This window comes from Carassius auratus, chromosome 21 (genome assembly GCF_003368295.1).
Source record: "Carassius auratus strain Wakin chromosome 21, ASM336829v1, whole genome shotgun sequence".
NCBI classification, from domain to species: domain Eukaryota; kingdom Metazoa; phylum Chordata; class Actinopteri; order Cypriniformes; family Cyprinidae; genus Carassius; species Carassius auratus.
In genome coordinates, this window is record NC_039263.1 from 25,472,268 (window position 1) to 25,721,387 (window position 249,120).

General features: G+C 35.0%; 14 protein-coding genes, 2 long non-coding RNA genes and 1 pseudogene across 35 annotated transcripts in view; 3 read left to right on the forward strand and 14 right to left on the reverse strand.

Annotated features, from left to right (window-relative positions):
- wdr7 (WD repeat domain 7) overlaps positions 1–46,042 on the reverse strand; it is a 100,787-nt gene extending 54,745 nt beyond the window's left edge. The window contains exons 1-20 of one of the 2 annotated variants that reach the window (XM_026196937.1): positions 45,895–46,042; positions 40,276–40,447; positions 40,045–40,151; positions 39,856–39,934; positions 39,217–39,391; positions 37,938–38,014; positions 37,708–37,827; positions 37,471–37,616; positions 37,089–37,191; positions 32,704–32,851; positions 30,931–31,179; positions 29,450–29,670; positions 26,146–26,341; positions 23,557–23,771; positions 16,861–17,094; positions 15,439–15,935; positions 12,000–12,085; positions 5,460–5,519; positions 4,234–4,352; positions 2,854–2,977 (exon numbers count right to left, since the gene is read on the reverse strand). In XM_026196937.1, coding sequence (XP_026052722.1) covers positions 2,854–2,977; positions 4,234–4,352; positions 5,460–5,519; positions 12,000–12,085; positions 15,439–15,935; positions 16,861–17,094; positions 23,557–23,771; positions 26,146–26,341; positions 29,450–29,670; positions 30,931–31,179; positions 32,704–32,851; positions 37,089–37,191; positions 37,471–37,616; positions 37,708–37,827; positions 37,938–38,014; positions 39,217–39,391; positions 39,856–39,934; positions 40,045–40,151; positions 40,276–40,434 — 3,115 coding nt within the window. In that variant the 5' untranslated portion in view covers positions 40,435–40,447; positions 45,895–46,042. The remainder of the gene's footprint in view (positions 1–2,853; positions 2,978–4,233; positions 4,353–5,459; positions 5,520–11,999; positions 12,086–15,438; positions 15,936–16,860; positions 17,095–23,556; positions 23,772–26,145; positions 26,342–29,449; positions 29,671–30,930; positions 31,180–32,703; positions 32,852–37,088; positions 37,192–37,470; positions 37,617–37,707; positions 37,828–37,937; positions 38,015–39,216; positions 39,392–39,855; positions 39,935–40,044; positions 40,152–40,275; positions 40,448–45,894) is intronic. The other variant, XM_026196938.1, reaches the window with a different exon arrangement.
- Positions 46,043–48,213: 2,171 nt separating this feature from the next.
- Positions 48,214–50,946, reverse strand: LOC113039145 (collagen alpha-2(VI) chain-like). The gene is made up of 5 exons (XM_026197045.1): positions 50,842–50,946; positions 49,866–49,961; positions 49,552–49,783; positions 49,437–49,459; positions 48,214–49,351 (listed from the first exon to the last, which is right to left on the reverse strand). Exons 1-5 carry the CDS (start codon positions 50,862–50,864, stop codon positions 48,214–48,216), a joined length of 1,512 nt encoding a protein of 503 aa, XP_026052830.1. The 5' UTR covers positions 50,865–50,946.
- A 1,949-nt stretch (positions 50,947–52,895) lies between these two features.
- LOC113039146 (E3 ubiquitin-protein ligase TRIM39) lies at positions 52,896–61,537 on the reverse strand. Its single transcript, XM_026197046.1, has 13 exons — positions 59,960–61,537; positions 59,728–59,823; positions 59,418–59,648; positions 59,311–59,333; positions 59,108–59,226; positions 58,070–58,580; positions 57,590–57,592; positions 57,043–57,064; positions 56,735–56,881; positions 55,851–56,081; positions 55,699–55,721; positions 55,511–55,629; positions 52,896–53,650 (listed from the first exon to the last, which is right to left on the reverse strand). The coding sequence occupies exons 1-13, from the start codon at positions 60,356–60,358 to the stop codon at positions 53,151–53,153; spliced, it is 2,424 nt and encodes an 807-aa protein (XP_026052831.1). The 5' UTR covers positions 60,359–61,537; the 3' UTR covers positions 52,896–53,150.
- Positions 61,538–61,962: 425 nt separating this feature from the next.
- add1 (adducin 1 (alpha)) lies at positions 61,963–96,585 on the reverse strand. 12 transcript variants are annotated; one of them, XM_026196947.1, is made up of 19 exons: positions 96,412–96,585; positions 87,154–87,355; positions 85,527–85,689; positions 84,624–84,775; positions 84,467–84,547; positions 84,202–84,351; positions 83,085–83,228; positions 82,554–82,652; positions 81,648–81,821; positions 81,227–81,574; positions 76,978–77,073; positions 76,422–76,511; positions 76,305–76,322; positions 71,918–72,001; positions 71,283–71,439; positions 70,430–70,672; positions 68,756–68,836; positions 67,659–67,692; positions 63,131–63,271 (listed from the first exon to the last, which is right to left on the reverse strand). In XM_026196947.1, coding segments are annotated over exons 2-19 (2,310 nt in total). In that variant the 5' UTR covers positions 87,349–87,355; positions 96,412–96,585; the 3' UTR covers positions 63,131–63,270. The 12 variants fall into 12 exon arrangements, with proteins under 12 accessions (XP_026052726.1, XP_026052728.1, XP_026052727.1 ...); XM_026196941.1 differs by lacking the exon at positions 67,659–67,692 and having other exon boundaries at positions 61,963–63,271; XM_026196943.1 differs by lacking the exon at positions 67,659–67,692 and having other exon boundaries at positions 61,963–63,271; positions 81,320–81,574; positions 96,412–96,584.
- Positions 96,586–106,895: 10,310 nt separating this feature from the next.
- Positions 106,896–119,984, forward strand: LOC113039095 (uncharacterized). 2 transcript variants are annotated; one of them, XR_003274852.1, is made up of 4 exons: positions 106,896–107,040; positions 118,643–118,778; positions 119,048–119,105; positions 119,223–119,984. It is a non-coding gene; the product is annotated as an uncharacterized LOC113039095 (long non-coding RNA). The 2 variants fall into 2 exon arrangements; XR_003274853.1 differs by having other exon boundaries at positions 119,226–119,984.
- A 6,664-nt stretch (positions 119,985–126,648) lies between these two features.
- On the forward strand, positions 126,649–136,546 carry LOC113039070 (gastrula zinc finger protein XlCGF57.1-like). Its single transcript, XM_026196962.1, has 4 exons — positions 126,649–127,115; positions 127,652–127,870; positions 133,829–134,299; positions 134,814–136,546. Exons 1-4 carry the CDS (start codon positions 127,007–127,009, stop codon positions 135,989–135,991), a joined length of 1,977 nt encoding a protein of 658 aa, XP_026052747.1. The 5' UTR covers positions 126,649–127,006; the 3' UTR covers positions 135,992–136,546.
- A 2,460-nt stretch (positions 136,547–139,006) lies between these two features.
- LOC113039147 (zinc finger protein 175-like) lies at positions 139,007–139,508 on the reverse strand (annotated as a pseudogene).
- A 967-nt stretch (positions 139,509–140,475) lies between these two features.
- On the reverse strand, positions 140,476–158,496 carry LOC113039100 (gastrula zinc finger protein XlCGF7.1-like). Of its 3 annotated transcripts, none has more exons than XM_026196998.1 (3): positions 158,398–158,496; positions 146,332–146,499; positions 140,476–141,851 (listed from the first exon to the last, which is right to left on the reverse strand). In XM_026196998.1, exons 2-3 carry the CDS (start codon positions 146,387–146,389, stop codon positions 140,938–140,940), a joined length of 972 nt encoding a protein of 323 aa, XP_026052783.1. In that variant the 5' UTR covers positions 146,390–146,499; positions 158,398–158,496; the 3' UTR covers positions 140,476–140,937. The 3 variants fall into 3 exon arrangements, with proteins under 3 accessions (XP_026052783.1, XP_026052782.1, XP_026052784.1); XM_026196997.1 differs by lacking the exons at positions 146,332–146,499; positions 158,398–158,496 and adding exons at positions 142,274–142,393; positions 143,629–143,709 and having other exon boundaries at positions 140,477–141,851; XM_026196999.1 differs by lacking the exons at positions 140,476–141,851; positions 158,398–158,496 and adding exons at positions 145,336–146,135; positions 148,224–148,549 and having other exon boundaries at positions 146,332–146,451.
- On the reverse strand, positions 150,855–152,470 carry LOC113039102 (gastrula zinc finger protein XlCGF7.1-like). Of its 2 annotated transcripts, XM_026197003.1 has the most exons (3): positions 152,309–152,470; positions 151,987–152,185; positions 150,855–151,864 (listed from the first exon to the last, which is right to left on the reverse strand). In XM_026197003.1, exons 2-3 carry the CDS (start codon positions 152,042–152,044, stop codon positions 151,050–151,052), a joined length of 873 nt encoding a protein of 290 aa, XP_026052788.1. In that variant the 5' UTR covers positions 152,045–152,185; positions 152,309–152,470; the 3' UTR covers positions 150,855–151,049. The 2 variants fall into 2 exon arrangements, with proteins under 2 accessions (XP_026052788.1, XP_026052787.1); XM_026197002.1 differs by lacking the exon at positions 152,309–152,470 and having other exon boundaries at positions 151,987–152,273.
- LOC113039101 (gastrula zinc finger protein XlCGF7.1) lies at positions 153,746–158,511 on the reverse strand. 2 transcript variants are annotated; one of them, XM_026197001.1, is made up of 3 exons: positions 158,398–158,511; positions 154,999–155,167; positions 153,746–154,833 (listed from the first exon to the last, which is right to left on the reverse strand). In XM_026197001.1, exons 2-3 carry the CDS (start codon positions 155,054–155,056, stop codon positions 153,926–153,928), a joined length of 966 nt encoding a protein of 321 aa, XP_026052786.1. In that variant the 5' UTR covers positions 155,057–155,167; positions 158,398–158,511; the 3' UTR covers positions 153,746–153,925. The 2 variants fall into 2 exon arrangements, with proteins under 2 accessions (XP_026052786.1, XP_026052785.1); XM_026197000.1 differs by having other exon boundaries at positions 154,999–155,118; positions 158,398–158,500.
- Positions 158,512–163,295: 4,784 nt separating this feature from the next.
- On the reverse strand, positions 163,296–165,215 carry LOC113039103 (gastrula zinc finger protein XlCGF7.1-like). Its single transcript, XM_026197005.1, has 2 exons — positions 164,999–165,215; positions 163,296–164,171 (listed from the first exon to the last, which is right to left on the reverse strand). The coding sequence occupies exons 1-2, from the start codon at positions 165,081–165,083 to the stop codon at positions 163,417–163,419; spliced, it is 840 nt and encodes a 279-aa protein (XP_026052790.1). The 5' UTR covers positions 165,084–165,215; the 3' UTR covers positions 163,296–163,416.
- A 593-nt stretch (positions 165,216–165,808) lies between these two features.
- On the reverse strand, positions 165,809–167,723 carry LOC113039104 (gastrula zinc finger protein XlCGF7.1-like). The gene is made up of 2 exons (XM_026197006.1): positions 167,585–167,723; positions 165,809–167,086 (listed from the first exon to the last, which is right to left on the reverse strand). The coding sequence occupies exons 1-2, from the start codon at positions 167,649–167,651 to the stop codon at positions 166,374–166,376; spliced, it is 780 nt and encodes a 259-aa protein (XP_026052791.1). The 5' UTR covers positions 167,652–167,723; the 3' UTR covers positions 165,809–166,373.
- A 5,642-nt stretch (positions 167,724–173,365) lies between these two features.
- On the reverse strand, positions 173,366–187,204 carry LOC113039105 (programmed cell death 1 ligand 1-like). 2 transcript variants are annotated; one of them, XM_026197007.1, is made up of 9 exons: positions 187,066–187,204; positions 185,336–185,402; positions 184,069–184,422; positions 182,892–183,170; positions 181,687–181,794; positions 179,047–179,121; positions 177,576–177,629; positions 177,131–177,236; positions 173,366–175,325 (listed from the first exon to the last, which is right to left on the reverse strand). In XM_026197007.1, the coding sequence occupies exons 2-9, from the start codon at positions 185,394–185,396 to the stop codon at positions 174,848–174,850; spliced, it is 1,515 nt and encodes a 504-aa protein (XP_026052792.1). In that variant the 5' UTR covers positions 185,397–185,402; positions 187,066–187,204; the 3' UTR covers positions 173,366–174,847. The 2 variants fall into 2 exon arrangements, with proteins under 2 accessions (XP_026052792.1, XP_026052793.1); XM_026197008.1 differs by having other exon boundaries at positions 184,069–184,339; positions 187,066–187,162.
- A 14,798-nt stretch (positions 187,205–202,002) lies between these two features.
- LOC113039235 (uncharacterized) lies at positions 202,003–205,803 on the reverse strand. Its single transcript, XR_003274910.1, has 4 exons — positions 205,703–205,803; positions 204,486–204,554; positions 204,160–204,265; positions 202,003–203,442 (listed from the first exon to the last, which is right to left on the reverse strand). It is a non-coding gene; the product is annotated as an uncharacterized LOC113039235 (long non-coding RNA).
- Positions 205,804–209,313: 3,510 nt separating this feature from the next.
- LOC113039236 (golgin subfamily A member 6-like protein 2) lies at positions 209,314–212,414 on the reverse strand. Its single transcript, XM_026197113.1, has 6 exons — positions 212,205–212,414; positions 210,819–212,021; positions 210,450–210,557; positions 209,919–210,059; positions 209,622–209,729; positions 209,314–209,399 (listed from the first exon to the last, which is right to left on the reverse strand). Exons 1-6 carry the CDS (start codon positions 212,224–212,226, stop codon positions 209,356–209,358), a joined length of 1,626 nt encoding a protein of 541 aa, XP_026052898.1. The 5' UTR covers positions 212,227–212,414; the 3' UTR covers positions 209,314–209,355.
- A 4,223-nt stretch (positions 212,415–216,637) lies between these two features.
- On the forward strand, positions 216,638–226,789 carry LOC113039106 (3-hydroxy-3-methylglutaryl-coenzyme A reductase-like). Its single transcript, XM_026197009.1, has 19 exons — positions 216,638–216,719; positions 217,445–217,631; positions 217,834–217,945; positions 218,274–218,361; positions 218,440–218,524; positions 219,450–219,555; positions 219,828–219,934; positions 220,024–220,143; positions 220,578–220,702; positions 220,784–221,117; positions 221,693–221,887; positions 221,969–222,127; positions 222,801–222,958; positions 223,069–223,174; positions 223,746–223,916; positions 224,058–224,198; positions 224,393–224,551; positions 224,635–224,789; positions 225,952–226,789. Exons 2-19 carry the CDS (start codon positions 217,461–217,463, stop codon positions 226,001–226,003), a joined length of 2,544 nt encoding a protein of 847 aa, XP_026052794.1. The 5' UTR covers positions 216,638–216,719; positions 217,445–217,460; the 3' UTR covers positions 226,004–226,789.
- A 1,545-nt stretch (positions 226,790–228,334) lies between these two features.
- On the reverse strand, positions 228,335–242,544 carry LOC113039107 (collagen type IV alpha-3-binding protein-like). 2 transcript variants are annotated; one of them, XM_026197010.1, is made up of 16 exons: positions 242,328–242,544; positions 237,653–237,760; positions 237,414–237,552; positions 237,044–237,127; positions 236,244–236,401; positions 234,950–235,042; positions 234,779–234,865; positions 233,746–233,838; positions 233,527–233,607; positions 232,274–232,369; positions 232,054–232,186; positions 231,156–231,226; positions 230,937–231,065; positions 230,713–230,842; positions 230,456–230,590; positions 228,335–229,511 (listed from the first exon to the last, which is right to left on the reverse strand). In XM_026197010.1, the coding sequence occupies exons 2-15, from the start codon at positions 237,710–237,712 to the stop codon at positions 230,463–230,465; spliced, it is 1,482 nt and encodes a 493-aa protein (XP_026052795.1). In that variant the 5' UTR covers positions 237,713–237,760; positions 242,328–242,544; the 3' UTR covers positions 228,335–229,511; positions 230,456–230,462. The 2 variants fall into 2 exon arrangements, with proteins under 2 accessions (XP_026052795.1, XP_026052796.1); XM_026197011.1 differs by lacking the exon at positions 233,527–233,607 and having other exon boundaries at positions 242,328–242,538.
- Positions 242,545–249,120: the final 6,576 nt, after the last annotated feature.

A 249,120-nucleotide genomic window follows, 5' to 3' on the forward strand; every position in this document is an offset into this window, starting at 1 on the left:
ACATAAAATGCAAAAATAAAACAAAAGAAATTTTTTTTTAATTTTTTTAATTTTTTAAATATCCAATAAAATAAAATACATCAAAAAAAAAAGTAAAAAAAAAAAGATAAAACCACAAATGAACAAAAACTAAAATAAATCAATAAATCAATGAATTTTATTAAATCAAATATTATTGATTGATATCAAAGTTGTTGGAATAGTTTCAGCAACAAGAATTCTTAAAAGTTACAAGTGTTGGAGGAAGGGTGAGAGAACGAAAGATGAGGAAAAATAGACCGCAGTCATTCATTCATTCAGATGATCAAGGAGACAACAGCTGCCTGAGCGAGTGTGTGTGTGTGTGTGTGTGTGTGTGTGTGTGCAAGTGAAGTTCATGGAGGTCTCCTTAATGAAGTGACGGGTGAATAGAGCCCAGAACAGAGGATCACACACTCTCTCTCTCACACACACACACACACACACACACACACACACACACACACACACACACAAGCATGAAGTCTAGTCCCCTCTGCAGCCTAAAAACTAAAATTAAAACCATAAAATAAAATGTAAAATACAGTAAAATGTGAAATATTATTATCATTTCAAACAGCTGTTTTCTGTGTGAATCTGTGTTAAAGTGTAATTTATTTCTGTGATGCACAGCTGTATTTTCAGCATCATTGCTCCAGTCTTCAGTGTCACATGATCTTCAGAAATCATGAAAATAACTGATTTACTGCTCAAGAAACATTTATAACAATACTATATTTGTGCTAAATATAATACTGAACCCATGACCAAACCCCCAGAATGCACCTGTCTGGCTTTCATTGCGTGTGTGTGGTTTATTCCGCATGTTTTTGTGACCAGGAAAAGGTCATTTATTCATTTCCAGAGCAGCTAATGCCCAGCATGCATCGGTGTTGTTTCTGTGAGAGCGAGAGCTGACCTTTAACTGGAATAGAGGCACAGATTCGCTTAAAAACCTTTCAGTCTGACTGCAAATCAAAAGCGAAATCAGTCTGTGTTTATGATTCAGAAATGTGCCACTGAACACCTGACTCACAGACACACACACATTTATAAACCAGGGAGTGAATCTAAATTCATTTCTGAGGCAACTGACAGCAGGAGAATATTATATATAAAAATACTCAGCTTTTTTAAGACAGATATTGTGATTTAATTTGTTCAAGATGTGATTCTTTTTGCACCAGATTATTATTTCATGCAAAAAATATACAATTATTGACTAGATTTGCCTTTAATGTAACACTTTCTCCTCTATTAAATTATGCAATAATTTGCAAACTGAAAACCATTAGTTCATTACTAAATTTGTAATTAATTTCACATTCACTGTTAATATACATCAAATTATAGCACTTTCCAAAAAAATAAATAAATAAAAATATTACCTGCAAAGGCATTTAACAATTACACAAAAATAAAAAAATATATAAAAAAAAATCCCCAGAAAATGAAAAAAGTGGCAAACAAATATTTGCAAATATTGCTGAATAATACCCAGTGATGTACGAGAAAACCCCAGACGCTGTGATTTAATTTGTTCTCATTACGATGTCAAATCAAGTGCACATTTTTATCTGAATCATTGAATCCGTTTCCTTTCTCTGTTTTGCATGCTGTAACTAAAAACAAAATGCAACTATCGACTAGATTTTCATTTAATGTAATACTCTTTCCTCATTTTCACATCTGCAAAGTGGAAACCTTATAAATTATTACTACATTAAATATGATATTAGTTGTACTTTTCTCCAATAAAATGTTGTCTCTTCAATAAACACATGACCTGAGGAATCGAGGATATGTCTCATATGCTTTTTTTTTAATAACACTAATCTTAATTGTTTTAAAATTGAACCAAACAGATTTCTGTCCAATCAGACGCTCTGTAGACTGAGAATGTCCCGCCCCTAAAACCAACAGCCAATCACTAGCAAGCAACGGAACTAGATCGAAACGTCCCGTTTCAATGAGAAAAACATGAAGACAGGGGTAAAACTGTGCTCAACTCTTTCTTAAAAAGCATAAAGTAGGAAAACAAAGAGCAGAGCGCACACCTGAGACTGATGAGAACAAACCCGAAGCAGAATGTTTGAGGGACATCAATACAACACAAAGACTCAAACGAGACCAGCGGGACGATCGAACTCGGGTCTGGAGCAAACAATCGAAGCCAGTGTGAACACAGCCGCAGACACATGTTGTGTTTTCACCAAACCCAACACGCAAAGATTCATGATTCACGAGCAGCAGATCTGTGAGCCTCTGCATCCACATCCTTTAAAGATGCATCTGACTTCCTGTGTGTGCCAGGAAGTACAAAACACACGTCCACTCGAAGAACTAAGGGATGCACTGGGATGCTGTTCCAGAAATAAATAAAAGTTTAAAAAACAAAATACAAAGAAGCTACATTTAATTATTGAATTGATTTTATTTTATTTATATTTATATTTTTTAGATTCAAAATTCTATATTAATTTATTTTATAAATATTTATAAAATAAATAAAAATATTATATAAAATAAATTATATAAATAAAAAAATGAACACTGTATGAGTGTGTATTTATATATGCATATTAACGTGTGTTTTAAATGATAAATAAATAAATAAATAAATAGTATAGAAAGAGAGAGAGAGAGAGAGAGAGAGAGAGAGAGAGAGAGAGAGAGAGAGAGAGAGAGAGAAGAGATAAAATATTGCTATAGTTAATGATTACAAGTTATATTTACTGATTTAATCCCTGCCTTGGTTTATGTTCATTAGTATTGATGCTTTATAATACGTCTTGTGTGTGAAATGTGTCGACTATCATTATTGAAGACACTTACGAGAGCTGACCACGTCCACATACTGCGGCAGATACGGAGCCCACATGTCAATGGTGTCCTTCCGGCCCGACTGACCGATCCGCCGCAGTTCAGCCAACAGCAGCGCCTGGGCCGCCTCTCGGACCTGCAGCACACACACACACACACACACACGTCAGGTTTACACACCGACACCGCAGAGCGCTGAGATGAAGCTGACGCCTGAAAGCAGCCGGAGGAGCCATTGAGAGACGGAGCGTGGCTTTGTCCCGTGGGTTAGCAGGTGCTCGAGCTGCCGGACACACAGAGACAGAGCCACCCTCAGAGGAAGAGGATTAAAGATGCTTAACAGAGCGTCTCTTTCTTTTCTTTCTCTGTCCGTCTTTCTTCATTTCTCTCTCAGTGTGGCGTATGACACCTCTGCAGTCACGCACGTCACACACACACACACACACAGACACACGGAGACGGAGACACACACACACACACACACACACACACATATACATTCCCGGACAATCACACACACACACACACACACACACACACACGCACACACAAATATGAACACACATACACACACACACACAAACAGACAGACACACACACACAAACAGACAGACAGACAGACACACACACACACACACACACACACACACACACACACACACATACATACACACACAAGCACGAACACACACGGAGACACACGAAGAGAAACACACAAACACACACACACGCAGACAGACATGCACTCACACACACACACACACACACACACACACAGACAGACAGACAGACACATATGAGCACACACACATATACATTCACGGACACACACACACACATACACACACACACACACACACACGGAGACACAGGGAGAGAAGCACACACACACACGGACAGACATACACTCACACACACACACAGACACACACGGACAGACATGCACACACACACACACACACACAGACAGACACACACACACGGACATACACTCACACACACACAGACACACACACACACGGACAGACATGCACTCACACACACACACACACACACACACACACACACGGACATACACACGCACTCTCACACACACACACACACACACACACACGGACAGACATACACTCACACACACATGGGGAAGACACACACACATATACACACACACACACACACACAAGGACAACCACACAGACACACACGGACACAAGCACACACACACACACACACACACACACACGCCACACCTTTACAGATACATTAAGACCTACTAGCTAAAGTCTCTACTTTTCAAACTCTATTTCAGTTCAAAGTCATTAAGTCTCAAAACAGGATGTATATAAATTAAATGAAAGCATATAATTATTGAAATATCAATAAAACGAATACCTCCAGGCAGCGGTCCTGCCATCTGCGAGCCAACATCTCCAGCAGAGGAGGCCTGAACTTATCCAAACCCAGAAGATCAGGAAGCATGACACAGTGCATAGCGGCCAGCTGACTCCAGCCTACAGAAACACACACACACACACACACACAGGGTCAGAGAGACAGACCATCACCAGCGTTCACAACACCACTGCTGAATCACATCCTCACAGGAACCTGGAAAACCAAACGCCTCACAAACATCAGGAACATCAGCAACGCTGGCGATTCATGAGGGAGAACGAGCCACATCCAACAGAGAATCACATATATCAGGAATATATGGAAGAGCTTCGGGGAAATAATGAGCTTGCAGAAGTCAGTAATGCACATGAAAACTGATTCAGCTTCAAAGAAACTGGGTACATTTCTTCACCAAACAACAAACTTACCTTTAAGAAAAATACATCCGCTCATCAGTTTATACAAACTCATGTGATTCACAGAAACAGACAATTCAGAATATTATAGACTGACTTTCTAATACTGGAAAGTATTAGAAAAATAAAAAATGTAATAATATAATATAAACAGCTTGTGGAAATATTATAAGTTAAATCATTTACAGTGAACATGTTTGAAAATTACAATGGCTAATATTCCCATTAATGCATTTTCATAAATGTAACCATTTTCATCTGTAATTAATTTGATATATTTTCATTTTTCATGTAAAAATATGTTTTTGTTTTTTAAAATTGTTTTAAATTTTTTTAAGAAGCATTAATAATATCAACTAATTTCCAGGTAAACAAAATTTTAAAAAAGTAACGTGAAAATCTAAAATAAAAATGTATCATTTTATATGCATACTACGCCTATATAAAAACTGCATTAATGATTTTTGATGTTCATTAAAACCTGAGGAGAAATGTGTGTGTGGATATAGATATATATGTAAAATAAGCATGCAGTCCAAGACATTCACACACACACACACACACACACACACACACACACAGACAGACAACGACTACAAGCACAGAGTACAGCAGAAGAGTAGGTCAACTGAACCTAGAGACAGAAGCAAATCACACAAACACAATAAACACACACACACACACACAGGCACTGAGCGCCAGGCCGATGAGAGAGAGAGAGAGAGAGAGAGAGAGAGAGAGAGAGAGAGAGCGCAGGTAAAGAGAAGAAAAGAGAGAGAGAGAGGCCTTTATTCAGAGAGAGAATACCTTCATTGACCGAGGGAGAGTGAGACACTCCTGAACCAGAAGACGGAGCAGCGATCGCAGCTTGAAAAGAGAGGAAAAGAGACGTGAAACAGAGAGAGAGAGAGAGAGAGAGAGAGAGAGAGAGACAGAGACAGAGGGAGAGAGAGAAAGAAAGAGAGAAAGAAAGAAAGAAAGAAAGAAAGAAAGAAAGAAAGAAAGAAAGAAAGAAAGAAAGAAAGAAAGAAAGGCCTCCAGCAGTGTTATTAAAGGAAAATGAACTGAATACATTGGTACAGAAGTCACATGAACACAAGAAATCCACAAAAATTAAAATGTAAGCCCCATCGGAAACACACAGTTATTGTGTTTATTAGTGTGAGTATAATAACAACACAACAAAAATATCTAATTTTTAAATCCTTATGGTATTTCCCATGGTAAACCAGCAAAATATGAATGGGTACTTGACACATAAAATTCCATTCAAATATATATATATTAGGGGTGTAACGGTACATGTATTCGTACCGGACCATTTCGGTACAGGGCTTTCGGTACGGTACACGTGTGTACCGAATGACCGACTGCAATATTTTGTTTGCGGAACATAGGTACAATTTCGTGTTTCCAAACGAATATATTAAGTGGCGCAAGTCTCCGCGTCCGTTTTCATTATATTTTATTATATGATATTGGTTTGAGACTGAGAGTATTTTATTTAGTGGAGAACTTTGCAGCAGTATTTTATTTCTTATTCTTTTTTTATTATATATATATTTTATTAAAAAGTATCTTTTTTAAAGTGTAAACAAATTGTAAAAAAAAAAAGTTTATAGTAATAAACAACTTGCAGTTTAATGTTTGCATTTCTTTCCCTTACTGTACCGAAAATGAACCGAGACTTTAAAACCGAAGTACGTACCGAACCGTGATTTTTGCGTACCGTTACACCCCTACATATCCATATATGCATATAAATTATATAAATGTATGAAAATAAATAATATATATTATATACAGTATACACATATAAAGAGAGAAATAATAAATAATACAGAATAAATATTATGATTGATATCAATACCAAATAATATTAACATGAATGTTTTAGGTTTTTTTAATATATAACCTTTTGTCTTCACTAGCTCAAAATAATTATTCCTGCATACATGAATTTCTAGAAAGTCAAAAATATCAAAGCATTCAAAATAATTATTAAAAAGCTGTTTAAATAAATTTTAGGTGTCAATTTCCCAAAAGGTATTTAATGCAATAAATCAGTTATTATACTGTAGAATCATCGGACATTAAAATAAACTGTTATTATAGTTGTTTACCATGGTATTATTTATGACTACCGTAGTAAATATTTTATAAAATAAGTGCTGAAACTCGGAAACAGATGGAAAATATATATGATTAATACAACAAAATCTGAATGAGATGAAGGTTTAAAAGAATTGTTTCGATGTAACCTTTTAAACTAGTGATGCTATTGCATGTGTTTGTGAGAAATCTAAACAAAAATTAAACATTATCTGATGGTATTTCCATACAAGCCATTTCACTGCACCTGAAAAAATAATAAAATAATAAAATAATTATTCAAAAATAAGATTGCAATATTATCCCTGACTGTATCCAGCAGAAATGAGAAGAAACTGAAAATAAATTGACAAGACAGCTCTCGAAAGATGCTCATTCTCCAGTCTTGAAACACACGTTTATTAATATTTCTGGTCTCTTGACTGCTGAAGAGCTACAGCTGTGACTGAGTGAGCAAGAACTACAACTCCCATGAGCATTTGAGAGAGAGAGAGAGAGAGAGAGAGAGAGAGAGAGAGAAATGGCAGAGCGAAGCCATGCATGCAGACAGAGACACAGTGAGCCGCGTCACACTCCTGCATGGAGAGAAAATCACAAACAAACACGTTTCTATAACTCCACACGTTTTGCAGCAATCAATCAGTGTACATACAGTATTTGACCGTCGTTATATTGCTGACATTGTTCAATATAGTCACATACTATAGAACTAGTTAATTATAGACCAATCTCGAATCTCCTTTTACTGTCCAAGATACTAGAAAAGGTAGTATCCTCACAATTATATTCCTTCTTAGAGAAAAATGGTATATGTAAGATTTCTAGTCAGGATTGCGTTTGACACAATTGACCACAACATTCTTTTGCATAGACTAGAACACTTTGTTGGCATTAATGAAAGTGCATTAGCATGGTTTAAACATACTTATTTGACCGCCATCAGTTCGTAGCAGTGAATGAAGATGTATCATATCAAATCACAAGTGCAGTATGGAGTACCTCAAGGCTCAGTACTAGGGCCGCTACTCTTCACGCTTTACATGTTTCCCTTGGGAGATATCATCAGGAAACATGGTGTTAGCTTTCACTGTTATGCTGATGATACTCAGCTCTATATTTCTTTGCGGCCCGGTGAAACATACCAATTTGAAAAACTAATGGAATGCATAGGACATCTAGACATCACTGAATTCAATGATGAACTGCCTTTAACTGTTATTTTGCATAACTGACACACTGTTTTCCTAATGAATGTTGTTCACTTACTTTTAACCTATTAACTGTCACTCACCTTTTTGAAGATAGACTTGAATGTGCATGATACAAACATACATTTTTATAATTCATGACTGAAAACATTTTGTTACATGATTTTGATGTGCCATTTACATGGTAATGCAATGTCTGATTTTAAAATGGGTTTTGAAGGATGAATTTTGAGATTTTATGTTTTCAAGTGATATATAACTTCTGATGATTTCTAAAATGTGATAGAGAAAAAGGCAACGAGGAAGTCTTTTTTTTAAACAAAGGTCAAAGCTCCTTTTGTAATGTAGATTTCTGAGGGTGCACTCTTGTCATAAATTCATCTATTACTTTTCCTACATAATTTTTAACAAAAAATATTGGTAAAATATATATTTGGGAGTCTTAGACCTTTCCAACGATATATAGTTTGTCAAGATTAGATTAGATTTGATTGTAATATAGTATAGTCTATGTAGGTGTCCCGTATACGGGACGGGGTGACATTTAACAGGTTAAGCAATGTATTTTGTTTAAAGTGCTATGTAAATAAAGGTGACTTGACATACATCACACACAGAAAAGTATAAGTTTTAAACCTGAACAACTTGTTTAGATTATTACTTTTTTTTATATATATGATAGCAATATGATACACTTTTAACATTTCGTATTGCTGATGTCTATATACCAGTAATTAAAACACAACAACAATATAAAAAAAAGGTCCAGCAGCTCATGTTCAAAAAGGTAAATGTTTTTTGATATATTTGTAGCATCCAAAAATGCATTGTATGGCTCAAAATGATTGATTTTTCTTTTATGCCAAAAATCATTAGGATATTAGGTTAAGAACATGTTCAATGAAGATATTTTGTAAATTTCCTACTGTAAATATATAAAAACTTAATTTTTGAATATTAATATGCATTGCTAAGAATTAATTTGAACAATTTTAAAGGTGATTTTCTCAAAATTTAGATTTTTTTTGCAAATATCTGTCAGTGAGGTCAGAAAAATCTACTTAATTCAAATGTGATAAATGATAAAGCATAAATACTTAGAAAACAAGACTTCATATGTTTATTTTGCATTTCAAATAGATGTATTTTTATTTATGGATGTTTAGATATTCAATCTAGAAAACAACTTCAAATACCAAGGAAGATTTTCATTTAATGCCACGATTTTCGGCTCTGATTTAAAATCTTTTAAAAGGCATTAATTTGTGACTGAAGACTTTTTAGGATCTTTGAAGATCCACAGAGACCCTCTAATTGTGCATCGTCAAAGCATGCCTGTGGATCATATGGTTAAAATTAAAATGCATAAAAAAGCATCTTCTGTAAATAGCAAAAAACACTGTAAAACAAACATTTTTATTTATTTTATTTTTTTTGTATAATTAATGCTACCATTAATTGGTTTATGTCACAGTTAACAGCTATTTAGATATCAGTATTAGCAAAAGAAAGCTGGTTGACCGTAAAGGTTTGCTACATGCTATTTCTGTTTTTTGATTTTTAATCTGCTAAAAACTTTATTTAGTTTGGAGTAAAATAGTACATACACATGTACTAACAGCCATTCAACTCAAATTTTTCTTTTTTTAATTTTTTTTTTTTTGGCCATAAAAAAAGTTTAAAATAAAATAAATAAATAAAAAATATTAAATTTTTTATTTAATTTAATTTTCATTTATTTTATTTTATTTAAAAAAGTGCATTTTTAAACATTTCGGAAATTTTTCACCTTGGCAATTTTTCTCTCAAATCTTTAACAATTCTTTCATGTAACAGCTGAATCTACTTGGCAATGACTGTTCAGCCAAATAATAGTTCCTCTGATTCATAAAATAATATAAAAGAAAAGAAAAGAAAAGAAAATAAAAGAAAATATTTTTTTAAATCATATAAATAAAATAATTATTTGACTTAAAAAAAAAGTAATTTAAAAACAAGACAATTAAAATAAAATGATATCAGTTTCTCTGTTGATCAAAATAATCGACAGGCCTCTTCAAGACTCTCATTCAGAAACTTGTTCCTTCGTTCCTCCCCACAGCTCTGTAACACACGGCCAAATCTCCTAAAAACGCCAGCGTTTGTTTCTCTAAATCCCTGCTTCCTCCGGCACACGCTCGGCTTTTATCTCGGCACACGATTTAAAGAACGACTCCATTAAAAAACACTTAATAACACAAGCTAAGCACAGTTTCACAAACCCGTCCGGATCAATAAGAGGAAACGAGAGGAGGGAGAAAACGCTACACACGGTGAATAACTTTCATTATGTGTACAAACCTAAAGAGAAGTGTTAGATCAATAATCTCAGCACATCTCAGAGGACTCGCTCTCTCAGAACGGCGTGAGAATTCATCGGACAGGCGCGTGTCAGGACGCCGGACACAGCTCGCTGCGGTTTTAGCATGAGAAAGGAACGCTGCAGGCCCCTCTGGTCAAAGAGAAGCACGACAGAAGCCACTTCCCCTCTGAATGAGCCGGACAGGCGTGTGGCGTGTGCAGCTCTACACAAACCATTCTTCACAGTCCTCCTCTATTGTGCATGAACAATAGCTGCTCCGCACGGGGGACAAATTAGGGCACGTGTTGAGGAAGAGCGAGTGTGTGTAACAGGCTTTAGACAGACACCGTGCACTAAACGGGACAATTTCTGTGCTGCGTTTCATCTAGAACTTCTCTAACAAGGCTGAATGCACACACACACAAAAAAAAAAAAAAACGAAGATTTTGCTAAGACAAGCATTTTCACCTGCTGGACGATGAAACAAATCCCACACACTTGCATTGAAGAAAGGAACGGAGTCATTATATAGAGAGACCAGGTCATCTTTCAATGCAAGATGGGAAGAAATCATTAAAAAAAAAAAAAAAAAAAAAAAAAAGCCATTAATGTTTTTAAGAGAAATTACTACACAAATTAATTTGTGCAGAATGAAAAAAATATATTTTTATTTTATCAAAATAAAAATTGTTTAATGTTCAATAATGTTTTGTTTGTATCTTTAGTTAACATGACCTAACAATGAACAATATTTCTACAGCATTTATTAATATTAGTTAATGATTAACTTTTTTTTTTTTTTTTTTTTACTAAATGTAACTTTTTTTTTTGTAATTCTTGCATTCAACATTCTAAGTCAACATGGAAATGGCTGTTTGGCCGAATAAGAGTTCCTCTGATTTGATGAGATAAAAAAAAAAAAAAAAAAAAAAAAAAAAAAAAAATAATAATAATAATAATAATAATAATAATAATATATATATATATATATATATATATATATATATATATATATATATATATATATATATATATATATATATATATATATATATATATATATATATATATATATATATATATATATATAAAATCAAATAAAACAAAACCCTCAATTGAAAATTATCCACCTTGGTTAAATATGTTTTTATTCATTATAAAAACTAGTTAATCTAAAAAAATATATATATATATATATAAAATAATAATAATAATAATTTAAAAATTCTAAATCAACTTGGCAATGTGTTCAGCTGAATAAATGTTCATCTGATAAAATAAAATGATATAAAACACCATTGTATGCCAAGAGCACATTTTTATTTCAATAATTACTAATTAATTTTTAATATTAGCCACCTTGGTTAAATCTGGCACATTTTACACGGATTCTATGTATTGTTAATGTGCACTGTTCCTGATTGAAGCAAAAGAAAGAAAGAAAAAAGAAAGAAAGAAAGAAATGTATCAAGTATTATGCCTTCATTCACTATAGACATGAAAAGTGAACTCCAAAAGTAATAAATTCTGTAAATGCATATATTGCTCATAGTTAGTTCATGTTAGTTAATGCATTAACCAATAAGACCTTGTTGTAAAGATTTTAAAAGGAACTGAAAAGAAAGCGATGTGCATGAAGCGTCTGCTCCAGGTCTGTGAGGTCTCTCTGTGGCTCTTTGTACTGACCTTGTTTGATCTGAGCTTGCAGGGCCGGGCTGGACGCCTGTGGGGCGCTTCTTCTCGGGGTCTCAGGGGTTCCTGGTCTTGGGGGCCTGAAACACAAAAGGCCAAATGAAATATTTAACACACATCCACAGCACAGAATTTAACATCAGACCGGTGCGAGAGTGTGTGTGTGTATTTATACAGGTCTGTGAGTGTGTGTATAAAACCCTGGATACATTCATGTCAACATGTGAGAGACACAGAGAATTATGATTTTGGTAAATAGTTTTGTTAGTCTTACAAGGAAAATTCAGGTTGGCAACAATTAAATATTTCTGTATTGTTTTACTTGAGTGCTGCAGTTTCAAGTGAATCAAGAAGTCATTTTCTTCTTAAATATATTGGTTCCAAAATAATAATAAAAAAAAAAAAAAAAATATTTGACATCCATGCAACTTTTTAATCTCAACATTTACTAATATTTTTTTTTAAATTAGCCACCTTGGCTGTATCTGGTGAATATTACATAAATTGTATGTATTAGTCAGAAATAATTAACATCCTATTAACACAAACAAGCTAGAATAATGTGAAGGTTACACAAACACATTTTTTGAAGGATGCTAAATATTGTCTAAATACTGTATAAGTCAACACCAAACAAAAAAAAATAAATATAAAAATATAAAACTTAAAACTTTATTTCAGCAAGCTGGCAGGGAAACATTTCTAAATGTTTTTAGTATATCTTGATGTACTAAAATAACTAAAACTGAAATTTTATATCATTTTTATTAATGAAAACTATATAGACATTTAAAAAAAATTAAGAAATGGAGAAAAAAAACCCCCACAGAAACAGAAAATAGAAATTTTACTTAACCCTTACGCCAAAATACCCAAAAATATTTAGATTTTTTTTATTATTATTAATATTGCACACACCTAAGGCAAATGCTTTGGATTTTTTTTACTCCATATTAACTACTTGAATCAAAAAAATTTTTTAATAAAATAAATAAAAAAATAAAATAAAATTACATTAAATTACATGAAAAAATAAATAATAAAATAAAAAAAGTAATTTTTAACAAAAAGTCCGAAATACATTTCAAATTAAGGTGATAGAGCTTGCATTGATATATTAATATCATACGTACCAAATAAAAATTGTAATCAATTGTAAAGAAATGTATTTTTAAGCATCAATGTATATGTAAGCTTGTCATCTCTCAGTGTGTGTCTTGATTCAGTGTTTGTGTCTAATGCTCTCTCAGGTTTCCTGTGTCTCGTGCTCAGTCACATTCACTCTAACGAGAGCCAGAGCTTGTTAAAGCTTCCAGTTTTTAAAAGCACATTTTGAGAGAAAAGATATGAAATAAATGACTTCTGAGCGAGTTCAAGAAGCTGTCGGTGAGACGTTTGAACGTTTCACAGACTATTGGAGTCAAAAGGCGTCTGATAGAAAGTCTGTGTGTGTCGGTCAGAGAAGTTTTAGCTGCTTTGAAAGTTTTATTGGATGTTAAATCTTCTGAACACGTTGTAAAAGACAGTAAAACTGCAGTTTGGTGGATACCGTCCACTACATCCACAGGCAGATTTTATTTCAACTCCAACATTTCTGCCAGTTTTATCCTGCGTTTTCACTTTCCACTGTGAAACTGTGCCCCTCTAACTACATGAATCTACCTCAACTTGTATGCGCTCTCATTATATTGACTCCTGAAAGTTACTTCAAGGTAAAAGTGTCTCTGAAATAAATCGGCGGCGCTGCCCTTCAATCCAAACAGGATCCACAAACACATTGACGGGCCGTATTGACGGGTTTCACGTCAGTTCACCTGCAGAGCACATCTCTCACCTGCGGACAACGAGCGATCAGCAAACACGAGCCGGAGCTCGATACCCTCCAGTCGCCTCCACCCCGTATAATGACCAGAACAACAGCACCCGTCCCCTGGGTACGAGCCGCCGGCTCCAGATGAGACGCTTCAAGCTCGGAGACTTTCTATCTCACTGTCCGCTCGCACCTGAACCTCCATCCCACCCCGGGGAGCCCAGGAACATTAAAGCCCCCAGATACCCAAACCAAAACACAGGTAAACAATAGAAACAGCGGGTTGAGCTTCTCTCGCTGATTCTCTGTCCGCTGCTTCAAGGTTGTTTACTTTCTCTGTACAGTTTTTATTTGCTGTGATGTGTCTGTGTGCTCCGTTCTTTTGTCAAATTTGCCGTGTCCGGCAGCTTAGCAAAATTACCGGCCCGAGTCGGCCTTTTTTCCCCCCTTCTCCCAAAACATCTTATAGCCTGTTTCAGCTACCAAAAAATATTCAGTTTTGTATGTAAATACAGTTTTTGTATATACTAAAAGAGTTCAAGCTTAAAACGTTGTGCTTTTATAAAATAAAGAAAACAAACATGATGCGCCTTTTGTCGTCTGGACTTCAATGAGCTGCTGTTCATTACAGAACATCTATAGTTAATAAAAGTCTACACTAGTGTCATACCTTTAGTCATTCTGAATTTGAATTACCTTGACTTTGAATTTTTTTTTTAAAGCATTTTTCATGCATTATTTCGGTAAGACAAGTTCGTACAATTTGTTGTAGTTCATGCATCTTTTCTGCGAAAATATTTAACAAGGGATTTGTTTAACATTTGTTGATAACTTCATGTGGTGAACTGGGAATAGAGTTTTCTTTAACTAGGTTAATAAAAAAAAGTTACTTTAATCATGTAGCGGTTACATTTTCAGGTTGATTAGTTAAAAATCGTATATATATTTTTTTCTTTTGCCATATCACCCAGCCCTAATGTGACCCAGGACCGCAAATCCAGTCATAAGGGTCAATGTTTTTTTAAATTGAGATTCATACAGCATTTGAAATTAGCTGAATTTATGTATTTTGAGGGTATGTTAGGATCGGACAATATTTGGCCGAGACACAACTATTTGAAAATCTGGAATCTGAGGATGCAAAAGAAATCTAAATATTGAGATTGAAGTTGTCCAAATGACGTTTTTGGCAATGCATTCGTGACCCTGGAGCACACAAGCAGTCATAAGTAGCACAGGTATATTTGTAGCAATAGCCAACAATACACTGTCTGGGTCAGAATTATAGATTTTTCTTTCCAAAAATCATTAAAATATTAAGTAGAGATGGTCCGTTTGTTCTATTTTGTAAATTTCCTACCGTTAATATAACAATACCTTTGATTAGTAATATGCATTCCTAAGAACTTCATTTGGACAACTTTAAAGGTGATTTTCTTGCACCAACTATTTTCAAATAGTTGTATCTCGGCCAACTACAAACCATGCATTAATGAAAAAACATCTTTATTCGGCTTTCAAGTGATGCATAAATCTCAATTCCAGAAAATGTACCCTTATGATTGCTTTTGTGCTCCAGGGTCACATATATGTGATTATGCTCGTATGCTCGTGTGTATTCACCTGGCCGGCGCTTTCTTCATGTGCTCCCCGATGAAGGTGGCGTTGGTCATGCCCATCAGGGTGTTGGCCAGCGAGATGACGGAGAGCAGGTGCTGTGTGGTCACGGCTCTGGAGACACCATACGTGCCTTTGCCCACGATCTCGGAGACGGAGAGCTTGCGGCCCTCGGCGCATCCTTCGGCCAGCTGCCGGAGCAGCGAGTCTTTGAAGGTGGGCAGCATGAGCGACATGTGTCCCCCGCGGGAGATCAGGCCGAAGGAGACGGGCGTGTGTGGGCGGAGCATGCCCAGCCGGGTCAGACACACCTCGTCCAGCTCTCCGTTCAGACCCCAGGCGTGCAGGCAGGACATGAAGAGTTTGGCCGTGTCCATGGTCAGATTGTACTCCAGCAGACTCAGAGACTTGGACTTCTCCTCGCGCCGCCGCTGCTCCTCCTCCTCATCCTCGTCTTCATCCAGCAGGTGCTCCTTGATGTTTTCTTTAATGGTCTCCTTCACCTGAGATGACATGAGATAAACAACAGCATCTTAAACGATTGCTTTCTTCCTGTAATTTTTTTTTTAAATAAAATATAAGTTTTAGAAGTAAATACAATCAAATTATTTATTAATTAAATTGCATTCAAAATAAGTTTTTTTTTTTACATTATATGTGTGTGTTTGTGTTCTGTGTATATTTATTATAGATATATAATACACACACACATACATTTTGAAAATATGAACATGTATATATATATATAAAAATATTCATAAAATGTATACAATATATAAATGATATTTATATAAACATAATAAATATACAAAGTACACACACATATATTATGTAAACAAAAACGTTTTTGTTTTGGATTGGGATTAAGCACTAAATAAAAGTAAATAGAAATGAACATACAAATAATATAATATTTAATAATATCATTTTAAAATGTATTATTTTTAATCTTTTTTTTTTTACAAAAAAGAAACCTGTTCAAGTTTATATACATAAGTACATAAATAGTTTGTCTTCGTTATGACATCATATACAATTTTGAGTTTTTAATTCATTTATTTTTCATGAAAGCTGTGTAAGTGCAGTTAATTGTGACACTATACGTGCAAACAGTATTTCTGTTGTAAAGATGTGAAAAATGTAACTGTAAAGTGACTAATGAAGTAATCACAATAGCCTTTTTACTCAATTACTAAATATTGAATTTTTTGTTGAGTAAATTTAACTTGTGTTTTTAGATTGCAATGTTATAATGTAATGCCACTTTGACCATTTTTGCAGATAATAAATGCATGCATGGTTATAATCACTTTATTTGTTTAATCCAAATACAAAATCCAGAGACACATACTGAATGCCCCAAATCAGGCCTGGAACCATCAAAACACAGGTGTGTCACGGCTGTCCGTACAAACCCTCGAGTCTGACCTGTTTGAAGATCTTGTTGGCGAGGAAGGACCCGCTCTTGTCGGCTCCGCCCGGTGCTTTCTGCAGCGTCTCCGGCGAGACGAGGGTGGGATTGGGCCGCTGCGCCTCCTCCGTCAGTAACTGGATGATCACGGCCTCCACGTCGAAGAACAGCACGTGCATGTCCGGATCAGTCACGTTGGTCTTCATGGCCTGCACCACCAGAGAGTTGTGCGAGTATTTGGGAAGGTTTCCCTGCAGCGAGACACAAAGAAAGACACGTTTGTTACAGGAGAACTAGAACGGACACCTCGCTTTTGTGAAACTGTCTTTACTAGAGACGACAAGAAAAATGTGTGTGAAACTGTTCTGTGAACAACAGAGAGGTTTGGGTCAATGATTTTGCTCCGGATGATGAAAAGAAAGCTGCAGTGAGAGCGGATGAGAGGGATTTCTCAACCAAACAGCCTTTTCCTTAAAAGCTAAACTTGCTCCTTAAAAGTTTAAAGGCTATGAAACCACCGTAAGACTGATGAAACATTTTCTTCTTCTTTATGAGAGGAGAACTGATGCATCATTCAAAATGAGTATAAGATAAAGAAGGTTTTGCATTAATAATGACTCAAACGGAAGAAGCAATACATTTTGGGGAATATTTGAAATAAATAGAAATTTAATGAAAATAAATAAATGTAAAAATAAATTAAATTAAACTATAAAATGTTAAAACAAATAATTTTAAAAAGTAAATTAATAAAAAAAAATTGCTAAATAATCATGCTAATTAATTTATATTATTCTAAAAACATTTACACTTTAATATTATTATTATTATTATTATTATTATTCTTTAATATTAAGCGATGACATGAAAGAAACACAAAAATAACTAAATTAAAATTAATTAAAATAAATAACATTTTTAATAAATTGTGAAAAAAATACATGAATTAAAATAACTAATAAATCATTTTAAAAAGTCAAATAAGCAAATAAACAAATTATTTATGATTATTTTATTTTATTCTTAAAAACACAAAAGCTTATTTTCAGATCAATAACTGAGATTAAAATAAAAAAATAAATAATTAATTAAAATAAATAAATAAACAGGAATGATTGAAAGAAATTAACACATCAAAATATATGATAAAACATTAAGAAATTAATTAAAAGAAATGAAAGCACTGAAATACATATAAAAAAGATAAACAAAAACAAAATAAATTAATTTTTTAAATGCATTAAAATAAATATATAAGCAGCAAACAATAAACCAACGAATAAATCAAGCAGCAACACAATCCTGATCGTCTTTATTCGCTCTAATAACAGACTCTGTGTGATTTGTGCGGTGAAACACGAGCCGGACGCGTTCTTGAGCTTCTTCTTCTTCTTCTCATCAGAGCTAATAACACGGCTCATTATAACGGCAGTAATCAGCGAGTCGTCTTCAAACACATCCGTCAAAAGTTGCTCAGTGCACGGGATAATCAGTTTATTCCCTGATCTGTGTAATAATCTCTAATGCTCATTAAGCCCTGCAGCATTCATTTCATCTCATCTGCTTCCAGTCGGCCCGTATTAAATAGCGAGCTTGCTAATTGTTATTCAATGTTAATTCGATGAACAAAGCACCTGCGATCCATTAGAAACATCAGGGAGGATGTTTACGAGCGGCCGCTGTCAGACAAACTTCTGCTGAAACGTGATGCTGTACAGCTTGAATCAGAAATGTGCATTATAAAGCATAAGAGGCTGTGCATTGAAAGAAGTGGACTGTGGTTACAAACTGCAGTCTGCAGAAGTGAAGTGCTTCTGCGTTTGTCTCGCTGTGATGCTGACTGTAACGTCGACTCCTTCGGTCTTTGTCTTTCTGTTCAATGGCTCTGACGGGGGTCCGAGGGCATTGATCAGACACAAACACAGACTCAATCCTCTTTTATTTCCCCTCACGCTTCTGGGAAACCAACATGAAACGCAACTATTGCATTCTGGCTTTAATGCAGATTGTATAAAAAATAAAAAGAAACTTTGATGCAGACGAAATGAAATAAAATCATTAGAGTATTCCTGAACTAAATGAATAAAATGCATTTTTTAAATATGTGGATCTTAGTAGCAATTTCACATATACTTTATCAAAATAAAAATAATAATACTAATAATAATATTTATTTTCCTTCACGTTTCTAGGAATGGCTTCAATGCAGACTGTGAAAGCAGAAAAATACATGTGAGAGACAGATGAAATAAAAAAAGAACAATTCAGAAATAAATTAATAAATATCTAAATTAAAATTAAAATAAATAAGAAAAAAATTCTGAGTCTAAGTAGCACTTGTATTTTATATAAAATTTAACAAAAATAAAAAAATAAAAATAAAAATAAAATTCTGGGTCTCAGTAGCAATTTTTCTTGTATTTTACATTTTATATGAAATTTAATGAAGTTAAATATAAAATAAAATAAATCATATAAAAATATTTATAACAGAATATTTATATATTAAATAAAAAATAAACAATAAAATAAGAAAATCTAGTAAAGGCAATAAAATGAAATACATAATATAATAAACACAATAAATTAAAACAATTTATAAAATCTAAAATATATTTCACATGTATTTTATATTATATAAATTTTTTATTAAATTAATAAAATACAATAAAATAATAAATAATAAAAAACAAAAAATATATAATAAATATAATAAAATATGTGTCCATTCGTCTGACACTGCTGTGCTGAAGCATACACTTTATCTGAATGAAGACCCATCTCTCTCTCTCTCTCTGTCTGTCTCTCTCCCTCTCTCTCTCTCTCCCCCTCTCTCCCTCTCTCTCCGCGTTGCGCTCTCTCTCTCTCTCTCTCTCTCTCATTCTCTCTCCCCCCGTGTGTCTCTCTCTCTCTGTCTCTCTCCCTCGCTCTCTCTCTCTCCCTCTCTCTCTCTCTCTCCCCCCGTGTGTCTCTCTCTCTCTCTCTGTCTCTCTCCCTCTCTCTCTCTCTCTCTCTCTCTCTCTCTCCCGTGTGTCTCTCTCGCTCTCTCTCCGTCGCTCTCTCTCTCTCTCTCTTTCTCTCTCTCGCTCTCGCTCTCGCTCGCTCTCTCTCTCTCTCTCTCTCTCTCTCTCTCTCTCTCCCTCTCTCTCTCTCTCCGACAGCGTGTCCAAGGCCAGAAGCACACGAGCGCATCATTAAGAGGAACAGAACCGCTGGGCTATTTTAAACACATAAGTCTAGCATCATTACTGGACACCTGACACCAGAACCCTTCCACACGGCTCCAGACTCAGAACATTAATAACATCATAGAGATAGATGCACACCAAATAGAGCCGTTTGCCTCTTAAACATAAATCTGGAGCACTACTGTGCATTTATCATCAGTATATGTTACTGTTCACAACATCTTCATATTTTCATGCATTATAGTTGCATGTCGTCAGATTAGAGCTGGTCGATGATATACATTTGGCATCAATATAATCATTCATGCAATATAGTAAATATTGCTTTACGTGAATCTACAGTATGTATGCGGATAAAGTAGATTGTAATATATATCCAACTCAACACCGCGAATATCAAATGGCAAATCCAAAAGTGAAATGCAATAATATCACAATGAATATGAAAACACAAAGGAACACTAATGTTGTTATTATTATTATTTATCACTCCTACACCTCAAACATTAAAAGTCCTGTGCTGGATTCAGGATTGCATGAAGTGATAACACACAATGCATGTCACTTTGGATGAAAGCATGGACGTAATTGTAGTTTTAGCCAAATGATCAAAGATGAATCTGACAGCATGCATGGTTTTATAATCTGCATACAGCAGCACAGTTGTGGAGCCTGTGAGAGCAGAGCTGGATGGAGACACACTGCCCTCTAGAGGACACCAGAGCTGCTACACAGAGACACAAGCCTTTCATTCAATCACAGTATTAAACACAGACCCATTTTGTACTGAAGGGAAGATTTTCATTCATATTCTTAACAGTTTTGAATTACAGTAAGGAAACTTGGGTGGAAAATAGAACTTATGTTCATTAAAATAATACCAAAACTCCTTGCACCTAAATATAACGAATGATATTAAAAAAATTTTTTTATCTTCTTTACACTCACACATACACACATTAAAAACAAAAAGTAAGTAATAACAGAAAATAAAATATTAAAAAAAATAAACTTATTTTTAGTTAGTTGATGCAAAACTTGCAGTCAATGCAAAACTTTTAATTTTGTGTAGTTTAAAAAAACTAAAGACATAAAAATTACTAAAACCCTAAAAATAAAATAATGTAAATAAATAATGAATTATATAATAAAAATATATTTAATATTAAAAATATAAAAGTACTTTAAATATAAATAATATAAAAACTACTACAATATAACATACATAATTTTATACATTTGATCTATATCTATATCTATATATATATATATATTTCAAAAATAATTACAATTATATAAATACTACTTTAATATTACAAAGAAATGTTGTTTTCAGTGTCCTCACTCACAAACAAAAATTACAATGCAATGATGTCACCATAATATACAATAATATTGTAATAACAAATAATAATATGAATAATTGAATATTATAAACATTTATATTTATTCATTCATTCACTATTATATAGAGAAAGATACAAAGAGAGGAAGAGATACATTTCTCTCAAAATATCCCACAATTTCATGTTGATATCTACCAAGATTTTGAAGACCGGTTTGGAGGCACATTTAACCGTCAAGAACAACTGAGAATCCATTTACAGACACAATGTGTGTGTAAAAATAAAGAAAACACATTCATAATGGTCTGAAATATAAAGGAGTCGAACTCAAACACACGGAGCAGAGGACGATTCAGATCACACAAAAACACCAGCAGAATGATCCAAACTCCGTCCATATTCAACCAAACCAGAACAAAACCACAATCCACACAATCCACACAATCTGACACAATCACTGGGCGGCTCTGAATCCAGACACAGAGACTGTGTTAGTGTGCAGAGCAAGAGAAGCATTCTTACAAGAGTGCAACACCAGAAGCTCATTACTACACACACACACACACACGTGCATTAACACACAGACCCATGTAGAGACGACGCAGCTCAAGGACAGTCAGGAGAGCACACTATTAATTATGTGCATGAACACAGAGACTGAATGAATACAAGCAGTCATACAGATGAAGACAGACACACACTCTGAGACTGACTGATGCTGCTAATATATCATTAGTTCAGCTGACACGCACACACACACACACATATAACACACACACACACACACACACACACACACACACACACACACACAACTCTGTTTACACTCGGATAGTCTATCCAAAGCATAAATGGATGGCACTAAACACCAGACCAGTGCTGTTACTGTTAACTAAAACTATTAGAAATCTTTCATTTTAAATTAAATAATGCTGAAATAAAACTTAAATCAAAAACTTAAACCTTAAAAAACTAAATAAATAAATAAATTAAATATTTGGAAATTATATTTTTTTAAACAGTGCCGTCAAATGATAAATCGTGTAACATTAATTACATTAAAAATAAAAAGATTTGTTTGCAATATGTGTGTTTGTGCATTTATTATGTATATATAAATACACACACACATGCATGTATATATTTCAGTAAAAATATATATTAAATATATTTAAAATATGAATTATATAAATATAGACATGTAAAATACATATTTTTAAAATATATACATGTATGCATTTGTATTTACAAAATAAATATACAAAGTACACAAACATAAATTATGTAAACCAAAACTTTTATTTTGGATGCGATTAAACATGATATAAATATAAAATATAATATATTTAAATGTATAATTAAATAGATATAAAATAGAAATATCATAAAAAAAATATAAAAACAAATATTAAGAAATATTATTATTAATAAATAGTATATAAACAATACTCCAATAACATTATTTTAATAATATGAGTATCAAAATAAACAAAAAATAAATGTGAAACAAACTAAACGTACTCAAACTTAAATAATATAAATGGAAGTATAAAATGCCAATTCGAAATATTACTAAAGAATAACAAGAATATTTCAATAATATATAAACAATACCAAAATAAACAAAAAATGTATTTAAAAATAAAACTAAATGAGTTTAAGTACCAAAATTAGTCAAACTAAATCTGAGATGCATATATAATTAAAAGTTTCATCAGTAAAATCCTGCCTTTGTGAATAAAATGTACACTAATATTTTTTCAGATGTGCTGAATATTACATTTACAGGTTTATTACATTATCCATGTTTTTTTATATTAACGTAAAACATTAATTTAGATTTGCAATTCTCTCATATGTGACTCTGGAGCACAAAAGCAGTCTGAAGTCTCTGGGGTATATTTGTATCAATAGCCAACAATAGTATGAGTCAAAATTATCAATTTTTAATTTAATGCCAAAAATCATTAGGATATTAAGTAAAGATCATGTTCATTGAAGATATTTTGTAAATGTCCTAGCATAAATATATGAAAACTGTATTTTTGATTAGTAATATGCATGGACACTTTAAAGATGATTTTCTCAATATTTAGATTTTTTTGCACCCTCAGATTCCAGATTTTCAGCTAAATATTGTCGGATCCTAACAACTCTGTTGGTTCTGGAGGCGTCTCACCTTGTCGGCGTTGTCGGCTGCGAGCAGGTTGGTGGCGAGCGTCTGCAGCTTGTGTTGGGCCATGTTCTTGAGCGCTGCCAGACTGCGGCGGGTCATGGCCTGCTTCAGGTTCACCGCGGGGTGATTGAGGGAGTCCATAGCTGCGGGAACAACCTCATCACACGCGTTCAGAATCTCCACCGCCGTTATTCCCATCACACAGCGGTCCAGCGCTCCTGAGACACACACACACACACACACACACACACACCGTACAAGAGTTATCCGCTTCTGTGGAAGGGCTACTGTCAGCAACTAGAACTAAAACCACAGAAAACATGTGTTAATTTAAATAAAATATATATTTTTTAAATTGTCATTTTCATTTAGTTTATTTGAAAGGACTAAAACAACTAAAAAGTGAATTGAAAATGAATTTAAAAAATATACATTTAAAAAAAAAAAAACAGCCAAACGAATGAAAGGTTAACGAATATTACATACAAAATACAATTAAATAAGTTTAAGCACTAAAGTTACTAAAACTTAAATTGAAAAAAATAATACACATATATATATATATATAAATTAAGAGCTAAATAGAAACAAAAAACATAAAAATTCCATGCAAAAATACTGAAATTAACGTATAAATAAAGTATATATACTAATATATAAGTATTCAAATGATCAAATTGAAATCTGAAATATAATTAAAGCTATAAATAAATAAAAAATTAAATTAAGAACAAATTACTAAAATGGTAACTGAAAAAATTATAAAAACCTTAATATTTAATCAATTTAACTGACAATTTAAAACTGATTTTTTTAATATAAATTATATAAATAAAGGGATTACAGGTGCTGTTCATTTAATTAGAATATCATTAAAAATGTTGATTTATTTCATTAATTCCATTCAAAAAGTGAAACTTGTATATTATATTCATTCATTACACACAGACTGATATATTTCAAATGTTTATTTCTGTTAATTTTGATGATTATAACTGACAACGAAGGAAAATCCCAAATTCAGTATCTCAGAAAATTAGAATATAACTTAAGACCAATACAAAGAAAGGATTTTTAGAAATCTTGGCCAACTGAAAAGTATGAGCATGTACAGCACTCAATACTTAGTTGTGTCTCCTTGTGTCTGAATTACTGCAGCAATGCGGCGTGGCGTGGAGTGGATCAGTCTGTGGCACTGCTCAGGTGTTATGAGAGACCAGGATGCTCTGATAGTGGCCTTCAGCTCTTCTGAATTCTTGGGTCTGGGATATCACATCTTCCTCTTCACAATACCCCACAGATTTTCTATGGGGTTAAGGTCAGGTGAGTTTGCTGGCCAATTAAGAACAGGGATACCATGGTCCTTCAACCAGGTACAGGTAGCTTTGGCACTGTGTGCAGGTGTCAAGTCCTGTTGGAAAATGAATTCTGCATCTCCATAAAGTTGGTCAGCAGCAGGAAGCGTGAAGTGCTCTAAAACTTCCTGGTATACGGCTGTGTTGACCTTTGACCTCAGAAAACACAGTGGACCAACACCAGCAGATGACATGGCACCCCAAACCATCACTGACTGTGGAAACTTTACACTGGACCTCAAGCAACGTGGATTGTGTGCCTCTCCTCTCTTCCTCCAGACTCTGGGACCCTGATATCCAAAGGAAATGGTAAATGTACTTTCATCAGAGAACATAACTTTGCATCACTCAGCAGCAGTCCAGTCCTTTCTGAAGCGAGACTGACGCTGTCTGTTGTTCAGAGTGTCTTGACACAAGGAATGTGAAGCTAAAACCCATGTCTTGCAGACGTCTGTGTGTAGTGGTTCTTGAAGCACTGACTCCAGCTGCAGTCCACTCTTTGTGCATCTCCCCCACATTTTTTGAAAGGGTTTTGTTTCACAATCCTCTCCAGGGTGCAGTTATCTCTATTGCTGCTCCACTTGTTTCTATCGCATCTTTTCCTTCCCTTCTCCTCTCTATTAATGTGCTTGGTCACAGAGCTCTGTGAACAGCCAGCCTCTTTTGTAATGACCTTTGGTGTCTTGCCCTCCGTGTGCAAGTTGTCAATGGTCGTCTTTTGGACAACTGTCTTGTCAGCAGTCTTCCCCATGATTGTGTAGCCTACAGAACTAGACTGAGAGACCATTTAAAGGACTTTGCAGGTGTTTTGAGTTAATTAACTGATTAGAGTCTGGCACCAATATTGAACCTTTTCACAATATTCTAATTTTCAGAGATTTAGATTTTTGGATTTTCCTTAGTTCTGTGTGTAATGATTGAATATAACATACAAGTTTCAATTTTTGGATGGAATTAGTGAAATCAACTTTTTGATGATATTCTCATTATATGATTAGCACCTGTATATAAAAATAAAACCGAATTCTAAATATTAATCTAAACTACATTAGTGCTCTATAATATCCAATAGCAACCAATGTAAAATAAACTGAAGGGATAAATGAATAACTCAGTGCTGAACCACTTCACATTACAAAACAATTGATTTCAAATCAAGAAGACGTTATAAATCTGATCTGAAACATAGCCATAGGCAACCGTTAACATGACCACTGACCCCCGGGCCCAGGCTCACCTGTGTCCATCTGCCAGACGTAAACGGAGCCGTCAGAGCAGCCCACCACCAGGTAATCATCACACGGCCTCCACTTGATGACCTGGATGGGGAAGAGATGTCTGGACGCCAGCATGATGCACTTCCTCTCCCTCAGACTGAGCAGACCGACGGAGTGATCGCTGGCCACCGAACACACACAGTGCTGCACGCGCGTCTGAAACACACACAAACCCACCGGCATAACTACACACTCACACACGGCCCTAAACACACGGACAAGCAGAGCAGGGGAGGCGGGGCTTAGCAATGCAGGTGCTGCTTCTGATTGGTCAAGAATTTTCATTGAAGTATATTCATTTAGCTGATGTTTTTATCCAAAGAAAGTCACAAATGAAGAAGGGTAACAAAATAAAATTAAATTATAAAAATAAAATATTTAAAAATATATATTTTATTTTAGCTAATTACCAAGGCTGCATTTTTATTTTATATATATATATATATATATATATATATATATATATATATATATATATATAAAGACAAAAAAATACAACGTTACTAAAACTTTAAATAAATTTAAAATGGAAATAGTAAATTATATTTTAAATATAATAATACTATAATAGTATTATTTAGATAATACTAAAATAACACTAAGAAAGAAACATAAGATATTTTTCAAAGAGAAAAATATATTAACAATACACAATGGCAGGTTATATATAAATAAATACATAACTAGATTAGTAAATATGCAAGTAGAAGTAAAAATAATAATAATGGGAGTAATTCATATTTAAAGCATTTTAAACCTTTTACTCTGTACTATTTATTCTATGCCTATTAATGTTTTTTTCAAAGTTAGTAATGTCACATATCAGTTAATTTATAATGACTTTATTAGTCTATTTTTTTATATAATTAGTGTGAAACTTGACGACATCTACCCAAGAAAAGGCGGAGCTTAACAATGCAGACGTTGTCTCTGATTGGTCAATCATTTTTCATGGATTATTTATTCATTTAGCAGACATTTCTTTCCAAAGTGATTTTCAAAATGAAGAAAATTACAAGCAATTTTAATTTTATTTTACAAATATTCAGAATACTCAGGTTTAAATAAAATTAAATACAAATAAAACAAACAAGATTATTAAACATGCTAGAGATAAAATACACAAAACAAGAGAAAACACACCAGCTGATTTATGGGTCAAAGGACCTGATTTTCATTTGTAGGAAAACATTTGATAGAATTAGCATAAAATATAATGACAACTGATATGAAACTGTGGGATGTGAGAATGGGCGGGGCCTATCAGCTCAAACGCTGCTGTAATTGGTCAAGAATGAAGATTCTAATTAATATTAAGTTTTTAACTCTTTACTCTGCACTCAAAAAAGCAGGATTTAGAATTTTCACTCAAATTGTTAGTTAATTCTACTGATAATGAAATTACAAGCAAGATATTTAATAATTATTATTTTTTATTATTACTTTTACACAAAAAATAAAAAAGTTTTCTATTCAAAGTCTAATAAAGTTTATTTCAGGTTACATCAGCCGTTTATTAAAGGGTCAAAATGCACGACTTTCATTCGTGGTAAAAACAGTCTCTCCAATCGATCCTGTCTCGCTTTATTCACACCAAAAAAAAAAAAACACCCGGCGAATCATTAAATGCCAACAACATCAAAAAAACACCTCAGAGAAGTCCGAAGCTGCCAACAATGAAAGTAGAAATGATATCAGTGCGAATCAAATTAAACTGGACGTAAGGTCACTCAGGGTCTGCCTTACAATACAAATCCTGCAGCAAAGGTCAAGCAGGACTTAAGCTTTTCCATGACAACAGCGCGGCCGGCTCTTCTGACATTTAGTGCAGAAAGTCTGTCTAATTGGTCACCGAGGTGAGACTCAGAGATCAGAAATTCTGCGGCCGTCGAGAGCCGGATGAACTTTTCAATGTCTGGAGAGGAACCTTTAGGAGCAGTGAAGAAAGCCTGAACGCCGTCTGTGGTTTATGTTTGTGAGTAATAATGACTGAAGACTCGTAGAGAAACCTCAGCACAGTGACTAATCTGGCTAACACTGTGAATTAATAAACAGATAAATACATAATGTTTCAAATAAACATTATCTGAAATTATCTTTTTAACTTATTTTCTTTCAGATAGTTGCAAAGGTAACATTTATCATTCTTCGTTTAGTTCTAAAGTTCTAAAATAACTACAACTGAATTAAAAATGGATAAAAACTATACACATTTTTTAAAAAAAAGATAAAAGATAAAGAAATAAAAATTAGATAAAGATATTTAATTTCTTTGCTACATATTAGAAATTAATTAAAAAAAATGTACACAAAAAAATAACAAAACAAATAAAATCTATTATAATATAATATAAAAATAAAAATGATGAAAATTATTTAAAACTATATAAAGAGACAACAAAATTACTAAAACTGAAATTAAAATGAAAATGGAAAATTATATAGATAATTATAATAAATAGATATATTATATATAAATACAAGATTCATTATACAAATTTAAAATGATAATACAAATTAACTAGATCTAAAATTAAAATCTTTATCACATTTTGCATAATTTTTTTTAAAGCAAACAAAAGGTGCTTTACTGCATTTGCTCATGTAGGATTTATGATTATTAATAGCAAAACATAAAATTATGCCCGATACCAAAAAGCTGCTAATTATAATTATTTTTTTATGGATACTTATAATACGTCTGATAATTAATATTACGACTGATACAATGTATTTATTTGCTTGGTTAATGAAAAAATAAAACACTAAAATAACACATAATTATATAAAACTGTTCTTATGAATTACGGGTATAAATAATAATAATGATACAAATAATAACATTAATAATAATAACTATCATAATCATCATCATCTTAATAAATTAAACCCTACCACCGATCTTAAATATTTATTTATTGAAATAGTTATTTTTATTGCTTCTTTTCTTTTTATTGTTTATACATATATAAACCTTGCTATGTGTACTGCATTAAGCTAACTGAGACTTGTCATAGCACTTACATATTATTACTACCATCATCATCATTTTTTGGATAAAAGCGTCTTCTAAATGATTAATGTAAATGTAAATACTGAATATATCAGTTCTTAAACGAATCACGCCAGCATCAACTAAAAGAGCTGTGATAAGAGTCCACATACACACTTGACCAATCAGAGGGAGTATCTGGAGCACAAGCCCCGCCCACTGAGTGCTGACAGCTGTCATACAGTCTTGTGGTGTGTGTTGAGGAAGCTTACGCTGCAGTTCTCCGGAGGCACGATCAGCTGTGTGATTTCTCCTCCGTGAATGCAGAAGATGTGCTTCATCTCTCCGGTGAAGATGTCCCAGATGATGACGGAGAAGTCAACGCCGCCGGACACCAGCGAGCGCTGATCGTAGCGCGGAGAGACCTGGTGAGGGTACAGCAGACACGTCACCTTGTGCCTGTGACCTCGGAGAGTACGGTGGGGAGGCCAGCCTGCAAACACACACACACACACGCACACGCACACACACACACACACAGATCAGGGCTTCATTCGACATTGTCATGGGAAATCAAAAAACATCATCCAGTCGAAAACACTGTTGCAGAATACTGTTATAATAATAATAATAATAATAAAAATAATAATAATTTTAAAAAATAAATGTATTTAAAAATATGTATTTATACAGGCTTAAATATTATTAAAATCATATATAATAATTCAACAATAATAATTATGTATTTTTTATTATTATTTCATATATGCATAAACTATAATAATATAAAATTAGCAATATTAAAATAAATAATAGTGTGCTTAATACTGAGAGAGCACTGTAAAACAAAAAAACAAAAATACTGGTTATTGGTATTGTGTTGCTATATATATATATATATATATAAATATATATCTTCTAAAAACTCTGTTGCAGATAATACTGTTATTATTATTAATAATAATAATAATAATAATAATAAATATACATATATAAAAAATGTAAACATTAATACACACACACACATATTTATATATATATATATATATATATATATATATATATATATATATATATATATATATATATATATATATTAATACAAATATAATAATAATTATTATTATTATATTAATAGCAAAAATAGTGTGCTTAATCCTGAGAGCAATACAAAACAAAATAAAAAATTGTTTTGTAATATAATCCTCTGGAAAACAGTGTTGCAGGTAATACTGTTGTTATTTTTATTAGTAATTATAATAGTAATAAATAAAAATATATTCATAAACATAATATGTATATAATATTTATATTTAACTATTCTAATAATAATAATATAATGCATATAAAAGCAATAATAGTGTGCTAATACTTAAGAAAAAAAAAGTAAAATATAAATGCATAATATGTATTGCAGATTGTTGCATGATAATATGATAATATAATAATATAATGAATGCAACATTAATATAATACAATATAAAAAAAATAATAATAATAAAATACTATAATTACTGATGTTGTAGATAAATATGATCAAAAATATGCATGATATTATAATGACATTTAATATTAATATAAAATGTAACTTTAATAAAAATAATTCTTATTATTGTAAATAAATCTAATAAGGCATGTTTATACATAATAAATAATAAAATAAATATATTTATATTAAAACCTAATAGTTGTTACAGATGATATATATATGAGATTATGATGAAACAGTAATATCTGGGTAAGAGTGAGTCACCCCTGCGCAGCATGTGTTCTCCCTGCAGCAGCTGAACGATGGCCGTCTGTGTCGCAGGAACCAGAACGATGCTGCCGTCCTCTCGTCCACACACCAGTCGGCCCTGGGACGGGATGTACACGCTCGCCGTCACCTTAATGGGCTCGTTAGAGCCGTGCAGGACGCTCAGCTGGTCAATGATGCCGGCCGGAGACGGCAGTAACTTATCAAAGGCCTCCTGCAGACTGATGCTGGCCGACACCTGCAGCTCTGGACGACACAGAGGAAAGCATGTCATCAGCATCAGCAGGACATGCATGTGTTCCTGTGCTGTTAGAGACCTCTCGGATGCAGGAGGCAGAATCCACGAGTGGACACTAGAGGGCAGTGTGTGTGATGCAGTACTGAACACACACAGCAGAGTCACACTCAACAGATCTATACTAGCTTATTACATCATGCACAGTTTATCATGAATACTGCATACAGTACTTTGGATGCCGCTATGATTAACTGAATTTCAAAGATTATTATGCTTCAGTGTTATTACTTGTTCTTCCGTTTTTCATGCGACCTCACGTTTAACGGTTAAAATAATGATGCAAGAGAATCGGTGTTGTAAACTTCAGGAAACCACATAGCTGCTTTTCCACACTACCTCTGTTGAAATGTATTTATTTATTTTTTACAAATGTTAAAAAAAGTGAGAAAATGTTACAAGCAAATAGTTTCAGCACTGTTTATATTCAGAGTTTGCAAAGACAAAAATAGTTACAATACTATTTATAATATTAAGTTTGTGGAAACGGCTTAATAATAGCTGCAATGCTGCTATTAAAGAATAGATACAATACTTTTTATAACATTTAGTTTATTAAAAAAGTTACAAAATAATTACAATTGTGTATAAAATATCTAATATACATAATTTGTGGTAAAAAAATAAATATAATATTTATAATATTAATAATATAATTGTCAGGTTGTGAAAAATATGTATAATAATCATATTAAAAATTAATAGTTACATTTATGGTTATTATATATAATATTTATTAGTTTATGAAAAGGCAAAACACAATGTCATTTATAATATAACATTTTTTATTTTGTTTACAATATTCACAATTTGTGCAGAAAAGCTTTAAGTAACAATACTGTTTTAAAATGGTTACATTGATATTTACAATATTCCATTTGTTATATTCCATTAAAATATTGATTAAAATAATCAGTTCATGCAAAAGAACACTGAAAATATAATAATCCGTTTTTTAAAGAAGCTGAAAAAATTGCTACATTGTTTTTAATATTTAGAACTTTTTAAAATAGTTACAATACTGTATTATAATATTCAATTAGTGGACAAATTAAAAATATTTACAATTATATTAAATATACATTATATGTATTATTTATATTTTAAATTATAATAAAGGTTATTATATTTTATAAAATATCATATACATTTTCTCATGCTTATTTTTTGTAATGTGTGAGAAGTATAATTTTCAGTTTATTAATTTTGTTTTGTTTTCTTTGTTTTAGTAATGTGTTTGAAGAATACTATTTGGTTTATGAAATAATAAGATTTTTTATGTTTGTTAAAAAGTAAAAAATGTGCTCTTTGGTTTATTTTTTTGCAACGAGTAAGCATAAAAGCATAAGATTAAGTTAATGAAAAACTTTTTTTTTCTTTCTTTTGTTTTGTAGAAATATAATATTCAGTTTTTATAAAATATTTTTTTTTTTTTTTTGTTGAACACAGTTGTACCCGAGTGAACGCGAGTGTACCTGCGGCGGAGGACAGCGGCTGTAAGGGGGACGTCTCGGGGATGCTCCACACCGTCAGTCGCCCCGCAGAGTCGCCCTGGATCAGCAGTTTGTGGAACGGCTCTCTCCGTCCGAAGAAGAAGCGCGTCACAGGAGGACAAATCAGGAGCTGCAGGAGACAGAAACATTAACGTCTCCAGACAGAGCCTGCTGAAGCGTCTATGAGCCGCCGCTGAACTCTGAGCGATGTGTGCATGGAAGCTGTTAAACATGAGCATCATCAGGGAAATCATCAGCTCATGCAGGATCATGGCTGAGGAACAGATGATGCGCACATACTGACGCAGAATGAGCACAATATGGAGTTGGTTTTTTCACCACAATGAGTTACAGTTGATTTAAAGGCCCACAACGGAGTGATAGGGGTCTCCGAAAAAGTTTAGAGAGAAAGTGAATAAAAAATAAATAAAATAAAAATTTGAATTTAATAAATAAATAAAACTGGTACAATAAACTAAAAGACGATAAAAAAATAAAAGGTGCATTGAAATAAATAAATGATAAATAAAAAAGTCAAAAGCAAAAACTGCACAAATAATAAAAAAGTAGATTAAAATAAATAATAAAAAACTGTAGATTAGACTAAATAAATAATAGATTAAAATAAACGAATTGCTTAAAATAAATGAAAAATAGATTAAAATATGTAAATAATAAAAGTGCATAATAAAAATGTATTAAAACGAGTATATAAAAATATTTAAATTAAAATTTGAATGAAATTAACATCTTAACATATTAGAATAAAATAAAAAACTTTTTATATATATATATAATATACATTTTTTACAATAAAAAATAGATTTTTATACATGAAAATATATATTTGTCATAAATTTTAGGTCCCTTGCATGAGCATGATAATAATTGGAGGTTTGTGCCATGTAAAAGATTTGTTTTAATAATCCCTTTTATAAATCACTTTAAAATGTGAAAGGAATCCATCGAATGAAATCCCTGCTGATAAAAACATTCCCAACCGATATATGCATGGTCACAAAAAATATACTGTAAATTATTACTGCTAAAAGTAATAATAAAAAAAAAACAATTAGGTTCTGTGCAAATTATTCTGGTGTGAAAAACTGATTTTACATTTGTTCATACATGATGTTTTAAATGTAAAATTCCTCTTGGTGTTTTATCATGTCATGTGTCTGAAGTGGCATGAAAGATGACCATTTTTAACTGTTCGATGCATCATATAAATCTGATGTATGTCCTCTGAATTCTCAAAGCTAAATCCTGTATTGAGAACAGTGCAAAGTTCCACCGCTGAGCTTTCACTGATAAACACACGCTCACGACACACACACACACGTCCAAACCTTCACGCTAAAACATGCTGAATACACACCCAAAAACACACAGAGATCAGCTGAAGACAACCAGAGAGCAGCACACTTCACACAGCTCTAATAATATCACGTTTAAGAATATAAAAAGACCTACGGAAGCCCTTTTCTGCCACTGAACAGAAAATAAAAAGGTGATTGTGACTTTTCTTCTCACAGTTGGGAGTTTCCATCAGTTTTATCTCATAAATGTGAGTTATAAAGTTTTAATTGAGTGATATAAAGTAACAGTTCTGAGAAATAGAGTCAAAATTGAAAGATAAGAACTGCTTTATATATATTGTTTTTCAACATGGCACTAAAACGCCTTTGAAATATATATATATATATATATACTTCCACTTTATTCTCGCAACATTTCCACTTTATTCTCGCAACTTTTCGACTTTATTCTCGCAACATTTCGCAACAATTCCACTTTATTCTCGCAACATTTCCATTTTATTCTCGCAACATTTCCACTTTACTCTCGCTACATTTCCACTTTACTCTCGCTACATTTCCACTTTACTCTCGCTACATTTCCACTTTACTCTCGCTACATTTCCCCTTTACTCTCGCAACATTTCCCCTTTACTCTCGCAACATTTCCCCTTTACTCTCGCAACATTTCCCCTTTACTCTCGCAACATTTCCCCTTTACTCTCGCAACATTTCCCCTTTACTCTCGCAACATTTCCCCTTTACTCTCGCAACATTTCCCCTTTACTCTCGCAACATTTCCCCTTTACTCTCGCAACATTTCCCCTTTACTCTCGCAACATTTCCCCTTTACTCTCGCAACATTTCCCCTTTACTCTCGCAACATTTCCCCTTTACTCTCGCAACATTTCCCCTTTATTCTCGTAGCGTAACTTTCCCACTTTATTCTCGTAGCGTAACTTTCCCGACTTTATTCTCGTAACATTCCGACTTTATTCTCGTAACATTTCCGACTTTATTCTCGTAACATTCCGACTTTATTCTCGTAATATTTCGACTTTATTCTCGTAACATTCCGACTTCATTCTCGTAACATTCCAACTAAAATCTCGTAATCTTAGATTTTTTTTTTTTTTTTTTTTACGTGCCACTAAAACGCCGTCGTAATATATATACAGTCTGAGAAAGTCATAATTAGCTTTTTTATTTTTTATTTCGTGGTGGAAACAGGCTTCCATCAAGACCAAATCAACACTTTTTTTATTAACTGAATGCATCAGACTAAAACAAGCGACTGTAGAAGAAGCTCTGGGACTTTGCATGCATCTTCACTAAGTGAATACTAATGAGAAAGGCCAATGATTGGTCGTTTTTAGTGGGAGGAGCATGAGACTTAGAGACTTAGCGAATCAGAGTGAGTGACTATTAGACAGACAGCAAAAGAGAGGCAGGAACGCCACAGGAAGCTCTCAGTACATCCAATCATATTCACACATGAGAAATATGTTATTTTTTAACAGAACAGATAATGTCAAACTGAAATCTTGCATATTGTGTGATATTATTATGCATGGAGGGCTTCCTCGCCCCTGCGTCTCGCTGTCAGCTGGGCTTACTGGTGCCTCTAGAGGCCGCTGGATGTATTGCAATTCAGGAGTGTAGAGTTCCGGATCACAAGCGCTGTCAGGAAGACGCACCACAACACATTGCCCTTCCCACCCCTCCTCCAGCTGGGCCGGGGCAACAACAGACAGAGAGCAAATCATACAGAAATCAAACATGGCACAGATTACACACAAACATATACACGAGGACAGAACACAAACTAAACACATAAACCACTGTTCAAAAGCTTGTGGGTTTCATTTAACATTTAATTTAGAATACAAAACTATTTTAACTATCGCAACATATAATCATTCTACTGTAGTTAATGGTGTTCACCATCTGTTTGGTTATGTCATTAACTAGCTGCATGATTTTACTGTACATTTCTGCCATATGGACATCAACTTGACAGTCAGCACTAAATATAATGTAGAAACTTTAAAATAGAAAGAATTTTCTGTAGAAGAAAAGAATTAAGCGCTATAAACAAACTTGAATTTAATTTAAAAATCAAGTCTCATCTGGATGCATTTATTTGAAGAAAAATACAGTAAAATTTGTGAAATATTTTTACAATTTAAGAGAACTGTTATATATGTGAATTTATGTTAAACTGTCATTTATTTCTGTGATGCTCCGCTGTATTTTCAGCATCATTCCTCCAGTCTTCAGTGTCACATGATCTTCAGAAATCATTATAATATGATGATTTGCACCACAAGAAATGTTTCTGATCATATTTTTGTGGGTTTGGGTTAAGAAATTTAATTATTTAATTCAGCAAAAACACATTAAATTGACCAAAAGTGACAGTATAGACATTGATAATGTTACTAAAGATTTCTTTAAAATACAAAGTTTCTACAACAAAATATTGTGCAGAACAACTGTTTTCATCATTGATAATAATCAGAAATGTTTCTTGAGCAGTAAATCATCATATTAGCATGATTTCTGAAGATCATGTGACACTGAAGACTGGAGGAATGATGCTGAAAATACAGCTGTGCATCACAGAAATAAATTACATTTTAACAGATATTCACACAGAAAGAAATTATTTCAAATTGTAATAATATTTAACAATTTTACTGTTTTAACTATTTTTTAATCATTCAAAATCACACCAACATCAAACTTTTGAACAGCAGTGCTTTTATAAAGAAACTGAACTTAAACACGAAGGACATTTAATGCTCTATGATTGGTTGAGATCAACTAATCTTTAAATCAAAACTGACTCTATTTACTTTCTAAATTCACGTTCCTGATTCATCAGTGAAAAGGTCTGTCTTCTAAACTTTCCTTACAAACGTGAAAACTTGTACTTTTGATCCTCTCAAGACACCTATGACGTCCACTTTCATAATCTGCCTGAATCTGAAGGCCAAGAATAAACAGACATGTCTGTAAAGCACAGGTGAGTGTACAGTTGTTTCCTCATGTGTGCATGTATCTGACCTGTTTGTCGGCACGGTCCGCTATGCTGTACACCAGAGGAGGGATCGAACCCTCAGACTTCTTCCCCACATTGCTGCGAAAATGTTCGCTCGCTGGGAGACAGCTGAAACACACTCAGACTGATTAGCAGGAGTAGATCAACACTTTTTAGCTGTACTTTGTAGCAAATATCGGACGATATTTGAAGAAAAAAAAGGCAAATATCATCCGATAAAAAAAAAAGCCAAATATCGGCCGATATATATATAAAAAAAAAAAAAAGCCAAATATCGGTCGATATTAAAAAAAAAAAAAAAAAAAAAAAAAAAAAATATCGGTCGATATTTGAAAAACAAGGGGCAAATATCGGTCCATATTTGAAAAAAAATATTTTTTGCATTACCTGGCCGGTAGTTTGTAAATGTAGCTGCAACCATCTTCAGTCCAGATTATGACTTTATCAGCAGCGATGAATTCTCCTCCGACCCACGACTGATTGCTCTCGCTCGGGACCGAACACAGCAAGGAGAAATCACCCGCATCAAACACCTGCAGCACAGACCAGTGTATAACTCAACCCATAACGTGAAGCAACATCGCAAACTCAAACTCACACACACACACACACACACACACTCACCCTCCAGTACTTGGAGCACACCACCAGCAGCGAGAGCTGTGTGAACGTGCAGAACGAGATGCTCTGACAGCCCTGACAGTAGATAGGCTTCGACTCTTCCTCAAAAACAGGGTCCAGATCCTGCGGGAAACACACACACTTTCATTCTCCAGCAGGACACACTCTGTGACACACACATTCTGTCCAGATCGCGTGTCTAATGACATGTACGGTTGAGTTGAACTGTTCACCTGCATCCTGCTGACGTCAGCGGTGATGATCCACACCTTAAGAATCCCAGTGACAGACACGGCCACCACGGTGTCCTCTAAAACACACACACACACACACACACTTTAACTGTTGAGAAAACTGATTGAGAGTCATTATGGCCTGTGGTTAAAGTATTACTTTGGTTTATTCTCAACTTAATCTCTATGGACACCAAATTTAATAGTTATATGGATTTTAAATGTGTAATTTAATTCATTTTGTGGGTAGATTTTAATTTTGTGGACATTGAATAGTAGTTTTTCAGTGCTGTGCTAAGAATTTTTTAATGAATGAATATAAAATAAATAAAACCAATCTATATTTACATATAAATACATTTTGAAGAAGTCATTTGTAAATTATTATTTTTTTTTAAATGTGTAATTTTGTTCAGAAGTAATTTTGTTTAATATTTAAAGTTTTGGTCTATTAGATAGTAGCTTTGCAAGTTTGCAATTATTTTTTTAATAAATGAAAGAACTATTGAAATAGTAATAATAATAAAAATCACATTCTCTTTATTCATTTACATATAAATAAATTCTAAATAAGTCATTTTTAAAATGTAAAAAGTAGAATTTAATTTTGAAATATGTAATTTAATTAATTTAGTTGGTAGATTAATTTTAAAAAAAATGTAATTTTTGCTAGCAGTTTACAAGTATGAAATCATTTTTTGGTAGTTGTGAAAACATTACTTTCAGTATAGATATTTAATGTTTATTGGCACTGAATTTGCACTATTATTTACAAAAAATATGAAATATACAATATTTAATTAAAAAAAATATTTATTAATTCATTCATTCACTTTTTAACGGCATGCAAGCATTAAGGCTATTTTCATGGCAATCTCTGAATAAATTATACAAGGTATTTTTGTATGTATTTCTTAAAAACTAAATAAATTGTAAGTAGCACTTTTTTAATTTTAAAAATTAATTAAAATTTTTAAATGCGTTTAGTTTAGTTGGTAGATTTCAATTTTATGGCCATTTGCTAGTAGCTTAAAAGTGTGCAGTGACTTTTTCTGGCAGTTTGACATTTAATGACATTTAAGACCAAAACTGTACTTGTATTATTATTTTAAACATTGAGAACTTCACTGAGTACATTATCTGTGCACATTCCCTTTTCTTGTTATAAAATGAGATGCAATTATTGCTACTGGTTATCAACAGCACATCACAGATGTCATAAACAGGCATTAGCTCCTATAATCCTGAAATGCATCACAAGTCAAAACCGCAGCGGTACCTTGTGTGCGATGCGAGCGAATGATGCTCATGGAACTGATCCAGTCAGGCGAAATCTTGGACACAAGCGAGTAAAGGACCTCGAGACTGGTAGCGTCCACTACAAGGATTTCTGGGTAATGTCCATGACACAGAAGACGGCCCTCCCTCTGTGTGCCGATGGTGAACTGGTAAAACTGTGCAAGAGAGACAGAGTTTTATGAAAAATGATTCATACATAAATTAAATTTATTTATTTTTTCTTGAATATAAAAATGTAAGAACATTTATTTTTAAAATACATGTTTTGCTTTAGTCTTTAGCATTTTTAATTATAATATTTTGAATAAATATACATATTTATGACTCTTTGAGTTCTTTATAGCAGAATCTATTACTCTATTACTCTAATGCAGTGTTGACTCATAAAAAAATTGTTTTATTTTTTCTTAATTCTAAAAATGTGGTTTGCATATAAATAATATATTATTTTTTTAAATACATAGGCATTTTGTTAGCTGGTCTTATGATGTTGGAATGTTTTCTTTTTTTTGTGAATCTGCATAAAGTATGTTGTTATTTAAATAAGTGTGTGTGTGTGTGTGTGTGTGTGTGTGTGTGTGTGTGTGTGTGTGTGTGTGTGTGTGTGTGTGTGTGTGACCTGTATTCCAGTGTGTGCACAGGCCAGTTTGGTGAACTCAATGCAGCGTCCATCATTGACGTCCCATAAACACATTTCCCTGATGACAAACATAAAAGACGTCTCAGCTGACACACATCTCTCTGTCTGAACACACTGTTATCTCACAGCTTCCTGCACTTAAAGAGCCCATGATAAACTCTCTCTCACCCGCTCTCAGAGGCGCTGACGAGGTATTGTTTGTCACTTCCTGTGCTGGCCTTGGACAGACAGGTGACAGAAGCCGTGTGTCCAAACAACAGAGCGCGAGGATTGATCTAAACACACAGACACACACAGAAACTCATCAAACAATACAGAGAGATTAATAACCTTCATGACATTCCAGCCCATGGAAGATGACAAAACCAAGCCATGCGTGACCTCGCCGTGACCTCTCACCTCCAGCTCTGGGGTCATGTCCCAGATGCAGATCTGTCCATCATGGCAGCCGGTGATGATGGTGGTCAGATCGTCCATCACCAGCAGGCTGGAGATGCAGTGAGTGGGCGCATTGCGGCCCCACAGAACTATGGGTAATACCAGACTGTTTCCTGACATGTTCTCTGCAATACTGAGAAGAGAGAGACGAGAAAAGAAAACAGCACTCAGACACAAATTAATGCATTGTTGGAAATTCCAGAAACACACAAATGAGGAAGTGGAATAACTGGCCTAGATGAACAAGCAAAGGGCTGGAAAAAAATATATATTTGTTTTTATATACTGTATATAATTATAGAATTTACAGTTATATATAATAAACATTTTCTAAATAATCACAGTTTATTAAATTCGGGATGCACCGAAATGAAAATTCTTGGCCGAAACCGAAAACCGAAAAAGAGAAAACCAAGGCCGAAAACCGAAACCGAAACACCGAAAGAAATTATGCCAATTATTAGTACCATTGCATTTATTGTTATGACCGTGTACTAACTTTACTAAAATTAAGACATTGCAATTGCATAAATTAATATTAAAGTTTCAAAGATAATTACAATTACATAACTTATAAAAAAAAAAAAACATAAAAATACACAATTAAAAATGATGCAAATATTTATTAAGCACATTGCAACAATGCACAGTATAAAATAAAATTCAAACTAAAAATGTATCCCACTCATGTGTATATTTAATAATAATGTACAGGCCTACTGGCCTGCAGAAAGGTTTTAAAATGAACAGTTCTCTCATAAAAACAAAGTGCATTTAGGTGAAGTGCATTTGAAATTTTTCTATGTAGGACTAGAAAGTGCATTACTTCTCCATTTGGCAAGACTGTTATCACTTCTGGGGATGGGGACTTCAGACAGATAACCATCTAGCTGTTGAGCAGTTGAGCTTGTCATCTGCCTGACTTTTGAGAAATATTTGAGAGAGTGTATTTAAATAGGGCCAGGGCATAAATAAACATTTTTATCAAATTAAAGCAGAAATCTAGCATAAATACGGCTACAATCTGATATTATGTATGTATGTTTGTGTGTGTGTGTGTGTGTGTGTGTGTGTATATATATAGTAGCCTAAGAAGAACAAAATAGCCAACGTATTATTATTACTTGAGGCACTTTCTTGCAGAATTCCACTGAACATATCAAACAGCGATGGTGCATGGCACTCATCTGGTGCAGAGATCAGTCTTTTTTTTTGCGCTCTGATCAGTCTCCTGCGCTTGGCGCTTCTCCGTCTCCACGCGGGTTCTCCGCATCCAGCGCGGCCTGGATCATTTCTCGTGCGCGCTGCCTTATTTCCGCATACAAGTAACGTTAATGGTCTTTATAACGCGGATCAAGCACATTCGCGATGAAGTGCAGAGGATCCGAAAAGATCTCAATGAGACGTGTGCTAACAGACTCTATAAGACTGTACTTTTCTTTGTTTTTACTTCGTGATCCGTCTTAATTTCTTTGTTAGGAGACGTTTTAGTGCTGCGAATAAAAGAATACGAAGAGAGAGAATGTTCTCACTGGTGTTAAGTGAATATCGCGTGGAGCTCGTTGTCTGCCTTATGCAGGTGCACGTGCAGGTCGCGGTTTCTGTTTGCGTCATCAAAACATTTCGGCCGTGTTGTTTCGGTGATAAAAGTCTATCGGCCGAAAACCGAAAAGGCCATTTTCGGCCGAAAATTTTCGGTGGCCGAAATTTCGGTGCATCCCTATATTAAATACATACTGTTTAATTCATTTATTTATTTAGTTATTTATGTCGAGTGTTTAATGCATTTTTAATAATGACACTTTTTTTAGGTATTCAGGCTCTCAAAAATGATGTAAAAATGTGGATTTAGATAAATCGGCAAACATATATGTAATCGGTTTTCATATTTAAAGAATTATCGGTTATCAGTATCGGCCAAAATTTCCATATCAGTGCATCCCTAAAATAAAATGATTTTTATGATTATTGACTCCAGATGCTTGGAGTAACACACTAGTAGCATAATCCTCATACTATACTATTCCTGCAGTATAAATGATGCATACTATAACTTGTACACTACAGTATACTACAGTAAAGAATACATGCACAGAATACATGAAAGAACAGAGAGTGCGTTTCCAACTGAAGCAAATGAGTGCATCATGATTGTCAAACATCACAGACTTAACTTCAAACTGAAAAACAAAATCAATCAAAATCAATATCCATCCCTTAAAACAACATGCAGAAGTGGGTAAGTACAAACTCTTTAATCTGATTAAGGGTTCAACATCGGATATTATAAGTGAAATATTGTTGAATTTATGTTATATATGTTGAAGGATTTAATGCCTTTTAATAAGGAGACTTTTGTTGTAATCAGGCTCTCAAAAATGATGTAAAAATGTGGATTTACATAAATCGGCCAACATATTTGTAATCGGCTTTCATATTTAAAGAATTATCGGTTATCGGTTATCGGTTATCAGTTATCGGTATCTGCCCAAAATTTCCATATCAGTGCATCCCTAAAATAAAATTATTTTTATGATTATTGACTCCAGATACTTGGAGTAACACACTAGTAGCATAATACTCATACTATACTATTCCTGCAGTACAAATTATGCATACTATAACTTCTACACTACAGTATACATGCAAAAAATACATGAAAGAACAGAGAGCATGTTTCCAACTGAAGCAAATGAGTGCATCACAGATTTAACCTCAAACTGACAAAAAAAAAAATCTATCAAAATCAATATCCATCCCTTAAAACAACATGCAGAAGTGGTTAACTGCAAACTTTTTAAATCTGATTAAGGGTTCAACATCTGATATTATAAGTGAAATATTGTTTAATTTGTTATATATTTAAGTAGAAGTGTCTAATGCCTTTTAATGATGAGACTTTTTGGGGTAATCATGCTTTCAAAAATTATGTAAACGTGTATTTAGATAAAATCGGCCAACATATTGGTTATCGGCTTTCACGTTTAAAGAATTATCGGTATCTGCAAAAAATTCAATATCGGTGCATCCCAAAAATAAAATATGCTTTTTTAGTCAAGAAAAACCTTACAAAATTATATACTTGTAATTCTTCACCCTAAAAAATATATAATAACATACAATTAAAACAAACATTGACCAATTCTGCATATTTAAAACCTTTCATTCATAACAGATTCAGATGTTTATGATTATTGACTCCAGATGTTTGGAGTAACACACTAGTAGCATAATCCTCATACTATACTATTCCTGCAGTATAAATGATGCATACTATAACTTGTACACTACAGTATACATGCACAGAATACATGAAAGAACAGAGAGCACGTTTCCAACTGAAGCAAATGAGTGCATCACAGATTTAACCTCAAACTGACAAAAAATCAATCAAAATCAATATCCATCCCTTAAAACGACATGCAAAAGTGGTTAAGTACAAACTCTTTAATCTGATTAAAGGTTCAACATCTGATATTATAAGTGCAGCACAACTATAAACTGAATTGATAATTAAAATCACTCTAGAACAGAACTGAAGTAGAATTGAGATCGACATGATGCTTGTTACGTAACGCACAGATAAACGGACATCAAGCATTGAACACTTCTGTAAGTGCAATAAAACACCACAAATCATGCTTTTAACATTAACCATTGCTGCCAGCTTGTGTTATGAAAAGAGAAATCCAAGATAATTTGTATAAACAACATAAAACAAATGATAAGACACAACATTACTGGATTTTCCAAAGATTGTCAGAATTCAACAATCGGTCGTACAACTGTATAGCTATAAATAACGCAGATTATTAAGAACACATGACTTTAAATCCATCAAAGCTCACACATATAGAGGAAAGCAATGCAGAAAGTGGACTGATTTTACCTGACATGCTTGTGTCTCCTCAGATTCAACCTGAGCCTGTGAAACACTCGTTTAATGTTCACTAAATGAACCAGCTTCATCCTGAAAGCATTCCTCTGCTGATTTAGAAACAGTAAGACTGGTGTTTCCGCTCTGCCAGACTCACAACACAACAGCAGACGAATCGAATCAAACCAAACCCTTTCAGAGCAATCAATGAGCGTCCATCCGTACAGACAAACACAGATCCACCGACCTCTCGGAAAGTCAGCAGACATTACCAGAAAACTATCATGTGGAAACATCAGCCGCTTTAAAGATATAGAGAATTTAACAGAAGTGAAATCTGTACATAAAGCATCCATTTTGGTACAATTTCCATGCCATGTTTTTTTTAACAAATCACCAGTAAAATAACACCTTTAATAAAAGGCAATATCCTAAGTAAAATAAAGAAAACTGCTGCCAAGTTTGCAATGCAGTGCTAAATCGATGATAAAACCTATAAACGATGACAATGAGCAAGAGAAACAAAGCCAAATGGATCTTAGAATCAACTTCCTCAATGCAATCTGACACATAAGTGGCATTAATATCAAGGCCTACAAATAAAACATTTACCGTAAATAAATGAGATATACAGAGTATCTAACATGCAAAACACTGCATATATCAATGTGTGTTCAAAAAAAGGAAATAAAAAAGAAAAGAAAAAAGCTAAACATCAGCTGATCCTATATGCATACCAGTATACACAATATAATGCATACGCCTTTATATATAGATTATGAAAATGTAAAAAAAAAAAAAAAAAAAAAAAAAGATATACACATTAATTAACATGCAAAACACTGCATGGATCAATGTGCATATATAAAAAAATATATATAAAGAAAAAGCAAAGCAACAGCTGATCCTATATGCATACCAGTATACACAATATAATGCATAGGCCTTCATATATAGATTATATAAAAGCAAAATAAGCATTGTTTTAGCATAATTAAATGTATCATATATATAAATTGCTATAATTGCTCTATATTATGTATATAATGCATATACAGCAATAACAGCTATTTAAACCCATCATTTTGACCAGATCTATTCTAAACATTCGTAAATATAAACTGAAATTGAATGCACAAAATTCTTCACAGTCACAGTCTGTTTGAGGCTTGTTTATTTCATATTTTGGTTCATTAGATTTATGCTTAAAAGCCAACCATATCAGCCCTGTTGAACACATATGGAGATTGTGTCTGGGCCTGTCAATCAAAGATGAAGGACTGAAGTGAACTGAGAAAATAGCGGAGGAGGAAACATGTTTCCAAACAATATTCATGTCTGGGCATCAGCAGTTGATATCATTCAGCAGAAATACTCTTATTTAGATTGAAAATCACCTGTCTGAATGAACATTTTGAGCTGCAAAAATGCCATATGTGTGTGTGTGTGTGTCTGTGTGTAGTCTTCCTGTATCTGCGGTGTATAGTGCGTGTGTAGGTGTAGAAGAACATAATAAACATGTAACGTATATTATGAGTGTGTGTGTTTGTGTAAGTGTATGTTTGTTGGCTGTGTGTGTGTTTGTGTATGTATATTGACCTCTGTCCCGTTCATCTGTGTGTTTATCGTCATTATAATGTGACAGCGGGACTATATCGTTGTCCAGTCGCGTGACAGATTAGATGTCGATGTGTTTTACTCACCGGAGCCGCTCTTTACCGTCTCATATTCGTTTTGATTGTTGATTTTATGAAAATATCGCAGCAACGCGCGTTAATTCCGCAGCGGCTCACTGATCAGCTGACGGGGACACGCTCGTGCGTCATGGCGTCACGCGGTGACGTCACCGCCACGGCCTCTGCTGCCCCCCACTGTCTGCCTTTAATGAAATTAAACATTGTCTCCATCTTCGCTATCATAGCTGAGGTTTATTATCATAATAATAATGTAATTATTCGAATGTTTTTAAATCAGAATACACATCTAGTATATATCAGTTTGCTATAGATGTAATTATTCTTAACTGCATGATTATTTTAATTATATATATATATATATATATATATATATATATATATATATATATATATATATATATATATATATATATATATATATATATATATATATATATATATATATATTATGAAAAACAACATGAACGCTTTATAACATATAACATAGATAGTTGCCAGAGACAGATTAAAATGTGAAATTCGGTGAAAAGTTCTGCAATTAAAAATAATAATAAACAGAAATGTAGCTGATCATTGTTTCTTTATTGTGCATTTATTAAAAGAAGACCCTAATTTATAGCATTTTATTACAGAATTTAATAACATCGTTTTAATATTGTTGACTATTGTTTTCATTAGAGAACATTGTTATAAATGGCGCAAAACACCCAAATTACATTTAAACTTGATTATTGTCAAATTATCATACTAATATTTATTGAAGAAGGACAGTCAAATTAAAAGAACAATTTATGACAGAACCACATCCTAAATTAATATAGCTATAGTATCAGTATCAAAGAACAATGATACTGTTTCAAAATTAAAATACATTGTATGAAACACCCAAAATACATCAAAGCTTGATTACTGTCACAGATTATCATGAGAACATAATAACTAAGATGAAGATGAAGAATAAAGGCCAAACCGGAAAACATGGCCTAGTTTTTAAAGTGAAGACATGAAAAAAGGTAACTTTTTAGTAATAAAGTCGTGTTAATAGCAAAAATTTCAATATGAGTATAAATGACAAGTTTTCCAAAGCTCCTGATCTTTTTCAAGTAGTGGTATAAATGAAAGCTTATTTTAAATAAATGTACTACAGACAGATGTTTTTGACCGTTTTTATACGTTTTGTGTTTTTATTATGATTTTTCAGCATCTTGCTGCTTTTTAGCATCTCACTCATCAAGTACAAAAACAAACGGTCATAAACATATTCATGTAAAAAGTTATTTTCCATTCCAGTGCACTGTGTCTTGCATTTTTTTTTTATTAAAAAATGTTTTTAAAATGATATAAATATAAAGTACTAAAATTATTACATTAATAATAAAACAAAATAATTATTTTAATAAATGTGACCCTGGAGCACAAAACCAGTCATAAAGGTCAATTTTTTTAAACCTTTTGCTTGTCAACAATAAAATTCATTTTTGAATTTTAATTTGATTACATTTTTAAAAAGATTGAATACATTTCATATGCCTCTATTATTGCAAAATTAAATCTTAAAAATTAAATCTTATCATTAAATTCTTAATTATAAAACAAATGTTTTATGAACTAATTTGATTAGACATGCTTTTTAAATTCAAGTTTAAGTAAACTAAAGTAAAGAAAAAAATATGTAAAAAAAATGTAACAAAAATTTTTTTTTGACATCGATTGAATTTATTAATAATTTGTTGTTAAAGTAACTACGGTACTAACTACATGTATGTTTTATTAACTTATGATATAAGTTTCAAAGTCATTAGCATGTTACACTGCTTCTAATAAGACCAATTCCTTCCGATTCTTTCCTACCTTATATTTCAATTTATATTTATGTTTTTTATTGCTAATATGTCATTTAACCATTAAATAGAAGCCATTCAAATGGAAAAAAATATATGGCTGTATACACTGTTAAAAAGGCTATTGAAAAACCTTGTGCAAAACAATAAACAGATAAAAGTTATGAAAATCGGATGATAATATAGTAAAATATTAAACAGATTTGTTCAAATTAATTTGATAATAGAAGTATCTTTCTATACTTCTACTCTGTGTTCTGTGTGAATGTTAATTCCATTCACCGTCATTAAACCATTGTCTGTTATCAACAAACTGTCCATCAAAAAACTCATGAGGAAATAATAAACCTCTATGCTTAACAAAGTTGTAAACAAAATAAAAACTTAAAAAAAATTTACTTCAAAATTTCATGTTTAATTCACTCTTATTTTCCCTTTCTTTGTAGTTTCTGAATAGAAATATTTAATTTGAATATTAAATTTTTTACTCATTTGTATAGTTGTATTGCTGGTTGAGGGTACAGCTGGCTAAGCTTAACGTGACCTCCTCAAGGGGCCCCCTAGAACTCCTCTGCACCCTCTGGAGCTTTGGCCCCCTGAAGCTGGGGTCCCCTCTGTTACTCGGGTCCTCCCTAAAATTGTGTCCCCCCCTGAAGCTGGGGTCCCCTCTGTTACTCGGGTCCTCCCTAAAATTGTGTCCCCCCCTGAAGCTGGGGTCCCCTCTGTTACTCGGGTCCTCCCTAAAATTGTGTCCCCCCCTGAAGCTGGGGTCCCCTCTGTTACTCGGGTCCTCCCTAAAATTGTGTCCCCCCCTGAAGCTGGGGTCCCCTCTGTTACTGTGGTCCTCCTTAAAATTTTGCCCACCCCTGAAACTGGGGTCCCCTCTGTTACTCTGGTCCTCCCTAAAATTGTGTCCCCCCCTGAAGCTGGGGTCCCCTCTGTTACTCGGGTCCTCCCTAAAATTTTGCCCACCCCTGAAACTGGGGTCCCCTCTGTTACTCTGGTCCTCCCTAAAATTGTGTCCCCCCCTGAAGCTGGGGTCCCCTCTGTTACTCGGGTCCTCCCTAAAATTGTGTCCCCCCCTGAAGCTGGGGTCCCCTCTGTTACTCGGGTCCTCCCTAAAATTGTGTCCCCCCCTGAAGCTGGGGTCCCCTCTGTTACTCGGGTCCTCCCTAAAATTGTGTCCCCCCCTGAAGCTGGGGTCGCCTCTGTTACTGTGGTCCTCCTTAAAATTTTGCCCACCCCTGAAACTCGGGTCCCCTCTGTTACTGTGGTCCTCCTTAAAATTTTGCCTACCCCTGAAACTGGGGTCCCCTCTAGGGTTGTGCCCCCTTTTAAAATGTTGTCCCCCTCTGGAAGTAGGGTCCTCCTTAAAACTGGCATCCCCCCTGATGCTGGGGTTCCCTCTGAAATTCTGGCCTCCTCTGAAAGTGGGGTCCCCCCTGACACTGGGCCCCGCTCTGGAATTGCCCCGTCTGTTAGTCTGGGCCCCCCTCACACTGGGCTCCCCCCTGGAGCTGTCAATCTTCTGGAGCACAGTGAGCCTCAGGTCACTCAGGTATTCTTGGGTATTGATCAGCAAATCGGCAACATTCCCCGGATCTGGCAGGCTGAACTGGGATCTGGAACACACATAAAAACTTTCAGGAATTCTTGTTTTGGCTGAGAGCCAATGAATGCACAAGAGAAACAGGAAACACAACAAACCTTTGCAATGTGCTCTTAAAGTTCTGTAAAGACAAAGAGAAAGAGATGACATTCATGCGTTAGCACCTGTCTTAATAATAACACTGGGATTCTGTTGATGAGCGTTCGTTGGCACCTGCAGGAATGAATCATCTTCAGTCTTCATCTGCTGCTCTACATCTCTGATCGCACATTTGAGAGATACGATCTGTTTGCTGGTCTTCCCAGTCTTCTCCTTTATCATCTGACTCTTCTGCTTCTCTTCCTCTCGCAGCACTGTTATTCCTAACCACTTCTTCGTTGCGTAGAATCTCTCGAAGCTCCTCGAACTCCATCTTGATCTTCTCTTCTGCTTCTTCGGTGTGAACCTGAAAATGAACAGCGGGTTATAATGGCCAAACTATATCTATAGCATCCAGAAGTACTTAAATCACACTGTTCATTCCCAACCTTATTAATATCAGCAGTCTGATCCAACGTCTGTTTAAAATTATCAAATAATCCCATCTTCTCCCGTAAGTTTTCCAGTACAGCTTTGAGTTTCTCCTGAAAGAAAGCAACAGTAACACTTTAGCTTCCATTAATGTATTAATGTATAATGTACTTATTCATCTTCGTTGATGTAAGTTCATTAAAATACAGTCGTGCTAATTCGCATTGCATTATGATGTTAACTAACACAACTTTTAATTTTAACAATGCATTAGTAAAGGAAAATAACACTAAGATTAATAAATGCTGTAGAAGTATTGTTCATTTCAACTGAAGTGGTTAACAACCGTTTAGTGCAGTGATACCAAAGTAACATAGAAATAGTGTCTGGCTCTTCTGTTTTATTGATTTATTGCATTGTTTCTCTGTTATTTGATATCACAATAGAGGGAATGTGTTTGGAGGGAGGGCAGAAAACTGAAACCAGTGACACCTGTTCAATGCTTAATCAATCAAACTAACTCCAACCACTCCCTGTAAATTATAACAAACACAATGGATCTGATGCATGCAAGTCTGTTTCTACCATTGAATAAAAAATAAAACAAGGTTATTGTGGCTTTTTATCTCACAAGTATTTTTTTTTTCCCTCACAAATGTGAGTTTATATCTCCAAATTCTGACTTTTCTCACAGAAATGCAAGTTTCACTCAACTCAGATATTTTTCTTTCACAGAATTGTTGCTTTTTCAGTCAGAATTATGAATTTCACTCAGTTCACAAGTCACAATTACTTTGTTTTACTTACTTTGAAATCAGTAGCTAAAATGGACTTCCGTAGATTTAAGTTTGAAAACAAATGAGATGATAAAAGACATTAGCAAATGCATTAGTGTGCTTCCAAATCAGCAGCTTGGTTTCAGCTCATTCATTCTTCTGTGTGTGTATACTGTACATAAACCTCAGATTACATCAGTAAAATCAGATTTCTGACCTTGTTATTGTGCACGGCTTCATCTATTGGACAGAAGCTGTGGTCGGTGTGTAGTTTGGAGTCTCGACACACCAAACACACGGCCTGCTGATCATCCAGACAGAAGAGCTTCAGCTTCTCTCTGTGAGCGCTGCAGACGGCCTCGGCTCCCGAGGAAGGTCCTTGACTTCGCTCCTGCTGGAAGGTCTCGCACAGGTTCTTCAAAGCCAGATTTAACGGAGGATCATTCACTGTCGATATCTCTCTGCACATGGGACATTCCCTAATTCCCTTACTTTCCCAAAACGCCTGGATGCAGTTTGAACAGATGCTGTGACTGCAGTTCAGAACAACAGGGTTTATGAAAAAGTCAAAGCACACAGGACAAGTGAAGTCCACCTCAGTAAAACCTTCAGATGCCATTTTGCACGTCCAAATCTGTCTTAGAGACTAGTTTTTAAGCTTCACATCCACGGCAGAAATAATGCACATACAGAATTGAAGCAAGATATGAGCTAAAACATCAGACGTCTGTCTTTAAATCCAGTGGGAGGAGCTCAACACTGAGAAATCTGCTTCATTCTGTACAATGCAGATAAACCGGATCCTCTCAGACTCGAGATCTGTTCATTATTGCAACATTTTAGAGATCACCAGAATTTTTAATGGAAATAAATCATACTGAATCTAACAGTAGTCTAAATCTTTAGGACATAATAATTGCCGTTTATTATTAGTCTTTAGATGTTAATTCACAATAAGTCAATAAGCCAAATCCTAAGAGATCTTTTTGATTAAGGAATGATAAAAACACCATTAAAGTGCTCTGTATGACTCATGTCTCGAAGACTTCAGAAGTCATGCACTCTTGAAAATACAGGTTCTTTAGTGGCACTGATGGTTCAACATGCATGGAAACTTTCCATTGCACAAAATGGTCTTCATAGTGGAAAAAAAATGTTGAAAAAGTTTTAAGGCACTTTGCATGAGGAACAGACCTGCATGTGTGTTATCCAATGATCTTTTATAATTCAAACCTTGTGCAAAAGCCCATTCACATCAAGGAATGAAAACAATAATGATGAAGTTTTAATAACTTTCTAATTATAAGCATCGCAGAGTCACACAACGACTAGAATGATAATGATACAGAGAAACAACTTTGTTTTCAGTTTGCAAACAATGACAACATTGACAGCCAATCAGAATCCACCTCGTGCACTCATCTTTCAGAGCAATGATTCTTGGCTGTTTGCAGCTTGTTTCTTGATTCCCCTCATTCCTGAAGAGACAGGTTCTGGAAGTGATGTAGGTGTGGGAAGAATGTAAATATTTACACGGATCAGCTGCTATGAATCATATTTCAACTTTACATTTGTCAGTCCTCACTTACCTGTGACAAATAGTGGCTAAATGTGTCCATGTTCTGGATTGATTTACTGCACTGTAAATTATATGAAAAAAACCATGAAAATAAAATAAATGGTGTAAGTCACGCTTATTACTGTCATCGTTCATTATCAGCTCTCTGGTCACTAATACTGTGAATGAGTTAATACATACAATAATCAGACCTCATTGCTGTCTACATTCATGGGACTCACACATAGACACGTGTAAATATAGCTGTAAACCAGTTTCTGTATTTCTGAAAATGAAAGCTAAGCTTTCCTTGAAAACAAAACTGATGAAACAAAGGCCTAATTTCCTGTAAAACGTCTCCATCACCATCTGTGCATTTTGTTCGCTGAAGTGTACAGCGAGAAATAAACGACTGAATTCAGGAAAAGGGAAGTGCACCAGGACTAAATCTGACTAATCGCTTTACATTATAAATAATATCTTATCATAGTGATCTACATGGCTACTAAATTGCAAGAAAAGCTTGATGTGTACCATCCATGCATTTAAGAGCATTCGATTCATTAACAGCAACTGAGAGCTACACCATTAACCCTTATTTGGTCATTTTTGACTGGAAAGTTTTAGTGTAAAATGTGTTTTGGAAAATATATAGTAAAGATATTGTTCATCAAAGCATGGTAACATTAAATCAACTCGTGTTTATTTGTGCATTGCTTTTCATGATGCACATGCAGCAAAGCAGCTTCACAGAAAAAGAATGTTATATATATTATTAAACTGTATAATAATGATAATTTAAGAAATGTGTTAGATGCCTTTTAAAATAGTTCAGATTAAGACACAGAATCAAACATTAAAACATGTCAGAGTGAACTGATTTACAAATGCTTTCTATTTTAAAGTTAAAATGGGAGTCATCTTTACTCGTTTCGTCTCTAAATGATTTCTTCAGTTGACTGGTAAGATCACAGAGGACAGACATCACAGCGAAGACCAAACCATGGGTAGACTTTCTCAGTGAACTTCTGTGTAAAAGTGTGAATGGATGTGTTACTGAGAGGATCGATGAAGGACAGCTTTCCTTTTTCGTAGTTCAGCTGAACTCTGATTTTCTGGAGTTTATTCTTGACCGTCAGCGGAGGCGACTGCTCTGGTGTAATGAATGCATAATATTCCCCAGAAGCGTACCCAAGAACCCAAAGTCCCTTCTCTGTCAGAATGTCACCCTTCCTCCGAGCAGATTCGGTCATCACACCGAAGGTCCAGTTTGTGAGGTCTCCGACCTCAACGTCCCAGCAGTGAAGTCCTGAGTCGAAGCCCTCTGAAGCCAGAACACACTCCCAACTGTCAAATCTCTCGGGATTATCAGGAAGCAGCTTTTCCTCATCTCTGAACCGCACACTGGTCAGATCATCAGACACCATGAGATTACTGTGAGCAGTGCTGGGGTCCAAGGTCACCGGAGCTGAAGAGAGAGAGGGGACACGTGCACAAACATTAGGATGTTTTAATGAAGTCTATTCTGCTCAGCAAGGCTGCATTTATTTAAATAAATAATATAAATTATATTAAAAAATCAAAACAGATGAGTACATTTTGTGAATAAACTTTGAAGTTGGCTTGAGAAAGTGTAGCCTGAAAGTTTGAAGCAGTTATAAAAGCTTGAAGTTTGAAAGTTTAGATAGATGTTAATAACGTGTTGATAGCATGATTAGCATGTTGTTACCAATTTGCTAGCATTTGCCGTTTACATGTTTCTAGCATGATTAACATGTTGTTAGCAGATTGCTAACATTTGTTGTGAACGTGTTTCTAGCATGATTAGCATGTTGTTAGCATATTGTTAGCATTTGTTGTTTACATGTTTCTAGCATGATTAGCATGTTATTACCATATTGCTAGCATTTGTTGTTTACATGTTTCTAGCATGATTAACATGATGTTGTTAGATTAGCACATTATTTGTATGTGGCTAATTATGTTTGTAGCATGAGTTATCATGTTTAGCATGTTGTTAGCACATTGCTAGTATTTGTTGTGAAAATGTTTTTAGCATGATTTTCATGTTGTTAACATGTTGCTAGCACGATTAGCAAGTTGTTAACACATTGCTAACCTTTGTTGTTTATATGCTTCTAGCATGATTAGCATGTTGTTAGCACATTGCTAGCATTTGTTGTTTACGTGTTTCTAGCATGATTAACATTTTGTTAGCACATTGTTAGCATTTGTTGTTTACGTGTTTCTAGCATGATTAACATTTAGTTAGCACATTGCTAGCATTTGTTGTTTACATGTTTCTAGCATGATTAGCATGTTGTTAGCACATTGCTAGCATTTGTTGTTTATGTGTTTCTAGCACAATTAGCATGTTGTTAACATGTTGCTAGCATGATTATCATGTTATTACCATATTGCTAGCATTTGTTGTTTACATGTTTCTAGCATGATTAACATGATGTTGTTAGATTAGCACATTATTTGTATGTGGCTAATTATGTTTGTAGCATGAGTTATCATGTTTAGCATAGCATGTTGTTAGCACATTGCTAGTATTTGTTGTGAAAGTGTTTCTAACATGATTTTCATGTTGTTAACATGTTGCTAGCACGATTAGCAAGTTGTTAACACATTGTTAACCTTTGTTGTTTATATGTTTCTAGCATGATTAGCATGTTGTTAGCACATTGCTAGCATTTGTTGTTTACGTGTTTCTAGCATGATTATCATTTTGTTAGCACATTGTTAGCATTTGTTGTTTACGTGTTTCTAGCATGATTAACATTTAGTTAGCACATTGCTAGCATTTGTTGTTTACGTGTTTCTAGCACAATTAGCATGTTGTTAACATGTTGCTAGCATGATTTAACATGATTAGCATTCTGTTAGCACATTGCTAGCATTTGTTGCTAATCATGTTTCTAGCATGATTTACATATTGTTAGCATGTTGCTAAGATTTGTTTTTAACGTGTTTCTAGCATAATTATAATAATGTTAAAATAACGAATGATTAGCATGTTGCTAGTCATTAAACTTTGCTAGTGACAGACAGCTTAAACACTCGAATCTCATTGTAAAAACTCTTCGCCCTCTTGAAACGTTGAGACCCCCTCAGTGGAAGTCTGTTGGGCATTTGATAATCCGTTTCACAAAAACCATAAGTCTGATCAGTTAGAAATAGTAGAGCAACCCAAATCAGACCAGTCTCGAGATCGGACTCAAGTTTGTTGGTTGTAGCTTGAAAACTCTGGTAAGAGATGTAGTTTAAACTTTATCCAAACTTTCGACAAGTGTGAAAAGAGAAGCTTTAATAATATACTTACTGTATTTAATATCTTCCTGCATCTTCTGTAACACGGTGAACTTGAGGTTTTTCAGGTGTTTTGGAACATCGATGAGCGTTTCTGAAACGTTCTCTGGATCCGACAGACCATGCCGAACTCTGGGAAAACATTCGGGAGTCAGTTTAGTTCAGATCACAGAACTCAGATAACAAAAACAGCCTACAAACCTTTTCAATGAGTCCTTTAAGTCCTGCAACAAAAAAAGGCAAGAAATACAATTTATTAAGCAACACTGAATTCAGTTTTTATCTCTGAAAATGAATTTGATATATTTGCAGTTGTCTCCAAATGTATAAACATAATGAAAACTGGTTTTCACCCGCAGGAATGAATCCTCTCCAGCTTTCACCTGCTCCTGTGTATCCCTGATGGAGCGTGTGAGATATACGATCTGTTTGCTGGTCTCCTCGATCCTGTCGATCATCTTCTGACTCTTCCGATTCTCTTCTTCTCTCAGCGCTGTAATTCTGATCGCTTCCTGGTCACGCAGAAGCTGGTGAAGTTTCTCAAACTCTTCTTTAATCAGCTTCTCTGTGCATTGAGCCTGAGCCTGAGAAAGATATGATTAAACTCGGTCCATATCAAAGGGAATATAGAAACATTATAAACATATAAGCTTCAGTATATCAAACCTGAATATGTTTAGCAGATTTATCCAAATTCTGTTTAAAATCCTCTCCTGTAAAATTTCTCCTGTAAGTGGTTCAGTAAATCCTGGAGTTTCTCCTGGAAGAAATCGACAGAAAAATAGTCTGGTTTTCCGTTTTTTGTGTATTTTCTTATTTCAGATTTTGCCTCTTTTATTTCACATATGGATAGAGGAGTAAAAAGTTAAAATAATATATTTATTCAATGATTTTTCATCACAAAATGTTAGTGTGCGAGAATAAATATACCAACTATTTATTAAGTTATTTTATACACAGGCAGCTTTTCATTTCTCAATCAAGCATGTCAGAAGAGATTTCTTATGGCCATAATCCAGGAGGACCAGATTTATTAGGCTCAAAGTCTTGAGTGATTCGACTGTCCCATTGTTAACACAGGATCTGAGCCAAAAAACAATGCATTTTGGTGGAAATAAATGCTGTGATGTTGCATAACTTTGTCAAAACAACACCACAACTAATGCACAATGTTATCAAAGCTAAAGAAGACTCATCATTAATTATTGAGATGATTTCATCAAATAATATCTCTTACCTTGTTATCGGTCAGAGCTTCATCTATGGGACAGAATCTGTGGTTGGTGTGTTTTCTGGAGTGGACAAGCTTTATGTCCTTGTTTTTCCCAAAACCTCTGAAGGCAATGTTTACAGATGCTGTGAGTACAGGACAGAAGTACAGGATCTATAAAAATGTCAAGGCACACTGGACAATTCAAATCCTCCTCAGAAAAAGATCTAGATGTCATTTTCAAAGTCTTGTGTCGATCCGTCTCCAAACTTTCTGTTTTAAGTGCAGTAATAATCTGGTTTTAACTCTCAGAAGTCTGTTTCCAATTAAAAAACTTCATATCTGCCGTCGATATTCCTAAAAAAACATGTAATATAACATTAACCATCATCAGAAATAGTAATAAAGTATTCAGTGTCGACTGAACAAGATCATCAGATGTCTGTCTAAAGTTCATTGTTTTATTTCATGTTTACTCTTTGAAAAGGCTTATATTCATTAGATTTTACTGGATCATTAGAAATCTCCAGTTCAGAGTGAAAATCAGTTGAAAACGTATCATAATCACGGTATCATTTCTTTAACAACGCGTTTCAAACCTATCTCCAAAGATTGCATGCAATTTCTGGTTACGGTTCTCACATCTTGTTTTGTATTAGTGGAGATAAACGGTTTGGTTTTGCTACTTTGTTTTTTTTTAATGCCCATTAAAAAAATTTAATAAAACAAAAACTCCAGTACACTTCTGTGTTTGGGCCATGTGATATGAGCACAAATTCAGATCTCTGTATTTTTTGGCCGATTCATGGTACACCATAGCATATATCTCTGAATTTTGTATTAAACAAATAAAGTGAATGCACTCATGTAGGCAATTATTACGTGCTAAAAAGGTTATTTTAAAAAAATAAAATAAAAAATTACATTGTAAAAACACACAGGTTGGCAGGTCTGGAAAACATCCCAATACAGACGCTGCAAGTATTTTCATTAGTATTTTTTGCTGTTAATAATTTGATTGAAAAAATAAAAGCTAAAGTTCAACGTCTAGTAGCTAATGTATAAAATATCAAAAATACACAAACTGTTCCCATGCATGTTTTTAGTTGAAGTAACTTTGACCGTGCAGTACAGTACACATCCAGCAGGAGGCGCAACTTCATCTCACATTCACCTGTCATTGTCTGTGGTGGTATAGTGCTCTTGTGCTTTTTGGTCCCTTTTTTTTTTTTAATTATTAAATAAGACACAAATTGTTGATCCGTTTATTTTTAAATCTAAAATAAAAAGAAATAAATGACTTGTGACAGAACCACAAAATAATTAGCAATGACTAAATATCTTCGTGTGAAGTATCTAAACTAAATCTGAACTTCATGGTCACAGATCACCATATCTTGAAGACTGAAGTCTCCTCCCCTGAACGTCAAAAACTTCAAGTCCCCTTGAGGATTCCCCCCGAGTGAAGCACTGGTCGAAGCTCCAAATGCCAAATCCAGTGGAGAGGGAACGCTCGTGCGCCTAAACCTCGATCTCAACCGAGGGCGGCCTACGACTAGTTTTTCTCCGTAGTTCATCCTCGTCATAATCTGGCTGCGGAGGATCTGTGACACAGGAGGACCTCTGTGGATCAGGGGTAGGTTGAAGGTCGGTTCTGTGGTGCTGACCGGAGCAGGGAATAAATCAGTGGCACGGGCTAGAGGATCTGGAAACTGCTGTCGGTCTCCATTAGACCGTCGACCTCCAAATATCTTCGTACAGTTCCCTCCATCCCTCTGGAAGCACTCGTATTCACTATATTCCTCTTGATTGTCAGAAATCTCTATTGCAGCCAGATCAGATTGAATAGGAGACGGCTTGTAGTAGTATGAGGCTAAAAGGGAGAACACAGAGACATAATTATACACAATTAAAATAACTACGCAAATGCCCTTAACATGCATTAAATCCACACTCTTGAATATCGCTCTGGAGCATTATTCCAGGCTTAGAACAGGATTTGGTATAAATCATGAGGTTTTTACTGAGATCAAGAAAACCTTTCCAATGCAAGTTAAGTATAAAAAGCCTAAAATAATTAGATATTACATGTTGTGGTGTTGTTTTGTCTTAATGGTGCAAAATACGCATTTACAACATTTGCAACTGCTTTTCGTCGCTTAATTAGAAGCGCCACAAATTAAACCATTACATTTTATAGAGACTACCGAATACACATTTAGAAGCGGCCTTTAAAATGTCAAGTATTTAAATAATAATAATGCCACGTAAAGTTGCATTTTTACAACACTATAAGTGTGTCCCATCAGGTAATGAAAAGATTCTTCCTGATTTCTTGGAGCAATTATAAGAAATGAAAGTAGTGCTCAAGTGAAGGGGATGATATTCGGTCATGCACACATTCACCGAGAGTGTCCTGCATCTTCTGTAAGACCGTGAGCTTCAGGTTGGTCAGGTGACTTGAGAACCTGATCGTCACTTCAGGAAAGGCTTCTGGAAGCGGCGGGTTACACAGAGCTCTGGAGAATAAAACACTCAGACGTCAGAGAGACTGCAGGATTGAGTTCAGAACCAGGGAGAAGAGGAACCGGAAGGACACAAACCTTTGCAATGTTGAGTTAAAGTTCTGCGAAGAAAAGGGAGGAAGCAAACGAATCAGAATTTGGTTTTGTTCACTGAAAATGTCGCTTATTTAGAATTCAATCGAGACCTGCAAGAATGAAACGTCATCGCGTTTCATCTGCTCCTCGGTGTCTCTGATGGTCTGAGAGAGAGATGAGATCTGTCTGCTGGTCTCCTCGATCTTGTCCCTCATCATCCGACTCCTCCGTTCCTCTTCCTCTCTCAGTGCTGTTATTCTGATCGCTTCTTCATCACGAAGAAACCGGTGAAGCTCCTCAAACTCTGCTTTAATCCGCCTCTCAGCATGTTGGGCATTAAACTGAAATTTAAGACAACAACCAAACTAGATCAAGCTTACATTTAAATTCCTTAAATAGAGTTAATGGTTAACTTCAAACCTTGACGAGTTCATCACGTTCATTAAAACACTCTTTAAAACTCGCAAATATTCCCCGCTTCTTCTCCAAGTGTCCAAGAGCATCTTTGAGAATCTCCTGAGTTGAACAAACCGTTGCCTTTATTAAATATAATTACAGAGACAGGACAAAGTGCATTTCTGCTGATGCATTTTCATAAAATCAAGAGTGTCAGAATAAAAGATCACTGAACAGTTAATCATTTTTGTCTGACCTTATTGTCCATCACGGCTTCATCCACAGGACTGAATCTGTGGTTGGTGTGTTTTCTGGAGTCTCGACACACCAGACACACGGGCTCTTGATCGTCCAGACAGAAGAGCTTCAGCTTCTCTTTGTGAAGACCGCAGACACCTTCATCTCCAGACGAAGGTCCGCGGCTCAGATGTTGTTGGTAGGTCTCACACAGGTTCTTCAAAGCCAAGTTAACTGGAGGACGTTCCTTTGAAGATCTTCTACAAACTGGACACTCTTTACGTCTCTTATCTTCCCAAAACCGATGCACACAATCTTCACAGACGCTATGACTACAGGACAGAACGACGGGATTTATAAAAAAGTCGCAGCATACAGGACAAGACAAATCCTCCTCAAAAGAAGATCTAGACGCCATTTCAAGTCACAAAAATCGCAGTTTCAGTGGAATAACGACCACTTTTTAAAGCAAAAACTCGTGCATTAGAAACATTTAATCATCAGGACCTAAAATGATAACCAATCTTTTGTCTAAGCTAAATGCTAGCCACATTTCCAAACATCACCGGGGTCAGTCCACTTGTTCATATATAGACTAATTACTGCATTGCTAATTGCTTTCTAAACCGCACACAGGTGGTGAAGCAACTAACACAGGATTAGTTTTTGTTATGTGCATGTAAATTAATTTTACTTCAGATGTTATCTGCAATAACAGCCATTTCAGGATAGCTTCAGATTTGGTTTTATTGAGTTAAAATAGGATAGACACACCCATTATTTTTAAGATGTCCTTTTTATTTTTTGTATTATATTGTTCTTTAATATGTTTTGTGAGTACAGGCCCTGTTTTATGAATGAAACAATCAAATCAAGGCTGATTTTTAAAGATGGAGTTTTATTCATGGTTGCCAAATATACAGTACCATGATAAAGCGAATTGTGTTTTTACATACAATTATTCTGGAAGAAAAAAAAAAAGAACAGCATTCAACAGAAACTAAAAATGAAGAACAGCTGTGCAAAGGACTAACAACACAAGCTAGAAGCCCATAATGCCATGCAGTCCTTCAGCAAACGACTCTCTAGTGTCTAAACCAGACTCAAACTGCACTGTCAGCTTCACATTGGTCCAGAATTCCTATATGTACAAGCCAAAAGCTATTTGCAGCAACAAAAATGAAAGATTCGGTTAGTATTTCACTCCTTTCTGTTTTTCTGTGTGTGTTACACTCAAGAGCAATTTGTTACAATCATATTAAAGAGATAATATACTGCACAGGTTAGTCATTCAACAACAGATAAATCTCACAAAATCTGTAAGGAAACGTACAAGTCATAATTCAACGGCAAATCAAAAGAATGAAAATCAATCCTAAATTTGAAAACCTATTTAATTTGCATATTTTCCCTCCAAAATATGTTTACCATAATGAAAAATATATTTTTATTAGTTTGTATGAAACTTAAGGGTCCTAAAAATAGACAATTTTAAATAGAAAATTGGGAATATTTAAATCTGGAATAAAACGTCAATCAAAATAATAATAAAAAAGATAATAATAAATATTCCCATTACTGAAATGCAGAAAAAGTATGTATTTTTGCAAGTATATATATATATATATATATATATATATATATATATATATATATATATGTATACACAATATTTATTGCACTAAAATGTATGCTTTAATAAACAATTTCCGTTACTATATTACAGTAATAAGAAAATTACATATATGCAAAAATAAAGGGTCCTTGTTTTATTTTTATGCAAGCCTCATGTTTTTCCTCTAGATTTGTGTTGAATTTTGAATTGTACGTTTCTTTGTGGGATTCATCCAGACATTAATTTTTAAGCACATTTCTTTGTGGTTATTCAGGATAGTTGAGTGAATATTCTCAGTGTTTCTAAATGAACACACACGGAGGAGTGTGTGTTTGTGAGCATCTGAGCCAGAACACACATATAATCAATAACAGCGGCGGTCTGCAACTTCAATAACAGAGTCTGTGAGGAACTACACAGGATGTTTAATAGTGTCATTTACAACAGTGTCATCAAGTTACTGATGTGTTTGAATGAAACTAAACAACCTAGAGCTAAAAAAATAACTACATATATATAAAAGCAAAAGCAAACATTAGTGATTCATATTACTGCAGGGTAAAACTCACAGCTAGTTTTAAAACAACATTTACATGAAGGGAAAGCGGTTTGTGTTTAGTACATTACAACAGAAGACGTTTAGATACAGATACAGGCGAATCTCACAAAAAAATAATTTCATTGAATTTTTTTCGTTAAGAAAATGACGTGTGAAATCAGAGAGATTTTGCATTGCTTCTCCTAGAATTCGTGCTAAAAAACATGTATTTAGCAGAGAATTGGGAGGAAAGTGTGCTTGTTTTTTATGAAAATATGACAATAAAGGCTTCATTTCATTAAAAAAAAAAAAAAAAAGACTTCTTTGCTTTGAATTCGGGGTGAAATGTGTAATAAACAGGTTTTGTGAGATTCACCCATTTTAAAAATTTCCATCCGAAAACAAATCTTGCGCTGGTCAGAATATTATCGTGAGCTTATATTACACTCTGGCCAGATGAGATGTTACGATTATTTCACTCCAGGTTATTTCTATTTTTTAAGATGTTTATAGATATGATTTGAAAAATCATAAACATGCAGCAGAGCAAAGATTTCCATCGAACACCAGAAGGAACTCTTTTCATTAATTAATTTCCTCTAACAATTACATCAGATACATTTCCGATACATTATAATGGTTATTGGTTTTCAGATTGCAATTTTCTTTATAAAAACAGATGTGTGTGGAACATGCTTAACAAGCTGCACTATAGAGTGCACTTCAGCCAGCATTTATTAAAAAGAATAAAACAATATGAGGCTTTAATAAAAAGATCGGCACACTAAATGTGAACACAGTACAAAAGCAAATCGATTTAAAGAAAATGTACTGCAGAAACGCCGGAGCAAAGCTTCCTCACTGGGTTTCAGACTTCTTTTTGTTTTTCTTTAGGAACGACGGGGTGCGAAACTTCTTCTTTTTCTTCGATGGGGATTTGTTGGGCGATTCGTCGCTGCAGTGATCACCAGCCGCGTCGTCCCCTGCGACAGGCTCCTCCCCCTCAGGCTGAGGGGCGGGGTCAGTCTGTCCAGGGGCGGGGTCTTCTGCGGGGAGGGCGGGGTCTTCTGCAGGGAGGGCGGCGACTTCTGAGGGTTCATCGGGGGTCAGATCAGGGAGGGTCTGTCTTAAAGTGGCGGCGTCACTCTCGTCTTTGAACGTTTGTTCCTGTTGTGCCTCTGTGGAGGAGGATGGGAAAAGATCATAGTGAGTTTGTAGATCAGCTCAAATCAACCAGGGGAAAATCCAGCGCTCAACGATTGGCTCTTTATGCATGAAGCGTGAAAACCTCTGACAAACAGACTATCCTGCAAATCTACACTGATGTCCAAATACAGATGCTAATCTTTAGCTTTAATTATCAAATTGCCACACTTGCAACCCAATGCATGGATCTACTTCACAAAAAACAAACTACTTACTAGTACTAAGCAAACACAACAAACAGTTTCAGAGTGGATCATGAAAAACTTTGCCTAGTTTGCAAAATTAAGATCTTGATTCAAGCAATTGTAAATATTAATGCTTTAAAAAGAAAATACAGGACTCTCAAAAATAATATTTTCTTACATATTAAATAACACTATTTATATTATTACATTAATATATATTTAACAACAATTTAAATATCCAAGTGCTACAATTTAAATCATTATTGCAGTATATTTATGCTGTACAAATAAATTTTTGACAATTTAAATATTAGATAATAAAGTACTTAAAATATTCAGAAAAGTGAAAAATGTAATATAATACTCACTTACAAATGTGTTAATTGATTAAACTATTAATCATATTAATTATTACTATTCAATTATATATATATATATATATATATATATATATATATATATATATATATATATATATATATATATATATCAAACTTTAAAATAAATATACCCAATAATCAAGAGTACTACAAATAATTTATAATTTCTATTTTATGTTTTATAGATGAATTTAAAACAGATAAAATAAATAAAATATTAGTTAATATGTAGAACAATTTAATGTAATATTGATATAATGTTAAAATAACCACGTTTTTTTATTACTCAGTACTTGATTACTCATCAGTTAATCAGTTATATTAAAATCAAATGATCTTACAACAAATTACCTTTTCATTAAACAAAAATCAACATCTTATCTGCAAACTATTAAAGGTCATTAAAAGCAGATTAAATCTTTTAATACAGTAACCTGGATATTTTTCTGCCAATAAAATCCTAAAATAGCATCAAAACGGATTTAATCTGTGCTCTTCAAACGCAAAACACACACATTAATAAATGAGACATTTATATTTCAGGAGACAATTCAGCTCTCACTGTGAGCAATCAACAAAGACATACATAAACAACGCTCACTACTATCTGACATCTACAGAGACGAACCATCCACACGCTTTAAACCAGGCGTCAACAATCATAAACAGAGAAAGAGATTTTTAAACACTGTGCATCTGAATAGAGATCCAGACCAGAAGCGTAATAATCATACATTACCTGCTCTGCTGAAGCAATACTGGACTGCATTTAAAATGCATATTAAAGATCCTTGATTGCTATTGTTATGAAAGTTAAAAAGAGGGAAAATGCAGAAGTTTCTAGGGAGAGATTTGTTGCTAGCATGATCTCACCGAACTCCAGGTCGTTTGAACAACATCTTAATTATCATATCAATGGAGTGTTTTACCAATAAAATGACATAATATTAAATCTATAATAAGGAAACGAGTCTTTGGTCTTACAATGCACAATTCAACATGTTATTTCACAAATAAAAAACCTTACATAACACTTTATGATTATGACAGAATAGCATTATAATATGCATCTAATCACTGTTAGTATACTGCGTTTAAACTCATGACAACCAATCAATTTCTGATATAAGGAATATGCACATTTTAAAATGCATTTTAACTTACAATTATTTCGGAAAAGATATATTGCATTAAATCAATACAATATTAATACATTTATAATGCATTAGATGTAAGGTTTAAAGTGTTGCCAAATTTGTTTGTTAATAACTTCCTCGTATAAACTAAAAAAGATGGAAAAGTAAAACAATAATGACTAACAGGTCTAATTAATCCGAACAAATCCTTATAAAACTGGTCACATTATAGAAAATAAATTTAGTTTTATGGAAAAATGTATTGGTTTTTATTTTTAGTTTTATGGAAAAATGTATTGGTTTTTATTCTTATATATATATATATATATATATATATATATATATATATATATATATATATATATATATATTATATATTAGTGCTGTCAAAATTAGCGCGTTAACGCATTCGATTAATTTGAAATATTTAACGCGTTAAAAAAAATAACGCAATTAACGCGGTTGCAGTTTTTTTTTATTTCCAGTTGTGGCCTATGTGTGTTCAACGTGCAAAGAAATATGGATAAGACCAAGGAAGGACTTTTAGACGGAAAGTTTCAGTATTCCGGATTACTCTTCAGTCTGCCACAAGAAACATTACTCTTCATTCAGTCTGCCACAAGAAACAGCAACATTAAAATCATGAACTCAAATGTCATTGTTTAAAAAACAAAAAAAAACAATGACTGTAACAGTGCGTAAATCAGACCTTTCTGTAACGCTAACGTTAATAAGCTTAAACGAAAATAAAGAAATAATTGTGTAGCGGAGCATTTTTTGTACACAGTGCCGCGAACTGTCAATCACTCCTGTGCGCGTGCATCACTGTCCTCCCCGCAGCTGCAGCAACTTGCGCTCTCTCTCTTCATCAAGCTTTAAAACAAAAAGGGGACAAAAAGATCATATTGTCTTTGTGCATAGGCTATAGATTAATTAGATAAATGAATATCTAAATTTGTGCCTTGCCGTCTACGGTATTTTTTTAGAACTTAGAAAAAAGATGCTGCAGCCAATGAACAGCCAGCGGGGGCTGCAGGACGACTCAACCTCCGCAGACAGTTTTTAATGTTTATCAGACAATAAATACTCAAGATTTTGCTTTAGTATAACTCACAACGAGTTTCACACACCTTCTCCGGCCACGTTGAGTTGTTGACACTTAACAGTGGGAAAAGCGACACATGCACTATTCACTTGTATAACTTAAGGGTGAATGGGTAATGTAGTTTTTGCTCTGGGTGGGATGAATTAGGAAGCTTGCATTGTGAAGGGCGCTCTGAAAATCGGCAGTGCAGGTAAAAGATTATAACCTCTATTAAAACAGATGTCCAAATGAGCGTACCGGTACACTACAAGCACGTTCTGGGCGCACGGAGAGGTGGCGGTACGCTCAAGGGCTATATTTGGAAGTGGCGGTACTGAGTACCAGTGCATACCGGCCCACTTAAAGCACTGGCAATGACTATACTTTGGAATTTTTTTGCAGTCCACTTAGAATTCAACATGGAAATCATTTTAGTTTTTTATTGGCATTGATTGTTTTGAAATTCAAATGCTACTTACATGCCTGTGTTTTTATTTCTGTAATAAATATGGCTTTCAAGCCAACAGTTAATTTGGAGGATATTGATGGTTTATTGCAGGTATGTTGTTTACATGAGAAAATCTGTGTTACAAGTTAAACAAAAATTCCAATAAACAATCATATTTTGAATTTAAATAGTTTCTTTGTCTTGAGTTTACATTAATTATTTACATTTTACATTTACATATCCAAAAAGTTTCAGTCTTTTATTTGCGATTAATCGCGATTAATCGCGATTAATTTTAAAAAATTGTGCGATTAATTAGTTAATTTTTTTTAATCGATTGACAGCACTAATATATATATATCCTCCTATGAATCTGTTTTGGTCAGAAAAGTATAGAAAAGTCAAATTAACAAATAATGTCATAGTATTAAAGGTTCACATCCAATTGAATCTTGATGGATAAATGTAGTTAAATTTTAGAAGTGTAATGTTATTTTAAGGAAAACAATTGCTTGCTTTTTATTAAAAATTGTAATTAACGTCCTCTTATGAAATATATAAAAAAAAAAAAAAAGGAAAAGTTGACAGTTTTGACAGCATGGAAAAATTAATATAGCAATAATGTTATAGTTTATCAGGTTAACATCCAATCAAATCCTGATAGATAAAAATCAGTCACATTAAAGAAGTTAAAATGTTATTTTACTGTGGAAAAAATAGGTGCTTTAATAAAATGTTTACACTAAATTAAACAACTTCCAGCTCAAACTGAAAATTGAACTTTGAAAACAAAGAACTGTTGTGACAGTACAGAAAAGAAAAAATAATCAATAATGTAAACAAGGTTTACATCCAATCAAATCCTGATAAAATCAGTCACATTACAGAAGTTAAAATGAGTTTCAAATGCAGTTTTACGTTATGAGAAACGCGGTTTGCAACCCATTTTACAGCGGTAATGGACTGCATGAGTCTACTGGAGCGGACCGGTGCAGATCATCCCTCACAACAAATGAATCTCAGAGGAAAGCGAGGACAGAAGATGAGTTAGACAGCAGAGGAGTGAGCGGAGTGAAGCTTAGCAGCAGGAAAACAAACGCAGGCGTTGGGGGGGTGAGGTACTTACTATGGTAACAGGTACTCTTTTGCATTTCCATCTCCTGATTGTGACGCAGCCACGAAGAAGAAAAAGCACAAGTAGAGAGAGAATGTCTATGCAGATCAAATCACAGCCACCGGGTTAAATTAAAAAGAAATGAACAGAAACCGTAAAGAGATACACAGACCACCGGAAGTAAAGAATGGTTGCCAAGCCATTCTTAAAGACCCCAGAGAAATGAGCATGAAGGGTGAATGAGAACATTTAAGACGGGCGATTCAGAAGACATTTCTTAGATCGGATTACACCTGAATTTATTTTGTTTTGAGGCCTTAAAATACTACAGGTGCATGGTTTACTAGTGACTATATCAATATTGGATAAACAAGCAGAATTAATGCGATTTGTCAGAAAAAAAAGTTTTATTTTAACATTTTATTTAAGTTTTTTGTTCTATTTGTTATAAAACGGCATATAGTCAAGATTAATAATAATGGCTTATTGGTCATGAATTATTATATTACTACTGCTAATAATAATTTCACTAACTAATCTCACTCTTCTTATTTTAAAATCATTAAAATAGAGTTATTGGTATCAATGTCAAAAAAGTGAAAATGTTGGTGCATCCCTACATATAAATCATTGTTTATTTTATAATATCAATATAACAGCTCATGTTTTAATAAGAAGGGTGTAATCCATAGTAATAACGACCAAGAGGGTAAAAAAAAATTGTAAATATTATGATAAAAAAAGCTTCCTAAAAACAAAACTAAAGGGTAAAATAAAAGGCAAAATATTATTATTTTTATATTTTTGTTTATAGATTTTTCCCTAATCCTCCAATAAAAAGGATTTAAATCAGTTTGTCTGAAGTTCTGCACTGCTCTAACTGTACAAAAACCTTGTAAAAGTGTCAGGCCAGACTATTTTATAATTATGGGGAAGGGGAACTAAAACAAAACATCAATGATGCCCTTTGGTCTGTTATTACGAACAGCAATAAATGTCTAAAAATGTTATTAACAAACAAAGACACACATTAGGCATTATGTTGCAGACATCAAACAACAAGAACCGGCTCATGCTCAGAGAGACGTTGTGTGATCGGATAGACGTACCTTCCTCCACACGCACAGGAGAGCTGGGAGGAGTGCAGGTGGTGCTGGGAACTTTCCCTTCTTCAATCTCCAGTGTCTGACCTAAAGAGAAAACACCATCATCATCACAGCACAGTCTGTAAACCTTTTCAAATAGACAGATCTGACACCAAAACATTACGGATAATACCCACGACCACATAGAATCAGTGCAGTTTTTACATTGTTTGGTGAAAAAAATTTTTTTTAAGGATGCATAATATTGAATTTTGCCGATATCTGATATACCGATATTTAAAAAGCCTTTAGATGATAACTAATGCCGATACGATAATGTAAATATTTGCTTTTCTTTGGAAACAACACCAAGTCTCTCCTATGCAGAGATCGTATCACTAGCAGACTCTGAGCACACGAGTTATACGTCTTATCGGAAAGGCATTATGTTTAATGTTGGGCCATGGCCGATATTTAAATTTCAAGCCTTTATCGGTCAATTCCGATAACGTTGTGATAATATTGTGCATCCCTAATCTGTTAAATGCATATAAAGGATGCACAATATTGAATTTTTGCCAATATCGGATTCACAGATATTTTTTTACACTGATTTTAGACGATAACTGATGCCGATACCGATAATGGATATATTTCCTTTTATATGGAAACACCACCAAGTCTCTCCTGTGCAGAGATCTTATCGCTAGCAGACTCTGAGCACATGAGTTATATGTCTTAGCGGCAAGGCATTATGTTTAATGTTGGGCCATTGCCGATATTTACATTTCAAGCCTTTATCGGTCAATTCCGATAACGTTGTGATAATATTGTGCATCCCTAATGTAAATATGGTAAAATGTGTCAAATTGAGCAGAGTAAAATAAAAGCAACAAAGAAAACATTATATTATTAATAAAAATAGTATGTTAAGTGATACTTAAAACACACACACACAAAAAGACAACAAAAATGTTAAATAAAATGAAAAAAAAAATGAATATAAAAATAAACAGATTCAAATTATTAATAAAAAACATAACTGTACATTAATAATCCTTAAAACAATTATTTACAATTTAACTACAATTTAAAATACTATAAAAATGAACTTGATTTAAAAAAAACTACAGGAGTATATAATTAATGATACTAAGAACTCCAGTATCAGCAGTATAGTATTGTATCAGTTTGATTCTATTCAATTTTACAAATCACTATATATTATAACAGCACATTATATAATTATAATCACACAATAAATCACATTCATCTGCATTATAAAGTAAAAAAGGAAAACCTCAGAAATAATCCTGAAGAACCAGAAAACAACGTTTGCGAGATCTCACACGTCAGAATCAGAGACGTCCATTAGAGACACCACAGTGAGGTTCATTACCACAAGAACATAGAAATAAACCCCAACAGGAAGAGCAGCGAATCCCACTTCAGAGGACAGCGAAGAGCCCGCAGTCCAGGATTAAGATTACAAGAGCGGACGAGGGTTACACAGTCTTTATTAACAAGTCCAGAGCAGGGTGTTTTAGGACGGGACGGGATGGGTGCAGACAGGCGTGTTGGATCACCAAGATTTGAAACCAGGGACAGCGAGAGACAGGAAGAAACAAACAGAGCCCAGCAAAGTCAGAATAAACCCAAAAAGAGCGGTGTTTTCCGCAGGCAGATGGCAGGCGATACCTGCAGACGGCCCGCCACGATCAGACTCGGCGTCACAGCCCAGAGCTTTTAGCACAGCGGAGTGAAACTCTTTATGAGGGGATTCCCGAGCATCGTCCGGGCTGTCCTGACCCGACGCGAGGCCCGATTCGATTGTGGAGGGTGGAGGGGCGACGGCGGCCTGCGGATCCTCATGTTCCTGCGTGGATGTGACGTCTGGAGTCTGGGCTTCTTCAGGGGCCGAGGACGACTCCTCAACCTGTGCTAGATGCAATACAACAGTTTCTCTCCTGACCTGTGGTGGGCACTGTTGGGCTGCACAGGCTTCACGTGCAATAAATCGAAAACATTTCGACGAGTTTGTTTGGCTGAAATTACTTGTGCTCATACAATTGCTCAAATAATTCCCCCCAAAAAATGTATACACACAATGCTGTGCTTAAGTTTGAGGTTATTATGTTTTTTGTTTTCTCAGCAAGGATGCATTAGAATGATCAAAAGTGATTGCTAAGACCTTTAAGATTACTATTTCAAAAGCTGTTCTTTTGAAGTTTATTAAAGAATCTTGAAAAATAAAATGCACCACCATTTCAAAAAAAATATTACGCAGCAAAACTGTTTTCAACACTGATAATGGTCAGAAATCACCATCAAGGATCATGTAACACTGAAGACTGGAGTAATGATGCTGAAAAACACAGCAATGGATTACATTTTAACATAGAAAACAAACATAAACTAAGAATAAATTAACATGTAAATATGTAGAACCCTGTCAAGATTACTTGAAAGCAGTATCACATGATGTTTTTAATCACCTGTGTCAGTTTCTGCGAGGAGAAACGTGTTGATTCTACATTATTTGTGTTCTTACCTTCCGGCCCCTTCTGCTTGAGCTCCACTTCCCTGCGATACTCGTCCAGCTCCTGGTCTGTGAGCTTGTTGAAGGGGTTTGGTCCAGTTTTACTGACGATGACACGTGGTTGGTACTCCTTCTCAATGATAGCTTTAGATGCAGTCACTAGCTCCCCCTGCAGGACAAAAAAGGAAAGAAAAAAAACTGTTTATACACTTATCATGCTGAAAATGCAGGACAAAAGGTGGTATCAAAATGTACTTGATTCTTCATTTATATACAAGTATCCCATTTACATTTTTATACAACTTATTAGAAAAGCCTTGTTATTTATTGTTATTTTAGTAAAAACTCAAAACCCCAGCATAGCCTTTAGTCAGAATAACCTTATTAAAGCACAAATGAAAACAGACTGTGAGGGACTTGTTTGTCATGCAGCTGATAAAATCTACTTTGTTTCTCACTGCCTTGTCTTTTTTGGAAGATTAATCTGCCATGATTAAGATCAATAGAAAACTAATAAGAGTTTTGGATTCAGCACTGACAACTCATCTTTTTAACAAAAGGCCCTGAATGTTATTGCCTGATACAGTAGTATTGAAACTGTATGTGGTTTGATGTTTCAGACATCACAGTATTATGGCAGGATGTACCTTTCGGATAGACCTAGAGGGACTAAAGCTCTCTGAAGAGTCAATGCCATCAATAGAGTCCGTACAGTCAGAGAGAGGAGCGTCCTGTAACAGTAGAGCCGGTGAGCAGTGCACAACCCCACCACAATTACTGACCACACACAACACATAATCCTACACGCTCACTAATGATGCAAGCCAGAACCAATGCATGAAAGCAGAAGACCTTCCTCTCACTCTTACACACACACACGGGCTTCAAGTTAACATGAAATTAAAAATCGCCTATTCATTTATTTTCTGAACACATATCATTGAGCTTATCCTGAACCATCTGTGCATGCTTTTTTTTATTTAAAAACAAAACATTAAAAAACACATACATTTTGAAAAATATCTCTTTGAATAAAAGCAACCACAAAATAAAACAAAATGCAATTAATTAACATAACAGCTGCTTCAACAGTAATTTTGATAACCGTGTCATATTTATTACTCAATTTAGTTTCGCCTATTAATTTCTATAGCACATTTAAAAACAGCAATTGTTAATGACAGTAACAACAACTGCTCCTAATAAACTTAAAACATACAGTCTATAAAATATCAATACTTCTCACTTTTATTTAGTTCAACTTGAAGTACTACAACGGCTAAAATGAAAATAAGAATAAAAAAAAATTATATACTTATTAAAGATGGCGAAAACAAATTACTGAAACTTTAAAAACTTAAAATGAAATTGGAATGACATGAAGAGCCATTTCGTTATGTGCGTCATATGTGAGTTCGTGCTACATTGTCCAATCAAAATAAAAGAAAAAATACCAAAAATAAATCTTAAAAGAATAGAAAATGTAACATTAAAATTAAAACAAACTCACAATATAAATAAATCTGTTAACAGTACCTCAGCCCTAAGGCACACACACACACACACACACACACACGCTCCAAACATGCAGAAAGCATTTCCTAAAGAAGCGTATGGGCAGGCTGGAGTGAGACGGTGAATTCATGGCTCAGAGTCATGCACTGCAACACCAGAAACCAAACATATGTGTAGTCAAACCACACACAGATTCATACTGCTGCTCCCAAACAATAACAAAAGGACCATGGGACTGCACATAAATAATGTTCAGATGAAACTCTATTCCAAGGCCTGGAGATTTGGTTTGCTTTGTGTTGCTGCACTTGAGTGGATTAGATGAATGATCTGATAGTTATTAGCAAACACACTTCTGAGCAATCATGTTTTAAAGCATTTTGATTATTTTGAAATGACTCTTATAGAAAGGAGATATGTAGATATAGTAGGGGTGGGCGATATGGAAAAAATAACATCACGATTGTAATTCTTTGTCATGTTAGTTTTACTATTTTGCAAGTTGTCTGAGCATTACAGCCAAGTTATTTGCCCTAGAATAAAGAAAAAGCCTTTCAAGGTACCAAAAAAAAAAAAAGTATGGCACGTATTTAGGCCAAAGTGGGTGAAGGTAAAAATCCTTGCCATTATCTTGTTTTTATTTAAAAAAATAAAAAATAAAATAAAAGAACAGAGTGACATTACAACTACACATAATATACAAATAAATTGATGTATTTAGATTTATTTAGCAGGAGCATTCAAGAAATTGAATGAACATATATAAAAATAAAAGACTATATAGATTGATTCCTAAAGCAGCTGTATTAAAGTTCTTCAGTCAAGAATAGTGAGTGATTTCCTTCTTTGTGTTTTGTTGTTTTATTTAAGTTAAAGTTCTCCCAAAAATAAAAAATTCTGTCACCTATCTGTCAGTTCTGTCATAGTGTTTTATTTTTATATTACTATAATTTACCGAATCAAAAGTTGTTTTAAAACTAAATACGTTTTTTCTTCTGCTGAACATAAATGCCATTTTGAGGAACGTGGAAAAACAAATAGGGATTCTTTTCTTATTATCAAATTCAATGTGGACCAGCAACTGTAATATATGAAAATACGAAAATATATGGGAGGGACGAATGGAGAAGAGATCCAATCAGAGCGAATCTTTGAGGGTAGGTTGATCTATGCAGAAGCAGCCGAGCCATTTGAAAAAGCCGCGGCAAATGCAAGCGCAACAGCTAAATAAACACAGCAGCAGTTACACAGAAAAGAGAACAAAGATGAGTTTGCAAAAATTCGCACAGTTTCGAGGACGTTTTCATAACAGTTTAGTTGTTTACACAGGGAACTACACTGCGACCTTTTGAAATGCCTTTGCGACCCAAATTTTTATGGGGTCGTAAATGTATCACTGATTATTTTTGTACCTACTTATGTGTAATGCTATGTTTTAATATGAGCATTTATTAAAACAGAAATGTGTATTTTAAGAATACGTTTTATAACATGCTCCGAGCATTCAACACACACTGAATCGAGCTCTCCTTCAGGACGTTTGCGTCCTCCTGCACCTGAATGAACAAATACAAATCGCATTTTAAATAAACATAAGAAAAAGAGCGAAAAGTGAAAGAGCTCAATTCAGCAGCGCGGTGTTCTGGTGTTCAGGGAGCAAGCAGAGACGCGTCTCAAAGTCTTCTTGCTTTTGTACCGACAACAAATACATACTAAATATTTCGAAATACCCGTCTTGGAAAGTGTGTTCGAAAAAGTCTGTAGTTATGTCTTCAGTGAAAGTAAAGCGTTGGAAAGAAATCGGATGCTTATCTTTATAATGGATGCATTTGTCTCTTAAAGTGACCGCGCCTAATTTACTAGCTCTGCTGTCTGTGTCTTTAATGTATGAAAATGAAAGTAAATCACTCACTGCTCTTGATTGAATTACTTTGTTTTAACAAGAATTTATCCAAAGTCAATCCAAAAATCAGATAGAATAGATTATATTGTTTTACTAGTGACTAAAAAAAATATATATATATTAGGGACCTGAGCATGTTTTGCTTAAGTGTTTCTTTCTTTAATTGCTAATGCAACCTTTTCACACCACAGACTGAACCAAATTAAGCATTGCATCCGACATTATCAAGATAAATTTGTTGTTCTGACACAGTTTAACCCTGAGTTATTGTCATATTTTATTACCAATTTCTAAACTACAGCAAATAAACTGTGATATTGTAAGAAACGTTGAAGGTGTCTGAATACATTTTGGTTTGATTGTGTATTTTATTTTACAGTGAAGACTATGCAGTGCTATTTTAAATGAACAAAAACAAACTTAAAAAAAAATGTAAACTTTGTGTAAATAGCACAAATAAAGAAATAGAATGAACATACAATACAAATATAATATAGGTGGTTGTCTATTTCAATAATACTGTGCTTCATCTTGAAAGAATGTCATATGCATTGCATATCATTCAGGACGAATGCATATCTTTTTCAGAGAGCATGTATATTTTTCATTGAGAGCAGGCCTTATGTTTATTTTATAAATACCATTCCATAACAGACTGATGGAAACTTTTAGTCAGGTCAACTAAGTTGACTTTGTTCTACTAAAAAAAAAAACTAGACTAAGACTAAAAGACTAGACTAAGACTAAAACTCTTATGATATTTAGTCGACTAAAACTAGACTAAGACTAAAACATTTCAGATGACTAAAATGTGACTAAAACTAAATGGTGTGTTATTCAAAAGACTAAGACTAAGACTAAATCCGAATTTGCTGTCAAAATTAACACTGTGTGAGAGTAACTGTACCTCCGATGTGAATGTATGTGGGATTGTACAGTATAATGAGACGGATGTGCATGAACGGCAGCTGATAATGTGCTCCGTGGCACGATACTACAAAATGTCTTCAAAAGGAGATCGAAGAGACATTTTTATCATCCACGATCAAAAATAGTCATATCGCACACCCCTAGATAGAAGTAAAACTGCCACTTCCATACCAAAATTATTTTTGAGTCTGATCTAACATAAACTCTGGATTTAAAGCAATGTTTTATGCTTCTGTTAAAACCATGTGTGGGAGTAAGGTGTTTAATAGCCGAATTACAATAGCGAACTATTTAAGAACTAATGGTATGTTCAAGCATATCAGTGTATCTGACATGTGTTTAATGGAAGCTGGTTTCTGCCACAGGATATATAATTTCCCCCTATGACAGAAACAGGCTTTTTTTTCTTAAATAATAAAATAGAAAAGAGTAAAACATAAGTTATACAGACACATCTGGTCAGACTAGCAGCTCAGAGCGGCAAATGTCATGTGAGACATGCAGAGTTATTATTGCATGTGTTATGAAAAATTACATTTACAACAGTATCATCCTGTTTAGTTTCTATTACAGTCAATGAATCCAACAAAATAATGAAAGAAAAAGGGCAAACATGGCACTGCAAACCAATCAAAACAAAAGAAAATGGACACAGCTCTGCTTTGCTGGTCGTGTGGTTTACTTACGTGCCATATAGTCACTCTCTGGGGTCAAAAGACACAATTCAACGGTTACACACACTGGAAGAACGCCAGGGACAGAATATGTTGGATCTACGGGGAGGAACAGAAGTGCAGACTCACCTGGACATATGAACGGTCCACCATGGCACCTGTGAGCACCTGAGACTGTGGACCTGCCGTCTTTTTGTCCTGCAGATTCTGCTCACGGATCTGAGGGAGGTAAAAATCACTGTTAATATGAAACTATAACTACTGAAATATGATTAAAAACAGCAATGTTTAATATACAGTTTAAAAAACATCACCCAGAAATGATAACGTGCTGAAAATCCTCAGGCTATCCAAGAGTTTGTTCATCAGATTTGGAGAAATGTAGCATTGCATCACTTGCTCAGCAATGGAAGCTCTGCAGTGAATGGGTGCCGTCAGAATGAGAGTCCAAACAGCTGATAAAAACATCACAATAATCCACTCTTCTCCAGGATCCATTGGTGAGCAAGTGATGCAACATTTCTCTAAATCTGATGAAAAACCAAAAGCATCTACATCCTGGATCCCCTGAGGGTGAGGAAGTTGTCAGCAAGTTTTCACTTTTGTCTGAAGTATTCCTTCAATACAGTTTTTTTCCTTTTCATCATCGAAATGGGTTTAATCTAAATGATAAAAAGGTTCAGACCTTGTTGCGCATCTCTTGGACTTCTTTGGGGTTGGTGTTCATCGGGACAAACTGATTGGCCACCGCTGCCTGTCGGAGACTGTCCTCCTTAGTCCACTGAAATTATCAAAGCAAAGCCATTCAAATAAACCAAAACTAAAGAAAATGTTTAATAAATCAAATAAAATATATTTAACAAAAGATTAAATCATGCCTCTCAAACAATACCAAATAAACACAAATCAGAACTATAAAATAACTGGTCAATTATAACGGTCCACTGAGCGACGAACCAATGATGATGTTCATTTGAAAATTTGAAACTCCTTGTGCATCAATGTAACGCACAAACATTCCAAATACTGAAAATTCTATATTTCAAATTCAAAATTTCAAAAGTAATTCATTAGCTAACTTAAACTCGTACCAAATAAAATATCATTTTCTACCAGATGGAGTCTGCATTTATTGAGATTCACCAGAATAAGTCTGATTACCACGACCCTCATCATCATTGATACTGCTGTTGGGCGTATATTAAGGACAGAAAAGGCTAAAAAGAAAAGAAAGAAAAGAAAGAAAAAGAGCACAGACAGAGAAAAACTGAAGATTTAAGAGGATGATAGACCACGAGGGAGGCAGGTGTGAGGTGGGGTGGAGAGGCAGAAGCTGTTCTTGTGTTTAGGCAGTGGACAGAGGCGTGAGCGGACAGCCAGAAAATCACACACACACACACACACACACACACACACACACACACACAGTTAATGTTGCCCAGGACAAGCACAAAAACAAAAAATTAGAACAATACACTAAATACTGCCCTGTATTACACATTACCGCAATATTTTTGTCTGGCACTGCTTTGAGACAAAATACATTTAACTTCACTTTGGGATTACACAACTAACTGTGATATCTGCAACTACACAACAAACCAGGATAAGTGAAAATGACAAATTATTACAGAAAAATATATCAAGGCATCCTTTAAATGAATTGATAAATGTTGTCTTTAAGAAATTATTTTCTGTAAAATTGCCTTGAGACAGTGTGCACTGTGAAATGCAGTACATTAATACATTTCACTTCTCTTATTATATTACACAACTAAGTGGGATGCAGTTTGCAAATCAAACGGACTGTCGATTGTGAAGTTACCAACAAATAAATTAAAGCATCCTTTTTTCTGAATGATGACCTATTTAAAACACTATTAAACATTGTTCTTAAAAGAGTATTCAAAAGTATAAGCAATATATGGGAAGCATAAATGTCAAACCCTGCACAAACACACTGTAAGAGAGAGAAAAGCACACACACACACACACACACACATTGACTGTGTAAGGAAGGACAGAATTACGCCCAACTTTTCTTAAAATATACATGTAAATGTTAAACTTCAGTTTGTGAAGTTTAAGCTAAAGGTTTAGGAGGTTAACTCCAAAAGAGCTGATACATGGCATTAATGGACTACATTTCAAATAAAGATGAACAGCAAAGTACTAAATATTTTTGAAGCAAATGTAGTTAGCATTTGACCTGGGTAAGAATGGCATGAGTAGCCAATGAGTTACTTGCTTTTACCAAAATGAAAATAATGATTTCAGCATGGAACCAAAGTCATGAGGAAGGGTTTTCATATGGGCGCTGGAGAAACGGGGCACATGGGATGAACACGTAAACATGAAATACTCACTGATCACGATTAGAGCCCCACAACACAACACGCTCTCCCCCAACTAGAGACAATCGTTCGGAGAGTTAACGAACACTCAGGAACCAATGTTTTATTCCTTTTTTTTTTTTGGATGGTTTTGAAATTTGTAAGTTAAAATACACTTCATGCTCAGGAAGAGTTCAGGAAAGGTAAGTCCAATTCAGGAGGAGGAAAAGGAAACTCATAAAAATAGAAAAGAGAAATTTAAAAGCAAACACAAAGGTTTTTAAGCAGTTTAAGGAAAGAGCATGGAGTCATCAAACGGCAAGCCATGACTCCATGAATATAAGCAGCCGAGCGATTTCTCTCACCGAGATAGAGCTGCTATATCTCTGATATTCCTAGGTGGCATTTTTATCTGTAGCCCTACATTTAGGCAAAAACATGTCATATTTCACCCCAAAATTGAAAGATTCTTATCTAATTAATTTAAGATCTAAAAATCCCAGCTATTTTCATGGCAGAAAAGATGTTCAAATATAGCAAAACATAAAAGTCTTAATTAAATACAAGCAGTTTATAGCAATTATCTTTAAAGAAAAAATTGTATTTAACTAAATCAGGTCATTAAAACTCATGAGCTGATCAAATAAAAAAAAATAGTCCTATAGGAGTTAAACCATAATCTACCAAAATATAAAGTTAAAAACTACATCGATCAAAATGTTTTTCAAAATAGAAAGAACACGTTGCATAAAGAAAATTACGCTTGTTTTCAGAAAACTTTTTTTTCATTATGACATTAATTTCATGGCAATTAAGCAAGCATTTGCTACCAAAATGCAATAAAATGGGGCTTAACTGTCATTAAAATAATGTCACAAGGCAAATAATTGATGCATCTTAATGGCCCTAAAATTAGATTTTATTTTCTCTATGCAAAATACAATCTCATATTTTCTGTAATATGATTTTGGGATGAAATACGACCATTTTTGGGGGGATTATTTATAATGTTTTCTGATGTTTCTGAAATAAGACATGGACACAGGGCTTTTGGCTAAAAAGTTTTTTTTTTTTTTCTCTGTTTCTGTTTTGTCCACAGGAAGTACATTAGCTACACAAATGCCTCTTTTTAAGGCTTCCTGTGATAGTTACTCTAAAGAAACTGTTTAAATGGAGAAAAGTCTCCAAAAAAGAAACATTTGCGAAAAAAGCAATAACTGAAATAAACAAGACAAACGGGGAAAATCCACAGCAGCAGTAAGAATTAGCCACACCCACTTTGCGCACATGCCACACCCTCCTGGTCTCCAGGAGAAGATCCACAATGCATCTGATCAATCATGCAACACAGCATGCTCTGAGCAGCCGGAAAGAACCCTGACACCCCTTCGACCAATCACAAGATAGGAGGAGGAGCTTGTCACTGTGATTGACATACCAACCCGTTTAGAGAGGAATGACAGCAAGCAATGAAGAAACTTTGTTCCCCGCCGATCAGAAAAGACAGTTATGAGTAATAGGTTGGTTAAATCAGCTACCAAGCAATCAAAACCAGTGTGAATCTTAAGACAAGACACGAAGGAAAAACTGGCACTGGTTATTATTGAGATTTTGGGGGTTTTGTTTCTCATATCGTGCCGTTTCAAACTAGTGGAAAGAAATCCAAAACACTCTTTTAGTGTATATTTATTTGCACTTTATCAATTTGTGTCTGTAGATTTAAATTTCAGTACATGTTCCAGTATGTTTTCTGATTTCTAACATTTTATTCCTTAAACTTGTATAAAATGTTTTTTTTTCTGGCTGTTAACAGTATTTTCTGAGTTATGTATGGAGTGATAAAAAGAGAAATCCAAAATCTGTCAAAAAATGAAATGAACCTGGAAATGTATGCAAATTAGTGCATTTTTCATTAGATGATGTGTATTACATATTGCTATTTAAACATAACATTTCAGAAAACTTATTTTTTGTTGTTGCAATTTTTAAATGTATTCAATCAACTGTAATAGATTGGTGTCAGTGCTATTTTAGAATCATATATATACAATTAAATTGTATTAATATATTAAATAAATTGTAATTATTATATTTTAAGTTTCCCTTTTAATTTGTTTAAATTTGAGCAATTTTGTTGTGTTTTCATTTCTATTGTTTTTATATATATATATATATATATATATATATATATATATATATATATATATATATATATATGCCTATTTTTTTATATATATATATTTTCATGCAGTTTTATTTTTAGTTATGAAAATGCAACTAACAAGGCTTTTTATATTTTGTTATTACAATGCAATTTTTTTATGTTTTTAGTTTTAGCCAACTATAATAATTCTGTATGCTAGTATCATTTAGTTGTTTAAACCCTATTAACCTGAGGTGTTTTGCCTTAAGAAATCAGAGGAAGGAAAAAAAGAGCAATATATGCAAGAGGAAATGACTCTACAGTTATAAAACCGCAGACACACCCAAAGCCGCTTGGGTGAGGGTGTTTCTGCCCTGGTGTCGGGGTGCTATCCAGCTGCTCTCTCCAGCTCTGTAGCAGTACGTTTCTAAACTATGAACAATAAGGTTGGCACAGACCAAGCAGTTGGTAATACAGCTTGGCACGCAGACACCGGACGAGAGAGACTGCAGCAAGGGTTTGACGTGATCGTGTGTTATGTTCGTCCACACCTTAGTCTTCGCCTTGGGGCTACCGCTGCCGTCCTGCCCCTCTTCTGCCGATTCGTCAGGCCGCCCGGCAGCTAGCCAGCGGGTCTTGTCCCGCTGCTGCCGCTGAAAGCTGTGCTTTAACGGGGAGCGTGCACCCGAGTCACTGTCCTCAGCGTATGAGTAGCCCGTGGCTGACGGGGGAATCTCAACATCACTGTACTTTTTAGCTTTATCGCGCAGCGCCGGGCAACGGTACGGATAACCAGTCCTGTAGCCCTGCCAAAAGAGACGTCCAGTCATATGCAGGGTCAAAAAAGATGCAGTTAAGAAGAGTTTGGTCCATGCCTACCAGATTATCCAGCATCCTCATCAGAGCCTCAAACTCCTGCTCCCCGATCTGCCACTTCGGGTGCGAGCTCGACCCGTCTCCAGCCGGCTCGAGGTGGCGTGGGCGGGATTTATACTTGCTTGGGTCCAGCATAACCAGGTTGTCAGGACCCCCTGCACTGGCCAGGGTGCGCACCTGCAATTTCAGACCGGAGAGCATATGTTACACATTCAATCTAATCCATGCCTTCTGGTGCATAAATGATCGTTTTGACTTTTTTAGCAAGTCGATATGATTGTACAGACATTCCCCTTCTGCTTGTGATTAATGTGCCTTCTTTCCTGTCAAGTCTAGACTGATTTTCTTTAAGAATAACTTTGATCACCCTTGATTATTATAAAGAGATTTGTGGAAACTGGTTTAAGTGGTTGTGATAACCCAATGTTGTTTGGTTTTATGTAAAGACCAATTGTATTATTATTTAGTTATTTATTTTTGTAGTATTCCTACAACGATAATGTCTGTTTGTAAATGTGTACAATATTGTAAAGCTCACCTTGCATTTGATTTGTGTTTGATCTCTTTTTAAACTGTCCATCCTTATTAATGTCGTTGTTTTATTTTAGTTTGTTTGTATGTTTAATTATTTTGGCAGTAAGGGTCATATTGGGGGAAAAGTTATTACCTTAATTGTATAAAATGCTCTGTTAAAGCTTTATAATAAATAAATACAATAATAAACAAATATTGTTGGTAATATCTCCAGATGAACTCTTTCTGGACTGAAGCAGCTCAGCTTCACTTGATTCTCCATCAATCATGTTTTAGAGTCTCAAATCTGAATATTTTAGGCCTTACAGGAGGTTTAAACCCATTCATTTCACATATAGAAAGCAAATGAAAAGTTTTATAGGTGTAGATGGTCACCTGAATCTCACAGGCTGTGACCAGGTTGTGAATGTAATAAAACGCCTCTTCGACTGTTTCTCCAACAGACACCAGACCGTGATTCCTCAAAATCAACACCTGCACACACACAAACAATTATTCATTTAATTATTTAAAACCATATCAGGAACAAAAGTTACATTTACGGCAAACTCAGAGTTATACAATTTAAAATAATCATAACAATGAATTACATTCAAAAATATTTGGAAAAAGGTATTTTTTTTATATATATATATATATATGATATGAAATGCATAAATTTTCAAGAAGCATTTAAAAGATGTTCAACTATTATTTATACACAAGTCTTGTGCAACCAATTCAAGATTGTGTATATACAGTATTTCTACTTTCACTATGGTTAGACTTTTATTTATAACTAGACTTCACTCATCACTTTCTAGAAATGCATAAGGTGTGTGTGATTATTACATCAGATGACATTTTTTTTCTTCTTCAGTGCACAGATTTACACAACACAAGCTATAATGTGTGTGTGTATGGTACCTTGCTCTTGGGACCCAGGTTCTTCTGTATGAGGACGCTCTCCTCCTCGTCCACAAGGATACCGTGGTAATCGTGGTACGCCACCTCGCCCAGCGACAGAGCCTCGGGTGAAATGGGCAGCAGACCACACTTCATGGCAGACACCTGCAGACAAATCATTCAAATGCTTAACATTTATAAAACAGACTTAATTCAGATATACATACATTTATCATGAAATCTTATAATGAAATAAATGCATTTTGCACCATTTATTTCTGCTCCCATTTCATAGTGATCGTTTTTATTTCATTTTGTAATATAGTTCTTATTTTAATTTTGTCCATTGTTATATTCTGAGGTGCATTGGGTCTCATTTCATTTTAACAAACTTTTACTAATAAATATATATGTCTAAAAATACAATGAAATAGCAGCACAAATAGTGCAAAATAAATAATGAAATTAATATTATACTATACTTATTTAATTTCATTGTATTTCACATAATATTTAATAATTTAATTGTGTCCACTATTACATTTTCAGTTGCATGTCATGTTTCATTTTACTGAACATAAATTAAGACTATTAACTATATATTATGCTCTTATTTCATTGCATTTTTATTCATGGATTTATTAAAGTGTATTAAACTGAAAAGACACAGAAACAATACAACAGTAGACAAACATAAATTATGAAATATTACATAAAATGTTGCAATCTGTATATGACAATGGATGAAATGTGAACACAAATAAACATTTTGCACAATATCTATTTTTAATCAGTTAATATCTTGCATTATTTATTCATGCTCTCATTTCATTCTATTTCTTTCTTGCAACATTCCATATAATAATTTATAATAAAATTTGCTCCACTTTTAAATATTGAGGTGCACTTCATGTCTAATTTTAATAAACTTAAATGAAAAAATGTTGCACTATTTATGCACTGATTTCACTGCGGTTTTATTCATGAATTGTTTAATATAACTAAACTGAAATGAGACACACATCTGTGAACATTAATTTTAATTGCTCACAAATAAATTAAATTTGCACCATATTAGTTTTAATTAGATGTTAATGAATTGTAAAGGTTTGAAGTGAGATGAGTGTCCAGCTCGTACCGCGGCACCGGCGGGAGTGTGAATGTGCACTATGCACTTGACGTCCGGTCGGGCAGCGTAGATGGCAGAGTGAAGGGTGAATCCAGCCTGATTTACACCCAGATTAGTGCTGCCTCTGTCTACGATCTCCCCCTGCAGGTTAATCTTGACCTGAAGACACAGACAGCTGCTAAATACTAATATTTACCTCCAAGAAGTAGTACACTATATTATATTACACCAAATCATAATATCAGATGGCTGGGAAAAACAAAGGCAGGGTTACCAAACTGGAGGCAGTGACTTCACTGTACAGAAGCCCGAAAGGGACAATCAGAAAACGCTCCTGTTCAGAGTTCAGCCGGATCTGAGGAGAGAGAGGAAGACAGGTTTGACTGAAAATCCCACATTTAACATGTCCTGCTGAATTGTGGCTAACTCACCGTCAGGTGGTTGTAGATGAGCTGAGACCAGCCAAAGAGGTCGGCCAGGCGGTAAAACGCAGCAAGTTTACAGCGTAAGAGCTTCTCTCCTTTCTCATAAGCGATGGAGTCTGAACCTCTCAGATCATTCACTGGAGTCACCATCCCCAAACCTGAACACACACACACACGTACATTAGGGATGTTTTGCCATTTCTACATAATTTTTTTATACCGGTATATATATATATATTTATACACACACACACTTTACAACAGGTTTATTATCATCCATTAAAACCCTAAATATTTTAGACACCTAAACGTTAAAGGAAATAAAATTGAAAAGGTTAAGTACTGAAATATCTGGAAATAAATAAATTACAAAAATTTTAAGACTAAAATAAAAGATTAATTAAAAATATTACATCTATCCATTAATTAAAGATTAAAAAGTATATTAAAAAAATTAAACTTTTTATTTTAGTTGCCAATTCAACATTTCTTATTTTTATTTAGTTTACCTCTTAAGTACTAAAATAAACAAAACTAAGTAAGTAAATAAAAACCATATACTTAACATGTATATTTTTTCTGCTGTATATTTAAAAAACATTTTTGGGGATAGAACACCCCCACCACCAACAACAAAACTAATAAAAATGATTACAACTAAATAAAATGCAAATGGAAAATATTAAAAATCTACAAAAAATTACTAAAACATTTGACTAAAACTACAATATAACACACACACACACACACACACACACACATATATATATATATATATATATATAAATATAAAAAATAAAAAAAACATTAAAAAATCTTTATCTTAGTATAATGTTTAGTATATTAGTGATCCTAAAGTAAGTCTGCTCGAGAGACAGACACAGTAATGGAGGACAGTCCCACACTCACTCATGTTGAGGGCGGCCATTCCTCCCTGTGGGGCGGCGGGGTACACGGTGGGGACGCTGGTGGTCATGAAGTCCGCGATCTGCTGCAGTGCTAGTAAACTGGTGGGGGTTTTCCCCTTCTTCATCTGATCCTGGATCAGTGACTCCAGCTCATCGCAGAACGCCTGAAACACAGATCACACAATAACAACCAGAACTGCACAGTTTCTAGGGCGTTGTTAACAAATCAATAGAGACGCATTCTAGATGTGAGTAAACATGACTCATAATTGGAGGAAACATTTGTGTCTGTAGCATACACTTAGTAAAGTGTAATAAGACTGCTTGGTATTACTTATATCCTTATTACTGCGTTAGCATGACTAATTACTTTAGATAGGACTATTAAGACCACTAGCTGGACAAATACAGCTCTCTATTGTGTAAGGGCTCTTAAGTCAATACTAAAGTGCAACTAATGTTACAGCAACCTGCTGAACACACAACAAACCCCTCACTGCAGAAAGAGAGAGAGATAATGACACAGGCTGGCACCGTCAAGCGCCGGTAATAATTTAGTGTATGTTAACACGAACATGAATCTGGAGTCTGAACGCAACCCACATACAAGTAAATTTCTCATCATGTGGCTTATACAGTATTTAAAACTCCACTTTAAATACTGTATTAATTCTTGAGTCTCAAACTGTGGTATCAGGAATCTAAAAACTCTCAAAAAAATTATATATGTATATATCTAGAAATAAAATACTGAAAATTATTAAAATTAATATATATATATAAAATCATCCTGCATGATAAACCTGAATAAATAATAAATATAAATATTAAAATATGTACTTTTTACTACTCAAAATTTACTATTTTTATATGAATATTTTATTTGAGCAATAAAAAACTAAATATTCTTGTTTAATTTATTTCAATATTTTTTATCAGGAGATTTTCTAAAATGTACTTTAACCTGCACAAAAGGATTTTCTCAATTCTGAAAATTATTAGAGGGAACTCTGAAGATGGTAGTTGGCCTGAAAAGTATGATAATAGCTGGTTTCTCTCATTCCTGCAAGCATGGAGTCCATGAAGTGGTAAATATCAGCTGCCTTTCTGTGTCTCCCTCGATTCCTGCCCAGATAAAGACGTCTTTATTCTGTCTGTGACTGTCCGCTTGTATAAACAGGATCCCTTCTGTACTTACACACACATGCAGACAGACATATGATCACTAAGCGTATTGAGACGACAGTCACGAGGGGGATTACTGACCGAATGAATGCTCATCAACACAATCAGATTTACAATCCAGAGACGGTTTCAGTCAGAAGACGTGCATTATTATTACAAGAAATAAAGTCTTTTAATGACTGTTCATAAACTAAATAAATGGATTTTAGACAATTTGACATAAAAAATTACTTTTTGCTTTCTTAATATTGCTTTTATTATTGTAAATAATCGGTGCATGTTATTTTCTTGTATTTATAACATTTTATCAAACAATAATAACTGTCTATCTTTCATTTTTGCTCAAATAAATGCAGAATGCTGTGGATAGGAGACGTCATTCAAAACTCTAGAGTTAGTGTGAAATCAGAAGATTTATCTGGATGTGTGTGTTGTGCTCTCACTGGACTCTGCAGGATCATGGAGACTCTCTTGCGCTGCTCCATCATGTTGAAGTCCTGCCTCAGATCCGGCGCCATGTTCCTCTCTCTCTGGTACTCCGGGCTGCTCTCGTCCACGCGGTCGAAATAACGCTCCTTATGAGGGGGATTGGTGGGCGGGGGGGCCGTCACCACCCCTGCACCTGAGTCTCCGTTCATCACACACCTACAACACAGGTCAAAGGTCAGGGGGAATTCGCCTACTTCAATAGCAAACTGAAATACATTAGAGATGCACGATATTATCAGCCACCATATCGGTATCGGCCGATAAATGTGAATTTTTCTGTTATGATTATTGCACCGATAATAGGATATGGTCAATATATTAGACATTAGATTTATCAGCCAACATATTGGCTTTCAGCTTTCATATACCAAGAATTATCGGTTATCGGCCAAAATTATCGGTTATCGGTGCATCCCTAAAATACAACAGAATATGCTTTAGTTTGACTTTGAGCAAAATGTTTATTTTTTCCAATTAGATTTTGGATTGAAATATGATCCAGACATAAGACTCACCCACTAAAAGCCATTTTAAAACTGTTTAAAAGGGCATGAGAGACAGAATGCTGCACAGCAGGAGTGTGTCAGTGGTTATAGCGAACCGTTTATTGTTGAGTGCTCTGGACATAATGCGCTTTTCTCTGTCCATTAAGCAGAGTCAAGACAAACATGACGTTCAGGAGAGAACAGATGTATATATTGCAACTGCACCATCATTACCAGCCACACAGATGCAGCGATTAGAGTAATGGGATTAGTTGAGCTCGATGTAATGCATCTGTGATGCTGTTAAATATCACAAAAAAATAAATAGTAGGTAACTACGACTCGCAATTCTGACTTTCTCTGAATTTAGTTTAGTTTTAGTAATCTTGCAATTTTGTTTTTCTTTTTTGTTTCCACCATGTAATAAAAAGAAAAAGGTAACTGACTTTTCACAATTCTAAATACTTTTAAATACTTTTTTTCCTTGCAACAGTTAGCTCATATTTTACCATTCTGACTTTTTTGTTGAGATCTTTGTTGCAATTTTCTGAAATCTTGCCTTTTTTTAGTTAATAATAATCTAATCTTAATTTTGAGATAAAAACTTAAATAAACACCAGATTTGATTTTGAACTGTTAATTTGTATAACAGCACAGTTTGGCCATAGATTTGGTAAATTTAGATCAAAATGACTATAAAATAATACTTTTATTAATAAATAAATTAGTAACCATTTTAAAATAATCTGAATTCATATTATTTATTCAAATAATATTTTTTCTAAATATTAAACAGTGAAAATTAGCAATTGGAATATTCCACTATAAAATAATAATAAAGAGTATTTTACACAAATTATAATAATGCTAACATTTTATGACCTTAAGCACTTAAAATGGTAAATGACAAAACTGCAGCTCATGATTAGAATAAACTAAATATTACCATTATTTTAAAATGCATAATATAATAAAAATGCACCTCATAGAATTGTATTTTTCATAAATATTATTTATTGACATTTTTATTTTGCCTGTGAGCACACACAGAGACTCTCAAGGTGAGCTTATAAATTTTCAAGCACTTGTAGACCATTGGGAAAAGGTTTATGCAGTTATTTATTATATAAAAATAATAATCGATGAGACACAATGATATTACATATTTAGCTGTAAAACATAAAAATAATAATAATTGTTTTAAAGAGCTCAGGCATTCAAAAAAGCGAACGTGCCTTTAGTGTTTGTATTTATGCTCTAGAGTATTTGCAGAATGAATGACACTGTCGGGCAAAGAGAGAGCTGGAAGGGAGTCAGTCTGTCTGACTCAGCATTATCGATCGTCTAATGTCATTTGTGCATCCAAGTGGTTTGTTGCTGATTGTAAGCAGATGTTTCAAAGCCATATGAACACGGACCCACTGCTACAGAACATTTACATCTATCTCAAAGCAAAGCAGAACCTACAAAACAATCAACCCAGAGCAACCCAGAGTATTAGAGCATGAAGTTGACACACACAGACTGCTCACTTCAGCCCCGAACAGACCCAGAGCAGGAAATAACTGCAGCATTGAGTAATGAAACCCTGGAGCTCCGGACAGCTGCTCTGCTCTCAATCCACACACACACACACACACACACACACACCACGAGCTCTCAACACCAGAACGAGGAGATTCATTCTTCCTCTAAAAACAAATCACTTCAGCTCAGAGCCTCTAAATGAGTGAGACTAATAATCAGAACAGAATCAATATCAGCAGTTGATTAGAAACTACTGAAAACATGCTTTCTGACAAAGACAACTGAATGCACTGATTATAGACTTTAATAAGAGTTAAACACATTGGGCTTCTATCCTTTATTACAAATAGAGCTAGTTTAAAATCAGGAAGAAAGGGTGTGGCTAGGCCTGATAGATTTGGGGGGAAAATAACTTTCTGATAAGTCAAAATGTTCTTGTTTCTTTCATTAAAACTGCAGGTTTTAGCACAATCTGGAAACAACAAAAAATACTGAAAATGCAGCACTAAGACTGCTCAACTTGGGAAAGGGGGCAAAATTAAAAACTGAAAAACTATGACTTATGATTTTAACTAAAAAAAAAAAGAAAAAAAGAAAGAAAAACAAGAAACCAGGTTTGAAGGGGTAAAAAAAAAAGAAGAAAAAAAGAAAAGAAAAATTGTTTGGCCAAAAAAAAAAAAAAAAAGTGATTTTGGCTATTATGGCAATATAACTTTAACAACAACAACAACAACATTATTATTTATATTATTTTCATTAAATGCACAATTTTTTAAGATAAATATTACAAAAGAAAACATTTATTTTTTATATGTATGATCACTATTATTATTTATAATAATAATAATAATAACTATTATTTTTTATGTATTATTATTAAACAAATAGTAAGTCTAGAAATGGATATTTAAGTATATAATAATAATAATAATAATAATAATAATAATAATAATAATAATACAGTACAACTTAAATGCCTTTTTAGTTTATTTTTTATAAAATAATAGTAACAGTAACAATGTTATCAAAAATAATTATACATTTTATTTTACAGTAGAGTTACAGTAAAATGACAGCAGTAATATTTTTATAACTACTAACTATTAAACTACTATCTCTCCGTCTCCGTCTCTCTCTCTCTCTCTCTCTCTCTCTCTCTCTCTCTCTCTCTCTCTCTCTCTCCGTCTCTCTCTCTCTCTCTCGTGAGCTCCAGAGTTTCCTCCCACTCTCTTTCAGGACGTGAATTACAGCGCGGCCCTTCTGTCTTCATCTCCTTGGTAACTGAGACACTGAAAGATACTTCGGTTTCCACTGCGATCTTATAAAGGCCTCGGACGAGTTCAGGCACAGAAGCCTCGTCATGCATCATTCTGAAGATACAAATAAAAGTCCTCAGAGAATAAATTCTGTTTGCATTCTGCCTGTCACTTCCTGTTGAGACAGGAAATACGATGATACCCCTCCCAGAGAACAGACAATGATTGGAAACCCCTCCTGTCTCAGCTCGAACCAAAATAATCTTCTGATAACCTGCTGTGACTATCAACACCAAACGTCCCATGAAAATCTAATCACTTTGGTCCAGTTTTTTCCTGCCAGCTGGAACATTTAGTGCAGCTATTGGGTTTTCCATTGTGTTTTTAATTGATTTTAGCATTAGATTTAGACAAACACAGTGACCCTTTAGGACCGAACAAAGCTTTTATCCCTAAATGACCAAGAGTACAATCAGAATCAGTCACAATAACGGTCTTCATCCATAAAATCAGACCATCAGCGAGGAAACTCAAAACAGTGAAGCACAAGTTAAATTGCAATCACATTTAGCCGGATTCTGAACTCCATTTAGATCAGATTTTTGGCTGCTCGAACACGACCTCACCCTGGACAAATATTACTGTACTTCATCATCTGGTCAAATGTAACTTTCTATAGTAGAAACACACACACATATGACACTTCCATAAGGAAACATCATATTTAATTAATTTCTATTGACTTTTTAGAGGAAATAATGATCTTTATTAATGTTAGAATGTGATTTAAATGAACAATTCTTAAACATTTTTTTAACAATTGGTTTAAAAAGATAAGCATTGCAAATGCTATTATAATAAATACAGGATTAAATGGACATTTGTTTTTCTGCAAGAATTAAAAAAAGCTATGGACTTGCAATTATGCATTATATTTTTGAGAATATTTAAAATATTTTGCATGCACCGTAACAAATGTGCATTTTTTTTTTTTACTAACAATTACAGGAATTATATGAATAAATATCATCTTCATTAGTAGTAATTCATAATAGTAATATTAATAAATAATATTAAATAAAAAACACTAATTGTAATATTTTTCTGCAAAATTTGTATTTAAATAAAATGGTATTTAAATAATAATAAAAGCCTAATAATAATTTATTTTACAGTATAGAACAATATTACTCTTGTCTTGACAAAAAAGAAAGAAAAGAAAATCTGTGATACTTTTAAGTGTAGATTACATTTTGTGCATGCACTCAAATTTGCATTGTAGTGCAACTTCATTTACTAGTTTGAACCTCATAAAAATGTTTTTTAAAAGTAAACAGATCAGTTAAAGCAATGGTCTCTTTGATCTGAAAATGGCACGCCTAAAACTGTGGACAAAGATGCCATTTTCATGCAAAAGACTTTTAGTGCATCCTTAAATAAATGATGCCTATAAATCTTAACTTAAGGAAAGCAATAACCTCAAAGCATTTTGCAGAGTTCATTAAACAGTAAAATGATTATCATGACAGACAGAAATGATGTTTATAGCTCAGATATTTATGCAGTGTTGTATAATCTCTGCACATGTTTTAAGAGCACAGAGATGTGTAGGCATGACTGTATTCTCTATGGAAACAAAACCGATTTCTATGGAAACCTGTAGGATTATGTAACAGTATTCGGTCACTTGTGTCCTGTTTCCTGCCCACTTACTCCTGAATTCTTGCATGCAGCTCAACTGGATGAATCGCTTCATCAACATTTACGGTTTTTATTATCTCAGGCTATTTACAGTATCTCAGCTTTTATGTTCACTATATCTTCAGTTTTCCCTCTAGCCACGTTTTAAGATCGCTGTCTCACTGAGAGAAACATCTGGAAAGTTTCATTATCAAGCATGCAAATGCTCAACAATATCAATTACAACAAGCTAAACGTTAAGACAAATGTGTATTTTCCTGCAAATACCATTGAGAGCATGAGACACTGAGCATGCTGTTTACTCAGAAGTACTGTAAAGCCTTTGTAAAGCAGCCAGATCTCGCTGCATGAATTTCCTGCATCAATAATGGCTTCTTGACAGTTTCTGAATGGCAGTCAAATCCATTTCAGCTCAGATGAAGGCCAAAGCCCATTAGTCCGGGCCAAAACCCGTTCCAGTACTCACTGGCAGTCGTTAAAGCGGACAGCAGGCAATCAGAGAGAGTCTGTCGTGACTGAAAGCAGCCAAACGAACCCAGTGATCGGCTTATAAATGCATACAAGACTGGGACACCTGCAGAGCTGGAGGAAGTGTGTGACCGTTCATATACAGAGAAGGACAGAAAAGATAGAAAGCTTGAGATTACACAATCTCAGAGCCAAATCTCTTAATGGCAGCAATGTTTAAGTCAGCACGTTAAATCGATTATCATTTAGTGCCTGTCTGAATCACATCTTAAGAGTTTCTTTGGATACTTGTATGGATTTGTTGATAAGCACTAAAAATGCATCCATTATTTATAAAACAAGCTTACAAAAATTCCCTGAAATTATTAAAATCACAACTGAGTAATTTCACAGAAAAAGAAGATTCTGGTTAAATAATTACTAGTTACTAAAATATATAAAAATAAAAACTAATTCAAAATATCGATAAAGCTATAATAGTATCAATGATGCTCAGTCACTCAAAAGATTAATACTAGGGTCTGGTAAAGTGTTGGATCTTAATGTAAACTGCATGAATTTGCGTCTTATCACTAACTCATGAGGAGCTTCCCTCATTGACCTACTTTCCAGAAGAGAAGTGTGTGAATTATCTCAGCTGTAACACCACACAGATGTGAGGGAGTGTGTGTGTGTGTGTGTGTGTGTGTGTGGGGTTGAGTTGCTTGCTGAATGTTTATGGGGGTGTGATCATAAGTGAAATGCTTGGAGAGTGATGTTATGTTTTAAAATGCAAAGATTAAAAATGCAAAGACTTCCACAAACAAATAATCAAAAGTTGATATAATACACACTTCATGGTCTACGATAAGAAATAAAAACTATACCCACCAGCCCAAACTCCTCTAGACAGGGAGCAAATGTGCTATTAGATTAGGTCAACTTTATTTATCCCCCAAGGTGGAAATTCAAGTGTATTAAAATGAATATCTATATAATAAATCAATTAAAATATATAAAATTCAAGCCTTCTAAAATATTATGATTTTACACGCTATTACATGCTAAATAAACTTTAAAAAAATTATTGATAATAACTGACTATAAAATTATTGATACCTGGGATGATTAAATAAATAAATAAAACAGCCAAAGCAACATTTAGCATTTTAGTTTACCTTAAAATAACTAAAACTGAAATGAAAAAAATATATATAACTTCTGACATATTTAACAAAAATAACAGACTTTATTTTACAAAATATGTACAAACATAATATAATTTTCTGTAAAGTGGTGAATCTTGCAGTGTGACTGCAAAATGTATTGACTGATAAATCAAATTCCATAATTTAAATAGCTGTGAATTACTCAAACTTGCCTTTAAATGTTTCTGTGTGTACATTAATAAAGTTTGGTCAAATGAAGACTGTGGCCACGCCACACAGCAGCTGTGTAACATCTTAAACGCTGTGTATCTGAGGAATGTCATGTCTGCTTTATTCCTGGCACACTGCGGGTCTAAATGTGGTCCAGTAGATCAGAATACTCCACATAACTCACATTCACCGAATGCAGAGAGATGGACCCTCCTTACGCCGGACAAATATTTAAAATATCACTTCTGGCCTGCTAAAATAACTAATATAAACATTTGATAGCATATTACACAAATCCCGAATCAATTTAGAAATACAAAAGACTGAAAATCTCATTCATTTATGCTGTTCCCCTCATACACGGCTCATATATTATCAAATATAAACATTTATTTACGCTATCATAATAAGCATTGCTTTTTTGGTACTGCATGAATTTTAAGTATATTTATAATCATCATTTCTCTTTCTAAAACCACCATGGATGGATTTTAGTGAGTCTGCCACAAAGCATTACAGGGTTTATTTCTCTGTGATATTTCTTTGCAAAAAAAAAAAAAAAAAATTATTATTAAAACTAAATATTATATATATTATTTGACAACAAATCTCTCACGGAACACAATTATTATTGGAAAATGCTTTTTAGTATGTTTAAAATTTATTTCTTCTTTATCTACAAAAAAAAAAAAAAAGATTTTTTGAAGTTGTAAATAAAATATTACCATGATTACTAAGCTTAAAAAATTTAATTTTTCCAAATGCACATGCAATTCTGCCTTTGCATTTGGCAAAACGAAGGAATTTTAAAGCAGCATAAATCACATTTCTAATAGCTTTTGTGCCTGGATCTTGCCAACGCCGCTTCGAAATGCTGCCTGTGGAGGTTCAAGCATTGAAACAGAACCGTTTCAGACAGTTTATACTGTGCTAAACACACAAGAACACACTCAAGACTGTGTTGCAAACAGCTGCTCAAGCGACATACTATTATTTCCTGTTTAAAGCAACTCGGCACTGCACGTATGAAAATCTGTCAGCAGAAAGGGAGGAGAGAGGAAGAAGGGAAAGAGAGATGAAAATGAGAAACACATTTTCGATCCCTCTAGAGGGTCGTGGGCGTGGGTCGGAGAGAGAGAGAGAGAATTACACTCAAACCAAGGGCTTAACCATCACACCTTAACTGAAAAACCTCTGAAACTGAACAATAGTTGTTGATAAAAGTGATCATTTCAACTCCTAATTAACAAGCCGCATTTAAATAATTGTAATATGTCCAAAATGCATTAACATGCATAAGCTTTAACAACTTTAAAAATATTACAGAAATACTACTTGACAGAAGAATTGATTATTATATCAACTGTTATTAATTATTGGCTTCTTCTATCATATTGATGATGTTGCCACAGTTTTATTAAAGCAACAAGCTGATAGAAACCCCATGCAACTCTACAGAGGATAACCAGTGAGGAAAATAGATCGATAATCAATCAGAAGCGGGTTTTGCAAACAGATCTGTGAAGGCCGTATGGTAAAACCATCAGACAGACGCTTCAGTTTTTCTCTTTCTCTGACTGACAGACTGACGAGACACCAGTGACACACACATGAGCCCAATCTGTGATAAAAACACACACATCCCACAACACAACAGGCCTAATGATACTAGTGATAAACAGATTAGTTACATCATGAAGCATGAATGGCCATTTAGTGTCTATTCTGAGTGTACAGTGTGCATATTCATGACAAAAGAAAAATTAACTTACTGGCATGAAATACAGCAACGAAGGGTGTACAAGTTGAAATAATTACAGTGGAATTTTTTTTTTAAGTATTTTTTTTTTCTTTTTGCTTAGCATTAAAAAGATCATTAAATTTAATTCAAATAAATATATTTACACGCACACACATATATGGTAAAATGCATATCAATCTCACTTTGTGCAACTAAGAAACAACCCGAGTTTATCTTTAATCAAATCATATCAATAACAAATAACGTTAACACTTAAAAAAAACGAAAACATCCTGAAAATAAACAAAGATGCCGACATTCTCTATAAAACCACACAAATGCAACAGAGATGATTTTACAGATTACAAAATATTTCCAACTTTATAAGATGCAAATGAAAAGACTTTTATTTTATTTAGAGTAACGTTAGCAGTAGCCCTCGCGCGACTGTGTCCACGTTAAGGTTACACCTAAAAATCGTTACAAAGGTCCACGATCGTGTCAGAAAACCTCCAAAATGACTTTAAAATCACAATAAGTGTGAAAAGATACACGACAAACGCGTTTGTTGTGCAGAAAGCGTACGCTAACGGCACTGGCGTAGCGTCGAGGCCGCGCTACTACAACACTGAGGAGAATATTCCAGAGAGAACATAAATTAGAAACAGAAACTTACGCTTATGTGGGTCTAGTTGTGCGGTTGGAGTGGACAGAGACTCTGGGACAGGCGGGGAACTAGAAGTTTTTCTACGTTAGAGGGATTTTGGTCACTGTCTTTCTGCAACCGTTTGTTTCTGTCGGTACGCGTCTCTGGGGCGCGGCGCTCTGGAGTCGCTGAGGCCAAGAGGCTTCTGATTGGTCCGCGTCACTCGAACTCCCGCCCACTTCGTGAAACAGAGCCTTTGATGTGAGGCGTCCACAGCAGTGATGGGCGGGGCTTGTACGTGCCCTTAAAAACAGCGAATGTAATCTGTTGTTTTGAGAGAATGCTGGGTGGAGTATATTTGTTTATAAGTATATTAGTATATTTAAAATCATAAACTTTTCAATTCGAATTGATTAAGCCTGCATATTCTTTATATTCTAATACATACATATATAGTTATGTAATAATTAAAATAATGAGATAAATTTGCCCGTTTTGTCAATTCTCAAGTTCACCACATGAGGTCGCCACTTTACATTTTAATGTTTTCAGCAAGCTATTAAATTCCCTTTGTTGTCATTAGTCATTTTTAAGTTGTACATTTCAGTTCTGAGATGCTTATATGTGATTCTGGAGCACAAAAGCAGACATAAGTAGCACAGGTATATTTGTAGCAATAGCCAACAATACATTGTATGGGTCAAAATGATCTTTTTTGTAATAAATCATTAGGATATTAATTAAAGATCATGTTGCATGATCATTGAGCAAATATATCAAAACTTGTTTTTTTTTATTAGTAACATGCATTACTACTAACTTCATTTAGACAACTTTTCTCAATATTAAGTATTTTTTTGCACCCTCAGATCACGGCCAAATATTGTCCTATCATAACCAACCATGCATCAATGGAAAGCTTTTATATGACGTATAAATCTCAGGACTTAAAATTTGAAATTGGTTTTGCATATGGACGTCACTAATGCTGCTGAGTTAGTTTTAGCATACGAAAGTTTTTGTTTGTTAGTTTTATTTTGATTTTGCTCATTTTAGTGCAGGTTTGTGATTTGTTATGTTGATGGATTCCAGCCATCAAGATCTGTTGACATTGATACTGAATTCTCCACTGAGCTCTTGAGGTCTGGATTATTCAGTAGAGAAGTGACACACATGCAGTATAACAGTAAATCATCCTGTAATGGAACAAACTGAATGCAATTACTATTTAAAAAAATGTGCTTTCGTTATATTTGTGTAAGAAGTGTAATGTGTAAAATGTCTTTATTCTTGCTATGGCCAAACACTGTAATGAGATATCATCATCAGAGATTTGCATCATCAGTTATTGTAATGAAAACAACGAAGACTAGATCTATTTTAAAAGAAAGAAAAGAGGCAAAACCAGTTCAGTGCAGGCATTTTCTCCAGTCGTTTCACGCGTCATAGAAGCTGGTATATGTACTCGCACATTTCCTGCTCAATTCTGGTGTTCGTTCTTTGCTGTGATTACTGGAGGTTTGACGCTTCAGTAGCTGCATGCTTCAAGGATTTAAATTAAACATAAATCTGAAAAAAGTGGAATAAATATTTCCAGATCTGGATTTAGGTGAGTGTGGTATGGAATGATTTGCATTTCTAGATCGCATTCAGATTGCATAGTTTTGATTTCAAACATTTCTATTGCAGAATTTGACTTTTGAGAAATAGAAAGATGTGCATTAATTTGAGAATGTCTTAATATATCGCTTTTTAGCTTAGTTTTGAAAATGTTTCAAAGGTCATCTTACATTCTTCTGTGCAAATGCTGCACTCTTTAGGAGTACACATAATCAGTAATCATTCATTTGTGTACATCTTATTCATTCTATCTAGTGAAGAATGTAAAAAAATTCTTCTTCATTGAATGCAATTTCTTCGTTTTACAACATCAAGTATATTTTCCAGGTGAATGACAATCTCAGATTTCCAAACGTTTGTCCTGCACTCTTTATATTACTCTGTTATACTAATATTTGTTCAGTCAGAATATGATTTCTCTTTAACAGGGATGCATGTTTTCTGTGAATATTTGTGGCAGTAGGATGACAGGAAAACTAAAAGAAACGCCAGTAAAAGAACAAAATACACCGGAGGAAAAAGAAAAACAGAGAAAGGGAAGTGCTATGAGAGACAGAGCCAAACCTGCACAGAAGAAAACAACATTAAAGAGAGGAAAAGAACATGCCTGTGGATTCAGAGAACACCTGAAAGTGCACCAGATGAACAGTCTTGACGGATATCGACCGCGCTGTAAGAACACTTGAGATGAGTTTTAGATTTGAACTCAAATATATGAATATCTCATGATGTGGACGTTTAGCAGAAATAGGTTTTCACTAAACACTAGAACATTTATGCATTAAAGAAGAAAGTTAATGATATGTTTACCCAACAATTTTAATTTGTGGAATTTATCTCACCCTCAAGTCATGCGAGATTAGGATTAGTTTGTTTCTTCATCAGATTTGGAGAAATGTAGCATTGCATCACTTGCTCACCAAATGAATCCTTTGCAGTGAATGGGTGCCGTCGGAATGGTGGTATGGATTGCTAGTGCATTATTGTGATGTTTTGGACTCTCATTCTGACGGCACCCATTCACTGCAGAACATCCACTGGAGAGCAGGTGATGCAATGCTACATTTCTTCAAATCTGATGAAGAAACAAATTCATCTACATCTTCAATGTCCAGAGGATGAGGCCATCTTTAGCTAATTTTATTTTTGGGTGAACTGTTTCATTTAAAGCAATTTAATGCAATGGCAGTTTTGATTTTGGGGTGGAATATGATCAGGGAGGTTGATGTGATTCACTCAGACAGTAGCCTGAATCTTGGTTTATTTGTTTTCAGTCTCTCTTCGTCCAGACTGACTTGCAGAAAATCATTTTATGTGAGAGATATTCAAAGACGAGGTGAGAGATTCACCGCTCATGTTTAGAGAATTGATCTGTTTTGATTTCTAACACTGTGTTTTTCTCTTCTCACCTAGAGTGTTCTTCAACATCACTTTCAGTCAATGATTCAAAATGAGACTGGAATACAAAACACCAATATTTTTGAGTTCAAAACTGTATAACTGTACTGTGTTCACAGGCTCATATATGTGTCATATGATAGTACTATGATCTGTTAGTGCTAAAGCAGTAACACCGAAATCAAATGTTTGAACTGTTTTGTACTATTTGAACTGTAGCTCATTTCTAGTATAAAGCGCATTGAGAACAATGACTGTAAAGCGATAGTTGTTCCAGATATGCCAGGTCACTCTTTTCCATGTGATCACAGTGAGACTGGAGATTTCCTAAAGCTTCATGGTTTGGTTTGTAGACACATTGTCTAGATTTTAACTCCTGTGACTTCAGGCACTTTATTCTGGTGTGCAGAAGATGATTATTCTTCTTTAAACGTGTCTTTAGCGTACTCATACTTTCTGTTTAGAAGGTTTTTTTTATCTGAAGCATCTAGTAACCGGTGTCAAGTGTCTCATTCAGGTGCACAATGATCTACGTTCTTGCAGTTTCATGGCTGAATGAGTTTCTGTATTATTTTGGTTCTTTTCACTTTGTTAATGGTTATGAAAGTGTCCTTATTCCTGAACAGTTCTTTGTTTTCAGTCATTATGATGACTATCCAAATCTGTCCAAGTGTCTGTTGCTTATAAATAATTTTGCTATAAATATTAAACTTCAGTCAACAAATATGACCTTCTCTATCTTGACTTACCACATAGAAAGATATAGAAAATCTAAAGTGGTCAATGAAAAATATAGCTGCGTTGTTGTCAGTTTACTAGTGCAACTAAAAAATTGAAGAAATAATTGAAGTGCATTTTATTAAATTATTTTCAAAGTTAAAACAAAGACTGGAGAACATTTTCCAAGAAATACTATTTAATTCTTTGTATGACACAATGCACATTTAATTCATTTACATTGTCATTAATGGTTAAATGTAGTCATTTCTGAGTGAAAATTATTTTAATATTTTTTTTTCAGTCTGTTGAACACTGCCTATTCTTTCAGATGAAATTTCAATAATTATATTTAAAATAATTATTAAAATACAACTAAATTTAATGGAATATGAAGGAACACATTTTATATGTTACGTATACACTATATGACTTAAATATTATATAGCCTAGATTTTTTTCTTTCTAATAAAATTCACAGATAAATCACCTTTATAACTAGATCAGGAACATGAATTAAGATAAGAAAAAAAATCTACTTTCGTTTTCATAATGCTTCCTCACTAATAAAATAAAACTGGTAAAATATTTGACCTTTAATTAGTTACTGTATGCTAAATACTTATTTAATGCATGAGCTCATGCATGTTTACATGAACTCCTCTACTGAACAGTGACTTAGCAAACACAATGGAGTATTTTAGTACTGGTTTTACAGCTCAACCTCAACACAAGGTCACTTCCCTGACATTTGCATTTGAACCTTAAGTTGATTGTGTCAACCAAGCACTGTAAGATTATAAATTAAAAGCTTCACTAAAGAGATATGTTTTGAGAAATCAAGTCGTGATTGAACTGGAAGCCAGTGTAGTTGAGAAAGCACAGGAGTGATATGACTGCGGGATGGTGTGTGTACGTAGGTTAAAACACGAGCAGCTGAATTGTTCACATATTCCAGCCTCTTAATCGTATTTGCAGGTAACCCTGCACAAAGAGAACTACAGTAATCAAGCTTGGATGTTATAAAGGTGTGAATAAGCCTTTCTGCATCAGGCATAGAGAGAAACATTCTTATATAATATTCCAAAGATGATAAAATACTACTTTAGTAACATTTTTAAAATGAGTGTTAAAAGTCAGCTGTGCATCAAAAATCACACCCAAATTCTGCACCTGTACAGAAGAGAGAATCTGGCACTCATCCACTGTAAGCACCAGTTTAAGTGCCAATCAGAAGAACTTACATTTTTGAACAGTTCAACTGTAAGAAGTTCTGTTTCATCCCGACCTGTATTTCCAGTAAAAAAGTGTATAAAGTTGAAAGTGTTGATGTTACATCAGGTTGAGTATTAATGTAAATCTGGGTATCATCTGCATAGCAATGATAACACAGATCATACTTTTGAATAATCTGCCCAAGAGGCAACATGTAAAAGCTAAAAAAAAAAAAAAATTAGGACCCAATACCGACCCTTGAGGGACGCCCTGCCACAATGGAACAGTTTGAAATCTCCAGAATAAACAAATTGTGTGCATTCTGAAATATATGATTCAAACCCTTTTAAAGCTATACCAGAAAGACCAATCCACTTGTAATCTTGTAATGTAATCTCTCCAGTAGTTAGTGTGACAAGTGGGATCAAATGCAGAACTGAGATCTAGTTTTACTGCAGAAAGTGACATAAATGATCGTCTTATCATTTTAGAAATGATCGTCTTATCATTTTAGTTTTACTGCAGAAGGTGACAAAGAAGCTCAAGCATGTCATTCATGTTTGCTCACTATATCATTGCCACATCAGAGCTTTGACTTGGTATTTTTCACGTCAATTAATCTAATCTTGAACAGTTGGCCAACAACATTTGAACCGCACCCTCTCTGAAGCACATGTACCAGATAACCACATATACGTCATGGTTTGTCAATCATTCTGCATTGCAGGAATGTTTTGATTTTACAAGGTCTGAAAATGAAATAAACTTCCATGCAAATGTTGTTCCCATGTTTTTCTGATGTGAACAACATGGAAAATGAATGCTAAATGCAAATAATCAAATGCAACCAGCCAAATAATTATGCTATAATAATTGAGCTATTTTCTCTTAACTATAGTTAAAGATAAAATACATTCAATTAAAATAATAAAATAAATTAAGTAGTGGAAAGTTAAGTAATGTAGCCTATATATTGGGGGGGGGGGGGGAATTCAGAACATTCACAGAATATTCAAAATTGACGTTCGCATATAATGTTTTCAAAATGATAAAATGGAACGTTCGTATAATCGAAAAATCTTAGGCTTTTCAAAATATTCTAGAAACTGGATTCAGAAACATTCAGAAATAACGTTTGCATAGACTTCTTAGAACGTATTTATTTTACCTGGGTCTCACTTCTTATGTGGTTTATGCATTTATAATATTGTCTTTTAAAAAAAAAGTGTTTCACCTGTATTTTATATTTTGCACTGCATTGCGTTGTGGTTTAGAGTTTGTGAGTAAAATGAAATTTAAATATTCTGGCGGAAAATGTATAACTTACCTTTTTTTTTTTACTTGCAGATCAATGTTTTAAAGACATATCGTCAGTGAGAAGTTACAATTTAATTTTTTCCTCTGTCAGTTTCATTGTTGACGCAAGCGTCCGTGGGCGGAGTCTGAACGAGTGTAAATCACAGTGACACCGCAGATCTCACTGTTTCATTATCCCAGTGTTTCTTCTCTCGGAGCTCTTGTTCTGATCTTATCATTCACCAGGGTGATATTACAGGATTTTTATTCACACAGAGCTGACGTGGAGGTTTCTGCTCTTCATCAAATCACTTTTTACAGTCATCAGACGGTAAATAAAATACTTTCATCTTAATGTGTTTGTTAACATACCACGTTTACACGCTTAAATAAAAATCGTTGATGTTAAAGTTATGTCACATGGAAATAATTGCATTTGATTTCTAGAGGACATTGCGAAGGGAAAGTGATATATGACAGATCACAGTATCAGAGAAAAGAGAAAAGTGCATTAAATAAAAGATGCACAGCAGAGAAAAAGATCCAGAGTCCAAAGAAACACGAGAGAAAAGTCAACTGAAGTATATTCGCAGAGAAAGCATGCAGCAAAAACCAAACTGTGAGTAGTTTGTTTCCACTTTGCATTATTATTAGCTACAGAAAATGAATGCCTTGGCTAGTTTTTATTTGAGTAAATATTCCTCAAGAGCTAAATTATTTTAAAAAGACCTAAAAGCCTTAATATAATATATAGCAGTGGTTAAGGTGACAAGTAGAAAGTACTACTAGTAAGGTGGGGCTTGTGGAGGCGGAAGATGAACAGCTGATAGTTTCTTCTATCTATAAGTAAGAATAAACTCCTCCCAAACTTACATTTCGATTTCCTGTTCATTTAACATGTTGGTGTTTGTATTAGGTAAGCGGTCACAACAAAGCCTCATTAAACAGGTTTTTCTTACAGGCTCTTTTATTATGGTCTTTTTAGCACAAGGTATAGCACACATTTAAAAATGATATTTTTTGCATTTAAAATGTGTGACAACTCTTTTATGTATTCCAGTGTGTCTGGATGCAGACGGACCTGAAGAGCTTCGTTCTGGTGAATTAGAGACAGACACAGATGAGGTGAGAGACTGATAGATAGTCTAGAAGAGGAGAAAAAAACTGATGCGTGGAACTGAAATAAGAATGAAATGTTTTTTAAGCATTGTAAACAACCCAAGAACAATCTAGCAACCGCTAAAGAAACATAAAGTTTGTTTTGCAAATCTAGTTTGTGTATTATAATTGCTCTCTTTTTCTCTTTAGGTCACTTCAGTTCATCAAGCTTGTTTTGAGCTCTTCAGCTCCTTCATCTTCATCTTTATCAGTCATCCGTTATCTGTCAATAATGTTAGATCACGTCTCTCTCTGCTGGACACATTTGAGTTGCACAACATTTCTGACATCATTTACTCATCCTCATGTTGTTCCAAACCTGTATGAGTTTCTTTCTTCTCATAAACACAAAAGAAGATATTCTGAAGAATGCAGGTAACCAAACAGCCATTGATTTCCATAGACAAAAATACCATGGAAGTCAATGGCTACCGGCAACTGTTTGGTTACCAACATTCTTCTGAATATTTCTTTTGTGTTCAGGTTTGGAACCTGTGTGTAAATCATGACAGATTTTATTTTTGGCTGACTATCCCTTTAACATTTATTAAGCTCTGTAAGTTTGTTTTAAGTGAATGACAGCAGCAGTTTACTGAAATTCGGCCTGATGTGAGTGTTAAACTCTCTAGATCATCTGCAGTATTTTAAAGCATCTCTGTCCTTTTGCTTTTCTCTGTTTGATCTGAAAGACCCAGAAAACATTTCACCAGCATTTTGCACATTGTTTGTTGTTCTCCTCATTTGACTTGTTTCAGAACCTGAAGAAACCTAAGACATTTTTGACTGTTCATTGTAATATCTTTTTAATTGTACTTCTTTTATTTTTATATTTTATAAGTTTTTATATAAAAAAGAAACCTCAGTGAGATGTGCTTTACATCTAATAGTAAACATCTGTCTTCCCTTTGTGCTTGTGTGGATTTGTTTAATTACATTTGAAAAATTAATAAGAATAGAGTGCTGCAGGTACAATGTTTTTTTTTTTTTTCAAAAATACATGCATTTTTTTCTCAAATATAAAAAGATGTAAAGAATGCATACATTTTGCAATAATGACTTAGATGAACCAGGAGTATGCATTAAAGGGATAGTTCACCCAAAAAATGAGGGTGAGTTAATGATGAAACAATTGTCATTTTTGAGTGAACTATCCCTTTAAGCAAAAACAGAATAAAAAGAAAAAGATTGTTTAATGTAAAAACCAATGTTTGATGATCAGTAAAGCTGAATCGTGTAGATCATGTTACTGTGGTTGTGACAGAGCTTGAGCAATCTCCAACAGATTCAAACTTCACCACTAATCATAGCAAATCACCCTCTTAGATTACTTTATTCAAACAAATTCCATCTTTTTCTTAATCTGAATGTCAAATAACTTGTAAGTCATGCATCTAAATGTGAACTTTGTTTAGTTAAACGCCTTCGGACCATGCTTTTTCATATGAGCGGCCTGTAAATGATGAGACGTGAAGAGCACTGCTACAGCTTTTCTCCAGTGTGAACTCTCATGTGTTTCATAAGGTTTATCTCTGTAGCTCTTTCCAAACTCAGAACGGGTGAAAGACCCGTCGACTCCAGTTTGTTTTTGTGTGAAATTCATTTGAGTCTGTGGAATGACTTCATTTCCTTCTTCATTTGTGAAATGATGTGGTTTTGAAACCGGTGTTGTCTGTCCTCTTGCACTTCCATTGGGTCTAAAATCGACATATAACATTCTCAATATTCAAATAAAAAAGGACAAATGAAAGCAAAAAATATAAAGTCACAACTATAGAATAATTTTAAGATTTATTTATGACTGCTAAGAGGCGTTTTAGGTTCACTAAAACAAACCGGATCATAAAGTCATTTTTCATAGTCAGAAGTCAAATTTATGACAACAAAAGTAGTCAGATTTAGTTTTAGGCTATATAAATAATACATTTACTCACAGTCTGATAAACAGCAGGTTGAGAGTTGTTTCGTGAACCACGATGGACTCATAAACTCTCATGGTTGAAATTAAATCAAATGGCAACATCTAGAAGAACACAGATAAATATATAATATATAGTTAGATACTTTATTATTATAGCAGCTGTTTCTATGGGCTGCTGTAAGCCGTCCGCCATACTGGAAAGGTCAAAGGGCATGTCTGTGAACACCTGAGAGCAAGTTTGTCTGCAAACATACTGAAGACTTTAGGGACTTGTATGAATATCTGTTTCTGCAATAGATTTCAGCAGATAATTTTACTAAACAAGGCATTGAGGCCGCAAGCTAAGTTATTTACAAGCCCTGAAATAAGCAAAGATAAGAACATGAAATCTAGACTTAAACAAACTGTTATTTTCACATTCAACCACTAGATAGCAGAAGTTCATTTCAGAGCAAACTCATGTGTGTTTTATTGAAGGTAGCCTGAAACCTGAGATGATGCAGTTTGGAAAAAACTATGCAGTGCAAAATCAAGGCTTGCTACTTTCTCTGCTTCAGGAGCCTATATTTAATGATTTGTGTGTGTGTGTTTGAGTACTGAGTAACTTAAAAATTATTTTTAGGACTTTAGTTTTATGTGCAGTTTGGGATTTGAATGACAGATTCACATTCAAACATCTATATCAAGAATTCAGATTATACAATTAACATTAAACAACTTGTTGATGTAATGCAATCCAGTTCAGGTTTTTACATTCATCTATTTGGATATGAAAGTGCATATTGCAATGTTTGATTCTGACAATGATAGGAAATAATTTTCCCTGCCATATTTATTCATTCATAAACATATAGATTACATGTGTGGGGGATTATGAAAGGTTTCACATTTACACACTTAGGTTTTCAGATGTTGAGTGTAATGAGAAAGCTACACATATATTTGAAACTTTCCAAATGTTACAGCACAGCATAAGACCCTGAATGTTTACGACTACAGTTTCACGCTTCTCAACTTTTTTCTGGCACACTTCACTCCTCTCTGCTCACAAGATCTGCCAGCACCTGCTTACTACGCGCCGGAAAACACGTAGACCCTAAAAAAAACAGGATTGTTATGCGCCCGCTTGAACAGATAAAGATTTTTAAGAAATAGTTCTTGATCACGCTATGGGACGTCCCAAATTGAGTAGGCTAGGTCTACTATTAAAGGAGGGAGTACACTTCTTTCCCCACAGATTAAATGTTGAAGTGCTCTGCTGGATTTAGACGAAAAGTGTGTTTCTGTGGACATTGCTTTAATCTTGGATCTTAGAGCTAATAATACGGTGCTTATTCGTAAGTTTCACTGTGTTTAATAATTGCTTTGTAGTTTTATTTATAGGATTTGTAAAGCTGTAGCATCTTCTTAAACGGATGCAGAGACCGTTCAACATACTGTTTAAATATTGATATCTGAAAGACCAAGAAAGACTGGTATTTTAATGTAATGTTAAGAAGAATAAAAAAAACAATGCCCCGCAGTTTATTTACTGCAGTTTGTTTGGGAAAACACAGAAAAGAAGGGAACACTAGAAGAGACAAATGGAGAGGAGGAGGGATGAACATTCACAAGCCACAGGATCAAAACCAGCAAATGTGGAGAATCTTGTTAAAAGGAACAGTTTGAATCTTGATGTGAATCTGAAATGTGAGTATTTAATAGTCCTGATGAATCCTTGATGAATAGATTTAGGACTTGCACAGAAATCACAAAGAGTCATATATTAAGTCACTTTTTAGTTTTTAGTGTGGTGTTTTGTCTGTCATTGGAGAAACTTGTTCAGTTTGTGATAAACCGAGAGCAGTAACTTTTTTGTTGTCATCGTCTTCATTCGTCTCTTCTAACATGCAATAATTCATCCAGCTTTAAAAATCTAAATAGACTAATTAAAAGCAGTATTATATTGTGTTTTCAGTCTCTCATGATGCAGACAGACATCTCGATGTATCAGAATCAAAGACGAGGTGAGTGATGCAGTTCATATACAGAGACAGACTCAAGACTAAGATTGAAACGATTGAAGATGTTTTTCTTTAATCTTACTGAGAGTTTAGCTGATCTTCAGTTGCTCATATCTCCAGCAGATCATCTGAACACCAACCAGACAAAACTCTGTGAATCTCTCACGTTTCTTCAGATGGAGCTGAAACAGTTAATTGTTTCCAGTCCTGGCTTTATCCAATCAGGAGCTTCTTCAGCAGCTTGGGTTCAGAAATCCACCTTTATGTAGAAAGTAGAAAGTATGTAAGTCTTGCCAGTTTACTCTTAACTGTAAAGGAGTTTTCCATATTGATTTTTTTTACAGGTGTTTTGTTTTCCGTTGTTGTTTTTGTTGTTTAACAGTGTTTTCTGTGTACACACAGTGAGCACAAATCAGAAATTACTGAACTGATCTTAACTGAGTTACAATAAAATGTCTTGAATGTAACTAGTTGGGAGAAAAAACCAGAGACAACAGCTTTATAAACCTGCTGCTGTCTTGTGTCATTAAAGGTGCCATATGCAGAAATTGAGGTAAAAATATCCATAATATGACCTACACGCATCAAAAGAATGAGAAGAAATAAGGGCGATGATGTCATAAAAAAAAATGTCAAGTTATAGTGCTGCAGAGATATCAACCTTAATTAGCATTAGCATTACTAGCCCCGGCCTGACAGGTGTTATAATACCAGTTTCGGCCATGGGAGGCGGTATGCGGGCAACATATCCAACAGCCAACCTGCAATACACGAATAACTCGCAGGGCGTACCTGAACCTGATGTCAATCGTGTGGAAAGTACAGCCCACTACTTTCAGTTCAGAGAAGAGAGCGAAAGGATAGCTGAAGCCCTTGGCAAGAGACCAACACCCGCTACAGGGAAACAACCGCGCTCGGAATCACAAATCAAATCCGATAAGAATACCAGAGTAAACATCGGCACTGCTTTTAATCGCTGGAGACAACTGATGGACCTGAAAGAAATGAGGTTCGACTCCGAATTTGCAAGTAAGATGCTGTTAGTATTTCGCTAGAAGTTTGTGTATTTGTTTTCGGGAAGTTATAACATAGAAATGTATCGAAGGCTGTTCGATAAACGTGCTAATGTTAGCGATGGCTAACCGTAGCTGCGTTTGATTAATTAGCTAGCTATAACTTAACGTTACCCATTTTATTATATAGGGCTGTGCATGTCTTTACTCATGTACATCTCATCAGTAAAGACGCTCCTGTAATTAGGAGTATATCTCCAGCACATGTGTTCAGATAAGGATTGCCAGGTTTTCACAACAAATCCTGCCCAGTTGCTTCTCAAAACTAGCCCAATCTCGCTTCCAGAAGGTTCCCCGATAAAACATTGCTTCCCGGGGTTAAAACATAGGTTTTTTTAGCAGGGTTGCCTTGGTATAATTCACATTTTAGGGGCTAAATATCACGTTATTTGTATTGGGGTCGCTGTGACCAGCGGACATGAAAAACAACCCCCACAGACTTGGCAACACTGGTTGGCATTTACTACACAGAGCCATAATTCACTGACAATCTACACAACATCGATGTTAAAATCGCAGGCGATTCTTTGTCGATTTTGAAAGCGATTTTGTGTTAGTTGTCGGTAGACTAAGGCTCTGTGCAGTTACTGCCGCTCCACCTGAAGCAGTGTTGCCAAGTCTGCGTTTGTTTTTCATGTCCGCGGTTTGAAGCAATCCCAATACCAATAACGTGATATTTAGCCCCTAAAATGCTAATTTTACCAGGGAAACCCTTCCCAAAAAAATTTCTTTTAACCCCGGGAAGCAATTTTTATCGGGTAACCTCCCAGTTTTGGACTAGTTTTAAGAAGCAACTGGGCAGGATTTGTTGTGAAAACCTGGCAACCCTGATCTGAATGCACATGCTGGAGATATACTTCTAATTACAGGATCGTCTTTACTGATGAGAGGTGCATGAAAATCTCATTCGATTTTTTGCACAGCCCTATGTATCATAACTAACCTGCTCTGTCTAGTCTGTTGGTGTCCGTATCCTCTTTGCTTCGTGGTTTTTCTGTGCGCGAAAAAATTTATGTGTGGCGTGAAAGCGTGTGAAAAGAGTCAATTGCGTGTGTCTCACGGTGAATGCTTGAGAGTTGGCACATTAGTTCTCAAGCAGAATAAAGGACAGGTTGATTATTGCTGTTTAGCGTTTGTATTAATCTATGATGTGTCCCTGTTTGCGTACAGGGACATAAAAAATAAATTAAAAGTGATACGTGGACCAAGGTGTCTGAGATTGTTCATTTTAAGTAAAGGATTCTAATATTTCGTCCACAACAATATTTAATGAGGTTATAACTCCTTGTGGCTTGTTTGCTTTGCGGCCGCTTTAAATACAAAATAAGCATTTGATCTACGTCAGAGCGTCTGAGCGCTCACAAATCTTTCTGTAGCGTCGTGAGCAGAGCGGCAAGAACGATTTTTGATGCTCTAGACGCCGGCGGTGTGAACGCACAGTTAGGCTTCAGCTATGGCTGTAGTGTTGTTGTGAAAGTAGGGGAGGAGCATAGAGACTATGCCGTTTCTCGTTTGTTACTCTAGAGTAGACCAATTCACTTTATTGAGGCATACTGCCCCCATCTGGTATGGAATGTGGAGTATGACCTGATTTTTTTTGCCAAACATTACAGATGGCACCTTTAATGTTTAGTGAAAAAAAAAAATGCTTTTTCATCAATCTTGACTTAACTTCTTTATACCTTTAATAAGGATTAAGCTATATTTAATTTATCGTTGTAGTATTTCATACCTGAATGCTGCACAGTATCTTTCATTTGTATCCTTGTTCATTTGTATTTGCACTATCGCTCATAATTTGGTTATAAATTATTTTATTTTAATGCCCAGGGAATGTTCATTGGTCCTACCTTACAAATATTCAAATATATTGTGTATATGTAAAGATTGTGTATACTGTATGTACTGTATGTTTTTTTATTATGATTCTGCCAAAAATAAACTCTCATCATCATTTGCTCACCCTCATGTCCTCATTGTTTCAGTATTGCTTTGCTACACAAAACTAAATGCCTCAATGTTCATATGATCTCATATTTAGATTTTAGAAGGGTAGAAAAAAATTTTTTTTGAACCTGGGGATTAGTTTTGAGTTCTGAAACTATGTTTTTATTTGTAGCATAACCCTATGTGTAGATCAATAACATTTATCAAGAGACCAGCAAAGAAAGAACAGCCACATCCAGTAAAATGAGAAAAATTCTGGATACAGTAGACGGTCTAACACTGAGTGAAGTCCATATCACTTGCTTCAACATGTTCCTTCCTGGGAGAAGACAAGAAGACTAAAGAGACAAATGTTTATGTGTGAAAATATTTAGGAATGTGAATCAAACCCAGTATCCACACACACACACACACTCTCTCTCACACCCTCACACACAGTGCGCGCACACACACACACACACACGCACACTCCAGCACACACCCGCACACACACACACACACACACACACACACTCCAGCACACACACACACACACACACACACTCCAGCACACACCCACACACACACACACACACACACACACACTCCAGCACACACCCGCACACACACACACACACACACACACACACACACACCCACACACACCCGCACACACACACACACACACCCTCACACGTGTGTTTGTTTCTGTGAACTGAGGGGACTTTCCATAGACTTCAATTACTTTTCTACTGACCAAATGATATTTTCTATCCCCTAACCCTAAACATTTTTGCGTTGTTAAATTTTCAGATAAAAATTTAATAGTTAATAGTACTTTCTACTTGTTATATTTTTTACCCTCATTGTCCTCTAAATGTAAAAAATGTCAGGTTTTACTATCCTTGTGGGGATATTTGATACATACACACACACACATACACACACACACACACACACACACACATCTGTGATGCAAAATACCAAAATAATATTATTTATATGTTAATTACATTGCAACATTGCAAACAACGATAAAATCAGAGAAGAACTTAACCGCAAGCATTTAAGTTCATAAAGAAAACAAAGGGAACAATAGCCTAAAATCTTCAATAGGTTAATATTTAAAATTGTGTATGAATTTGCATCAAAAAAATTTAATCAGTTGATTCGTTTACTCGAATAGTATGTGCACGTACAGTATGAGGGGCAATTACATTTGGTTTGCAAATAATTTGCAATTAATACATATTTGTTCAAACATTTTCCTACATTCTCTAATGACAATGGATCAGTTTATTATCAGTTACTCATTTTATTCTGTAGGAGAGTGGGGCCCAACATAAGACTTTTAGACTTTATCAAGTTATGTAAAAGCATATGGGGCTCAAAAACATTTAGTTTTATGTGCAGTTTGGGATTTGAATGACAGATTTCACATTCAAATGTGCATTGCAAGAGTTCAGAAAATCAAATTCACATTAACTTTACGTATCTTAATACAATTATAGAATACAATTCAGGTTTTTTCATTATTTGGACCTGAAAGGGCAAACTGCAATGTTCGTTTCACACATAAGAAGCTCATTTCACCTGTCATATTTGTTCTTCATAGGTATAAACAGGCCTTTAAATATGTATGTTTTTTTTAAAAGGTTTCAGATGTACACTTTCATTATCATTTTAGACTCAGTCCAGCATCAGAGGTGGAGTAAGTCTATAGTAAGCAAGCTACACAGATATTGGAAATGATCCAAATGTAACACACGGGGCACAACATACCCTCACTGTTTACAACTGGCCTACATGATGCTTTTTTTTAGTTTTTTGGCAGCTTCAGAGTCTGCTCTCATAAGAACTGCCAACTCTTTCTTGCTACGCGCTGGAGAACACGTAGAGCAAGCACGTAACTAAACAGATAGAGATACAGTTCTTGATCAAGTAAATTTATGCAGGAACCTTTCGACATACTTATTGAAAACATAAATACACATACATACAAAAATGTTTTATGTAGTAACGTTCACAGAGATAGAGAGAAAAAACAATGCCCCACAGTTTATTTACTGTGAAAACACAGAAAAGATGGAAGAAGAGGAGAGAGATGAAGAGGAGGATGAAGGAAAATTTACAATGCTCGGATACATCCCTGAACAACACATAAAATATCTCAGTACTGCACAGCTGCAAATAACTCATCCTTCATCTGTAAATAACTCATATGCACATTCATGGACATGAACAAGCGTAAATGGTACATTAACTGCCGATAACTGGACAGGAGTGTGAAGCATTGACTGGGAATAAAAATAAATAAATAAATAAATAAAAAATGATACTAACCTATGTTCTGTTGAAAAATCCTATTTAATACATTAAAATGTTATAAACCCTTGACCCATTCTGTGCTTTACAAAATATACTTACTACTGACAGGTCATTAATTCCAACATGGCTTATACTTTAATACTTTAAATATCACCACTTGCATTAATGTAGACCATTATATTCTATTATTGACCATTCTGAGTGAGCTGGGTGAAGGGAGGAAGGGGATGAGGAGGAACCAGTGCATATTTGAGAGAGGCGTGTCCTGCACCTGCACTCTGTCTTGAAGAGGCCTGTCTATGTTTGTTTTGTCTGTTTATCAAGAGATCAACGAACTGTTGCATATGTGAAAGAGGCATTCCCGCACTTTCTCTGAGTGAGATGTTGAAACAGATGTCTGTATGTTAATGCACTGTGTGTATTTTGTGTGTCTCAGAAGATCAAAGTGTCTGAGGTTCTGTAATTCTCACAGAGAGAACAGCCATAATGCTGTAAAAATTAGAAAAATGCCCCTGAAGCAAGCAAATCTGGATACTGTATTGGGACAGGCCTGATCTAACATTGATTGAAGTCCATATCACCTGCTTGAACTCATGATCCTTCCTGGGAGAAGAAGACAAAATTTTACAGTGTTATATTGGAATATATTTAGGAATGTGAATCACACCCAGTATCCATAAACACATAAAACACACACACACTGTCTAGAGAGAGAGAGAGAGAGAGAGAGAGAGAGACAGAATGAGAGAATTTATACAAAAATGGCTGGGCGCTCTATGTTTATTAGGGGTAGACTACAGGAGAACTGAGCAGCATAGAGCGCCCTCTGGCGGCTGGAGACGGTAATGTTTTCTATTGGTTCATTTCTCTTGGTTCATGTTAAATTAATTTTGATAAATAAGTCGCACCTGACTATAAGTCACAGGACCAGCCAAACTATGAAAAAAAGTCCGACTTATAGTCCGGAAAATACGGTAGTTATTCACAGTGTTGGGAAGGTAACTTTGGAAATGTAATAGTTACAGATTACAAGTTACAATGTTTAAAATGTAATACTAGTGTAACTTTTTCAATTACTTTATTAAAGTAATGTAACTGATTACTGTTGATTAAATGATGAATGAATGAATTAATCTAATGAATGTTTATTTTCAACTTTTAATCATTTTCAACCATTTACAAAATGCAGGGTTAACCTTACAGGTTCAACACTGTGCTCAACACTGTCAGACTTTCACAATCCTTCATCACTTGAACTTAGACGATCACATTTGAACAAATCCAACACACAATCAGACTTTTTACTGCCTTTTACTTTGAGATTGATCTGAAGTTCAATGCAGATTAAAAATCATAAGAAATTGTTTCCTGATACTGTTTTTGAAAACCAAATCTTTGCATAACTACAGGAATCACTGCATCTAACAATGGTTTGGGGAAAATAGTTAAAATAATAAATAAAAGCATATGCATCAACTCAAATACAGTTATCTTACAGTATAAGCATGTGTCCTACTATGTGCACTAAACTCCTGAAACATTGGTGTCTTTTTGAAACATTGGTGTCTCTCTGTATATGATATGAAGATAGTTTTCAGAGCAGTTCTAGAGATGATGTTTATGTGTTCATCATATATTGAGGCGGCAGATGCTGAAAACACTGCTAGCTTCAGTAGACCTATGTGTAGTAAATGAAACCGCATGTATGCATCATTAATTTCCACAAGGGGTGGACTGGGAAACAAATTCAGACCGGGAAATCTCGCACAAATTCATGGACAACACAATTTTTTTATAGACCTGACATAAAAAAAGGTTTAAATCTTTAGGTTGGATTCATGCAAAACAATTAAAAGTTCTCTCCTGAACTGCACCTTCACTTCCATTTTCTAATGACTTTAAAACTCATGAGATTTAACAAAGCTATACTTTCTAAATTGCCTACATGTCAAAAGTAGTACATCACTACAATATCTTTAACAAAAAAAATCCTAATACTGAACATAAGTCATATTTTTCCTTTACAAAAATTAACCATGCTTTTATTATAGTGGAACTACAGTGTCCATGTTTTGTTTTTGGCAAATGGATTGCCATTTGTATTTATTTTTACATTAATTAATATTTTAATTAATTTTTAAGTTGTTATTACCATGGTTTAACAATAGTAAGCATTGTTTTTGGATTTATAGTAGAATCATGATCATTTCTGTAAGGGTTGTGTTGTTATCTGCTCTAGCTCTCCCTAAACCTATTATAAAAGATTATTATTTTTCTGCTAAATTATTATTGTAACATTACTATAGATAATGATGTCCTTTACACAGTATTCATGATTTATTAGAGATTTAATTACCAAATGGTGGATTCGGAAATAATCGCTTTACTTCATGAAACTGAAAATCACCTTCCCTTTAAAACTGCTTTAAATTAGAAAAAAAAAACATTCTAAAGTAAAGCGCAGCTCATACAATAACAATATTATGAAGTTAGACATTTGTGATCCCGGAGCACAAAAGCAATCATAAGTAGCACAGGTATATTTGTAGAAATAGCCAGCAATAACGTTGTATGGGTCAAAATTATTGATTTTTCATTTATGCCAAAAATCATTGGTATATTAAAGATCACGTTCCATTATGATATTTTGTAAATTTCCTACTGTAAATATATCAAACTTTAATTTTTGATTAGTAATATGCATTGCTAAGAACTTCACTTGGGCAACTTTAAAGATTATTTTCTCAATATTTAGATTTTTTTGCACCCTCAGATTCCAGTTTTTCAAATAGTTGTAACTCGGCCAAATATTGTCTGAATGGAAAGATTTATTTCCATTATTTATTCAACTTCCAGATGACCATGTTACAAAATAATGCTAATACTGAATATAATTATACATACAGTATGTATAATTATATTCAGTATTAGCATGATTTTAAGCAGAAATGCCTGTGTACACACACACACACACACACACACACTACATCTGTGATGCAAAATACCAAAATAATATTTGTATATATTGTCTAACATTGCAACATTGCAAACAACAATAAAATCAGAGAAATACTGTTTGTAAGAAACACAAGAATAAAGAAAATAAAGGGAACAATAGCCTAAAATCTTTATTTTATTTAAATTTAATAATTTAATTTAATTTTTTAATTTGTTGATATTTAAAATTTTAAATGAATATTGCATGAAAATTTTATTCACTTATGTGAGCTCATTGCCTGCAACCTTGTCAATGACCAAAAATCTAAGATGTGTTTAAGTGGAATTTCAGAATTAGCATTGCGTGAGAAAGCACAGTGTATTTGTTTTGTTTTGTTTTGTGTTTTGTTTTTCTTTTGTTTAGTCGAGTTAGTTTTGCACTAAACACAGGGATTTACGGCAAACGATGTCTGGCAAAACATCACACTTTTCCGAGCACTTCGCTGACAAATTATCTCGTTAACCAAACCACTGAGGATGCTCCACCGTCCTGATGAGTCACAGTAACGGAGCCCAGACGCTGTGAATCTGTTTATCAGGAGAATCAACACTGGCACAGAGACGGCGGGTCGGAGGGTTGCACGTATGAGGGACAATTACAAGGTAACACTTTTTGGCTTCATCAAGTTGTGTAAAACCACATGGGGTTCAAAATATCATTTTTTATCCACATTAATTTTACACTTGTCTAATACAAATATTTTATTTGAGGGAATCAAGTGTTATGTGCAGTCTCATTGCAAGAGTTCAGAAAATCAAATTCACATCAAATAACTTCACATAGCTTCATACAATTATAGATTACAATTCAGGTTTTCTCATTAATATTTTCATTAGTAATGTTTGATTCACACATAAGAAGCTCATTTCACCTGTCATATTTATTCTTCATAGGTATAAACAGGCATTTAAATATGTGTGGGGGATTTTGAAAGGTTTCAGATGTACACTTTCATTATCATTTTAGACTCAGTCCAGCATCAGAGGTGGAGTAAGTCTATAATAAGCAAGCTACACAGATATTGGAAACGATCCAAATGTAACACACGGGGCACAACATACCCTCACTGTTTACAACTGGCCTACATGATGCTTTTTTTTAGCTTTTGTGGCACGCCACGGCTTGGCCAAGGTATAATTTGTCAGTTTCTGTGTTTATTTTTTGTTTTGTATATTGTTGATGGTGTTTTTGCATGGCATCAGTGCACAATAAATATTATATAATTATAAAAATGTGTCAGTAGATTTACACCTCCAGCAGAATGCTCCAAAATTTGACAAGCTCATGAATGTAAAAATATAATTGATCTTTTGCTATACTTTCATGAGCTTTACATTTTATTATCAGAATGTTCCTGCTGGTCTACAGAATTAAACCAATAATAAATACAGGTGGCATACTTTAAGAGTTAGTTTTCTGAGTTATGGACAAGTGTTGTACTGAAATAAGCAAAGATAAGAACATGAAATCTAGACTTAAACAAACTGTTATTTTCACATTCAACCACTAGATAGCAGAAGTTCATTTCAGAGCAAACTCATTTGTGTTTTATTGAAGGTAGCCTGAAACCTGAGATGATGCAGTTTGGAAAAAACTATGCAGTGCAAAATCAAGCCTTGCTACTTTCTCTGCTTCAGGAGCCTATATTGAATGATGTGTGTGTGTGTGTTTGAGTACTGAGTAACTTAAAAATTATTTTTAGGACTTTAGTTTTATGTGCAGTTTGGGATTTGAAAGATTCACATTCAAACATCTATATCATGAATTCAGATAATAAAATTCACATTAAACAATTATTGATGTAATGCAATCCAGTTCAGGTTTTTAAATTCATCTATTTGGGTATGAAAGTGCAAATTGCGATGTTTGATTCTGACAATGATAGGAAATCATTTTCCCTGCCATATTTATTCATTCATAAACATATAGATTACATGTGTGGGGGATTATGAAAGGTTTCACGTTTACACTTAGGTTTTCATTATCATTTTAGAATCAGTCAGATGTTGAGTGTAATGAGAAAGCTACACATATATTTGAAGACCTGAATGTTTATGACTACAGTTTCACGCTTCTCAACTTTTTTTTTTGGCACACTTCACTCCTCTCTGCTCACAAGATCTGCCAACACCTGCTTACTACGCGCCGGAAAACACGTAGACCCTAAACAAAACAAAACAGGATTGTTATGCTTCTTCTGAACAGATAAAGATTTTTAGGGATTAGTTCTTGATCACGTTATGGGACGTCCCAAATTAAGTGGGCTACTATTAAAGGAGGGTGTTACACTTTTCTTTTTGCTACGGATTAAATGTTGAAGTGCTCTGCTGGATTTAGACGAAAAGTGTTTTGTGGACATTGCTTTAATTTATCATTGTGGATCTTAGAGCTAATAATACGGTGCTTATTCGTAAGTTTCACTGTGTTTAGTAATTGCTTTGTAGTTTTATTTTTAGGATTTGTAAAGCTGTAGCATCTTCTTAAACGGATGCAGAGACCTTTTGACATACTGTTTAAATGTTGATATCTGAAAGACTGGTATTTTAATGTAATGTTAAGAAGAATAAATGCCCTGCAGTTTATTTACTGCAGTTTGTTTGGGAAAACACAGAAAAGAAGGGAACATTAGAAGAGACAAATGGAGAGGAGGAGGGATGAACATTCACAAGCCAGCGGATCAAAACCAGCAAATGTGGAGAATCTTGTTAAAAGGAGGAGTATGAGTCAACCTCCTCTGGATCTGAAATGTGAGTATTTAATAGTCCTGATGAATCCTTGATGAATAGATTTAGGACTTGCACAGAAATCACAAAGAGTCATATATTAAGTCACTTTTTAGTTTTTAGTGTGGTGTTTTGTCTGTCATTGGAGAAACTTGTTCAGTTTGTGATAAACCGAGAACAACTAACTTTTTTGTTGTCATCATCTTCATTCGTCTCTTCTAACATGCAATAATTCATCCAGCTTTAAAAATCTAAATAGACTTATTAAAAGCAGTATTATTTTGTGTTTTCAGTCTCTCATGATGCAGACAGACCAGAGAGTTATCTCGATGTATCAGAATCAAAGACGAGGTGAGTGATGCAGTTCATATACAGAGACAGACTCAAGACTAAGATTGAAACGATTGAAGATGTTTTTCTTTAATCTTACTGAGAGTTTAGCTGATCTTCAGTTGCTCATATCTCCAGCAGATCATCTGAGCACCAACCAGACAAAACTCTGTGAATCTCTTACATTTCTTCAGATGGAGCTGAAATAGTTAATTGTTTCCAGTCCTGGCTTTATCCAATCAGGAGCTTCTTCAGCAGCTTGGGTTCAGAAATCCACCTTTATGTAGAAAGTAGAAAGTATGTAAGTCTTGCCAGTTTACTCTTAACTGTAAAGGAGTTTTCCATATTGATTTTTTTACAGGTGTTTTATTTTCCGTTGTTGTTTTTGTTGTTTAACAGTGTTTTCTGTGTTTTCTGTGCACACACAGTGAGCACAAATCAGACATTACTGAACTGATCTTAACTGAGTTACAATAAAATGTCTTGAATGTAACTAGTTGGGAGAAAAACCAGAGACAACAGCTATATACTTATAAACCTGTTGCTGTCTTGTGTCATTAATGTTTAGTGAAAAAAAAAAAAAACGCTTTTTCATCAATCTTGACTTAACTTCTTTACACCTTTAATAAGGATTAAGCTATATTTAATTTATCGTTGTAGTATTTCATACCTGAATGCTGGACAGTATCTTTCATTTGTATCCTTGTTCATTTGTATTTGCACTATCGCTCATAATTTGGTTATAAATTATTTTATTTTAATGCCCAGGGAATGTTCATTGGTCCTACCTTACATAAAATCAAATATATTGTGTATATGTAAAGATTGTGTATACTGTATGTACTGTATGTTTTTTTAATATGATTCTGCCAAAAATAAACTATCATCATCATTTGCTCACCCTCATGTCCTCATTGTTTCAGTATTGCTTTGCTACACAAAACTAAATGCCTCAATGTTCATATGATCTCATATTTAGATTTTAGAAGGGTAGAAAATTATTTGTATTTTGGACCAAGGGATTAATTTTGTTTCATTTTTATTTGCAGTGTAAAGTTGTATATATGCTATGTATCAAGAACATTTTTCAAAGAGACCTGCAAAAAAAAAGAAGAAAAAAAAAAAAAAAGAGCCAGAACAGCCACATCCAGTAAAAAAATGAGACAAATTCCTCTGAAGCAAATACTTCTGGATACAGTAGACTGTCTAACACTGAGTGAAGTCCATATCACCTGCTTCAACATGTTCCTTCCTGGGAGAAGACAAGAAGACTAAAGAGACAAATGTTTATGTGTGAAAATATTTAGGAATGTGAATCAAACCCAGTATCCACACACACATGCAAAATACCAAAATAATATTATTTATATGTTAATTACATTGCAACATTGCAAACAACAATACATTCAGAGAAGAACTTAACTTGAAGCATAAAGAAAACAAAGGGAACAATAGCCTAAAATCTTCAATTTGTTAATGTTTAAATTTTTATATGCATTTTGCATCAATATTTTTTAAATCAGTTTATTTGTTTATTTGAGATTGTTGCCTGCAACATTGTCAATGAACAAAAATCTAAGATGCGTTTGTGAGTGGAATTTCAAAAATGTGCTTTGCGTGAGAAAGCAGGATTATTATTATTATTATTTTTTTATTTAGTTGAGTTAGTTTTGCAATAAACACAGTGTGATTCACAGCAGTCGAGGTCTTGCAATTCTCTGAGTACACTTCTCTAAGCGCTTCACTGACTTATCTCTAAGCTATCTCGTGCGTATCACATGCATGCCAGCAAACCACTGAGGATGCTCCACAGTCCTGATGAGTCACAGCAGCGGAGCCCAGACGCTGTGAATCTGTCTATCAGGAGAGATGGGGGGGGGGGGTGCACGTACAGTGTGAGGGGCAATTACATTTGGTTTGCAAATTAATTATTCATTTCACAATTTTACATACTTATTCAAAATTTTCAATTTTTTACTGCAATGTTTGATTCACACATAAGAAACTCATTTCACCTGTCATATTTATTCTTCATAGGTATAAACAGGCATTTAAATATGTGTGGGGGATTTTGAAAGGTTTCAGATGTACACTTTCATTATCATTTTAGACTCAGTCCAGCATCAGAGGTGGAGTAAGTCTATAATAAGCAAGCTACACAGATATTGGAAATCAGAATCAGAATCAGAATGAGCTTTATTGCCAGGTATGTTCACACATACGAGGAATTTGTTCTCGAGACAGAAGCTCCACAGTACAACAGAATGACAGTGAGAGAACATAAAACACATAATAAAAGAATTAAAAAATACAAATAAGTAGGTAAGGAATGACAATGTACAAATTGACAATTGTAGGCAGGTATATTACAAGAAGCAGTTATGTATGTACAGGTATATTATGTGCAAAAATTAAGTGTACACCAAATATGTGTGTTATATAAATAAGTGTATGTGTATATAAATATAAAGTGTAGTGTGTTCCACAGTTATTATCAATTGTTCATTAGATGGATTGCCTGAGGGAAGAAACTGTTCCTGTGTCTGGTCGTTCTAGTGCTCAGTGCTCTGTAGCGTCGACCAGATGGCAACAGTTCAAAGAGGGAGTGTGCTGGATGTGAGGGGTCCAGAGTGATTTTACTGGCCCTTTTGCTCACTCTGGATAAGTACTAGGCCTGTCACTTTTAGTTCGTAAATCGATTGCACAATCGATCGGACCAACCAAAAAAAGTTTCGAAAATGAAAATAGGGAATCGATTTTAACCAAATATGTACACTATTAATTTTAAAAGAATTAAACAATTAAAAAATATATATGTAACAAAACTCACAAACAAGCAGAAAAAGAAAATAAAGAATTCCAAAAGTGCAGTATGAAAATACCAGCAATTTTACGCGCCTATAAGACCCAGTGACGTCGAAAGCGACCTTGTATGCTGCGTTCACACCAAACGCGAATAGAGCGCCTGGCGGGAATGATTTCAATGTTAAGTCAATGTAAAGATGCATTTACACGCGTCTGGAGGTCTCATGGCGAGGTAGATGCGAATTCACCTCATTCGCGCATCTACAGGAGATTCTGAGTTATGAAAAGGACCACTGCAAGCTGACAGACCTTGCGCAGCTGTACCCGTGTGTCCCTGGGACATCAGTGCGGTCGGAGCATGTCTTCTCAACAGCTGGACATACAGTGAATAAAAAAACGCTCTGTTCTGGACCCCGAAATGTTTATCGACTTGTTTTCATGTCCAATAAATCTGTAATGGCCCTAGCCTTTTGATGCATTTCCTTATGCTTGCCTAGTCCCGCCTAGCCTAAGTGTCGGTTACGTTCAATAAAAAAAAACACACAGGGCCTGTTCTCAAGTCCATTTAAAAGTAAAATTTTTTGAACAGTTGTTTGAAATGGATTGAATCATTATTTAAAATAATCTTGGAGATTTTTGAATTGCCTAAATCATAAATGCAGCCGGGTTGAAGCCTGCAGTGATGTTTTTCTTTTGTTATGACAGCCGTCCCCTCTGCATATATATTTTGTCGAGAATGTTGCACTCCTGTTGCTTTTCTGCACGAAACTTCATGCCAATAAATAAGAAATATTGCTGACTTGTGCGTTTCCGTTGCATTCGTCCGTTATTTTACGCTGAAAAAGGAAAAGTTTTTTTTTAGACATGGAAAATTGATTTTACGATCGATTCAATGAACACTTATGTCTTAAAAATCGAAAGTGATTTTTTCACAAAAGTGACAGCCCTAATAAGTACAGTTCTTGAATAGACGGGAGGGTTGTACCGATGATTCGCTCAGCAGTCCGGACTACCCTCTGTAGTCTTCTGAGGTCAGATTTAGAAGCTGAGCTGAACCAGACAGTTACTGAAGTGCAGAGGATGGATTCAATGATGGTGGAGTAGAACTGTTTTAGCAGCTCCTGTGGCAGGTTAAACTTCTGTAGCTGACAAAGGTACCCGATCATCTCCACTGTTTTGAGCGTGTTAAGCTCCAGGTTGTTGAGAGTGCACCAGACAGCCAGCTCTTTAACCTCCTGTCTGTAAGCAGACTCATCACCGTCCTGAATGAGGCAGATGAGTGTGGTGTCATCTGCAAACTTCAGGAGCTTGACAGAGGGGTCCTTAGATGTGCAATCGTTGGTGTACAGGGAGAAGAGCAGTGGGGAGAGGACACAGCCCTGGGGAGCTCCGGTGCTGATTGTACGGGTGCTGGATGTGTATTTTCCCAGCCTCACTAGCTGCTGCCTGTCTGTCAGGAAGCTGTTGATCCACTGACAGACGGAGGTGGGCACGGAGAGCTAAGTTAATGTGGGCAGGAGGAGGTTTGGGATGACAGTATTAAAAGCCGAGCTGAAGTCCACAAACAGGATCCTCATATGTCACCGGTCTATCTTGGTGTTGCAGAACATAATGCAGTCCAATGTTTACTGCATCGTCCACAAAACAATCCAAATGTAACACACGAGGCACAACATACCCTCAATGTTTACAACTAGCCTACATGATGCTTTTTTTTTGTTTTTTGGCAGCCTCTGAGTCTGCTCTCATAAGAACTGCCAACTCTTTCTTGCTACGCGCTGGAGAACACGTAGAGCAAGCACGTAACTAAACAGATAGAGATACAGTTCTTGATCAAGTTCTGGGATAATGTCCCATGTTAACTAGGAGTGTTTAAACACACTTTTTGTTTGTGTTGAGTGAACTGTTGACATGCTTGCTGCAAATCTGGATTTACTGTAAACGAAAGTGTATTTCTATGGACATAGCTTTATTTCATCGATGTGGATCAAAAAGCTTAGTTATATGAGTTGTTTTTAAGTTATATTGTATTTTAACTCTGTAAGCTTTGTAAAACTGTACCGTGGTCTAAAAATGTATGCAGGGACCTTTTGACACACTTATTGAAAACATAAAAACATTGATATCTGAAAGACTGGTATTTTTATGTATTGATGTTCACCAAGATAGAGAGAAAAAACAATGCCCCACAGTTTATTTACTGTGATTTGTTCAGGAAAACACAGAAAAGACAGAAGAAGAGGAGAGAGATAAAGAGGAGGAGGATGGAGGAAAATTCACAATCCAGAGGATCAAAACCCACCGATTCGGATGTAGTCACTCATAACACCCATTCAGAGTGATAACATCCCACATCTGGCGATTACAATCTTGTTAAACAGAGTAGTATGTGATCTGAAACCACAGTGTGAGTATTTAATAGCTCCGATTAATCTTTGATAAATATTGAAGTTCAGTTATAGTGATAAACAGAGAGCAGCTCATTTTTTCTAACTCTCTTTTTAGATTATCACCTCTTCTAATATGCAACAATTTATCCAGCACTTAAAAACTATATGAGGATAATAAAAAGTAGAGTCAATCAGATGTATCAGAATCAAAGACGAGGCGAGTGATTCAGTTCTGACTCAAGGATTAAAGCTGAAATTATTTAAGATGTGTTTCTTAAATGTTACCGAGAGTTTAGCTGATTTTCAATTGCTCAAATAATCCTCAGAAGGTTAAATAGATATATACTGTACACCCAAAATGAAGTGAAATTATTGGCCGGGGGCGAGTACCCTCGTCAGGACAATCTTAACTGAGTGACAATAAAATGTCTTAAAAAATGCAAATATTTGGGAGAATAACTTGGCTTTATAAACCTGCTGCTGTCTTGTGTCATTAATGTGAAATAAAGAACAGATGACAATAAAAAAAATGAAACTTAACTTCATTGACTTAATGTTTATACATTACAGTAGGCTGTTTCATACCTGAATTGTATTTATTTGTGCTTTTGCATGTAATTTGTTCATTTGATCTGGTTTTATTACTGAGTGTTTATTTGTCTTTTTAACTTTATTTATTTTTCTAAAATCTAATGTTCATTGGCTTACCTTACATCTCAAAGCTGGAGTTAACTCTTCAAATACATTGTTTAAAAGTAAATATTGTGTATACTGTATTTACATACGGTAAATTGATGTAGAATGCCACATGATGAAATATCAAATGGGTAACATATGCTCTTTGTTATAAACTGAAGTCATGTCTCTTGTTGATAACAAACACACTTCATGTGTAACTTTATTGTAAATCTGATTTTAAATGTTTTAGAGAAGTATGTGTCACAGAGAGTCTTTGCTATCAAAACATTCTGACAAATAAATAGGTTATTTTTTATGAAAATGTGTTTTGTCTTTATCACTGATGACAGTGTTAAAGAATGAAAACACTGATAATTCTACAATTGATAATTTCTTTATTAAATCATCATTATTTATCATCAGTACTCCTAGAGGCCCATCAATCATGTGTATGTCTCATATTTAGATTTTTCCTAACAAATAATGTATTTAATGTTTTCAGACAGAATTAGATCAGTTTTTCAGGAGCGAGTTAAAAAGGTTGAAAAAGACAATGGCGCCATCTAGATTTGAAAAGGCCAGACTCACACCCAACATCACTGGACCCTTACTGGATCCTCTTCAGTTTACCTACAGAGCAAACCTGTCTGTGGATGCAGTCAACATGGGACTGCATTACATCCTACAACACCTCAAGAAAACCTGGAGCTCAATACACTCAAACAGTGAGGATGATCATGGATAGTGGAGTCATCCAGGGTCCTGGGCACCACCATCTCTCAGGACCTGAAGTGGGACACTCACATAGACTCTATTGTGGAAAAAGACCCAGCAAAGGCTGTATTTCTCCACCAGCTGAGAAAGTTCAGCCTGCCACAGGAGCTGCTGAAACAGATCTACTCCGCCGTCATTGAGTTTGTCCTGTGTTCACCTAGAACTGTTTGGTTTGATTCAGCTATCAAATCAGACATCAAGAGACTACAACGGACAGTGAGGACTGCTTAGAGGATTATCGGTGCACCTCTGCCCAACCAACCTCCAAGATCTTAACATCTCAGGGCTAAGAAAATCACTCTGTTAGCCCACTCTCTCTTTGAACTGTTTCTTCAGAGCACTGAGCACCAGAACATTTTTTAACAACTCATAACACACCTCAGCGCTGCACATCTTTAAATAACTCATCCTTCATCTGTAAATAACACATATGCACATTCATGGACATGAACAAGCGTAAATTGTGCATTTAGTGCCACTAACTGGACTGTGTGAAGCATTGATTGGGAATAAAAATGTACAAATAAAAAAATTTGATACTAGCCTATGCTGTTGAACAATCCTATTTAACTATTTAGCCTAGGGTCACATTAAATAGATGGATACATTTACACTTCGTCATGTAAATTACTACGAGCTTCATTATCTTCACACTTGACGAAAGTAGGGTAATAATTCACAATTCAAACTCTGAGTCGAATTGATTATGTAACCATTTTTGATTCACTGAAATGAACCGACTCTTATAACTCATTAGTTCGTGAATCGGACACTGATCGAGCTCAATGCATTTCTAAATTGTCAGATTTATGGGGGTTGAGGGTGCCCCCATCCAAACGCTAAAGTGATTTTTGGAGGGTTTTGTCGTGAAGATCTGGCAACCCTGCGCGACATGTATCTTTCGGTGACCAGTTCTGCGCAGCTGTGGTTTATCTCTAACCAGCCTATTTTTAAATGTCAAAATAATTAATTGATAAACTGTTTCCTAACAAAATCAGTTTATTCGGCGTAGGGAAGCCTTTCCTCCATTGACATTAATTCAGAAAACGTCTTTGGTCTTCTTCCCTGCGTCCAGCCCATAGACTGTAGGCTACAAAACTGTATACATCCAAAGCAGCAGAGGCAACATTGTTTCGCTTTTTTGGCTAAATGTTCCAGAGAGTCACGCTTCATCACAGCTGACCAGAAATCGTTCAAAGACGGTTTTGTAAGCGTATTCAACACCCCCGAAAAGTCATTATATGTGTGTCTACTGTTCGTTATGAAAAATATTTTATGAAATTCGCTGAGTATGTGCAATGGTATATTGTAATGGAAATTTCATTCAGTTGTTATGGTGGAGAACCCTGCAGAATGAAAGAAGAAGATGCAGAGGAACAAACAGGTTTGTGTGTTCCTTCCTTTTCCTTAATGACTGATGAGGAACATTAAGATTAAACTGACACATATACAGTCAAACCGAAAATTATTCAGACACCATGCGGATATTCTTTGATATTTTTTTTCTTTTATAGTAGGTGCAGGACTCTATAGTTCATTTATGTAAGTGAGGATAACAGAAAAAAGTAAACTGTGACATATTATACCAAAAATTCTTCATACAGTGGACTACCAGAAAAACGTATAACATGTTTGGACCAAAAATTAGATTTGACACTTTGAGCTGACCATGTTTTGTTACATATCTTTCCAAATTATCAAGATTAATTTGTTTTAACACCGTTTAACACTTGAGTTTCTGCCATATTACACTTTTTCTAAACTATAGCAAATAAACTTTGATAATGTGAGAAATGTTGAAGGTGTCTGAATAAATTTTGGTGTAGTAGACAAAAAAGTTAAGAGTTAACTTGTATTTTGTTTTGTTTCCGATTTGTCATTCTTTATTTGAAGTATGGAAAATTGATATGTTGATTTTAGATTTGATGGGATTGAAGGACGACAAGGAGCATCAGTTTGAAAATCATCATCATTTTAAAAATGAAGATGAATATGCAGTCATTTCACAGACTGAACAGAATTTCACACAAGAACAAGCTGGAAAAACTGGAGCCAAAGGATCTTTCGCATGCACTCAGTTTGGAAAGGGTTCATTTATCAAAGAAGAACCAAATGTGCACATGAGCATTCAACAAACAGGTTGGTTTTTTTCTTCAGTCTCTATAATGATTGCTGAAGAACATTAAGATGAAAACTGATATATAGTTAGGGGTTTCTAGGGGTGGGCTAAGGGGGCTGGAGCCCCGAATGTTTTCATTAAAGCCCCGAATGTTTTTATTACCACCATGCCATCAATGAGTTTTCGTGCCCAATAAAGTAATTTATATTAGAATTTATATAAATAAATATCTCTCGACTCTCACGTCCACAGTGTCTGTAAATTTACCCAAGTAAGTTATGCGTTGTCAATCACACCCAACGAAAACCGCCCACTGATTCTAGTGCTTATGACTGACATGTAAACTGGCCAACCATCGATGAGCGTCTGTACGATCCAGCCAATGAAATGAGATCTTTTTGAGGCAGGCGGTTTGTTGGCGTGTAGTATTTTACTAGATCAATTTATTTGAAAATTAAAATGTCTATTTCAAAAAAATTCATCTTCTTCTTCTTCAAAAAAGGAAGTAAAACCCCCCAGCCAAAACACTTATAAGCCAAGATACAACAGCTTCAGGTATCTGTAACTTTTAATCTTAGTATTATATTTCTTTGTCGGTTTTAAATTGTGTCTCATTTAAAGTTACATTTTGAACATCTAACAGTTAACGGTTGTGCAGCACAGTCTTTAGGACACACACACACACACACACACACACACACACACACACACACACACACACACACACTGCTCTGACTCTGACTCAAATGATTCGCGAACCCGATACGAACTCCCGAACTGTTTAAAATGATTCACGATCCTCAAACTGATTCAAATGATTTGCGATCCCCAAACTGACTCAAATGATTCGCGATCCCGCTCCAACTACTTAAATGGAATCAGATGACTCAAATGATTCGCGATCCCGCTACGAACTCCCGAATTGCTTCAAATGATTTGCGATCCCAAAACTGACTCAAGTGATTCGCGATCCCGCTACGAACTCCCGAACTGACTCAAATGATTCGAGATCCCGCTACTAACTCCCGAACTGACTCAAATGATTCGCGATCCCCAAATTGACTCAAATGATTCGCGAACCCGCTACGAACTCCCGAACTGACTCAAATGATTTGCGATCCCAATACACATGCTATAAAAGTGTGCACATCCAGAGAAATAAACAGCAGATGTTCATGTTAACAACTTCTTTAACTTGAGCAAACGCTGCTAATACATATACATTTGTTAATAAAGTAAATAAAACGAAAACATGAATGTTTTAATGCCACTGAATAAAAATAAACGATCCACTCAAAAGTGTCTGCTCATCATGACAGGACCTGGATCAGTGAGCTGCGTCTCTACGGCCGATGACGTCACTTCCATGGAGGCATGTTGTACACGCCCCCGTCCATTGACTCCGCCCCCGCGTCAAAACAGTGCCACAAAGAGAGACGTGCAGAAAAGTGAAGCGCAAAGGAAAAATGGCATCGCAAGTTCAAACTAGACTGACACGCAAAATAAAAGCAGCGTTGCAAATAAATTAATAGATATGACCATGGAAAATATGTATTGCAAAATCATTGCTTTCGCGCTGTTTCATTTGTTTTGCATGTTTGTTTGCATAAAGCAAATGTATTTTCCTCAATACTTTAAATAAAATGTTTTAGTTTTTTTATATATATAGTTTTTGTATATTTTGAACAAGGTAAATCTTTCTGATTTATTAAAATAAAAAAGTCACATACAAGGATTTTTCTGGGCTAAGCCCCAAATCTCCACTCACCCTAGAACCACCCCTGTATATATATATATATATATATATATATATATATATATATATATATATATATATATATATATATATATATATATATATATATATATATATAGTCAAACCAAAATTTATTCAGACACCTTCAACGTTTCTCACGTTATCACAGTTTATTTGTAATACTTTAGAAAATGGTAATTAAATATGATAAGAAATCAGAATGAATCTTGATTAATGTCAGATAACTTTGATAGAAAGGTATGTAACAAAACATGGTCAGCTCAAAGTGTCAAATAAAAATTCTGGTCCATTTTTTATACATTTTACTGGGAGTCCACTGTATAAAGAATTTTTGGGTATAATATTTAGATTCTAATTTAGAGTATAATATTTATCCAAAGCGACTCCCAAATTATGACAATAGAAGCAATAAAAATAAACAAAAGAGCAATGATATATAAGTGATATAACAAGTCTCAGTTAGCTTAACGCAGTACACATAGCAATGGCTCTTTAAATAATATAATAAATGAAAAGAAAACATAGAATACAAAAAGATTAGAAAGCTAGTTAGTTTTTTTTTTTGGAAAACAAGCAGCAAGTTAATAGAGTGCAAGTCTAAAGGTTGTTTTTTTTTTTTTTTTTTTTTAAGAATAGAATTAGAATAGAGAGTGCTAGAGTCAAAGGGTCAAATAAAGATGGAAGAGATGTGTTTTTAGCCAATTCTTGAAGATGCTCGGATTGAGTTGGGAAGGTCATTTCACCAGGAGGGAACATTTAATGCAAAAGTCTGTAAAAGTGACTTTGTGCTTCTTTGGGATGGCACAATCAAGCGACGTTCACTTGCAGAATGCAAGCTTCTAGAGGGCACATAATTGTCAAGTAATGAATTTAGGTAAAGGGGTGCAGAGCCAGTAGTGGTTTTGTAGCCAAAACATCAGTGCCTTGAATTTTATGCGAGCAGCTATTGGAAGCCAGTGCAAATTGATAAACAGAGGTGTGACGTGTATTCTTTCCAGCTCATTTAAAAAAATGAAACTTGCTGCCGCATTCTGGATAAATTGTAAAGGTTTAATAGAAATGGCTGGAAGATCTGCCAATAGATCATTGCAATAGTCCAGCCTGGACAGAAAAAGAGTTTGAACATGGAGTTGTACAGCATGTTCAGAAAGAAAGAGCCTGATATACTTGATCTTGTATCAGTGTTAATTTTGACACGAAATTTTAATTTAGTTTTAGTCTTAGTCTTTTGACTATAATTCTTTTTAGTTTTAGTCAAGTTTTAGTCATCTGATTTGTTTTAATTTTAGTCTTATTTTAGTCGACTAAAATTGCTTGGTATTTTAGTAGACTAAAATAAGACTAAAATCAATAACAGATTTACTAGACATTTTTTTACAGCTGGTATAGGAAACAAACTTAACCAAAATATATAAAACACAAATTCAACTTTATTTCAACACAACTGTGTCTTTATTTCGATTCAAAAGCTTTTATGCAGCAACAAACACTGTCATGATAATGTAAACAATAACTAGCTGCCAATTGACCATCAATAAAAGAAAAATAAAGTTAGGTCCAGGACCTTAAAGCTTACAGCTGAGCTGAACAATAAGTGCATACATTTAAAGTAAATATTTAATAAGTTGGCAGCTAGGTGGATAAAAAAAGTAACAAGATTTTATAAGGTATTCATTTGTCTAGCAATATTGTATGTTTTAAATACTACAATATTGCTAGATTAGTTGTATAATGATAGGATGTGAACATTCACGTTTCACAATATAGAAATATTTGTGATATTGTCAACAAGTAGAACATTATAAAATATACTAAACATTAGTATTAATCAAATGTATGTATCATAATATTACGTATTAGTATTGTGCTCTCATCTAACTTGATAGGGGCTATTTTAAAGTACTTTTCAGTTCGTAATATTTAATGCTACAACATCCACGCACTGCAGTCTTCCAATTTTGCTTAGCTCAATAAACAAAAGAACATCATTGTGAAATTACATTTGAGAAAATGTCCGGGTGGCTCGTCTGTAAATGTCTTTTCAAATTGGTTGCGTTGCCACGAATGAGCGATCCGCGTGCTTTACACTTTGTTTTGCTTTGTTCGTCGTCAAACGTGAAGTGAGCTGTGGACATTTTGTCGCTCTTTTAGACATCACCTCTTCGAATGCCGTCTTCCCGGGAGCTCATTTAAAAACTGAAAACCTTCGCTTCACGTCTCAATAAGTCAGGCTCAGATTGGTTCTCTTCTCTCATGCAGTCTCGCCTGTTCCGTTTTGCCGGTTCTTTTGTTGATTCCTCGCATCTCTCCCGTCTGCTGATTTGATTTTCGTCACAGTCTATTTTCGTCTCGTCCTTTATTCATTGACGATAATGTCAATCAATTTAGTCATAGTTTTAGTCTCCATCAGTGCCTTCTTTTTTAGTTTTCATTTAGTTTTTGTCCGCAAAAATATATTCGTGACGAAAATAATGACGAAAATATTTAGTCAACGAAATTAACACTGTCTTGTATAAAGCAAATCTGCTGGACCGGGCATTTTTAGCAGTGTGGTCTGAGAAAATCAGCTGATCATCTATCATAACTCCAAGGTTTAGGTTATGGTTGAGTTATGGTTGTTGTGCCTAACTGGATGGTGAAATTGTGATGAAATGATAGGTTTGCTGGAACCACAAGCAGTTCTGTCTTGGCAAGGTTGAGTTGAAGGTGATGGTCCATCATCCAGCAAGAAATGTCTGTTAGACGAGCTGAGATGCGAATAGCTACTGTCGGATCATCAGGATGGAATGAGAGGAAGAGTTGAGTGTCATCAGCATAGCAGTGGTATGAAAAGCCATGTTTCTGAATGACAGAACCTAATGATGCCATGTAGACAGAGAAGAGAAGTGGTCCAAGAACTGAGCCCTGAGGCACCCCAGTAGTTAGATGTTGCAACTTAGAAACCTCACCTCTGCAAGATACTTTGAAGGACCTATCTGATAGGTAAGACTCAAACCACTGGAGTCTGATTCCTAAGATAAGTGTTTTTAGATAAGTCTTAGGGCTTCAACAACTGAGAGCAAGGCAGTCTTGGTTGAATGTCTACTTCTGAAGCCAGACGAGTTGCTGTTAAGCAGGTTGTTCTGTGTGAAAAAGGCAGAGACTTGGTTGAACACCGCTCGTTCAAGTGTTTTTGCAATGAAAGCAAGAAGGGAAACGGGTCTGTAGTTCTCTAAAAGAGATGGGTTGAGGTTGGGTTTCTTAAGTAGTGGAGTTATACGTGCCTGTCTAAATGTTGAGGGAAAAACACGAGTGTAGAGGAATATGTTAATGATGTGAGTAAGTGCGGGTACAACTGCAGGAGTAATGGCTTGAAGGAGATGAGATGGAATGGGTTTAAGCGGACAAGTAGTAGAATGATTACAAAGGATTAGTTTGGAGACTTCTAAAGGGGGGGAAGGAGGAGGACAAAGGAGGAAGGAAAATGTTTTAAAGAGCATGTGAGAGTTAGACGAATTGTTAATTTTGTTATGGTAGTATGTCATTTAAGCAGTGGAGACAGTGGAGTGACTAATACACATTAAGGTCAGTAGTATTTTTGGATTTGTGCCACACCCTTTCAGCAGCTTTAAGCTTTGAACGATGTTCAAGGAGAACATCAGATACCTCAGGAAAGGTTGAGAGCAGCACATGTAATTCATTCAAAAATTAGAGGTCCTGGGGGTCAATAAACAACTACAAAATGGATTTAAAGAGTGTAGGTAATAGTAACTGAAAGAGATTCAAAGGAGCTGTTGAGACCCAAAGATGGTAGGATTACATTTCCAATCATTCAAAGAGAAGCAGACTAGTACCTCCTCATTTTCCAGTCAAACTGGGGAAGTGGGAAAATGAGAAATTTTTAGAGAGTGCTGCAGGTGTAGCAGTGTCCTCTGATTTGATCCAGGTCTCTGTCAGGGTCATGAGATTTAGCTTTGAATGACAAATGATAGAAGTAATGAAATCGGCTTTGTTTACAGCAGACTGGCAATTCCAGAGATCTATCTGGTGTCTGAATCATTTTTGGTTTGACTGTGTGTAGATCGATAGATAGATAGATAGATAGATAGATAGATAGTACTAAAGATTTGTAAAGTTTTGTACTAAAGGATAATTTATTTATATTTTATGTTTCTAATCTATCCTTGTTTACAGTATGGATTAATAATATGCTGATTTTTAGATTTGATGGGACTGGAGGAAGACAAGAAGCATCAGTTTGAAAAACCTCATCATTTTAAAAAGGAAGATGGAAATGCAGTCATTTCACAGACTGAACAGAATTTCACACAAAAACAATCTGAAAGGATTGGAGCCAAAGGATCATTCACATGCACCCTGTGTGGGAAGAATTTCGGTCGGAAATCAAAGTTGAATAGACACATGACAGTTCACACTGGAGAGAAGCCGTTTACATGCACTCAGTGTTGGAAACGTTTCGGTGAGAAATCAAAGTTGAATAGACACATGACAGTTCACACTGAAGAGAAGCCGTTTACATGCACTCAGTGTGGAAAAAGTTTCCGTCAGAAATCAAACCATAACAGACACATGAGATATCACACTGGAGAGAAGCCATATACATGCACTCAGTCTGGAAAGGGTTCCTTTGTCAAAGAAGAACCAAATGTGCACATGAGTATTCAACAGACAGGTTGGTGTTTTCCTTCATTCTCTATAATGACTGCTAAAGAACATTAAAGGGTAAGTTCACCCAGAAATGAAAATTAGCCTGTGTTTTACTCACCCTCGAAGGAGCCTATGTGTATGTGAATTTCTTTTTTTCAGATGAATCCAATTAAGTTATATTAAAAATGGTGCTGGGCCCTCCAAGCCTTTCAATGGTAAATGCATACTTTATTTCACGTCTTCTGAAACTGTTGACAAATAACACCCGCTTACCCCATTGAAAGGCTTGGAGGGGCCAGGGAATTTTTTAATATAACTCCAATTGGATTCATCTGAAAGAAGAAAGGTACATACATCAAGGATGCTTTGAGGGTGAGTAAAACACACTAATTTTCATTTTTGGGTGAACTAACCCTTTAAGATGAAAACTGACACATATACACAAATATAAATAAAGAGAGAGAGAGAGAGAGAGAGAGATTTTGTGTGTCTAATCTGTCCTTGCATAATTTAAGTATTGGAAATTAATTGATTTTTAGATTCAGTGGGACTGAAAGAAGACCAGCAACATCAGTTTGAAAAACCTCATCATTTAAAAAATGAAGATGGAAATGCATTAATTTCACAGACTGAACCGAATTTTAAACAAAAACAAGCTGGAAAAACTGGAGCCAAAGGATCTTTCACATGCACCCTGTGTGGGAAGAGTTTCAGCCGTCCATCAAATCTTAAGAGACACATGACAGTTCACACTGGAGAGAGACCTTTCACATGCACTCAGTGTGGAAAGAGTTTTGGTGACAAATCAGAGTTTAATGGACACATGAGATCTCACACTGGAGAGAGGCCTTATAAATGCACAGAGTGTGGAAAAGGTTTCATACAGAAATCAAACCGTAACAGACACATGAAAGTTCACACTGGACTGAAGCCTTATACTTGCACTCAGTGTGAAAAGGTTTTCTTTGACAAAGAAGAACTAAATGTGCACATGAGAATTCACACTGGAGAACGTCTGTTCACATGCACTCAGTGTGGAAAGAGTTTCGGTCAGAAATCAAAGTTTAAGAGACACATAAGATATCACACTGGAGAGAGGCATTACACATGCACTCAGTGTGGAAAGAGTTTCTTTGCCAAACAAGAACTTGATGTGCACATGAGAATTCACACTGGAGAAAGACCGTTCACATGCACTCTGTGTGCACTCAGTTTTAAATCTAAACACGTCCTGAAAAAACATCAGCTCTCTCACTCTGGAGTGAGATCATTCAGCTGTGATCAGTGTGATAAAACTTTTGTGTTTGCATCTTACTTAAAGGAACATATTAAACTTCATGCAGGTGTAAAGCGTCACTTTTGCACTTTTTGTGAGAAGAGCTTTACACAACCGTACAGTTTACAAGTTCATCAGAGCATTCACACTGGTGTGAGACCTCATGTGTGCTTGGACTGTGGAAAGACCTTTCTTACATCTAGTGACTTAAAAAAACACCAGAGGATTCACACTGGAGAGAAACCATACAAGTGTTCACACTGTGACAAGAGATTCACTGATTCATCAACCCTGAAAACCCATGAGAGAATACACACTGGAGAAAAGCCGTACCAGTGCTCTTCATGTGGGAAGGATTTCACTCGCTCATTTACTCTAATTAAACATAAGATAAAGCATTGCCCACAGTTGTCTAAGTCACATTCAGATCCATCACTGTGAAAAAATGTAATCCAAGTTTGAAGATTTGAGACATAAAAACCAATAAAAATATTTTTTAAGGTCATTCTTTTACCTAAAAATGGTACCAGATGTTTTTCTGTTTATATTTCAAAAGTGATTCTTCTTATATGGACTGAGTAGATCAAATTGCAGTGAGTCGTCTCTGGCAATTCAGCATTGTTTGAGTAGCAGTTCAAATATACGTTTTAAGATTACACATGGTCATACATTATATGTTGACAAGCGGTTTGGTGGAATTGTAATAAAAGTTAAAACTGTTGTGTTTTTAATCAGATTTTCCATATTGAAATTATAACAATAATTTGTCAGTGCCACAGATGTTCCTCGATGTCACTGTTTTAATTTCAACCTGCTGATTTGTGATTCATGAAATTAGTCATTACAGATCAATTTTCACGTTTGCATATGCTACTATTTTCTAAACATAAGTTCAGAAATAACAGCATGAATTATATTGCAAACATTAAAATAGCTGGAAATTTGTTTCAATAAAGTTATTTATTCTAGAGGGTCATTGATAAAATTAGTTAAGTTTCAATATTTGACAAAAGACATTTTGGCAAGGCCATAGTATGAGTTTTTTTTTTTTAAACTAGTGTGTTGCTGTAAAATAATGTCTTTTTGTTGTTGTTGATTTAGGAGTTTATTTATTGTCATTATTTTGTGCACAAACAAATTATGCATCGAAAGCATGCAGAATCACATTTTAAACAAATATTTTTATTTTTTTGCATTTAATGAAATAGACTGCACATTTTAATAGTAAGAGACATAAAAAGGAACAAAACATGACTTAAAACTTAGGTGTGTGAGTGTGTGTTTTCTAGCCAGTTTACTTGTTTTTCTGTCTTGTTGACTGTGCACGTGCAGTAAAGTTTTTTGCCATTTCTGTCAACACATATTCTGATGTTCATTCATGTTCACTTAAATGCTTGGTTTTATAATCTTAGCTCTGCAAAAAACATAAAGTGTCGCAATACAATGACGATTGAGAGATGAGAAAATAAACGTTCCTTAAAAGCCTGATGATCATATCTGATACTCATATTTTAACATGACTTTATCATTTGCTAAGAGACCAGTCTGCACAGCCATTCATTCTAATGGGTCTTTAAGAAATTATATAGACTCTCAACTTGTCCAGTCAAAGTCGACAACAGATGAAAGAAGATCAACAACTCCACAAAACAAAAGTTGGCATCTGATCACAGCAATAGAAGTCAGATTTTACAGAATCAAAGCAGATTTTGAGCCAATTCTTCAACGAAATGCTGTCATAATCAAATCTCTTGTTCTCCCAATGTTAACATCATATATACATAAACAGAATGCATGTGAAAGATCCTTCGGATCCAGTTTTTCCAGCTTGTTTTTGTGTGAAATTCTGTGCACTTCCATCGTCATTTTTAAAATGATGAGGTTTTTCAAACTGATGATGCTCGTCTTCTTTCAGTTCCATGGACTCTAAAAACAACATAAGCCTATTCATTTCACTTACACATGTCTTATATTTCCCATATATATAAATATATAATGCACACTTCAGTTTTCATCTAAATGTTCCTCATCAGTAATAATTATAGCTAGTTAATGAAGGAAAACATCAATCTGTTTGTTCCTCATCTTTCATTCTGCAGGGTTCTTCACCACAAGAGCTGAATAAAACAGTATAAAATGCACATTAAAGTTGTGATTAAGCGTGGCTCTCTGCACCAAACACTGGAAGATACACATTTAACCAAAAAACACAACGGCTAACACTATTTACATTTAGTTTCACTACGCTGAACAAACAGATTTTGTTAGAAAACAGCTTATCATTTAATGAATCGACAGACAATCGGCTAATTGTAAACTTGTTTGCCACTAAACAACAATAGCCTCGACTCGTACAAGATAAGATAAACCAAAGCTGCGCAGAACTGATCGCAGAGAGATGCACGCCGCGCAGGGTTGCCAGGTTTTCACTACAAAACCCCCGAAATTGCTCATATCGAGTTTCTTCATCTTCTAGGGTTTACTGGCGGTTTGCGAACAACTTATTGGTGCATTACAGCCACCACCTGGTCTGGAGTGTGGACCAGACTGTCTCATAAAAAATAAAAAAAAAGTAATCTCTTTAGCTGCATGTTAATTTCTATCAGCTTTCATCTTCTCTCATATTGTTAACAAATATGAACTGGAAATCATCTAGTGTATTTTTGGTTTTATTAGCATTGTATTTCAAACAGTAGAGCACGATGCATGTGATTAAACATGTATTGCATGTGGTTCTTCTGTATGAGTAACCCCTTGCATTCATGTAATAAAAAAAGTAGGCTAAATTAAATTGTCACATACATTTTATTCCTTTTTATTTATTTTAGTCTAAAAGTGTACAGACGATTTCTTTAAATGCAAAAAAAAAAAAAACCCTGATTATTCTATGTTCAAAATGTGAGTCAAAGTCCTTTCAATGCATACTTTCTGTTCGTGCTAGTGTGCAGAATTAATGAAAACAAATTAACTCCTCAAAGAAACAACAACAAAAACATCTCGAAAACTAATGCTATGACCTTGCCTAAATGTCTTTTATAAATTAATCAAACTTCACTACTAATTTGAACAAATTACCCTCTTAGATTAAATCACTCTATTGAAAAAAGTTCTATCTTTTTTGATAGTATTTTTTATATTTGGAATATATTTCCAAGAAGAAATGATGTTTACCAGTTTAAAGAAAAAAATAGTACACATTCATATTGATCTGTAATGTATTAATCGTTACTGTGTCTGAGAGAGAAAATAATTTATAGTATCAAAGTAGTAGCCATTGAATGGCTACAATGCACGTAACATACAATGCATGTATAAATTGTGCTGCATTGCCAGAGACACAGAACAGATTCACTTTCCCTGATCAATCGGATCTTCTCTTCATGTGTATTTAAAGTCCTCATTTTATGAGAATAATCTTCTTTAGAATTATAGACTGAAATACATCTGGTGCAATTTTTAGGTAAAAGAAAGAAAAAAAATTCTCTCATGGGTTTTCAGGGTTGATGAATCAGTGAATCTCTTGTCACAGTGTGAACACTTGTATGGTTTCTCTCCAGTGTGAATCCTCTGGTGTTTTTTTAAGTCACTAGATGTAAGAAAGGTCTTTCCACAGTCCAAGCACACATGAAGTCTCACACCAGTGTGAATGCTCTGATGAACTTGTAAACTGTACGGTTGTGTAAAGCTCTTCTCACAAAAAGTGCAAAGGTGATGCTTTACACCTGCATGACGTTTAACATGTTCGATGCGAAAACAAATGTTTTATCACACGGATCACAGCTGAATGATCTCACTCCAGAGTGAGAGAGCTGATGTTTTTTCAGGACGGGTTTAGATTTAAATATAATAATCTTACTCCAGTGTGAATTCTCATGTGCACATCAAGTTCTTGTTTGACAAAGAAACTCTTCCCACACTGAGTGCATGTGAACAGATGTTCTCCAGTGTGAATTCTCATTTAGTTCTTCTGTCAAAGAAACATTTTTCACACTGGCTGCTACTAGTGTGAACTTTCATGTGTCTGTTACTGTTTGATTTCTAAATGAAACCTTTTCCACACTCCATGAATTTATAAGGCCTCCCTTATTGAACAAGTTCTGATGAAACACTTTTTGGCAACTTTTAACCAAAAAAATAAAAAAAATAAAAAAAGCAACAATGTTGCAGCTGCAGCTTACTCTATGAATAGTTTGTTTGTCAATAGATGGGAGGCTTAACTACGCTGAAAAAAACAGCTTTCGTTAGGAAACGGTTTCTCATTGAATAGTGAATCGATAGCCTATCGGAGCCATGCGTTTATATTATCAAGATCTGCGCATGCGCGGTCAACACGAAATGAACGAATCCTGAGTGATACAGAAGATTTGTTCAATCTGAACGACTCATGAACGCCACATCACTACAACGGCGAACCATTGCACCAGCTTAAAATGTTTAACCTGATCTAGAATCAGTTGTAGTATTTTGTAGACAATAAGACATTTGTGTAGCCCAATTAAAAAGTTGAGTAGTCGTTATTGGCTTGTTTAGACAAGCTCTCCATAAAACAAACAAAACTGCAAATTAATAATAATAATAATTTCAAAACACATACAGACACTTCTTATTTAATTGCATTTATTGTTTTAATTGCATTTGATATGGTCAATAAAACATTTGCAAGGGGTTTGTAAAATAATGTATGCCTCTACTGGTACAAATCCCAATCTTAATATTTAGTTCACCTCTTCAATACAGCAGTTAATTTCACTAAAACACGTCATACATGTTTTCTTCGTAACACTAGCAAAGATTGTTGTCCTCCAACACAACATTAAACAATGACCTTGAAACGACAGGTAGAATTAAACAATGTTTTCTTTTGTGAAACGCCTAATAAAATAAAAGCTAATCTCGGTTTTTAAATTTAATGCAGTGGTTATACTTCATTTTTACATTGCAGCAGCCTTCACAATTAGTCATATTCCCCATTGTTTGGATTTTGTACATACATTGACAGAATTAATGTCACTTAAACATTTTTGTCAAAGCAATGCTAATGAACCTCCAATTAGTCACACAGACACAACAACAATTAAATTGTTTATTACATTTTTACCAAACTGTGCTTCAAAATACAAGGTATAACCAACCATACAATGTGTGATCTGAAATCTTTTACATATTTTAACTATAAGATGTATGCCTAGTTGACTGCTGAATCGCACAGATCAAATTCACTTTTCCTGAGCAATATAATCTTTTCTCAGTGTGTATTTGTGGATCTCCATATTATGAGAAGAATCACTTTAAATAAAAACAGCACCAGATGTTTTTCTGTTTTTAGGTAGAAGAATGAGCTTTTAGCTAATAAGCAATACTTAATGTAAACCTAAGGAAAAAATGATTCATTGATCACTTAAGATACCTTTTGTGCAATGTTTTTTCTGATGCCGCTGTAGATTACACACCTTGGTGAAGCTCTTCCCACATGAAGAGCACTGGTATGGCTTTTCTCCAGTATGAACTTGCTCGTGATTTTTCAAGTATACGGAGCGAGTGAAACTCTTTCCACACAGTGAGCACTCGTAAGGTCTTTCTCCAATATGAATTATCTCATGCGTTTTTAAGATGCTCAGTGTAGCAAAGGTCTTTCCACAGTCAATGCACATATAAGGTTTCACACAAGTATGAATACATTCATGTTCTTTTAAAGCACATGGTCGTGAAAAAGCCTTTTCACAAAAAGAGCAAATGTGAGGTTTCACACCAGCATGAACTTTAAGATGTCTTCTTAAACATGATTCCACAACAAATGTTTTATCACACTGATCACAGCTGAATGATTTCACTACAGCGTGAGAGAGAAGATGATTTTTGAGGAAGTGTTTGCACCGGAAACTCTTCCCACATTGAGAACATGCAAAAGGTTTTTCTCCAGTGTGAATTCTCATGTGATCATTAAGGTGACCTTTAACAACGAAACTGTTTCCACACTGAATGCATGTATACGGCCTCTCTCCAGTGTGAATTCTCATGTGTATTTTGAGTTTGGATTGGTGTACAAAAGTCTTTCCGCATAGAGTGCATGAGAACTTTTTTCCTCCAGTGTGAGTTTTTATGTGCACTTTAAGGTTTCCTTTAGTAGTGAAATTCTTTCCACACTCGGTGCAGGTGAAAGATCCTTTGACTTCAGTTTTTACAGTTTTTTTTTCCGGTGTGAAATTCTGTTCAGTCTGTGAAATGGTAGCGTTTCCATCTTTATTTGCGACATAAGGTTTTTGAAACTGAAGCTGCTTGTCCTTATTCACTTTCTCGGAGTCTAAAGGCAAAACATTAAATGATCAAAAAGTGTGAAACAACATAAAAACACAACGGAGCAAAAACATACTTCACTGCTGAGTCCCCTAGTATAGATGTATTGTTATGTGTGGCCCTGAACCACAAAACTGGTCATAATTCATCTTTAGAGTTGTCCAAATGAAGTTCTTAGCAATGCATATTACTAATCAAAAAAAATAAGTTTTTATGGTAGGAAAGTTACAAAATATCTTCATGGAGCATGATCTTTACTTAATACTCTAATGATTTTTGGCATTAAAGGAAAAAAGGTCATTTTGACCCATGCAATGTGCTATTGCTACAAATATAATTCAGTGACTTAAGACTGCTTTTGTGCTCTATGTCAGTTTACATCTCAATGTTCTTCGTCAGTCATTAAAGAGAATGAAGGGAAACACCAACCTGTTTGTTCCTCTGGATCTTCATCTCTCATTCTGCAGGGTTCTTCCTCAAACTCCATCTTTCCAATAGTTTGTCAGTAGTTTCTCCTGGAGTAGTTCCTCCTGATTGCTGTTTCTTCAGCTGTGGGAAGATGGGAATATTCACCAGGATTTAAATGTGGTTTCATTAACAAGATTTGGGAGAAGCATGTCAGATAATTAGCACAGGTGGAGCACACATATCTTTTCACATATCACACATTTATCCACTAGCGGCGTAGACCATGTGTCGTAAATCAATACATTTTCAGCTGAAGACGCTAAATGCTATGGAAGCATATGGAAGCAATATTCAATTTGGAATGTAATATGCAAAATGACAATGCAATATGTAAAATGGCAATGCATTTGTGCAACGTTTGGTGCAAAATAAAAATGAAAATAAACATACGTAATTTCCATTTGCCATTTCATACACTAGTTTTAACTATGTAAAATGAATACTACTTTTAACGCTTTATAAGTTGCAAAATTAAAATGAAAATGTATTAAAGAAATGATTAGATGTGTAACATGTTCAAGCAAAAACTGTGACAAAATTATTGCAATTTTTGCACTAATAACAGAACCTTCATGCCATTTCTCAAAACTCTATTCATCAATCAAATAGTTTTAAAGCAGAGTGCTAATACACAGTCATGCAACTTCACCATTAGTGTGTACTTCATTTCTGATGCATTTCAGAAAAAAGCTTGCATCATCTAAAGAAACTTGAGCAATTACTTAGCAGTCTTAAATTCAGTTGACATGCCACAGCAATCAAAAATAAATGTAGAGGTGGAACCTCTGGATTGTTCTGATAGACATTGGAAAACTGGTGGTTAGAGAGTAAAGGGCTCAGAGAGTAACATCCAAGAAAGCTTTAATGAGTTGGGTTTTTACAATCCACACTGGTGAGCATTAAGTTATACAGGCAAAATGCATTGGAGTCTGTTTGTGCGTGTATTTATGGTCTGAAATAAAAAAATTAGTAATTATTAACTTTCTTAAATTGCTAAACACTTCCAATCTGAACAGATGCAGGTTAAACAATCATCAATGGTCTTAAATTTACTGACAAATTCACAACCATGATAGCACAGCATATCAAAACGATCTCAAAATAGCTAACAGATCCAGATTTATATGTAAAAATAACAACAACAAATTGCAGCATGTGTCTGTGATGCTAGCATGTTAGCTTCCCAGCACAGATTAACAAATAACCGAATATTGTGCAAATATGCGCTTAACTTACAAGATTAGTGTATCATCAACACAATAACATCAACATTATTAACATTCATGTTTCCGCTAGAGAATGCAAAATAAACTTACTTTTCTGCATGAACGCACACAACTTTAAAGTTCGGTTGCTCACCGTGACCCATTACTTGTGATGTATATGCTCAGTGTCTCAAAGGGAAGATATCAGTGTATAGGTATCAGTAAAATGGAACATATGCACCCTCTAGTGGTAAAAGATGTAACTGAAACTAAAGGAAAAGACTTTTCTACAATAAATAAATAAATAAAATAACCTACAACAAAGCCACAGCTGCTTCTTTATTAAAAAATTTAGTTAGCATAAATTAATAAAATCAAATCTCCGTATGGACCAGTATCTGTAAATGTTAAGACGCAAAAGTTGTTTGAAATATGAATCCGTGTTCTGCGCGTCTCTGTGGGAATTAATGAATGGCAGAGACGTGCGGGTTTGTTTACTACAAAGACTGAAGCGCATGAGGCTTGAATTAATTTCAGCATCTGAGCTTCAGAGTTCTCTCTCCATTAAGCGATCTGAATTGATCAGTTAATCTCAATGGACGCACAGCGAACCTGTACCGGACCGGTTTCTCCGGTAGTGGGCGGAGCTAATCCGCAAATGGTGATTTCATTGGCTGGCGCTGAATAGTACCGTCCCTGTTTTGATTTCAGCAAATCAGTTTGACCGAACGCAGACAACGTGATTAATATTCATGAACCCAGAAGCTCATCAATTCATAGAACATTGTATATACATTAGTATAATAGTAGAATTAGTAGTAGTATCTTTTAATAATAATTAATATGATCTATTACTATTTTTTTTACATAATCCCTTAATGACCAAAAATATCTTAAGCATCACCACCAGTATTAAGTTCAGTTAAAATATTAGAAATATTACTATTGTTTAGTAAAATGTATGTGATACTGCTACTACTACTGCTACTACTACTGTTGAAAAAATATATTTTTTTAAAGAAATAAATCACAATATTTCTTCAATGTTTTAATTTTAATAGCAAATCCCCTTTAGTTACCAAAAATAAAATGTGTTTACATTACAAATTAAATTAACTTGTTAAACTGTTTTTCATAATTACTTGTAGAAAAACTTCAAACAAAATTGTAAATAAGTATATAGAATGCCATTGGTTTTATTTTTAGTGCTAAAAAGTTATAATTTTTTTTAATTAGCATATTTTTGTGTTTGCTTTGGTACCGAAATTGGTACAGAGAACCGTGGATTTTCACCGGTATTCATTTTTTCCTACAATAAATGTCTTTAGTTTTTAGAGGTTGCTTGTTATATTGAAATAAACTGATTTAAAAGTTAGTTCATATTTTATCCTCTAGATGGCAGAATCTCCTCCTGAATTGCTTGATGAAAATAAATGCAGTAAACACACACACACACACACACAAACAGAATAGTAAAAAAGCAATGATGAATACGATGTTAAACATTTAATGAAAATTAAAGTACATTTATCTGTTAAAAGAGTTGTGTAAATACTTTTGTTGCTTTTAATTTCAAATTACACAAAGATGAAAAGAAAATAGATAAAATAAACAATATAATCATAATAAAGCAACCATAAACTACTACTGATTTTTAACATATGTTCATGCAGACTGTGAGAGATAATAACAGCACATTAACATTTCAATATAATACCATCTTTTAAATATGCATCACTTCTATATATATATATATATATATATATATATATATATATATATATATATATATATATTTATATATATATTTATGTGTGAATATATGATGGACTGATTTTGCCAGTTACACAAATGTTTCTCTCACTTAAACACCGGTGGGCAAGGCTTTTTCTTGTGAACAAACAGATTGGGGTAGTGAGCGAAAGTCTTCCCACATAAAGAGCACTGGTACGGCTTTTCTCCAGTGTGAACTCTCTCATGATCTTTCAAGGCCTTAGAGAAAAAGAAACTCTTTCCACAATGTGAGCATTTGTGAGGTTTCTCTCCAGTGTGAATCTTCTGGTGTTCTAATAAATTACTTTGTGCAGTAAAGCTCTTCCCACAGTCACATATGTAAGGTTTCATACCAGTGTGAATATTCTGGTGCTCTTTTAATGAGTACGGTCGAGCAAAACTCTTTCCACAAAGAGAGCAAATGTGAGGCTTCAGACCAGCATGAACTACTTTAAGGTGTGTTTTAAGGTGTGATGCCAAGACAAATGTTTTATCACACCGATCACAGCTGAATGATCTCACTGCAGCGTGAGCATCCAGATGATCTTTGAGAGCGCTTCTGTCTCTGAAACACTTCACACACTGAGTGCATTTGAACGGTTTTTCTCTAGTGTGAACCATTAGATGTCTGGTCAAGCTTTTTTTGTCAACAAAATCCTTTCCACACTGAGAGCATGTGAACAGATTCTCTCGGGTGTGAATTTTCATGTGTTGTTTAAGTTCGTATTTTCGCGAGTAGCTTTTTCCACACTCGGAGCAGGTGATTGAATCTTTGACTCCAGTTTTTTCAGCTCGTTTTTGCGTGAAATTCTTTTTGGTCTGAGAAATATTGTTTCCAGCTTTATCTGTGAAAAAAAATGTATATAAGTTTTTATTCATTTCCATCAATTCTAAATAGAAAATGTATTCCTCAATATAATATTAATTGAAAGGGACAAAAGTTAATGCAAGTAAACCTCTATTTAGCAATCTAATGTATAGTTTTAGACGTATTGTTTTATGTCAGTTTTCATCTTGATGTCCCTGAAGGGAAACACCAACCTGTTTGTTCCTCTGGATCTTCATCTCTCATTCTGCAGGGTTCTTCCTCAAACTCCATCTTTCCAATAGTATTTCAGTAGTTTCTCCTGGAGTAGTTCCTCCTGCGTGCTTCTTCTTCAGCTGTGGGAAGATGGGAATATTCCCCAGGATTTAAACTCTCATGAACGGCTGTGGAGTCAGTGGAGCTCATTTAGCAGATGCTCAAACACTCACAATCACTCTCTATCATCCAGCTTTAAGTGTTTCACTCAAATAGTCATTTAAATTAACTATAACTGAGGGATGATTGCTGCAATCAGAGATCAGTTCAATGTGTGAAAATAAGAGACAAATAGAGCAAATCTGTAATTGCTATGGCTGATTTGTTTCTGACATTTAAGAGCATGAACACTATGGTAAGACTGTGGCTTAGTTACCAGTTTGACCCAAGAGGTGATTAGCTTTACTTTTACAATTCAAATTGGTCCAATCTACTGTTTTGTAACTGAATTTAAAAAGCCATAAATATTTAAGACTAAGTAATTCATGCAACCGGCCCCTAAGTTTTACTGAAGGTTCATTAAGAAAATCTACAGTATATGATTTATCAGAAAGACTGAAAGAATTTGAAGAATTCTGTTCTGCTGTGGAGTGGCGGTTAAATATTTCTTTCAGATGTAACTCTTGACCCCCACGGATCCTGACCAAAGATTTATTTGTTCTAGTCTGGATATGTAAGCGAAGTGGCATTGGTCATGTGACCAGAAAACCCAGACACAATCTGAGTCTCTGAGCTCTGTATTATAAATGAGATGATCTGGATGTAAACTAGCATCAAAAATCCTTGCTATAAAATTTTTTTGGAAAGGGATCTTTAAAATCTAGGAATACTGAACATATAGAAATATATGAATATTTAAAAATATATAATATACGATAAATATTAGATATTTAACACACATTATATGAATATCATTTAATATATTTTGGGGTGTTTTTTCACATATTTTCAGTCATGAAACCTTATGATTAATTGTAAACTTAATTAATTTTTAATGACTTTTCTCTACACATGATGCAAGTGGCTGTAGATACAATAAATACAATTATTATTAATAATTATAATAATAGTCTAGTCTAGTGTGTCACCTCCTAACAATCAGACTAAGAAAATTCATTTGTTCAGCATATGGACGGAGAAAAGCATTTTTACTCAAATGTCCAATGTTAAACAAACAAGCTAAATTATTAAGTAGCCTATTTTGCTCAAACAGATCTAATTTCCTATTTACACGTTTTGTGAAATACTTGTCGGAAAACATAGGTTACTTCTAATCGGACACGAGGGAAGTAATTTATTAGGATTACTCAAACACTCACAATAACTCTCAATCATCCAGCTTTAAGTTTTTTGCACAAATTGCCAGCACGTTTACAACAATTCATGCATTCCTTATATTGTTTTGCACAACTTACAATCTTCACAAGTTGCTGTGTATACAAACAATCAGACAATATAAATGTCAGTATTGACAGATTTCCATTTCCCTACACCTAAACCTAACCCTAACCATGAGTAATCCCTAAAATCAGAGGAAATGATAGATGAATGACACTGATGTACAGGCAACAAACAGTGATTTTAAGCGTAAACTTCACAAAATCTATAAACTGGTTCTTCAAATCTGATTGGTTAATCACAATGTTGTTCCAGGATCAAAAAAGATGTTGTCCCAGGAACATGTCTCACTTGGTAAAATCAGGTTCTGCCTGCCACGACTGATTGATTCACTAAAATGAACAGAGTCATAAGTGTCGTTCATAAATCAGACACTGTTCAAGCTATATCAAATTAATAAATATTCAAATTTAGATTTCTCCAGCAAATATTACAATTAATGTAAGCTACTTACAGTCTGATGTACAGCAGATATCGGCTCTGTCCCAAATCTCAGCCCAAAAATCCTCGTGGTCTTCCTCTGAGTCCACACTCTCGTGACGTAAAAAAAAAAAGCAACAAAAAAAGGAGGTGTTTTGGGGATGTTTAGGTCAAGGCAAGTTTACAGCAAAGCTGTATGAGCGGAGACTTGCAAAATAAAATGATCTGCAATGTTCTAACTACAGTAGATGCATCAAAGCGAACTTTCCGCGTCTATTTGTAGCGCGTGCAGTGCGTCAGAAATAGAACGCGGCTTCCGTTTAAAACAATAAACACGATTAGCACGTTATTATTATTATTTTAGTTGTTTGCGCCTTGGAAAACTAATAATAATGATACTTGAAGTCCAGTCCAATCAAATGTCAGTAATGTCAAGTGACATTTATAAAACAAAGGTGGCCTAATGTAGCCTACAATGAAGTTTAACAGTACCTGGCTCATGCAATGTAATTTTATAATATACGTATAATATATAAAAATAAAATGTAGTTTAACAGTACGTAGGCTAAATACAGGCTTTAAAATATATTATAAATAAAATATAGGCTAAAATAGTATACACCACCATTCAAAAGGAGCCAGTGATTTTTTTTATTTTTATTTATGGATTTTGAAACAAATCTCTTCTGCTCAGTAAGGCTGCATGTATCTGGTCAAAAATAAAGGGAAAACATTAAATCTACAATTTGAAGGAACTGCTTCATGTATTTTCCTGTATGCTAAAGCGCAGGGTCGGCGTCAAAACCTAATAAACATCTCCAAACCTGTTGCACTGATGATCACCAACATATTGTTATTTTATTTTATGGTGCGGTAAGGGATAATGGGTGTGGGGGGTGCTGGCCCAAAATTACACGGGCACGCGCACCGCGAGCTCATGCGGGGTCAGACAAAAAGACCTAAAGATCACAAGGTTAAAATTCAAAACAAATGGCGCCATCAAGAGGAAAATATGTTCAACTGCAAACTATATAACAGCTTCTTAAAGAAACTAATGGAAGTTATTCTGAGAAGCGAGACCAAAAAACTGGTATGAGACATACTATGAACATATAAGTTCAGATCTTAAATGATCATTGTGGCGAGGTGGACGTGGGAAGGCGGAAAGCTGCAGCGGGAGAAAGAATGTGGGGACGAACGGGAATAAGGAGGGCAAATGATTTATGATTAACACCTGTTTGTAATTCCAGTGATTGTGAAGAGAGGAGTAATAAGCGCCCAGCAGACCGGGGAAAGGTGGAGGTAACTGGATCGCAGGAAGAGCCAGAGCTGAGCCAAGTTTTTTTTGCGTGCAGTTTACTTTTTTTTTTATCCCGTTTTATTTTGAGTTAATAAAGAGCCTTTTTCGCCACCCCTGACTTCCTTGTCCAGTGTCTATCGAATTGTTCTACAATCATAAACATTAGTTGGTATAACAGGTATTTCACTGAAGAGTTGCCATAAACACAGACCACACATATTTGATTAAGGTCAAAACTATTTTTTTTTTTTTGAAGGGCATCCACAGACATTGACATACATACACATTTCACCTGTATCACTGCTACTTAACAGACTGAAATAATCTCAGTTAGACTGTGACTATATTGTATGGCAAAATCAATGTTAAATGTCAGTGGATAGAATTTCAGTGTTGAGATTTAATCAAAACTAGTTTGCACTTATAGTATAACCTATAGTTTTATACAGTAGTGTTAAGGGAGCAAAAATGGTGTAAAATGTAACCAGACTGACTATAGTCTCAAGCATCAAATCAGTGTAGTGTTCATCTACTGTACATAACTGTTATTTTCTAAAGGTTTTTTTAGTCTATGTCTTCTGAAAAGTGTCGTTATTATTATATATTAAAAGAGCTGTAGATTTCCAGCACTGTTAAACTATAATTTCTTCAATTCTCACATCATTGTATATACATGTATAACAGCATCAGCTACTGCTGTATTCAAAAACACGAAGAAATTAATTTAATATGAGGAATTTTTTTTTCAGGTGCTCCTCATTTCCTAAACTGTGCCTCCTCACAATTTCCATAAACGTACTCACGGGGTAATAAATAATGCTGTTTTTTCTCCAACACGGAGCCATAAATCTCCACTTCAGTGGCACTTACACACACCAAACATTACATATTTATTCCTGTGTATATTCTGACGGTTTTTACAGAGGGATTTCTTCATATACGATTTTCTGGATTATATACAACAATTTATTCCCCTAAAAATTGTGAAAATATATTGTTTTCTAGCTGTGCAACAGTATTTTCTGAATTATGGAGTGACAAAAACAGACACAGAACTCCCTCTGTAAAAACATCTGCCTCTAATATGTCAAAAAAAATATAACAAGAATTTTGAATCTGACTTTTTATACTAGAAAAGTTTGTAAATTAGCACATATTTCATCAAATAAAGCCTCATTTGCATATTAGAACATATCAATCAACTTAGTAAGGTGACAAAGATTATTACATTTTTTTTACCCTATTCACCTGCAGTGTCTCGCCTAAATTGAGAAAGATCCACTGCAGATTTTTGTGTAAAACTATTTGATCAAGTGTAATCAGAAGTAAATGTATTCATTTAATAAGACACTTGAGTTTTCTTCCTTTTTATTTCTCAAATCAGTACATCACACAACATTATAAATAATAAATGGTTTCACTATGAATAAACCTATTTAACCATAACTACCCCAAGCCAAAACTGAATGATTTTAACATTTTCACCCTCAGTGCATGAGTTTCTAACACCATTGAACAACACATAAACATTAACAGAGCTTTAATTGACTTGCAACTCTTTCACAAAATCTTTTGCTCACTCAGACAACGCTTTTTCTTATGAATCAGTAGATTAGAGGAGCGAGCGAAACTCTGTCCGCACGAGGAGCACTGATACGGCTTTTCTCCAGTGTGAATTCTCTCATGATCTCTCAAGGTTGGTGAATGAGAGAAACTCTTTCCACAGTGAGAGCACTTGTATGGTTTCTCTCCAGTGTGAATCCTCTGGTGTGTTTTTAAGTTGCCTGGCGAACTGAAGGTCTTCCCGCAGTCAAAGCACAGATACGGTCTCACTCCAGTATGAATACTCTGGTGATACTGTAAGCTTTTCACTACGGAAAACCTCTTTCCACAAAAACTGCAAGTGTAAGGCTTCACACCAGTGTGTATTTTAAGATGCTCTTTTAAGTTGGTTTCAAAAACATAGGTTTTTTCACACTGATCACAGCTGAATGATCTCACTCCAGCGTGAGCGCGCAGATGATCCCTCAGATTGCTTTTGGATGTGAAACCTTTTCCGCATTGAGTGCATGTGAATGGTTTTTCTCCAGTGTGAACTTGCAGGTGTCGATTCAATCCTCCTTTCAGAACGAAACTCTTTCCACACTGGGTGCATGCGAACGGCTTTTCTCCAGCATGAAATCGCATGTGTCTCATAAGATTGGATCTATTATTGAAACTTCTTCCACACTCGGTGCAGGCGAGAGAACCTTTTCCAGCTGCCTTGCGAGCCCTTTTTGATGTGAAGTTCATTTCAGTCTGTGAAACAATGTTTCCGTCTTCATTTGTGAAATTATGGGTTTTTTGAAACTGATGTTGTTTGTCTTCCATTGAGTCTAAAATTAACACAATTAAGCACTTAATTAAGCACAAGTCCAGGCTAATGTTGTCTACTAGGCTAGTATTTCTATATTTTATGTCAGTTTTCATCTTGATGTCCCTGAAGGGAAACACCAACCTGTTTGTTTCTCTGGATCTTCATCTCTCATTCTGCAGGGTTCTTCCTCAAACTCCATCTTTCCAATAGTATGTCAGTAGTTTCTCCTGGAGTAATTCCTCCTGATTGCTTCTTCTTCAGCTGTGGCAAAATGGGAATATTCCCCAGGATTTAATCTCATAAACGACAGTGGAGCAGATGATAACACTCAATCATCCAGCTTTAAATAAGCAGAGGAAAAGAGGGGGAAAAAACGTAAGATTTCGCGTTTTTAGAACGTCGTGTTTCGCGCGAGAGAACACAGAAGCCGCCAGTCGATAGTGAGTGAATACAATAAACTTACCTTTTCGAAGCTTCGAATCAATTTAACCAATTGATTCGCAAAAAATGATTCAGTGTTTCAAGGCGCTGTAAACACCACGCGCTGGTGACGCCTTCTGGTCAAAACTGTGTAAATGCAACAAAAACTCATAATGGCATATAATAGCAAACCAGTTTCTCAATCTAGGGTCAAATGTGTGGCACTGTCAAATTATTGTCAAAACTTCAAATTCAAATGAAATTATTCTGAGGATTGACGCTATTTTTTCATTCAAGATAATTTCTATAAGAAATAACCATATAAGATAAAAGCGCAGATGACCTTAAATTTAATTTACTCTTTTTAATACTAGATCGATTAATATTTCACTGCTGAATAAAACATGGATTTCATTCAATCGTTATAACCAATTTAATCGTCTTTAATTATGTTTAAATATAATATAAAATGAATACAATGTTAAAACGCTTTATATGTCATTAAATGACATTGCCTCATTGGATCCTATACAGATGATGTTATTGCTTTCACCCTACACACTGCTCTCTCGCACCTGGAAATTAAGAACACCTGTGTGAGAATGCGGTTTGTGGATTACAGCTCAGCAATTCTTCTTCTTCTTCTTTTCAAGTTTAATGGCGGTTGGCAAACCAATCTTAAACAGCTCAGCAATTAACACCATAGTGCCTGCCACATTTGTTGCAAAGCTGCAGACTCTGGGACTAAACAGATATCTGTGTAGCTGGATCCTGGAGAATAGGCAACAATACTTCATTCCCGCTGACCCTCGACACTGGTGCTCCTCAGGGCTGTGTCCTGAGCCCGCTCCTGTACTCCCTGTACACACATGACTGTACAGCCACACACAGCTCCAACGTCATTGTCAAATTCACTGATGACACACCGGTCATAGACCTGATCACCGACAACGATGAGACGGCCTTCAGAGAGGAGGTGACCACCCTGACTAAATGGTGTCAGGAGAACCACCTCTCACTCAACATCGACAAAACCAAGGAGCTGGTGGTGGATTTCAGGAGACAGAGCAGAGAACACACACCCATCACCATCGACAGGACACCTGTGGAGCGGGTAAGCAGCTTCAAGTTCCTCGGCATTAACATGCAAACTGCCATCCACATTATTGGAGGTAAGTTTCCCTCCCTCCAGGACATCCACGCTCATGCACCTTAGCATATTTTTATGTGTATATATGTTTACATAACGTAGAACGTGTACGTTCTTTGTGTAGTGTTCACTGTAATTATGTCTAATAGTACACTGTGTGTACTGACTATATGTATGTGCATATTGCATTTTCACCTGTTGAAGTCTGTATGGTTATACTGTATGCTAATTGTTTCTGCAATTTCTGGAGCAAGCTCAAAAGAATTTCACTCACCAAGGCACATGTGCTGTGTGGTGATGTGACAATAAAAGTGACTTGACTTAAATGAGTCATGTATTTTTGTTCCTTTTAATTCTCATTTATTTCAAAACATGCAATCAGAATACATTCAAGAGGGCGTATACACAATAAAAGAATTCAGTAACAAACCCCATAGCCAAACTTGACTGATTTTAAATCTTTTCATTTTTCAAGAGTTGATACCAAATATGATGAATCTCAAACATTTCTCACTTGGGCAACTTTGGGCAACGCTTTTTTTTAATATGAGCGTGCAGACCTGGATGGTAAGCAAAATACTTCCCGCATGAAGAGCACTGGTAGGGCTTCTCTCCAGTATGAACTCTCTCATGGCTTTTCAGAGATGATAAAACAGCAAAACACTTGTCACAGTGTGAGCACATGTAAGGTTTCTCTCCAGTGTGAATCATCTGGTGTGTTTTTAATCCACTCGATGTAGTGTAGCTCTTTCCACAGTCCAAGCATGCATAAGGTTTCAGGCCAGTATGAATACGCTCATGCTCTTTTAACTTTTGCAGATGTATAAAAGTCTTCCCACAAAAAGAACAAAAGTGAGGCTTCACACCGGCATGAACTTTAAGATGTCTCCTGTAGTTTGTTGCCATAGCGAATGTTTTATCACACTGATCACATCTGAACGACTTCACTCCGGTGTGAGAGAGAAGATGATCTTTAAGAAAGCTTTGGGATACGAAACTCTTTCCACACTGAGTGCAGGTGAACGGTTTTTCTCCAGTGTGAGCTTTCATGTGCGATTTTAAGCTTTGTGTGTCAATGAAACTCTTCCCACACTGAGTGCATGTGTAAGGCTTCTCTCCAGTGTGAACTCTCATGTGTCTCTTAAGATCTGGTTTATGTATGTAACTCTGTCCACACTGAGTGCATGTGAACGGTCTTTCTCCAGTGTGAACTCTCATATGTACATCCAGCTTTCCTTTATCTGCGAAAACTTTCCCACACGGAGTGCATGTGAACAGCCGTTCTCCAGTGTGAAATCTCATGTGTCTGTTAAGGTCTGGTTTACGCGAATAACTCTTTCCACAATCAGAGCAGGTGAAGGGTTTTTTGGCTCCATTTTTTCTAGCTTGTTTTTGCCCGACATCCTTTCCATCTTCATCTGTGAAAAGATTAATTTTTTTAAATTGGTGCCATTTGTCTTTATTTGTTTCCATCAAGTCTAAAACCAACAAATTAAATTCACAATATTTATTTAAAGAAGTATATCAGTTTTAATCTCAATGCACTTCACCAGTCATTAAAGAGAATGAAGGGAAACACCAACCTGTTTGTACCTCTGGATCTTCATCTCTCATTCTGCAGGGTTCTTCCTCAAACTCCATCTTTCCAATAGTATTTCAGTAGTTTCTCCTGGAGTAATTCCTCCTGCTTGCTGCTTCTTCAACTGTGTGGAAGATGGGAATATTCCCCAGGATTTAAACTCTCATGAACGTCTGTGGAGTCAGTGGAGCTCATTTAGCAGATGCTCAAACACTCACAATCACTCTCAATCATCCAGCTTTAAGTGTTTCACTCAAATAGTCATTTAAATACACTATAACTGAGGGATGATTGCTGCAATCAGAGATCAGTTCAATGTGTGAAAATAAGAGACAATTAAAGCAAATCTGATTCTGTAATCGCTAAGGCTGATTTTTTTCTGACTTTTAAGAGTCCTTTTTTTCAGGAATTGGACAATGGTCAAGTTAAATGCACAAATGGCACTTTTCTTTCTTTTATTGTCTTTCATAAAAAAATAAATAAAATAAAAACTGGATATGGGTTCTGTACTAGACTAACTGAGACTTGTCAGGGTACTGTTGTTGTTCTCTTGTTGATCTGATTTTAATTCTACTGTTCTCATTTGTAAGTCGCTTTGGATAAAAGCGTCTGCTAAATGATTAAATGTAAATGTAAATAACAGACAGTCACATGTAAATGCATCCCAGCAAATAAAATGAATGCATGCACAGCTGGCAAACTTTAGATTTGGAGTCATTTCATGAACCACGATTGACAAAAAGTTCACCTGAAATGAAAGAAATACATTTTGAGTACCTCGTGCAAAATCTCACTTCTCTCCCACCAGGGGCCAACTGCAGAAACACTATGGTAAGACTGTGGTTTATGTACCAGTTTGACCAACTAGCACTTAGCCATGAGGTAATTAACTTTACTTTTACAATTCACATTGGTCCAATCTACCGTTTTGTAATTGATTTTAAAAAGCCATGTAGCAACAATCACTTTCTGGGGAATAATTAACTCAAATGAAGTGAATATTCATAAGTCTATGAATATAACATGTTTATTGCTTCCAAATATTAAATTACCCAAAGAGGGAATATTTAATCATTTAAAGGTAACCTTTACTGGATTTAATTTAAGTTAATCTAGGATTAGGTTGGTAATCAAAGGAGACTTCCTTATCAAATTCAATAAAAATACCCTTCTTAAAAACTCCAAGAAATATTAATCTTCTGATCAGGAAAAACAATATTTTCTGTGTCTGTACTAATAAGATTACTGAAATAATTCATATAAAACAAAGCTCGTAGCTTAGATCACACGATTCAGGGACTTCGATCTCAATGAGCAATAAAACAATTCAATTCAAGCTAATTATGGGATTTAATAAAAACGCGAGCTCGATGGTTAACGTGAATGTAAACTTTGCCGAAAGATGATTAGACTTAAGTTCGTTTGGCTCGTGAAGACAATTGAACGAAGTCTTTCCGTATGAACCAATGAAGTGTAAGAAACTGAGGCGGGAAAAATCTTCTTTGTTTGCTGATTTGCGCCCTGATTTTGAACATTTTTCCTAAGCAAGATTGTTCCTCGGAAACAATGCATCTTTTTGTAATTTGCTATCAAGATTCGTTAATGTCTTGTTTTTACGATTATACAGACACCAAAAACTATGATTTTGCAAATCAAGTATACAGAGATACAAGGGTTGTTCCTAACTACATGAATATAAAGTTTGACTAAACACACAGTAACATTTATATATTCCACTATGCCACATACATACATTTGAGCACATAAAGGGAGACATTAAAATACATCTAGAAGTAGTTTTATGGAAAACGGTCCATGGGCTAGCCAAAAATGCTTGTGCCTGTTTGTGAATGTGTGTGTGTGTCTGTTCTGTGGAATGTGTGATAACGCCGTGAGTGAAAAGGGCGGGTGTTTGTCTTTCCTTTGAAGCTCGCTCTTGTATCTTCTGGATAGTCTCCAAGGTGTTATAATTCTCATCCACGCCAGAATGTTGCCGCCATGGCGGAGCCCGGGTGGTGATTTATGTTGGAAGATGTTGTAAAATGAAGGTCCTTGTTTTTTCTTTAACTCACGCTCTGGTCTTTGAGTGCAGAATGTGTTAGGGAGTCAGGATTCATTCATATGGAACAGATGGTTGAATACCATCCGCTCATTGCTGTTACACCATAAATATTTAAGACTAAGCAATTCATGCAAACGGCCCCAGCAAGTTTTACTGAAGGTTCATTAAGAATCTTAAATCTTGTTTTTTCCCTTTATGTTTGGCATAATGTTGGGTAAAATTATTTACATTTCACAGCAGTCACTATAACATGAGAAAGACTGAAAGAATTGGAAGAATTCTGTTCTGCTGTGGACTGGCGTGTAATTTCAATTTTTCTTCCAGATTTAACTCTCAACCCTTACGGATCCTGACCAAAGACTTCTTTATTCTAGTCTCGATATGTAAAGTGAAGTGGCATGGGTCATGTGACCAGAAAACCCCGACACAGCGTTTGTGAGTCTCTGAGCTCTGATGAGATCATAAATGAGATGATCTGGATGTTAAATTGTTAAGAAACCAGTTAAACCAAAACTCCATCTCCATTAATGATTACCAGCTGGATAAAATCTAAATGAATCTGGCATCTGGGCTGGAATCATATCAGGTTCTTATTTAATACACAGTTCATACCTCTGTAGTATCAAAAAAAATCCTTGCTATAAAAATATTTTGGAAAGGGATATTTAAAATTTAGGAATATTGAACATATAAAAATAAATGAATATTTACAAATATATCATATAAAATAAATATTAGATATTTAAAACACGTTATATGAATGTCATTTATTATGTTTTGGGGTGTTTTTTTTTTCAAATGGTTAATTGGTCATGAAACCTTATGATTAATTGTAAACTCAAGTACATTTTTATGACTTTTCTCTACACATGATGCAAGTGGCTGTAGATACAATTGTTAATAATTACAATAATAGTCTAGAGTATCACCTCAGAAGAGTCAGGCTTAGAAAATTAATTTGTTCAAAATATGGATGGAGAAAAGCATCCTATAATCAAATTTCCAATACTAAACAAACAAGCTAAGTTATTATGTTGCCTATTTGGCTCAAACAGAAACAATTTCCTCTTTACAGGTTTGTGAAATACTAGTCGAAAACTAGTTACTTCTTAATCGGACACGAGGGAAGTAATTTATTAGGATTCAATATGAGAGTTGTAGCAGTAACCGCAGACACAGTGATTGTTTTTGATTCACTAAACTGAACCGACTCTTAAGACTCATTCTGTCGGGAATCGTACAGTGTTCGAACTTGATGTCAATGCATTTATAGCCTACACACATACACTGTCAGATTTACATTTCTTCCGATATATGATCAAATAAATGAAGGATACTCACAGTCTGATAAACAGCAATTTTAAATCAGTTAGGATCCAAGATGGATTCAAAAAGAGGTTCTGCTCACAGAGTCAATGGGTGGAACTAGACGAACCAAACACAACCTAACTTTATCACTAAACATAACTCCACCCATCAGCTCCAGTTTCATCCAGAGAAGGGGAGCTGGGTGTCACGTGGTTCTGCAGATAAAGGAGAACATAAAGACATCGTAGCATAACTTTTTTAACATGACTACAATGCCAGAAGATATTCAATAGGAGTAATTTCTTAACTGGAACTTTAATGGTGCAGACAGATATGATGGCATATAATCACATAATGTATGTTTTTATAGTCAGTAATGAAATGTAAAACAAATATGTTGTGGGAGAAAACATCAGTTTTTAGGAACAGCTTGCTAAAGTACACATTTATATACAATATTAAATCTCATGTGATGCATATACAATACAGGTTTGGTGATTTGATTAGTTTCTAAATTAATTAGTAAAAGTTCATTATTTTAACACATTGCATGCCAGAAAGCTGACACAGGTAAATGAAATGTGTTACACACACACAATGAGGGCAATGAGGGCAGGTGCAAGTCTTTTTGGTTCTTTTTTGTGAGGAACTAAGAGATTCATGTCTTGCAGGGGCGGATCTACCGGGGATCTACCTAAAAAAAAAGCCTTGCCACCTGGCGAATTAAAGGTTATGGCCAATTTGAAAATTTACGAGCGCGAATCTTTTGTGATTCGTGATCCCGCTCCGAATTCCCAAACTGATTCAAATGACTTGCGATCCCCAAACTGACTCAAATGATTCGCGAACCCGCTACGAACTCCCGAACTGATTCAAATGATTCGCGAACCCGCTATGGACTCCCTCACTGACTCAAATGATTCGCGATCCGAATAACTGACTCAAATGATTCGCGATCCCGCTCCGAACTCCCAAACTGACTCAAATGATTCGCGATCCCAATAACTGACTCAAATGATTCGCGATCCCGCTCCGAACTCCCAAACTGACTCAAATGATTCGCTATCCCAATAACTGACTCAAATGATTCGCGATCCCGCTCCGAACTCCCAAACTGACTCAAATGATTCGCGATCCCAATAACTGACTCAAATGATTCGCGATCCCGCTACGAACTCCCGAACTGATTCAAATGATTCGCGATCTCCAAACTGACTCAAATGATTCGCGAACCCGCTTCGAACTGTCGAACTGATTCAAATGATTCGCGATCTCGCTCCGAACTCCCGAACTGATTCAAATGATTTGCGATCCCGCTCAGAACTCCCGAACTGACTCAAATGATTTGTGATCCCCAAACTGACTCAAATGATTCGCCAACCTGCTCCGAATTCCCGAACTGATCACTCAAATGATTCGCGAACCCGATTTGAACTCCCGAACTGACTCAAATGATTCGCGATCCCGCTACGAACTCCCGAACTGATTCAAATGATTCGCGATCTCCAAACTGACTCAAATGATTCGCGAACCCGCTCCGAACTCCCGAACTGATTCAAATGATTTGCGATCCCGCTCAGAACTCCCGAACTGACTCAAATGATTTGTGATCCCCAAACTGACTCAAATGATTCGCCAACCTGCTCCGAATTCCCGAACTGATCACTCAAATGATTCGCGAACCCGATTTGAACTCCCGAACTGACTCAAATGATTCGCGATCCCGCTCCGAACTCCCGAACTGACTCAAATGATTTGCGATCCCGCTCCGAACTCGAACTGACTCAAATGATTCTCGAACCCACTCCGAACTATGACATATATTCAGATATAAATGAAGGGGAGAGCAGGGGCGAAATTACCATTTTTCAAAAAAACATCATTTTAAAAGATAATGTTGTATACAGAGATATATTTCTGCTGTGGCCAGTAACTCAGAAGTGTGGTCTAACAATACCAGGTGGTATTTTGTAGAAATTTAGAAAGACTTCAGTATAATTTCACTTTGAACATAAGTTGCACATTGTTACTTTCGACCCCATCGTTTGGGATGAAAGTAACAACAACAATATAAGCTAGAATTTTTGCTGTTACTCTTATTTTTCTTAAGTATACCTGATTGTGACCTTGTGAATATGTAACTGCAAACATATTTGGTCCTTTATCTTTGCAAAAAAATTATTAAATTACATTTTCATATTTTCATTTTAAATTTAAGTTTCATCAGATGTCTTAAAATCTGACTGTATTTTTTTTGTCAATTTCAATGTATTTTTATAAAACATTTTTTTTTCTACAGAATGCACAATATAAAAATGTAATCACATTAGCATAATACAAAACTAAACATAATGTAACAGTAGGCCTATTTATGTTTCCATCCAGCTGTTTTTATGCATAAATTGAAAATGTGCATTAAAACATCTGGAAACACTGCATATTCATAGGTGGAGGTGTAAAGGCTAAGATATGGCTAAAACCTAAATATAAATGTGATGTAGCAGCTGCCAGAGAGAGATGTTCCTCTATGTCCACAAACACCCTCTCAAAAACATCTGGATAAAACCAGACCTCTGTCTGTCTTTCTGACCCTCACTCAGACATATTCTGTTGGTATAATAAGACATAAACAATTGTAAGAAATGATGCAAGACATAGAAACTCACAAAATAGCTTGCACTGGAACAAAATAAATACTTTTTGTGACTGTAGCGGGACAAAAGTAACAACTGTACTTTATTTTCTGCCACTGAATTAAAAATAAACAAGCCTAATTGCCACTTTTTATCTCACCATTCAGACTTTTCTCCCACAGAAAAGTGATATGAACTTCCTTATAAAATTTAGCGGGGAAAAAAACTGTGAGATTAAAAAGTAGCAATTAGCCTAACTTTAATTTTCAAAAATGAATGTCGCAAACCTAGCTTCCGAACAATTTAATAAATAAAAACACGACAATAAATGAATATAGATTAATATAACAAATACAATAAAATGTTCTAAAATAATATAATCACAGTAATTATTATTTATAATGTATACTCAAATTATATAAAAATACAAATAGTTAATTTAACTTTAGTTAGGCCTATACCTATTCCTTTAACACAGAGGGAGGTTGCTTTGCACATGATGTATTATATATAAAAATTTAAATTCATAGCTGATCTAAAAAAAAAATCTGACTTCTGAATACAAGCTTTGTACTTATGAGCGTTATTTAGTGTAATAGTATTTATTTATTTTATCATATTGTTGAACATGTTCATATTTTATTTATTTATTTTAACCACTAGATGGCAGCTGTAAAACTGCACTTCCACAGAAAAAAAATACAGTTTTCTGATTATCTGTGTTTAGGTTTTTGAAAGTCCAAATTTTTTGATGATTTATACATAAATAAATAAAAACATAAATAATTTAAATTAAAACACCATAATCATCAGCAACATTAATTATTTGCTATGTATCCAGCTGTTCTAGAAAACTCATTAAAAAGCATTCTTCCAAAAATATTAATGGAACATTTGTTCAAAGATATGTTGTAACCTCTTTAATAATATTCACAAAAACATTATTTATACATCGTTCATGGAACAAGAATCTGCCAAATGCATGAATGTAAATATACTTTGATTTAAACCAAAAATAATTTAATTTGGATGCATTGTAAATATAAATGTCTACATAAAAATATGAACTCTAGGTTTAAATTAACAAATTTGGAAAAGCATTATTTCCATATTTACATTTAAAGAAACAACAGAACATCTGGCTTTTATTTCCACATGTTATGAGACGAAATGAATGGGTTTCAGTGCAAGAGAAAACAGTCTCATTCTCAGTGCATCAGCTTTCTGCAACCACTGTAGACTAACTAAGCTGTTAAAATTGAGATTTAAAAGCCTAAGGTTGCTTTGATTGACAAATTGATTGAAAAGCTTCCCCACAAACCCTTCAAAAAGCATTGCATCACTTGCTCACCAATGGATGCTCTGCAGTGAATGGGTGCCGTCAGGATGAGAGTCCAAACAGCTGATAAAAACATCACAACAATCCACAATTTCATCAATTGTGAAGAAAGTCTATCATTAAGGTGTTTTTAACTTTACAAAATCACTTCTTGGTAAAATAAGAGCCCTTTGTTAATAACATATGACCCTGGAGCACAAAAGCAGTCTTAAGTCTCTGGGGTATATTTGTAGCAATAGCCAAAAATACATTGTATGGGTCAAAATTATAGATTTTCCTTTTATGCCAAAAAAACATTAGGATATTAAAGTAAAGTTAAAGTAAATATAATGTTCCTTGAAGATATTTAGTAAATTCCATACTGTAAATTTATCAAAACTTAAATTTTAAGAACTTAATTTGGAAAACTTTAAAGGTGATTTTTTTAAATTCTTTTTGCACCCCTTAGATTTTCAAATAGTTGTATTTAAGTCAAATATTGTCACACATCCTAATAAACCATACATCAATGGAAAGCTAATTTATTCAGCTTCGATTTGATGTCTACATTTTAATTTAAAAAAATATATTTTTAGCTTAATGCTGGTTTTTGTTGTCCTGGGTCACATATTGTTTTTTCCAGTAAAAAGGTACAAGCTTGTACTTGTTTTAAAGCCAAACCAGTCTAAAAGAGCTCTAAACAAATACATGGCTGGGTTTTGATGTAAAAGACAACAGGAAGTGGACTGGTAAAAGCGTTACTATCCATTATGGACTTGTATTTTTGGCTAAAAAGCGATTGGTTAAAACACCTTGCTGGTTTTGTTTCTTACAAACAAGCAGCTTTTCTTTTCATGAGACATTAACTGATGGACTGGAGTGCTGTGGATTATTGTGATGTTTTTATCAACTGTTTGGACTCTCATTCTGACGGCACCCATTCACTGCAGAGCATCCAATGCTGAGCAAGTGATGACTGCTACATTTCCCCAAATCTGATGAAGAAACAAACTCAACTACATCTTGAATGCCCTGAGAATGAGTATATTTTCATCAAATTTTTATTTTTTGGGTGAACTATTCCTTTAAAGTGATGAACAACTACTCTGGGCAACGCTTTCTAACATGAGTCACTAGTTCTCTTGAATGTGTGAAGCTCCTCTCACATGAACAGCACTGATATGGCTTCTCTCCCGTGTGCAATCTCTCATGCGCTCTCAAATGTCCTGACTGAATGAAACCCTTTCCACAATGCGAGCAAATGTAGGGTTTCTCTCCGGTGTGAATCCTCTGATGTCGTCTCAAGGAATCGGCCGTATTAAAGCTATTTCCACACTCTGAGCATTTGTGAGGTCTCCCGCCGATATGCATTTTCTGGTGCTCGATAAAAAAGTCCAGTTGTGAAAAACTCTTCCCGCAGAAGGAGCACAAGTGCGGCTTCTGGTTGGCATGCATCTTCAGATGTCTTTTCAACAGTCTGGCTAAAATAAAGTTCTTATCGCACTGATCGCAGCTGAACGTCTTCACGCCGGAGTGAGAGCGCAGGTGGTGTTTGAGGATGCTGGTGGAAGTGAAGCTCCGTCCACACTGAGGGCATGTGAAGGGCTTTTCTCCAGAGTGAACACGCTGGTGTCTGTTAAGGTTTGCTTTCTGCGTAAAGCTCTTTCCACACTGAATGCACATGAAGGGTCTCTCTCCGGTGTGGATCCGTATGTGTTTATTAAGGTCTCCTTTATGTGGGAAACTCTTTCTGCACTGCGGGCAGATGAAATAATTTTTGCCTCCTGATTTGTCTCCAGTTGTGAAGAAGTGATGCTGATGCTGATTCTCCTCCACTTCATTCACTTCCATCAGGTCTGAAATAAAGACATTAAATTGTTCAATACAATTTAGGAGGAACAGTTGTGAAATGTAAATGATCAAATAAAGACGGATCAATTAAACGTGAATTCAAAGGTAGGAAGACAATTTGAATATTTCTTTTTAACATTATACAATTCTATAATGTGCAAAAACACCAGGAAAGTTCTATAATAATTATACATATGTTATATTCTTCTTCTTATTATTATTAATTATTAATATTAGCTATCAAATGATGAATTAAATAATAACATTTAATGACTGGAAGGCCTTTAAAAGACTAATCCTTATGTTATATATTTTAGAATAACATGACAGTCAAATTATATAATAATAAAAATAATTTAATTAAAATAAAATAAAATAATGACATTTTTTAAGCATTAAGCCTATGTCATTATGTAATAATACTAATATTAATTATTATATAATAATACTAATGTCATGTACAATGTATAAACTACATAATAATAACAAATAAAATGTATTGACAGATAAATCACTTTTTTTATGTAACATTTTTGGTATTAAAATACATAAAAGTGTATATTTACATGCCGGAATCTGTCAATTCTTTTAGCAATCTTATAACAATTTAATTTAAAAATGTATTAACAACAACTACTAATAAAATTGTGGTCAAAAGACAAGTTATATGATAATAATACAATAATTATAACATTATATATGTGACAACAGTTATCAATAATAATAACAACAATTATTACTATTTAAATAATTTGACAGCTGCAAAAATGTTGAAGCCAGTAGTCAGTGTTCATCAGCAGTCATTAATAAAGAAGCAATAATAAACTCGAACCTATTTGTTCCTCAGTATCTTCTTGTTTAATTCTGCAGAGCTCTGGATCATTCGTGTTCTCATTCTCCTCTTTAATAAACTCCATCTTTACAGCAGGATGTCATCAGGAGCTCAGCTGAAGTAGTTCTTCCGGTTTGAGACGCGGGAGGAGAGTCCGCTGCGCTGAGCAGCTGGAGCGCGCTTATCGGAAATCGAACGCGTTTTGAAAAGATGTTTACATTCGATACCGAAGATTCGAAGCCATGAACACGTGATCTCTTACGTTCGACGTCTCAGTCAGCTGAAAACCACGTGACTGCTCTGGTACAGAAACAACTGATAAATTAATGCAAATATGGACATAAAATAAACATTTACTGAAATATAAAAAAAGCTTCAGCTTGTTGCCAAAGCAAAATGTCTCATTTTATTAAGTTTGCATTGATGTACTAAAATAACTGAAACTGAAACAGAAAAAAATATACACATTTATTATACACATATTAAAAACAAACAAATAAAATGTACAAAACCACAGAATTACCAAAATCCAAAAATGAATAAAGATGAACAATGGAAAATATGAAAATGAATAATATGAAATATGAAACATATTTCAAAATATTAAAACAACTATAACTTTAATATCTCAGTGATGATACAGTAATATTGCTTTGGATAAATGCACATGCCGAATGTAAATGAAATGTATTTTTTGTATAAATAATATTTAGAAAATAATATATTGTATAAATAATAATAAACATGATTATATGTTCCATGATATAAAAAAAAACTTGTTGAAATCATTTTTTTTTTAAACAGTTTATTTACAAACAGTTTGAGATATTTTCAGAAGAAACAAACAGTATGGAGTTAAATATTACAGGTCTGACAATAAAAAAAACTCATTTCTAATAATGAGCTTGACCAGCAATTATCATCACACCACTACAAATTATTCACTGTTACTATTTTTGTACTTTATGCATACACAAAAAAATAAAATAAAAAAACGTTAAAATAATTACTGACTTCCTATACATTTAACCATGAATAAACATTGCTAAAACTTTAAGAAAGCTTCACTTCTGTTATAATGATAAAGTATCAGGCCTGTAAATTTAAATAAATTAATTTATACATTTAAAATAGAGAAATACTACCATATAATGGGTCTAAAAAATGAAAAGTTGGTTTTCCCCTTTCGTGAAAATAAAGCCAAATTAAATATGTTTCTCTCTCTAGAGTAACCAAGCTGACCTATTAATGTGATATATTTTTTTCATGCATGGTGTAACAGTTGCCTTAGTTTCTAACGCTCTTCGATTACAGACATACAGCACATATAAAACAATCCTGTGTGATTTCAGTGATTTGTGCAGATCTCACTGCATCAGTTTTCATCATCTTGGTTTATCTGATAGGTTCCAGGTGAATGTTTTTTCATATGAGCCGGCAGATTCCTCGCTGTGCTAAAACTCCTTCCACAAAGTGAGCAGATGTATGGCTTCTGTCCCGTATGAACCCTCTCGTGTTGTCTCAGGTGTCCGGACTGAGTGAAACTCTTGCCACACTCGCAGCAGGTGTACGGTTTCTCTCCGGTGTGAATCCTGCGGTGCCGTTTCAAAGCGTCGGCTGAATTAAAAGCGTTGCCGCACTCGAAGCATCCGTGAGGTCTCGCTCCGCTGTGCGTCTTCTGATGCTTTTTCAAACAGTCCAGCTGAGAAAAGCTCTTTCCGCACAGAGAACACAAGTATGGTTTGAAATCTGCATGAATGAGCATGTGTCTTTTCAGGTGCGACGGCAAAATAAAAGTCTTTCCACACTGATGGCAGTGGAAGGATCTGACTCCGGAGTGAGAGCGCAGGTGTTTTCTGAGACTGTCTGCCAGTGTGAAGCTCTTCCCGCACTCCACGCACGTGAACGGCTTTTCTCCCGTGTGGATCCGCACGTGTCTGTCCAGATCTCCTTTACGGACGAAGCTCTTCTCACAGTGAGGGCAGGGGAGAAAACGCCTTTTCTGAGAAAAATCACTTTCATGTGACGATTTTTCTCTGGTTATGAAATGATTAGGCATACCTTCCAATTCAATGACTTCCAACAGATCTGAAATGACATATTACAACATATGAAAAATAAAAATCACAATACTATTCAAGGAGAAATGTTTTATTATAACAATTTATTAGCAGAAATACACAGAAATCAAGCTAATATATATCTATGTATAACCAGAATTTGTAAAAAAAAAAAAAATTCAAGTTTTTAAAAATAAAAAAAAAGGATTTGGTTTGTCTTTTCTAGTTTGTGGTTTTTTTTAATGTGTTAACCATCAAGCATTATTATTATTTAGATGCATTATATCAGTTTATATTTAGCTCTTGGCTTTTATTATTGGTTTTATTTTACATTTAGTCATTTAGCAGACTATTTTATCCAAAGGTACTGTGACAAGTCTCGGTTAGCCTAACACAGAACATGTAGCAAGGGCTTTTTCATAATAAATTAAAAGTAAATAGCATAGAAAAAAGAACAGTGAATGCTAGTGTTAGAGGCTCTGTTGAAAGGTGTCAGATAATGCTGAAGGTGTATGTTCTTCATCACCTGTCTGATGCTCAGGACCCTCTTCAGTCCCTCTGCAGGTGTCTGGATCACTCATGTCCTCTAGCATGTCATGCAGTTTCTCCTGCACTGAATCCTCTTGTTTCTTCTCTTTCTCCAGCACTACAGCTGTTGTTCAGTGTTGCTCTTCTTCTGCTTTGATTTCTACTGTAATAACAGTGCATTTCTGCCATCTAATGGGCTGGAATGTGAAGTGGGCTTTCAAGGTAGTTTTAACATTACTCACATTTCTGGCAGTGGCACCTCATATTTGTTTTATTGCAGTTCGCCCATTTTAATATATAATTTTTGACTGCGTATTCACAATATGACAATATTGCATGCAAAGCATTAATTCCAATAATGCCTTTGAAATGGCAAATCTCTGTATTTATTTTTAGTTGCTGTTATTTCTCTTCAACTAGTCTATATTTAGTTTGATTTGACATGTTACATGCTGAATAGTTAATAACTTTTGGGAATTTTTTATTAGGCCTATTTCACTATTGGAAACTCAAGCTCATTAGGGAAGAAGTGCACACGTTTTTATTTTAGGTTTATTTTATAAAATAAATCACGTGACTGAGCCATGCATGTTCAAAATACATTTGTGTATAAATATATTGTCACAGTACCTGTATGTAGGCGCCATCGTGTGGTAAACATGGAAAATACAGGGACGTTTAATAAGACAAAGACTGATAAAAAAATCTTTAGAAATGCATATAATTTTAAATGGTGGAATAATTTGAACTGACACGTTGTGTTGTGCCTGCTAAAAGAGCACGTTATCTTTTTCTGATGCAAGTGCCACTTTTAACCACGAGATGGAGCAAGCGAGCCTCATTATTTTATTACAGCGACATGTATGCTGTATTTTTGTTTTACGCTTATATTGAAAATGACTGTGTGTATGAATTGCATTTATGAATTGACATATATTCTTTGCATTGTTTTTGTGCATCTCACTTCCTTCTCTGACTCTCCTGCTTTGCAAACCTGTTAATGATTATAGAGTATGAGGAGGAACCAGTCCAGCATCATGGTATCAATCATTTTAATTGAAACGACATATAGTGGGGTGAAAAATCTTGATAGTTTTGCATGTCATCTTTTAACTCTTTGCAGCACTTGAGACAGCATGCAAAAGAAAACTTAGCACTTTAGGACCCAAAATAACAGAATAGAACTAAAGTACAATAAACACAGTTGCATGACTCAAAGGTCACCAGGAAGCTAAAAGCAAGCAGGAGGGAGACACAAGTGAAAACCTTCAGGAAGAGGTTTCCAGCACTTTACGAGAAATCACCTTCATGTTACATTTGTTTTCAGTTTCCTTGTTCCTTATTTATTGATTCAGAAGCCCTTCAGCAGCTGTTTTATTCTTAAGGCCATATTTGACTAAATGAGAAGGGTTGGGTTGGATGCCCTTCTCATGAACAGTACATTAATCTTCCTCATAAAGACTCTGCTGTGAAACATTTACTCTCATTACCAAAGCATGACTAGACAGCTTTGTATTTGTAAGTATGTGTAAATATAAATTGGCTTGCTTCCCTCAACTAAAAATATATCTAAAGAAAGAAAGATCATATCTCATTTTTCAATCTAAGAAATGTATTTAGAACAGGTCCATCAGACTCAGATGTTTTGGTCTGGTCAGAGTCCAGATTTGAACCCTATAAAAGAATATTTGGTCTCACATTAAACTGCATCTGGGAGACATTTTCCTACCCATGAGCTGTTTGAAACCATTAACTCTTAGTGGAACAACAATGACTTTTCTTCCTGTAAAAAGCTGCCTTGAAGCAAACATCCACGGTTTAAACTTTTAAAGAAGACAAAGCAAAGACTAATCCATGCTAACTTACTTTACAAGTTGCTAAGTTATTTTTATTTCAAATCTTGTTAAAATGTGCACTATTTAAGGCTAAATATCCTTTTAGCCTTTTTTTAATTTTTGCTTGTCCTATTTATATATATGTGATTTTGCGTCTTTTTCAGTTTACCCTTTAAAAAGAGTTAACGCAGTGAACAAAAGAAAGATAGAAATTACTCGCTGCTCTTCGCTGATGTGAATAAAAATCTATTTTTTTTATTTATAGTTGATGCATGTACAGTTAGCTTATTTTGGACTTTTTTTATTTTATTATTATTTGTGATTTTGCATGTGTGCTTTTTTAAAGCAAGATTGTTATCAAAGCCTATTAAATGTTAAACAGTGTTGGACAAGATATAAATATAATTACCGTATTTTCCGGACTATAAGCGCACTTTTTTTCATAGTTTGGATGGTCCTGCGACTTATAGTCAGGTGCTACTTATTTATCAAAATGAATTTCACATGAACCGAGAGAAATGAACCAAGTTAAAGCATTACCGTCTCCAGCCGCCAGAGGGCGCTCTAATGCTGCTCAGTTCTCCTGTAGTCTACACTGAAGACATAGAGCGCCCTCTCGTGGCTGGAGATGGTAATGTTTTCTCTTGGTTCTTGGTTCTAAATAAATGCGACTTATAGTCCAGTGCGACTTATATATGTTTTTTTTCCTCATCTGATGTAGTTTTGGACTGATGCGACTTAGGTGCGACTTATAGTCCGAAAAATACGGTAAATTACTGATTACTTATAACATCTTTCAAAAAAGCAATCACATTAATGTTCTGAATACTTTATTTCAAAAGTAATTAGTTACATTACTTGCTACATTACTTTTAATCTGACTGCATCCATTAAATTTACATGAAATCCCAGCCTTAACGCTCCCGATAAATATTTGTCATTAAAGCATCAACATTCACAAAACTCTAAATCAAAAATAATCCAGACTATGGTCTCATGTCGAAAAGAACTTTAAATCTGTATTCAAACTGGACAATGATGTGGTGTCCTCACCAATAAAGCGTTCTTCTAAAGTCTTTAACTCTTAGCATTAATCCAAACGTAAGCCACATATACATGTACCACGTCCTCAAAAAACATCAGCAATGTACACTTTGCCGTACACAACCCACTGGTTCAAAATTTCTAGCCATGCCAGAGTACAACCAATCCACGCAAGGAAGTTCATTCTGCAAACAGCTGCAATTGCAGGTTTTTAAACACAGATGGCGACAAAGGGGCAAAGCTTACAGACTGCAGCTTTAAAGGGTTCATACGATGCGATTAAAATATTTCTTTCCCTTTAGAGTCAAGCGTTACAAGATCTCCGGCGACACGATAAACAGCGTCCGTTGACGACCAGATGGGGCGTGTCCAAAAACGTGACAAAGGTCAGAATCCTTCAACTTTATGCAAATGAAGAGCAACCTTCGGGAGCGACAGCCAATAGGAAAGAAGACTGTAGAGCTCATGTGATCGTTCTCCTCTCAGCGCCATAAATAAACATATGCAATGGAAGAAAGTAGGCTCTGTTTCTCATTCATTTTTGTATGTACAGATTTATATACATTAAATCTTACATACATTATATCTTGTCTTTTGCCTCCAAAATGTTAGTACGTTTTTATATTTAAAGAATTTGCCACTGATGTTTTTGCCACTGCTCAAAACACAAGTTTTGAGCAGTGTAGAGTAGCACTTGTTGTTTATCGTTTCTCCGATCACAAATGCAGACATGCTTTTATGTTTACACATAAAAGACAGTATAAGTCATTATAATCAGTAATTATGTCCCCACTGGATGGAACAAATGCCTCATTTGTAATGGGTTTTATTGTTTTTGTCTTGTCGCACCGGTTTTGACAGCATCACAGTATGACAAGGGGCGTAACATTTCTGTTACACGCTTGAGGTATTCAGCCAATCACAACGCACCGGATAGCTGGCCAATCAGAGCACACCTCACTTTTCAGAACACTGAGCTTTGTAAAAATCGACATGTTTCAGAAAGGCGGGGCATAGAGGAGAAACAATAATGTACAGTATGTTGAAAATAATGTTTTTTTACACTTAAACTGCATAAACTCATTGCATTACACCAAATAATGTTATTTTTAGCAATGTCATATGACCCCTTTAAAATATACCATCTTTTTGTTGTTTCTACGTTAATTTGAAGATTCAGTGTGAAATTGCAAGCCCAAAAAGTGCTCTTATTTAAAAAATGTGCAATTATAAATATATGTTTATATTCCCCCTGCTGAAAGTGCCTGCCTTCATCATGTCCACCAGAGGTTAAGAGAGGTCAGAAATGAATCAGGTGGAAAACACCGTTGAGTCCCATCTGACCGTAAACAGGCCCGAGGTTACATGTGTTGTCCACTTTTTACACACAAACCCGGAAGTTAGCCAACACAATCAGCTGGCTGAATCTGATGCATTATTTCAAATGGGGAATTCAATCTCATTTTATTTATGAACAACATTGAACTACAAAATGACTAATATTTTATATGTTGTGACTAAGACAAGCACTTAAAAGGAGGAACAAACTTCTAGATAAATCTGATTTTAGTAACACGCTGGTGGATGTGAAGCGATAAGAAGGAAATTCTGCAAAAAATAGCATCATTGCACATTCTTATCAGCAAATATATAAACAACAATGAATCATTTTACAAAGTAACATTGAATAGGAAAGCAAAAGTTTCAACCAAAAAAAGATTATTCACTGGAAAATAAAACTGGATTAATATGTCCTCAACCTCAGGCTATCTAAGAAGTACATAAGTATATTTCTTCATAAGAGCAGATTTGGAACTTACTCATCAATGGATGCTCTGCATTGAATGGGTGCCGTCAGAACGAGAGTCCAAACAGCTGATGAAAACATCACAATAATCCACACCAATCCAGTAAGTAACATCTCATAAGGCAAACAGCTGTGTTTGTAAGAAACAAATCCATCATCAAGACATTTTTAAATGCTTCTAGCCAAAATACAAGTTTTCTGTCCATAATATTGCTTTTAAGTCGTCTCATCTGAATCAGGAGAGAAATCTGCACCGATCAAGCACAGTTTACAAGCTTAAACAGTTCTAAATAAATAAAAGCTGCAAATACAAGGTAAACAAATGGCTGGGTTTTAATGGGAGAGACAATCGGAGGTGGACTTTTTCACTGGAGGAAGAATGATTGGATGGTTTAAAGATAAAATCATGGTAATGATGCATTTGTTTATAAATGTGAAACTTTTGGTTTCACAAGATGTGAACTGATGGACTGGAGGGGTGTGGATTGTTTGTGGATTATTGTGATGTTTTTATCGACTCTCATTCTGACGGCACCCATTCACTGCAGAGGATCTTTTGGTGACTGCTACATTTCTCCAAATTTGATGAAGAAACAAACTCAACTACATCTTGGATGGGTGTGTCACCCTGTAGGTGATTTTTTTATGCAATTGACAAATGTACTCCTGAAATTTTTATTCAGTTTACAAAATAATACCGGGAGTTTGAGGGGGTTTATCCCTCCCAAACTTTGCATACATGCGGTTTCGGTACCATAGTTTAAAACAGAAAGAACAACAAAAGCGCCATTGTTCCTTTTTTGGTTGCTTTGTTTTTTTAAGTCTTGTTGAATTAGGAATTAGGAAATATCAGTGGTTCGGAGACATGGGGAATCCCTCCGTGCCCACACACTTCTGTCCTGCTAAAACAAGTTTGGCTGTGTGTCGAGTAATCTGAAATGTCTTTCAAGAGTTGCATTAGAGACAAAATATTATTTTATTTGACTAAATAAATCTAATTACCTTGAGCGATCAGCTCATAATAAGGAAATTGACTCTGATCTGGATGAGCACCACTACAGGAACACAAAAATCATACGGAAATGTTAAATAATACATGTAAAAATGACGTTTATTGGTGTTGCATTGGGTTGGAAAACACATAAAAAAGTTATTTTTAAGAGTCAAATCAGGCAGAAATTACAATTTAACTCTGATGCAGGTGTCATCTATCTTTAAAAAATATTTGAATTATTTTTGATATGATGTAACATCCAAACCATCATGGGCAGTGACCTTTGACCCTTTATTATAATCAAATGATCAACATTTGTTTTGTTTTTTAATCTGCTATTTCATTGCACAGAGATTAACTCATAATTTAGGAAGAAAACATAATATTCATGCAAAAAATGTAATTACTTTGTAATATAACATTACATGCACCAAAGGATTAAAGTAATGCATGCACTGTATGTCAGTGACTTTCACTTTCAATATGTTTAATTTTTGTAATGTGTAATTTCCTCTCAAAGACCGTTATCTGTCAAAGCTTGAAATAATTTCATCCGTTTGAGCTCCAGAATTTGTTTCTTCTTTAATGCTTAAGTTAAAAAGGCATCCTGCGCAAGTGCAATAGCTGAAAAAGTTAATCCAAATAACACTCAGACATTTTATTTTGGCCTCCCTTTTCGGGAAACATGTACTTCCCTTTTTTTTTTTACTCACTGCCAGTTAAAGCAGAGTGTTTTCTCAGAAATGCGAGTTAATCCTGTTCAGACTCGAAGCAAAATAAAAGTGAAACAAAGAGCTGGGTCTCTTCATGAAAAGACTTGTGCAATGCTTGTGCATTCATCAAACATGTCAATCCGAGCTGCTTAAATGCAACAAAACAAAAAACCCAAACGATTCTAAAAGAGTCAATAATGACCACAACTAACGTTTTCACTTTCAGTTTTTTGTTCTTCAAACAAAAGCATCACATTTTACATCAATAAACAAAATGAAAGTGTGTTGTTGTTACAGAAAGTTTGAAGTAAATCTAAACGAGAAGTTGCGTTTTGCACGATCAGAGTTAATGATCGGACAGAAGAAAGGGTAGTTATGGTTAGTTTGTAACTATATTTCGCTGAAAGCATGCAAATCAGATCTGTGCTTATTCCTGTAACAGTTAAACCATATGCATCATTGACTGATAAGAAGTGCACAAGATTGTGTAAATAAAACATTTCACAAGAAAAAGCCATTTCAGATTTTCTACTCCAAGCTTTCACGTTTAAGACGATGTGTTGCTTGCAGTTTCTTCGTTATTATCATAAGTGCAAATAGTTTCTATATGATTTGTTTGTGTCTACAGTGATAAGGCTAAGTAACCGTGATCTCATTTCTCTTTTCCTGTACTTGGTCTTTGAAATATACAACTGAATTCAAGTATTGTGAAATGGTTTGATCTCCTGCCAGATGAGTCTGCTTTACCAAAAGTCTGATTGTAACAAATTCCCAAGAAACGAAAGGCAGCTCCATCATCCGGCTTTGTTGAATTTGCAACACAAAAGAGCAAAACCACAGTCTGTGCGAATATAAAATGTATAGGATTTCATGATCCCGAACTTTCCGGTTTCTGAACGAGCTGTAATACTGTCCTGACGTTTTTCTCCAGAGCTGGACATTTTCCAGGATGTGATGTGATTAACACCCGGCACGTCTGCCGCTCTCTTAGAAAGCATTCGAGTGTTTCATCCAGGTCCTTGTTTCCCTCTTCATATCCGTCCAGTATGAGCAAACAGTCTCTCGAGCCCAGAAGAGTCTCTCTGAGCTCTGAAACGTCTAGTGGTTTTTCATAAGAAACGCTGGATTTTATCGCCTGGAAAAAGTCTCCTTTCGCTCGGCTACAGTCCACCTGGAAAACCAGCTGGAGCCGGCGGATGTTGAAGGGGTCTGTCGCGGTCCTCTCTGCCCAGCAGGACGACAGGATTTGGGCTACGCTGGTTTTCCCGCAGCCTGGTTCTCCAAGCAGAAGGATCATTTCTTTCTTATCGGGCAGGATTGAGCTGATGTTTAGAGATCGGCCTTCTCTGGAATCGAGAGGGAGAGATCATGTGGTTTAACAAGGAAATCAATGAGCAATGCGTGTTATTGTGGTCTGTTAATCAGCCAGAGCTGTGTTTTTCAGCAGTTCACTGGAAACACTTATGACTTACTCAAACTCCTATGTATATATATTTCAAAGTGGTGTGAAAAAGTGTTTTTTAAATTTTTTTGCATGTTTGTCACACTTGAATGTTTCAGATCAAACAAATTTAAATATTAATAAAAGAGAACTCAAGATGCAGTTTTTAAATGAAGGTTTTTATTATTAAAAACCTTAGCAGCAACAACTGCAATCAAGCGATAACTTGCAATATAAAATAGATATTGCAATAGATAACTTGAGTCACATTGGAGGGTTTTCGAGCATGAACCGCCTTTGCTCAATAGGATTCAACTCAGGTACAAGTGTTTTATTGTTTTATGGCAGCTGGCATCCAACATTAAGGTGCATTACCGCTACCTACTATACTGGAGTGTGGACCAGAGTGACTAATATATATACTATATTAAAATAAAATAAAAAAAGTCTACTTCACTTTGTCAGGCAAGTCCTATTTAAGAGATTTGTTGATTGGGAACATGTGTGGCAGTAATCAGGCCTGGTGTGGCTAGAGAAACTGAACTCAGGTGTGATAAACCACAGTTTTAACACTACTTCACAGAGGTCCTTGTAGTTTGGGATTTTGTTTTCCCTTAATAGTAAAAACCTTAATTTACAAACTGCATGTTGTGTTTACTTGTGTTATCTTTGACTAATATTTAAATTTGTTTGATGATCTGAAACATTAAAGTGTGACAAACATGCAAAAAAATAATAAATCAGGAAGGGGACCAACACACACACACACACACACATAAAGGAAATATGCTCTCTCTCTCTCTCTCTCTCTCCCTCGCTTTATTGCACATATATAAAAACAATTAAAATGTATAAATATATGCATTAAAAATAAAAATAAATAAATAAATAAATAAATGTACACATTTAAATACTTTAAAATTTAAATATAAAAAAGTGTTAAATACTTAAAACAAATAAATAGAAATACTAACTGTTTTAAATATATAAAATAATATAAAAAAATAATAAATAAAAAGATTAAACAAACTAATAATTAATTACATAAAATTAAATAACACTACATTGTAAAATACTGATAAAATAATAAAATAAGTAAATTAATAAAGAAAAGAAAATACAGAATACACTGGTTTGGCATCCAATTAACAGTTCAGAATTATTTATTTTATTCTTATTTAGAAATTCCTTTAATTTCTTAATGGACATCTCATGATAACACTAAAACTGATAGTTCACAATGCAAAAAAATTAAAATAATAATAATATTTTTTTTGTAATATTATAATCCCATTAAATGTCTATTAATTAAGAAGAACGTGACTTAAGGGGTGAGAAAAATAATCTTGTTTTCTCCTTGAATTCATTCTTCTTTCCCAACCGAGAGATATTTTTCTTGTTTAATTTTGATCAGAAAGCAAGGCTCTCAAGTCTCAAATCTCTTAGTAATTGTGTCTTGATGTAGAAATGTTAAGATAATTGCACTGGAAAATTACAAAAATACTTTTTCCTTAGGTTCATTTAAGGTTCACTGCAAGCTCATCAATCAGGGCGAGTGTGTGAACTCTGTTCTTACAGACAGTAATCAGTTTGTTTTTTATATTTTTAGGAGGTTTCCTGTCATGTGTTAGTGTGTGATTGAACACATGAGTGACTCTTCTCATTATTTGTGCCGAATTCATCATTCCCTCATATCAATCACTCACTTACTTGCTGAGGAGAGCATATGAAGCAAGTCTGCTGTTCATCTCAGCGCTTGTGTCCAGCTCTGAATACTGTTGAATAAGCGCGCTCCTCAAAGATTTTTCTGCTGTTTCTGCACAAATGAAAGACAATCAGAGTCACAAGAGCAGCAACATGCAGGACTTTTTCCATTTGACTAATGCTCACGTTAACACATTTATAACAGGCTTCAGTGATTCACAATCACATGAAACCTCCAGATGTGCTTCAGAATGTGCAGTAGACACTTTTATTATTTGCTGTTCAGGAAACGAGATAGATTACAGTACATTACAGTGTTGTTGCATTCTGGGATAAAGGCCTCAAGGGAAATGGTACAGTACTTACAGTTTCTACTGAACTCAACAGAAGTCATTTAATCATTAACTCTGCATTATTATTATTATTATTATTATTTCAGGAAATGCTTTACCTTCTGAGTTTATGTCACATGCTTGCGACCTGTTCTCGTTCACGGTCAGTAAAGCTGAATGAAAAAGAAAAATTATCAATAAATGGATAATAATGGATATAAGTTTATTATGTTAAGGGCAGGGTTATCGTTAAATAAAACTAAAGCATAACCATAAAAACAAATGTTTTAATTACTTGGATTAGAATAAACCTTAACAACAACATATATAAAAACATAAACTTTTTATTTAGTATAACTTGCTGTGCAGAACTATCTAAAACTGAAATAAAAATGAATAAAAACTAAGACCAAATAAATAAATAACTCATAAAAGTGACAAAAAAGCAAAAAAAAAAATAAAATAAATTACTTCAGCTTTCAGATTGAAATGAAAACATAAAATAAAAATATATTCAAAAAATGTATGTAGCTGTAATAGTAAAATAACACTTGTTGAAGTAAAAATAAAAATAAAAAAATAAATGTGTATATCATGCTAAATATATGTTGTTAACTGTTTGAACCAATTAATAAATACATATAAATAAAAACATATATACAGTATATATCACAATAAGTCTCTAAACCCTATCATTGATATATTTATGCGAAAATATTTAAGTCAATGTCATATTCTCGGTGCATGCTTTCAACACACACACACACACACACACACACACACACACACACACATATATATATACAGTGTTGGGGAAAGTTACTTTTAAAAGTGATGCATTACAATATTGTGTTACTTCCTAAAAAATAACTAATTACGCTACTTAGTTACTTTTTATGGAAAGTAATGTGTTACATTACTTTTGCGTTACTTTCGCGTAACTTTTTAAATATGAGCAGGGCTTGATTTTTTTAAATATAAGAACAAGAAGTTCTATTTATAGCAAATATAAAAGCCCTTCGACACCAAAAGTGTAATGAATAAACCTCAGTCTGAAGGAAAAGTAAATTCACGTCTGTACAGTAGAACACAAGAGAAGAAGATACAACACTCTTTAGCAATAAAACAACAATAAAACACGATTATTAGTTTATCTAAAGCCATTTTAGATTCTTAGTACAGTTGAACTACAGCAGCAAAGACATTAGTTAATAAAATGGGATTAGATAGATTTGCGTTATTCAACATGTTTAATTATTACAGGTTGGCGTCTTATTCGGAGTTTGCATTTCATTGTTTTAATTCATTTTGATGTTTTTTGTGATTAGGATGAATTAATGCATATGCAAATTTAGTCTGGTGTCACTGTTTTGAAAAAGTAACTCAGACTTTTTCTTGTAAATTAAAAAGTAATGTGTTAACTTATAGTTACTTGAAAAAAGTAATCTGATTATAACACTACATATATATATATATATACACACAGTCTATATTTACAGTGCCTTTACAGTAACGTTTTGTTGTTATATCGTATAAAAAGCATAAACAGTTCCCGTTCTGGAAATGATGTCAGTTTGTAAAGAAACTCACAGTCAGTGGTAGCAGAGGATGAGTGTGGAAACAGGAAAGCACATTGAGATGATTCATTACGTCTGTTTTTCTGACCTGGGAATAGATCAAGATAGAGGTCACGTACACATTTGTTATCATAATTTATTAGAATTCACCCATGGTTGCACATAAAAAGAGGACATGAAACAGCGTTTTTGCATAGTAATGGTTTTATGATCGTATCATCAGCTGTTGACAGACACTAAAAAGCTTCTTCTAAGCATTCAGCGCAAGGATTCGTGTAATAGACAAATGATTTTTCCATTGCCAGGAGTATTTCAGTAAAATGTTTAGTCAGGAAACCTAAAAAAGTGCTTCATCTTGAAGGTCAGATAAGGTATAAATCTTATTATTAAACCAGCACGTTTCCCTTCACATGATGCCAGTGTCTGAGCAGATTTTAAAACCTAAAGCCTTTTCAATGAATGTCTGCAGTATTTACCCGTGACAAAACCTGGTGCTTTTTTTTTTTGCAGATACTGAAGATTAACAAACGGGAATCAGTGTTTGCATGCGCTTTGTATCGTCACGTGCCGCTGCTCAACACTAAACCACTGTCTAATCATTAATGGCCTGATCTGGAAGCTTATTTATCAGAATTAGGAGTTTCGCAATTCATACTTTTTCCTGACAATTGTGAGTTGAAGTCTCACAGTTTGGATTTTCCTCACCATTTGGTATTTATTTCACATAATTCATACATTTTTGTCATAAGTACAAGTTTAAATCTTAATTCAGACATTTCTTCCTCACTATTGTGAGTTTGAATCTCACAATTCAGACTTTATTCTCACATTCGTAAGGCCGTTCTCCTCACTATTGCGAGGTTATGTCTCACATTGGCAAATTATAAACTCAGAAACTCAGCTCTTTTTCTCACTTTTGCGAGTTTATATAATCACAATTCTGACTTTACTCTAACTATTGCTAATTTATATTTGCAATTCTGACTTTTTCTCTCAGGATTATGAGTTTATGTCTTTACATTTGCAATTCTTACTTTTTTCTGTACAATTGCGAGATTACTTCTCACAATTTGGATTTTTTTTCCTCACCATTGCGAGTTTATTTCGCGTGACTCATACATTTGTCTAAGTTTAAATCTTAATTCAAACATTTTTTCCTCACTATTGAAAGTTTATGTCTCACAACTGCAAATTATAAACTCACAATTTGGATTTATTTCTGAAAATTCCAACATTACATCTCACAAATCGGACATTTTTTTCAGATTTTTCCGATGTGGATTTTTTACTCACAATTATAATTTTACACCTTGCAATTCTTGCACCTTTTTCTCACTTTTGCGATTTTATATTTCACAACTCAATTTGACTTTACTCTTACTATAGCCAATTTATATCTCGCCATTCAGACTTTTTCCTGACAATCTTTCTGATAGTTCTCACTGTTATATGTTTTGCGGTTCTCTCTACTTTTCTCACAATTGTGATTTCATATCTCACAATTCAGATTTCTCACTATTAAACTTCTGAAACGAGTAAAAAATCATGTTATACGTGAAAGAGTAGGCATTATATATTTGATGAAAGGTTTTAAAATAGTGCTATGCTACACTGTTGTCACATGACCACATATAGAAATAGCTAGAGTAGCGTGTTAGTGTGTTATATATGAACATAGCCCGAAATCCTGTCTGTTAGTATGGCATACAGCGACAGTCACTATATTCGGGTAGGTCAGTGTCAGGGTTATAAGGGTATTTCTCTGGGTCATTCCTGTTTCTGCACGTTCTAGTTTCATAATGCCACAGAGACAGAAGTTCAGATCTGTGCTCTTGCAGATGCTGAATAAACTGGGGATTCCTTCTTTACACGCTGTTCGATATCATACGCTGTTGACTCACATGACTACTTTCGAAAATAAACAACAGATCAATCAAGCACATCTACACTGGGTACTCCTCAAATCAGCTGACCATATCTGATTGAGACGCGGTACGAATCGACATGAAAACAGTAAACAAGTCACAGAATCATCTGGAATATTACAGATGTGATGTCATGCTAATGTGTTAAAAACCAGGGGATTGACACATGTGCAGGGTACTCCAAGGTACTTCAAATAATACAATGCTTGAAAAAAATGGTATTACCATAGTATATATATATAAAAAAACAAACTAAATGTATAATGGTACATTGAAGAAAGGGAAATATTTGTGACCCTGGACCACAAAACCAGTCATAAGGGTCAATTTTTTATAATTGAGATTTCTACATAATTTGAAAGTTAAATAAATAATATTAGTTTTGTAAGGATCAGACATTTTTTTGGACGAGATGCAATTATTTGAAAGTCTGGAATCTGAGGGTGCAAAAAAATTAAAACACTGAGAAAATCACCTTTAAAGTTGTACAGATGAAGTTCTTAGCAATGCATATTACTAATCAAAAATTAAGCTTTTAAATATTTATGGTAGGAAATTTACAAAATATTTTAATTGAACATTATCTCTACTCAATATCCTAATGATTTTTGGCATAAAAGCAAAATCTATCATTTTGACCCATACAATGTTTTTTTGGCTATTGCTACAAATATACCCCAGAGACTTCAGACCGTGCTCCAGAGTCACAAATGTGCAATGTAAATTACCATTTTTTCTCCAATGCAGAATTACACAGATGAAGACAATGGCTAACAGCACAAGGACCACGGCGACAATCCACACGTGCTGAGCAGAAGAGTGAGGAAGGAGGTCGTCTGTGAAGAGAGACAAATGCTGCCGTTAAATATAAAGCTTAACAATATGCACATAATGTCTTTTCAGAAGTTGTCAAAAGAAAGTTGTTATAATATATATCTATTGTGCAACATATTGTGCAAACATTTCCTTAAACATTGAAAGATGCTTACTTGATTTAGGGTTTAAACATATGAATAAAATCTGCATCATTATGAGACTAATGGCTGCTGGAAAAACTGCAACAAAAGCACTCCTCCGCATTTATTTGAAACTGATGTTTTCCTTCTGTGCACGTCTTTGCCAACGCATTTCATATCACATACTCCCACATCAAGAAAAATCTGTCTCACAGAAACTATAAGCAATGGAAACAAGGGCAACTTTCAAATCTGTAGGCTGATACTCGCTCCTACAGAGATGAACTGACAGACTTTAGAAGTGCTACATACATTCAGAAACAAACACACATTTAGGCCTAGGTTTGAGACTACAATACTCTGCAGTGAATGGGTGCCGTCAGAAAGAGAGTCCAAACAGCTGATAAAAACATCACAATAAATCCACATCAAGCCAATTCATCAGTTAACATCTGGAGAACAGAAAAGCTGTGCGTTTGTAAATTCTTTAAGATGTTTTAATTCCAAACAGTTGCATCTTAACATACAAGTCTATAATAGATAATAAAACTTCCTCTAGTGATCTTCTGTTGTCTCTTACATAAAAAAATCTACACACATATTTGTTTAGAGCTGTTTTGGCTTATAAACGGTGCTTGATCTATGCAGTTTTCACTACTGATTCAGATGAGACACTGGGAAAAAAAATCACTGGAAAATCAATTTTATGGATAGAGAACTTGCATTTTACCCAGAAGGAATGGTTTGAAGATAAAAACATTTTCATGATGGATTTGTTTCTTACAAACACAAAGCTTTTGTCTTTTCAAGATGTTAAGTGACGAAACTGGAGTGCTGTGGATTATTGTGATGTTTTTATCAGCTGTTTGGACTCTCATTCTGACGGCACCCATTCACTGCAAAGCATCCTTTGGTTTGCAAATGATGGAAAGCTATATTTCTCCAAGTCTGTTCGGATGCTAGTCAACAAATCTCACCTGGGATGCTGAAGGTGACCGTCTCCCGGATCTCGCCCTTCACGAGGAAAGAGCAGGTGTAGTTATTGACGAGGTCTCGTTTCACCATCAGCTTGCTGATGATGTGGAAGAGATCTTCATCTGTTGAGCGTGTGGTGCTGATGGAGCTCTCTGTGAGGTTTGTGTTCTGGCCATCGCTCCAGATAACCTGAGCGGACGGGAACCCCTGAGACTCACAGGAGAGCTCGACCTCATCCTGACCCGTCTTCATGGTGCTTTTCTTTACGGGAGTATAAGGAGCTGGAGACCATAAACAAGATATATAGATTAACTCACACCCAAAACAATCTGGTTAAAGTTTCAGAAAAAGTAGATATATTTGGAATAGCATTTTCAGTATTATTTTTGTAGTATGCAATATGCAAATTTCCTGTATGCATTGAACTCAAACCCAACCTGGATGACCTACAATGACATACCACTGTATCCATGATTTTTTATCTTTTGCTTCTTGGCAAATTATTTGATTAATAATAGTTTAGACATTTTTTACACAAAATGTGATTAAAATGCACAATGGTGTTTATATTTGTTAGTTTTTAACTCAATGCATTACACTGTATTGTGTACTATTGTGCATATTACTATATTATATTATACTAGCGTATAATTAGTGCTAACAAACTATTAATCGCGATTAATCGCAACCAAAATAAGTCTTTGTTTACATAATATATGTGCGTATGCTGATTATTTATAATGTACATATGAATACACATACAAACAGTATATAGTTTGAAAAATGTGCATGTATATATTCATATTCATATAGTTTTTATTATACATAAATATATTTAAATACATAAATATTAAATACAAACTAATTATTTTTCTGAAATATATACACATGCATGAATATGTGTGTGTTTATATATAAATAATAAATATACACAGTACACACACACATATTATGTAAACAAAAAAATGTATTTGCGATGCGATTAATTGCGATTAATCGTTTGACAGCACTATTTATAATACATAATATTTATTTATACATACTGCATAAAGACTCTCATTAAGGCCCCTAAAATAAACTATGCAAACCAACCAAATGACATGTTAAAAATGTTTCCAGCGATCCTGTTCCCTTTATGAGTTTGTTTGTGACGCTGAGTGTTTTGTAAGGCAAACGCACCTGTAACTTTGAGCGTGACTTGCTTGTAGTCTCCATCATCTCCCTCTTTCACGATGCACCGGTACATGCCTGAATCTTTTATCTGGAGCTTCTTCAAGTGCAGCACAGCTCTGTTTAGATCCAGCTGCTCGTGGATGAGTTGTGCACGCTTTATGAACGCAGCACTGGTGTAATTGTGGTTTTCTGTGCCTCTCTCCAGCCGATACACATCCACGGCCGGCTTCGGCTCGACTCGGCTCCATATGACAGTGAGGTCAGACAAACGTTTAACCTTGGAGAACAAGCACACTAGTTTGACATCTCCATGAAGCTCTGCCTCGTAATCGCTCTTCTCTAAACTGACTGTAAACAGGGCTGGAGGAAGACAGATGACAATCATCATCATCATCATTTTAGAGACATACACTTTATTTTCATTAAACTTTGGTGTTATCATTCAAAAACTACAATGATCACTTTGAAAATAGCTGGACTTAAAGTTTACCATTTACTATAACCTCCAAGTTAGGTACATTTACTACAGTAGATCTATTAACTTAAAAAAATGGCTTCTAACAAAACTTCATATTTAATAATTGAATAATAATTTAGTCTGGGTTTTACACTGAAAATAAAAAGTCTGGTCTAGGATTTTCCTTGAAACATGGATTTATTTACAGAGAATTAAATAATTAATTAAAGGTGAAAATGGCAGTAGAAAGACTAAAATAGCATTTTATTGTAAAACCTAACAAATAATTGTACTAAAACAGTATTGGAAATTCATTATTATTTAATATTATTATACTTAAAAATGTACTACATTTTGGCTGAAACCATGATAGCCATGGTACACTTTCTAAAGGTCACTGTTTGAATTATTTATTCAAAACTGGAAGTGAAATGATCAAAGGAATTTTTTTATTGCTCAAATGTTGCTTTTTCATTTGAGGACGAGACTTGAGAGGAATTCTCAGTTATGATTTATGTATCAAAATTTGTCTCAAATGAGTCACTAGTCATTAATTAGTAATAATCTAAAGTTATAAAATGATTTTAGAGAGCAGGTCAGAGCATTTGATGGGAAATGTTCAAGCTCATTCTGAGATCTCTTCAAATATGAGCACAGTCTGAGACAACACTATGAAATTATGAAGCAGTTGAAAGATCATTTGCTTTGTTTAATCTAATTCATATCTAGGATAAACCATTGTTTGGCTGTTTCCAGATTGATCTTCCATCATCTAAAACAGAAAACAGATAAGTGTGATGTATATATCAGTCGCACCTGATGCTGAGACGACAGGCCACAGCAGAGCCTGAAATACGACGACCAGCGTCCCCCTCATTGACCCCTGCAGGTAAACACAACACATCAACCTGATATCACAGAAAAACTGCTGAACTCAAGCCCAAACTGAGCCGGTTATGAAGTGTTTGCATGTGTGTCTGGTCACTCATGACCACAATGATTCAGCAGTGAAGAACTTCTTGATTAACGAATGCCGCAAGACCAGAAATAACAACAATAAGTCACGAATGCTGCTTTTAATAACTGTATACGAGTCAGATCTGAGGCATTGTTGTAGATGATTCATGAACTGATTCACACGTGGGAGAAAACCTAAAGAGCCCCAGGTAAAAAAAAATCTCACAAAGGCAGAGAAATAAAGCAACGGTTCTTCCTCAGGAAGGTCCATCTCTTTCAGAGATTTACATATTACGACATTAAAGCTCTGACGTATATGTTCAGTACAGGAAATGTTCATAATGTAATGTGTATCATAATGAGTGATAACTCACACACAATTCATAAATGTTGTCCAATAGTTACTGTCAGTCAGAAGTTTCCATCTTTAACTTGATTCATTTAAATGCTTCTGTATGAAATGCATGATTTTAGTAGAGAAACATAAATGGACTAATTAGATAGATCATTTATTTAGTCTTCAGAGAGGAAATTAATTGTGTGTATACAACACATGTATAAGTGCCTTACAAGTACATACAAACTTGTCACAATACATTCACACACACACACACAATAATGTAATGACTTTTCCTCTTATTACTTGACCAGTGACTGAGTGAACACTTTGAGACTGGGAGGGATGATATAATCAGAAACGCTTCACTTGAATTTCAACACAAAGAAGCAGGAAACTAGGGACTCTGAAGCTGATTTCCCCAGGTTACTATGGTTCAAATGACAGGAAAAATATCGAGGGAGTTATTGGTGTGATAAAAAAAAACCCATCACATTCTCACCTTAACCCACTTACAGAAAATGGCACAGCTTTGGGCAACCCGGGGTTAAGTGGCTGGAAAGCAAACCTCACTCACTGCCCTTTCATTTTTTTTCTTTTTTTGGTTTCAGTCAACAACCTCCTGGATATCAGCCCTAATCTACCACAAATATGTAATATCCAGTTAAGAACACTACAGTTACACAGATGGGTTTTCTAAAGATGATCAACTTTAGCCTAAATGAAGAAATTCATACTCATACACTTACAAAGCTGTCACTGAGGCATTACCCTTAAGGTGCATTATTAACCCTTAATAATGTTTCCTTAAAGGTACATACTTTAAAAGTACATAATATAACCTTTTGAAAAGACAACAAAGAAATCAGCACATATGTATAAAAGGACAGAAAATATGACTGAACCTCCAGATACAGCATAACTCAATAAAATAAATTCTTCACTAGAATGTTTCTATTGCTGTTGACATCTATGACATTTCACACTTAACGTTCACACTTTCACACATCAGAGACCAACATACAGTATCTATGCACAAACACTACATTTTTTTTAAGTGCACCATATTGCAAAAATACATCAAAGTGCAGGAAACCCAGGATGTTAAACCTGGGTGTTATCACACATAGTCAACAGCAGCAAGGCTGAAAATATAGCTACAACTTTAAAATGACAAAAACAAATAGTGAAACAATATTTCCCAAATCATGACTGATTAATTAGCTCTATATCAATAGTAATATGAACTTACTTAACGCTGAGAGTCGCACATGAGCAGGCGTCTGTGAGCGGTGGAGGTTTGTTTTGATTCTGCGGGAGTGGATCAGCTGTAAACGCTTTTCAAGAGCGTGCGTGCGCTTCAGAGCTCGCTGCTGATTGGCTGCCTCCTAAAGACGAATCCGAGAAGCGCTCGAGAAAAGTCTCACGCGAGAAAAAGCTTCTAGTTCAGCTTCCCTTCGCAGCCACGAATACCGAGAATTGAATGACAGCACCGTTAAATCATCACTCCGTCCGGTAAACCACCACTGGAATCGACAATCAGATGACACCCGAAAGTCTCGTTTCCGGTGTGAATCAAATCTAATGAACGGAATTTAATAATAAACTGGCGAATTTATCTATAAACTGAACCGAGGTGAGAAAGAAGCGCTTTTTAGCGATGCGACAGCGTAGGAGATGATATAAAAGTTAAATGATAGATAGATAGATAGATAGATAGATAGATAGATAGATAGATAGATAGATAGATAGATAGATAGATAGATAGATAGATAGATAGATAGATAGTTAGATAGATAGATAGATAGATAGATAGATATACAGACAGATAGATAGATAGATAGATAGATAGATAGATAGATAGATAGATAGATATACAGACAGATAGATAGATAGATATACAGACAGATAGATATACAGACAGACAGATAGATAGACAGACAGACAGACAGACAGACAGACAGATAGACAGACAGATAGATAGATAGATAGATAGATAGATAGATATACAGACAGACAGATAGATAGATAGATAGATAGATAGATAGATAGATAGATAGATAGATAGATAGATAGATAGATAGATATACAGACAGATAGATATACAGACAGACAGATAGATAGATAGACAGACAGACAGACAGACAGATAGATAGATAGATAGATAGATAGATAGATAGATAGATAGATAGATAGATAGATAGATAGATATACAGACAGATAGATATACAGACAGATAGATAGATAGATAGATAGATAGATAGATAGATAGATAGATAGATAGATATACAGACAGATAGATAGATAGATAGATAGATAGATAGATAGATAGATAGCAATATTCTTACTTTGTCCAGAGTTCTCAGTCTGGTCTGCTTCTCCTGAACACTATACGAGTCTTCTGTCCCAATTTGACTTCTTTTGGGTGTTTCAGAAGACGTTTAACAGTTTCATTTTGAGAAGAGAAGATCCAAGAGGGAGTTAGAGTAATTTAGTATCAGTTTCCAACAGTTCTCTCCAGATAAAACATCTGAAAACACTTCATGCTCTTGGATTGCAATGAAAACGTGTCATCGTTTACTCACATCTTTTCCTTCCTTTCTTTGCATGTAATGAAAGCGAACTTAATTACTTCAGAATGACAAAACAATGTCTATAAAATGTCATAACAGTCTATGAGACTCGTGCTCAAGATTGCAAGATTTCCTTTGTGTGAGGAACAGACAGATCTGTTAGCTAGTTATTGCTTTTTAATTCATTTAAAGTTCAATAGCCACTCATGATCTATAGTGCAATGCTTTTTTGACTTGGATAAAGCATCTTATGACAGTAAATAATATCTGGGGATTAGTTCATAAGACTCAAGGTAAAAAAAAAAACTAACAAAGCATGTGATTTCAATAGCACTGAATGGTGCTCATGTAACCCCAGGACATTCTGGATCTTGTTTTGTTGCAAAATTTTGGTTGTGAACATCTTCCTGCTGGTATCAGAGCAATTAAATGGCATCACTGCAGTATGAATGAGATGTCTGGGTTTCCCTTCTTTATCCGGGGGACTGGAACTGGAGCACCATTTGAGATGTTATTTTTAAGGGTTTTTTTTTTCTTCTTCTTCACGGAAAGACACCTGATATGAAGCTTTAATTTTTTTTTGATTTTCTCTTTTTCTTCATGGAAAGACACCTGATATGATGAATTTTTGTTGTTGTTGTTTTTTTAGGTAAGACTGTTTGGTGGGACCATGTATCTTACCTGTAGATTACAGGTAGAGGGATATGAGAAAAACCCATGGGATTTTAACACACATTTGAACAAAACACAAGAAATACAAGCAATGGGCATTTAGAAGTTATTAAATTTTTTGTTATATACTTTGTTATATATTTGTTAATATATATATAAGTTTATATCACACAATTGACCTGAATTGTTTTAAAAAATGCATGAAGTAATTTCTAGATCTACGAATATGTTGTACACGTCCAGTAAAGCCAGTCGGTTTGAGAAAATAATCGAGAGGTTTTGGTGTTTGATTCTTAGAGATGTGATGAGAATAAAAAGGAAGTTCTATATATTACACTGATGCGGTGGTGACTAAGATTTACTGTTAAGAATGAAGAGTTTCTCCCTCTTAAAAAGACACATGCATCCATGAACTGAATGACTGCTGCGTGTGTTATCTTAGTCAAGGTGGAGATGTTTGTTTGACTCGGTCATTTGATCCTGTTGATGAAGCGCTTTAGTTTTCATGGGAGCGTAACTGATAATCATTTCTCTTTCTGTGTTTTCAGTCAACTCAGAGTTTATTTGGCTCATGCTTTCATCAGTTTTCACCCGAGTCTTTACACAGTGTTGTCCACTAGATGGAGCGTTGTGAATGTAAAAGATCTTTCTTGGCAGATTCTGAGAAAGAATCAAGTCATTTCATAAGTACAATTCAGCAGGCAATGAATGATACAGAGCAAGTGGAAAACCAAAAACAAGAACATTACATTTGACATTTAACAGTTTACCAAAAGTACCAGTCTTTCAAATGAGGAAAAACAGAAGTATTTTAACAATATTAACAGTGCTTGAATTTGAAGAATAAGCCAGAAAAGAGAAGTGAAACTTGCAGAATAGATTAAAAAAATTAGAAAGTGTATGCTTTTTAAGTATATATGTTGTAATAAAAAATACTGTATTTTGTGTAATACAACTCATTTTCACCATCTAGTGAAATTTTAAATTACATTAACAAGCTTCAAAAAAAAAAAAAATTGTCACACACCTTTATGCCATTACAAACATTTCTTCTGTGAAACTAAATATATGTTGTAAACAATACTGAGGTCCAAATAATATTTCTCAAAATATATTTTTGTGATCTGCAGAAGAAAAGCAACTCAAAGTTTGTAACATGAAAGAACTTTATTTTTTGAGTGAAGTAACCCTTTAAATATACAGTGTGTTCATGTAAAACTATTTTTTTAACTAGATGGTGTTGTTAGACATTACTTAATTCTTCTTCTTCTTATTATTTTTGTTGTATAGTTTTGTTTTGAGTTGTGTTGATCTAATATGGCGTCTTGTTCACTAGATGGCGACACTACATTACACAGTCCAGGACCATCATTTATGAGAGCATTTTGAATGAAAAGCTTGTTCTTAATGCAGAAAAAAGCTTTTTCTAATAATGCAGTATAATACTGATCTCTATAAAGACTGTGTCATATACTGTAACTACTGTATTAAATTAACAATAAATTTACTAATATTTGTACAACATAAAAGCAAAATATGAGCATTAGCCTACTACCTTGGATATATTGCTGCAGGGGCGGATCTACCGGGGCAAATGCCACCCTGAAAGAAAGCCCCAGTTGGCAGCAACGAATTAAAGGTTATGGCCAATTTGAAAATTTACAAGCGCGAATCTTTCGTGATTCGTGATCCCGCTCCGAACTCCCGAACTATGGCGTCCCGTCCGGTCCAAAAATAAGGCTACTGATTTGTCGCGGGAATTCACCGTACAGTTGCCAGTAGCCACTGAGTTTACCACTGACAGGCCGGCGGGGCATCACTTTCCTCAGCGAACGACTCACTTTCCTCACCCAGCGAACGACTAACGCAGCTAACCGACTTACTTTCCTCAGCGAACTCACTTTCCTCAGTGAACGACTTTCCTCACGCAGCCGGAGACTCACTTTCCGCAGCCGGAGACCCACTTTCCGCAGCCGGAGACTCACTTTCCTCACGCAGCAGACAAATGACTCTCTCTTCATGTAGGGACCGAATATTATAATTAAAGTTGTAACGGCCACCTAATGTTATAATGTTCATGACATGAATGTTGTATGCCTTTAAGATGACACGTTATTGTGTGCGCGCTCCGCGCTGTTCCAGTGTACGCGAGCGCAGTGAGAGAACAGTTTTGCTCGCGAGAGGAGAGAGATGACCGCTCTACCGACTGCTCCTTTGATTTATAGTGTTTACTTTCTACTCTTATTTGTAGCGTGTTTTCAGAGTGTTTTCCCCCTGTTAATATTCGCTCTATGACATGTATGTGAAGAGTGCATTTAACTGAGAGGAATTATATAAAGACTCGTGAAACTACCATCGTTGGCGTTGTCTTTTTCTATTCATCCTGGGCAGACTTACATCTCTGACAGCGTTACAAAGTGACTTCTATATTACATCCCAAAGAATATTTAGATATAATATTTAAATATTCAAAAATGTGTACATTTCAATAAAATGAAATAATTGCCTATTGCAAATTTGTGAATGCATGGTTAACTTTTTTTTTCTGCAGTCACTAGGCTATACTGAGATATTTTTAGAAATCTATATTTTGTAAAAAAAAAAAAAAAAAAAAATTAAAAAATAAACCTGAACTATAATCTAAACATCTGTATTTTCATACAATTTCATAAATAAGTAGGCTAATAAATATATAATGTTTAAAAAAATATGATATAAACTATTATAATATATAGTGAGAGCTAAGCAATAAAAAATAAATAAAAAGGCACAGGCTAGATCGAGGTGTAAAGCAAACAGCTAAATCCCCAGTACTACGTTTTTATAAACTGCGGACCCCAGGAAACGTTACTTAAAAAAATAATTATTAAGCTTTTAATCTTTACTGTAATTTAAGTTATATTTATATGTATATTAATATTATATATTCAAATTTATTTATACAGTGGTCGAATTTTAAAATTGTTTTGGGGGGATAGTCTTTTTCTTTTTCTTCGTCCTGTAATTAATTTTACATAATGATTACAAATTACAAAATCATAATTTTTTTAAAAACGTTTTATTGAAAATTTTGCCTTATTAAATGAAACTGATTAATTTTGGTAAATATTTTGCTAAATGTGATTTTGTGCTGGTAGTAGGCTAGTGCTGGCACCTTAATAAATGATGATAACAATAAAACCGCCAGTAGGTGACAGCAAATCCATGGTTTAAGTATTTATTGAATCCTTCAAATCAAACTTTTCGTTCAAAACGGCTGATTCTATTCATCCCCCCCAAAATATAGATTTTTAAAAAATATCTCAGTATAGCCTAGTGACTGCAGGAAAAAAAGTTAACCATGCATTCACAAATTTGCAATAGGCAATTATTTCGTTTTATTGAAATGTACACATTTTTGAATATTTAAATATTATATCTAAATATTCTTTGGGATGCAATATAGAAGTCCCTTTAATTATATGAAGAATTATGATGAATTATCACGAAGAGAGAGTCATTTGTCTGCTGCGTGAGGAAAGTGGGTCTCCGGTTGCGCAAAGTGAGTCTCCGGCTGCTGAAAGTGAGTCGCCGGCTGCGTGAGGAAAGTGAGTCGTTCGCTGCGCGAGTCATTCGCTGAGGAAAGTGAGTTCGCTGAGGAAAGTGAGTTGGTTAGCTGCGTGAGTCGTTCGCTGCGTGAGGAAAGTGATCCGTTCGCTGAGGAAAATGAGTCGTTCGCTGCTTGAGGAAAGTGAGTCGGTTCGCTGCGTGAGGTGAGTGTGTATACTGATGCCCCGCCGGCATATCAGTGGTAAACTCAGTGGCTACTGGCCGAACTGATTCAAATGATTTGCGATCCCCAAACTGACTCAAATGATTCGCGAACTTGCTCCGAACTCTCGAACTGATTCAAATGATTTGCGAACCCGCTCCGAACTCCCAAACTGACTCAAATGATTCGCGATCCCGCTCCAAACTCCCAAACTGACTCAAATGATTCGCGATCCCCATAACTGGCTCAAATGATTCACGATCCTGCTACGAACTCCCGAACTGATTCAAATGATTCGCGATCCCCAAACTGACTCAAATGATTCGCGAACCCACTTTGAACTCCCGAACTGATTCAAATGGTTTGCGATCCCCAAACTGACTCAAATGATTCGCGAACCCGCTTTGAACTCCCGAACGGACTCAAATGATTCGCGATCCCACTCCGAACTCCCAAACTGACTCAAATGATTCGCGATCCTGCTACGAACTCCCGAACTGATTCAAATTATTCGCAATGCCCAAACTGAATCAAATGATTCGCGAATCCGCTTTGAACTCCCGAACTGACTCAAGTGATTCGCGAACCCGCTAATTTACAAAGTATTAATATACTGTAATATTTTGTTGTTGTTGCTATAAAAACAGATGCTCGTGTTACACTTAAAGGACAATCAAATCCTTGTTTAGGCTACTGACTAAACATTTCATTCAATTATTCACTTAATCTTTCATTTTTGGCCACCTTTTTGCTATAGATGACCAAGGCTTTATAATTTCTTCTACATAAAACGTTCATATCACAACCCTTACAAAAATAAACCATAGTTTTATCATAGTACAACTGCTTAATTTCCTTTTGCATGATTTCTGAATGCTTGAGACTATAAAATAAATTAGAGTAATAATAAAGTTATAGCCACAGGTAAATGTCGAGGGCTACAACTGTGATTTGTAAATAATACAATTTATTCATTTCGTTTTTTATTTGATTAAAGTTTCTATTTTCACCCCTATAGTAGGTTTTTTTCCATCATCATATTTGAGGAAGGGAGGCACAACAATACAATCCTGCTTATGGGCACAATTTTGGCCAGCAGCAGCCCTGAAGGTGTTGTTATACACGTCTCTGGGAATGTGTGCTCTACTACACACACACACACACAGAAGCACGCGTGGTGTTTTCAGCTTTTCACTATAATGACACATGATGTATGCTACACATGAGAGCGCTATAAGAGGATTTCACAATTTCATTTGATAAAACTATCGTCATTCATTCGTATCGTATACACAGACTGACAGAAACGGCAATGTCTTTACGACAACCTGTCAAAATAAAATTTAGATGTAACTTGAAGAAATTCAATATAGTACTATTACACAGTAGAGTATGCTATACTTCAAGTAGGCCTATTAGCTAATAATAATAGTTAATAAAAAACACAGAAACTCTGGTTACAACCCACCAAAATAAAAGTTTGGTCTAACTCAAAAAATAATGTAAGAAATTGCTTAGTAAAATATACTTAAAAAAGATATACTAAAACATTATTTTAAAGGAGTTTTCATAGAAGTTGTAATTTAAACTTGCCAAAACACAATATTTTTCAAAAACAATTTCTAAAAGTACATTTTTATTTGTGCCTATAATGTTTATTTATTTATTACTATTTTTAGCTAATAAAACCTATGCTTCAGGGACCATATTCATATAACAACTAAAGCTAAATGTAGCTCTTGACTGGTTGAGTTAGATGGTGATTAACACTAAACTGTAGAAAATCAGTTGAGTCTCCCCAGCTGGAAATGTCATTGGCTGTTAAAATCTTGTGTTTCTTATAATAAATTGACATAATGATAACACTGAATTGCATGAGATTAAGATTGTAAATGATAGCCTGTGTCCTTTTGTAGTGTGCACATATATTTATCATCAAACTGTGATAACTGTGACTAAATTCAGTATATATACGTCTGCCATATGTTGCCACCCCTCAAAAATTCCTGCCCCCTTCTCGCCACCCCATCCATATTTTTCTAGATCCGCCCCTGGATATAGGTAAAAAGACTGAGACTGAACGTCCTCCAGCTACAATTATCATTATCCATTTTCCTTGATTTGATTTATATTTTATGTCTATCATTTCTATCATATTATAAATGGTGTGTTAATCAAATACATGTTACAACTATTTTGTTTTTTTTCATAAGAGTTATAGTTTCGATTTAATATGTATATTATCATAGCTGGAGATGGATGTGTGTGATTGGTTGAATGAAAAGGTGCGCGCCACTGCGTGCATTTGTTGAGGGAGTTCTCGCGATATTATGCTTCATTCATGTTAAAGCATAGGTGAAGAAACATCGCTTGAACGCTCATTCATTTAATATCATCCTTTACAGGTATAAAATGTACACAAGGGACACCATCGTTGCTGTAATCGCTTTATAAGAAAGACTGTTCTCTATATTAATTGTTTTTCGAGATGCATATGATTGATATGTCCATAAACTCTGTTTAATGTTAACCATCAATTCCGAGCACATGATTAGCATAAATGTGCAGTGATTAGCTCGCACGCTGGTTATTCGGACATGAAGTAAAGCGTATGTACTGTTGTATGCGTTTCATGTTATGCTTTATTCATTATGTATGTTTGTGTTATTCCTTATTCCTTCTGTTATGAGTTTATTTCATGCTTATTCACTGATAGTGTATGTATGACGCATTGAGAAGACTATGTAGTCGAGTGGATTTATTTACAAACCTGGCCTTGTGTCATAATTTGTGATTTGTGGTTACAGTAATAGCATCTAATTCAACACTGTATTGATACTCTGCATGTGTGATTGTTTGTACTGTTGAAAAGTGTGAGACAAAAAAAAAATATATATATATATATATATATATATATATAGCTACCGATCAGCCAATCAGAAAATAGCATTGCTGTATCTGGGTAAGATTTTCAGAGGCTTGTGCGCTCGCTGAAGTAGGTAACGTAACGGTTTCAGAAGAGGACAGCGGCTGTCACCTTTTAAATGATTTACATCTCGCCGAACTAATTTCTACAGACTGATCAACGTGGGAGAAGAACATCCTATGAGCACAGTAAGTCACATATGCGTGCCCCCCTCAGTCATAAGTCATAAGTAACATTAATTTTGAAAAACAAATCTCAAGAATCATACATGAAAGTTTTTGTGTACAAAAACAGCAATAAAGCTGAAAAAAAGTATAATCAAAGGCTCTTCAGTTCAGTTCTTAAACATTTCCCTCTCCAGCAATAAAACATTAAATAAAATTAATAAGGCAAATAATATTTAAATCAGAGAAAGTCTGTCCTACTTTTCCTTGGGGGTCTTTTTGCCATGTTTCAGGCAAAAACAAAACTTGTTTCAGATGGACAAAATCTCATGGAAGCATTTAGTTGAAAGAACTGTGGGCACGTTGATGCTTGTTCAAATATTTACCATTCCTATACAAGAACTCATAACAAGCATGACTGTTTGTAGCAATGCTAAATGCATGATTCATAAAAGCTTCCTTATGTCTAATAAGCACTATTGCCAAATTTTGATGGAATCTATTGATCTCGGTTTTTTATTCAAATACTCCTCCTTTTAAAAACTTTTCAACAATTCAATTCAGTTGACATTGTTATTTTTAAAGCATGCTTCACTTCCCGTTCAGCTGCCCAGAAACCAGAATAACTTTAAACTGTTATGTTGTCGTTCCATGTTTTTGATGTCAGTGAGGTGTTCCACATGCAGATTGGTTAATATAATCATCAACCGTGGTGGAATACGTGTCCTTCAAGGTACTCACCGTGTTTTTACAAGCCGCCAGCTGTTTTTTCAAAGTGATGGATAAAAACATGTGTCACTACATTCTTTGAACAGCAGATCTTCTTGAGAATTTTAAACCCATTGATGGTTCTATTAGCTCTGTTTGAAAGTGACCTATTGCATTTAGAAATTTACAAACCTGATTCCAAAAAAGTTGGGACACTAAAAATTGTGAGTAAAAAAGGAATGGAATAATTTACAAATCTCATATTTCATTCACAATAGAATATAGATAACATATAAAATGTTAAAAGTCAGACATTTTGAAATGTCGTGCCAAATATTGGCTCATTTTGGATTTCATGAGATCTACACATTCCAAATAAGTTGGGACAGGTAGCAATAAGAGGCTGGAAAAGTTAAATGTACATAAAAGGAACATCTGGAGGACCAATTTGCAACTTATTAGGTCAATTGGCAACATGATTGGGTATAAAAAGAGCCTCTCAGAGTGGCAGTGTCTCTCAGAAGTCAAGATGGGCAGAGGATCACCAATTTCCCCAATACTGTGGCGAAAAATAGTGGAGCGATATCAGAAAGGAGTTTCTCAGAGAAAAATTGCAAAAAGTTTAAAGTTATCATCATCTACAGTCAGTGGCAGCTCCAGACAATTTTGATTGGGGGGGCAGTGGGGGGTTCTTGTCATTCAATGGGGGTCTCATGAAAACCAACAAAAATACAGTGGACACGGCTAATAACTGCATATTACTGCTACTAGAAAACAAAAACAACAGCATATCAACTACTTTGTTTTTAATTAATCAATTGCAGTTTGCAAACAATATTCTTAAACTTTAAAGGGGTTGGTTCACCCAAAAATGTAAATAATGTCATTAATAACTTACCCTCATGTCGTTCCAAACCCGTGAGACCTCCGTTCATCTTCGGAACACAGTTTAAGATATTTTAGATTTAGTCCGAGAGCTCTCAGTCCCTCCATTGAAGCTATGTGTACGGTATACTGTCCAGAAAGGTAAGAAGAACATCATCAAAGTAGTCCATGTGACATCAGAGGGTCAGTTAGAATATTTTGAAGCATCGAAAATACATTTTGGTCAATATTAACAGTTTCAATGGAGGGACTGAGAGCTCTCAGACTAAATCTAAAATATCTTAAACTGTGTTCCGAATATAAACGGAGGTTTTACGGGTTTGGAACAATATGAGGGTAAGTTATTAATGACATAATTTTGCTATTTGGGTGAACTAACCCTTTAATCTAAAGAACAATGTCATGCATAAAAATAAATATCATAACTTTGACAGATTAACAGAATTCACGTTTTCACTAGCAGTTTGTGGTTTCATGTTAGTGACAATTCTTTAATGCAGATGTTAGTTCATGTTAGTGACAAATGCAGATGCAGCCTGACATCACCGGGTCAGTTCATGTAATCAGTTCACAAGTTTAATTAAGATGTCACAAAATGTTCAGCCCAGTCATTGCATGCAAGCTACAAACAGCAACTTTTTTAAAGCTATATTAATACATAAATGATCTAATCAAACACTTGTTTGAACCAGTATCTCAGCCTTACACTTATCTTAATTCTCTGCTACCCAAACAAGTCTGAACCGTTGGCAAGTTGGCAGTCAAAACATTTTATTTCCAAAACTTTGATACTGAACTACATACTTTTTCACTCTTAGTTTATCTAATCAGATAAAGAATGTTTAAACCAGCGGACTGTAACAAAAAGTGTTTAAGAAAAACATTGCATACTGTCATGTTACAGACACAGACCGAAATGACTAGAAATAAGGTCAACTTAAACAGACTGGTTTATTAGATGTTTTAGCAGGAACACAATTGACAAACAGGTAAATGACACATGTTGAGATAGATGGTGATGAAACATTTATGATTCAATTTGAGTCTTTGTCTTCTAGATCTGGTTGAGCACACAAACAAGAGAAACAAGTTGAGACAGAGGACTCTTGGAAGACAGCTTGGAGGCTTTAAGATAACTGAGAGAAACTTTGAACGAGGTAACTGGAGTAGCAATTGTGGTCAACACAATGTAAGAGGTCTGTCGTATTAAACCAGGCAATGACTTTAGTGCTGGCGATGAAGGTTGATCAGCTTCAGGTGAGCGTTGTTATTGCCAATGGTCTTCTCAAAGTCATGAAATAAAACTCAAGAAATGGAGTTCCAGATGCAAAAGCTAAGACTTCATAGGTTCATGTTGGGTTAATTAACAGGTGCAGCTCAATGGAAAACTTGCAGTACTTCCCAATGGGTGGGCTTTTATACATCCAATCAGTATTTGCGAATAATTCAGCATACTGATTACTTTTATAGTCATACATAATATTTTAAGTAAGATAAGACCATATTGAATAAATAACATATTATGGGACCCTCTTAGACTTGACCAAGTCTCACCAGTAAGCCCTTTGCCTAGAGTGCCATAAATCCACCTATCCTCTACCCAGCCAGCAATGACATGTGGGGCCCAGATGAGGGCTTCATGGGCGGTAAATGTGGGCCCCATTTACATTTTTGGGAAGTTATATTTTCATTTTCTGCACGACTAACAAAAATGACTGATGGATTGTTTTGGCAAAAGATCTACATGTATGCAATGTCTGTTCTTTGGTGATTAGCGTGACTTGAAATGCATTGAGTTACAATTACTCAATCTCAACATGCTTGATTAGCCTACATGTAGAGTTACTACAAGTTACTTAAAATTGTACAGTAAGTAATTACATAACTCAATAGGCCTACGCTTTGCCCCTCTGCCATACAGGACCCAGGTGTTCCCAGTTCAAACCCAACTTAGCACATAAATATGCCATGCAGGACCCATATATGTGTTCCCAGTTCAAACCAATGCCCAATTGGACCATAAATGCACCATGCAGGACCCATATATGTGTTCCCAGTTCAAACCCATGCCCAATTGGACCATAAATGCACCATGTAGGACCCATATATGTGTTCCCAGTTCAAACCAATGCCCAATTGGACCATAAATGCACCATGCAGGACCCATATATGTGTTCCCAGTTCAAACCCATGCCCACTTCGCCCATATATATGCTATGCAGAACCCATATATGTGTTCTCAGTTCAAACCCATGCCCAATTGGCCCATGCCTGTCCCTTATGGGCCCATGTAATCAGCTCATATGGGCTTCCTATGTGGGACTCATACTACAAAATCTACACGGGACCCGCTGATTTCACCCAGCCAAAGCCCATGCCCACAAAGTAACCATGAAACCCGTACTTAACCCATCTGGGCCCCACATGTCATTGCTGGCTGGGTATCTGTCTATGAGCCAATAATGGTCCTCCATCACCTCTTAACAAATGGTTTCTTTATGATGCTGCACTCCAGAGGAAGTCGGATCCAGACATCTCTCCCCACAGTTGGCTAGAGAAGAGTAAAAGAATCTGCTCCCCTGTCTATACATTCTTGGGGGTCAATAAACAATGAGTCAAAAGAAATCAGCAATGATTATTAAAGCATGTGCATGAGATGGCAGCATTACCAATTGTTGTCATGGTTATGTAGAGGATACAAACGATTATTCAAATGATTAAAATTAGTAAAAAAATAAAAAAAGTTAATGTAATGCAATAGATGATACACTGGTTCATCCCTCACAACTGCTTAAGACCTTCAATGTCCCCTTTCTTTTAAAAAATAAGCACATTTTACATAACAATTTAAAAAAAAAATGATTCAAAGATAAATTACTTGAAAAATAAATGACTTAAGGAGTAAATGACTTCAGGAAGGGGCATGTGCCAAAATAAAATACATAAAACCCTCTAACTTCCTGCCTACTCTATCCAAGTATTCTAATACTACTACATAATATGAAAAATAAAGTACAATGAAGAAACTAACTCCCTCTCTAACAAAAGTTACAAAAAAAGATACAAAATAAAGAAAGGAAAATAAAAGGCACCCCTTCCCTACCACTCCATTTTCTTTCAGGAAAGTTTTACACAAATTGTTTAGCTACTGCATTGGCCATCATTCATCTGAGGAAAGGCACAACACAATAGAACAAAACAAGCACCAAAATAACAACCTAATGTAATTATTCCCACTTTAGTAAGCCATTCATCCATAATCCAAATATTACATACATACAATATTAATAGCACATAACTTTTCTGACATTGTTTTGGATAAAAATTTCAGCCTAAGTTTTATTTTTCCAAACACTTCCCTCCTTGTGCAATGGTCAAAACCATGCACATTGGAAACTGAATTAACAAGAAATGTTGCTAAATCAAAAATCCAACAGTGTGCAATTGAGGGACTTTGCTTATGCCTTCTAATTTACTCTGCTCTTAGATTTATGTTCAGTTATCCTTCCTAAATATCAAGGTGGGAATACCACCACTTCTAAATTAATGACATAACTCTGATCCAAAGCTACTGAACATAGGCAATGTGACATTCACTGTGCGACAGGCCCAGAATGTTTACAGCTGGATAAAAGCGTATGCTAAAAATGAATAAATGTAAATGTCATGGGGTTGTATTAATCACTGCAGTCATAAAACATTTTTCCAAACTCGTATATACTGTATGAAATGATTGGAGATCTCTGCATAGTCTTGGATCCATGGCCAACATTATTAGCATCACGCAATCCTTGGTAATGACAGCATTTGCAATAGCTTGGGTTCAGAATTTTTGATTTATTTCTTGATTTCTAGCTTTAAAATGAACTATTAACCAAGAAGGAGTGACCAGCATACACTGTAAAACCGAACAGTGAAATTAATCAAATGAAATTAGTTAATTGTACTCAAATAATAACGAAAGTTCATTGGACTTAATTTAAATAAGTTCTGTTAACTCAAAAATTTGTTGTAGTCAGGTGAACTTAAAATGATTGTGTTTTCTAGTTCCCAGCATGCTTTGCATCAGAAAACAAGGAAAATAAATTTAGAAATTAAGTGTTATTTTGTGTGTTTTTACACAAGATTAACATAGAGGAACATAAGTTAATACATAAATGTTGTGTTATATTAGATTTTACAAAGGTTTATGTTATGTTGGATTTGTAGTGTTACCGTTGTGGTGAAGAGTAGAGCCTGTGGTTAGACTGAGGATGGACAGCAAAAGCCTAATTTTGAGTGTATTTCCCACATTATAGGAGTTGAAAAATAGATAAAATTATGATTGAATGACTCCCTAATTATAAGTTCAGAAATATAATTGTTTAAGATAACTCTGAGATAATTTAAGGCAACTGGAATTAAATTTTTTAAGTTTATGTAAACTTAAAACATTTAAAAACATCACTTAAATGTTTTTGTGTAATCTGTTACAAAATATTTTTTGAGTTCTGTGAACTTATCAGGGTTTACAGTGTAGCTTTATCATCCACATTTTGGTGATTTCCAGAAATATCAGAAACTCTGCAAAGGATCAAATTACAGGTCACTGTATAATAGTCATAGTCATCTGGCGTGTCTCTCTATATATTTCATCTCTCTATATATATCTAGATTCATATCTATATAATATACACAGTCTCTTGTCTTAACAGATGTTGTTTTCTTGGTTACTACGCTCCTGCTATAATTTCCATTCTAACTAGAATAATAAATGTCACTAAACCTTATACGAGTATCGTGTTGAAACCACATTCTAATTATCATCTGTTCTTTTGTTTCTTTTAGTAATTAAACTGTCTTTGAATCCATTATTTAAAAAACATCACCATCCACTGGATGCCTGTCATAATGGCAGCACACACAATTTGAAGATATTTATATTATTTTATTGGGAAATGAGAGGACTCTGTAAATGGCTTATGAATTTCCTGCTTGTTTCATCATTGATCGTAAGCCTTTGACCAGCTTCCTTTGTATACAACGTTTTTCAATTAAACTACCCTTCTCAACTTCTCTTGCGTCACCCTGTGGCTCTATTATTTTGTTCTTTGAATCAGTAGTACTACATGTCCTTCTATGTCATTTGGCCTTTTATTTTCTCCTGAAAACTTTCCGTCTCCCTCTAACTTCCTTCAATACAACCAACGTGACGAGTTGATATTACTACGCCGAGGTCGAAGTGCTGCAAAGTGCTCTTCCGCCATACATTATAGTAATCTTTTTTTATCCGCTTATAAAATCGCCACGTTTTATTTTGTGTCATTATAGTTACTCGTATAACTACTCATGTAACTGTCTTTAAATAGGGAAAACATGGATTTTAGGCCCCTCTTAGGCACTACGCACTTATTCATACCCTTCTTTCTTATCATAATTGGTAGTTCCGGATTATTTTTATTGGCTATCCTTGTCTGGTTTTCCACAATTTATTACTTGCCCATCTGGTATTTCTTAATGATGAAACTTGGCCATATCAACTTTCTGCCTAGTATTGGTTGGCGGTGATCCCAGGAGACATTCATTGAATCTGTCAACTTCTGGAAATCATCCAAAGTTCATAGGAATGCTTCAGTTAACAGATGCAGTTCAATGGAAAAAGCAGTGCTGCCCAATGGGAGGGCCTTTATACATCCAATCAGTATTTAGGGACAATTCAGCATATTGATCAGTATATTAATTACTTTCATAGTCATGCATAATATTTTAAGTAAGGTAATACAAAATAGATGATGGGAAATGTAGTCTGGTGAGTGTGAGGGTCTGATGAGTTACACAACTCTTGGACTGAAACTAAAACCTAACCTACCTTCAATATGTGAATTTTTATCATTACTGACTTGTGAATTGATCATGTTAGTTGATTGATCTGTCTTCTGTGATGATATTTGAATGAAGCAGCAACCACAACCTGTCACACAAACATTAAAGAGCATTAAAACAACACTGTTTGAACTCCATGATAACCTCACACACTCCTATAGTGTGTTCATGGATATTTATTCATTTTAAGCAGAGGTATAGGTACAATGCATTTCTTCTAAAAGAGAAACGTTATTTTACAGTTAAAAACTATTTTATTTTCAATGTTTGTGTTCAAGACATGTGTTCTACATATATTTTCATTTAAGTATATTTTTCACATTTTACCACTGGGCAATTACAGTGCTTAATTTCAGTAATTGCCTAATTTTACAATTGCCTAATTTTTTAGGCAAAGCTATTTCTGCTTATAATTTTACCTTTTTATTTTGAGATATGTAATTTATTTTAATGTAATTAATTTGATTATTTTAATTCACATTTTGCTATAAATGAATGTTTTTTATCTCTCTGCAAATATTAGGTTTTGTACTATTTTTGTACAACTCTGTGTTGTGTGCTGTACATGCTATATATTTAACATTTTGCAATTTGTTTTCTCCTTTACTTTTCTTCATTTTTAAGAGAAATAATTGATAATAAAGTGTTTTATATGGAAATACATGCATTATTTATGCATATACATATACATGCAATACATTATTTGCTTGAACTTGCTAGTGTATCTTATGAAAGTATAATTATTTTATGACCCTCTGCCACAATATCCATCAATCAAAATGTGAATCAGTAACATAATTCTTACACTTAGGAGCTTTTGTCTTCCCTTCCGTCGCTCTTCTATCCAGTTCCCTCGCTCTTTCATCCAGTTCCTTTGCTCTTCTTTGCAGCTCAATTTCTCTCTGTCTGGACTGTATGATGAGAGATTACATTAAACTTTGTTTCTTATGGACTCTTTTACATTTGCATTCATTCATTGATTAAGAAAATCATGCTTCTATCCACTGGATGTGGATCTTTTTATCTCATCTCTCTAGCTTTTGAATCATACATTCAAATTACTTTTTACTTTTGTAAGCTGCATTAGCTGTAACCCAAATGTTTACGTATAAAAAGATAAATATGACTTACACTTCCTGCCCCCATTTTCTTCTGGACGTTTTTTGGCTCAATCTGTAAATGCACAACACTGAAGGGTAGCTGTAAAACGCATGTGAAGAAAGCATGTATGTGTGAACTTTCGAGAATCTTAATATAAGTCCTTCATGGTTTTGTGAAACCCTCTTTTCCATTGTTTTCACATAACTGGTAATATCATATTACTAGAAGAACAAGAAGAACAACAAAGGAAACCAGGGCTTTTGAAGATTATAAGTTGTGTTATAAATATATAAAAGATATGGTTGTACGGTTGGATAGTGAATAGCTATACCGTTTCCAATTCTACTTCTTCATTCTGATTTCTAACATTTTGATTGCATTAAGGTTTATAAAATGTCAAATGTATTTAGTCGGTGACATTTTGCAAAATGTATCTTTGAAGCTGAATACAGGGAACATAAATCAGCAGCCTATACCTAAACAAGGAACTTTTGTGTAACGTGGTTTTAATAAAAATACAAGCAACCTAATATACATTTGAAACATTTTATTTTATAAGACAAGTAAAGAATCAGTCATTAAGTTAACAAATAAACATTCAACCAATAACTCAAATAAACTGAACAAAGTTCTAATCAAATGTTAAAATTCCAAAATAATATTTCTCTTTAGTTCCTTTCCCTAATATTACTGACACAGACAGCAGCAGGATTATTAGGCTGCTGTTACCTTAAGGCTAAGACACATCTCTATCTCAAATGTTATTATTCATTTAAGACAAAGTATTTTGGCATAATTCTGTGTATGAGAGGCAGCTTTTTGTGTGCATGCGTCAGATGTGTGCACAGCCCTTACGAAAGGAAAATATATTTACCAATATATTTCTTAAAATATATTGTGATATATGGTAATATATTATTTTCCCTTTTTATTTTCTAATATTTTATATATTTGAATACATTTAATAATATATTGATGATACAAATATTATATAATATTTTGCAAAATATACAAATGATTGCTGCTTTTAATATATTGCAATATATTGCAAAAATATAAATATATATAAGAATATATGCCTAATATATTACATATTTTATATAATATATTCCACTATATTGCAATATATTTTTGTTTCATAAGGGAGGTCAGAAAAAAGGCCTTGACTGGCAGAATATTAAATTATCCAACCATAACATCAAGCACAACATATTCAACTTCACAAAGAAATGAATCATTCTGCTTACCTGCTTAACTGTGCTGTGAACAAAAAAAAGTTTTGTTTTTAAAAACTATCAATTAATCCAAGCTGAAACAATGTCAGCATCTGTATTCATCTTCTGAAGTGAAATAAATCCATTTATCTGACGCACATCAGGATCCAAAGCAGGGGTGTGTCTAAGAGTGTATAGGGGTGGCAAGGGCAAAACAACAACAACAAATAAAATTACCTTAAATAACCTTTTACATTACATATTTAAGGGTACGCAGGAAGCAAACATTTCTTGCCAATTCCTTTATTTGTGTAATTTGATATACAGCTTAATTTTACTAGTATTTCTATTACTTTTATTAAATAAATAAAAATCAAAATGAGCACTTTTACAGCTGCATTTTTAGGATTAACAGCAATAATAAGTTGAACAGCTTTCCTGTAGCTCAGTCATAAGGAAAAGAAGCTCGTAAGCTAACACGTTTATTGAAAAGAAGCATAACTGTAACACAACAACAAACACGCAGGCAATATATTTAGATAATATAATAATATGTAACTATTCCTTAGGACACAATGATGGCTATTGTGTGCTGAGAGATCAGAGGTTGTTTTTTTTTTTTTATTGTGCCGGAAAAAGTCTTGTCTGTGCACCGTCTCTTTACGTTAAAGCTGTGGGTTTTAGTTACTTTGCAAACAGAAATATTTTTTTTTTAATTATCTATAAAAATATAAAGACATTTATATAAAATATATAAAAAATTACTTTTCAGTTTCTAAGCTGTTTGTTTTACAGATAAATCACAGGACAGCATTGGCAAAGGTTTCTGTCCAAATTTGGGCATATCAATGCAGCACCATAGCACAGCTATTGGTAATATTTTCTTATTTCTTAGGCTCCACTTTTGACTGTCTTGATGTAGGCTACCTTCCTTTTGTAATGTGCACATGACAGATGTACCTAGACAAAACAAAAACTAGATATTGGACACACACCAGAACAAACACACAAACACATTTATACTTACCGTTCAGGGGGAATGGGAGTTTTGGGGACCCCAGAGATCTGTTGTATTAACAGTAACTGGTAATGCAATATACATTATAAAAGTATCTACCCAAGAGTTACAAATAAAACAAAATTACATCTCATTTCTGCATTTCCAGCAAAATTACAAAATAGACAATTCTATGTTTTACAATATTGTCCTGGTCACACGGAGCAGATATTTATTCTGATGACTTTTGTGAAACTGATCACGCTGTAGCTTTATGAGTAGTCTAACAAAATGATTCCCTGTCCAAATTGTGATACAATGACAAATCAACATTTAAATTTCAACTTTTACAAAATGTAGTTTTTAATAATGTCTGAAAATATATCAGTGAATAACCTGATACAAGTAAACATGCTTTATGTCTAAAAGGTGCCATAGAATGGAAAACTGTATTTACCTTGGTACAGTTGAATAATTACTGAGTTCTGTACATGGAAATGACATACAGTGAGCCTCAAACACCATTGTTTCTACGTTCTTATGTAAATATCGTGCAAGCAAAAGACCACTGAAAGAAAGAGGCCAACAGAACAACACTGTGACGTTACAGTCCAAAAGACAAGTCCAAAAACGCTTATAACAGACGGATTTGGCAACACAGAGGCTACGTCAGGGCCCTCACTCACAACTGTCTCTCAAGCTTCATTCACATGGCCAGCGTCTCGTAGAGATCATGCTCATGCCACGGACTCTAAACATTCTTGCAAAATCTCTCAAAATTGGTATCTTCTGATACAGGCTCAAACATATAAACATACACTCTGGACACTGTTTGCTGTGTGAGCCACTGAAATGAGCCGCTCGGTCAAACAGCCAATCAGAGCACAGCTCAACATTATTATTCATGACCCTTCCAAATAAGGTAAAAACAGACCATTTCATTCTAGTGACAAATCCCTGGGCTGTAATTGGACATGTAAAACTGTTTCTGGAGAATTGTTGCTCTTACCTAAGCCACATTCTATTTAGACATCAGAGAGCAATTTAAAATGTTGTATCAATGCATTCTATGGCATCTTTAAGTTTTCACTCTGCAGCAAACGTTTATATGTAGGCCTATTTACAGTATATATATATATATATATATATATATATATATATATATATATATATATATATATATATATATATATATATATATATATATATACAGCCATCTAGAGGTTACACCATGATATTGCAGATGATAAATGGTACATGATTTTGAGGTTAACGTTCAGTAAAATCCCCTTAAAATAATACAAATATTGAAGAAAAAATATTATTAAGCTAAAATCACAAAAGCCCAAATATTCATTCTCATATACTTCTGTCTTCATTAATTTGCATGTACATCTATAAGTGTTTATAGGCTGTTTGATCCCAAAATCCCCTAACGTGTCTAAATAACATTTATACAACTATACATGATTTACCATCTGTAAAACTTTTAGAATATGGTAAACGTTTACCTTCTCTCCGAGTCTTTCTGATAGAATTAAGATTATTCAGTAAACTCAGCTCCTTTTCTATCATCATCAGTTTTTTATTTTCCAGCTTTTGCACTTTCTTTGGCTTTTCTTAATAAACATTTTGTTTGACAAAAGACTGTTTATAGAGTTCTGGGTATTTTATGTATCAGACAAGATTTGCTGTTAACAGGTTTTGAGTATTAAACTACTTTGGCCTGGCACTGCACTGTGGCCCTCGTTGTGCCGAATTTCACCCGCCGACCATGTGCACCCACATGACTTAATGCATGGAAGAAGAAGAAGAAGAAGCAGAGAGATAGCATGCACTTTCAGAGCACATTTCAATGTTGTTGTTTTTTTTACTTACCCAACGAATTCCCATATGATATAACAAGTTGTCATGTTTCGTAATGTCTATTTTGTACTTTTACTTTCTTAATCTTATTATAGGTGCTGTGTCTTAACTTTCTGTATTTTATTTCACGTCATTGTTAATGCAGTTGTGTTTACAGCTGGTTTATTAAAAGAAAAAATGCATTACTGCGGTTTACAATCTGCAATAAAAATAGCAAGATAAGTTTACAATAGATTGAAACAAAAAAAATTATTAGTGTTAATAAATCTATGCCATTATTTATTTACACATAGCATGTTTATAGTACATTATCCTACAAAACTTTACAGGCTTTATAAAAAAGATCACATTATTGCTGAGTTTAGCTCAAAGTTTAAAACCTTCAAGGGAGTACTTTAGACAAGGTTTCATATTTCACAATGATGTAAACAAATGGACAGGCATGTGATCAAATGATACGATAAATCAAGGAATTAAAATTTTCATTTTCTGAATATCCTATATACCAGATTTTTCATGAAAAAAGATAGCCTACTCATTGTAACCCTGATCAACAAACCTGTTACTAATACACATAAAACATTCTGAGAAAACATCAAAAACCATATCAAAACCAATTACAGACATTAGTTTTCTTACTAATACATTTACTAAAGCAGAAATATGCGATATATATATTATATATATATATATATATATATATATATATATATATATATATATACACACACACACACATATATATATACATATATGTCTTACAGTTCATGAAACACATGCACTGCTATCATGTGGGAGTACATGAAGCTTTTCCCATTACATGTTAACTCAGTTCTGAGGGAGATTGGCACTTTTCACTCAAGAAAACTGAATGGAAAGAGAAAAAGAGAGAGAGAAAAAAAATCACATACTTTTGTATAACTACAGTTTTATCAGCATAGAGTACAGGTCACTCAATTTAACTCTTTCTCCGCAAGCATTTTCTTTTTACTTGTCCCCCTCCCTCCAACACCCCCATAAAATGAGTAACAGGCCTAAAAACCTTTTATGTAATAAACATTTTCTACGTTTCCATAAAATAATTCTTACCATTAAGTGAATCTACAGTAATTCCTTGCTGTTTTGGTCTCACAAGTTCCAGTCCTTCACACTCAAAGTATCCAGAGTTTTCTTGAGGTTTGAGTGTGTCTTCAGACACTACGATTGAAAAGAACATCATATTCAAAACTAAAAAACTATTTGGAATCCAACTTTTAAGCCACAAAATGTCTGAATGCCATTATACAAAAAATGAAAGCAAATGTTATTCATTGTAAAGTAAGATGCACAAACACACTTAACAAGCAAAACCTCAACCGGTAACTTGCTTGTATGTGAAATACTTACTGTCGGGTCGATGTTGAAGGCTGTTCTGTCTCACAGGTTTCAGTCCTTCAACTTGAAGTAATCTGCTGGTTTGTGAATCTGTTATTCTACTTTCCATCTCACATTCTCTTTCACTCTGAGGTTTGACTTTGTTTTCGCACACTGAAAAAACACATGACATGTTGAGTTCAAATACAGGACTTTGAAGGATAAGCATTCTCAACAGCAGCCTGCGCTTGTGTGTGTTTTTTTTTTTTAATAGAGCAACCAAATATCTTGTTATTTCTATGATCTGGTCATTTATAATTTTTAATTATGTATTTGTCATTTGATTTGCATAATTAGTAATTTAATCATTTTATTATTATTGTTAATTTATGTAATTCTATATTTCATTGCTCTTGTTTTATCATATGACTGTAGTTTCAAAGTGTGTGTGTCTAAGTAAATAAAAATGCTGACATCCATAACAAAGGAAGGTTTTACCAAAGAAGTTGACACAATGTAAGTCCAGAGGACCAGTTTTCTACAAATCCATGAAATAATACTTACTAAAATCTGGATCTAATTTCTTGCTGTCTTGTCTCATAAGTTTCAGTCCTTCAGACTCAAGTGATCCAGTGTCTTCTTCAGATTTGGGTTTGTCTTCAGATACTATGACTGAACAGAACATGTTATTCATAATTTAAAAAAACAAAATAAAAGTGAAAGGCCACGTATTGCAAAGACAGGTGTCCACTTTACGAGCAAAACATTTGACAGAAAGAGGTTTGCAGGGTTTAAAATACTACTTTAGCAGATGTAGTGCTGAAAATGAATTGTATTATATCAGAATTGTGTGTTTGTGGATGATGTTGATATGAATCTTGAATGTGACAGTGTTTCACTTCTAAGTGGTCATTCCTTTGGTGAAACTCTTACCACAAGAGGGAGTAACATCTGTAGAGATGTGTTCAACATGTTGTGATCCAGAGGCCTGCAGCAGTTTTCTCTCTCTCTCATCCAGCTCCACTTCTCTTCTATCTGAAGTATTTTGTCTGTCATGCTCTTCTTGCGCAGGAGCCTGTAGGCCTTCTTCTTTTTGCTCTTGTAATCTGTTAGGCTCTAACTGTATTTTTGTGGGCAGGATCATCTCTCTCTCTCTCTCTCTCACGTTGAAAGCAGTCAGTTCTACATCTAACTTCCTCTTATAATACCTGAGGGCATACAGCTCCTCCTTCAGTTCATTTTTTGTCTTTCTGAGAGCATCCATCTGTTGACTTAAATATTTCTCTCTGCTTTGGGAATAATCTAATTCCTTTTTTAACTGATTCGCTCCGGCTTTCTGAGCATCCAGTTCTTTATGCAGATCTTGTAGTTCTCTCATGTTTTCAGAATTCTGTTTTTCCATTTCTGTAACTTGTGTTCTCAGACGTTCCTCAGTTGTTTTCATTTCTGCCAGATTTCCTCTCAGTATACTCTCCCGCTCCTCATATTTAGCATCAAATTCTATCTTAAAGTAAGCTTCAGCTTTGACTAGCAAGTCAAAATCCTTTGTAAAAAACCTCCCCTTTCTCTGTTTTATCATTGTCTTAGTAGCGTCATGGAATAGCTTTAGAACATTTTCCTCATTGTTCTTTAAAATGTGGAACCTTTTCCTGCACTTTCTCACACATCGGTTGCTGTCTATATCACTGTACCTGTATTCATGCATAAATAAGACCATACTGTAGTCTAATGCCTCCTGGCCAAACACTTCACTGAGAGCTCGTAAAATGTAATGCTCTTTACCAGAGTTACGCACATCTCCAAGCACTAAAAGAAAAGCATGAGGCCCAGGAAAGACCAGTGAGTAACAAAACTCCATGTCTCTCTTCATAGATCTGACTCTGTTTCTGAAGGCCAGGTAAGTTTTCAAGTGTTCTAGCTCATAAGCAGGAGTTTTTACTACAGAGACATGTTGTCCGCTAACACACGCCTCTCTAAACTCACATGTCCCATATTTAGTGCCATCCATTCTATCTGCTGATCTAAGAATAATATCACAAGCTTCATTAATCAGAACCTCATCACTTCCAAACACAATGAATCTAAACCTTGTAATGGAGTCTGTGGATAGTTTTGCTGCATTTGAAAATGTTCCATCTGTTACAAAGAGAGTAAGACCAGGTAATGTTGTGATGCATTTGTGTCAGTAATCAGTGCAATATGTGGTGCCTTGATAGACTGATATCCAATAAATAGATTTCAGAAACTCAAAAGTCAAAATAAAATACAATAAAAAATACACCTATGTGCAAAGTCACCAAGTCAAATTGAAAGTGTTACCTTTCTTCTGTCTCTGTGCCATGTTGAATGTAGAAAAGATGGTCAGAGAAGGCTATTAATAAATTAATATTAGTTCAATAAAAACAATAATACTGAATGAAAAAAAAACTGAATGACCAAAATGAACACTCCATTCGGCTGATGTTAAGACAAAAGTAAGGAAAATTAAACCATGCTCACACTGCAGACTGACCACAGGATGTGATGTGGTGTGAACAGACAGACGTCAAACCAAGAAAAGGGAAGCATCAAGAGAGTTTAACTTAACTGTATATCATTTTTCTGTTTTTATTTAATCATAATTCATGTGCTATGCCGTCTTCACAAAGAAATGTCACCATCTCAAGGTCTTTAACGGCACAGGATGATGTTGTGAAGGATTAATTTCCCATTTTTTTGCTTTGGTGTAATGGTGGAAACCATGTTAATCAAATGAAGTATGACTATTTCACATGCTTTTGCAACACTTCACTTCACTTTCGTAACATTGCACATCATCACTGCACATTGTTTCCTCACTCATCGCAATGTAAAACACTGTTGTGTCAAGAAAACTAATGATTTCATAGAAATAAAGAATCAAACCGAAAATTCTTGGCATATTAAAATAACCAGTGTTGGGCATGCTACTTTAAGGAACTGCTGGGTTTAATGAAAAGCTAATAATTTGAATGAAAAGCTATATAGCTATATATTTGTCATTTTAAAATAAAACACTTACCAAATGCCACCCTAAAAGAAAGCTTTGCCACCCCTGCTGCCACCCCAGTTGCAGCAACGAATTAAAGGTTATGGCCAATTTGAAAATTTACAAGCCTGAATCTTTCTTGATTCGTGATCCCGCTCCGAACTCGCGAACTGATTCAAATGATTTGCGATCCCCAAACTGACTCAAATGATTCGCTATCCCGCTACGATCTCCCGAACTGATTCAAATGATTCGCGATCACCAAACTGACTCAAATGATTCGCGAACCCGCTCCGAACTTCCGAACTGATTCAAATGGTTTGCGATCCCCAAACTGACTCAAATGATTCGCGACCCAGCTTTGAACTCCCGAACTGACTCAAATGATTCGCCAACCCGCTCCGAACGCCCAAACTGATTCAAATGGTTTGCGATCCCCAAACTGACTCAAATGATTCGCGACCCAGCTTTGAACTCCCGAACTGACTCAAATGATTCGCCAACCCGCTCCGAACGCCCGAACTGATTCAAATGGTTTGCGATCCCCAAACTGACTCGAAAGATTCGCGAACCCGCTTTGAACTCCTGAACTGACTCAAATGATTCGCGAACCCGCCTTGAACTCCCGAACTGACTCAAATGATTCGCGAACCCGCTCCGAACTCTCGAATTGATTCAAATGATTCGCGAAGCCGCTCCGAACTCTCGAACTGATTCAAATGATTCGCGATCCCCATAACTTACTCAAATGATTCGCAATCCCGCTACGAAATCCCGAACTGATTCAAATGATTCGCAATCCCCAAACTGACTCAAATGACTCGCGAATCCGCTTTGAACTCCCGAACTGACTCAAATGATACACGAAACCGCTCCGAACTCCCTAACTGATTCAAATTATTTGCGATCCCCAAACTCTAATAATTTACAAAGTATTAATATACTGTAATATTTTTGTTGCTGTTGTGGTTGTTGCTATAAAAACAGACTTAAGCCATCAATAGCCTTTAAAATAGCTTAAAATGCATTGTATAAAAAAAAATAATGAGGCAATAATGACTGGTTAATAATAACACTGTTAAAGTACATAATGTAGGCAAATACAAAATAAACAATTTATGTAGGCCTACATGTTATTACAAATGCCATGTAATTGCTGCTGTTACACTTACAGGATGATCAAATCCTTGTTTAGTCTACTTACCAAACATTTCATTCAAATATTCACTTAATCTTTCATTTCTGGACACCTTTTTGCTATAGATGACACAGGCTTTATAATTTCTTCAACAAAAAACATGCATATCACAACCCTTACAAAAATAAACCATGGTTTTATCATAGTACAACTGCTTAATTTCCTTTTGCATGATTTCTGAATGCTTGAGACTATAAAATAAATTTGAGTCATAATAAAGTTATAGCCATAGGTAAATGTCGAGAGCTACAACTGTGATTTGTAAATAATACAATTTATTCATTTAGTTTTTTATTTGATTAAAGTTTTTTTTCACCCATATAGTAGTTTTTTTTCCATCATCATATTTGAGGAAGGGGGGCACAACAATAAATCCTGCTTATGGGAACCCTGAAGGTGTTGTTATACACGTCTCTGGGAATGTGTGCTCTACTACACACACACACACACTGAAGCACGCGTGGTGTTTTCAGCTCTTCACTATATTGACACATGATGTATGCTACACATGTGCACGTCAGCATGCTATGAGAGGATTTCACCATTTCATTTGATAAAACTATCATCATTCATTCGTATCGTATACACAGACTGACAGAAATGGTCTTTATGACAACCTGTCAAAATAAAATTTCGGTATAACTTGAAGAAACTCAAACAGAAATATAGTACTATTGTACAGTAGAGTATGCTATACTTCAAGTATTAGCATACTTGATATGCTATACTTCCTATTCTCTAATAATAATAGTTAATTAAAAAACACAGAAACTCTGGTTACAACCCACCAAAATAAAAGTTTGGTCTAACTCAAAGAAATTCTGTAAGAAATTGCTTAGTAAAATACTTAAAAAAAAGATATACTAAAACATTATTTTAAAGGAATATCACACAAATTTTCATAGAAGTTTTAATTTAAGCTTGCCAAAACAATACCACCATTGTTTTCAAAAACAATTTCTAAAAGAACATTTGTATTTGTGCCTATAATGTTTATTTATTTATTATTATTGTCAGCAAAACCTATGCTTCAGTGTTACGTCCATAGGGACATAAGTGATTTTGTCTTTTGATTTCATTAACCATTGGGTTTACTGTGTGTATGTGTGTAGATTGTGATCTTGTTTCTTTTACTCCTCCTACCTCTCTCTGCTTGGCAGGCAAATGAGTGCCACCTGACTCCTGTTTAGCTCATTAGCTGGAGTATAAAGGAACTTTCAATAGCTGCATTCCAGTGTGAAAGGCTGAGGTGATCCATACTTGCAACTGCCATCTTCCAGTTCAAGTGTTGGGATTTTAAGCGCTTGTCTAAACTCTTGTCTACTTAAGTGTTTGTTGATTGCTTCAGCTATAGTGTTAAAGTGAAGTTATTGAGAGTTGCAGAGTGTCTGTCATTTTTAGTTTAACTGCTTAAGTGGAAGTGGAATATTTTTCTTGTAGGGAGGTGGATGTAATTTATTTTAGAAATTATCCTTTTTCTCCTGTGTTTGAGTTAGAGAGGAAGTCAGGGAAGTATCTCTGTCCTTTTCTTTTTGTTTGGTAGGTAAGTTAATACTGAAAACCATAGTCAGAGGAAACTTGTTTATTGTTTTGGCCTTTCCCCTCCTGAAGCCTTATATTTTTCCATTCTGTTAAATAAAATACCTCTGGTTGTTTGCTCAAACCTGTGTTACTGAGCTTTCTTGTGTATCTGCCCTGGAACTTGGAGACGGCAGTTCTATCAGTCTCTCTCCACCGTTTATTTGTTACCCCCCTTTCACCCCTAGATCTCTGTTTTTAAAGGGGTACGTAACATCAGGGACCATATTCATATAACATCTAAGGCTAAATCTAGCTCTTGACTGGTTGAGTTAGATGGTGATTAACACTAAACAGTAGAAAATCAGTTGAGTCTCCCCAGCTGGAAATGGCTGTTAAAATCTTGTGTTTCTTATAATAAATTGACATATTGGGAACACTGAACCTTTTATAATGCTCTTAATTACATGTTGATGCATACTGTATGCATTAGTGAGTGTGGTGGTGCTGATGGGATATGGTCACTTATTCCTTATATGTTTGTAATGTTTGATTTAACTGTTTCAAATGCAAGACATGAATTGCATGAGATTAAGATTGTAAATGATAGCCTGTGTCCTTGTAGTGTGCACATAAATTTATCATCAAACTGATAACTGTGACTAAATTACGTCTGCCATATGTTGCCACCCCTCAAAAATTCCTGCCCCCTTCTCGCCACCCCGTAGATATTTTTCTAGATCCGCCCCTTCTGTCCGGTTATGTTCTTCTTTCATACTTTTCTTAGAATTTATACTGTTGACATGCTAAAATATTGCATCTAACTGCAGTTTTATTTCATTCAGTAATAATCATTTATCGTTAAATATATCAGAAATTAGCTGAAATGTATGATATTAGCTGAAATGTATAATAGTAGAAATTAGTCTTAGTTTACCCTTAACATTAAATTAAGAAAACAACTTCTTATGAAGTTTTCGTTGCGCCCATTACATACACTACGATGACGTCGCCGGCCTACTACAGCGAGCTATCGCGAGACCGTTAAGGGCGGATTACGTCAGTCACCGACCGTGTAACACGGACACTGATCGGAGGAGAACAGATGAGGGTATGTAAGAATATTACCGAAATTACCACTTACATTTTTAAGTTCATTCTTAAATCTCTCATCTTAGTCGATGTAATGAGTAATCTTGACATTTGTTGTTGTTATTGTTGTATATGAGGCTCAATGACAGCTGTGACTCCTTTAGCCTATGCTAAATTAGCTTAGCATGCTGTCAGCTCACCCCTTTTTGACTGAATAACTTATAACTTTTCGTTTTCTTTAATATGTTACAAAGCTAATATGATAATATTTATTTTATTGATGATCGCCTCGGTCACTATTACAGCTCAAATGATTATAAGTTTGATCATGCTAATGCTAGTGAAACAACCTCAGAGATTGTGCCATTCTCTTTTAAAATGAATGATAACGTTAGTAAGCTTTCATTACTTTTCCTGAAGGAAGTGCTTTATTTAAGTTTAATTCCAGTAAAATTTTCTCAATCCATTAAAAGTCATAACATGAAAAGTTTCATGAAGAGTGCAAAATAATAACTAACGTTAACCTAAATGTTATTTTTAAATGTTATTATTGATTAATATGTTTGAATAACATTATAAAGTATGGATTTAAAAGTTTGTACATTTTTTTGAGGAGTTAATTATTTTACACATGTTGGGAATTAGGAAAGAACAGTAACATTTCTAGGTTTAATTAAACTCTAATTCTAAACTCTTGCAGTAATGTAGATGAGCAGCTAAAGAGTGTGTGTGTTTTGTTGACAGGTGACCCTCTGAAGCCATGAAGATGCTGTCGTGTCTCTTCAGGCTCCATGGCCTGTTCGTCGCCTCTCATCCATGGGAGGTCATCTTGGGAACGGTTGCTGTGACCATGTGTCTGATGTCCATGAACGCTTTCTCTACCACTGACCAGATCTGTGGCTGGAGCCATCAGTGTCCCAAAGTACAGGAGGTACACGCATCACATTTCAGATTATAAAACCATTCAAATGTCTCTTTATATATTTACAGGTTGAAATGTTTGCTGTAAACTGTATGTAGTTGAGAAGTATGATCTTTAAATGAAACATCATGTTTATACATTATAGCATTTTTATATGTCATGTATTTTAAATTACATAAAATATTTACATGATTTTTTTGCACATTTTTAGAAAATTCTAAGCGGTGACATGAACATTTTAACCATCACGAGATGTGTAGCCATCATTTACATCTACTTCCAGTTCAGACACCTCCGTCAGCTCGGCTCCAAGTACATACTGGGTGAGTTTCTTTCTCTGAAACTTATTTACTTTAGTAATCTGACATATTTCTGAGTGTAACAGCATATTTAAAGAGGAAAAAATGTTTGACAATTGAAATTTTAGAGCTTGATTAAATGGTGAAATGTGTTTCTATAGGACAGATGGTTGGAAAATACAGTACTTGATGAAGTAATATTATGAATACCAACATATTTTTCTTTTGAATAAACAATGCATTGATTCATTATTCACAGTTAAGGAGAAGAAACATGAATTTCGATGATGTATTGAATTTAAATGTACAATCTTAACCATTCATTTTATAAAAATTACTGTCTTGTGTCCAGGAATCGCTGGTCTGTTCACCATCTTCTCCAGCTTTGTGTTCAGCACTGTGGTGGTTCAGTTTCTGGGCAAAGAGCTCACAGGACTGAAGTATGAATCTCATCCGTCTCTTGTCATGTGCTGTGTGTCTTGAGTTTGTCTCTAAACGGTCTCGTCATGTTCCCGCAGTGAGGCGCTGCCGTTCTTCCTGCTGCTGATCGATCTGTCTAAAGCCTGCACACTGGCCAAGTTCGCTCTCAGCTCAAACTCACAGGTACTAAAATCTGATATTGCAGCAATAAATAGAAAACAGCAGCATGAATATAGCATTTTGTTTTTCAAGTTTTTTTATTTTATTTTATTTGAGCATCTAGACGAATCTCAAATTACTTTCTGCATGTTATAGTTTTTTATAGATTTTTAGTCAATTTAAATGATTTCTGTGAATGTTCAAAGTGGTCCATTTAAATAACTAGTTTCAATATAGTTAATACAAATTATTAATGTGTTTGCATCATCACTGAAGTGAACACTATAGAAAATGAAAAAAAGCCCAAAAAAATTATCCAAGTGGATATTGCTGTTTGTTACTACCGTATTTTTCGGACTATAAATCGCACCTGAGTATAAGTCGCATCAGTCCAAAATACATCATGATGAGAAAAAAACAATTATAAGTCGCACTGGACTATAAGTCGCATTTATTTAGAAACAAGAGAAAACATTACCGTCTCCAGCCGTGAGAGGGCGCTCTATGTCTTCAGTGTAGACTACAGGAGCACAGAGCAGCATAGAGCGCCCTGTGGCGGCTGGAGACGGTAATGTTTTCTCTTGGTTCATTTCTCTAGTTCATTTATGTCGGTTCATGTCAAATTAATTTTGATAAATAAGTTGCACCTGACTATAAGTCGCAGGACCAGCCAAACTATGAAAAAATAGGACTTATAGACCGGAAAATACGGTAAGTAACTATTATAATCGGGGTAATTATTGTTTACTAAAACAAAAACATTAAATTAAAAAACGTAACTTCATTAAGGTTAACTTTATGTACTAAATAATATTAATATAAATATATTATTTAAAATATATGGACACATATAAAAAAAACTAATAAAAATAACTAAAACACAACAAAATAAACAAAATAAAATAAAAAAGGAATATAAAACAGAAAAATAAATCTTGTAACTGCACAGGAGGAGGTCAGAGAGAATATTGCTAAAGGCATGGCCATCCTGGGTCCCACATTCACGCTGGACGCAGTGGTGGAGTGTCTGGTCATCGGTGTGGGAACTATGTCTGGTAAGATGAAGCTGCATCTCTCATTGTGTCTCTTTTACATTCTCTCTTTACTTTCTGTTTATTCTCCAAATAATTTGACAAAAAATAGTTATGCATATAAACCTGTGTAAATATCTGAGGATGAATATAATTTTTTTTTTTTTTCAAAAGTATTATTTTCAGTCTATAATATAACTTTTTAGCAATTAATAATGACTGGAAAAGTCACTGGAACACTTAAAAATGTGATGCTAATCTTGCTTTCACTGTAACTACTTCCTGTGTGATTGCAGGTGTGCGTCAGCTGGAGATCATGTGCTGTTTCGGCTGCATGTCGGTTCTGGCCAATTACTTTGTGTTCATGACCTTCTTCCCCGCCTGTGTGTCGCTGGTGTTAGAGGTCAGTGTGTTTGTACGATGTTCTGTATAACATATAAACCCAGATGTGAGTGAGCATTGACCCCAGTCGCTCTCTCTTGTCTCGTCCAGCTGTCCCGTGAGAGTCGTGAGGGTCGGCCCATCTGGCAGCTCAGCCACTTCGCTCGTGTTCTGGAGGAAGAAGAGGGAAACAAACCAAACCCCGTCACTCAGAAAGTCAAAATGATCATGGTGCGTTTAGGAAACACCAGGCTTACAGTAATGTCATACACTGCTGTTCAAAAATTTGGGGTCCGTACATTTTTTAATTAATGCTTTTAGTCATCAAGGACACATTAAATTAATCAAAAGTGACAGTAAAAACATTATAATGTAAAAAAAAAAAACCCTGTTTAAATAAATTGTTCATCAAAGAATCACGGTTTTCAACATTGGTAATAATCAGAAACATTTCTTGAGCAGCAAATCAGAATGATTTCTGAAGATCATGTGAAACTAAAGACTGAAAATTCAGCTTTGATCACTTCAATATATTACATTTTAACAGATATTCACATAAAAAGTTATTTTGAGTGGCAAAAAAAAAGCACAAGATGACTTTTAATTAAACAAATGCAGCCTTACTGATGTTCACATGACTTCGTTCTGATTTTGGTTTGTTTCAGTCGTTGGGTTTGGCTCTGGTTCACGCTCGCAGTCGACTCGTGACCGAATCTCCCACGCACAACATGAGCAGTTCAGACGTGGTTCTGCCCGCAGCGAGCATGGAGTCCGACAGAACCATGTCCAGGTGCGAGCTGAGAAACATGACACCGTCGAGAAGGAAAACTCCTCTATTCAATCATTAATAATAATCTCTTCTTTCTCTCAGTGTGGATCTGGAGCAGGTCATCACGCTCTCTCTCGCTCTGTTATTGGCAGCCAAGTATGTGTTTTTCGAGCAGGCCGAAACAGAATCCTCTCTGTCTATTAAATCCCATGTGGCCACGCCCAACTGCTCCCTGACCAATAGGAGAGGAGGGGAGGAATGTTGTCAGAGGGATTTGACCCTGCCCAAAGCCCTGATGGGGGTCACTACATATAAAAGTGAAAGAGAGCCACCCGATCTGTCAGATGGAAACTGTGAAGAGGAAGAATCGGATGCGCCCCAGTCTCACCAGCGCCGCCCTGTGGACGAATGTCTGATGATCCTTAAAGACCCCAAAGTAATTCATCAGTCACATGTTATTCAGTTTATTCATTGTTTGTTTTGTTTTCTAATGTTTATAAATTCATTTGTTTTTCAATAAATTTTTTCTTTCAATGTTTTTTTATTTTTATTTCCTTTGCATTAAATTTTTTTTTGTGCATTGTTTTTTGATCTAGCTTTTTTTTCTCCACTATTTCAGTTTCTGAAGCTTTTTCACCTGTTCTTTCTTTTTGTTTCTTTGTATTTTTATTTTGGTTTCCGGTTTATTTCCTTCTATTTGTTTATTTTTGTATTTATAAAATTTTTTGTTTTACTTTGATTAGTTTTTTGCAAATTCATTTTTTAAAATTTAGTTTATTATATCTGCTTTTATCTGTTGTTCGTTCACAGTTTTTTTCCTTTTTTTGTTTATTCATTTTTTGTTTCTAATGTTTAATTTATTTGTTCTTCCATTTTTTTTCTTTTCATCCATATTTTTTCTGTAGATGATTCATAATTTTTTTGTCTTGTGATTCTTAAAGACCGTTCTGTTATCAATCAGTAATTAACTAAACTTCATGTGCCTTACTTGATCTCTTTCTCTTCTTTCAGAGAGGAGCTCGTTGCCTGACTGACGCTGAGGTGATGGCATTAGTGGAGTGCAGGGGCATTCTGGGATACCGTCTGGAAGCAGTGATGGAGAGTCCAGAGAGGGGCGTGGCCATACGCAGAGAAATGCTGTCAGTCAAACTCCCGGAGGCGTCTGCGCTGGAGAAGCTGCCCTACAGACACTACGACTACTCTCAGGTGCTGCTCTGGAGATCCAGACTCACATGTGTGATCACGTCACCGCTGGATCGATGTTTAATGCTGTTTCCTCCTCCTCAGGTGTTTGGCACCAACTGTGAGAATGTGATTGGCTATGTACCTGTGCCAGTGGGCGTGGCCGGACCACTCCTATTGGACGGGAAAGAATTCCATGTCCCCATGGCAACAACAGAAGGCTGTTTAGTGGCCAGCACTAACCGCGGATGCAGAGCAGTCACAGTGAGTCATGTGGTCATTTTATATCATTAAGTATATATATGAGTAAAAATAGGGAATAAATAAATGAATGAATGACATTCTACTACTATTCAACTTCTATTTCTGTTTTCTTTTGCTCGGTCATTTGTTCTTCTTTTGGCTGATGAATTGAGTCTTTTGTTAATTAGTTTTGATTTATTTTGTTTATTAATTTGTTTGCTTGTTCAGGCATTCTTCATTTTGGTGTCTGGTTTTCTTTGTCATTTCAGTGTTTATTTATATATATATTTTTTTTTGTTTATCCTCTTTCTTTTGATCTTTTTAATTTTTTTATTTACTTTTACACTTTTTTTAATTTATCTATTTTATTGTTTTTTTTCTCCCTTTGTTGATTAAATTTATTTTGCACATTAGTTTTTTTTTCTTTTATTTTGATTTGGTCTTTGTTTGATCTTCTGTTCATTCTGTTTAAATTTTTACTTGCTTGTTTGTTGATTCATTCTTCTGGTCTTTTTTCAGTTTGTTGATTTGTTTCTTTGTCTTTCTGCTTATTTTTTAAATTCCAATTTTCCATGTTTTTCTGTCTTTCTTTTGTTGACATATTATTTGGCACAGTCATTGATTGGGTTTGGTTCTGTCTTGTGTTAAGTGTCTCCTCACTCAGCACTGTGTGTGTGTGTGTGTGTGTGTGTAGTTGTCGGGGGGCGTGAGCAGTCGTGTTCTGGCGGATGGAATGACTCGAGGGCCGGTGGTTCAGATGCCGTCGGCGTGTCGTGCAGCGGAGGTCAAAGGTTGGCTGGAGACTCCAGAAGGGTTCAGTGCCGTCAAACAGGCCTTTGATCACACCAGCAGGTCAGAGGGCAAAGGTCACCTACAGAATGAACCCTATATAGCACTGCTGTGGGATAGTTTCCAGTGCCCAGGTTAACTTCAGCTCTGAAATAGCTGTGTGTGTTTCTCAGGTTTGCCCGTCTGGACCGGCTGCAGGTCAGTTTGGCCGGGAGGAACCTGTACATCCGCTTCCAGTCTCAGACCGGAGACGCCATGGGCATGAACATGCTGTCAAAGGTGTGTGAGATGAACCAGAGCTCCAGTGTCTCTCATATTACTGCAGATTTATGGGTCACAGAGGAGCTGACCTTTACTCCAGCCCGGACTTTAATAGATGTTCCTGCTCTATTTTAAATGCACTATTATATTAAAATACATACCTTTACCAATATAAGAGCGGAGACGCATTCATAAGAAAACATATTTCTATAAACACAATCCAATTAATTGTCAGCCTTCAATTAATTTTTCTTAAGTGATGTATAATATTGTCCATAAATATTTTTTTTCCCTCATATCTAACAAGACAATAATAATACGAATATATTATATATAAATATTATATTTATTATATATTATATATATATATATATATATATATATATATATATATATATATATATTCCTATTATAATAATAATAATTACAGTTATATAGATAATAACTATAAATAATTTTCTAAATGCGTAACGAGTTTACAAATGTTCTGTATTTATTATATTTTATTTTTACATATCGAAACTATAATAACAGTTGCTTCTGTTGTGTGACATGAAGGTACAGTGTTGGTGTTTTTTGGTGTGTGTAGGGAACCGAACAGGCTCTGAGCAGACTTCAAGAGCGCTATCCTGACATGCGTCTGCTAGCCGTCAGCGGGAACTACTGCACCGATAAAAAATCAGCCGCTGTCAACTGGATCCACGGCAGAGGAAAGTCCACCGTGTGTGAAGCCGTCATCCCAGCACGAGTCGTCAGAGAGGTCAGACATCAGTTTACTAAGGGAAATATAGCTACTGTTCCTCTAGGGGGCATCAGAGAGCCAAACATCTCAGGTGTATCCTTCTGAATATGCTGAACACATGAAATGCCAAACTTTAGCATCAGTGGACTGTGTTTGCAGGTGTTGAAGAGCAGCACAGCGGCTCTGGTGGAGCTGAACATCAGTAAGAATCTGGTGGGGTCAGCGATGGCGGGAAGCATCGGGGGTTTCAACGCTCATGCAGCAAACGTGGTAACAGCCATTTACATCGCCTGCGGACAGGTGCGTGAGAACTACAGCTGTTAACACCACATGTGCTTTATTACTACACATATTCCTCATGCGCAGTTTAGCTTGTTATGCATTGTGAATATTAGAATATATAATAATGTATGCATTTATAAACTTATATTAGTTGCATATTTACTATCAGTTATTATATGATTGCTATATAAGTAGTTAATATGTTTGTGTAGGATCCGGCGCAGACGGTGGGCAGCAGTAACTGTATTACTCTGATGGAGAGTTTCGGGACGGATGGAGAGGATCTGTACGTGTCCTGCACCATGCCTTCATTAGAGCTGGGAACTGTGGGAGGAGGAACCGGGCTGCCTGCACAACACGCCTGTTTACAGGTAACACACACACACACACACACACACACGGACAGCACACCAGCTGTAGATGAGCTAAACGCCCTGCTCTGTGTGTTGATCAGATGTTGGGAGTCCACGGCTCCAGCGATCAGTGTCCCGGTGAGAACTCGAGGACGCTGGCGAGGATCGTCTGTGCCACGGTTCTGGCCGGAGAGCTGTCTCTGATGGCCGCTCTCTCCGCCGGACACCTGGTCAAGAGTCACATGACTCACAACAGGTACAGCACACACCTGCATCATGATGTGAGCGCTGACATAAGCATACAAAACCTTTCCTTTCCATAAACACAGATGACTTCAAATTTTCTTTTATATTCTACATATTTGCAATAAATATTATTCGCAATTAGTCTTCTCAGAAACAAAGTAGGAGAGAGAGATAGTGGGGTGGGATCGGGGAAAGTCCTCGAGTCGGGATTCTAACTTGGGACGCATGTAGTGCAATGATGCTGTATGTAATATAAACACACACACACACACACCCATATATATATATATATATATATATATATATATATATATATATATAAAGGGCTGTCAGTTTAACACGTCAACTGAATTAGTAATGGAAAAAATAACGCTATTTTAAATAGTTCATGCTCTGGCTCCGCCCCCAGACCTTTACATCATCTTACATTTCACACAGTTGACTGCTGACAAAAATGATGCATAGAAATAACTCCATAAATGCAGTTTTTTCCTAAATTAAGACATTGGGGCAAAAAAAGCCCCTGTATAAGTTTTTGTGTCATATTTATTTTATATCATATATATAACATCACACGATCAGCGAGAGCAAGATCACACAAGGTTTAAATGTGATTTTATACAACATTTCAGTTGATAAGTTGATATTATGTTATATTTTAAACACAATATTATGTTTTTGCTAATTTTTTTGTAGTTTTAATACCTTTATAGCGTCCCAGAGCAACACAGCAGTGTTTAGTTTCTGAATAAATCTGCATTTGAACGAATCGTGTGAACGAATGATTCAAAGGTCCTTCCAGAAAATGAGTCATTTACTTCATTCCTGAATGAATCAACCGTTTGAACGAATCAAATGAAGACCTTTACCGCCACATGCTGGCAGATTTTGTTTCTTATTTAGAAATTTTAAAAGCTTCATAATTTACTCACCCTCATGTCGTGTCAAACCTTTCTTTTGTGCACATTATAGAATACATTTATTTATTAATATATAGTTTACATTACTTATTGCATTTAACCAGTTGTTTATTTCCCAAATTGTCTAGTAATATTAACATTGTAACATTTATAGCATTAGGATATTTATTAATATTTATATCACGGTATAAGTTTACATTTATATTGTTTTTTGTGTTGTTTTTTGATTCTAAAGTGTTTTTACTCTAACAGGTCAAAAGTCAATCTTCGACAGACTGAACCGCAGCCGAATGAAGCTTCCTGAGGAACAGAGAACTCTGGGAAACGGAGTCTGTGTGGTTTCTGGTGATTTAACTCTGATGTCTGAAGAAGTTCTCTTCTGTGAAGCAGCTGGAAAGACTAATGCGTGACGTTTGAGCTGTGCCTCTGTTTTGTGAGACGACTACAACAGTAAATGAGCGAGATGCTGCTGCGTTTGTGACTCGATTGCTGCTCGTTTCACTCAGTCTGTGTGCGTCTGTGTCTTGCACTAAAAGCCAAAACCGTTACTTGCTCCAGATTTGTCAAAACCTGGTACAAACTGAAAAAGTTTCTTTTGCTTGATAGGTAAAACTGCAGAAAAGGGGACATGAAAACAGGCTCTTTTGCACACAGGTGGAACATTTCTAGACTAAATCATGATCTCAGATCAGAGTTTGATGGGGATTTTGCAGTTTGGGTCTTCAGTCTCTGAATGAATGTATTTAAATCATGTTTAATTGATCACACCAAACTCACTGTGACAAACTCCACTGATGGACCTTATAAACCAGGTGCTACTGTACTTTAATAAGTCATTTGAGTTTATAGTCTTGAGTGTGAATGTTGTGTGTGTAACTAAAAACATGCGTTTGTTGCCGCTGTATGAATTGATGACTTTTTGTCAACAAAAGCAAATCGTTTCACTTTCTGACCATAGAAAGTGCTGATGAAGCCATATCTGTGTCTTGCTTTGTCTCGCTAAACCACTGATCAGATGAGCATATTTTTAAATTATCACCATATTTTTGTTAACCGTTTATAAAAAATTAAACCGGACAAATGAACATGAGTATTTGCTTTGTGTACAATAGTTTTTTTTTTTTTTTTTAATGATCAGTTTTTATTGGGTGGCTTGTCAGGGCTGAATGTTTTAATGATACAAAGACCATTCAAAAGATCGAAGAAAAAATTGGTTTGTTCAACCCATGAGAACTGTAAAACCTGCAGTTGAATTCAAGTGTGCATGCAGAATGGGGCGGGGCTACAAGTATAGCTCCGCCCACGGCACATTTCATTGGTTAGTGGCAAAGTTGTCAATAAGACTGTAACTGACCACTTACATGTTTAACAACAAATGAAGTATTACAAATAATCAAAAGTATTATAAATCAATCAATAATTTACACTTTACAACAATATCAGAATCAAACACTGAGGTTGCATGTGAGAGTTTTAAAACTCATTAATGAAAGAGAATATGGATCCAAACAAGCAGAACGAATGACACAAGAGTCAGAGGTGCAGAAAGATGTCAATCATTTTATTCCTCTCGCCCTCTATTCACAGTACATGTTCATTCTGACACCTTTAGTGTGACGACGTTATTATGTACACGAACCATCTGAACCCCAACCACATTACATTCAGTGCAAACGCAACTAATGACACACGAGACTGTATGAGACGGCCGCACACACAAGCAGAACGCCTCTCCTGATTGGCCGTTTCCACCGATAAACCCTCCAATCAGCAAACGCTCTACTCGCTAGGTGTGTGTTAGTTAAAGCGACAGGGTCTGCCTCCGGTGGATTCGTACATTCGGGATCAGCGAGTGTCTGGAATGTTAAAGTTGTACGAGTGTGGCGTTTTAGAAATCGTCAATACTCGGCTCTACTCGTCGTCCACTAAGGTGTCTTTAACAGTCTATCATGGGAACAGTTTGACCAATGAAAATGTTTAGCAAAAAATTTTTAAGCTTTTGCCGTTTTTGCGAAAAATCATTTTCTTGCTCAATTTTTTTTTTTTTTGGTCTCGTTTTCCAGTATAAATATCAAAAGATTCATAAATCATACATTTATAGGAGAACATTTTCTGAAATATTTATCAAAATTAAGTGAATGTATGCTTAAAAAACATCTAATTCAAATGTAAAACAAGATTTTATTATTATTATTATTGTTTTGAGCATGCACAAATTTTATCAAGTCATTTTACTACAGTAGATGCTAAATATATGCAAACATTTTCTGAAAAATGTATGTAAATAAAGTGAATTATAACAATAATATTTGGCAGTGGGCTAAAAAATACATTTATTTTAAAGAGAAAAACATTTATCTTTAACCCCACTGAAAGATTACTTTTTTAATTAATAAACTCAAATGTATTTTAATTTATTTTTCAGAAAACAAGACTGATATCTAACGATCAAGAAATTGTATTTTATACTGTAAATGCAAACCTTTTCTGAAAAATAGATAAAATTGAAGTGAAATCATCCATAAATCAAGAAAAATATCAGTCAGTGGGCTAAAATATTTAAGTCAAAGTAGAAACAAAAAGATCTGAAGATTTGTTTTCTTATTTTAGGCATAAAATAATATACCCCACTGACTCTTGATTTAAGCATACTTCTATAAAAACGACTTAATATCTTAATTCTGCTTCTCGAGTAAATGTATTCAAGAATCTGTAGGTATTTTTACTGGAAAATGAGACAAAAATAGGCCAATTTGTGCCTTGTAAGATTGTTTATTAATGCGTGACATTTAGTTTTTCACTTAAGAAGAATACATTTAATCAAGAAAAAATAAATAAATGCAACTAATTCACCCGATCTACATCTACGTATCATCTACGCCCCTAATTTGAACCGCTTCTCCCTATTGGACAGTGAATTTGATTGGCGTCCTCCAATTAGAGGAAGCTCTTCTGACGACTCAGTCTGATTGTATAATCAGGTTTAAATAATAACTTGAGGTAAGAAATCAATATGAAATGATCTTAGTATGCACACTACAGGACGCCAGGTTGGTTTCTGGCTGTAGTTTTGGGGCGGTAAGATCAGCAAGATGAATAATGAGGCACTTTTCTAGTCGGTACACTCCTCTCAGTCTCACACACACACTAAGGCATATGGAGTCGCATTAGTCAGGTAAGAAGCAATAATGAAATTATATACAAATAATCGGCGCGCAAAGTTTTTCTGACATATTAAAAAATCTCTTCCGGTCCCGATCGATCTGGAATTGTGCTACAGTCTATCAGCTGCCGAGACACAGAACTAAATCAAGAGAGAAATGAAGCGTCTCCTCGTCAGCAGCAGATGCTGCGCTTCATTCAAGAGACGGCCAACATGGAGACGAAAGGCAGCTTCATAGAGTTCACTCACAAACATGCCTTTGATTTCCCCAAACAACAATTACACGAGGACAACGAGAGCAAAGCTGAAGACTAAAACCGAGCCGGTCTCACGTGTTCAGCTTCAAAACTCTCCGGTATATATAAACTCTTCCCATCTCGCTTACTTACATACATACATACATATATATTCATATCAATATAGATCTCTGGCAGAAGACATGGGACAGACATTGGCGTGTGGCATCTCTAGTCCTCTGTCTGTGTGAGCTAGTGTGGTGCTACAGAAGGGCATCAAGCGTCTGTGGATGGGCGGGGCTTCCTGTGGAGAAGGGACGCCATGAGTCTTCTGAGTCACTAGAGGGCGCTGAAACTAGAGGAGAGAGCGGGAACTGGAGGTGCTCCGGCACACCGACAGCAGGACTGGGGAACTGCAAACAATCACAAATAAAGAATTTCATATTAGTTCTATCAAACCTTTACAATTAATCCAGAACGCATTTTTAATGAGCCAACCAGTCCAAAACCAGTCATAAGTGTCCATTTTTCAAAATTTTCTGGATAAATAATATTTAATTGATACATAGTTTGTTATGACAAGACAGTATTTGATCGAGATATAACTATTTGAAAATCTGGAATCTGAGGGTGCAAAAAAATCTAAATATTGAGAAAATCACCTTTAAAGTTGTCCAAATTAAGTTCTTAGCAATGCATATTACTAATGATGATAATTTTTTGATATTTATAAAATATCTTCATGGAACATGATCTTTACTTGATATCCTAATGATTTTGGCATTAAAGAAAAATGTATCATTTTGACCCATACAATGTAACAATTAATAGAAATAAATAGTAAAAAGAACAATAATATAATATGATTAATAATGTTAAAATAATAATGCAAATAATATTATTATTAAATAGAGTACCATAACTAGTAAAATACATAATTATAAAAATACCAATAATATAAAAAAAAAGAATAATAATATATTATTAAATACACAATAACATAATTAATGAAAATGCATAACAACAATAAAGAAATAACAAAAAATATCTATAGTGAAAATAATAATATATAATTAAATACTTTATAACCATAATAGTAAAATAATAATAAAATACCAATAGTAAAATACCAATAGTAATGACTTTTTAATGACTATATATATATATATATATATATATCAAATAGTATAATAATACATTTATTACAAAAAAAAAAAAACAATAACAACAATAATATAATCTAAAGTAAATAATACAAATATATTTTAATATAAGCTTAAATAACAACAAAGTTAAAAGTCTGTCTCTGGCTGACATGTTTCTCTCTCTCTGTATCATCAGATGTAGTTTGGGTCACCTGGTGCTCAGAAGAGGATGGGCTTCCCAGCTGTTTTCTCCTGGACGTAGGAAGTGAAGCGCTTGAGGAATTTGGGATATTCTCTCTTGGCTACGGCCCTCAGGACAGACGCAGGAGCCCAGCCGCCAGGATTCACTGCACACACAACAATCAGACTTATTTACAGATTCATGCATTATTAAACAGTCATGTTTTTCTTTATCTCAGGTGATTTAATAGCTATTTCATGAAGACTGTAGGTGAGAGGTTTCTCGAACCGTTGGCCACGTATGTGATTTTGCACAGGATGTTGTCTCTGCTGATCTCTTTGTCTCCCTCTGGTGGACTGACCAGCGTCTGGCAGATCATCCCAATGTTGATTTTAGCACGAACGCATCTGTTGTTCGGCTACACCAGGACAAAAACAACAAAACCGTGAGCCATAAACATATACAAGTCAGAATTGAGCCACAAAAGCCATGAATGCATTAAATGAACTCACCTGGGCATTCTCGTGCTCGACTGAGAAGTTGCAGACGAGCCATGTGTCGGGATCGTTCTCGTTGTTGGCTATGATCTTACGAATGGCAGACAGGTACAAGACGTCTCTCTGGGACGCTGGCCACACTCTCTAAACACGAACAAAACACAAAACACTTGGTCACAATCAATCCAATCACAGCGAGGACGAGGACGAGGAGAGAGCGTGAGCTCCTCGCACCTTATGAGTCTGGTAGATGATGATGGCGTTATCAGACAGCGTCTCCACGATGTTGAAGTTTTCCACAGTAGCTGGAGAAGGAGACAGAAACGAGAGCTGATAACGCTGAAGTCAACAGGAGTAATTCTACCCATGATGCACCACTATCGATTGCACCAGTGATCATTAGGAGGTACAGCTGAATTATACGGACTGTGAAAGCATGGTGTCTTCACAGGGTCACTGAATGTGCTCCATGATTAATGATATACGTTTAAGCACCAAAATAAATAAAAGCTAAAACTGAAATGAAACTACACTAACCTAAATATAAACAAACACACAATTACTAAAAACTATAATTGTACAGAAATAATTAAAATAACACAATCACTACTCAAACGGCCTCTGCAGAAAATGCAGCTTTGCATTACTGGAATAAATTACATTTTAAAATCTATTAGAGAAGAAAGCATTTATTTTAGTTTTAACTGCATTTTAATCATATAAATGCAGCGTTGCTGAACAGAAAAGACTTAATTCAAAGACTTACATTTTTTCAATTTTAAATATTACAGTAACAGTAGTGTGTGTGAGGATAACATGACTAATATTAACATAACATCTATATACTTATCTTATTATACCTGATTAATACATGATATGGTGAACATCAATATAATATATACTTCTGAGATTTAATTTAGTTTAACATACTGAAAATATTATTTCATATTCAATTGGTAAATAACAAGAATAGACATTATTTTTGTAATTATCACATTTTCGTAAAATGACTAATAACGGTTGCTGAGCCACTGATGAAATGTTTAGTGTAGAAAAGCTCTCACTGATTCAGTGCTGATCATGTTTCTAAGCTTTAATGTGTGTGTGTGTGTGTGTGTGTATTTATACTCACTCTCCCAATCGTTACGAACATCCGTGTCCCAGAAGTAGTGGCAGAGCTCGTGACCTGTGACCCCTTTGACACAGTGCGTGGCCTTCAGAGGGTCCAGCACGATGCCGTTCTCCTCCACCTCGCGCCGGTACACCTGAGAGAGACGAACACACACGCTCAAGCACACACATCAGGTCAAACTAACACACACACACACACACACACATCAGATCCATCTCACCTTCATCTCTCCCTCCTCCACCACCAGCTGCCAGTTAGCGTCTCCACCCACGTCCTGCAGCGAGTAGGTCATGTGATTCTGAACCATCTCCTCCACCTGTCCAAAACACAGCAGAACAACAAGGTCAGAGGTCACGCCTTCTCAATCTAGATCTAGATCAATAACAATGAAAGTCAGCATTACACAATACCGACTACACATGACAAACCCCTGCTCTTCTGTAATGTTGATTACTTCTGTACTTCAAAAAGAAAACTACTCCCCTCCTGAAACACCACCACACACACTTTTCTGAAGCAAATATCTCAAAGCTCACAGGCTGCTTGTCATATCATACGCATTAATCAGCATTAAACTACTGGTTTTACAAGCAGCCATTTAATCAGCACTTTATTTACATGATACAAACACCTACAGATGAATGAATAATTAGACCAGGAACACGAATTAAAGCAAATGAGCTGCATTTTGATTTCAAGGTGACCTGAAGAGAATTCCTAGAAGGTATGAAACATGCAAATTATCAAATTAAAAAGCAATAGAAGGCATTATTAGCTGCAGATTTAAAAGGCACACAAAAAGCGAACCGGGGCAGACTGTGTTATTTAAACCGTGTGTGTTTGTCCATCATGCAGACTTGCCAATAAAATGACTGGCTGTGTTTTAAAACCTTGACTGACTGCAGTTTTGGGCATTAGCACAGCATCAGAACCACATTAAGATAATGCCCAAAAATACTGACAAAGTAGGAAGCTGAGATTATTTTATTTAATATATTTGTTTGACATTTTAAAAAAGCTGAAAATATTTGCATTTGTATTAAATTTATGTATTAGCAGAATTTTTTTTCCCCAAAACAACATATTGTGGTAAATCTGCAAAGAAAAAAAAATCTAACTTAAGACCATTTTAAAATCTTTTTTTGATGATGCCCAAAATGTTTATTTATTTATTATATACCATATAAGCATCAAAGGTTATATTCATGGAGAATTTTACAAAAACAAGTCTTAATTACAATATCTCAATCAGTTGCGTACAATATTATTTTGCACAAACAAAATAAATATCTATATAATTATATACAATTGATATTTAATAAAAGTTAAATTTTTTTTTATAAAAATAAAAATGTTTCCTTGTATCTTTTAATGCAGGACACTTGCATTAAGCAAGAAGTCGCGTTGACTAGTAGGTCAGATGCATCTCATGCTATAACAGTTCTGGATGAGTGTGCTAGAGGGCGCTGTTACCTCAGCACTGAATCTGTGCTCATGCAGAGAAGGAGTGAAGGCTACAGCAGAAGAAGAGGGAGAGGAAGGACGAGAGGGGGGCTACACGGGTGAGGATGAAGAGAGAAACGCAGCTTCATCAGGAGAAGAACCCCCAGAGAGAACAAGACAGAAATACAGAGCACCACAGGGACACAGGAAGAGGTCAACAGACCATCAGGAAGAGAAGAATGAGCTGACCTTCTCAGCGAATCGGTGAGAGCCCACGCTGGAGAAGACGTCTCCTGAAGGCACTGAACTGCTCCTCTGTATCCGGCTCTTCTCACACTGAGACTAGAAAAACACATACAATAATCAAACAAATATATAACAAGGCATTTAAGAGTGAAACTGAATAATCAGAAAGGACTCGATTTTATCCACTGGCTTTCGGTTGGATGGTCAAATGTTAATGTGTTATTGGTTAATAATCATTTATTTATTTATTATTTATTTTCCTTAGAATAAATCGCAATGATGAATCCTGCTCAATATAAGAGTGAGGATGCATTAAAGATAATAAACAGACTATAAACTTATTATTTATATATATATATATTTGCTTTACATTAAATAAACACTCATTCAATTTCCATTTATGCATTTAGCAGATGCTTTTATTCATAGCATCAAAACATGAGGTTTATGAGTTTTTAAACTAAAAAAAGGGTATATAGATATGCATGTAAATAGATTCTAATGCTAATTAATATATAAATATATACATACTAATATATCAATATATTCAAATTATAGGTTAGTTGATCTTGGATATTGCTGATACAATAATACTTTCAAAGAAAGGCAATAAAAAGTTTACCAAAAAAATGTGTATATTAAATGTGTTAATATCCAGGAAAATACAAATAAAAATTGTGTTCAGCGTGGGATTTTTAATTATAAACAAGCTCTAAATAAGCCTGGGGAACATGCAACAGCATCACAATATTTTATTTAACAATATCAGAAAACTATTGAACGTGTGTGTGTTGTTAAATTTTAATAATTGAATGAAAATAGAAAATACCAACTTAATTAGTTCAACTAGGACGTTTAAGTCATTTTTATAAACGTGCCTAAGAAAAAACATTACTGGTGTGCATCTTTAGACAAAACAACGGCACAGACATGTTTAAAGATCAGTCAGCGCGAGTTTCTTAGATTTATATTTTAGTCTAGGTCTAGGTTTAAGGCTGGTCTGTGAAACCGGGGGTGAATGTCAGTATTTTCACACCTGTTCTTCTATTTTGTCCTGTCGGTCCAGAGCGGCCTCCACAGCGTCGAAGAACTCGTCTTCATTGATCAGACTGTTTGGACCCTCCTGATGGACAGAACAAGATCAACATCTCCAGACAAACACAGCTCTGTCTACTTCACCAAATACAGCGGCGTAAACCGAACCCACCTCGTAATCAGGTCCTCCAAAGTGAGACTTCATCTTCAGCTCGGACAGGGCTGATTTATACGCCTCCTCCACCCTCCTCCTCTTCTCCATCTCCTGTAGGAAGCAAGAGAGTGACTAAACACTGATGTTTAGATCTGGTCTCTGTGTGATCTGGTCTCGGTGCAGGACTGTTCAGACAGAAGCAAAACTCCTGTGTTCTGGCTCTAAATTGAATGTTTCAGTATTGTGCTGAATGCTGCTGACTGAGACACATGGACAGATGAATTCAGCTCCAGCTCTGTATCACACGCTCCACATTCACACACAAACCCATTAAACTGCCGGAGGAAGGTCTTCGCTGGTAAAGATACTGCAGCACTTATTCATTCACTGCTTTCCTTTTTTTTTGGATTTCAGATAAGATTTTTATCTAGAAATGACCAGCACTTGCAGAATTTGTAATAGTTGCACTGGAAGTATAGCGATTTAAATAAAATATTATTTCACTATATGACTAGCAGTAGTACAGGAGAGCTATATGCACATTATGAGTTTATTAAAGAGTCCTGTAACACTGGTGTCATGCAAAATTTTCTTCTTATATACTTTTTTTTCTAGTTTCTTCCAGTGTCATTTTAGTATTGCATTATGTAGAATTTTGATATATTTATTGATATTTTTCATTTTGATTTTAGTTTTTATGTATTATTTGTACAGTATTAATTTTGTATTTTTATTTATTTAGTTTTAGTAATTAGTATATTTCTATAATTTTTGTAATTTTTATATTTCTATAATTTTCAGTTTCAATAATTTCAGCTTCAATTTTAGTCTAACTTTTGTTTACATATTCATCCAATATTTATATTTACATTTTTTTCAGCCTGATTTCAGTTTGCACAAACGGGTCGATTAGTTGCACCAGTATGTGATGCTTGTGTGGACTAGCCATGGGTCATTTGACTTCAGTTGCATTTTTTTCTATGTCAGTGGGTGACAGTTTTTTTTCATGAAAAAAAAAAAGTTTTTTAAATTTGAAAATACAAGAATGTGAAAGTGAATAGTCGTCAATTCTGTTAAGTAATAGTCATGGAAAACCCTCCTCGGCTCACTAATGTATCATATTTGTTCACATACAGCATCAATACAAAATATTTCTGTCAAAGTTATAAAAACCTGCCATGATTTGACACCAGATCTCATTCACGCATGACTTAACTCTGCATCTTTATTTTTAGCTTCACACTACAATAAATGTGTTTTATTTTCACAGTCAGGGAAACATGAGGCTCTGTCTGACGCCCGAGCTACGTACCTTATCCAGTCTCTTCTGCCAGCTGTCCTCTCTCTTCACCATCAGGTCGATGCAGTGAGAAAGCGTGGCCAGGATCCCCACCGTGGTCGCCTTGAACGTGATGGCCTCTCCTTTAAAATCGATCCCATTAATGCCTTTATGACTCAAACACTGGAAAACTGATGGAGAGAGAGAACAAACCCAGTCACACTCCAAACACAAAGACATTCATTAGCCAGACAGTGTTACACAGACTCCAAATCAGGCACGATGCAATAAAACATCAGCCTTACATCAAATCTCTGTTTTCTGGGGATTTATTCCAGCCAGCAGCTGAATATGTATTTTAAAGCATTTTTAATATTTACTATTCTACATGCATTATATATTTTTTTATATGCATTATCTATGTTTAAATCTTTAAACACACATACACACAAATATATAGTTTGGTTTTCAATAAAGACAAAACAAACTTGTCATATTTGGTTTGGACACAGTGCAACACATCTGATATTCTTTGTTATATTATACAAATCCCAAATGCACAACTCAAAGACATCTCCTCAAACACAGCTCCACTGGAGACAAGCTGACTTTATGTTATAGATGTCACACAATTCATTACAGCAGGCTCAAATGACCGGAGTAAACGAAGGGACAAACTGCGCCCCAGAACTGTCTCCTCGAGCCGAATCAGAGAGGAACTCATTGAGCGTGAAAAAACCCGCTGAAGTTTCCCACATGCAGAAATCAGTTCGTAGAGGATTCAACTCCATGCGATTACCTCGGCTACATGAGAAATCAGTCAAGACACTCACGTTTTTCCTTGCTGTTGTTGTTGTTATGCAGGAATTCTCCATCGGAGCGAGTGTTAGGGAAACCGTCTTCATCGTCCTCCACGACTGAGCAGAGAAAACACACACAGACACGATCAGTGTGAACTCATGGCCCTGTGGTTGGTGGTGCTCAGATCGGCCCACTCACATACTGAGACTGGACACATACTGTAGTACACAACGCAGAGCGAGAGGACTAGGACGAACAAAAGAGGCAGTTGATCATTTGTGTGAATCAACAGGCCATTGTGCTGAAACAAGAGCGACGGCACCCATGCAGAGGAATCTGGACATCGCGGTCTGTCAGCATTTTCGATATCCTCGTCTCTCCCACACACAGCAGTCTACTCACTCTTGTCTCTCTGGAGCTCGTCTCTGGTCACGGCGTCAGAGCAGCCGTCGAAGTATTTCTGCAGCGTGTCCACCTGTCTGCAGAGGATGTCTCGAAACGTCTCCATCTCCGCCAGCTTCTCCCGCAGACTGTGACCCTTCTGTGGGTCATGAACACAAACTATGAGTTCAGAGTAGAGAGGGATGAATTATTACCTTATTGGCATCGCTCGATGATGGAGGTTTTCTCTGTGTCCTCACCTTAAAGGAGGAGGTGGAGGTGGCGGAGTATCCGCTGGTGGCTGATGTGAGGGACAGCATGGAGCCGTGTCTCCTCAAACTGGACTCGGAGCCATAACCGGACTCGGCCTAAACACAGAGAGAGAGAGAGAGAGAGAGAGAGAGAGACAGACAGAGAGAGAGAGAGAGAGAGAGAGAGAGACAGAGAGAGAGAGAGAGAGAGATAAGAGGTTAATGTGATATCCACAAGAGCTTTGTCACGAAAGTTTCAAAAGTCTGCCACAACGCAATAAAACATCAAGTCATAAATCAAATCTCTTCCATGTTTTAATAATATTAATATATCATGTATTATATTATGTAATAAAATAATAAATATAAAGACAAATGATATATCAAATTATATATATTCAAGTTAGAAACCGATATTTAATATATATATAGGAAGTGTGGACTGCATATTCACATTGTCATTTACACAGTCAAACATGACACTTTAGAAAACAACATAAACTGGTGTGTGTGTGCGCTGAACAATTTCCACTTCATCTTCAGGATACGTCACTCACTCACACACACACACACACACACACACACACACAGTCCAGAGAGTCACTTTCCATGAACTCAGAGCTTTCCTGTGGCTCGTTTCATGAGTAACAGCCTCTGAAAATAGTTTCTGAGTTTCTTTAGCAGCGTAAACACACACAATGACTGTATCCCCACGAGGCGTCTGAGCAGAGCAGGACGGCACAAGACCAGGTTACAGGATCTTTCCTCATCATGAACAGATCTGACCTCTGTACCACGCTAATAAACTCACTCATTACAGTCAATCTGGGAAAGAGGGAAAGAAATACGATCTGAATCAACGACTTCCCTTGTGATGTTCCGCATACTGAAACGAATCCAGTGGATCGGAGTTCAGTCTGAACACACACACACACACACACACACACACCGAACACAAAGCCCAGAGAGAAAAGGAACACACACATACCTGCACAAACAAACCTTTCCTGTAGATAAGAGCCACCTGTAAACACATGGCTTTACAGTCAAAACAATCTAGTGTTATTAAATAAATGTACAACTGTAAGAGCAGATAAGATTCATAACAACGGAAAATCAATATCTCAGTTCATCTACCACAAAAGTTAACCTAAAACCCAGATTAATTCATCCTAGAGTACTATTTGCTGTATGCTACATAGTATACATTACTTTTAAAACCAATATGTAAAACAATATGTTTTTGTTTTGGAGAAACGTCTATAAAAAATAAGGTCTTTTTGCTAAATATATAGACTGCATTACAAATTCATGAAAACATTTTTTTTCTATTTAACCGATAATGTATGTTTAGATAAGTCATGAAAACAAGGTTTTATTACAGACACTGTTAAATGCTTTTTGAATAACAAATTGGAATATGAACTTCCTATTTTATTACTAAAAAGTTGCTTATGTGCATTTTAAATGCTTGTGCAGCTAAATGTACATTTGAATGTTTATTAGTAATCGGGCTGCATGATAAATCTCATGTGATTGTCATGCACATCTCGTCAGTAGTAGTACTTTACTACTTCTGTGATTAGTAGTAAATTTCCATCATGTGCGTTCAGAAATAGAAAAAGTCAATAGTATACTGAACATACACACTGTCTTTAGTAAGGAAATAAATCTTGTCCAGCACTAGATGGCAACAGTGAGCGCGTGTACAGTTGAGTGGACACAATCTGAGGTAACTATAGGATAGAAGCAGAGAAGAAGCATTCAGTGTCTCAACCAAAGACAGGCCAATCCTGCATTCACTCCAGCCAATCAAGAGCACTCTTACTGTCACTATAGCATTGATAACGCCTCCACTGACCAATCAGAAAACAATAACAACGTCTGCATCTTTGTTACACAATCTATAGCCTCAGAGACTGTTGCGCAGAAGATAAACTTCAGGATAATAACATCCATTAATCCCCTCTCTCTCTCTCTCTCACACACACACACACACACACACACAATCAATCAATAAACCTAATCAAGTGATTGCAAAAGACAGCAGGAGAGGAAAAATGAGAAGGCATTATAATCAGTGTCATGTTTAATTCAGCAGCAGTATTATTAAAATATATTGTGTGCAGTATTATTTTAGCATTAATATACTGATATAGTTTTTGTTAATATTTTGAACAGGGTTATTATAGTTGACTAAAACTTTAACTGGAGCAAAAAATAAAATAAAAATAAAATAAAACATCTTTATCACTTTTAAATAATAATAAACTCTTTATTTCAGCTAATTGCCGAGGCAACATTTCTCATTTTAATTAAGTTCAACTTGATAACTACATTTTTTTTTTAATATAAATCTAAAAATAAGAAACTGGTTCTAAATATTAATATTATTACTATAATGCTATCTGAATTATACTAAAATAACACACATCTTCAATTGGCGATTTTTATATTTTCTGTTTATATTTTAATTTGTTACATTTTCATTAATATATATATATATATATATATATATTTAAGTTTTACATATTTTAGTACTAACTTAATATTTTTTTTTTTTATATATATATATATTTTAATATAAAATATTTTAAAAATGTATTTTATTTCAAGTGACAGCAATATTTTCTCCTGTAATGGTTTTAGTTTTAATTAGCATAATAACCCTAGAGAGGACCGAGCCAGGGCTGATGTTTTAAAGCCATGGACTCTGCACAAAAGAGATTATAGGAGATGAAATCAAGCACATCTTTTAGATACACAAGCGCACGTCTCATTTCCAGTAGCTCTATTGGGAGTGTGTGCTGTTGTCACAGTGAGCGTGAAAGGCTTAACACAATACAGCTCTGATTAGATGGACAGATTACACACAGATCTGAACAGCTCCACCCATACAGGTCCATGTCATATCCTCACGCAACTCAGATTTGTTATTAAAGCTGCAAACACACTGTTATTATGTATTATTTCTGCAGTCAGATTCCTGCAGCACAGGAAAAATCCAGTGAAAAATCCACCTGTAAAGTCATATAATGGGGTCTGAATTGAAAGCAATCATTGCTGAAGTTGGTCTGTGTGACTCAGGACTATTCCCTTGTACCCTAATGAGATGATAGACAGAAGGAAAGTGTCCTTGGGAAGAAGGTCAGCAGTGATTCAGACCGAGAAGAGCTGTATGTGTGTGTGAGTCACTTTCTGAGAGGGGTCATCCTCGAGGCATGAGAAGAATGAATGGATGGGGAACTGTGTGTGTGTGTGTGTGTGTGTGTAACCCCCTTCCTCCTCTCTTGGGCGGCAGAAATCAGAAGCACATGTGGATCAGGGCGTGTCCTCATGACACGAACACTTGTGCAAATTCAGCAAACAGACGCTGAAAGAGGCAGAGCAACACACACACACCTCACACACAGGAATATACAGCTAAAATCAAATAAAGTATTTTTATGAAATTATAAAATAATTTATTTAAAATCACTTACTAATTCATTATTTTTTTATTAATAAAAATAAAGGAATGAATAATATGTTCACTTAAAAGTAATACATTAAATATTTAAAAATGAATTATTACATTTGATTATTTATTTGTATATAAATATTTAAATATTTATTAGTTTATACTTGTTTTATTTTTAGGTTATTTAAAATAAATCAACAAATAAAATAAAACATTCATGTACTTCATTTTTACCTTTATGAATTACTTCAGTGAAGGTTTTATTTTCTTATTTATTTATTAGTAAATTTGTAAATTAATGAAAATAAATTAATAATAAAATATATAAACTCATTTAATTGTTTTTAAAATATTAAACACTTATTTATCAAGCATAATTAATCATATAATTATGCATTCAAATATATTTATTTTATATATATTATATATATCACTTTTATATTAAAGGATTAAAGAGAGAGAGAGTCTAAAATCCTTCAATAAGTCCTTATCTCAAGTTTTTCATCACTCAGTAGCTCATTTCATGATTCATATCCTATCGTTTCCCCTCATCAGCCTGTGATTGTTTTTGTTTTTCCACACTTGAAGAGTTTGATTTCTACCGCAGAAGTTTTCGGTCCTCACCCCACCCCCTGCGCTGTCTCTATCTGCCCACATCCTTTCTCTCTAGGGGTATTTACTACAGATATGCCACTGGTTCCTTCACTCATGCACATTGCGTGCTCACCATTCATTGTTTTTATTTGCGTTTCCATAGAATTGTGTGTTTGTGACCTAAACTGACTTCCTGTCTGTGTGTGTGTGTATGTGTGTGTGTGTGTGTCTCTAAGTCACTTCAGTGCTCAGATGATGCAGACAGACTGAATCCCACTCATAATCTCACACACAGTCAGTCTTTTATTTCTGATTTCTCATCTCGAGATGTTATGTTATTTAGTTTTATGACTCAGCAAGCAGCTTCGAGACGGGTGACTAACCCACTCCGAGTTTACTATTTGAGTAACAAGGTAAACAAGACAGCAATGTCTTACTGTTATGTCCAACTTCTGATTAATTCACCCAAATTGCCACATAAAAACACCAGAACAAAAGCGTTGGTTGTTTAACATATCAATCAGATTGCATGGACATAAGCGGTTCTCAGGAAGAAACCAGACTTTATACTGATAGTCAATAGTCTGGCTGCGTGAGAGAAGAGCATGCTGGGTAGAGATAGACACTCACCCTGTGTTGCTCGATGGACTCGATCCATTGGTTGCGGTGCTCTGGGTCCTGAGCACGTAGATACCACACGCTATCATTGACGCTGATGTCCAACCGGCACTCGTCAAACTCATGAGGCTACGGAGACAGAGAGAGAAGAACATCAAACATCATTACCAATCACCATCATACTTGTACATTCATAAACAAGGTGCTCCGAGTGAGGGAGGGATCCAAGAATCCAAACCAGAACAACCACAAGCAAGAGAAAAGAGAGAGCCTTGACCCACACAGCCAGCTGGGAAATGTGAGATATTTCCCTCTGAGTGTGTGAGTGTGTGTTGGGTATTATTGCCAGATGTTGATCTCTGTAGACCTCACACTGCTTATGAAAAGCAGATGAGGAGTCAAACACTCCTCTCCTTCAGTCTGATATACTGCACTCCTCTAGCCCAGTGTTTCTTTTCTTTTGCCTCCCACTATCAGAGAACACAGCAGTATTTGTCATTATATATTATTACACACACACACACACACACACAGGTTTGTTTTTGTGAAAAGTGGGGACATCCTATAGGCGTAATGGTTTTTATACTGTACAAATTGTACAGTATATTCTATGGCCCTTAAATCTGTGTCCTGATGTGTCACAAAAATGTTCCCACTCTAAATATGCTATTAATTCTATATTTATGTATTAAATGTTATATTTATTTAAAAAATGTAATTATATTTAATTTCTGTATTTATAAATTCAATTAAATATATTCAATTAAATAATTTCTCTCTCTCTCTCTCTCTCTCTCTCTCTCTCTCTCTCTCTCTATATATATATATATAATAAATATGGATTTATTTCTATTCATTTCTCTCTCTCCGTATATGTATATGTATATATATATATGTATATGTATATATATATATATATATATATATACACATATATATATATATATATATATATATATATATATATATATATATACATATATAGATTTTATTTTATTTATTTGTTATTTTGAAAGTTAAATATTATTTATTATAAATTCAATTATTGATACATATTTTTTCCATTATTACAGTTTATTTAAAACCATATCATCCAACCTAGATAGCAATTTTCCTAATTTCTAATTTAAAAAGGAGTGACCTGAAGTTTAGTGAGCGAGTCATTTGAACGATTCGGAGAACAGATTCAGACAGATCTGACACAACCACTTTAGGGAAGTCACAGTTTATGTTTGTTGTTACATGCAACCACCGAAGAAAAAGAAGAAAAAGTGGCTTTATATTTTGTTTTCACTCACAGGAAATGACACAACTTACATGAGTAATAACCCAAGTCCTTACTGAGATGCATATCAGACTACATCAACAGAGAGAGAGCATTAGAGTCGGGCGCTCGTTCAGAGCCTGACGCTGATCACAATATGAAGAGGACGACACACCAGGACTGAACCGGCTTTAAAGAGACTAAGCTGCATGTGTTTGAGGGACAGAGAATAATCAGTCACATCTGAGCGAGGATGATGATCACTTATCAAACAGGCTTTACACAGAAACAGCATCTTCCCACTACAAACCCAGAGCTCAGGGGAAACTGAGAGAAAACTAAGACTCGTTCACAGTGTGAGACTCGTAACCAAGAAGAGTTATGCTGCCTTATAAGATGCACACTTGATCCCAGAATGCACTGCGACGAGTTCAGTCGGTCGGATCTGTTCTGCATTTACAAATGACAGTGCTTGAAGAACGGCTGTTATGATGTTGAAAATGTCAGTTTAGATTTAGGAGTGCTTATATTTGTGCACGAAACCCAGAATGGACGACGCAGGAGCATTCAAATGCATGTATGGGAAAAGCATTGAGCGGGATTCTGGGAACGGAAAATCGAGACACGGTGGGCAATGCAGGGGACCCCGAGAGGGTCACAGCGGGTTCTGAGAAGAGACACTAAAATACACAAAAGGGTCATCACTATGGGACCGAGTGAACCTGCGAGACATCAATCACACAGCAGTGTACACAAACATCACAACACCAACACACAGATGTTAAACAGCACTGCTATCTGTTGATTCCTGTCTGCTTCCATCTCAGATAGTGCTGCATTGTGGGTAAACATGCTTTAGCGGAGCTGGAAAACATAACATGACCACACACCTTGGATCAGCTCATGAGGACACGAGTAAAAGGAGTATATAATGAGCAATATTATATAGTATTTTTAGCACCTATTTTAATATTAATATACATTTTATACCATCTAAACATGCATCTATGCTTTGACAATATTGTATGTAAATACTGCATGCCATCTGAAAAATTTTAATCAAGATACAGAAAGAGCAGGTACAGAGCTCTTGCTTCCTCGGTGCATTATTGGAAATCTTTAGTCGTGAACTGAACTTCAAACACTCTGGGTGGATGCATTTATTCCCTTTACAAAGATCAGCTTCCCAGCATGCACACACACACACACACACACACACACACACACACACAGGCCTACGTGTGCAAAGTCACAACGGCACAAGGAGACAGACAGTGAGGGAGCCTGTGAAATTTACAGCATTGTGTCAACAACTAAATGAAATGTCACATATACAGAATCCCAGTACAATAATCAACACATCATGTGCTGCAACATAAGAAAGATGCATGACTGTGTCCAGAGAGTAAAACACAGTGTGCAGATATACACAGCTATTTGGGTTTTGTACAGCTACAGCAAGAAAATATACAGATGCATTCAAAGTAAAAGACAACTAAATCTGATTCTACATTTCAGTTATACAAGTCAGACACACCTATAATTTGTAATCCATATGTGCATGTACATAATAACCTAACTTTAAGCTTGCAAAAAAAGGAAATTGAAGTACAAGCGATGCTGAAATGCATTTATTTACAGTCAGTCATTAAATGCTCAATTTTAATTTCACAAATCAAATGGACTAAAAGCTCTCTGTTGCTCAATTAAATGTATTTTATAGGCTGGTGACCACAGTTTTACAACATCTTAAATTATTCAATATGTCACAGAGCAAAAGTGAAAACATCACGATGTGCTTTACGTTCACGGGATTAATTATCTGCAAATGGTTTTCAGGAGTTTTAACATTTTGGCCAGAAGAGACAGTTTATGAGAGATTTGTTTCTTAGATCTACACAGTTTTGGCTTGTCGGGACATTAACTGATGGACTGGAGTGCTGTGGATTATTGTGATGTTTTTAGCAGCTGTTTGGACTCTCATTCTGACGGCACCCATTCACTGCAGAGCATCCATTGATGAGCAAGTGATGCAATGCTACGTTTTTCCAAATCACCAGCAAAAACTAACCTGCAGATAATGATATCAGGAGCTGGTTAGAGATAAACGTTAAGGCTCACAGATAATGGGTAAATTGTTGTTTACTGAGCAATTCAGTCTTGGATCTGTGTTTGGGGAAATCAGAAACACAGGAAGCTGGGACTTCAGCTTGCCTTGAACAAAGGAAACAAACGCCACGCTGACCCACAGATTAGGACACAGGATGCAAAGGAAGAGACACATGTCATCTGTCACTGACAGGTTAAAGTGCATAGATGCGATGTGATTTAAATATCCAGACAGAGTCCTGCTTACAGCAGATCTTGGAGGAAGGAAGTAGACGACAGGAGAGATGAGCAGAGGGACTTTCAGACTCGACCCCGGGTCACCAAACAGGAATTCATCAGCAGGAGGGCACAAGGGAGCACACTTCCTGCTTCAGACAACAGGACAGCCGTACACCTCTCTTTTCCTTCTATTTCAGATCTACACAGCCTCTTTTGTCCCCTCGTTCCACCCTTTTAAAAATATCCCAGATCATTCCCTCCCACATCCCCGTGTCTCCACGCTCCTCGCACCTCCTCCTCCTCATTTCAGCATCGGTTTTCTTTACAGGACGTTTCAGGGTTCACTGGCTGTTTGATCCGTAATGGAGCACGTTTGACACCTTCACACACAGATTCACTCAAACCCATTTAAACAAAAGCCCTCTGAAAGCCGAGGCGCTGGACAGCTCCCGCTGAAATGGGCTGATCGAACTTTCCAGCAGATCTGCAACGACTGCCTCAAGATTTAAAGAGACAAAGCACAACAAAACATGGTGTTCACAAGCCATACTACTCGAACATGTTTAGTGATGTTATTAGAGATAGTTTACACTAAACTGGAAATGTTCTAAACCTCCTTTCTTTAAAGAATTAAAAGTTTCATTACATGGAAAACTGAAAATTGTTTGATGCAATGCCCTTATAAACAAGTTTATGTTGGGGAAACCTCTTGTTGTGAAATAGATCATATTACCAAACATAGGAGTGTTATTAAAAGAGGTGATGCAACCAATACAGTGCGGTTTCATTTTAAATGTAGTTATCCTATGTCCTCTTTTTAGTTGGACTGTAACATAAAATTCCCAGTAATAGGAAGTGATATTGACCAAAAATTTGCATTTCATACTGGGATAAATGAAGTCGTAAAACCATAAAAACATATGTAATTACAGCAAATAAATGTGAAAACACAATTAAAAATGTGTTTGCAGAAATGTATTTCAATTAGTTTAGCTCTGATGAAGGCCTGTGTGCTGAAACATGTTTGCCAAATAAAGAACAGATTTCTCCCAGCTTCAAGATTCTTTCATTTCTCTCCTCCACAAGTGCTCCTGGGTCTGTTTATGTATTTTATGAAAATGCCAAGGATGCTCGTTTCCATACAATACAAGTTGGCAAGTCAAGCTTCAGAAAGGACACAAAAAAAAAAATAATCCAAAATAATTCAAGTCTTATAAAGCTATACCTTAAGAGATCAAGCACTTCTATAAAATGGTGTGAAATATTTGTGCCACTAGCATTACTAAATGCAACTGCAAAAAAATATAATGATTGTTTTCAAACCAGTTTTCCAAAGATTGACTGCTGAGAGGTTTTTGGTGTGTTATGGTTTGTGGTACGAGGCCGCAGCAGGTCACAGCACAGCCATGACTTCAGATGACGACTCCAGCTCAGAGTTTACCATGTGACAGAAGGTGAGGACATGCACACAATGGATGAGAACGAGAACAAGCTGCTTGATAGCGATCCTCTGGGGTTTAGCACAGTGCACTAATCGAAAATGCAAATCCACACACACACGCACGCACGCACAACACAGTCAATGACATTTTAAAATGCACTTGACTTTCTCTCTTTGGCAGCTGTTACTACAAACACAGTTGCCTTTATCAAATATTCAGCAGGCCAATTCAAGTGTGTGCATGCGTGGTGAAAGCATTAGGCTTTGCTGTTAAATGATATTTATAAACTTATAAGAATTACCCTACTTTTTAAGAAGAGGCAGGTGTGCAAATAAACACAGATTTAGCCCATCTTTTTAGAAACAAATGCATGCGTGGATAGTTTTAGAAATGAATCCACACTCTGGAAAAACAGTTATGAAGACATTATGTCATTTCTGAATTTAGTTTGCACACAAACCTTGACCTCAGTTTAATGAAAATTAAAGTTTTCCAGGCTATGCATGCAGCTATGGTCTACGATGACAAGAAGTACCAAAGCTGTCGTTTTATTTGACCAGAGAGCAGCTTCATTTAATGTCTGAAAGGCTTTTATACACCGTTTATTGAACCCAGGTAACCCCTGCCGAAATAAAAGATGTGCCTCCATAAAAACAGCCTCTGCTCTTCATCTCTCTCTTTCTCAGTGTAGCTGTAAACAGTTGCAAACTGATGACGAATGACTCCTTTGCTGTTGCGGAGTAAACATGCATTTGCTGTTTAATCACAAAACAAACTACTGTGCTAATTTAGTGAGACATCTATGTGTAAATGATTTACAACAAAAAAGGTGGCATGCAAAGGTTGTGAAGACCATGTAATAATTGTCCCGTTTTTGTGGCACCAGAGCGTAAGGCTACATGCAGATCAAGCCAGTTGTGTTTACAGAGGACTCAGTAACTCATCTGGTAACGGTTTTGATCAGTTTCTCTTGTGGTTTAGGTTTGCGGACGGATGAAACTAGTTCTGGACTGAGAGCAAACTAAATGATATTCAGGCCAAACCCACATAAATGATCTCATAAACCATAAGAGAATACACACAGGACCTGCAGGGGTTTGCACACAAAAAAAAAATCTTCAACAGGAAGCATTTAAATATGATCCATTTTATCTTGAATAAAACCAGCGAAAAGAAACCAAAAACATTAGGTCAAAACAATAGAGTAACTCGATACACACTGTTTCCACATTCAAATCACCTTTACAGTTTCTGCTTTTCCACCATTGTCTCTTCATGTTCTCCTTTACTTCACTCAACCACCTCCAACGCTCAACATTCAGGCTGCTCTTTATACTTGCTCTTTAAATATTTTAACTGGCCCAACTACAAAAAAAAATATTAGTCACCCTAAGTCTGGAAAAAATAAAAGCACAAGAACATGATCAAAAAATGGTAAGAATGGTGTAAACCCAGGCACTGCCCTTTCCTCTACTGCATGTATCTTCTTCCTCTTTAGTAAACTCAGCTCTATTAAAAACTTTTCCTGTCCTGACATGAGCCAAGCACTGCACTTTAGCAATTTCCAATGACCCGCCCTGCACCAGAATAACCTGTACCTGTGTGTACCTGTCCTTCCCCAAATCCCTGACAAACAGAGAGACTGAAGAGAGAGCTTCCCCTGTTCTCCTGTCAGATCACCACACAGTCCAGGTCTGGTGTAGCTCAGAGAAAGATTGCATGTTTACGGGCCACACTTTGGAGAGCCGCAGGGCGAGAGAATTCCAGCTCA

Coding starts and splice junctions, on each gene's coding strand:
- LOC113039100 (XM_026196998.1), bottom strand. CDS start 146,389: ATGGAGTTTGAGGAAGAACCCTGCAGAATGAGAGATGAAGATCCAGAG. Junction 141,852..146,331: donor AGATCCAGAGGAACAAACAG/GTTGGTGTTTCC, acceptor TTTTGCCTTTAG/ACTCCGAGAAAGTGAATAAG.
- LOC113039105 (XM_026197007.1), bottom strand. CDS start 185,396: ATGAGGGGGACGCTGGTCGTCGTATTTCAGGCTCTGCTGTGGCCTGTC. Junction 179,122..181,686: donor TCTGCATTGGAGAAAAAATG/GTAATTTACATT, acceptor ATCTATTCCCAG/GTCAGAAAAACAGACGTAAT. Junction 175,326..177,130: donor TCATATGCTCTCCTCAGCAA/GTAAGTGAGTGA, acceptor TCTCGATTCCAG/AGAAGGCCGATCTCTAAACA.
- LOC113039101 (XM_026197001.1), bottom strand. CDS start 155,056: ATGGAGTTTGAGGAAGAACCCTGCAGAATGAGAGATGAAGATCCAGAG. Junction 154,834..154,998: donor AGATCCAGAGGTACAAACAG/GTTGGTGTTTCC, acceptor ATCTTTTCACAG/ATGAAGATGGAAAGGATGTC.
- LOC113039107 (XM_026197010.1), bottom strand. CDS start 237,712: ATGCTGTCCCTCACATCAGCCACCAGCGGATACTCCGCCACCTCCACC. Junction 237,128..237,413: donor CGAGCTCCAGAGAGACAAGA/GTGAGTAGACTG, acceptor TTCTCTGCTCAG/TCGTGGAGGACGATGAAGAC. Junction 233,839..234,778: donor AGGACAAAATAGAAGAACAG/GTGTGAAAATAC, acceptor GTGTTTTTCTAG/TCTCAGTGTGAGAAGAGCCG.
- LOC113039236 (XM_026197113.1), bottom strand. CDS start 212,226: ATGGCACAGAGACAGAAGAAAG. Junction 212,022..212,204: donor GGCACAGAGACAGAAGAAAG/GTAACACTTTCA, acceptor TCTTTGTAACAG/ATGGAACATTTTCAAATGCA. Junction 210,060..210,449: donor GAAATTAGATCCAGATTTTA/GTAAGTATTATT, acceptor GTGTTTTTTCAG/TGTGCGAAAACAAAGTCAAA.
- LOC113039103 (XM_026197005.1), bottom strand. CDS start 165,083: ATGGAGTTTATTAAAGAGGAGAATGAGAACACGAATGATCCAGAGCTC. Junction 164,172..164,998: donor AGATACTGAGGAACAAATAG/GTTCGAGTTTAT, acceptor TCTTTATTTCAG/ACCTGATGGAAGTGAATGAA.
- LOC113039102 (XM_026197003.1), bottom strand. CDS start 152,044: ATGGAGTTTGAGGAAGAACCCTGCAGAATGAGAGATGAAGATCCAGAG. Junction 151,865..151,986: donor AGATCCAGAGAAACAAACAG/GTTGGTGTTTCC, acceptor TGTTAATTTTAG/ACTCAATGGAAGACAAACAA.
- LOC113039104 (XM_026197006.1), bottom strand. CDS start 167,651: ATGCTAGAGGACATGAGTGATCCAGACACCTGCAGAGGGACTGAAGAG. Junction 167,087..167,584: donor GGGTCCTGAGCATCAGACAG/GTGATGAAGAAC, acceptor ATGTCATTTCAG/ATCTGTTGGAAGTCATTGAA.
- LOC113039146 (XM_026197046.1), bottom strand. CDS start 60,358: ATGGCGTCTAGATCTTCTTTTGAGGAGGATTTGTCTTGTCCTGTATGC. Junction 58,581..59,107: donor GCAGGACACTCTCGGTGAAT/GTGTGCATGACC, acceptor TCTCCCTTTTAG/CCTCATACTACTACAAGCCG. Junction 56,082..56,734: donor AAGCTCTGACCGATAACAAG/GTAAGAGATATT, acceptor TATCTTTCTCAG/GCTCAGGCTCAATGCACAGA.
- LOC113039145 (XM_026197045.1), bottom strand. CDS start 50,864: ATGAAGCCGTGCACAATAACAAG. Junction 49,962..50,841: donor AAGCCGTGCACAATAACAAG/GTCAGAAATCTG, acceptor GCTTTCTTTCAG/GAGAAACTCAAAGCTGTACT. Junction 49,352..49,436: donor TTTAAGAGCACATTGCAAAG/GTTTGTTGTGTT, acceptor TGTGTGTTCCAG/ATCCCAGTTCAGCCTGCCAG.
- add1 (XM_026196941.1), bottom strand. CDS start 87,348: ATGAACGGAGACTCAGGTGCAGGGGTGGTGACGGCCCCCCCGCCCACC. Junction 84,776..85,526: donor AATGGCCGCCCTCAACATGA/GTGAGTGTGGGA, acceptor GTGTGTGTTCAG/GTTTGGGGATGGTGACTCCA. Junction 84,548..84,623: donor TCATCTACAACCACCTGACG/GTGAGTTAGCCA, acceptor CTCTCTCCTCAG/ATCCGGCTGAACTCTGAACA.
- LOC113039106 (XM_026197009.1), top strand. CDS start 217,461: ATGAAGATGCTGTCGTGTCTCTTCAGGCTCCATGGCCTGTTCGTCGCC. Junction 217,632..217,833: donor AGTGTCCCAAAGTACAGGAG/GTACACGCATCA, acceptor GCACATTTTTAG/AAAATTCTAAGCGGTGACAT. Junction 218,362..218,439: donor AAAGAGCTCACAGGACTGAA/GTATGAATCTCA, acceptor ATGTTCCCGCAG/TGAGGCGCTGCCGTTCTTCC.
- LOC113039070 (XM_026196962.1), top strand. CDS start 127,007: ATGAAATTCGCTGAGTATGTGCAATGGTATATTGTAATGGAAATTTCA. Junction 127,116..127,651: donor AGATGCAGAGGAACAAACAG/GTTTGTGTGTTC, acceptor TGTTGATTTTAG/ATTTGATGGGATTGAAGGAC. Junction 127,871..133,828: donor CATGAGCATTCAACAAACAG/GTTGGTTTTTTT, acceptor GCTGATTTTTAG/ATTTGATGGGACTGGAGGAA.